Genomic DNA, 264,184 nt, shown 5'->3' with positions numbered 1-264,184 from the left:
TTCTTGTTATGTTGATTTAATAAAGTGTCAAAAGAGAAATTTACAAAATGTATAGGAACAGAATCTCTATGTGTGCCTAAGAAGAGCTCATGTTCAGTGGAGGGGAAAGAATTGATACAGGGAGCTAATAGTGGTTCCCTGGATCTTCATCTACCTGGCCTTGGCATATGTTAAAACTGCAGGGGGCCATTATAATTTATGCCACTGGAATAAGGTCCCTTAAAATATCTTACATTATTGGAAAATAGAGTGTGGCGGAGTGCAGGTCTGTCACAAGCATCCCTCCTTTGTAGGGGAGACTACAACAGGTCATACTGAAAGGTGAACTGTCAGTTCTGGAGGGAGGTTACCAGTGCAGTTCCTCAGGGATTGGTTTTGGGACCAATCTTATTTAATCTTTTTATTACTGACCTTGGCACAAAAAGCGGGAATGTGCTAATAAAGTTTGCGGATGACACAATGCTGGGAGGTATTGCCAATACAGAGAAGGACTGGGATATCATACTGGAAGATCTGGATGACCTTGTAACCTGGAGTAATAGTAATAGGATGAAATTTAATAGTAAAAAGTGCAAGGTCATGCATTCAGGGATTAATAATAAGAATTTCTGTTATAAACTGGGGATGCATTACTTGGAAATAACAGAGGAGGAAAAGGACCTCAGAGTATTGGTTGATCACAGGATAACTATGAGCCGCCAATGTGATACGGCCGTGAAAAAAGCTAATGTGGTCTTGGGATGCATCAAGTGAGGTATTTCCTGTAGAGATAAGGAGGTGTTAGTTCTGTTATACAAGGCACTGGTGAGACTTCACCTGGAATACTGTGTGCAGTTCTGGTCTCCCATGTTTAAGAAGGGTGAATTCAAACTGGAACAGGTACAGAGAAGGGCTATTAGGATGATCCAAGGAATGGAAAACCTGTCTTATGAAAGGAGACTCAAAGAATTTGTCTTGTGTAGCCTAACCAAGAGAAGGCTACTCTCTATAAATATATCAGAGGGATAAATACCAGGGAGGGAGAGGAATTATTTAAGCTTAGTACCAATGTGAACACAATAACTTTTTAGGTTAGATATGAACTTTTTAGGCCAGTGGGAGCTGCGATCGGCTGAACCTGCAGACGCGGCAGGTAAACAGACTGGTCCAGCGCGCCAGGGGCTTTCTCTGAACAAGCTGCAGACCGACTTTGAGAACCACTGGTCTAGGTATACTTAGTCCTGCCTCAACACGGGAGAATGGTCTGGATGGCCTCTCAGGGTCCCTTCTGTCCTATATTTGTACTATGATTCTCTGATTCTATGTACAATAAGTATATCACCTCCTTACTTGTACCCAATATTCCCCTGCTTATACATCCAAAGATAGCATTAGCGCTCTGTAAGCATGTGACTCACCAACTGGAATGTCCCCTGGTGGCTGGGCATGGCATAACAGGCTTTCCTCTAACATTTCCTGCTGACAGCCATTCTGGCACTGTGGTGATATGCTGCTTCTTGCAACATTGCCTGCCGACTGGGTCACAGAGTCCCAACAGATAGTTGGTCAGCTTCACATTGGACCTTGGTCTCAGTCTGGATTCATTAGTGCTTATCCTCTGGGGTTCAGTAGTCCTTACCCTTTGTCATGGGGGAGAGGGTTCCACTCCAATCAGCTGGGAGGGGAACCCAGGCCCTCCTTCTCCACTGGGTTCTGATCCAGGGACCCTTGAATAAGCAATCAAGGCCTGACTTCACAGGCCCTTGGCTGTGTCTCAGTTCCACTCCCTATCTCACCCTGTCTTGACCTGACTCACTTTGTGCTACTCCTTCCTGACTTCCCTGGGCTCCTCTTGTAGATATACCTTCCTTCAGGGAGGCTCTGTCTGCCAGCAGTCCCACTCAGCTCCCTAACTCCAGCCAGGCTTCTCTTGCTGAGTGAGAGCCAAAAAGAAGCTCTCCTTCTTGGTCAGGGCTTAACTGAGCTAGATTCACCCTTTTTAACTCCTCCCTCCAGGCTTGACACCTACTGTAGGTGTAGCAGGGTGAAGCTAATTGTGCCTAAATCATTTATCCTTTAGATCCAGTATGGGGATCACACTCCCTTAGCCACCACATCGCAAAAGGAGCTTATGTTCAGTTAATATCCACCAGGCCCCTAACTCTCTTTCTGAGTCACAGCTTTCCACTGTACAGTCTTCCATTCTGACCTACATTTTGTTGTTCAAATGATCCCAGATTACCAAGTAATCCAGATAGCTCTGACATGTACTTGTTATTTATCAGTCAACCAATTTTTGTGTCATCTGCAAACTTTATCAACAATGATTTTTGGCTGAGTGAAGCTAGGCCCTACAATCAAATTGACAACATTCTCTATTTGTATATAATATGATAATTTTGGAACATCGCATCTGATCAATTCCAAAATGTCAGGGGATGTTCAGGCATCAGTGGGCAGAACACAATAGATTTTGGGGAAAACTGGAAAAATCAGAAAGGGAGAATGGAGGACACACAGGGCCCCTCACATCTGCTCAGCACACCTATCCTCTTTATCCACTTTAAGAAAAGGAGTACTTGTTGCACCTTAGAGACTAACCAATTTCTTTGAGCATACGGTTTCGTGAGCTACAGCTCACTCCATCAGATGCATTTAGTGGAAAATACAGTGAGGAGATTTATATACACACAGAACATGAAAAAATGGGTGTTATCATACACACTGTAAGGAGAGTGATCACTTAAGATGAGCTATTACCAGCAGGAGAGCGGGGGGAGGGGGAACAAAACCCTTTTGTCGTGATAATCAAGGTGGGCCATTTCCAGCAATTAACAAGAATGTCTGAGGAACAGTGTGTGGGGGGGGATAAACATAGGGAAATAGTTTACTTTTAGTAATGACTCATCCACTCCCAGTCTCTATTCAAGCCTGAGTTAATTGTATCCAGTTTGCAAATTAATTCCAATTCAGCAGTCTCTCGTTGGAGTCTGTTTTTGAAGTCTTTTTCCCCTGGAATCCCGACCTGGGGTATTCTGTCTGCTACCCAAGATCCATAAACCTGGAAATCCTGGACTCCCCATCATCTCAGGCATTGGCACCCTGACAGTAGGATTGTCTGGCTATGTAGACTCCCTCCTCAGACCCTACGCTATCAGCACTCCCAGCTGTCTTCGAGACACCACTGACTTCCTGAGGAAACTACAATCCATCGGTGATCTTCCTGAAAACACCTTCCTGGCCCCTATGGATGTAGAAGCCCTCTACACCAACATGCCACACAAAGATGGACTACAAGCCGTCAGGAACAGTATCCCCGATAATGTCACGGCAAACCTGGTGGCTGAACTTTGTGACTTTGTCCTCACCCATAACTATTTCACATTTGGGGACAATGTATACCTTCAAATCAGCGGCACTACTATGGGTACCCACGTGGCCCACAGTATGCCAACATTTTTATGGCTGACTTAGAACAACGCTTCCTCAGCTCTCATCCACTAATGCCCCTACTCTACTTGCGCTATATTGATGACATCTTCATCATCTGGACTCATGGAAAAGAAGCACTTGAGGAATTCCACCATGATTTCAACAATTTCCATCCCACCATCAACCTCACCCTGGACCAGTCCACACAAGAGAGCCACTTCCTGGACATTACGGTGCTAATAAGTGATGGTCACATAAACACCACCCTATACCGGAAACCTACTGACCGCTATTCCTACCTATATGCCTCCAGCTTTCACCCAGACCACACCACATGATCCATTGTCTACAGCCAAGCTCTACAATACAACCGCATTTGCTCCAACCTCTGAGACAGAGACAAACACCTACAAGATCTCTGTCAAGCGTTCTTACAACTACAATACCCCCCTGCTGAAGTGAAGAAACAGATTGACAGAGCCAGAAGAGTACCCAGAAGTCACCTACTACAGGACAGGCCCAACAAAGAAAATAACAGAACGCCATTAGCCATCACCTTCAGCCCCCAACTAAAACCTCTCCAACGCATCATCAAGGATCTACAACCTATCCTGAAGGACGACCCATCACTCTCACAGATCTTGGGAGACAGGTCAGTCCTTGCCTACAGACAGCCCCCCAACCTGAAGCAAATACTCACCAGCAACCACACACCACACAACAGAACCACTAACCCAGGAACCGATCCTTGCAACAAAGCCCGTTGCCAACTGTGTCCATATATCTATTCAGGGGACACCATCATAGGGCCTAATCACATCAGCCACACTATCAGAGGCTCGTTCACCTGCACATCTACCAATGTGATATATGCCATCATGTGCCAGCAATGTCCCTCTGCCATGTACATTGGTCAAACTGGACAGTCTCTACGTAAAAGAATAAATGGACACAAATCAGACGTCAAGAATTATAACATTCATAAACCAGTCGGAGAACACTTCAATCTCCCTGGTCACTTGATCGCTGACCTAAAAGTCGCAATATTACAACAAAAAGTCTTCAAAAACAGACTTCAACGAGAGACTGCTGAATTGGAATTAATTTGCAAACTGGATACAATTAACTCAGGCTTGAATAGAGACTGGGAGTGGATGAGTCATTACACAAAGTAAAACTATTTCCCCATGTTTATTTCCCGCACCCCCCCCCCACCTTCCCTCCTCAGACGTTCTTGTTAGTTGCTGGAAATTGCCCACCTCGATTATCACTACAAAAAGTTTTCTTCCCCCCTCACCCCGCTCTCCTGCTGGTAATAGCTCATCTTAAGTGATCACTCTCCTTACAGTGTGTATGATAACACCCATTTTTTCATGTTCTGTGTGTATATAAATCTCCTCACTGTATTTTCCACTGAATGCATCTGATGAACTGAGCTGTAGCTCATGAAAGCTTATGCTCAAATAAATTGGTTAGTCTCTAAGGTGCCACAAGTACTCCTTTTCTTTTTGCGAATACAGACTAACACGGCTGCTACTCTGAAATTTATCCACTTTGTAATTTTCCATAGATCAAAGAACCAGTTGAGGGTAGCCATTAACACCTTCCAGCATACCACCCCCCATCTCAGCTCTATCCATGTCCCAATGGAGTTTAAAATGTGGACACCCTGAATGACTTATCTCCCAGGCAGAAAGAAACAGCAGGGGGAGCCAGAGACAAAGGAGAGTGAAGAAGGCTTCATTCCTTCCTCTCCTGTTGACTTCCCAAAACCTGCTTCATGGTTGGGGGGGGGAGGGGGAGAGAGAGAGAGGGCACCAACGATCTGCCCATCTTTTAGCAATCTAGGGGGAAGAAAGACAATTTTATTGGGGGGCGAGGGGGGAGTGGAAGAGGAACAAAATGAGAGATACAGAGCTCCTGGCGTGGGGGACTCTGGTATGGGGTTATTCAGTTCTCCTTCCTACGAGTGTCAGGTGAGTTTAAAGTAAGTGTCAGATGAGTTTAAAGTTTGTCATATAGGTGTACTAAGTTATGCTTTTCAATTTAACAGTTCATTACCTAGATCATGCAAAAAGAAACCCTCAAAACAATTGGCATTTACAAAGGCTAAGTGGTAATCCAAATGCCATCAACATAAACTCCTTCTGAGATCAAAAGCTGGCTATGAGTGAGCAAACAGAAGCTTGCGCTATGGAAACTATGCTACAAGATGAACAACACCTGCAAGATGGCCAACAGAATCATACAATCACTTGAGCAATAGAAACTATGCCCAAATTTGAAAGCAGGCCAACGTATACAAAATTTAAAAAACATGAAACTGATAAAAGAACAAAGAGAGGAGGAGTGGCTTAGACAACTTAACAATCAAATTTAGGTATAGTGGCAGTACCCTGTAAAATTGATAGAGGTTACAGTCTACCCATAGAATTCAGAGTCAGAATGTGTATTTTTTCTTTAAAACCCTGAAAAACTATTTGTACTTAAAAAGCTGTATAACATACAGAACTTTGCCGATATGAGCGATAAAGTAGGGATGGTGCATGGAGGAATGCAAGGAGCCATGTGTGTGCCATGAGCTCGGCCTACATGAGCAACGAAGCGTGCGATCCCCTCAGATAATTTTTTTATAGATCACTGATAAATAGCACTGGGCCAAGAACAGAACCCTGGACACCCAACTAGAAACACCTGTATCAGATAGTAATTTTAAATGGGGATTATCATCTATTTAATCCATTAAATTGCACTAAATTATTATTGTATGGTGCTAATTTTTAAATTAGAACATCATGCAACACTGTGTTAAATGCCTTGCAGAAATCTATTGTCAATAGTTGCCGTTATCAACCTAACTAATGTAATCAAAAATAATTTCAAGTTTGACAGGATATTTTCCATAAACCACCTTGACTGGCAATAATTATGGCTGGCAAAAATTTAATTCACTGCATCCTGTGTCAACTGTCATTGATACATTTAGCTTCCTTTATCAGTCATCTGTATTTCATAACTGCTGATATACAGTCACTGCTATCAACTCCTCCCATACATATTATTGCTGGTTTCTCTTCTTAATCAGAGCAATGTTCTTAACTGAAGAAAACCCTTCTTTTGAGGTTCTGGAATTATGGGTCTTGGGGCATCTAGTGAAGTTTTCTTGCTCAATTCCCAGATATCATTCACATTCCTTTGTCTCAAATTTTCTTCCTAATCAAATTGGCTCATAAGAGTTTTCAATTTTTTAGATTTTTAGAAATCTTTTTGGAAAGCTTAAAAGTGCAGGCAAAAAGCTTGTATTTCATGCTCTGTGTAAGAGCAGGGAACCAGTAGAGTAGAGGGATTCAAAGAAGAGGTTAGGACCAGTGTGACAGGCCTTGCTTATAGGTTTTTTCAGCATAATTTTTGATGGAACAGGGTGATCAAAAGTGGACGTAAAAAAGGCTAAAGAGGGGAAGGTTGTAGCTGTCATGATGGGTGATGATAAAGTCCTAGTCAAGAATTTTAGTGGTGCAGCAAGAGAGAGAAAATTGCATATTGAAAACATTGTAGAGGAAGAAGACGCAAGATTTAGAAATGTTCTGGATGTTTAGATCTAGAGAAAGGGAAGAGTTGACTGTGACACCCAAGTTATAGCCTGAATGACTGGGAGGGTGGTGCTGATGTCAATAATGAGAGAGATTCAGAGAGCGAGTAAGGCTTGGGAGACATAAGGAGAAACTTGATTCTGGTCATGTTAAGTTAAAGTTAATGACAGGGCATATATGAGATGTCATGTTTGTGAAATTTTGCATGCAGGTAAATCTTGGTATGAAATCTCAATGCATATCTGTCTTTATATCACCTGAATATTATTATCAGTGTAGTCTCTCAATAAGTTGTATTAAGAATCAAATCCTGAAGAGTTTAGTCTGGTAAAACTACCATTGAAATTTTGAAGTTGGAGGAGATTTTTTTTAAGTAAAGACATCAGGATTTTGCCCTGTTCTTTGAGCAACTGAAATCAGTGTCTTCCACAGGAGCAGTCTTATAACGAAGAAGTGCAATATGGGAGCCCCGCAGTGGGTAAAACGGAAGAAAAAAGCCCCTAAATTCACACTGCTATTAAATAAAAATTGTACAGCCGTGGGCATTAAGTCTGTAATTTACAACCCAAAGTTAGGGCATTCTGCTCCTGTTAATATATTCCCCTACACCATCCATTAAGCTAATTCCTGTCCTTCTTCCCTGCTGTTTCTGTAACCACTAACTATATCATATCTGAGAGCAGGCTGTAAGCTCTTCAGGGCAGGGAACAGGAATTCCTAGTATATTATTAGTTTTTATTTGTATTACTGTAGTGCCTATGAGCCCTAGTCATGGACCAGGACCTCCTATTAGTATTGTAAGGTGCTTAGCACTCCTTTGGGTACTGTAAAATATTAAATACATCAACAACAACATATACAGACTCTGGGATTTCTGCACACATGCACACATACACACTTGTGTGTATGTATGCAACTTCAATATAATTCATCCTTCAGAAAAACAGGAGGCAGTCTTACTGTACTTGGCAACCCCTACAAGGGCAATGTCACTGGACTCCATCTGTTTGATCTTTCTCTACCAAGGATAGAGTCTCTTATTTCCTAGGGCAGTCAGTCAGTGCACATTTCCATCAATCTTAAGTCACATCCAAATTATAGTTGTGGTTGAATGACATTTAGAGGAGAGAAATAGCTGAAAATAAAGGAAAATAATTTACTTTTTTGTGAAGTTGCAGCTATGGAAAGCTGCACAACTACGGGTCATTTAACCTAAATTATAAAGGTTAAAAGTTGGTAGCAGTAAACTCATGTCATTATTCCTCTCTGTGACTTTTCTTTGTTCTCTCTCTTCCTCCACCCCTCCAACCCCACTTCATACCAGGATTCCTGAGAAGAGCATCCTCCTTTGATCTCCCAAAAAGTTTATCTTCCATCTTGGTAGGACTACCCTGTGGGAGAAATTTACTGCATCCTACTGGAACCAATATATTCAGGCTCTCTGTCAATTAAATGTGAAGCAGCTGGGAAATGAAATCCATCACCCCCAAAACCGGGCCAAAGCGTGCAGCAACTCTGCAGCTCCCTTCGTGCCAGTTGCCAGCCTCATGCCAGCCACAGCTCCTTCATGCCAGTTGTGGGGGGGGGAGGGGAGAAAGGGGAGTTTCAAGGATCTGTGTAATCATGGATCTGCAGCTTTATGTAATCTAGAAGCTACTTTGTAATTATTTATCACAATACAGTTCCTTAATCACCCAGACTTTTTTACATTAAAGTGACTCTTTTTTTCCTTTTTAAAGTTTAAAAAAGTTTTAAGAAGGTTTTGTGCCACTGCTTTCCCCTGGCCTATACTAGCTTAGTGAAGCACCATTGGTAACTGGTGAAATTACAGCCCCCATGATTTCTGGTGTGTCTATGTCTTCATTTTTCTGCAATATTACTGCTGACACCATGATCCCGTTTAGCCCTTTGTAAGGACTAGGGTGAAATTGGATGAGAGAACATTCTCTTATTCATTCACACACATTTTATTCACTCGCAGAAATCCCCACATTTCAAAGTATTTGAAAAGTTTTAAAATCATATAAACTAAGGGCTGTAATGGGAACTTTTAAGAGCTTGAAAATGTTTGTTGACACAGGCAGCAAGTAGCTAGGGCTAGTGCAGGCTCACCCCCCAAAACTTCACAACTCCCCCACCCCAGCGCGCATGCACAGCTCAGCAGGTAACGCCCAGATGCCCACCACATGATGTCATTGTGGGCCCCTCAAGACTCCTCCTTGAGGTGAGTGCCAATGGGTCAGAGCGGAATGAGCCCAGGCTACCGTTGTGGGACAGCACGGAGCTGCTGCTGCCCGGGCTTGCTCTGCCACCCCCATGTCAAACCCCACAGGACAGGACAGAGTTGCCACTGGCCTGGGTGAATGCAGGGCTAGGCGGGTTTGCTCCGCTTCTTTTGCCAATGGTGAGTGGGCTTACTCTCCAACTCCTGCATCCTTGGAGCCAGGACAGAGCCAGGCCCAGCCCCCTGCCCAAAAAATATTTTCACCCTTTGCCTATGATTGTTGACCCTGCATGAACTTTATTGATTATTCTCTAGTCAGCTTAGTTTCTTAGGCCTTGCTCTGGCAAACATTTACATACATATTAACTTTACTTTGATTACAAGGTGACTACTCATGGTAATAAAATTAAGTATGTCAGGATTCCTAACCTTACTACACTATGGGTAAAATTCACCTCTGTGCAGGTCAGCACAAGGCCCATGCATCAGTACAACACTATTTGGAGGACTTAAGGGGTTCATAGGCCTTGTGCTGGACCTAGACATAGGTGTGAATTTCACTCTGAATGGAGATGAAAAAAATATTGTTAAATCCACTAACCATTAAAATAGACTTCTTGCAAAGAACACATGCAGTATCCCATCAGTTCAATAATCAAAAAGTACAGCTGATCTCTGAATTCTATCCATAGGGCAACTGATGGAGAGGGATTTGTTGATTTTACATTATCCTTGGAATAATGGACAAACTTTTTATGTATGTAAACTATGAACAACTGGAGGAAAAGCAATCAATATAGGGTAACAAAACTATTCTGACATTGCTTACAATTACTTCTAAGACAATTTCATGTTTCACATAGTCCTATCTAGGTAAACTAGATGGAAAATACCATCTGATCATGAACTTAAAATATGAGCTGCTCTTGGAAAGTCCGCTTGCAGCTGCATGCACTGTATATAAACACATGATGAACCATGTCAAAGAAATGTTTGTTCCCAACAAATGTAAATATTTTAATAGCAACCACTTGTAAACAGGGTAGATAAAAATCTATGGGGGGGTTGAAAAAAAAAAGGATGTTATTTGTTTAAGTTGGATTTTTTTTTAAATTCTAAGTGTTTCTTTTTAAAATAAACCTGTTTAAAATGAAATCTTGAATGTAATACAAAGTATTTTAAGGCCTAAACATATTACAATATCTCAGAACATTTAAATAAAAATTAATATGATAAGTCCATGGCCAAGCCTCTATCAAAAATGTTGAGTTAAAGACTGCTTTTCTATATAAAGAAAGAATCAGGGAGAAAAACATAACTTCTGAGGTCAAACTTTATAAATATGCACAGTATGCCATGTACTGTTTTAAGGGCTTGATCCTGTTGGGACCAAGGGACTGTGCTCCTGGGAGCAAGAGACTGGTAAAGTCATCACAAGCATTGGGATTAGCCTCTGACTCCAGAAGAAACCATCAGGATCATCCACTGAGCCCACCTGGATGGCTTCATACTCCTGTTTTACAGCTTCTCCCTACCTGGAGCTTTGATTGGCTCAGTTCTCAAATTATAAATATTTATGATACCAAACAGCATTTAAACTACTCTCCAGCTCATGAAAAACCACTGAACTGCCCAGTAATGACCAGCCCTTGCTTCTGGATGGTTCTGAGCACGTCAGATAAGTTGCCTTGCTCGGTCTCCTTGCATATGTACATAGAGATATAAAGAAAAATCCGTTAATTTCTCAACTACCTCTCTCTCTGTCTTTGCACAAAGAAAATACTGAGGCGTCCTTGTGGCACCTTAGAGACTAACAAATGTATTTGGGCATAAGCTTTCGTGTGATGCTTCATCAGATGCATTGAGTGGAAAATACAGTAGCAGGTATATTTATACATAGTACATGAAAAGATGGGAGTTGCCTTACCAGGTGGGGGGTCAGTCTAACAAGACAATTCAATTACCAAGGGAGGAAAAATCACTTTTGAAGTGGTAATGAGGGTGGCCCATTTCAAACAGTTGACAAGAAGGTGTGAGTAACAGTAGGGGGAAATTAGTATGGTAAAATTAGGTTTTGTAACCACTCGTCCACTCCCAGTCTTTATTCCCAGGCCTAATTTGATGGTGTCCAGTTTGCAAATTAATTCCAGTTCTGCAGTTTCATGTTGGAGTCTGTTTTTGAAGTTTTTCTGTTGAAGAATGGCCACTTTTAAGTCTGTTATTGAGTGACCAGGGAGGTTGAAGTGCTCTCCTACTGGTTTTTGAATGCTGTAATTCCTGATGTCAGATTTGTGTCCATTTATTCTTTTGCGTAGAGACTGTCTGGTTTGGCCAACGTACATGGCAGAGGGGCATTGCTGGCACATGATGGCAAATATCACATTGGTAGAAATAATGGCAGTGCAACAGGCATGTGGGCTATACAAGCAGAAGTCATTGATGGTTTTTAGTTCTTTTCTTTTCATGAGGGTAGGGCGGGGGAGTATGTAACAAGGAAGAAGGAGCAGAGTGCACAACTAGAAAAGAGCAACACTGGTGTCAAAGCAGGACACTATGGGAAGAAGGGACAACATTCTTCAAAGTGAAGCCTCTAGCGTTGATTTCAACACCTAGGAAGGGGAGGGTGGGAAACAGCCATAGCAGCAGGCTGTAAAAAAAGACCCTATTTGGGAATATTTTCAAGATATTTCAGTACATCTAGGTAAAAAAAGAACACATGCCAAATATAAACAGGGCAACAAAGCAATGCAAGGTCTGGTTCTCAGAATAAAACTTTATGAAAAATGCTGCTTAGAAGACAGTGACTTTGAAGATGATGATATGGACATGTTTGAACAATCTGGATCAACCAGTTAAATAGAAAACTCATTTTTGCACCATTCTTATGGAGTGCCTACCATGTTTTACTATTCCAGTAAGTGATTATTTAGATTGTCACAAATGTGTGTTTTGCGTGAACTACTTGCAAATTTAAAAATGTTTGTGTTCTAAATATAATTGGTACGTTAGTTTGTTGTGGGAGTATTTATCAATTACATTTTTACTGTAACTGCTGGCATTCTGAAGTGATTCTTTATTGCTCAGTATAATCAAACATACTAGGTGAAGATTTCCTGTTCAGAAGTAAAGTTTTTATTAGGCATTTATTAATTTTTAACATTTAAAAAAATGTTTTGTTTTGTCAAGCTGTTTAGTGTGTTGCTATAGATAAGGGTTTAAAAAGATTTAGATAATACTTATGATTTATTAATTATTTTCCCTGTAAAACTGGGTGTAGAATAAATTATAGCATTTAAACAGTGGTACAAAACTGCAGTAGGAGGAATCTTTCATTTTACAGTCTTTTTTTAAAAGCAGGGCACTGTTTAATACTCAGTGAGTAAGAATGACTTTTTTTTTTTAAACCATTTTGCTTCAGGTCCATCTTAGACATAAGGAGTTATGGAGTCATCTGCAATGTCTATAACTTCAGAATCATCAGCTGGTACCACCAACAGTGCTGTAACTACACATACATCAGATACTAAATTACTTGTATATGGGTATGGTGTAAATCAACATGTTTTAATGGTTAAAATCAATGAGAATGCACCTTTCTTTAAAAAATAACTGAAGTACAAGTGGAGAAGTTAATTAAAATTTATTATTTAAATCGAGGCTTTCCACTTGATGATTTAAATTGCTTTGATTTAAATCAATCCACTGTTTGTAAGAGAACTACTTTTTCTTTCAGTGAATTTTTTTTTAATTGTATGGAGTAGGAACAAATTTCCACTATTGCTTAATATATTTCATATTAAGCCTTCTCTATTTCCTTCAGTCAAATTAGGAGGGATTTAAAAAAATTTTTTTTTTTGCTGATGTGGAATTGGTCTCCTGGTTTATTTATTAAAGCCAACTAAATATTTAGATAACCATTGTAGTCAGAGTACAACAGATTTGTGGCTAGCATAGAGCTATAACATTTCTTTTATAATTTAATAATTCTTAGCTAGTTACAGGTTTCTGTTATTCATTTACTTTAATACTTTAGTGATAATGTATTCAATCCTATGGTATTCATAAAATGTTTATAAATTCAAAATGCAGATTGGTTTCTTTTCCATCTGGGAAAATTACACTGTTAGTATTGTTCATACAAGTTTTTAATTCTTCATGGCAAGTGTGGCAATTTTGGTTTCATGGTATGCATAATTAATGAATAGCAATGACTCGAGGGAAACATTTTCTGCTGGTGGAATTGAGATATTTATATATAAATTAATGATATACAGTACAAAGGTGGCAAAGAAGTTATGCTTGAAAATAATTGCTATTTTTATCCTAAATATATAGAAAAAACATATATTATTCAATATAGCATTTTGCTTTCTATCCATATGTGGCACTGTTCAAAGTAAACCAGAGTTAGACTTCTTGCCTGTTGTAGTCACTTTCAGTACTGCAAGAAATACTGAATTATTTGTTACTAATGGTATTTGTTGAAAGTTTAACACTTTTTCTGGTAATTAGCTATTCACAAACTGATCCTGATTTCTAAAAACATGTTTGTTATTCTGAATTATTTGCCAAATACTTTAGGCAAATAAATGCCAGCAATAGGCAGTTTGTGACCTGTACATTTCAACCAATTTCCTCTTTGTGGTGTCTGAGTGGGGTCACTCAATCACACAGGAGCGTTTCTGCTTCATCACGGGGATGAATTAAAGTTAATAAACAAAGGGAAATTATTATTTATTATTTGTATTATTGTATCACCTAGGAGGACCCTGTGTGCTAGGTGCTAAGTGTAATCAAAAACAAAAGACAGCCCTAGCTCTCAGTAAGCTTACAATCCAAATCTAAGGGTATGTCTACACTACGAAATTAGGTCGAATTTATAGAAGTCGGTTTTGTAGAAAGCGGTTTTATACAGTTGATTGTGTGTGTCCCCACACAAGTGCTCTAAGTGCAGGTAGTCGGCAGAGTGTGTCCACAGTACCGAGGCAACCGTCGACTTCCGGAGCGTTGCACTGTGGGTGGCTATCCCACAGTTCCCGCAGTCTCGTGGTTCATTTGAATTCTGGGTAGGAAATCCCAGTGCCTGATGGGGCCTAAAACATTGTCGCGGGTGGTTCTGGGTACATATCGTCAGGTCCCCGTTTCCCTCCCTCCCTCCGTGAAAGCAAGGGCAGACAATCGTTTTGCGCCTTTTTCTTTGAGTTACTGTGCAGACGCCATCCCACGGCAAGCATGGAGCCCGCCTCAGCTAACCGTCACAGTTATGTTCTCCTGGGTTGCTGGCAGACATGGTACTGCATTGCTACACAGCAGCAGTTAATTGCCTTTGGCAGCAGGACAGTGCAGTATGACTGGTAAGCCGTCATCGACGTAGTCCTGGGTGCTCTTTTAATAGGGTGCCTGGGCAAACATGGGAGTGACTCAGCCAGGTCATTTCCTTGTTTCGTCTCGTGGCGATTCAGTCCTACCGGCAGTGCGCTGTCTTTTAACCTCCAGCCAGCAGAAGATGATGGCTAGTCGTCATACTGCACCGTTTTCTGCCGAGCACCCAGGAGATGATGACGCCTAGCGGTCGTACTGCACAGTCTGCTGCCAGCAAGATGTATAAAGATAGATGAAGCGACTCAAAACAAGGAAATAGACCAGATTTGTTTTGTATTCATTTTCTCCTCCCTCCCTCCTTCCCTCTGTGAAATCAACGGCCTGCTAAACCAGTTTTGAGTTCTATCCTTGAGGTTTTGAGTTCTATCCTTGAGGGGGCCATTTCAGTTTCTCTCAAAGCCACCCCCTTTTGTTGATTTTAATTCCCTGTAAGCCAACCCCGTAAGCCATGTCGTCAGTCGCCCCTCCCTCCGTGAGGGCAACAGCAGACAATCGTTCCGTGCCTTTTTTCTGTGCAGACGCCATATCACGGCAAGCATGGAGCCTGCTCAGATCACTTTGGCAATTAGGAGCACATTAAACACTACACGCATTATCCAGCAGTATATGCAGCACCAGAACCTGGCAAAGCGAAACGGTGAGTAGGCGACGTCAGCGCGGTGATGAGAGTGATGAGGGCATGGACACAGACTTCTCTCAAAGCAGGGGCCCTGGCAATGTGGGCATCATGGTGCTAATGGGGCAGGTTCATGCGGTGGAACGCCGATTCTGGGCTCGGGAAACAAGCACAGACTGGTGGGACCGCATAGTGTTGCAGGTCTGGACGATTCCCAGTGGTTGCGAAACTTTCGCATGCGTAAGGGCACTTTCATGGAACTTTGCTGACTTGCTTTCCCCTGCCCTGAGGCGCAAGAATACCAAGATGAGAGCAGCCCTCAGAGTTGAGAAGCGAGTGGCAATAGCCCTTTGGAAGCTTGCAACGCCAGACAGCTACCGGTCAGTCGGGAATCAATTTGGAGTGGGCAAATCTACTGTGGGGGCTGCTGTGATGCAAGTAGCCAATGCAATCAAAGATCTGCTGATATCAAGGGTAGTGACCCTGGGAAATGTGCAGGTCATAGTGGATGGCTTTGCTGCAATGGGATTCCCTAACTGTGGTGGGGCCACAGATGGAACCCATATCCCTATCTTGGCACCGGAGCACCAAGCCGGTGAGTACATAAACCGCAAGGGGTACTTTTCAATAGTGCTGCAAGCACTGGTGGATCATAAGGGACGTTTCACCAACATCAACATGGGATGGCCGGGAAAGGTACATGATGCTCGCATCTTCAGAAACTCTGGTCTGTTTCAAAAGCTGCAAGAAGGGACTTTATTCCCAGACCAGAAATAACCTTTGGGCGACGTTGAAATACCTATATGTATCCTTGGGGACCCAGCCTACCCCTTAATGCCATGGCTCATGAAGCCATACACAGGCAGCCTGGACAGTAGTCAGGAGCTGTTCAACTAAGGCTGAGCAAGTGCAGAATGGTGGTAGAATGTGCATTTGGATGTTTAAAAGCGCGCTGGCGCAGTTTACTGACTCGGTTAGACCTCAGCGAAAGCAATATTCCCACTGTTATTACTGCTTGCTGTGCGCTCCACAATATCTGTGAGAGTCAGGGGGAGACGTTTATGGTGGGGTGGGAGGTTGAGGCAAATCACCTGGCTGCTGGTTTCGCACAGCCCGACACCAGGGCAGTTTAAAGAGCACAAGAGGATGCGGTGCGCATCAGAGAAGCTTTGAAAACCAGTTTCATGACTGGACAGGCTATGGTGTGAAAGTTCTGTTTGTTTCTCCACCGCCCCTTGGTTCACTCTACTTCCCTGTAAGGTAACCACCCTCCCCTCCTCCCTTCGATCACCGCTGGCAGAGGCAATAAAGTCATTGTTGCTTCACATTCATGCATTCTTTATTCATTCATCACACAAATAGGGGGATAACTACCAAGGTAGCCCAGGAGGGGTGGTGGAGGAGAGAAGCACCAGGAGGGGTGGTGGAGGAGGGAAGGACAAGGCCACACAGCACTTTAAAAGTTTAAACTTTAAAACTTATTGAATGCCAGCCTTTCTGTTGCTTGGGCAATCCTCTGGGGTAGAGTGGCCGGGTGGCTGGAGGCCCCCCCACCGCGTTCTTGGGCGTCTGGGTGAGGAGGCTATGGAACTTGGGGAGGAGGGTGGTTGGTTACACAGGGGCTGTAGCGGCGGTCTGTGCTCCTGCTGCCTTTCCTGCAGCTCAACCATATGCTGGAGCATATTGGTTTGATCCTCCAGCAGCCTCAGCATTGAATCCTGCCTCCTCTCATCATGCTGCCGCCACATTTGAGCTTCAGCCCTCTCTTCAGCCCGCCACTTACTCTCTTAAGCCCGCCACTTACTCTCTTCAGCCCACCACCTCTCCTCCCGGTCATATTGTGCTTTCCTGCACTCTGACATTGTCTGCCTCCATGCATTCGTCTGTGCTGTATCAGTGTGGGAGGACAGCATGAGCTCAGAGAACATTTCATCACGAGTGCAGTTTTTTTGCCTTCTAATCTTAACTAGCCTCTGGGAAGGAGAAGACCCTGTGATCATTGAAACACATGCAGCTGGTGGAGAAAAAAAAGAGGGCAGTGGTATTTAAAAAGACACATTTTCTAGAACAATGGCTACACTCTTTCACGGTAAACCTTGCTGTTAACATTACATACACAGCACATGTGCTTTCGTTCCAAGGTCGCATTTTGCCTCCCCGCACCACGTGGCTAGCCCCTCCCCCCTCCCCCCCATGGCTAACAGCGGGGAACATTTCTGTTCAGCCACAGGCAAACAGCCTAGCAGGAACGGGCACCTCTGAATGTCCCCTTAAGATAAGCACCCTATTTCAACCAGGTGACCATGAATGATATCACTCTCCTGAGGATAACACAGAGAGATAAAGAACGGATGTTGTTTGAACGCCAGCAAACATACACTGCAATGCTTTGTTCTACATTGATTCCCGAGTACGTGCTACTGGCCTGGTGTGGTAAAGTGTCCTACCATGGTGAGTGGAATAAGGCTGCCCTCCCCAGAAACCTTTTGCAAAGGCTTTGGGAGTACATCCAGGAGAGCCGCAAATGCCAGGGCAAATTAATCATTAAACATGCTTGCTTTTAAACCATGTATAGTATTTTAAAAGGTACACTCACCAGAGGTCCCTTCTCCACCTGGCGGGTCCGGGAGGCAGCCTTGGGTGGGTTTGGGGGAACTGCCTCCAGGTCCAGGGTGAGAAACAGTTCCTGGCTGTCGGGAAAACCGGTTTCTCCACTTACTTGCTGTGAGCTATCTACAACTTCATCATCATCATCTTCCTCGTCCCCAAAACCTGCTTCTGTGTTGCCTCCATCTCCATTGAAGGAGTCAAACAACACGGCTGGGGTATTGGTGGCTGAACCCCCTAAAATGGCATGCAGCTCATCATAGAAGCGGCATGTTTGGGGCTCTGACCTGGAGCAGCCATTTGCCTCTCTGGTGGGTAGGCTTGCCTCAGCTCCTTAAGTTTCACGCAGCATTGCTTCGGGTCCCTGTTATGGCCTCTGTCCTTCATGCCCTGGGAGGTTTTGACAGATGTTTTGGCATTTCGAAAACTGGAAGAGTTCTGATAGCATGGATTCCTCTCCCCATACAGCGATCAGATCCCGTACCTCCCATTCGGTCCATGCTGGAGCTCTTTTGTGATTCTGGGACTACATCATGGTCACCTCTGCTGATGAGCTCTGCATGGTCACCTCTGCCAATGAGCTCTGGCCAGCGTGGCAAGCTGCAGGTGACCATGCAAACAGGAAATTGAAATTCAAAAGTTTGCGGGCCTTTTCCTGTTTACCTGGCCAGTGCATCTGAGTTGAGAGTGCTGTCCAGAGCGGTCACAATAGAGCACTCTGGGATAGCTCCCGGAGGCCAATACCGTCTAATTGCGTCCACAGTACCCCAAATTCGACCCGGCAAGGCCGATTTAAGCACTAATCCACTTGTCAGAGGTGGATTAAGGAAATCGATTTTAAGAGCCCTTTAAGTAGAAAAAAAGGGCTTCATCGTGTGGACGGATGCAGGTTTACATCGATTTAACGCTGCTAACTTCGACCTAAACTCCTAGTGTAGACCAGGGCTAAGACAGGAGACAAGATAGATACAGACAGACTGATGAGGGAGTACAAGGAAACAATGAGACAGTATTGGTCAGCATGATCGGAAGTGTTCTCAACACACCAACAGCCTAACATTGTCAAGATTTCTCTAGGCCTCACAGAAAACAAATAGGGGTTGGTCTGAGACTGTGGAATAAACTCTCGCAGAAACTAATGACCATCACAAACCTCCCCACTTTCTGCTCCAAGTGCAAAGCACATTTCTGTGACCTTGCCTTATATAATGTAAATACAGAGCAACATGCACATAAATGCCCAAAACAACCTAAAAAACCAAAACACTCTGCTGCACATACAACTTTCCTTCTGGGGAGATGATGAAAGGAAAAAACAAACCATATTTGACAGCTATTAGTCATGTTACTTTAATGCACCACTAGAAAGTGTTCAGATACTGTAACTATGTTATTTGAACATGTACATACTAGTATACAAATAATGAATAACAAATAACGAAAAAACTCTGGATGAATAATTTGAAAGACAGATACATTCAATGTTTACTATATAGCTAAATCAGCTATACTTCCGTGCACAGCACAGCCAAATTCACTGTGAAAAGAAGTTGGTTAAAAAAACTTTTTTAAAAAATTGCAAATTAAATGTCAGAGTCAAGACTACAACCAGGTTTCTAAATTCATGACTAACACTTGGTCAGAAGGCTTCCCAGCCAAGCCAGTAAATATCTGTGTCTAGTTACCCCAAGTGAAAAAATGTCTGCTGACGACAAAGCTTTTCATTCATATAGTGCTTTTACTTCCATCAATCTCAAAGCACTTTATATAGATGGATGAGAGCATCTTTAGCCCAATTTCATACTTGGCCTAAGTACACATATTTAAAGCTCAGTAGGTGACAAGGTGGCCTAACGGATACAATGTGGTCTGTCACCTTGAAGATTCTGTTCTTGGCTCATGCACTAACTTCCTATGTCATCTTTTGGCCAGTCACTGAAAGCCTTTGTTCTTCGGCTATGCTATCTGGAAAATGGTCCTATGCACATTACATTCCCTTCAGGCCAATATGATGTTAAAAGTGAAGTCATTTTTACCAGATCCTAGCCTTTCATTTCACTTTTAAAAAGTGTCTCTGATTGGTTTGGAGGTCAATGATGAAAATATTCTCCATTATCAGGATTTCATTTGATCTGCCAGATTTATGACAGAAAGAATTGTGTCTAATTTGGAAATAATAGCAATTTTTAAAACAGTTCGCAATTAGTTTCCTTGAAAACTGCTTCTTGCATAAGTCAATGCCAAAATCTACCTGTATTTAAATGTTGCAATTAGGTAGATGGAGGTACACAAAGACACGTTATATGCTTTGCAAGCATTCAAAAAGGAAACATTTTATAATTGTTTAATCTCAATAAATCCATAAACAATTTAATCCAAATGCTCCAGATAACTACAGTGGAGCATTTAACTCTAAAGACTCGAAAGCTTGAGGATTTTTCTATTTATTTTCTCTTTTGGAATTACATGGAAGATCAAAGTCAACCTTCTAATGAAACTGTCATTGCAATCTTATCTACATTAAGTCACATAAACCGGCAGAGCTTGGGTAAGAACCTAGATCCCACCACTTGAGCTAACTGTGGTTCTGTTAGCTGTCAGCAAAACAAGGACTCTCATATTTTTTTCCAAACTGCAACCAACCAAAGAAGAGCAACATGTCACACACAGGTGTAATGCCTGTTCCTCCTCCACTACAGTCAATGTAAAAAAACATTGCTGAAAAAAAATTCCTTTGCTTTCAGAGTAAATCTGACAATTCTGAGGCCAAACCAATTATCCAAGCCAAAGATATCATGCAAAAATATTACTTAATTATAGGAGATAGTAGCTTCTCCATAAATTAAGGTTACAGCTGTCTCTCCATAGTAAATATGCCTACACTACTAAAACAGGCTGGAATTTGAAATTTCCAGTTCATGGGAAATTTTCAACGCTTCTTGAGCCGGATCTCAATCAGAACTGAGCCACAACCTCTCCCAACCAGACCCCAGCCTTCCAGAGCCAGACCCCAACCAGAGGGCCAGAGCTTCCCCGATCCAGACCCCACCCAAAACCACGCTACAGCCTTAGATGGACCACAACCAGAACTACGCCACAGCCTCCATGACTCAAAACTGAGCTACAGGCTCCTGGAACTGAGCCCCGAACCAATAAAGTTAGCCAGGCTCCCAACAGAACTAACCCAGAGCTTCCCTGAACCAGAACTGGGATGAGAGCCAACCCAGCACCAGGACCTGAACCTAGGCAGAACTTTCCCAACCAGAACCAAGCCCCAGCTGGAATGAGCTTAAGCCTCCTGGAACCAAACCCCAAGCCAGAACTAACCCCCAAACCCAACCGCACCCTCCCCAAATCAAAACTAGGCAACAACCCTTCCCAAACCAGAACTGGGTCATAACCTGAACTGAGGCCCAACCCAGCCCTCTCTACCCCTTACAATTAAACAAAAATCTGGGTTTAGCCCCAGCCTCCCCCAAACACAACTCAGGATAGGGGAATGTGGGAGGCAGGAGAGGCTGAAAGTTGCAGGGGAACGTGGAGAACTGAGGAAGGTTGAGGGGGCTTTCAGTGGAAATGGTAAGTATGAGGGTAAGAAAAACGAGGAGTACTTGTGGCACCTTAGAGACCAAATAAATTTGTTAGTCTCTAAGGTGCTACAAGTACTTCTTGGTTTTTTTGCTGATACAGACTAACACAGCTACCACTCTGAAACCTATGAGGGTAAGGATACTGTAACGGGAAAGGGAGAAAATGTCCAGGCAGGTGAATCGAGCGGGTAAGATAGGGACAGGTACCTGTGAGGGACCATGGAGGGAGAATGTGAGTGGGCGAGGAGACTGGATGGGGATGGGAGGGGAGACAAGATAGCCCTAGAAGAGCAGGTCCTGCATTCCAGGAGAGTAAGTTGAGCCCCTCTCTGAGCAGCCAGCAGGGTGGCTCATATTTTTGAATGTGCGTTGCAGATTAAATTTTGAACTTGAAATGATTACATGGACTTTGGGGTGGGGGTTGGCTTCCTCTCAAGACTGAAAAATAAAGCAAACAAAACTCAGCATTTATTATTTTGGAAAACTCATGATTTTTAGGCTGATCTCATCATTTTGATGACCTGACTCATGATTTTTGAATGCTTAGCGTTCGCAATACTGTGATTTATATTCTGAACTGTTGCAGTTTCACTGTCCTCCTGGGCCTAGCTCACACTTTCTGGCACAGCTCCCAGAAGAAAGGTTTCTGCTGAAGCTTTTGAAAAGCCATCAGGAGGCAGCTGCAATGAAGCAGTGCAAGTAGTGCAGAGATTGAGGCAAGCAGCCTGCAGAGCTCTCTCGGGAACAGGCAAGCACCCACCACCACTGTCACAGACTAAGGGGAATGAGTTGTTCGTGAGGCCTGGGAAAACCAGTTGTGGGTGCAGAACTACAGAATGAGGAAGGCACTCTGGAACACTGATCTGTGCTTGCCTTTATATTAGCACCATTAAAGGAGAGTGAGAACTTCCCCTTCACTGTGGAAATGAACTTGATCACTCTGTGGAAGGTAACAGCTGCCTGCCAGCAGGGAACTAGCTTGAGATCAGAAAATTCATTATGAGAGCTATTGTGGTGGGGGGGTTGACCAATAGAAACAAGAACTAATTCAGGGATGGTCTGTGCTATATAGGAGGTCAGACTAGATGATCACAATAGTCCCTCTGGTTTTATAATCTATGAAAGCATAATTTTAATCTTCTGAAAATTTACCCGAATAACCATACCTATTAATAGTTGTTCTCTTTGATTATGCAGACATTAATTCTATCCACTTACGTCCCTAATCACAAAATCCCTACACCACAGAAACTGTCAAAATGTGTCACTGAGTCACCCCTCTCAGTTTTTGTGCTAGGGAAGGAATGAGCATGTGCTAGCACTGGGAACTCCCCCTCTTTGGGAGGGGGAAGAAAGAATGTACAGGCTCCCAGACACTGGCAGTTTCAACCTACAAGGAAACACTATACCTGCATGCCCACCCACCCCCCTCCCTCCTCTGCATAGTCTCCATATGGACTGTGTTTCTGCTTTGCCTCCAACAAATCCAGAAACTAGTAGGCAAGGGCAGAGCAACAGCAGATTTGTAAGAATGGTGCTTCCTTGCTGGAGAAGTACAACAGGAACGGTATACAGGGATGAAATAAGCAACTGAGATAGAGAAGTGGGTGTGAGTGGCAACTTTGTAATGTATTTGTTGGTTTGTCTTCCAAAATGATGTACATACAGTTGCTTGCTGCAGAATCTGACTGTTTATCACAGAATTTTGATTTTCAGTTATAGGCCTTACTAATATTGACTATATTAATGTACTTTTAGCAGACATACAAAAACTTACAGCTGTATGGAGGTGAATGTTTTGGGGATGTTAAATCAACAATCTGCTTTTTATATATGTCTAAAGGAATCAGTTACTGGATATATTTTGCTATTGGGAATTGAACCCATGGTCTCCTCTTTCATTTCTTACTAGTTATTTTGTTCAGGCAAAGAATTTGAGTTATGGGAAGAAGATACTTACACACTGGCATCTTGTGACCAAAGATGACTCCTTATGGTTTAAGTCCAGGGCACTCTTCCCAGGACATTTTTTCTAAAGCAGAAACCAAAGTGTCATTACATTCTTCTTTCTCAGGTGCTTGAGCCTCTCTTATCCCACAAACCTCCTATACTTCGGAATGTATGAATTGGCTTAATTAATGCTTCTTATATTGTTTCTTTCATTTTGACTTTTTTCTTGTTTTTCTCTTCCACCTGTTTTCTGGGGGATATTTTCCTCCTAATTTTCTCTTCTTTTCCCTCCACCATCCTATTTCTTTTGTTCCTCTTATCTTGTCTATAAGTACTTCTTAACCCATGATTTCTCTTCTCCCTTTATTCTGTTATCTTTCAGTTTGTCTTCTTCATGTTGTTTAGCTCCTTTCTTTTCAACTACCCATTATTTCTCTATTTTCCTTTTCTTTTTCCCTATTTTATGTCTTTTCTTTTCTTTTCTCCTTTGCTCCATTTGCCCTCCCTGTGTCTAGATAAGGCAAGTGGAAATTGTTGTTAATATGCCCCTTCACAAGGAATCATCACCCCCCAGCTCTCTCCTTTTGTTGGGTCATGTCTTCATCCCTGTGCAATTCACTTGACTCTAAGCACTGGCAATAAAATGATGCAAACAGTGTGAACAAGTGCTGTGAAGGTGAGCACAGAGGAGTGTTCTAGTCACTAATGTTGGAGATAGCTTTGCAGAATTGATGGGTTTTCAGAAGTTTCTAAAATGAATGGTTTAATAGGATTAACTGACACACGAATATATCTTGCAGCTTCATGTACTAAATTCACCAACCCAAAGCTAGAGGGCTGCCAGATATGGAAATGATGTCTGTATACTCTGCTAGGACTGGAATCTGATGCTTGTATGTTTTAGTGGCAGTCCCACAAGGTTTTCTCAGACTACACTGTTAGGAAGGAATGGCATAGTTTAGTACTTCTTCGGATGGGCCAACTCTAATCCTGTTTGCTATTATTTACTTATTGGACAACAGTGTGCTCAGTGCTGTTTAGAAGAAGAAAGTCTCTGCTCTGAGGAATGTAGACTATAACACAATACAGTATAATACAGATGCATAAAAGCTTTAAGCTCCTGCTTAATAGTTGACAGTCATTGAAGAGTTGCATGAATATAAAAATGAAGAGAAGTTCAAAACTGCAACAATAGCCACCCCAACCCACTCCCATATGCCAAAACCTTTTTGAATCACCTCCTCTTTCTCCACTCCTAATCACACCCCCTCTCACTCTAGTAGCCCAACATCTGCTTTATATCTCCCCTTCCTATGTCCAAACCTCCCCATTTCACTTTTTCCCCGTCCAAAACACTTCAGGATCACATCCCTACCCACTCCCTAACCAACCCTCTGTTGCATCTTCTCCCCCTATCCGTTTGGTGCCTCCTTCATTTTGACCCAAACCTTCCTTCAGTACTTCCCCCTTTACTCCACTCTCCCAAGTAAAACCATCTTGTATCTGTGACACTTCCCTCAGGGAACCCAGAACTGTACGGCAACAGTGTTACCCCTGGGCCTCAGCTGCTGTTAATCTGTATGTCTGCACCATGCCACTCCAATTTGTCTGCCTTGCCAGCAAGCTCCTCGAGACTCTGCCAGTCAAAACCTTGCTTTGCAGGTAACAACCAGTGAACCCGAGTTCCGCAGAGACCTTTCCCTGCAGTGCCCAGTTCTTCAGCGAAATTATAAAATTTGCTGCCTACAAAGAGACAGAGGACACACCAAGCTGTTAATTTGGCAGAGGGCTCATACTTCAACATAATAGCACTGAGATGGTTTTGTAATAAAACAAGAATAGGTGTTTTAATAAAGAACACAGATTTAAGTGATACCAGGCAAGAGTAAAATTAAAAAGGCTGGACAAAGGCAGACAAAACAAAAATAATACACTGTGATGGAGTTTGTAGGTAAAGCCCTGCAAATCTGCAGATATCTGCTTTATATCCGCAGATATCTGCATCCGTGGATGCGATCGTATTGTTTACCATTCTTGTGGATTGGATGCAGATTCAAATTTTTGTATCCTTGCAGAGCTTTAGAGAACGGTTCTCAACTGGGGGTCCACGGACCCCTGGGTGGTGCCAGGGCTCCGAGCTTTAGCCCTGTGGGGGCACCAGGCTCAGGGCTCGAGGCTTCAGCCCTCTGGAGGGTGCTGGGGCTCAGAGCTTCAGCCACGCAGTGCCCTGCGGACCCCCTGAAACCGGGGAGGCTGCGGACTCCCACTTGAGAACTGCTGCTCTCGGATGCTGGTGTGGATATATATAAAGTTCTAGTGCTGAGAACTTAATCCTAGCAAGCTATTTGCCTAAAACAGTTTGTCACTTATGGGAAAGTATCAACAGCTCCTGCCCTTCAGGCTAAGAGGATCCACTGTTCCTAAACTCAGAAATTGCTGTTCCCTGTGTCCCCTAAATGATGGATAGGTAAGAGATCCTCTCCCTTTCTTTTATAATCCAGTGAACATTTGAAGTGTATTGCCAGATAAAGTTTTTCTCCCCTCCTGGTTGTACAGATGCTATGCTGTCTCCCTCCTACTCTGGTCAATTGGCTACTCCTGGTGGAATTCTATGCCCTGTGCATATGCAGAATTTATGACCCCAGCAGATTTCTTTGCTTCCCTGCAGAAAAATGACTTTCTGATGGGGACGCAAAGGAAAGCCACAAGAGCAGTCATGCGACCCTTCCCAGCAGTATGTTTCGGGTGCCCAGGGCAGCCAACAGAGAGGTAAATCACTGTGGGGCAGGAGGTGGTACTGGGGAAGACCTGACTGGTGGCTCCTATCCTGCACCAGGCTCAGATCCTAGTCCCGGCTGGGCTAGGGAGGACGGGACTTTCATTTCCGTTGCATGGGATCCGGGGCTGTATACTCCTAGATTTCTTCCCCAGCTGCAGGAAGCTCTGCAAACTCCCCACACCCACTTCCTGCACGCATCACTCAGCTGCAGGAGGAGGGATCCCTATATAGGGAGCTGCTCCCCGATCTGCCCAACCCCCATGCATCCAGACCCCCTCATATTCAGACCCTCCCACTGAACCTCACCCCCCTGCACTCAGAGCCCCCCCTCCCTGATGAGCCCCATTCCCCTATGCCTGGACCACCTCAACAAGCCACCTGCACCCAGATCCCCACCCCACCGAGCCCCAACCAGCTGCACCTGGATCCCCACCCCACTGAGCCCCACTTCCCCAGCATCTGGAGCCCCTGCTGAGCCTCCCCCCATCCAAACAACCCCTCCCCCCGCTGAGCCCCAACCACCTTCACCTGGACCCTCCTGCAGAGTCCCATTACAGTTGCACTCAGAACCCCCCAACAAAACCCTGTGCATCCAGACTCCCCCTGCACCTGGATCTTCCACTGAGCTGTCTGCACGCAGATTACCGCACATAGAACCCTCTCAACCCACACCTGGATCCCCTCACAATAAGCCCCTCCACACTTGGATCCTGCCTTGCTGAGCCTGCCTGCCCACACCTGGCACTGAGGGGCAGGACCCTGGGGTTTTTCTGGGGCAGGCCCAGACCCTGAGCTCTGTCAGGGTTGGGTGCAGCCTCACTGCTGAGTTCGTGTCCCGCGGGGGTAGCTGCACAGTGATCTCCCATCTCTGTGCAGCCAGTGGCCTGTGCTCCCCACTGCCATGCTGGGGCCCCCACATTTATCTGACAAATAAAATTTGCAGAATTTTAAAATATTGTTTGCAGAATTTTTATTTTTTGATGCAGAATACCTTCAGGAGAAATTTGCTTCTCTGGTTGGAAGATATAAATGAACTTCCATTGTCTCTGGGCTCACTTTGCTCAGTCTGCATGTGAGACACAGGTAAAAGAACATTCTTTTGTTGAGCGCATATTTGTGATTCCACTGCCTCCAAAACATATTTCTCGCACACATCCATAATTCTTCATACACAACCCCCACGTACCCTACCCAAGGATATTCATGACTAGTTTTCAATTTTTATGATATCTTATAAGACAGCGTTTGGCTAGGTATTCTGACAGCAGTGTATGTGCCCTTTGCTAGTTTGTCTAAAGGGGCTGTTAGGGTGACGGTGGCAACTCTCACCCCTACCTCGAAGTCGCCTCTTGAAATCTGTGTCCAAACCTTCCCATACAACAGCACAAAATCACGCCTACCTAGGCCGTGCATAAGTGAGCCCCAGCCCCAGGAGAAGGTAGCCCGAGGAGGGAGGTATATTGTGAGCAGACAGGCGTGGATTCTTTCGGGAGGGTCGCAGGCTTGGTGTGGTTTGGGTTTTGCCCCGCTGAAAGCCAGTTTCATTGGAAAACGCCCAGTTCATCCAGCCTGAAATTTCTCATGACATTCCGTCAGCGTTGACAAATGAAAAATTTCAGAAACAAGTGGCTTCAGTCTGAATTGAACCAAACCCGCTGACGGGGACGGGGGGTCGCTGGGCGGCGGGGATCAGCCAAAGACACGATACCTTCCACCTCCCCCAGCCGAAGAGCGCGCGGCCGGAGCGCCGCCCTCTCTCCATTGGCTGCTGGCTTAGCGACGAACAACTCCCACCGCTAGGAGCGCTACGTTTGTGCGCCGTGAGGTTGTTTAGCGGTTTCCATAGTAACCAAGCAGGCCCCGCCCCTTTAAATAGCTCCTCCCCGGGCAAGGGGGTGACGCTGCCGCTGATGCCGGAAGTGAAGATGGTGGCGGCCTCTTCGGAGCTGCTCATGGGCTGGTGCCTTTTCGGCCTCTCGCTGCTGGTAGGAGGGGGCGGCGCGGCTCCGCTGGAGCTTCTTCCCCTTTCCTGGACTGGCCGCCCTAGGCTCTGTGAGGCCGCAGGCTCTTGGCTCCACTATAGTCCTTGGGGGTAACGGGTTACCACACGGTGCCCCCTCCCCGGGTGCTTGGTGCCTGGGGTAACGAGCGCTCCCCACCCCATCCCCTCTTATGGACCCTGGCCGCACGTGCTTCTCAACCACGCCCCCTAGTGTCCGGGGTAACGGGCTCCCGTGGGCCTTTCCCTCCTTGCTCCCTCTGGGGTTAACTGACTGGCCCTCACGCTTCCTCCCCTGCTGGGGCGGGTTACAGAGCTCTCCGCCCATCGCCTTCTCCCTGGGGTCTGGAGCTACCGGCTATACTCCCGCACACCCGTCCATGGGGTGTCTGGCTCCTCTGGGGGTAGCTAGCAGAGACAGGCTGTGCAGGGGTCCTGTGGTAAAGCCGCATATAGTCACGTAATTGCAGACTGTACCCTAAAGCACTGAACTGAGGTTTCACAGCAGCCCTGATTCCCGCAAGTCCTAACTTCCAAATGCCTGACTTTGCAGTCTTATTGCTGGTCCTCCTGGATGTAATTTCATATCTTTAAAAAAGAAAAAGAGAGAGAGAAACTGGAGCCATAGTGGCCATCAGTTTGGGTCATCGGCAGGATTTGGGTTTTTAGATCCCCAGTACAGGCCTTTGCCACTTGAACTAATGCAGCAAATGGTAGCAGCTGTAGTGGGCTATCCTCTTTTGGCAGAGAGAGAACAAACTACCCATGGTGTGGGCTACCATATGGCTAGCATATGACTGGTCTGGCTGGTATTTTTATGGATTTGTCAGTTGCCAGAAAAATAATTTAATCTGCAAGGGTTTTTTTTTTGCGTGGGTCTAAAGATTAGCATTATTATCAAGGTACACTGGGATATCTAATGTTAAAAGTTTTTCTGTCCAGCTAAAGATGCTGCAGTGTTCCCACTTGTGCAGTTTAAGTCATAATAGATCAAAGCTATTGAAAATCCAGCAGCTGTTTGCCCACTGTGTGTGTGAGGGAGAGAGGCAGGGTTTGAGCCATGCAAGAGTGAGGCGTGTGATGTTATCAATCTTTCTTATGTGTTTTCTCTCTAAATGCTATAAGTGGCTGTTGAAGGGGGGCTGTTGAGTTGCTTTGTGCTTGGGGTTGCATCGGGCTTGTCTTGTGGGGTATGTGATGTATTTTTTGCATTTCAAAGGTGGTAATCTTACCCCTAGCAGATGTTAGTCATGTTTAGCGCACAGCCAGAAGATGCTCTGATATCATGGTGATGAGAGCAGTTTAAGTATCTGTATAGAATAGAAATACAGTTTAACTTGAGTGATATTTCTGATATTCTTGTGCTGTGTTATGGTATCTATCTTTTCTTTTTTATTTCAGGCTATTCTGGCTTTCTCCTGGGTTTATGTGCGCAAGTACCAGAGTCGACGAGAAAGTGAAGTAATTTCTACCATAACAGCTATTTTTGCACTGGCAATTGCACTTATCACATCAGCACTTCTGCCAGTGGACATTTTTCTGGTTTCATATATGAAAAATCAAAATGGCACATTTAAGGTATGAACTACTTAGATATTGGCATTCAGTAAAATATATGTTGCCAAAATTGCTTTACCATATGTCTTCCCTCTCCCTTTTTGTTATCTCTTCATTCTGAGTTATCAAACTAAATCATATTTTAGTGTCTTATTACATTGCTGGAATTTTTATCTTGGAAGAAGAACACTAGCATTGCAAACTAATGTCATTTACTTCTAAAATAGATTCCATCCTCATAACTTTGTAATGTAAACCTGCTATTCTCATTAAAATATTAATATTACCAACTTTTATAACATACACGAGAATAGTCTTGTTTAGGTGCTGGAGGGTTTATTCATTTAACACTGCAAAAATAGAAATGAGGAGAGACTCCTAAATATTTTCTGTAGTTCATACTATAAAATTTATATTTTTGTATAATATTATAAATATACCCAAAGAACAGAACAATATGTATATGTATGAATGAGCTCTCAGTCAAAGTCCTGCTCTACACTTAAAAATTAGATCGACTTTGTTACCTCTCTCAGGGCTGTGAAAAACTTTGCTCCGTGAGCATTGTCGTTAGTTTGAACTAACCCTTGGTATAAACGTGGTTAGGTTGATGGAAGAATTCTTCTGTTGACCTAGCTATGGCCTCTCTAAGAGATGAATTAACTACCTCAACAGAAACTCCTCTTGATGTAAGAAACGTCTTCCTTATGGCACTACAGCCTCACACATTTAGGAAATCAACATGTTTTAATGGTTATCAACCAGTTCTTAGGAAAATAACCAAATGATACGAATAAAAACATGGTTAAAATCAGTTATTTAAATCATGGTCTCCTGCTTGCTGATTTAGTGATTTAAAGTGCCAGTTTATATTATGACTTAAATAATTTCCCCCGGCTACAAAGTTTGCTTTTGTACACTGCTTGCCATATTTGTCTACCATTTATTTTTAATCTCAAAGAACACATGCTCTTGCATGCATTCATATGAGTGTTATGTTTAATCACTTCAAAGGTTAAGTCAGATGCTTTACACATTTACAGGGTGGACAACTTGCATCCATGCTACTGTTTCTTTAGTGAATCAGGTAACTTATCCGCACAAAGAATGTATACTGTTGAGAATTTAAAAGGACATGAAAATTTTCAGTTAAGGTTCTCCCAGTGTGAAAAATCTTCCACCTTTGTGCATATGGATTCTAATAAAGAATAGACAAAACAGTTTTCTTCTGCTTTGCTTCTTCCTTCAGACATGTTCTTGTAGCCCTTATCTTGAGAAGGGAAAATGCTTCCTTCGATTCTCCTTGCCTCGCTACCCATCATCCTATTTCTAACTAACTATTCATCTTCAAAAGTCTAGAACAAAACGTGTAAAAATGTGGCCTTAATACAGTTATAGCATCTGAAATTATGGTTTGATTATATGAAAATCTGATTTTCATATAATCAAAATGCAAGTAATTCTGGAATAAAACTTAAACCAGTTGAAGGTGTTTCTGACCCCAGTGTCGCTCTTTAAGATCATTTTATTGTAAAACAGGCTTTTTTCCCTGGAATTAGTAGCTCATAAGCTATCCCATGTCATGTCCTCAGTTTTCCATAATTTTTGGTTTAGAAAAACTAGTTGGTATTTTTCTATGTCCAACACCCTTGTCTTTATAATACTCCTTTGCAATTTTGGTAGTTTGAGGAAATAGGTATTGTGGATATGGATTTAGTTCAATATCCCTTGATCCCAAACCATCTGCATTCCAAAAATAAAAAGCTTTTTATGTTTATAAAAATACATTTAGTTTGATTGTCAGATATGCATTACCCCCACCCCAAACACGTTAACTATACCAAAACTAGATTTGCACCATCCTCTAAAAGAAAAGCCTTTATAGCCTCAACCTGCTTTGGTTTGAAGTTGCTGCCTGTTTTGCCATAGAAGCCAATGGGAGTGGAAATGGTTCTTTTCACTGTGTCTTGAAAGTTAAGAGATTCTGGCATTGATAGACAATGGGATAAGTAGCTGGGTGAAAGGAATGTTAAATGACTGACAATTTCTTAAAATCCAAATATAACTTTTAGCTGCTTTGTTTTTGTGAAGAAAAAGAATTCTTTGTAAACAGAAGAGGGACTGGTAAATTGTATTACTTTATCACAGGACAATGGGATTTTAAAGGAAATGGAAATACACAATTTTTAATTACTAATAACTTGCATTGTACTGTACATGTAATCTTCCCTATAGAATATACCTTTGTTCCTGTACGTAACTTGCATTTTAAAAACAATTAAAAATTGAGAAAGCAAACTTTTTATTGCCTCCTGCTGTTATTGGTACACCTCAAGTTGCTGCTATCCTCCCTGTTGCTCTCGTTTAGCAGAGAACTCAGCTATTACATATGGAGATTATCTGGTAGAACGTAGATGCCAAACTGGAATATCTTTCTAACAGTGTCATATTATTCTGTTGCTGGTCATCTTAATTCCTGGTTACCTCTCCTTCAGGATTTTTGAATACCGTTAACTGATGGCTAAAATTGCAGGCTGATCTGGTGCTGGCTATTGTGACCTTATTTCATATTTTCTTTTGACATATGTTTGCATTACTTTTGACAAGACCTTTTCATATCATCTTTTAAGACTTTCATGAGAGCAAAGAAGTGCTTCACTGTACCAAATGTTTAACTTAAACTCTTCATTTCCCATAAGAACACATAATTAATTAAAAGGAGTGCATTCATTTTTAATACTTGCTATTTAAAAAAAGCAAACTCTGCATGAGAACTTTTCTGTCAAAATTAAGTACTTTCTTATTCTCTTTATATAATCAGTCCCAAAAATCTTAGCTCTGCCATGATGCTTAGAAATTGCTACTCTAGCATTGGTTGGGCACGTTAGGATTTTTTCCACACTAAACTCCCCATTTTATTACCTCCATGAGAAGCACTTAACTCAGGAATGTGCTCTCCTTATTTGATCTGCCAGAAACCATATCTGTTAAGCTTTTTGGCATGTGTGAAAGGTTCTTATTCTCTGGCATCTGGGGAGGAGAATGGGTAAGAGTATAAAGGGTCATTGGCTGGCATGTGGTAATTGGATCCTTCCCCAAACTTGGTTATGACTGTGAGATAATGAACTTAATGTAAAGTTTGTTTTTACTTACTGTGAACCTTAAGATTTATAAGAGGTATGCAATGTGGGATAGACGCTTCTATTTGACAAATAGGTGTCGGGACTATCGTTGCTTAGTCTGTGTATTAGTCTCTCTATCTTAATGACTTTTTTTTTTTTATAAACACTAACCTATAACATGAGTAACGTCTCTGTAAATGATAAAACCTTACTGAGGAAAACTGAAATTTAATAAACAAGCCTAACTGAAACTCAAATTTTGGAACATTGATTGTTTTGTGCAGGGGTTGATGAACTTGATCTTTATTCCCAGATGTGTGGGTGACATCTTAGGTCTATCTTCTTAGGGCTTGCCTAAACACAAAAGGTGTACCACTTTGACTATACTAGTAGTAGTTAAAGCAGTATAATCCCTAGTGTGGATGTAGTTTTATGGGTATAAATGTGTTTATACCAGTACATATTATTCCTTATGGAAAGAGGAATAAAGCTGTTAATAAAAGGCATCATTATAGTCATAACTGGATCCACACTAGGTGTTCTGCCTGTATAACTATTGTGATGGAAAAAAATCACAACCCCTAACAAATATTTATACAGATATAAAACCTGTGTAGTCCAGGCCTTAGCCACTGGCATGGATCTCTAAATGTATCTTAGCCTTTCTTGAGTAGGAAATACTATCGGTAACATGCACAGTTAGGCGGTGGTCATATGCATATGTTTAGGAGTGAGGGAAGAGTCTAAGGGATGTCTACACTAAGCCCTAAGTCAACATAATGTTTGGTTAACTTATAGCCCCCACAGTAATTATTGTGGTGGCTGATGTCCGTACTATCTTCCTTCTGTCTGTGGTGCATGTCCTCGCCAGGAGTGCTTCCACTGACTGAAGAGGGGCAGTGTGGGGGCTCTCAGGTCCACACAGCTCCCTGTTGGGAGTCCAGCTGCTCCCCAGGCTTCTCACCTCCCTGCTCCTAGCTGGAGGTGCAGGGGTAGCTGCCACCCAGGTTTCTTGGCTCCCTGAGCAGGGAGTCTCCAGACAGCAGCCCAGCTAGGAGTGGGGAATCTGGAGCAACTGTGCTTTAGTTGCCTGGATTTCTTGTCAATTTCACGGCTCCAGCATGGAGCTGTGAAATTGACAAGATTGCCAACAGCCAGGGTAAGTAAGGCAGTGTCAATAGACACCTCCTCACCCTAACTACACTTCATGAGAGGCACTTATGTCGGTGTGGAAAGGCACTTACATCAGTGGGACAAGATTGTAATGTGTACACTGACATAACTAGGGCTATGTAAGCTGTGTAGGGTAGACCAAGCTGGAATGTGAGAAGTTAGCCTACCCCGCCTACATGGTCAACATACTGGGGCTTCTTAAGCAGGTTTTGAGTCAGTTCTGATACCTAGTTTCTACATTCAGCATCTTATTTTGAAAGTTTTTAAAATGTAGAGGACTTACCACATATTTGGACATATTTTTCTGAACATGCAACAAAAATAATAAACCCCACTCTCCCATTTGCCTTTTAAATTGGAGGTTAAGTAGCCAGTACAGTTGGTCAGTCTCTGTTTATATGTATTTCCTGCAAAATGACTCATTACCATATAAATATGACTATAAAAGTGTTCTATGGTACATACGTGACAGATATATAATGAAAATGCTTTTTGATATCAAGCTTTCAATCATTATCTTTTTATATTGATTTTGTTTAATTGAGTCGAGTTGTTCTGTGGTGTCTATTAGTTGTGGTATTTAGATGCAAGAATATTATGTAACTCAATGATCAAAGCAAATATTAATAACTAGGGGCCTGTATAAATGCCTCAGTAATGCAGAATGGTAACTGCACAGCCTTTTTACCATGCCCATGCTTTTTGTATTCAGAATTGTAAGTCTGAGTCTGTTCAAATTCTTCTTCCAGAGCTATAAGAATTCAACTGATTGAATTCCTGTAAGCCACCAAGAACAAAATCTCATGCTTCCCAGTTTATACAGTTGACAATAGCAAAATATTTAGGATTTCGAAAATGAGTTATATGGATTGAAAGTGTTGCTTTTGTGAAATAAGTGTTACATAATTTTCCCCCTTCATTCTTCCTAGGAGTGGGCTGATACTAATGTCACAAGACAAATTGAGGACACAGTACTATATGGATATTACAGTGAGTATTTTTAAAACAGCTTCTAAAAATAGGATTTTCTGCGGTGACTGGATCATGTGTTGATACCTTCTAATTAAAATCTTGTATTATAAGCTAATTTTCAGGGGGCTATAACTAAACTGAAAAATCATGCTGAGATGAACCTTAGTTCTGTCTACAGTCAAAGCTTTTGTAGGCTTTTTCCCTTTTTGTAAACTAAAATTTCAGTTTGCTTGTTAAAATGCAATCTTGGGGGCTTCTGCATATGGGCTTATCGTTCCCGTCACAGTCCCAATGACACAGTGCTTAAAACTTGACTAATGAGTTTTGGCGTATGGACCTATAATCCACAATGTGGACTATTGTTAATACACATTCATAGGTTAGACATTAATGAGTTCCTTAGAGATCTTTTTTTTTTTTTTTTGGCCCTACTCTTGTCACTTTTTTAGCATGGTATGTCAAGGTTTCTTACAATTAAGGTAATGTGACGTTTTCCTACTGTACATAACTCACTGCAGTTTTGTTTTTATATTGTAATACCTATGGTATGCAAGACCATTCACTGTTTAGACACTGCCTGAGGACTGTACCTACTTCACTAAATGAATATAATGGAGTACAAGGGTGATGAGCCTAAACAAAATGAAAGCAAGAAAACCATATTAGATCAACATCTAAACTTATTTTAAAATGTGGTTTCTGTTGCTTTTAAAATCTAATTTTTTATAGAAAGTGTTGGACCCATCTCTGCAATCTGTCCTTTATAAATTATTTATTTATTGCAATGGTGGATAATGTTATCTAGCACAAAGTTTTACTGAAAATAACTATCATAGCATTGTGTTGAACTCACTATTCAAAACCAAAGAAACAAACACCTGTCAGGGATAGTTTAGATAATACTTAGCCCCCCCGTGAGTGCAGGGGACTGAACTAGAAGGCCTCTCTAGGTCCCTTCCCGTCCTATGATTCTACGATATGACTCTATGAAATGATCATGTGTTGGGAGGAGAATATGTTCAGTAGTTTAATACATTTTAAGGATTAATACATATTAAAGACTAAACACATGAAAGAATAGTGAAACTCAGATTTGTTTTCTGTGGTCTGGGCAAAGTGTGTGTGGTCACTTTTAAAAAGACCAGTATTAAAAAATCTAATTTTAAGACTGAATTTCTTCTTTTGAGGGAGAGAATACTCTGGAAGATATGTTGCAATGAATTGTACTAAATTTTCATTGACTTGTAAGTCTTTCTCCTGGGCAATGACACTAGTACAAATATACCTGGTAAATGTATAATCGCACTTTGCATTAAAGTGGAACCTAATGACTCAAAGCAACAATATTTCAAAATGTGAAAGTCACTATCTACATACTAACGTACAAACATTCACTAATGTTTTGCAAGAAGAGGCCTGTTTTACAATGAAGATGCCAGAGAGAATCAAAATGCCACTTTTGGGTAATTTCAAGATGCAGTCATAGAATTAATCTGATTTATCAGAAAGCTATCTGTGTTGTGGCTTGTACTGATAGTACTGCTACAAAAGCGGCAATCAACGTTTAGTTAAAAAAAACTTCAGGTCCTCACCAAGAAAGGGAACTCCTTTCCTCTTGCCATAGTTTATAAACTTCTTGTTCCCCTCAAAACAATAATACTGCTTCTCTAAATGAGAAATATCGGATGGTTTAGCTTGAGAAATAAACTTGATGCAGAATACCACATAAGAACTTTAGTCTGGTAAAGTATTCAAATAGGTAGTCTGTGCTTTCTGGCTTTTCTGTATAAAAGATATATCTGACTCCTTAGGGCTTTCCTTATCAGTTCTATCCAGTGATACTTTGTTTTGATAAGCTATACAAATATGGCTACTTGTGTTTAATAAAATAAAAAAAAGACAGACTTCTTGGATACCTTTTGTGGGAGAAGGGTATGGCTCACCCAGGTCGGGTTACATACTTTGTGCGTTTTTGTCATTACTGTCTGTTCCTGGTCCAGTGTCAAGGTTGATCTGTAGTTTGCTTTCTTGGGTGTGTCTTTCTATCAGGGTCAGGAATTATATTTTCTCTAGAAAAACAGTGATAGGTTTTGATTCCTGAGGGAATAAAAAGGAATATGAGGAAATATCTTTACTGCATATCCTTGCATTTTGGCCTATTAATTCTCTGTAACAGGAGCTCGAGTCATTTAGTGTTTGGTTTTTTAATATAAAGTTCTTCAACTAACTGGAAACTATTCAGTGTCCTTTAGGGAAAAGCCCTCCAGGTGGATCTTTAATAAATACTCTGGGCTAACAGTTACCAAAACCCGTAGATGGAAAATAAAGTAGGGCTGCCAAGAGATTAAAAAAATTAATCATGATTAATTGCATGAATAAACAATAATACCACTTACTTTAAATATTTTTGGATGTTTTCTTCATTTTCAAATATTTCAATTAAAACACAGAATACAAAGTGTACAGTGCTCACTTTATATTTTTGTTTACAAGTATTTGCACTGTAAAAAAAAAAAAAAAAATAGTATCTTTCAATTCACCTAATACAAGTACTGTAGTGCAATCTCTATCATGAAAGTTGAACTTGTAAATCTAGATCGGCGTACCAAAAAATACTGCGTTCAAAAATAAAACAATGTAAAGTTTGAGTCTGCAAGTCCACGTAGTCCTATTTTTGTTCAGCCAATCGCTCAGACAAACCAGTTTGTTTACGTTTACAGGAGATAATGGTGCCCTCTTCTTGTTTACAGTGTCACTTGAAAGTGAGAACAGGCATTCACATGGCGCTGTTGTAGCTGGTGTCGCAAGATATTTACGTGCCAGATGCACTAAAGATTCATGTCCCTTCATGTTTCAACCACCATTCCAGGGGACATGCATCCATGCTGATGACTGGTTCTGCTTGATAACAATCCAAAGCAGTGCAGGTGGATGCATGTTCATTTTCATTACTTGAGTCAGATGCCACCAGCAGAAAGCTGATTTTTCTTTTTTGGTGGTTTGGGTTATGTAGTTTCCGCATCGGAGTGTTGGTTTTTTAAGACTTCTGAAAGCATGCTCCACACCTCTTCCCTCTCAGATTTTGGAAGGCACTTCAGATTCTTAAACTGTGGGTCGAGTGGTGTAGCTGTCTTTAGAAATCTTACGTTGGTACCTTCTTTGTGTTTTGTCAAATCTGCAGTGAAAGTCTTCTTAAAATGCGCATATGCTGGGTCATCATCTGAGACTGTTATAATATGAAATATATGGAAGAATGCAGGTAAAACAGAGCCGGGTTAATACAATTCTCCCTCAAGGAGTTCAATCACAAATTTAATTAACACATCAGCAAGGAAGCATGTCCTCTGGAATGGTGGCCAAAGCATGAAGGGGCATATGAATCTTTAGTACATCTTGCAAGTAAATACCTTTCTGGTGGCATTGTAAATAAGAAGGCAGCATTATCTCCTATAAATGTAGACGAACTTGTTTGTCTTAGCAATTAGCTGAACAAGAAGTAGGATTGAGTGGACTTGTAGGCTCTGAAGTTTTTACATGGTTTTGTTTGAGTACAGTTGTGTAAATTTGTTACATTTGTAAGTTGTACTTGTATGAGGTGAATTGAAAAATACTATTGTTTGCCATTTTTACAGTGCAAATATTTTTAATAAAAATATACTTTGATTTCAGTTACAACACAGAATACAATGTATATAAAAATGTAGAAAACTATCCAAAATATTTATATTTCAATTGGTATTCCATTGTTTAATAGTACGATTAACTCAAAAATTAATCGTGATTAATCATGTGAATTAACTGATTGACAGCCCTAATATAAAGACACAAACTTGGCTCCACTCAGATACAGACCTACCTGATATCAAATCTTCCTCCAGTTCTAGGTCTATCTTTGAGTGCCTGTTTGAAATTTCTAGTACTAAATTTTGGTGGTACTGCTGCTTAGGAGAACGATAGGTGCAGACTAATACTTCAAGGTCACTGATTGCATGCCTCTTCTTAGGCGAGTTATGTGGACTTCATCTCCAGTTTAAAACTAACAATCTTCTCTTTAGATCTGAATTTCTAGTAGACTAATTCCACAATACGTCTAAGGTGATCTGAAAAACTGAATCCAATATCTGAGGAATTCACCAGATAACCATGGTAATGGGCCACTTGAGAATGTAACTTAACTTTTTTTTACAAAACTTCAGGTTTTTTTGTTTTGTTTTAAAAGAAGGAACTTGACTTGTTCCTATGAACTATATATTTTGGAGTTGTATTATGAATTATTTTCAGTGATATAAATACGGGAAGTAGAAGGTCAGATCAATAGATGAGATTAACTTTTTTTTTTATTTTTAAACTGTAAGAAAACTGTGTGGCTTGGAAGAAAGTTGTCACTGCTTTTTTGATATTACCATTAGATTCTGGAAAACAAGAATTCTCTTCTGCACAAAATTTTAGCATTTTGGTTTTATTCCATGCAGGGATGAAACAGACCTTCTGAAACTTTTCACAAAAATTACGCACAGACTAGCCAATAGCCCAGTGCTCTATCTGATTCAAAGCAGGGACTTGAACGTGGGTCTCCCATATCCCAGATGAGTGCCCTAACCACTGGAATATTTGCTGTTTGCTTTTTGACTAGAAATTCCCTCCTGGACCTGAGAAATCTTCTCAAAGTTTTGGTTTTAACCAATTGGCATCTTCCAACAAAAAAAAAATGTAGTTGAAAATTTCCCAATGAGTTCTAAAACATGCACAGTTGAAATCAAAGGCACTAGGGCTCAGCAAAAGTTACCTTAAAAGTTCATTAGGATGGTAGCTTTGGCTATCCATTCAGGATGGATTGTCGAGAGCAGCAGTTCTCAAACTTTAGCAACCTGAGGACTCCCAATTTTGATTTAAGAATTTTTTCCCTGGGGGTGCTCAACCCCCACTTAGCACTCAGGCCCTGTCCTTTCTTTTCCCTGCCTCTTTCTGCCCCCTGTCCCCGCTCTTCCTCCCCTCCCCTCCCCTCCCAGCAGCTCCTGCATGTTGCCAAACAGCTATTATGCGGCATGAAGGAGGCACTGAGGGGGAGGAGTTGATCAAGGCTGGAGGCCCTGGACATGACCTGGTTAGATTAAAGTAGTATAATTTCAGGTACTGTAGCTGTGATCTTCATTGTTTTCCTTAAATTCTCTGCACAAATACATGTTGTGGCAAATTGCCAGCACTACTTTGATGGGTCTCGCGCTTTCTCTTCTTGGAGAGGGTTCAGGGCACAGTTTCTCACCCCTGAACTGGGGTATTAGCTGCCCCACTAGTGTCCTAGAGGAGGGCAGTGGAGAGGGAGGGACCCGGGCCCACCCTCTACTCCGGGTCCCAGCCCAGGAGCCCTAGGGATAATGGTAAACCGCTTGAACTAGCGGTTCCTTCTTCTGGGCTACTTCCCTCTCCTGCCCTTCAGCTTGTGGGGCTTCCTGCCCTCCCTCTGCACAAACCAGGTGTCCCTTTACCTAGGGTCTTGGTCTTCTTAGCCCACCACAGCACTTCTCCAAACTCTCCTCTGCTTCCCTCCAAACTGCTCTCTGCTCCAACACCAATCCACTCTGCTTCAACTCCTTCCCTTCTCTGATTGAAGCTGGGGGGTTTTATCAGGTGCTTTAATTAATCTCTGGCAAACTTTCTTCCCTCTACAGGGAATAAGGCTCCCTTCTAACACTCTCCTCTCTCCTGCTGCCCTCTGGCCATGCTGTATCACAATGTTGAGGAAGATATTAGTGATTTGCTAAACAGGAGAAATGATTTAATTGTATACAGCTGTTGGATGCTCTAAATCAGCGATTTTCAAACTTATTTAATTGCCCCCCCCCCCTTCCTGGAGTACCCCCCAGTACGTATACCACCACCCCGCTCTGAAGGTAGAGCAGAGAGCGGAAGTAGCTGCTGGCCAGGTACCCAGTTCTGAAGGCAGCACCAAGCTAGTAGCAACAAAGAAGTACATGTGGCAATGTGAAAAGTGATATTTGTTATCACTTAACAGCAGACTTGGTGTCCCATTGCCACCCTTACTTTTGCGCTGCTGCCACCCCGGGGCTCACAGCTGGAGCCCAGACTGCCTCTCGGTGGAGTTGGGGGAGAGGAAGGAGCGCTTGAGCCCAGATGGTGGGGCTCCAGCTGTCCTCTTTATCCCTGCCTCCTGGGTGTGCACGGCTCTTCTGCATGAGCCCCAGCTACCCAGGGCTGACCACCAGAGCTCCCAAAAAAAAAAGCGCACATTTGTGCTTCCATTAGGAGGCCCGCCCCATAGTTTGAGAAATGCTGTTCTAAATAAACTGTAAAAATAGTGTTTTCTCATCTGTCAGTTGTTATCTTACTGGGTAGTCTACATAGTAGACCTACAAATTTCAGTGATTAAATTGGGTGCACTTTAATTTCACAAGGAAACAATATTGTGTAGGATACTGTTTTTACTCTTGGTTTCATTGATCAATTTTTTCAGATTTAGCAAAGCAAAAATTCCTGTTGACCACACATGAATGCCAAAGCCTTCAGAGCTAGAGCTATTGAACTGCAATAATGGCATATAAAACCCTACTTTGTGAATTTAACAGAATACCTAGCACATAGGATTGTACAAATATTTAATTTTAAGTGTTGAGATTTCAAACTGCATAACACTTTCATTTATTAGTAGTTTTGAAGAACTAAGTCTTCTCAGCAAAGAATAAGTATAAGAAACAACATTAAGTGAAAAAAGGAGTACTTGTGGCACCTTAGACACTTAACAAATTTATTTGAGCATAAGCTTTCGTGAGCTACAGCTCACTTCATCGGATTAAGTGATAATTTCTGGGGAAAGTTCAGCACTACTGAAAATGGAGGCTTAGAGCTACCTTTTCAAACACTGCTACATGATGGCATTAGCCTATAGGTATCATCTGCTTTGAAGTGTAATAAAGTTGATACTACCTCAATTTAATGTACACATTTTTAATGCCATACCACAGTTTTTCCTCCAGATGGTGGTAGAGATTTACGTATTGAATTAGCAGTATTGTTTTTCTTTTGCTATTTTGTTGGATTGATAAGAAAATAATGCACATTTTGTAACTTTTGCCTATACTGAATTCAACAGTAATTTCTAGCAAAAATATATGCACGTAGTATAAAAACATAGATGGTCAAATCACATTTGCCCATTTTCATGATGTGCTCTGAATACAAGAAAATGTAATAGCCTTCATAAGACTCATAACATTCTTCAGCAAATTTCCATGAAATATGATTTAACAAATGAGTTTATGCATCTTGTAAAATAGCAGGTACTTAAGGTCTAGGCTCCAAAATGAAAAACCTGAAGTTTCTTCCAAATTAGAAAGTTTGTCATAACATGCAATGCGTGTAAAGTCTGCTAAACAGTGCAATGACAGCAAAGTTCTATGTTAATGCAACAGTCAAATGCTGCTGATGCATAGCCTCATCATTCTTGTTTATGACGAGTGATTCATGGTATGAAGGCCTGGTTGTGAGACTTTGCAAGAAATTGTGAGCAAAGACACGAGTGAAATTAATGAAATTCCTCACTTTTAATCTCATGTTTAACTTAATGTATTGATCTCCATGGACTCTTTATATCCTCTTGAGGAAGGAAAACCAAGCAATCCTTAAGGCTTCCAGTGCCTACTATAATACAAATTTAACGTGGATGAATAGTAATTGGGAAAAGCCTGCAAAGAGAATTTTAAAAATTCATGAGGGGAAAAGAATCACTTTCCTTGAATCATATACAACAGCACTCTCATCAAATAACCAAAATGGAAATATACCTTCAAGTTCTCCTGCCAGGATGTTATAGGCATACTACAATGTATATCCTGGGAAAGAGCATTTTATAGTTGCAAGGCTGTCTCCAAGAAGATCCTACTTTATTAGATCACTATATAATCTCAAGATTATATAAACACCTTTGCCCCCAAGTAGGGACAACAGGGAGTAACTCCATATTGGTCCAGTAGTTAAAGTATTAACAAAAATACGTGGTAACAAGCAGTGGAGTATGCTTCATGTGACTTAAGGCCCTTCAGTGACTCTGTTTTGCATTACCTCTAAATTACAAGAGGCCTTTCAAAGGAAGACCCCTGTGTGACCTACTGGGATACAAGTTAGGCTGAGTAGCTGTCACCCTGCCCTCTAACTTGGGGTGCCCTTTACAGTGCCTTGCTACTGTAGCCTCCAATCTGGAATGCTCATAAACAGCCTCCAGCTATGTCTGTGTGCTTCAGCCAGCCACACCTTGGCTCTTACTAGCCTTGGTTATGCTGCAGGGTGACCCCAGCACACCCCCAGTGCTGGATTTCCCCACCAGAAATGTATGTTGTGTACTACCCAGCCCTCTCCTGGACAGTGCAAATATATTAATTTTGTTATTCCTTTAATGGGATAATATGCCATCTTATTATTTTAAATAATTATTCATACACTTCAGTTTAAACACACTGGATTAGATTAAAAAAAACCCACCCAGGTTTATTATTAATTACAAAGATTTTTAAGTGAGTACAAGTAATGAGGTATAAAAGTCAGAAATGTTTTAGTGCTTAACTTAACAATCTATATCCGATTCAAATCAAAATTTTCTCACCACATGCTTTCAGCAGTCTTATTAACCAAAGTCTTTAGGTCAGGACCCCTCCCCCAGAATCAGACGGCTTCTTCCTTTGTTTCTTCAGGTGCAGCAAATGCAATGGCCGGGGTGTGTCTGTCTTGTGGTGTCTGCCCCCCTTTTTTTATAGCCCTGCCCCTCCTTGAGAAGCATTTCCAGCTGGGAGAAAGTGATAGGCAGTCTGTGTGGAAGAAGACTCCATGCTGTTTCTTTGCAAAGATGTAGATTTTTGCCCCTGCCCTGCCTTTCCTGCCAAAGAAAAGCCGCTTAGCTGGTAATGGTGCATCAGTCATGTTTACACCTAGCTGAGGTGTCAGCTTGCTTTTCGTCTCTGAGGAACTGAGGAATCTCAGTTTGTTTATAACTTCACATATAATGCTGCTATGTACATTTTGCCATGATAATAGTGATCAGCAAATTGAGTCTTTAAATCTCACATGGCATACTTTGTACAAACATTATTACAATAGCATGTAGGGTGTGAACACAGGGGTATATTCTATCATACCCTGCTAAAATGTATGCCAGTAACACAGTCTAGAGGTTACAAGAGCATAGATCTGTGCCAAAATTTATAACCTGAAGAGGTTGTAACCTTCAAATGCTCAGTAGATGAGAAACCACTTGACAGCTACTAAAAGTTGGGATATATTTAGCTCATGACCAAAACTTAGAGCTAGGCAGTGAGTCCTAGCTGACCCATTTGGGTCATACACCATCAATTGGTAAGGCTGCCACCAAGCAATTGAGAGCTAGCTCTTTTCTTATCACATAACCCTGCAAATCTTGGGCCCCATCAATACTTTCATCCTTCGCTGTTTAAAACTCAGATTTCTTGTACTTGCTTGGCTAGACTGGCCAGGCAGTGATGCTGAAATGGAGTTGCTGTGAACTGAAGGCACAATACAGATCTGAGGTAAAATTTTCAGAACTAACCACGTGTCTAGGTCCATCTTGAAAATAGAACTTAAGCATTCTCAAATGGTACCCCTGGGCGTTAGTGTGCTGATCATGCTAAAGGTCATGCTACCTTATCAAACCTCATAATGGCTTCTTTTACATATCCAAACGTATGATGAAACCAGTGCTGGGAGAATGCTTGGTTACCTGTATTCAAGTGTGATAGTTTTAAAATGTTCACTGGGCATCATTAAGTCAAGTTATTAATGTATGTTCTAAAATAGCTTGCTTGTTAATAATGTGTCACTTTGAGACTGGAAAGCAAACTGAGACTGCTTATCCTGTTTTGAAAATGTTATACCTTCATGGTTGCTCTAAGTCACTGAAGGTGGTGGAGAGGAAAAAGGTGAAATACCTATATAGTTCACGGGTGGTTTTTTTCTCATTCCTTATTTCTAGAAGAACAAATTGTAACTGAATCTCTTAAGACTGTTGCTAACTTTGAGGCAAATTTTTTATTAAAGCTACTTTTGTATTTCTGTCTTACTGGCTTACACAAATAGTAGAAGACTCTGATTCTCTTGTGCTATATCTAAATAGCCATAATATGTACACTTATGAATGAACTGTCACTTTTGTCTTTGACTTGTGTGACCTGGCTAGTCTAAACGAGTAAGTAGACAAGGAAAACATCTAGTATGATGTGACAATGTTGAGGCATCTGTCAGTACAATTTATGAATTCTGGTTATGAAACTACTGTATCATGGAAAGCCATTATGAAGTGTATACACAGTTGCTTGACAGGTCTTGCAACAAGTACATACCAGATAGAACAATCAGGAGTTTGTAACTTTAATAACTGTGCTTTGACATGACAAGAGATATCCTAAGAGGTTGTGTTTAAGTTGGGAGAAGATACTTCCTCATCTTGTTTGAACAGAGGTCGGGGGAAGTGAAGAGTGTAGAAATCCTCCTAGCAGGACAAAGACAAAGGTGATAGAGCAGGGGCAGTTTTAAAAAAAGACTCTTATGGGAGGACTGGGGAGGGAAATGGAAAGTTAAGTAGAAGAAGGGAAGAGAACAGACTGACCAAGGTCAAAGTAGGCAAACTGCAGGAGAAGACTCCTGTTTCAGAACCCAAGCTGTGCACTGAAACAGAAGGGTCCTGGATGATCCCGACTCTAGCCCAAAAGATGTTCTGGAGTGATGGGGAAACTGTCAGGGAAATGTGTGTAGTGTTGTGCTGTTAGAGAGCAATAATGTGTAAAAGTCCCCTGCAAAGACTGTATTGCATGTAGTAGTGTTCACGCCTACCATGTTTTCCCCCCTTGAAGAGGTAAACCCAGAAGGCTCTCACCTTTGGGTGGAGTTGTGAGAGAAGGTTTGTTAAAGCTGTTTGAGGGGTCAGCATTGGTTTCAATGAGAAGGTAGTGGGACAAATGACCACAGCTCTCCGGAGGGGTGCAGATCCTTTATCTAGCATCCCAAAGGGTGTACCTAGAGACTCAAGGCAGGGATGGTACCTGGTCTCTGTTTAGACTCCAGAGGCTTAAAACACATGGGATCCATCAACTGCATCCAAGTTGTCTGGTTTATGGTGGCCACCAGTTCTAGAACTAGTCTTCGGGGTGGGGAAAAAAGGAAACCAGTTTACCGCTAGTGTAATTTGATAGAATTCCATTTTAGTCAATCTGTTTATGCCAGTAGTGGGTGAATTTAATAGTAAAAAGTTCTAGATCTCTTTCCTGTTAGGAATTACTAGGCAGCAAAGGAGATGCACAGAGATCAGATTTTATGGTCTTTACAATGTCTTCCCATATGTAGTAGTTTAAAAAAAGAAAAAGTTGGAGGTAGGAGGTTTCAGAATCTAACAATTACGCTGCACAGATATTGCAGAAGTTTAATCAGTTATAGTTTCTTTTAAAAATCAGCTTGTGAATAGCAGTGTTTATGCAGCAGTCTTATAATTAACAGGAGTAATGAGCCAAAGTGACAGTAGAATAAGGCAGACTCCCCCATCCCCCTTCACATATGAAAATCAGCAGTTAGTGTTGTATCCTACATGAAGTCCATTTTAGTTCTTAAAATGCTTTCAAGTGGAGATCAGTAGGAGAATTCAGTTATAGTTTTCTTTGTAATTTTCAGTAGGAAAACCTAGTACACGTAAAGAGTGGAATATTTAATCCTAGCAGTGACTCTAATTTATAACTGTCTAGTGTTCCTACTGTAGGTATCTTTTTCTTATGTGGCATCTCCATTACTGGATGGTTGCAACCATAGTAGCCCATTGTATATAGTCCTGTACTAATCTCTTTGTGGATGAATAGTCCTTTTGATCCACCCAGGATATTGCATTGTCTATCCAAAATCTTCTTTTTCTGCCTCCTGTTCATCGGCCATCAACTTTTGCTTCCAGTGCCTGTAAAAATGCATTGCATGCTGAATCACTTAAAAATGTGCCCTGCAGATCAAATCTTTTCATAGGATCTTGTAATGTTTTCTGAGTTAAGTCCTCCCCAATACTCTTTAGTTGGTTAAGTGGTCTATCCATGATATTTTCAGAGTTCTTCTGAATACCATAATTCAAAGGATTGTTTCTTTATCGACTGTTTGAATGTCCATATTTCACAGCCATAATTTAACACAGACCAAATTTAAGTTTGAGTCAGAATTTTTAATGTTAATATTTATATCCCTTCTTATCCGATGTTTGTTCCTCCAGAACATCTTTTGCTGTTGCTTGCAGTGTCTGATCATCTCTAATGATTTCTAAGTAGCAGTAATTCTCATTTGCTGTATGGCTGTGTCATTCACTGGAATCTTGCATGTTTCCTCAGGATCCTTGTATACCATCAGTGGTTTTTGTCTTGTCCACATTCGACTGTAAACCGTATTCTTTAGCATGTTCATAATCTCCACTAATTTATCACATCTTCTAAATCAGCCAACAGCACTGTATCTACTGCGAAGTGAATGTTATTCCTAATACAAGGTGGTAATTGTAACATGCCTGTGGATTAATATATTTCTGATGCATTATTCTGGATTAAGGCATATATAATAGATAATAGGCAGAAAGGAAGAAGAAAGAAAGCTGGTTGGCACACATTGAATTCTATCAAAATCAACAAGGTAACATATGCCAACCTCTTCAACTCAATAGTACTGCTGGCAATGTTGTACAGCAGCAAAACCTGGGCACTGACAAAGACAGAAGAGCAACAACTGTCTGTCACAGAGAGAGGGATGGAAAGAAGAATTCTCAGGATTTCAATCTACCGAGTCCCCAGTGAAGTGAACAGACAGCAGAGTGAAGTGCAGGATGTCTTTGTTGAAAGCAGGTACAGTAAAATGTGATGTGATGGGCCAGGCGTGTGGCTAGGCTTACAGACAATTGATAGACTGTAGCTGTTGCCGAGTGGTACCCACAGGAACAGAAATGACCACTCTACCAACCTCCAAAGATAGAGGAAGATTTTTTTTTCATGAAATAGCATGGCCACACATGGAGAAGGAAGGCCAGGATAAGAGAAGACTGGAAGACTTGTTGTGATCAACACAATCTATATGAGGTCTGAAGGACCAATCAGTTAAGGTGATCAAAAAATAGGCATTTCTCTTACGTACATATCTACTTATATGGCCTCCACTGCTTGGTAATCCTGGCTGTCTGACTAAAGCGAGCTATGCTAACAACTCCTTGCTGCTATTGGATACCGTATTCCTGTGCAAGAAAGTTCTGCACTGCATCACAAAACCCAGTTCAGTGCCTCTGTCAAGGTTCCTTCCCCATTCTGAACTCTAGGGTACAGATGTGGGGACCTGCATGAAAACCTCCTAAGCGTACTTTTACCAGCTTAGGTTAAAACTTCCCCAAGGTACAAACTATTTTACCTTTTGCCCTTGGACTTTCGCTGCTACCACCAAATGTCTAACCTGGTTTATTATTGGGAAAGAGCCATTTGGAAATGTCTTTCCCCCCCAAAATCCTCACCAAAGCCTTGCACCCCACTTCCTGGGGAGGGCTTGACAAAAATCCTCACCAATTTGCATAGGTGACCACAGACCCAAACGCTTGGATCTTAAGAACAATGAAAAAGCAATCCGTTTCTTAAAACAAGAATTTTAATAGAAGAAAAAGTAAAAGAATCACCTCTGTAAAATCAGGATGGTAAATACCTTACAGGGTGATTAGATTCAAAACATAGAGAATCCCTCTAGGCAAAACCTTAAGTTACAAAAAGATACAAAGACAGGAATATCCATTCCTTTCAGCACAGGTTATTTCCTCAGCCATTTAAAGAAATCATAATCTAACGCATATCTAGCTAGATTACTTACTAAGTTCTAAGACTCCATTCCTGTTCTGTCCCCGGCAAAAGCATCACCCAGACAGGCAGACACCCTTTGTTCTCCCTCCTCCCACCTTCTGAAAGTACCTTGTCTCCTCATCATTGGTCATTGTGGTCAGGTGCCAGTGAGATTATCCTAGCTTCTTAACCCTTTACAGGTGAAAGGGTTTTTCTTCTGGCCAGGAGGGATTTTAAAGGTGTTTACCCTTCCCTTTATATTTGACAGCCTCCTTTGGGGAGTGCAGCAGCTTCTTGTTCACGCTTTTAGGGCTTTCATCTTCTTCCTTCACCATATGTGGGAAATTCCTACTCCCCTTCTCCCCCACCCCAAAAAATGCAAAGTAGGAATTTCTGAGCTTGGGCTGTACCTGAGAGAGGAGGAACTGCCTGTTAGGTGGTTCTGTTCCACTTTGTACTACTTTGCTGGCCTTTTCCCTTCTGCCCTATGCCATTTATTCCAGCATTTCAGAGGCTGCTTCCCCGCGCCGCCCCCCCCCCCCCCCGCCCCCGGCACGCAGCACCAGTCATGGCATTTCAGTGCTCTTGCCTATCTTTTTGCCCCCATTCCTGGCCATTGATGCCTGAGTTCAGATGCACCAAGAAGCTTGAGAAATGTTGAAGCAACAGTGTTCTTGATACTTGAAAATGTCATGGTATCTAGACGTATCGGGTCTGTACTGGGCCCAGTCCTATTCAACATATTCATAAATGATCTGGAAAAAGAGAAAGTGAGGTGGCAAAATTTACAGATGATACAAAACTATTCAAGATCGTTAAGTCCCAGGCAGACTGTGAAGAGCTACAAAAGGATTTCTCAAAACTGGGTGACTGGGCAACAGAATGGCAGATGAAATTCGATGTTGATAAATGCAAAGTAATGCACATTGGAAAACTATACATATAAAATGATGGGGTCTAAATTAGCTGTTATCGCTCAAGAAAGAGATCTTGGAGTCATTGTGGATAGTTGTCTGAAAACATTCACTCAGTGTGCAGTGGCAGTCAAAAAAGCGAGCAGAAAATTGGGAATCATTAAGAAAGGGATAGATAAGACCGAAAATACCGTGTTGCCTCTATATAAATCCATGGTATGTCCACATCTTGAATGCTGTGTGCAGATGTGGTCGCCCCATCTCAAAGATATATTGGAACTGGAAAAAGTTCAGAAAGGGGCAACAAAAATGATTAGGGGTATGGAATGGCTTCCAAGCTGTAAAGTCACAGTCTTCTTAATATCTCCTCATATGGAAAAGAGGTGACTGGCGGGGGTGCGGGGGGGGGATATGATTGAGGTCTATAAAATCATGAGTGTTCTGGAGACAGTAAATAAGGAAGTGTTATTTACTCCTTCTCATAACACAAGAACTAGGTCACCAAATGAAATTAATAGGTTGCAGATTTAAAACAATATTTTTTCACACAATGTACAGTCAACCTGTGGAACTCTTTGCCAGCGGATGTTGTGAAGGCCAAGATTATAATAGGGTTCAAAAAAACTAGATAAATTCATGGAGGATAGGTCCATCAATGGCTATTAACCAGGATGAGCAGGAATGGTATCCCTAGTTTGTTTACCAGAAGCTGGGAATGGGTGACAGGGGATGGATGGATCACTTGATGATTACCTGTTTTGTTCATTCCCTCTGGGGCATCTTGCATTGGCCACTGTCGGAAGACAGGATACTGGGCTAGATGGACCTTTGGTCTGACCCAGTATGCCCATTCTTATGATGTTGCTCAGGGACTCTTTCAGTGCTCTGCTACTTGATCTTTCAGGTAGATATGTATTTGAAGAAGGAAGGAAGGCTGCTCAGTGACACCCCGCCCCCACCATGGCAGTGGGACAGAAATACATTCAGGACAGATGACCATGTTGGTTGGTCTCTGAGTAGGCAAACTAGCCTGAAGATATTATGATCGGCACTGAAGAAACAGTGGTGGGCTTCCAAGCCTCCGTTGAAGAATGCGGGGGAGAACTATAAGACTAACTGTGGTGCTTTGAAGGATAAACCGTCAAAATTAAAATGTGTGAGCCAAGCATGCTGAGCACTAATACTGTGCTTACCCCTAGAGCAGATCCAAGTGTCCTCTAGTAAGGATTAGTGCCAATGCCATGAGAACTGAGAGATCCACCAATAACTACTTGATGCCATCAGGGCTTCGACACTTGAAACCAGTGTACCTTGACCTTTAGTTCCTTAGATTTGATGGAATCTCTGCAGAAAAAACCTAGGCAGGATGTACCAAGAAAGAGCTCCTTGATGTGGGCCCATGGAAGGCACCCCTAACCACAGCCATAAAAAAACACTCTGGGCAGATCCATATTGAAACCTGTCTGGATTTTGTCCTCTGCAATTATGTGCTTAAAGTGGAAAGTGTGACTCGTTCTAAGTTCCTTCACATGCTTGGTGGCTTGGTGCTCAAAGTCCTGGAGACAACAAAATATTGAATGATGGAAGTTTGAGGTCTACTTCAGAATAGAACTATACTTTACATATTAAGCATCTCTCTTATAAAAGTTTGTATGTTCAAAAACATTTTGTAGCTCCTTCAGTGGATTTAAATTTTTTGTAAAGTACTCTTGGATTTGTTTAGTCTTTCACATCTATTTTCTGTCTAATCTGCCTGTGTGTTTTTTTTTTTTTTTTTTTTTTACACTGTAGGTTGAATGAGGAAGAGAAGCTTTTTGCTTCTTATAGATCATCAATATTACCCCAGTCTTATGTGATGATTTTTATGAATGACATTTTTCTGTTGAGAATTCTGGACTCAGTCTTGATTGAGCTTGTAATAAACCTCAAGTTCATCCGCTTCTTTGACATAGATTAACTTTGAAATACCTTTCTAATTTGCATGGAGATGTTATGGAGTTATGTTTCAAATCGTTGTTGTTATCCTTCAAAACAGCAGTCACTGCATTCCTTCTTGAGAACAGGAATGCTAAGCACACCCAGAAAGTGATCTTCTGCAGCAACACTTGTGCAACCTGATCCCTCTCTGACCTATCTCAGAGTGAGGCTGGATTGCATGCTAATCCTCCCTTCCATGACCATTTGATTTAGTTAGGGATTGGTCCTGCTTTGAGCAGGGGGTTGGACTAGATGACCTACTGAGGTCCCTTCCAATCCTGATATTCTATGATCTGAAGAAGGTAGCTGCCAAGAGGAAGACAAGTGTCAACCTGGTCCAGAAACTGGCAAGAACATGTGAGGGAGCATCAGTGTTAGACATTAGTGATGGCCCATGTGTATTCTGTAGCAGAGCAGTGTGCACCAGTAGGGACCAGAAATAGTCATACTTGACTTGATATCCAACTAAATACTGCAATCTGGTGCATCACTGGAACCCTTAAGTCAACCCAAACACCTTGGCTGCCACTGCTGTTGCACATTGCTCCCTCATCCATTTGCCGCAATATCACAACTCTTCAGGAATTCCAAAGGATTGTGGGAAACTGTTTTCCCATCCACCAAGACCTTAACATCCCTCACCACTGCTTCAAGTCGGGTAAGCCCTTTTGGACCAATGCATTTAACCTTTAACAATGCCACTTCAACCTTGATGAAGCTTGGAAAGCTCACAAGAAGTCACACTGACCTTGCACAGGTCAGCTGCTTTCATGAACTTTTTAGGAGGCTGACGTGATCAGATCCTAACTTTAGTAATAGCCAACATAAAGGTCAGACTGCAAAGCAAGAAATAAGCAGCAAGTACTTTCACAGTCCATTAGAATTTTGACAAACTGAAGGTCCATAAAACAAATCCTTTATGGAAACTGCAGTAACTGATGGGGTTTCTAAAAATAGGGTTGTCTTGGTACACATGGGTTAAGCCCCATTGTGTTCTATACTAGTAAAAGTTTACTAATGCTCTGTGCTTGCTGGTCATCACTTCATTGCACTTATCTTGCTTAGTCCAGCAGTATGAAACTTCACAAAGTAGAAAGCAGTTTATTGATTATCTTAACTTTAATGTTTCCATAACTCTAATTGTATGTAACAATTTTGTGTATATATTTTAACCTAGTTACCTTACATATTTCAGTTGCGGAGTCAGGCAGTTGAAAGTTAGACTAATTAATATAATCAAACAGCATGTATTCAAAAGGGTAGAATTAAGATTGAAGAGGCAACCTAAACTCGCATTTCCTAATGTTTTAAGTGCTTAACTTGACTCTTAGGAATTAAGTAGATCGCTCCAATCTGATAGTCAGTGAGAAAATATGGATCTCCAGTACTACATTTTTCGTTTGCAGTCTCAAGCACTAAACTTAAATGCCTGTATGACTTTAATGTAAACCTCTTGTACATATTTGCTAATTACACTATCAGTGCATATCTTATTACTATGAATTCCTGCCATGCAAGTAGTCAGTTTTCCTATGGAATTGCCAAAAAATTTCTCCCAGAAGCAGGAGGTCACAAATGCCTTTGTGCATCTCCCGGATGCAAAGAAAAATAGAAAACACATTTTCCCCATTTTTTTCCAATCATTTTTTTTCTTTTCTCAATAGATTCAAAGATTCTAAGGCCAGAAGAGACCATTGTAATATTTAGTCTCATCTCCTGTATAACACAGGCAACAGAACATCCCCAAAATAATTCCTCAAGCATACGTTTTACAACTTTAAAAATGGCCAATGATGGAGAATCAACCACTGCCCTTGATAAATATGTTCCAGTAGTTAATTACCTCACTGTTTTTTTTAAAAGACCTTATTTCCAGTCTGAATTTATCAAGCTTCAACTTTCGGCCATTAGATCGTGTTATACCTTTCTTAGCTACATGAAAGAGCCCACTGTGATGGACTGGACCCCCTGGGATGTCACCTGGTGTGCTGGGATGCCACTGTAAGACTATTCTGCCAGCCTGGGCCTCCTTTTATCTGGTATTGCTGGGCTAGCTCCCCAGCCTTTTCCAGCCAAGCACACAGGCAGGGCCACACCCAGCTACACAGAGATCCACTCTGGGAAGGCTCAGCTTAATGGGCTTCCAGAGCACGCAGATGTCCACCCTCCCCTCCCCCCCTTGGAGTACAAAATTATATGAAATTTACCTATTCCCTCATTGTGGAGGGAGGGTATACACAACTTCTTGCCCCCTCAGTTAGAAATAACATAAACTGGGTTATATTATAAACCAGAAATTTATTAACAGGTGTATTTTAAATAGCTAAGGAGGTAGGAGACAGAACAAGACAGACTTCTAAAAATAGAGCACGCGAACTAAGCTTACTACACTAAAGAAACTGGTTACATGCAAATTCTTACCCTAAATATGGTTCTAATAATCTTCTTCACAGGCCAGACACCCTTCCAGCCTGTGTTCAGTTCTTTCCCCCAGTTCAGTCTTAGTAGTTTCCAGTAGTCATCTTTGGGTTGGGTAGCAGGGGAGAACTGAGGATCTTGGATTACCTCATTTCCCCACCCTTAAATAAGAATTGCATAAGGGCAGGAGTCCTTTGTTTGCCTAGTTTGACCCTTCTTCCCTTACAGTAGAAAGTTAGAAGCAGTCCCAGGTAATGTTTTAGTATCAGGTGCCAAGACCACCTGACTCTCTGTAGGATTACAGCATTCCTCAATCTAAGGCAGTATGGATTATCCACAGAAAGGCCAAGCTTTGGACAGTCCATTGTCCTTGCTGTTGGGCTATCCACCCTGTCTGGCTTTTCCATTGTTGTACCTGAAGTGTTAGCAATGGGCATCACCCAAAGTAGCATAGTTTAAATACAGATACATAATCTGTATCTGAAGTTAGGAATGATACAGGCATGCAAATTGGATAATCACATTCAGTAAATCATAACCTTTCCAATGATACCGCACGTGAGCCATCTGGCATAAAGGGTATCTGTTATGTCATATTCATTTAATAAAGAATATGGAATAACACATCACACCAATTATCAAATATTTGTTCCCCGTAAGTACATGCTTATAGACTACAATCAAGACTACATTTCTTAACCTTCTCTTCATTAAGCTAGGTGGGCTGAGCTCTTTGAGTCTGTTGCTAGAAATCAGTTTTTTCTAACCTTTTAATCATTCTTGTGCTCTTCTCTGAACCCTCTCCAACTTAACATCCTTCTTGAATTGTGGGCACCACAACTGGACATCCGATGAAGTGAGCTGTAGCTCACGAAAGCTTATGCTCAAATAAATTTGTTAGTCTCTAAGGTGCCACAAGTACTCCTTTTCTTTTTGTGAATAGACTAACACGGCTGCTACTCTGAAAACTGGACACAGTATTCAGCAGCAGTTGTACCAGTACCAAATACACAAGTCCCTGCTGCTACTCGAGGTTCCCCTGTTTATACATCTAAGGCAATGGTCCCCAAACTTTTCAGGCTCGTGCCCCCGCTTCCCTCCGAGCTGGGGCCAGGAGCAGGGCTGTGGCTCGGGGCGAGGGGAAGGACACAGACTGGAGTAATGGGGCCAAAGCTAGGGCTGGCAGCCAGGGCCCTGGGTGCTCCCTCCTAGTCCCCTGTGAGGGCTGGTCAAGGCCCCAGCTGCGCATTACTCTGTGCCACCTTAAGGGGTCGCCCGCAGTTTGGGGACCTCTGATCTAAGGATTGCATTAGCCCTTTTGGCCACAGAGTTGCGCTGGAAATGCATGTTCAGCTGATTGTCTGCCATGATCCCCCAAATCTTTTTTCAGAGTTCCTGCTTCCGTGAGTAGCCCCCGTCCTGTAAGCATGGCCTACATTGTTAGATTTATGGTTTGTCGTATTGAAACGTGTATAGTTTGCTTGCATGTAGCTTTTAGAGCAATCTGGATCGCTCTGTATCAGTGACCTGTCCTGTTTATTTCCCACTTCTCTTACAGACTTTCACTGATTTTCTTCCAGGTCACTGAAAAATGTTAAATTCTGCAGGGCCAAGATCTCACTAGAAACACACCCTTTTCTGACGGCAGTATGTGGTGGACCTGAAACTAGGCACAGGATGACTAAGCTTAAGGCAGCCATTTTGTGAGGCAGAGAGCAGCACAGCTGTTGGCTCAGTTGGCTGCTGGGTGAGGTGGCCGCAGAGGTAGTTTGGTGAGCTGGGTCTTCCCTCTGTCACCATAGTGAGTGGTCTGTACTCTCCCAACTCTTCCTGTGTTTTTATTTTTCCATGCAAAATGAAATATTTCTGGAAAGAAAAAAAGAATTTAAGTGATTGCGTGTTGAAGATTTCTTTAGGATACTAAAGAGCTGTACCAGTGGTATTGTAGTGATGGGAATTTTCCTGAGAACTTATGTAAAGAGTACTAGTCACAGATTGCTTTCTGAAATACCAAAGTGGCCAATGCACTAGTATTATGAACTACTACTTCTGCAGAAGGCCATGCTTCTTCCATAAATGTCAACAGTTTTTTTTAAAACCTTTTGATATATTCTTTTGGGGGCACAGCAGACTTGCTATTGTGATTTGCCAGTAGATCTGCTTAGCTGGTTTCTGCATGCAAGTTCCGGGTGTGATGTTCCCCTCTGGTGTTGTCTGGACCAGTGATTTGTTAGGCCACTCCAGTCCTGGACTCTAGGAGCTTGCCTTACCCTTCCTTACTCTGCTCTGCTGTGAGAACCTCCACTCCTGGGCTGTTCACACACAGCCTCTAGCATGTAAGCTGTTCCTAGCTACTTGCAAGCGACTGACACTAGCCAATATCTCCGGATCCCAGAAACAACCCTAGGAACCTCAGTCTTGCATTGTCCAGTTATGGCCGCTGGCTGCTGCAAGCTTATGTAAGTTCGTCAATTTAACTAAGAAATTTTATGTACCAGGCTTGTTATCCCAAGGGGAGCCTCTGACACGCTGCAAACCAAACGCACTGCTTCAGGTAGAATAAACAGATTTATTAACTATAAAGATAGATTTTAATTGATAAATCAAAACATAACAAGTCAGATTTGGTCAAATGAAATAAAAGCAAAACACGTTCTAAGCTGCTCTTAATATTTTCAGTGTCCTTACAAACTTGTAAGGACATCTGATGTATGCATCCGATGAAGTGAGCTGTAGCTCACGAAAGCTTATGCTCAAATAAATTGGTTAGTCTCTAAGGTGCCACAAGTACTCCTTTTCTTTTTGTGAATACAGACTAACACGGCTGTTACTCTGAAACCTTACAAACTTAGATGCTTCTCCCCACAGGCTGGCTCTTCAGCCAGGCTGTCCCCTTTGATCAGTGGTTCGGTTGTGTGGTGGTGGTGGTGGTGCTCTCTGTAGCTGTTGGTGGAAGAGAGAGAGCATAGCAAAATGTCTCCCTTTTATCATGTCCTTTCTTTCCTCCAGGCTTTGCCCCCTCCCCCCATCCCCTTCAGTGTCAGCTGAGCATTAACTCATTGTAATCCCAAACTGCCCAAATGAAGGGGGTGACTCCCTTGAGAGTCTAACAGATTCTTTTGTTGCTGCCTAAGCAAGTGTCCATTGTTCCTTTGAGGCTGAGGTGTGTTTGTCCCATCCATGCCCTCCTGAGGTGTGAACTGCCTCTGTTCTTGGAGAGTTTTTGCATGGGCTTGCTTTAAGCCATGAGGATACATTTTCAGCCTCATAACTAAGTACATGAAATTATAATCTTACTATAACATTACTGTAACAATTACTATAACATCACTATAACAGCCATGCTCAGTGCATTATGAGCCTTGCAAAGACACCCAACATGACACTTTGCATTGGATACCACACAATCATTTTATAAAGATGAACATGGGGGTACTGGGTGTTCCCCCAAGGTACAGAGCATCATACCTGGACACATCAATAACCACAAAATTGATACAATAGAGTGAATTTGGAAAATGGATGAAATGATTAAGACCAATGAGAAAAAAGTACAGTCTGAATAGCTATAGCTCAATAAAGCTTCTAAGGTGCGGCATAATTGCCTACAAATATCTGAAGGATGCAACTGACAAGGGAAGGAGAGTTAGTGTAGTACAAGATAATGTTTCAAGAGTAATTAGATGAAGTGAGCATAGGAGAAACTAAGTTTAGGTAGGTTTCAGAGTAACAGCCGTGTTAGTCTGTATTCGTAAAAAGAAAAGGAGTACTTGTGGCACCTTAGAGACTAACCAGTTTATTTGAGCATGAGCTTTCGTGAGCTACAGCTCACTTCATCGCATCCGATGAAGTGAGCTGTAGCTCACGAAAGCTCATGCTCAAATAAACTGGTTAGTCTCTAAGGTGCCACAAGTACTCCTTTTCTTTTTAAGTTTAGGTAGTATTTCTGATATTAATACTGTTACTTAAAGGCTCGGATTCAGGGTTAGGGACCTCACTGTGTCAAGTAATGTAGAAATAAAACTGTTCCTCCCTCTTCTTTGTAAACTCTTTGAGGCAGTGAAGGATTGAAACTTAACTTGTGCATGCGGGAATAGGACACTAATGAGAGAGAAGTGGGAACAACATTATTATTAGACTATGCAAATTAATTTTCTAATCTGTTATCAGCAAATCCCCATTTATTTTTTGTCTTGTACTCCCTTAGAAATTACAGTAACTCCTCTCTTAAGGTTGTAGTTATGTTCCTGAAAAAGCGACTTTAAGCAAAACGATGTTAAGCGAATCCAATTTCCCCATAAGAATTAATGTAAATGGGGGGGGGGGGGGTTAGGTTTCAGGGAAACTTTTTTTCACCAGAAAAAAGACAGACAGACAGACACACACACACACACACACACACACACACACGATGCCTTACTGCTAAATGATCTAGCAATTGGCTGAGCCCTCAAGGGTTAACTCGTTGTTAATGTAGCCTCAGACTCTACAACGCAGCACAAATGGAGGAAGGGGCGACAGCATGACAGACGGAGACAGAGACACACACCCTGTGTGTGAGAGAGAGAGAGATGCACATTGCTCCTTTGAATACGATGACCCCACTCTTAAGTATACTGCCTTTTTAAGTTAATCAGCAAGCTGAGATGGCAGCTGCTGCCAGGAAGCTCCCTCCGTCCTGAGCCCTATCGTGTGTCCCCCATGCTCTATGGAAGATGGGTTAAGTGGGGTGCAGGAGCAGGGGGGAGGGGGACACCCTGACATTAGCCTCCCTCTTCCCCCTGCACAGCAAGCAGGAGGCTCTGAGAGCAGCTCCAAGGCATAGAGGACAGGAGCAGCACATGGCAGTCGGGGGAGGGACAGCTGAACTGCTGGCAATTGATAGCCTGCTGGGCGGTGGCTGCACAGGGAATTTATGGGAATGGGGAGCTGATTTGTGGGGGATGGGGGGGCTGCTAGTCCACCCTGGTTCCAAGCCCCCACCAGCTAGCTGCAGCAGGCTGCTCTTCCTCCAAGCAGTGGACAAAGCAGGAAGCTGCCAAACGACTTATAAGGGAGCATTGCACAACTTTAAATGAGCATGTTCCCTAATTGATCAGCAATGTAACGACGTTAACCGGGGCGACTTTAAGTGAGGAGTTACTGTACAGCAAAAAATTAAGTCGTTGGTAATACATTCAACTTTAGTGTTCCAGTATGGGATCTTGAAATTGACCAAACACTGAATAAAAATGGCTTCTAAAAACCACTTAAATATTGCAGTGGAGTAAAGAGGAGTTTTATTACATACCTTGTGCATATGTACATCCAGAAAGACTACTGAATAATTCAGAGTTTAGCAGTGTGCAATAAAGGTATTTCATCTTTCTGGAACAGTCAGGTTAGACTACTGTAATACAGAGTTGCTTATTTAACATTATATTTTACTAGTGCGAAGTGTACATTGGCTTTCTTAAAAATAATTTAGTTGGCCTTGACTATTTCACTGTTAGAATCCTTCATATATGAATAAGAACCTGTTTGGAGGGAGTAAGGTAACCTGTGCAGTAAAGATGCTAGTCCAGTTGCTTAATGTGCTACTGGTGAATCCAGGTGATAGGCCTGGTTTAATAACCTCAATGGAAAAGACTAGAAGGACTTTGTTGTTCTTTAACTGTGCCTTGAGCCGTAGATTGCATTAGATTTTCAACTCCTGTCTGCTTGTATTTATATAGTGCGCAGTAGAATGGGTTCGCAGTCCTAAGGGGTGCCCCGTTAATACATCTGGATTATGATTTCTTTAATATAATAGTTGGTTTTATGGCATGGTGGCATTGGTTGTGGGTTTCCTGCCTAAATAAGGTTCAGAATTTAACTTTTTACAATTCTAAAATGAAAGAGTATGGCTTAGACTTTTTTGGCTGAGAGGTACTGTTGCTGTTTCAGATGGTGTTTGTACTTTACAAACTGTCTTATTAAAAGGAGAGTTTGAATTTTGCTGTTTGGGTGGGGCGGGGGGGGATCTATATCTGTGAAACTTAAGTTTGTGAACAAAGAGTACCCACCAATTAACTAGTAACTGATGTATGGGGGAAAAAATTAGAACTCTCTTCTCCCTGGGTTCTACTACATTTTTAACTAAGAACTCATGCCCCTACCACTTAGAACTGTTTGTTTTTCTCCTGGGGAAAAAAAAAATCTGCATCAATTGTCATGTGGGATAGCCCTTAGCATTCTTGTCCATGTTTAGCTTCTACTTCTGTTGAGGAAGAAATTGGTATGAACTTCCATTTGCATTTTTACAGACAGTATTTTGCAGATGGGATGAGCTACTTTTTCAGAGCTCAGAGTAGCAGCCATGTTAGTCTGTATCCGCAAAAAGAAAAGGAGTACTTGTGCCACCTTAGAGACTAACCAATTTATTTGAGCATAAGCTTTTGTGAGCTAGTTCACGAAAGCTTATGCTCAAATAAATGTTAGTCTCTAAGGTGCCACAAGTACTCCTTTTCTTTTTTCAGAGCTCTTATCCTGAAAGAAAACTGTTACTCCTCTTTAACTGTGCTTTCTGTGTAAACTTCAGAAGACCATAACTGTCTAAGTACCATCTTTGCTTCAGACTACATTGTTTGGAATGCCACTGAGTTGACTTAGGAAGGACATAGATCAATATGTAGACTATTATGTTAAAGAAAAATCGGTGTTTAAGTGATGTAAACAAAATGGATTAGAATATCTAATCTTCTCCTATGAAGATAAATAGTATGCATTAAAAACTCACATCTTTCAAAGGTAACGGCCTTGCCTTTTCTAATTTCTTCACACGCTCAAGAGCTTTCTTCCTACTGGGCAGAGCAAGATATTGTCAGTTTGTGATATTCAGACTGCTTTCTGGACCTACAGATTATTATAAATCATCACTGAGATATTTGAAAAATGAGGTTTGTAAAATCTTTTTTCACAATCTCTGGAAAGCTAATGTTCGTAATCTCCAGAATCTTGCTTGGTATAATAACCTTCTGAAAAACATAACCTGTTTTTGCGAGTTTAGCTTTCATAGAGCAGCACAGGGGAGCAATATGATATTTAATTCATATGTAAATACAATGTTTTGTTTACTCTGTCTTCAGTATCTTTTCTCCCTGCTTTCTCTTCCTGAACAGAATTACAGGTACTTTGTTACTAATAATCCTAATGCAGTGTTATTAGGAAGAGAACTTTCCTTATAAATGACCCTTTTCAAGGTTCAGTTGGACTACACGCTTTCAAATGTATCCTTTTATGTTTCCTAGTAGGCCTCTGTTGTACTTTACTGAATTTTTGTAATTAATTTGTACACTTGAGTTTTCAACAATTATAATATTTTCCCACAAACTGTCCTACTTCAGCAGAGGTAATCAAAATCTTTAGTATATGGTTATCTTTTTATAGCCATGTAATGCATCTGATTCTGAATGGTCCACTGATTGAAATATGCCTCAAAAATGGTCATATTGCATATTGTAGGCAAACTGATTGTATAAAAACATTTCCTTCAGTGTAGAATCTCTGTCCTCCAGGCTATTGCTCTCAAAAGCCAAATGAAAGAGCATCAACAATTTCTGAAACCTTAGTTGTTCGTGAAAGATTAAATAAAGTTTTCAGCAACTGAATTCTCTACAGTTTGGCCAGTATTGAGGCCGGAAAGAAAAATGGCCTTCAGGCATCAGGAGGAGGAAAAGGACAATCCAGTTAACCACTCAAGAAATCAGTAGTCCCTGTTAAACCAGATTGTTGGCTGCTAAGTTGTTGCTTTAAAATCCTAACCTCCTATTCACTACCGTGTTAAACAGAAATGTTTGAGGACCCTTTCTTACCTTTAAAGAAACAGGAGGGCACTCTTGTCTCCAGGTTAAAAACTTATGTCATAGCTTTTAAAAGTTCCTTTTCAAGTGCGTTCTTAATTCAAGAAAAATGTTTTCTGAATGTCATTTTGTTGTAACATTTCACTTTCAATCTTACCAAGTGAAGTCAAGGATTCTTTGTTCAGCCAGTGTTGATGTATTCCATTACTTTGGTGTTAGCATAAATTTAATGAGAGGAAAAAATGTTCATGGTCAACATGGCAAATTAATAGCATTTACAAAGGAGGCTATTGAACAACATGTTACGCTGATTGGGTGCCATTTATGTGTTTGATGGATAAGTGGTGGTGTAAAAATCATTGTTGTCCTGTCTTACATTACAAAACAAATAAACCTCCTAAATTTAAAAAATATAGAGGACCAAAAAAATGCTACTGTGGCTAAACAATAAAGTAAAAAGCAGTGTGAGGCAAAAAATCATCCTTTAAACAGTGGAAGTTAAATCCTATTGAGGAAAATACAAAGAAGCCTAAACTCTAGTAAATAAGTATAAAAATATAATTAGGAAGGCAAAAAAGAATTTGAAGAACAGCTAGTCAAAGTAAGAGCAAAATTTTTTAAACACATCAGAAGTAAGAAGCCTGCTAAACAACCAGTGGGGCCACTCGGTGATTGAGATGCTAAAAGAGCACTCAAGGAAGATAAGGCCGTTGCAGAGAAATTAAAAACTCTTTGCATCATTCCTCACAGCAGAGCATATGAGGGAGATTCCCAAACTTGAGCCATTCTTTTTAGGTGACACAGCTGAAGAACTGTCCTAGATTGAGGTGTCAGAGGAGACTTTGGAACAAATTGATAAATTAAGCAGTAATATGTCACCAGGATTTCATCCAAGAGTTCAGAAGGAACTCAGCTATGAAATTGCATAGCTACTAACTGCGGTACGTCACCTATCGCTTAAATCCGCTTCTGTACCAGATAACTAAAGAATAGCTAATGTGACGTCAATATTTTTTTAAAAGGCTCCAGAGGCAATCCTGGCAATTACAGACCAGTTAGCCTAACTTCAGTACTGGGCAAATTGGTTGAAACTATAGTAAAGACCAGTATTATCAGACACATAAAGGAACAATGTGTTGCGGAAAAATCAACATGCTTTTTTGTAAAGGGAAATCATGCCTCACCAATCTACTAGAATTCTTTGAGGGGGTCAACAAGCATGTGGACGAGGGGGTTCCCGTGGATATAATTTTTTAGATTTTCAGAAAACGTTTGACAAAATCCTTCACCAAAGGCTCTTAAGCGAAGTAAGATGTCATGGGATAAGAGGGAAAGTCCTCTCCTGGATTAGGAGCTGGTTAAATGATAGGACACAAAGGGTAGGAATAAATGGTCAGTTTTCAGAATGGAGAGAGGTAAATAGTGGTGTCCCCCAGGGGTCTGTGCTAGGATCAGTACTGTTAAACATATTCATAAATGTAGAGAAAGGGGTAAGCAGTGAGGTGGCACAGTTTGCAGATGATAGAAAAGTACTCAAGTTGGTTAAATCCAAAGCACTGTGAAGAATTACAAAGGAAAATCACAAAACTGGGTGACTTTGTAACAAAATGGCAGATGAAATTCAGTGTTGATAAATGCAAAGTAATGCACATTAGAAAACATAATCTCAACTATACATATAAAATGATGGGGTCTAAATGAACTGTTACCACTCAAGAAAGAGATCTTGAAGTCGTTGTGGATAGTTCTCAAACATCCACTCAGTGTGCAGCAGCAGTCAAAAAAGCTAACAATGTTGGGAATTGTTAAGAAAGGGATAAGAAGACAGAAAATATCATTGCCTCTCTATAAATCCATTGGACACCTCCATCTTGACTATTGCATGTAGATCTGGTTGCCCCATTTCAAAAAAGATATATTGAAAAAGGTACAAAAAGGGGGCAATCAAAATGATTAGGGGTTTGGGAGAGTTATCCTATGAAGAGAAATTAATAAGATTGGGACTCTTCATCTTGGAAAAGAGATGACGGGGAAGAAAAAAGGGGGAATATGATTGAGGTCTATAAAATAATAACTGGTGTGGAGAAAGTAAATAGTTATTTATCCCTTCTCATAACACAAGAACTAGGGGTCACCAAATGAAATTAATAGGCAGCAGGTTTAAAACAAACAAAGAAGTATTTCTTCATACAATGCACAGTCAACCTGTGGAACTCGTCTTGGTAGAGGATGTTGTGAAGGCCAGGACTATAACAGGGTTCCAAAAAGAAGTTCATGGAGAATAGGTCCATCAATGGCTATTAGCCAGGATGGGCAGGGATGCAACACCTTACTCTGAGTATCCCTAGCCTCTGTTTGCCAGAAGCTGGGAATGGGCAACAGGGGATGGGATCACTTGATAATGACCTGTTCTGCTCATTTCCTCTGAAGCGGCTGAAATTGGTCACGATCGGAAGACAAGATACTGGGCCGGATGGTCCATCGCTTTGAGCTAGCATGGCCATTCTTAAATTGAGTCAATGTAGAGAAGTGGGAATTTCAGACTTGGTGCTTCCTATTAAGAAACAGTTTTCTCTAGTACCTAGCTGGAGGTAATCTAGGTTTAGTATTAAGCTAACTTCTTTTGCCTAGCTTGATATCAAAGCTTGTTAACTCAATCACCACACTTTTACTTATTCAACTAACGAAGTAGGATTATTGTGATTAAATTGTTGATTATTGAAATAGTATGTATGATATGTATTGTTTTCTCATTAAATGTAGGCAGTAGCAGGAGATTCACATGGCTATGGTGTAGCTGTTTAAGCGCATAGAATGGACATCCATCTTGAATGGTCCCTTGCAAGTCATCTTGCTTCTGCAAGACTTAATATGGGAGTGTTTAGGCTCTTAAATCCCTCAATTGAATCTTCCAACCTCCTTCATGTTTAGTTTTGACCTCAGCTCTGTAAACCTATAAAAGTGTACAATCTTTGTGCGTTGGACATAACCCCTCCATTGCACTCTCCTTTTTCTCTGCTGGTGCAATACTGCAGCTTGCCAGGATGGTCTAAGTATTTCCTCGTTTGTGACAAAATCAAACCAACAGATGTTAAGAATGTGCCATAATTTTGACACTGAAAAGTTTAGTTGTGCAAGGGCCACATTTCTGAACCATCTAACAATCATGATTACCGCACTGATCACATTTATTTCAGTTGTCATAAAGATATCCTGACCCCGCCCAGTAGAGGCCTTTGAAGATGCTGAATTGTCACTGATGTAAGTCTGATCCAATGTGTGATTTCTTCAGATAGAGAACCTCCTGTTCTCTGACTACCCAGATAGGCAGGTTTTGTTTCCATTATATAAGAGGTGCACATGCTTTGGTTTTAACACCCTTGATCTTGAATCTCATAGATTCTGCAGCTTTTTGCAGCTCTTGCAACATTTTTTTAATAAGTGTTGCTTAAGGTAGCTATGTTCAGCCTTCTACACTTTGCACTAAATTTAAGCATACCTTTGTTAAGTGGCATGCAACTTTTTTTCTGCTGAATGGTGCTTTGAGTCTCCTCAGTCCCAGCTCATTTTTAGTGAAGTAAAAGATCTAGTATCACAATAGTATGTGTCAAGAGAGATTCAGTATACAGCAGTAATCGGTATTTTAAAATATTGAATACACCACCGGAATGAATTACGTTGTATCATCCATTATTCTAAAAATACAATAAAAGCACAGCGGAAATTCTTTGACCTCACAGATTTATTTAAATCCCTTGGTCAAAGATGTAAAATTAAAAATGGTGATGATTGATTTTTACTTAGTGCAAAGGACTTGTTAGTGAACTAAGTCTTTTGCAGATGTTTATATTACAACCAATAAGATGTAAGTAGTTTCACAGAATGTAAGCTCTAAGGACCACATTCTGCCTTCACTAGAGTAGATATGAGACAAGTGATCAATAATATTATTGCCTTTCATATCGTAATGTCAAACCTAGGCCCTGACCTTGAATGTCTTGTTAAAATCTGGCTTGACAGCATAGGACCCATGCTGGCTCACCTCAGCTTTCCTCTTTTTAGGTTACTGTATGTCCCAGAGTGGGGCAAAATGAGGGACTGAATAACCTTATTTCTTATCTAGCCTCAAGTGCAAGAAGGGTTTTCTCACGCTAAATCCAGCCATCCTCTTAGTCTGTGGAATTCAAGATCAAGGCCCTTTTGAACATTTTACTAATCTCTAGACCTCCAACCTAGCTTTCTGGCAATAGTAGCAGAGATACATAAGTAGAATCCAAGACTTAGTTGCTTAAATTTGGAAACGACTAGTAATTTTGGGTGACTGAATTGATACACCTTTAAAGGAACTTGTTATATCAGAAGTGCTTAATGCCCAGCACTTATCTGGATAATTTATGTAGAAGAAGAATTGCCTATTGCTTTCTGAGGAGTACGCATACAAAGGGGCTTACTTCAGCATGTCTGGAGAAAAGCCTACCTCTCTGATACAAGGACTGGCAAAATGCAAGATCTGTTGTTGACCATCCTTAAGGGGAACGTGTCAACTTGTTGTTGCTCAAGAGTCACTGATGGCCTGTCTGGAAATTAGTCCTTAGGCTTGCTTTTACATGTGGCCGTCCAGTACTACCAAAACCACCAGACCCCACGGTTTTAGGACTATTCAAATTTAATTTGTTTTCCTCCAGATTTTGAAGAAGGAAATGGTCTAGTGATTGTGAGCTGTACCTAGTTACCTAATAAGTGTTTTTATGAATTTAGAAAACATTCTATAAATAAACTGCAAGTTAATTTATATTAAGTGGTGTTTTTAAGATGAACAGCCAAAACATTCTTCAGTAACCAAACAGCCTATTTCTGTTGTCGCAGACAAAGCATTTTCTTGAGATGAGACTAATTTCTGTTTTTTCACGTTAATTGGATTTAAATTTCTTAGAATGTATAGGAATAATATGAGTGATTTAGCCTAAATGACCTATCGTTAATTTTTTATGTCATTTTATATTCAGATGTGCTAATATGCTAAGATTTACTCTAATCAAGGTGCTGGTCATTACTTCATTAAGATAACATTGAGGATTTTGTGCATACAGGATTTGCGTGTTGAATTCTTAAGTTATTTTTCATTTTCTTTTAATAAGAACAAGCATCCTCCCCTAAGTTTATAGCATGTAATCTGAGGAAAGACAACTTTCTGAAAACTTTTTTAAGTAAATATGTTAATTAGTTCATGAACTTAATATTGTTTCCTGTCACTTTGTAAAAGAACTGTCTAATCTGTTCCCCCTCTCCTCATCTTACGCATATTGTGCTCTTCTTCCTTCACATGTCTGTTCATTCTTGCTGTCACTATGGCTACTGGAAGTATGTGGGTGTCAGCTGTTCAGAACTGTGAAGTATGAGGCAGAATGGAGAGGAGAGGGTGTCATTTGATTCTTTCCCATCAATGAGAGGAGGGCCACGCTCACACTTGTCTCCAAGTGTCAAAGGAGCGATCCAGAAACTAATTTCAGTTTTTTGGCTATTGGTGGCTTTTTTTTTCTTCCTCTTCTCATCCCTCTGTGATGGAAGGGCTCAGTCTCAGTTGCAGAATTATATTTTTGTGGTTTGAAGTTTTGAGGAAGGAAAGGGTCCTGGCTATTGACATTTTCTGTCCTATATCCCCTCCCTCCCTAATAACTCCTGAGAGCATATTGGCAATAGGATACTAGTTTTCAAAAGCACTGATGGTTGGAGTCTGATTTATTTGTACGTGAAACATATATTCAGTAACTGATGTTTTGGGTTTTTTTGTAGAAAAACCCGTCTTGGGATGTAATAGCTCTAAAGATCACATGACTGACAACATATGTAGGAATAATTGCAGATATTTTGATCATATAATTGCATGCCATTTGAAAACCTGCATTACCAGTTATTATGACTTATTGTTGAGACCTGACAGGTTCATCTTAATGGTTGATGTGTAATAAATGTGTTATGTGGCTAGCAAATGACTAGACTCACTACAATTTCAACCCACTTGTTCTAGAGGTAAATTATCAGAATGACCTTTTTTTTTAGTTGGGATGAGAGGAAATGGTGACATTCTAAGACATTTTGATTACTTTACCAGTTAATTTTTAGCTGTTGTGGTGTAACAATGTAAGCCAACACAACTTGGATTTAATTTTTTTCTCTGCTTTTTTTTTTCCTCTCCTCAGCTTTGTATTCCATCATATTGTTCTCTGTGTTTCTGTGGATCCCTTTTGTCTATTTCTATTATGAGGAGAAGGATGAAGATGATACCAGCACATGCTCAGTAAGTTGATTTATGCCACACCTAGCGCGGACTTGTTTCTTAAGGTCTGAATACAGTAGTCAAATAATGAAGTCTAACAGCTGTTCTGCTTCAACTGTTCAGAGTAGCCTTTTGTTGAACCGTTATCTCTGATCTTAATTTTAAACAAAATAAATAGGGCTGTCAAGCGATTAAAAAACGTAATTGCAATTAATCGCGCCATTAAAGAACAGAATATCATTTATTTAAAAATTTGTTTTCTACATTTTCAAATATATTGATTTCAATTAAAACACGGAATACAGTGTACAGTGCTCACTTTCTATTTATTTTTATTACAATATTAGCACTGTAAAAAGAGTATTTTTCAATTCCCCCATTATAAATAGTGCAATCTCTTTTTATCATGACAGTTGAATTTACAAATGTAGAATTGTGTACAAAAAATTACTTCATTTAAAAACAAAACAGTGTAAAACTTTAGCACCTACAAGTCCACTCAGTCCTACTTCAGCCAGTTGCTCAGACAAACAAGTTTGGTTATAATTGGCAGGAGATAATGCTGCCCGCTTTTTGTTTACAACATCACCTGAAAGCGAGAACAGGCATTCAGATGGCACTGTCATAGCCGGCATCACAAGATATTTACATGCCAGATGTGCGAAAGATTGGTATGTCCCTTCATTCTTCAACACCGTTCCAGAGGACATAAGTCCATGGTGGTGATGGGTTCTGCTCGATTATGATCCAAAGCAGAGTGGACTGACGTGTGTTCATTTTCATCAACTGAGTCAGATGACACCAGTAGAAGGTTGATTTTCTTTTTTGGTGATTCGGGTTCTGTAGTTTCCGCATCAGAGTGTTGCTCTTTTTTAAGACTTCTGAAAGCATGCTATATGCCTCGTCCCGCTCAAATTTTGGACGGCACTTCAGATTCTTAAACCTTGGGTTGAGTGCAGTAGCTATTTTTAGAAATCTCACATGGTACCTTCTTTCAATTTTGTCAAATCTGCTGTGAAAGTGTTCTTAAAACAAACAAGTGCTAGATCATCATCCAAGACTGTTGTAACATGAAACATATGGCAGAATGCAGGTAAAACAGAGCAGGAGACATACTGAACTCCTTGGAGGAGAACTGTCACAAATTTATTAATGCATTTTTTTTTTAACGAGCATCATCAGCATGGAAGCATGTCCTCTGGAATGGTGGCTGAAGCCTGAAGGGGCATACGAATGTTTAGCATATCTGGCATGTAAATATCTTACAGTGCTGGCTACAAAAGTGCCATGCGAATGCCTGTTCTGACTTTCAGGTAACATTGTAAATAAGAAGCAGGCAGCAGTATCTCCCATAAGTGTAAACAAACTTGCTTGTCTTAGCGATTGGCTGAACAAGAAGTAGGACTGAGTGGACTTGTAGGCTCTAAAGTTTTACACTGTTTTGGTTTTGAGTGCAGTTATGTACCAACAAAAATCTACGTTTATAAGTTACTTCGACGATAATGCAATCTCCTTATCGTACTTGCATGAGGTGAGTTGAAAAATACTATTATCATTTTTACAGGGCACATTTGTCATAACAAATAATATAAAATGAGCACTGTACACTGTATCCTGTGTTATAATAGAAATCAATATATTTGAAAATGTGGGAAAACATCCAAAAATATTTAATAAATTTCAATTGATATTGTGGTGTTTAACAGTGCAATTAATCTCCATTAATTTTTTGAGTTAATCGCGTGAGTTAATTGCTATTAATCGACAGCCCTAAAAATAAAACTTACACTGACATTGTTCTAAACTTTCAAGTCTTTAATTTGAAGAAGTTGATGGTTACTTCTGTTTTAAGACACATAGTAGACTTCTTTAAAAATATGCTAAATTAAGGAGTCCATTTGAGTTGCAATATTAAACATAGAATATCAGGGTTGGAAGGGACCTCAGGAGGTCCTCTAGTCCAACTCTTTGCTCAAAGCAGGACCAATCCCCCACTAAAGCATCCCAGCCAGGGCTTTGTCAAGCCTGACCTTAAAAACGTCTAAGGAAGGAGATTCCACCACCTTCCTAGGTAACCCATTCCAGTGCTTCACCACCCTCCTACTGAAAAAGTTTTTCCTAATATCCAACCTAAATCTTCCCGACTGAAACTTGAGACCATTACTCCTTGTTCTGTCATCCGGTACCATTGAGAACAGTCTAGATCCATCCTCTTTGGAACCCCCTTTCAGGTAGTTGAAAGCAGCTGTCAAATCCCCTCTCATTCTTCTATTCTGCAGACTAAACAATCCCAGTTCCCTCAGCCTCTCCTCATAAATCATGTGTTCCAGCCCCCTAATGCCCTCCACTGGACACTTTCCAATTTTTCCACATCCTTCTTGTAGCGTGGGGCCCAAAACTGTACACAGTACAGTAAGGCCTCTATTTGGCATTGGTGAGGGGAATGATCACATCCCTCGATCTGCTGGCAATGCTCCTACTTATACAGCCCAAACTGCCATTGGCCTTCATGGCAACAAGGGCACTCACATCCAGCTTCTCGTCCACTGTAACCCTTAGGTCCTTTTCTGCAGAACTGCTGCCTAGCCACTCGGTCCCTAGTCTGTAGCAGTGCATGAGGTTCTTCCATCCTAAATGCAGGACTCTGCACTTGTCCTTGATGAACGTCACCAGATTTCTTTTGGCCTAATCCTCTAATTTGTCTAGGTCCCTTTGTATCTTATCCCTACCCTCCAGCGTATCTACCACTTCTCCCAGTTTAGTGTCCTCTGCTAACTTGCTGAGGGTGCAATCCATGCCATCCTTCAGATCATTAATGAAGATATTGAACAAAACTGGCCCCAGGACCAACCCTTTGGGCACTCCGCTTGATACCAGCTGCCAACTAGACATGGAGCCCTTGATCACTAATACTTAGCTTAATGTTAATTATCCATGATATGCTCAATTGTAGGAGTCACATTTTAGCAGAATGTGAGGCAGAAGGAACAATTCTCTTGATCCCAACCTTCCTTACACCCAGGGTATAAATACTGCACCCTATAACAGTCTCTCAGGTATTCTTTCCTGAGGCGCTGATCGTAACTGGGCTCTGAAGTAAAAGAAGAATGACCTCAAAGCCATTTTTGCCATATAGTCAGAAAACCTGCTCCTCCTTAGGAGGAGTAACTAGTCTCTGTGGTGGCCATGTTACAAAAGAGTGCCATTAAATGAAAATAGGCAGCAGTGCTCTCCTGAAACTAGAATTTATTCCAAATGCCACATTAAGAGAATAGTTAATTTTAAGAAAATGTCACTCAAACTCACCATAGCAGTACTACAGAGTTCAGATTAGGGCATGTTGCAGATACAAGCTTGTATTTGTCACTCTACCTCATAGTACCAGCAGCATGGTTCTTATTAGTCTATTAGTATAGTGCCTTTTTCTCTATTGAATAGCACACCCAAGACAGATGTTCAAGAGGATTTAAAGGAGTGACATCTGGCCAGAGCAGGTTGCCGAAGCTTATACTGTGTAATAGATCTTAATTTCATATGATTATTACCTCTTAACATCAAACTATACAATTTGTTAGATCTAAGGCAGAAATTTGCATTCTTGAAACAAAATCCGTTTTAGTTACAGTAATATTTTTATAGACCGCATGTCCCACTAAATATTCTATCCTGTGATTTATTGATTAAAATATGCAGATGTTCTAAAAAAATCAAATATTAAATATATTACAACTTTGTTTAATTTAAAATACAGCATGTTCAAACTGCACTCAAGTATACTCTGGGATTCCTCATGGTTTGCGCAGTTCTTCTTCTAATTGGGTAAGTATATACATGCATATGTATTGAAGTGAAGGTAAAGGAAAAATTAGATTAATAAATAACTGAAAAGGTAAAGTGAAAAATAGCATCATGGAAAAAAAAATCCCTATAAAGATTCTAATATCCTGAATCACCAGAGCAAAGCTAGGGTAGGTTATGGTAACATCAGACCCACAATGGATCTTTTATTTTATTTTTTTCTGTTCATTTTTTTTAAAATTCTTCATAATATACAGATCTAAGTGGGGGAGAGACTCTCATACTCAAGATTTTCAGGGATGTATCTTAAATATTTGAATCCATTTTTATAGTTGAGGAAAACTATCCAGCTCTTTCATGTTGCCTACTGTATTTTGTTGCATACACGTAGGAGGCAGAATTGAAGTTATGCATGCAGCTTTAACTTTGGATTTTTCTGATTTTGTGCAATCTTGAATCTTAATACAGTTGTCTGAAATATGCTTATAATTAGTCATAAGTTTACATCATAATATACACCACAGGCCATATAATGAGAATAGCTAAACTTTTATTTCCTTTTTTAAACCTGTGAAATTAATTTGTACATTAAGACCCTAATTCAGGAAGTCATGTGCATGGTGGGCTAAGAGTTATACCTGTACATAAATGCTTTCTGAATTGGGATCTAATAGTTCAGTGTGGGCTCATGTTTATGTACATATATACTTGTCTTTGGTGTAAAGGCTTTATTGGCTTTAGTTTGAGAGCTATATAATACAATACTCAAGTAAGGGAATAAGAAATTCTTTTCTTTCCCATAAATAATAGTGTTCTGCAGAAGTTTAAACATTATTCCATGTCCTGTTTTTCATCTTTAATAATTAGTTGTCATAAATATAAAGGGAAGGGTAAACACCTTTAAAATCCCTCCTGGCCAGAGGAAAAACCCTTTCACCTTTAAAGGGTTAAGAAGCTAGGATAACCTCGCTGGCACCTGACCAAAATGACCAATGAGGAGAGAAGATACTTTCAAAGCTGGGGGTGGGGGGGAACAAAGGGTCTGTCTGTCTGGGTGATGCTTTTGCGGGGACAGAACAGGAATGGAGTCTTAGAACTTAGTAAGTAATCTAGCGAGATATGCGTTAGATTATGATTTCTTTAAATGGCTGAGGAAATAAGTTGTGCTGAAAGGAATGGATATTCCTGTCTGTGTCTTTTTGTAACTTAAGGTTTTGCCTAGAGGGATTCTCTGTTTTGAATCTAATTACCCTGTAAGATATTTATCATCCTGATTTTACAGAGATGATTCTTTTTTACTTTTTACTTCTATTAAAATCCTTCTTTTCAGAAACGGATTGCTTTTTCATTGTTCTTAAGATCCAAGGGTTTGGATCTGTGGTCACCTATGCAAATTGGTGAGGATTTTTACCAAACCTTCCCCAGGAAGTGGGGTGCAAGGGTTGGGAGGATTTGGGGGGGAAAGATGTTTCCAAACAACACTTCCCTAATAAATAAACACAGATAAACGTTTGGTGGTGGCAGTGGAAGTCCAAGGGCAAAGGGTAAAATAGTTTGTACCTTGGGGAAGTTTTAACCTAAGCTGGAAAAGTAAGCTTAGGAGGTTTTCTTGCAGGTCCCCACATCTGTACCCTAGAGTTCAGAGTATGGAAGGAACCTTGACAGGAGTATATACAGTACTTAGTTCATGTGCCATGGCAGGTTCTTTCACTAAGTAGTATTTAAATGTTTCTAAAGTATGATGGAGCATTCAGTTTCTTTAACTCTGTGTATGGTATCTTCACAGGATGAACCCTAAAAAGTGATCCTTGGATGGATAGACAGAATATCAAGTAGATGTAGACATTACCACTATATACAGACCTAGTGAGAAATATCACTGCAGTACTGAGTCCAGTTCTGATGTGTGTACCCCAAAAACGATAGTGACCAATTGGAACAAATGCAGAAAAGAGCTACAATCATAATTTGGAGTTTGGAAAACCTGCTTGAGCTTAATTAGTTTCACTGTAAATCTATTTAGCTGATTTAAGAGACTGCAAAGAGGTGACAAATTCAGGCTAGAAATAAGATGGAAAATGTTTGTGTGGGTAACTAGCCATTGAAATAACTAACTTAGCTCTCAGTCTCTTGAAGTCTGCAAGTCAAGAGTGAATCATAGAATCATAGAATATCAGAGTTGGAAGGGACCTCAGGAGGTCATCTAGTCCAACCCCCTGCTCAAAGCCGGACCGATCCCCAACTAAAGCATCCCAGCCAGGGCTTTGTCAAGCCTGACCTTAAAAACTTCTAAGGAAGGAGATTCCACCACCTCCCTAGGTAACGCATTCCAGTGTTTCACCATCCTCCTAGTGAAAAAGTTGTTCCTAATATCCAACCTAAACCTCCCCCACTGCAACTTGAGACCATTACTCCTTGTTCTGTCATCTGGTACCACTGAGAACAGTCTAGATCCACCCTCTTTGGAATCCCCTTTCAGGTAGTTGAAAGCAGCTATCAAATCCCCCCTCGTTCTTCTCTTCCGCAGACTAAACAATCCCAGTTCCCTCAGCCTCTCCTCATAAGTCATGTGTTCCAGTCCCCTAATCATTTTTGTTGCCCTCCGCTGGCCTCTTTCCAATTTTTCCACATCCTTCTTGTAGTGTGGGGCCCAAAACTGGACACAGTACTCCAGATAAGGCCTCACCAATGTCGAATAGAGGGGAACGATCACGTCCCTCGATCTGCTGGCAATGCCCCTACTTATACATCCCAAAATGCCATTGGCCTTCTTTGCAACAAGGGCACACTGTTGACTCATATCCAGCTTCTCGTCCACTGTAACCCCTAGGTCCTTTTCTGCAGAACTGCTGTCTAGCCATTCGGTCCCTAGTCTGTAGCGGTGCATGGGATTCCTCCGTCCCAAGTGCAGGACTCTGCGCTTGTCCTTGTTGAACCTCATCAGATTTCTTTTGGCCCAATCCACTAATTTATCTAGGTCCCTCTGTATCCTATTCCTACCCTCCAGTGTATCTACCTCTCCTCCCAGTTTAGTGTCATCTGCAAACTTGCTGAGGGTGCAATCCACATCATCCTCCAGATCATTGATGAAGATATTGAACAAAACTGGCCCGAGGACCGACCCTTGGGGCACTCCACTTGATACCGGCTGCCAACTAGACATGGAGCCATTGATCACTACCCGTTGAGCCCGACAATCTAGCCAACTTTCTATCCACCTTATAGTCCATTCATCCAGTCCATACTTCTTTAACTTGCTGGCAAGAATACTGTGGGAGACCGTATCAAAAGCTTTGCTAAGGTCAAGAAACAACACATCCATTGCTTTCCCCTTATCCACAGAGCCAGTTATCTCATCACAGAAGGCAATTAGATTAGTCAGGCATGACTTGCCCTTGGTGAATCCATGCGGACCGTTCCTGATCACTTTCCTCTCCTCTAAGTGCTTCAGAATTCCTTGAGGACCTGCTCCATGATTTTTCCAGGGACTGAGGTGAGGCTGACTGGCCTGTAGTTCCCAGGATCCTCCTCCTTCCCTTTTTTAAAGATGGGCACTACATTAGCCTTTTTCCAGTCTTCCGGGACTTCCCCCGATCGCCATGAGTTTTCAAAGATAATGGCCAATGGCTCTGCAATCACATCCGCCAACTCCTTTAGCGCTCTCAGATGCAGCGCATCCGGCCCCATGGAGTTGTGCTCGTCCAGCTTTTCTAAATAGTCCTGAGCCACTTCTTTCTCCACAGAGGGCTGGTCACCTCCTCCCCTTGCTGTGCTGCCCAGTGCAGTAGCTGGGGAGCTGACCTTGTTCTTGAAGACAGAGGCAAACAAAAGCATTGAGTACATTAGCTTTTTCCACATCCTCTGTCACTAGGTTGCCTCCCTCATTCAGCAAGGGGCCCACACTTTCCTTGACTTTCTTCTTGTTGCTAACATACCTGAAGAAACCCTTCTTGTTACTCTTAACATCTCTTGCTAGCTGCAACTCCAGGTGTGATTTGGCCTTCCTGATTTCACTCCTGCATGCCCGAGTAATATTTTTATACTCTTCCCTGGTCATTTGTCCAATCTTCCACTTCTTGTAAGCTTCTTTTTTGTGCTTAAGATCAGCAAGGATTTCACTGTTAAGCCAAGCTGGTCGCCTGCCATATTTACTATTCTTTCTATACATTGGGATGGTTTGTCCCTGTAACCTCCATAAGGATTCTTTAAAATACAGCCAGCTCTCCTGGACTCCTGTCCCCCGCATGTTATTCTCCCAAGGGATCCTGCCCATCAGTTCCCTGAGGGAGTCAAAGTCTGCTTTTCTGAAGTCCAGGGTCTGTGAAGCTTGAACTCCTCTAGAATTTATGGGTTTGATGCAGGAAGTATTGGATTAAATTCTATGGCCTTTTAGTAGGGGTGACAGAAAGGAGAGGTTATAACTACTGTAGGTACAGTGTAGCTTACAGTGGCCAGAGCTTAGTTCTGTTATGTCCAGTTAAGTTTGCTCTTCTGCTGTGTGGTCTTCCTTGTGCAACCGGCTTTCAAGATGCTCCCACAGTCTGTTGTATATGCTCCTATGTAATCTTCTGGATATCTGTCTGATCCCCTGTACCCTTTTGCGGGGGAAAGAAGTGTCTTCCAGGTTTACTAAATATCTGTTGGCTAGATTCTGAACTAGATGTTTACCTTTCTAAAATGACCTGTGGCTCAATCTTTTCCCTCCAGTTAAATATGGGGGTTATGCAGTAATGAGCCAGCAGGTTCACTGTAGTGTTGGTAAAAGAAAACTGTTCCCAGTGAGCTATGGCCATAATCCTTTTTTTTTAAAATTGTGGCTAATAACCAAATATTTTAAGAAAATGATTTTTAATTTAAAAGTCAGTATTTACTCAGTTATTGATTAGTATCTGATGCAATCAGTGATTAAAGTTGCTTGAAACATTGGCTGGGGCAATGAGAGTTTCCTCCCAGGAGGAGCTGAAGCTGGTGAGGATGGCTACTTACCTAAGACAGAGAGGAGCAAGTCTGGCATTTCTCCCTTATGCCCCCTAACCTTTTAACCTCTGCAGAGAATGAGGGTAGTAGGTATACAATTCCTTATTCCTGGAAAAAGAAGTAGAAAGATCTCCTACACCACAGCTGTGTGTGTAAATATGGATAAATGTTGCTTTTTAATGGCAACATAAAAATGAAATGTTGATAATCTTAGCTCATAACTACTTTTCCTTTCTAAACACCTTCTGTCACCAGAAGACAACATTTTTAAGGAGTGTTGAATTTTTCTAGATACTATGGAAATATCACCGTTAAACTGTTCATGTGTACCTTATTTATATGGATAGGTATATGTTGATTTGATTTTTTTTTAAACTGCTTGTTTACCTGTTTGGCCTTGTCATGTTTTCTTGTGCATATGGTTTGCTTATGACTACTGCATGAGTCACTTTAGCTGCGTGCCTAAAACTTAAAGCATATTCCTAGATGACTCTTAATATGATTAGTTGAGGCATCTCTACACAAGGATATCTCAGCAGTCCATAGTGTAAAAAATAATTCAAGGCTGTAACGTAATGCCTGTAACTAAAAATAATCGTTTGAGTACCACATGTAAAGTGTTTGAATTACACAAATTGTACTCTGAGTGTCCTAAATTTCCTTGTTGCAGTATAATTTTTAAAAATCCTATGAACGTAGTTGTACCACAATTAGTCTATAAATAAAGATAACTGAGTTGAATTTCAATAGCGTCTAGAATTAAGTCACCAAAGACTACAATTAAATCCCTCATGTTTGAGGATCAAAATTTAAAATACCTCTTTATATAAACTTGGAGTTAAAACTGGTTACAGGAACTTGCAACATATGCTTCAATTCTCTTCTACCCTCTCTCTACTTCCCGTGTGCATTTATACTTTCCCTTGTTCTGGGTAGACCAATTGTTATGAGTGACTAATAGATTTCCAGAGAAGGAATATAACTCAACAGCCAAAAACAGGTGAGAAGACATTGAGAGAGTCTACTCTGAAAAGCGACTGTGGAGTTTGGCATTGTCGGGTTTCTTGGTCGTGGCAACGATTTCAGATAAAATGAGCAGCCCAATTCTGATGTGCAATTCAAATAGAATTAAAACAAAAAGTTAGTTTTAACTGCAGTCCATAAATGTCAATCTTGTTTGTGTCAAGTTGGGTTCTTTCCTTATCTCATGTCACTTGTATGAAAATTATACCCCCAGTTGTAAACCTGTACAACCTTAATGTCTGCCACTTATCTCCTCGCTGCTGACAGTCCTGCTGCCTTCAGTGGATTTGTGCACTTCTGTATGATTAGAATTTAGTAAAGAAGTTTGTAGATCCACATGGAGATATAGAATACATTTGCTTTGCTGTAGCTGTGTTGGTTCTGGTTTTGCATTATCTGAGTTATCCTCAGAATTATCCTCAGAAAGGAATTGGTGCCCCACATTCTGGAAGGCACAGTGACAGACTTCCTATTGTTTTATGCATAGAAGTGTCTCCCCAGAAGTTGCTGACCCTCTGAGAACTAAGGAAGTTCCTCTCTCTTTTGCATTACAAATAAAACATAATATTGTAATAATAATATGGCTAATATACAGTATCTTGAGAACAACTTCCCATGACTTTGTTTTTATAGCTTTGCTAATTTGTTGGGGATGTTGCAGCAGTTCAGTAGTTCAAACCAGGTCTAAATGCCTTACGCACATTCTGTGTGATCTTTGGTTGGCTTGATCTTCAGTTGGCTGTACAGTTACTACTCTGTTCCATTGCACACCCCTGTGGAGCAGACTGATGGGGGCTTGTGAGGATTTTTCCCCGGCTTCTCCTGCCTGATGACATTAGTGAGAATTGGAGGGTAGTGAGAGATTATGGCAAAGGATGTCTGCTTATAGGCTCTTAACCAGAAGAGGGTTGAATTATGTTGCAATGCTAGGGTCTTGGTAGTACAGTGGAGACCCATTTTTTAAATCTCCGTATAACAAATTGCAGTTTTTCTAATAGAAAAAAGCATGGGTGGGGACAGCCAAGACAGAGGTAATTGAGAATCTTAGTGACTTAATTGGGCCCAGTCCTCTTTCCTCCTCCCCGTCAATGATGCTGTATCTTCTTGCCTACTTTCCTTGTTTAACCCATTTTTGTGCCCCAATGACCACATTACATCCGTCATCTTTTTTTTCCTTGGTCTCTTGTTACATTAGTTGCTTCCTTTGAGAAAAGCCATGTTTTACTATAATCCTAAAAAAGTTCATTCACCTCACATCTCTCTCCACTACTGATTATCCCTTTTTTCGACTTCACTTCTCTTAACTAACTTTGTACCACTTATAACTTAGCCATCAGTTCCTTTTGTCAGTCTGTCCTGGCTTTTGCCTTATGCATTTCACTGAGTAAACCGCTTTCCCTGAGGTCTTGAATGACATCGTCTTGGCCAAATCTCATGGCTTCTGCTTTATCCTTCCCTGACATGTAGGCTGCTTTTGACACTGCTGATAATGCTGTGATCATTGAAATATTGTCCTCCACTTAGCTCTTGCAACTACATCCTCCTCTGGTGGCTCTCCTCTTACTTTGATATCTTCTGTGCCTTCTCTTTCCAAGAGAGTCTTAAAGTCCTTTGTCATTGACCCATTCTTCTTTTCCTTTTACTATTTCATTCAGTAACATTCAGCTTCTCCAGCCAACATAGCTCCTGTCTCTTGTGGAGGTGGAATTATTAAGCACCCGTTAGCTTAGAGCATCTTCACCAGATGTGCTACAGCGGCGCAACTGCATTGGTGCAAATTTTTTAGAGTAGACCTGCCTTTACCATTGTACTCATTCAAGTAGGTGTCAAACACCTTTCCTGGGTAACACAGCTGACTGGAATACATGATAATATACTTATTTTGGGTAGGGTTAGGCATGTGCTCAACACACTATACAAAATGAAGGTTACAATAAAAAATGAAGATTGCAATACAAACTGACATTCAGATTTTGACCCTGCTGTAGCCCACTTTGTCACAATCATCTGGCTATTTTTTGCCTCCCCTAATCTCAGCAAAATTGAACTCTTAGTCTTCCTCCCTAGTTTTCTTACCCTCCACTCCCTCATTCACTATGGACAAGAACATTAATCTTTCCTGTTGCTTAGATACGTAGCATGGGTGTCCTCTTTGGCTCTAGCTAGCCTTACATATCTGCACCACTTCAACATCATTCTGCTGCTGCTTCCTCTGCAGCATCTGAAATTCAGTTTCTCTCTTAGCGCAGAGTCCTAAAACTCTCATTAAGGCCTGTATAGTTTTCTGTCTACTACTGCAACCTCCTTCTGTTTGGCTTTAACTAGCACCCACATTACAGCTCCAGGGGCACATTCAAAATACTGCTTTTAAGATATTTTCATCTATTCTGATCATGTTACCACTTTGTCTTTCCACTGGCTTTTCCTTTATACACCACAACAAATACAAGTTTCATTTTTAAGGACCTTCAGACACTAACCCTCTGTACGTGTGTGCTCTTGTACTTTACCATGAAATACCTCCTTACCTCTGCCACAGTCCCAATGCACCAGCTATTTCAGCTTTGATCACCTATTAGTCCATGTGTCCCACCAGCACTTTCAAACCATCTTCCATGCTGCCGGTAGCCTTTGATTAATTTGGGGGGCATTAATCTGACTAATTCAGATTCTTTACTCAGGCGGTTAGGTAGAACTTACAAGATTTGAGACTGGTGAGTCACACACAGACATGAAGACTTTTTATTCAATTCTTAAATACAGACCAGTAGAATTGCAATTGTAGAAGAGCAATTGTAGAAGAGTAAGGTAGGTATAGCCAAATGACTTCCTGTATTGTGCATACTTCATCTTATGGAGTTCATCAGAAGTGAAGAAGGAAAACCCAGTGAGTGAAGAATCATCGTAAGTGGGAATGATGTTGCACGTTTCTATCATCTTGTCATTCTGGTATCCCAACTGAGCATTGGCCATGCACCTTTTTTTTTTTTATACAGTTTCCGTACATCTCACGTCTGGGACCATGTTTAATTTAGTCTCAGCCCTCTACACATGTTTGGCATTCCAGGGGACCATAATTAGAGTTCTGACTGCTGTCATAAGCTGTTCACATCAATACATTTCCCAGTGGATTTGATACATAAATGTGGGTTTGCTTTATGGTTACAAGTACCCAAAAGTTCCTAAAAGTATGCTAAATCAGGCTCATTTTGTGAATTGTCTAGCTTAGTCCTGTGTTTCAGGCCATCTACCAAACGGGGAATTGAATACTGAAGACATTTTCCAGTGTAACTGGAATTATAGAATAAAAGTTAAGGTTCAGAAGGCTACTGTGGATAAGTGTTCTCCCAGAAATGTTTGACAGCAGCAGTTGAGGGATAGTTAGTTTTTTTGTCAGATGAAGTTTTCTACATTGTTGCTTTGATGTTGAATATGCCAAACAACTCTGCTTAACAGCTGAACAATTGATTAAATTAGTATGATAGATTAGAATAATAAATTAGTTTTTTCTCAGATTTATTGTTGGCCAGATGTCTGGCCGAACCATGAAAATTCTAGAATTGATAGTTCTGGTTGCTCTTTTGGATGTACGTGCTTCTCTTTGGATTGAGTAGTTCATCTAAGTAGAATGACTTCAGTGAAATCTGAAAAACTGGAAAAATTTGTAATGTTAGCTCACACTTTTAGCTGCTTTTGCCACCAAAATACAGATGAATTTTACAGGTAGACTGCAAAAATGTTAAACTTCAGTTTGCTGCTATAATGAAAAATTATCTAATATTTGAAATGTATTGCAGTTCTGTTAGAAGAATTCAAGTTCAATATGTGGTTGAAGATAGGGCTTCACCAGTGATGCATGGTCGTGCTATTATTCAGACACACACTAATGGACTAGGCTTTATTTCCTGCTCCCAGTCACATGATCGGGGGTGCATGGACTGACAGATAAATGTATAATAGGCTTTAGTAGCCATGGACTCAAGTGGCTACTTCTATCTTTTCTTTCTTTTGAAAATGAAATATACCTAAATATTAGGTCAGAATAACCACAAACAAATATAAACAGTCTGTTTTCTGATCATATAACCTCAGTCCTTTATATAGTGTCTTGTTCAGCTGCTGAGGTAGATCACCAACTCGAGTCTGCATTTTCTGCTCCTGATACTTTTGCTTGTCAGTTACTAGGTGTGCATGTTACTTATGTCAACACATGGCCGCTATCAGTAGCACTCTTGATGTTTTCAAAAAGCACAGTACCAGCATCTTCCTTCATTCTCAGGTTGCCAGCTACCTTGTTTTGGAATCTAACAATATTATTGTGGTAGTGGTGACTGTGGTGGTCAGCACTCCATAGGATGTAGGAGCCCCAGTCATATACCAGGACACCGTTGCAGTAGGTGCTGTACAAGAAGAGAACAGATTGTTTCTGCCCCAGAGACATAAGAACATAAGAATGGCAGTACCGGGTCAGACCAAAGGTCCATCCAGCCCAGTATCCTGTCTACCGACAGTGGCCAATGCCAGGTGCCCCAGAGGGAGTGAACCCAACAGGTAATGATCAAGTGATCTCTCTCCGCCATCCATCTCCACCCTCTGACAGAGGCTAGGGACACCATTCCTTACCCATCCTGGCTAATAGCCATTAATGGACTTAACCTATCCATGAATTTATCTAGTTCTCTTTTAAACCTTGTTATAGTCATAGCCTTCACAACCTCCTCAGGCAAGGAGTTCCACAGGTTGACTGTGGGCTGAGTGAAGAACTTCCTTTTATTTATTTTAAACCTGCTGCCCATTAATTTCATTTGGTGGCCCCTAGTTCTTATATTATGGGAACAAGTAAATAACTTTTCCTTATTCATTTTCTCCACACCACTCATGATTTTCATAGAATATCAGGGTTGGAAGGGACCTCAGGAGAGGCCTCACCAATGTCGAATAGAGGGGAATGATCATGTCCCTCAATCTGCTGGCAAAGTCCTAGCCTCTTTAATCTCTCCTCATATGGGACCCATTCCAAACCCTTAATCATTTTAGTAGCCCTTTTCTGAACCCTTTCTAATGCCAGCATATCTTTTTCTGAGATGAGGGGACCACATCTGTACGCAGTATTCAAGATGTGGGCATACCATGGATTTATATAAGGGCAATAAGATATTCTCAGTCTTATTCTCTATCCCTTTCTTAATGATTCCTAACATCCCGTTTGGTTTTTTTGACTGCTGCTGCACACTCTGTGGACGTCTTCAAAGAACTATCCACAATGACTCCAAGATCTTTCTCTTCATTAGTTGTAGCTAAATTAGCCCCCATCATATTGTATGTATAGTTGGGGTTATTTTTTCCAATGTGCATTACTTTACATTTATCCACATTAAATTTCATTTGCCGTTTTGTTGCCCAATCACTTAATTTTGTGAGATCTTTTTGAAGTTCTTCACAGTCTGCTTTGGTCTTAACTATCTTGAGCAGTTTAGTATCATCTGCAAACTTTGCCACCTCGCTGTTTACCCTTTTTCCCCAGATCATTTTATGAATAAGTTGAATAGGATTGGTCCTAGGACTGACCCTTGGGGAATACCACTAGTTACCCCTCTCCATTCTGAAAATTTACCATTTATTCCTACCCTTCGTTCCCTGTCTTTTATCCAGTTCTCAATCCATGAAAGGATCTTCCCTCTTATCCCATGACCACTTAATTTACTTAAGAGCCTTTGGTGAGGCACCTTGTCTGGAAATCCAAGTACACTATGTCCACTGGATCCCCCTTGTCCACGTGTTTGTTGACCCCCCTCAAAGAACTCTAATAGATTAGTAAGACATGATTTCCCTTTACAGAAACCATGCTGACTTTTGCACAACAACTTATGTTCTATGTGTCTGACAACTTTTATTCTTTACTATTGTTTCAACTAATTTTCCCAGTACTGATATCAGACTTACCCGTCTGTAATTGCCAGGATCAGATCTAGAGCCCTTCTTAAATATTGGCATTACATTAGCTATCTTCCAGTCGTTGGGTACAGAAGCTGGTTTAAAGGACAGGTTACAAACCGTAGTTAATAGTTCCGCAATTTCACATTTGAGTTCTTTCAGAACTCTTGGGTGAATGCCATCTGATCCCGGTGACTTGTTAATGTTAAGTTTTTCTCAATTAATTCCAAAACCTCCTTTAGTGATACTTTAATCTGTGACAATTCCTCAGATTTGTCACCTACAAAAGACTGCTCAGGTTTGGGAATCTCCCTAACATCCTCAGCCGTGAAGTCTGAAGCAAAGAATTCATTTAGTTTCTCCGCGATGACTTTATCGTCTTTAAGTGTTCCTTTTGTATCTTGATCATCCAGGGGGCCCCCACTGGTTGTTTAGCAGGCTTCCTGCTTCTGATGTACTTTAACATTTTGTTACCTTTTGAGTTATTGGCTAGCTGTTCTTCAAACTCCTTTTTGGCTTTTCTTATTACATTTTTACATTTAATTTGGCAATGTTTACGCGCCTTTCTATTTACCTCAGTAGGATTTGACTTCCACTTTTTAAAAGATGCCTTTTTATCTCTCTCTGCTTCTTTTCTCTTGTTGTTAAGCCATGGTGGCTCTGACTGTGTTTTTTAAATTTGGGGGTATAGATTTAAGTTGAGCCTCTATTATGGTGTCTTTGAAAAGTGTCCATGCAGCTTGCAGGGATTTCACTCTAGTCACTGTACCTTTTTAATTTCTGTTTAACTAACCTCATTTTTACATAGTTCCCCATTCTGAAATTTTAATGCCCCAGTATTGGACTGTTGAGGCGTTCTTTCCACCACAAGAATGTTAAATATTCTATTATGGTCACTATTTCCAAGCAGTCCTGTTATAGTTACCTCTTGGACCAGAACCTGCGCTCCACTCAGGACTAAATTGAGAGTTGCCTCTCCCCTTGTGGGTTCCTGTACCAGCTGCTCCAAGAAGCAGTCATTTAAAGTATCGAGAAATTTTGTCTCTGCATTTCATCCTGAGGTGACATCTACCCAGTCAATATGGGGATAATTGAAATCCCGCACTGTTATTGAGTTCTTTATTTTCTACATTTTCTTTCACATATAGTGCCACTTCCCCCCCGCCCCAAACGAGACCTTTTCTTTCCTTTGGATATATTTTGTACCCCAGAATGATTGTGTCCCATTGATTGTCCTCACTCCACCAGGTTTCTGCTATTCCTATTATATCAATATTCTCCTTTAACACGAGTCACTCTAGTTCACCCATCTTATTTAGTCTTCTAGCATTTGTGTACAAGTACTTTAAAAACTTGTCACTGTTTGTCTGCCCTTTTCTGATGTGTCAGGTTCTTTATGTGAATGTTTCTCATCTGATCTGGCCCATACTTTATCCTCTTCCATCCTCTCCTCCTGACTAAAACCTAAAGAATCTCTATCAATACACTCTCCTCTAAGAGAAGTGTCTCTCCGATCCATGTGCTCCTCTGCAGCAATCGGCTTTCCCCCAGCTCTTAGTTTAAAAACTGCTCTGCAATCTTTTTAATGTTAAGTGCCAGCAGTCTGGATTCACTTTGGTTTAGGTGGAGCCCATCCTTCCTGTATAAGCTCCCCCTATGCCAAAAGTTTCCCCAGTTCCTAATAAATCTAAACCCCTCCTCTCTACACCATCGTCTCATCCACGCATTGAGACTCTGAACCTCTGCCTGACTATCTGGCCATGCATGTGAAACTGGAAGCATTTCTGAGAATGCCACCATAGAGCTCCTGGATTTGTGTCTTTCCTAGCAGCTTAAATTTGGCCTCCAGGATGTCTATTCTACCCTTCCCTATTTCATTGGTACCTACATGTACCACGACCACTGGCTCCTCCCCAGCACTATGCATAAGTCTATCTAGATGCCTAGTGAGATCTGCAACCTTCGCACCAGGCAGGCAAGTCACCATACAGTTCTCCAGGTCATCACAAACCCAGCTGTCTATGTTTCTAATAATGGAATCTCCCATTACTAACACCTGCCTTTTCCTGGAGAGGTAACCTCAGTGCAAGAGGATACCACAATATCTGAAAGGAGGGTCCCAACTATAGGAAGGTTTCCCTCTGCTCTCGTTGACTGCTCTCCTTCTCAGGGCCTTTAATCCTCAACAGCGCAGGGGTTGTCTGACTGGAGGTGGGACATATCTACAGTGTCCCGGAAAGCCTCATCAACATACCTCTCTGCCTCCCTTAGCTCCTCCAGTTCTGCCACCCTGGCCTCCAGGGCCCGTATATGGTCTCTGAGGGCCAGGAGCTCCTTGCACTGAGTGCACACATACACCAACCGCCCTCAGGGCAGGTAATCATACATGCTACGCTGATAGCAATAAATACAATAGCCCCCACTCTGCTGCTGGGCTTCTGCCTGCATTCTCTCCTTCAGCTACCTAGGTTAATGATAGAGTTTTTGTTTAAATCAAGAAGTTTTGATAGTTTAGTTTAAAGGTTTTAAAGAATGGCAAGTGTACCTCGCCCCCTTTCCACTCCCCTTCCAAACTCCCTCTTGAAACTCCCTGTTAGCGGTCCCTGTTTGCAGAGCTCCCTGGTCGCTTGCTCACTGCTTTATAAAGCCCTGGTCTTCTTGATAGCCCTGCCCCTTGACTAAGGCTCAGCCAATGAACAGAGGCTTCTGGATTTCAAACCTTGTTTAGAAGCTCACAGTTTCCAACTGCTGGCCACAGCACACAGTCCTTCAAACAGACAAACACACACAAGCTCTGCATACAGCAAGTAACCCCCAAACACACTACAGACAACCACTTACCCCAAGGGTCTCATATTTGCTTCTCCTTCACCTGGAGAGCTCCCTCGCAAAACTCCCTGATAGCGGTCCCTGTTTGCCAGACAATAGAGGGATACAGACAGATGTGACGATGAGAAAACAATGTGACTACTATGTTAGTCAAGATGATAGTGATATCAGTGTACCAGTAACCTAACTATTACTTTTTTGTAGGCATCACAGCAAAGGAGAGTTTTAAGGAGAGATTTGGAGGATAATGTTCGTATGAATATTTAACAAGTAGGTGATGGAGGCCAGTGTCATTATCCAATCATAGTTGACACTGGCGTCCATGACCCACTTTTTAAATCTTCATACAAACACCTTCTCCAGTGCTTTCTCCCATATTGCCCTTTATGCTCAGGAAGAGCTCCTTATGAACATCCACAAAGTCTGGACAGAAGGAGACAGTTCTGGAGCAGAGTGGTAGATCTGTGAGTAGTCAACATATAGATAGTTTTGTTTGCAGGTGAATTACCCAGACATAAGATGTAAAGGCAAAACAGAAGGGTATGAAGGACAGAGCCTTTTGGTACCATCAAAGTCTGAGAGGGAAAGAGGAGAAATTGTCTGACTTCTCATGTTTAAAATTCTTTAAACAAAATCCAAGAATTTCAAGTAATTTTAACTAAAAAAAAGTTTTGTTTCACAATCTTGAAACATTAAATTTTTCAGACATTTGGAACCAAAACAATTCAATGAAATAAACATGAATTTACAAAATGCATTAGTGTTGCAGAACTTGCATTTTCTAGAATTGGTTAAATTTCCCTGAGATCTTAGAGATAAAAGGGTGTTCAGCTGTGGGATGTTAGCTTGAGGCAAATAGAGCAAAGGGTGGATATTTTTAAGATGCAAAACTAAAGCATGTTTATGTTGTGAAGGAAGCCAGGGGAGATTGACGTTAAGGAAAAGAGTAAAAGAGGGGATGAGACTTGCTGCAAGGGACATTAGGGGATGGGATATAATCTCTGGGGCAAGTGAAAGGGCTAGAGAGCAGCCAAGAAACTTCTGAGTCTGACAGGAGAGAAAGACGAGACAATTGCAGAAGTGGAAGGGAAAGCAAGGAGATGGGGACAGTCAGGTCATTTTTTTTTTTTTTTTAATTTTGTTTCGAAAGAAATTGAGTTTTATGCAGAAAGAAGTAGAGCCAGGAGGAACGTTTGAGGAATGAATCAAAGGCGGCAAAAAGTGGCTGGGATTGTGGGCATAGGATTCAATTAAGTTAAAATAGTAAAGTTTAGTAAGAGAGATGGCAGAACCATAGGAGAAGAGAATGAACTTGTAGTGGAGAATTCAGTCTGGGTGTTAGGTCAGGTTTCAGAGTAGCAGCCATGTTAGTCTGTATCCGCAAAAAGAAAAGGAGTACTTGTGGCACCTTAGCGTCTAACAAATTTATTTGAGCATAAGCTTTCTTGAGCTACAGCTCACTTCATCCGATGAGCTGTAGCTCACGAAAGCTTATGCTCAAATAAATTTGTTAGACTCTAAGGTGCCACAAGTACTTCTTTCCTTGTAGAGTTAGGTCAGGGATGCAATGCAAAAGGAGAGGAGAAAGCAGATGCTGAAGTTGAACCAGAGCTGGGGATTCGCAGGGTAGATTCTGCGATGGGAGAGTGCAAAAGAGTTAAGAATGCAGGAGAGTGAAGCATAGAGAGAATAAACAATATGAATGGAAGAGGAGAAGGCTGAGAATAGACACAATGTCAGTAATGGTGATGGACTGCAAGTCATGGAAGGAACAAGTTAGAGGGTATGTGGGGTAGTAATAGGTGGGTAGGGCTGAATGAGATCAGGTAATGGTCAGATGAGGCTTGGTCACTGAGGGATTAGAGAGAGCAGTACTTGAAGACCAAATCAAGGCTTTTGGTGGGTGGGAGAACTGCACCAGGGCTGCAAGTCAAATGAAGAGATGGGAGCAATAAAATGTGCAGCTAGTGGGTTGGATAGTTATGGGCATGGAGTTGAACTCACTAAGGAGGTTGGGCAGTAAGAGGGAGAGAGAGTCAGAAGTCTAAATTGGTGGAAGGCTGATAGGAAGGAGTTGGATGGTATAAGACAGCAACATGGAGGGGGAGAGGAGAGAGGAATTGGATGCAGTGCTGCTCAGCAGGCAGAGTGAAAAGTGGGAGGCAGGTGCAATTACGAGTATCAGGAACTGGAGAGAAGCCTAACATGTCCACTACAGTCTGATCAAGAAAAGAGTCAGGGGTGAAAGTAACTTAAAGGATTTACCGGTATGCCGCTGGAGTCCTGAGTGGGGGCACGGCCTCAACCGGAAGAGGCGATTTAAAGGCCCCGGGGCTCTGGCTGGGAGCCCTGGGGCCTTTAAATCATCCCGCTGCAGAGGCGGCTGGGAGCTCCAGGGCTCAGGGTTCAATTAAAGGGCCCGGGGCTCTGGCTGCCGCAGAACTCCGGGCATTTTAAATCCCTGCTGGAGCCCGGCTGCCAGAGCTCCGGGGCTCTGGCAGCCGGGCTCAGGCAGGGATTTAAAGGAGCCCGTGGGGAGCCCCCGCCTGAGCCCCGCTGCTGGAGCTCTGGTGGTGCTTTAAAGGTTTCGGGGCTCCCCACTGTGGCAGGAGCACTGGGCCCTTTAAATCACTGCCGGGGAAGCCGGTCCGGTCCAGCATGGCACGGCATACTGGCTCTTGCCAGTACGCCGGACCAGACTGTCTTACTTTCACCTCTGAAAAGAGGAAAGGCTTTCCTAAGAGAGGGCGGCTGCAGAGGCAGTCAGGTGAATGCTCTGATACTTCCGAGTTTGGTTAATTGTTTTGGGCAACAAAAAAAATATACAAACGTGACCCAAAATTGTCAACCATTTTGGTGCCTCTCCCATGCATTTTTCTGTTGAATTGACTATTTGAAAAAAATTTTCACTCACTTTTACTTCTGACCTTATGCTGTATGGTGTTAAGACACTGTCCTTTTGTGCAGAATCTCAACAGTCCACTATGTTGGATGGTCAATAGAAAAAGCATGGGTACATCTACTGAATTATACTCAAGCTACTAACTGTTATGTCACTGTTTCTCATTTGCGTTTCAGATTTTGTTTTGCAAATGTAATACTGGGCCTTCTACCTCAAATTACCATTCTGCAGCCCCTTGCTTTTGTTCATAGGTGCTCCTTGAAAACTTAACTGCTTTAAGAAGCTTCTTACCTTGTCTTTTTTCAGATTAAAGGAGTACTTCTGCAACTTTTTTTCTGAAGTAAATAGTAGTTTACTTTGTTCCATGTCTTCTGTAATATGCCTTTCAATTGCTTAGTCTTTCAGCTCTGATGAATTTTATACGTAAAGTGCTTGCAACCAAAACCAATTTCCAGCATTTCTGTTCAGTCTTAACATAATTCTTTTGAGTTTCAGTCAGTGCTCTGGAGGCATATGTCACTGGCCAATTACCTTGCAGAAGGGGAGCCCACAACGAACGTGAGCTTGTATCGGCTGGGATCATAGGCTCTTTGTGTATCTCAAACTTTCAGTACATGTGCTTGTGTGACAACTTTAATTTCCTTTGCCAAAAGGTCTTTCTCTTGCAAGAATCATCCAGTGCTTTTTTTGTGTTGTCCTCATTCAAAATACTGCTTAGATCTTGTTTTAGTAATTCAAGGAGAATTTGCCCATAATAACATACCTATGAATCTTGGTAAGGAGTTTTCACTTGTAGTACTACACCTTCATTTTTCTTGGATCTAGTCAGACTTTTGTCACTAATTACGTGTATTACATAACTAATCTTATTTGGCCTGATCTTTCATTTTGGTGTTCAAAATAAAGTTTTCTTCCTTGGCATGCAGACCATTATTCAGAACTCACTGTGGTTCTTACAACAGTAGACAATTACTTTTACCTCATAGATTCTTAGTGACCATTTTTTGTTTGGCCAGGCTTCTTGATATTCCTGAATAACTTTGTTTACCTGTTTGCACTTCCTTTCCTGTTCCCATTGGAATATATTATAGGTCTCCTAATGTCTCAAGGCTCACTTCATAAAACAAGGTGGAGGATTTCACCTTCTCTGGGTTTCCTGAAATGGCACTTACTTCCATTGTTGCTGGAAGCATTGTAACCTTCTGTCCTGTACTTAGGCTTCTTTTCAGACTGAGGGATTCAGGGTCCATTTCCATTCATTTGGTCCATTTCCTCAGTTAAATGAGGTACAATAGATAGTTGACCCTACCTTTTTCACCAGTTGGATCAAAAAGTTAAAACCCTGCTTAGATCACAGATGAAAAGAACTTTTCTCATTGCTAGGTTTGTGATATGAACTACATAGTTGACCTCGGCAGTAGGTGCCCAGGACTGAAACTTTTTTGGCTGAAGGTCAGGAATTGCTATAGATAAATAGGCAGATGTTTGTCCTCAACTAGCTATGTTTAATGCAGTTTAACCATGGCCCTTTCTGCCCCATGGCTTATACTAGTTCCATGCCACTGGTTTAGATTCAGCGTTGAAAAACCCAGAGCAGCAGAGTTGCAGTCTCTGCGGTAATTAATACTGTGCCACTAATTCTGCTCAGAGGAAGCCCAATCAACCCAAAAGTAGACTGGAAATGTAGAGACTAATTTCTTAAGCATGAGACCATGATGGCAGCTGCAATTTCTGTGGCTGCTTTTGATACTGAGATTTTTTTTAAGGCCTCTCTAAATACAGATAATGTTTACGTTGTTTCCCAATTAAAAGCACAGAAGTGACTCAATTTGCAGTTTTCAGAATAACAGCCTTGTTAGTCTGTATCCGCAAAAAGAAAAGGAGTACTTGTGGCACCTTAGAGACTAACAAATTATTTGAGCATAAGCTTTCGTGAGCTACAGCTCACTTCATCGGATGCATCCAATGAAGTGAGCTGTAGCTATTTGTTAGTCTCTAAGGTGCCACAAGTACTCCTTTTCAAATTGCAGTGACATTGTGCTTGTGAACACTGGTTCCTATAGAAGCTGGCGTATGTAAAACGTTTCAGTATTTAGCTTAAGAATGTAAAATAGTAAACTGTTAACTGGTAAGCATTAGTCTTAATGGTTAGGCTGGATTAACCAGTAACTCCCAGCCTTTGGCGGGGCAGAGCAGCCGCACTGGCCCGCTGACCCAAGTCCACCAGAGAAGCCCCAGTCCCGTGGGCTGTGGCAGCCGTCCAGAGCAGCATCCCTGGGCTCCACCGGCCGGAGGAGTCCCAGCCCCTCTGTTTAATCGGTGAACTTTTAAATATTTACATCCCTAATTTAGCTAACGTTTTTCAACTTTTATTAGTATTTACATGACTGTCCAGGAGCCGTAATGGGGCCAGGACCCTATTTTCTTTTGGGGGTAAGTGCTCAGATAACATGCTAATATGTAACCTTCTAAAAACCAATACAGAGTTATACTCTGATGCATAAATACATAGTAAAAAAATGGTCCCTGCTCTGGATAGCTGACAGTTAATGTGCAGGTTTCATAAGTTATGGATATGTGCAATTTAAGGACATTTAAATAAATAAGCATTAAATCTCCTACCAATTTAGGTGAAATGTTTTTAGGACAAAGTAGTTGGCAGCGTTTCTTTAAGCCTTAAAGGTAAACTTCAAAGCAAAAAGGCTTCCCATTACTGTGTCTTTGTAGAATGATAACTGAAAAAAGGCTTCAAGATTTTCTTGATTTTTTTTTTTCTTTACACCTCAAATAACCTTATTTAGGTTATTGAAGTGTCACAGCATGCTGGGTGCTTTCCAAATGCAGATAACAGTTCTGAAGATCTTATTACCTACTTCAGAGACCAGTGAACAGAGGATTGTGAGGACTTAATATTCTTTATTTCAAATGCAAACACCTAGACATTCACGTTTAATGCAATCTCTTATGTTGTAGAGAGGAGTAAAGAAACACAAACTTTTTTCTTCACAGTGCATCTTTAAAACAGTGGCCTTTTTCATACTGTTAGCTAAGCATGTAGGTGTAGTAAAGGAGGATGTAGATGCATGCAGTCTACAGTAAGTTAAAGCTTGGATGATACTGACTAGGCGTGAGAGTTAAGTATTCCTGGACCATGGATTGACTTTTTTTTAATCATTTTTCTAAAACTAGTGGTAAGAAACACATATTGGTCCTGAAAGTATTATACTATGCCATTAAAGCGTGATAAGGTTGGTAGCTCTAACCTTAAAATTCTTTATTGCCCTTCACATTTTTATTCAGACTTGACTTTAGCAGATGAGTCTCAAATTGTTAGTCAATCTTGCTAACGCTGAGCTTCCTACTCGCTATCGGATGGTTTAAAGCGGGGTTCAAAATTTACCAGACAAATAGTGATTCAAAGTAGCTATAAAAGATATGGATGGTTGGAGCTCCAACAGCCAATACCAGGGCACTGCTCTAGAGAGGAGAAGTTGTGCATCTCTGCAGTCAGTTACTGGAAGGGGGACAGTGCTGAGATTTCTACCAGGATGCATACCTGCTAAAGTGGAACGTCTGAAAATGTGAAGAATGTATGAAAATAATGCCATGCCTTAATTGATCTAATTCAATATGCTTCATTTTGTTTGTGTATCTTTTAAGAACGTTTTTCCACTGCTAGTGCTAGCTCTTACTACATGATACAAGTATCTACTCTGTTCAATAAACTAGATTTTTGGTCCCGCTGAGCAGAACTTCTGATCTACAGAAGGCTATCAATTTTGGAAGAGAACCTCTGAATACTTGGTGTACAGTACCTCTGGCATCGAGCTATGGAACTGCCTTCAAAAGCCATGTTTGGGAGGTGCATGAGCACTCCCTCAGCGGTGATGTTCTATATTAGTGCACCTATCAGTTACTGTTCAGCCATTGCAGAGTGATTTGTTCCTAGAGATTTGTTCCTGTGTTCCTAGAGTCTTTTCTAGCTTTGTGGATGGAAAGAATATTAAGGGTTTGCACTTAACTATCCTACAGCAACTCCATGTCTCGATCTGGATGCATTAGCAGTAAATGCAGTCTCTAACCCCAAAACCTATGTACATGTACCTGCCTTGGAAGAGGTTTGTTCTGCCATTTAAAAAAAACAAAGTGCAAAGCAGGTGTCCTGCCCATAACTGTAGCATGTTAACTGTTAGGGCATGGACTACTGGGAAGATAACTGAGTGTAAGGCAGGGATTATTATCCCGTTGTATAGGGGGAAAGGCCCACACACAGGGGGTTGTGTGTATATATAGGCCAATAACTCTGCTCCCTGTTCCAGAAAAGTCACCACACATGTGCTATTCACCATGTTCCAGCCTCTCCTTGTGAAACATTGTCACCAGAACAATTGGGATTTGTTACTAGGTTTATCTGAGATCCATTGTGAATTCAACTAACCTTTGACAGCAGCATACATAGACATAAAGACAGCCTTTGATTATGTCAATAGAGCTGCCTTGTGGAAGACCCTACAAGTCATTGGTGTTTCCAACATTCTCCAGAGAACTTGATTCAAGTTCTACTTAATGATTCTGGCACGGGTGTGTCGTGGGACCCATAGTTCTGACTGGTTTTACACTAGATCCAGGGTGAAGCAGGGATGTGTCCTGGGCCCAGCCCTATGCTGTTGGAAAATGAATTGTGTCCTTGAGCATGATCTGCAAATATTGATATAACTGTCAAGTCAACTTCTTTTAGTGACCAGGACTATGCAGATGATGATTTGTATCTGGACCAAAGAGGACTATTTCAAAGATGCGGTAGAGAGCTTCCAGCTTGAGGCGGATGTTCTTGGGCAAAATCAAAAATCCATGGTGTTGGCACAAAAGTTGTGATACGAGATATCTGTGCTTCTGGACAAATTGTGGAAGTAATGGGTGACTTTATCTAGGCAGTAAACTGTCATCATCAAATGTGTTCAGCCGGCCAGATATCCAAAGTAGAATTGGTTTAGTAGCCTCATCCATGAAGGACCTGCATGAAGTCTTTTCATAAATATAAAGGGAAGGGTAACAACTTTCCTGTATACAGTACTATAAAATCCCTCCTGGCCAGAGAGACAAAATCCTTTTACCTGTAAATGGTTAAGAAGCTCATGTAACCTGGCTGGCACCTGACCAAAAGGACCAATAAGGGGACAAGATACTTTCAAATGGGGGGGTGGAGAGAAGGTTTTGGTCTGTTTGTTGTGTGTGCTTGCCCGACACAGATCAAGGAAGCCAGCAATCCAACTCCATTAGAATTAGTAAGTGCTAGTAAGGGAATGCGTTAGCTTATTTTTGTTTTGGTTTGTGATTTTTCTCTGTGCAGAGAGGAAGGTGTATTCCTGGTTTTCTTTTTGTAACTTTAAAGTTTGGCCCAGAGGAAAATCTTCTGTTTTTGAATCTGATTGCCCTGTAAGATTATCTTCTATTCTAATTTTAGAGGTGCTTCTTTTACCTTTTTTCTTTATAATAAAGTTCTGTTTCTTTTAGAATCTGATTTTTTTTTTGTGTCCTAAAAAAACCCAAAGGTTGGTCTGTGCTCATCTTGTTTATTTTCAAGTCTCCCCAGGAAAGGGGGTGTGGGGGCTTGGGGGGATATTAGGGGGGAGTAGGAACCTAAGCTGGTAGAAATAAGCTTAGGGGGGTCTTTCATGCAGGTCCCCACATCTGTACCCTAGAGTTCAGAGTGGGGAGGGAACCCTGACAAGTCTAGAACCAAAAGAAGATGAAAATTATATTCAAAAGTACATATTTATCAAACCTGAATACTTCGGTTCCTTTCCATTTAGAAGTAGAGGTGAGGGCCCCAGAGACAAGACTCATGCCTTGTGCCAAAGCCATATAAGGGGGTGGAACAGAACAAAGGGGGTAATTTACTTTGTTCTGTCTGTTAGTACTTGGAACCATTTAAATCCTACTTTTTGTATTTAATAAAATCACTTTTACTTATTAATAAACCCAGAGTAAGTGATTAATACCTGGGGGAGGAAACAGCTGTGTGTCTCTCTATCAGTGTTATAAAGGACAGACAGTTTACAAATTTACCCTGTATAAGGGCTTTATACAGAATAAAATGGATTTATTTGGGGTTTGGATCCCATTGGGAGCTGGGTTTCTGGGTGCAGGAGACAGGAACACTTCTTAAGTTGTTTTCAGTTAAGCCTGCAGCTTTTAGGGGATGTTGTTCAGACCTGGGTCTGTTTGCAGTGGGCAAGCATGTCTGGCTCAAACCAGAAAAGTCACTGAATTCTCAAGCTGCTCGGGAAAACGGGCTTAGAGGTAGTCGGAGCATAACAAGTGGCATTTCCCAAGGGGATTTCTGTGATCCAACCCATCACACTCCTAACTCCAGATATAGAAATAATACATGCAAACAAGTAGGATGAACACACTTAGTGGATTACAAAATTTCTAATGACACCATACAAGGGGTATTTAGCATAAAGCATATTCCAGCTATGTCATATTCATAAGCATATTTCCATAAAGCATATAGAGTGCAACATCAAACTATGAACCACCGCAGTTTAAGCATATTGTTGATCTTATTAGCCTTTTGGCCACAGTGTCTCATTAGAAGCTGGTGTTCAACCAGTTATTCTCCATGACCCCCAAATGTCAGTCACTGCTTTCCAGGATAGTCCCCCATCTAGTAAGTGTGGCCTACGTTCTTAGTACTTGGGTATATATGTTTACATTTAGCTGAATTAAAATGCATATTGTTTGTGCCCAGTATATGAGGCAATTCAGATTGCTTTGACAGTGATCTGTTCTCTTTATTATTTACTACTCCCCCAATTTTTGTGCTCTTCAAACTTTCAGTGATTTTTGTTTTCTTCTAGGTCATTTATAAAAATGTTCAATAGCATAGGACCCAGAACCAATCCCTTATGGGACTTGTTTAGAAATATATCCGTTTTATAGTTACATTCTGAGACCTATCCATTAGCCAATTTTAATTGCTATGTGCTATGTTAACTTTAGGTAATTCTAGTCTTTAATCAAAATGTTGTATGGTACCAAGTCAGACATCTGAAAGATGAATTTAGGACTGTCATCTAGTCCGCCTTTCATTCCAGGAGCAACACAGAGCACCTCCAGTGCCATAAGGGATGAAGTCTCTCATGCAGACCAGTGAACTCAGATCTTTCTCCTTTGCCTGAACCACCAGCTTCTTGGCAAGATCTCATGCAAGAAACTCTCCAGTTATTGATGTGACATTATTACAAGCTTTTAAAGGACCTCTTAGAAGCTTATGTCTACACTGACTTAATCTACAGACTCATAAGGCATACCTTCAGCACTGGCACCATGCCAGCATTGGCATCCTCAACCAGCCCATATCTCAACCTATGCTACCAGGGACACTGGTTCTCCTGTCACCTCTTCCTAACCATCATACAGAGCAGCCTGACAAGGATGACTGGAAAGAGAAACACCCTGGAAGACTCAAGTCTCCCTGGAGAACATCGTCTGTCTCACCAGAGGACCAGATTGGGTCGTCTGATGAGTACACCATTTGAAGAGCTCCTAGAGAGGATAACAGACCCTAGCTGTTGATAGGGTTGGAAGATCCCAAGGCAGGGACCACTGTTTTCATATCCTGTAGTCCCATCCAAAGTAGGAGCTAGCTCTCCCTCTTTGGTTCTGTTTTCTTCAACCTGCTAGGGACAGGCTGTCCCTAAATGTACAGACAGGATGAACCCACTAGCAGCTAAGGGCCTCTAGTTTTTAACACAGCATCCTGTAGCCAACATTTTAGGTGTCTCTCACAAGAGAGTGAGAGGGATTAGTCACCATATGCTGCCCCTCCCCCTCCTTGAACAGGGAGAAATGGAAGTTGGACATAATTGGAAGAAGAGCATATTCATTTGACTTTCTTGACATCAGGATATCCAATTACATGAGTCTAATATCCTACTGCAGTCATGCCTTTTGGGATGCCATGGATTCCCTTCCAGAGAAGTAAAAGGAAGCAGCAAAGACCCTAGTGATGAGGGTCATATCCAGGCCAAGCATTTGCTAAGAGCTGCCTGTGATTCTTCTGACTCAATTACCTAAATTATGGCCATGGAGGATGAGGGCTTACCAAGATATTTCTAGTTAGGCTTTTCTGGCTTTACATCAGAACCACAGGGCAAGATTGAAGATCTTCCCTTTGAGAGCATTAGCCTCTTCAGTGAGAGAGCACTAAAGGCATCAAGGCCTGGATCTTTGGATCTGATACAGATCACATCCACATATCCCTCTGCTTCTGACATCCGAGGCAAACGTCCTTGATACCAGGAGTTCCAGCCTCAGAAGTGATAGCAGCCTCTTAAGTCTGCTGCTGGAAAAAGACCCCAATAACATAGGGGCAAGATTCCTTGATGCTGCACATCAGTCCTCTACATCTGCCTTTTATCAGGGTCTTTTTGGGTGTCATGCCCTGTAAAGGTTCCTTCCCCACTCTGAACTCTAGGGTACAGATATGGGGACCTGCATGAAAGACCCCCTAAGCTTATTCTTATCAGCTTAGGTTAAAAACTTCCCCAGGGTACAAACTTTGCCTTGTCCTTGAACCCTCTGCTGCCGCCACCACCAAGCGTGTTAAAGAACAGAGAAAGAGCCCACTTGGAGACGTCTTCCCTCAACATATCCCCCCAAGCCCTACACCCCCTTTCTTGGGGAAGGCTTGATAAAAATCCTCACCAATTTGTACTGGTGAACACGGACCCAAACCCTTGTATCTTAAGAACAATGAAAAAGCAATCAGGTTCTTAAAAGAAGGATTTTAATTTAAGAAAGTAAAAGAATCACCTCTGTAAAATCAGGATGGTAAATACCTTACAGGGTAATGAGATTCAAAACCTAGAGAATCCCTCTAGGCAAAACCTTAAGTTACAAAAAGACACAAAAACAGAAATATACATTCCATTCAGCACAGCTTATTTTACTAGCCATTTAACAAAAGGAAATCTAAGGCATTTCTAGCTAGATTACTTACTAACTTACCAGAGTTTCTGAGACGGCATTCCTGATCTGTTCCCAGCAAAAGCATCTCACAGACAGACAGACAGACCCTTTGTTTCCCCCTCTCCAGCTTTGAAAGTATCTTGTCTCCTCATTGGTCATTTTGGTCAGGTGACAGCGAGGTTATCTTAGCTTCTTAACCCTTTACAGGTGAAAGGGTTTTGCATCTGGTCAGGAGGGATTTTATAGCACTGTATACAGAAAGGTGGTTACCCTTCCCTTTATGACATGCCCTTATTTGTCCTGGGGTGGAATTGCACAATTCTTCCACTATTAGACTGGGATCTGATTACAATGCTCTGTCTATTGCTTATCACTGTGCGGATCTGACAGGAACCTGTGTCCAGTGATCTACAGTGACAAACAACCTTTTTGCAACAAGTATGTCTACTAGCAAATGGTACAAAGCGTCAAAGAAAATAGTGTGCATATTTAGACTCATTTAATCTTACACTTCAAGCTAATATAGATGGGCTTCCCTCATGAGCTACTGGAATAGAACATGCACAACTTAGTTTCTTTTGGTAAGCCCAGGAGCTCTGAGGACCCAGCCTGGTCTCCATTTTACTTCCAGAATGCACCTCCCAGTCAGTTTTTCCCTCTCTCAAGGACTCACTCTTTTCAAAGCCCCTCCCTTCTGGTGTGCCTGATCCCAACTACCACTTTCCTTTATTACAAAGCCTAACTGTGAAGTCTTTCCTTTGCCTCCCCCCACCCACCTACTTGACTAACCAGGCCATCTGAGAGCAACCCTGTGGAGGTTGCTCTGTGACTTTGTCACAAGTTTTATGCCTGGGGGAATGTGATGAAACTTTCTGCTTCCTCTGACATTGTTTATATCATCTCAGAAATCTGTACATAAAACAAATCTTGGAGTACAGATCTATAATCACGACTGAGCATCCCCCAGAATTGCCACAATGGCTTTTAGAACTTTTTGGTCAGCTCCCAAAATCACACTTCATGGTTTGTGTCCCAAAAATATCTGGGCTTATTCCGGTTATGAACAAATTCCTTCTGGTTTAACCATATTGTGTAAAACCGAAATAATTAACTACAAGTAGTCTCAGGTTGTATTTTCCTTGACCCCTACAAAATAATACAGTTTATTAAAGATTAACTTGCGAAAGGGTACCTTTTATTTGCTTTTCTCAGAATTATCTTCCTTTTTTGTGCCCATTTTTGCAGTAAACCTATTCCAAGTTGCACAGTAAACAGTTGCACTCTAGCACAATCAGTGTAATATTAGTGTCTAGATGGTTGATGGTTGGGGTGGAGAATTATTTGCTGCATTTTTTTGTTTAAAAAAAGTCATCGATAGCTCAAAACTTTCCACACTCTTTTGTCAGGTTTATTTTTTTTAGGTGAGGAGGTGGTCTCTGTTCAGCATTGCTGCCAATGCACAGCATGTGTTGGTCATAATAATGGAGGCTGGAATCACACTATACTTGAATTTCTTATCAGTCCTCATGGTGTCAGAAAACCGATGTTCTCGGACCATGGGATCAGCATAAATGATATAGCATGAGACTTTTTAACTGCAAGAATAAAGTGGAAACAGATGGTCTTTTTAGAAAAACTAGTTTATTTCAAACATGTTGAGTGACTATATTTGTGAAAATTAGTGAATTGGATATTCAAATTGGACCAAAATGTATTATGAAGATAAGTATTTTAGCTTAACAAGCACTTTCTACAGCAGTATAAAAAAGTGGAAATTAATGCCATCCAACACTGAATGGATAACTGAAATGCTTATATCCCACTCTCAACTGTGCACTTGGCGGCGGCTGCTGCTGCTGCATCTGATAACATGCTCTCCACTATTTTCTATGTATGAAGAACACAGAGGTGTACACTAGATAAACTACCTGTTTAAAATAGCTATCTTAACTGAAGAGAGCACTCTTATACTATGCATAACTTGCAGGAAGAATATTAGCAACATTGGAAACTGATTTATACAAAAGCATAGCTAGTATGAAGGGATATAAACTAAAATGAAAAATTGCTCTGGAAGAAAATCATTCTGTGTGTGTGTGTGTGTATATATATATATTCAGCTTGATGTAGGAGATTTTTTCTTCAGGAGTAGATTGATTTCCCCTTAAAATATTTTAATTTGTAATAATTATTAAAAATTTTAAAAAGTGTTAAATTTTTTTCTCGTTATAGTGCCTTCATTCCGTTGGATGTTCCCCAGAAGAGAAATTCCACTGAGTGGGAGAAAGTGAAATTCCTGTTTGAGGAACTTGGAAGTAGTCGTAAGTTCTTTCAGGAATTTTGTGTTTTAACTTGGCGTTAAACAGTTAATTATATTTTATGCCTTAATAGTGCGAAGTGGCATCTGAATAAGAAAAATAGCATGTGCTTCCTCATAAGGAATAGAATTTGTTTGAATTCAGTTATTAATTGACAGGTAAAATGTTTTTAACATAGGAATTGCCATACTGGATCAGACCTGTGGTCCAGGTAGTCCAGTATTGTCTCCATCAGTAACCAGCACCAGAGGCCTGAGAGGAAGCTGCAAAAAACTGCTCCCATACTGGTGTTATCCTAATCCTTAATAGTTAGAGACTAGCTTAAACCCTGACTCAAGAAACTTTTTACCCTTTCCAAAAACTTTTTGTCATTAACGGTTATATCTCTAGACATCCTTGTTATCCATGTAAAGGTCCAATCTTTTCTTTGGATCTTACTAAGACAAAACTATAAGTGTTTAAGATCTTAAGTCATACCGCAAATGTATATAGTCTTAACATCACACAGAATTATAACCAAATAGTTGAAAAACCTTGCTCTATTGGGGTATGAGATTGGAGTTCTTTGTGTCTTTTGCACTAGACATCACACGTTTTGCAAAATAGGGAGGTGATATTCCTTTCAGTGCTCTAGATATGTGATGTCAGCTTTGCACATCAAATTTGCTGGATGGGAACCAGTTCTATTAGCTTAGCTTAGCTTACCTCAAACTTGAGTGTAGAAGGCTCCACTGAAGAAGAGTCAAGGGATGTTGAGGAGGAGGAACAGGGGTTTGTACAAGGAGTGGGAGAGACTGTTGACTTTGGACAGTCTTCCCTTACGTTTTTAGGAGTTTAGTAATTGTGGTGGATGCGCTAAGACCAGTGAAGTTCAGTACAACTAGTAATGACTTGGATGCCAAAGATGAATGGTTAATAAAAATGACAGGATTACAGTTTGTATCTTTTAATACTATGGTAATGGGTGGTATAGGAAAAACTTAAAATTGAATCGGGTTGAAGGTCTCTAAAAGCTGTATTTAACACAGGTAATAAGTCAGCATAGTTGTGGTGCTTACTGGAGGGGAAAAAATTAAACTACTCATGAAATTCTGAATTGTTAACTTAAGAAAAAGTTTGGTGTATTTATTTATTTGGAGGAGACAATGAAGACTTCTGGCCAACACTAAGCTGTAGTCAAAGGATTCTGGGATCTAGTCAAAACAGAATAATTCTGAGAAAAATACATGAACCGAGGCACTAAATGTCTTTTTGATAGTGTGGATTTGCAAGTTTTCACCACCACAAAATGTGTATCAAGACTAAGAGTTCCTGGATGCCGTTCCTTTGTCTGAATTTCTTAGATGAATTCCTGGCCCCATTGAAGTTAATGGCAAAATTCCTATTGTTACTTCAGTGGGGCCAGGATTTCATTCATTAAGTCTATGGGCAAATTGAATTAGGCTATTACGTCCTTTTATATGCTCCTCTCCATTTTAAACTTCTCCATACGAAGGTATAAAAAAATGGATCTGGGAAGATGTTGGGCATGCTTTGTAACTTCTAGAATATTAAGACTACAGTAACAAGCTTTACATCTACAATAGAATATTGCTTTTGACTTGAGCAGGATATAGTGAAGGTATACAAGAAGAGGGGGACAAAGGCTAGTTTGGGGATTTATTTAGCTTGTAAAGAAGAGGAAATGGATATCTGAAACTACACAAATATATTAAAGCCCAGTCACGCACTTCTAGTCATCCTGCTCTCCCATAATACAAAAGCAATGGGACATGTGCTGTCATTGAGACATGAAATGATGGAAATCAATTAATGTTTAATTTGCATATATGTTTCACTGCCAAAATCAATCAGGAGTTGGAGGATTAGATTTCTGAAAAAATACTTCTAATGTAAGAAGTTACACTTTGTAATTTATCTTGCTTTTAGTATATAAACAAAGCCAGTTGGCAGTAGCATATAGTTCTTTATTACACAATTGACTACAGACATTATATGGAGACAGATTACTAATTCAGATGGATAAGTGGCCTCTTGTAGTGTGACTTTGTGTCTAATTTTTTCTACAACAGATGATTGTGTTTTGAATCCTGCATATAACTTGGTCCAATGTACACTGCAGATGTGAGTCTCTCGTTTACTTACCTGGTGGTTTGAATACTTTGGGTCATATAATACGATAGGGTCTTTGATGATAACTGAACTAGTAGCAGACTGGACTCGTCTGTCAAGCATAAAAATAGTAAATAAAGGGGCTTGTTTTGTTTTTTGTTTGTAACTGTTTGAGTAACTAAATACTTCAGTCTTAAGCTTTCTGAGAATTCTGTAAGATGGTGAAAAAATTCAGTATTCGGAACAAGGTCAAACTACTTATTACTAACAGTCTTATCTGTTTACTATCCTAACTGTTGGAACACTTTGGAGGTAAAAAAGAAACATGTCCAGGATTTCTATGTAATCATAGGAAACTAAACAGAAGACTTAACATCTTATATTTTAGTGCTTCCTCCCCAGCCAGTACTGAATTTCAGTCCCTTTGCTCAATACTTTTCTTGTTTTGGTAAAACATTTTGTTTTTATCATATCTTCATCCTTATTGGGTTTTTGTTCATCACATACAGGCTTCTTCTCACCACATTACCATCCCTTGACTCACTGAACTGACCCTGCCTTTTCCACCACATCAAGTTCGTCTTTTGCTTTGCTTTTAAAAGTCCATCACAATTTTTCCCCACCCAGATTATCTTTTTTGTTGTTGATACATAGGGCCCTTTGTTTTCGGTTTTCATTTTATTTAGTTTTTCCTGGGAACTTGAGTGTTTATTACCACGATAACAAAAAGAGGCAAAAATCAGGGCAAAAAACTATATTAATTTTTCTGGGTGACTATCTGGGTTTTGTTTGGTGGATGGAAAGATGGCGAGAAAAGTGTTTAGTAGATTAATGCTTTGAATTCTGTTCATCAATGTGGTTTGCTGCAGAACTAAAACAGAACTCAAAACATAATGCCACCTCTGAGTTTAAGTATAAGAAAACTATATCTCTAATCCCCAAATAAAACTTGTAATTTGAATAATCAGTTGACTGTTGTAACCCTTGAACTATTAGCCTATAAATATTTACCTTTAAGAATTGGGCCACACCATTTGCAGCGCATACACTCAACTTCATCCTTTTCTCCTGTTTTTTTTTTAATTTCTAATACTTCCCTGTGTTCTGAAATGTATTCGATACAGATTTTCATTTTCTTCCTATTTTAGTGTGTCAGATCTTTCATCGATTATCTGCAGATGCACATGCACTTCAGAGCTTGTGTTGTGTGCATCTTCTAGACTAATACAAAGCCTTACTTCAATAGGCAGCTTTGCATATACACACACACAAACTAATGTATGGCATGAGATATATGTATTAAAATAATACATTGTTTTATTAGGAAAATACAATACACGTTTTTTAATGATTTGAATGATACAAAAGCAGGGTGAAAATCGGACAAAACTGAATAATTTTTGTAAACCCCAGGAATTTTTTGGTAAAAATTAGTTTTCAGTTTAAACCAAGGGGCTTATTGATACACCACTTCTGCTGTGCAAGTGATAACTGAAACATCAATTTCTTCCTTGTCTGCTTCTCCAGTAAGCATCTTTAAACTTTCGTCTGTTGCTCCTTGTACGTGAACTTTCTGAGCTAGACCATGAATTACCAAGAGAAAGTTCTTTCAAATCCCCCCTCCTCAAGATCCACTTCTTGATCCCTAGAAGACATTGCTAACTAGGACTACTTGTTATGTTGAAACATGCTTGTTTCACATTTACCTTATCTGTCTCCCCTTCCCGCACTTTTGCTTTTTTTTATAAAGCAAAAGTGTGCTGTGCCTACCATGATAGGGTTCCCATATCTTAACTAGGGCCTCTAGCTACTTCCATAATAAGTGAAATTATTTAGGCCGAAGATCTTTGGGAATTGACTTGGAACTATCAGCTTATGCTCTTAGCCTATGTAAGCACACTCCTATTACTGGTTTCAGAGTAGCAGCCGTGTTAGTCTGTATCCGCAAAAGAAAAGGAGTACTTGTGGCACCTTAGAGACTAACAGATTTATTAGAGCATAAGCTTTCATGAGCTACAGCTCACTTCATTATTACTGTTTCCTTAAATATTGTTTTAGGCTCATTTACTTACTTATTGTCTCATTTGTATTGTAACCTCTTGAGGACAGAAGAGTGCTTAATCTTCCACATTCCAAGCTCTTTTTCAGTCGTTGTGGATAACATACATATCCTCTGTCATTCAGGCTTGTAACTTCAGTATCATCTTAGACTCCGCATTCTCTAGATCCTCACATCCAGGTCATGTCTAAATCTTACCAATTCTTCTAGCATAACATCGCTAAGATGTGCCTCTTCTCTGAATCTATGCAACTAAAACCTGTCGTCTTTTCTTGACAACGTACTCACTGGCCTTGATAAATGCAGTCTTGCTTTCTTATATCTAATCAAAACACTGCTGTAAAGATAATTTTCCTAGCTTGTTGCTTCAACCATGTTAATCTCTCTTTCTGTCCTCCCCCCCCTCACCCTCCCCCCGGAACTTTCATAGTATGTCTCCATGATACTTCTCAACTCTTAAATGCTGTGGTTATGACAACTCCTGTATCTGCTGTGCCACAGATGCCAGCATTCATCACCCATTTGTTATACTTTGAAACAGCACCTTGATGCTTGTGCTCTTGCTACCTCTCACACGTGGGTAGATTCCCCATAAACATCCACAAAACTAGCTCACTGTCATAATTCATATCCCTCCTTAAATCGCTGCTTCATTACGCTTTTGAAACACTTAGACAGCTGGTGTGCTGACAATTGCCTATCATGCTGACAATATATTGTCTCATTGTTTTCCTGTACTCCCTTGTCTCTGTAACCCCCTAATGTCCTGTCTTACACTTTAGATAAGACCTTTGTAGCAGGGACTGTCTCCATGTATTTGAACAGTGCCAAGCATAATGGGTTCTTGGTCTATGATTGGGGCTAGTAAGGGCTAGCACTATACAAATAATGTTTTATACTAATAAATCAAGGAGAAACTGAACAGCCATACCTGCAACCCATATGGTCATATAGTTGGCAGAATTTGACTGAGGTTATAAAACGTTTCAGAGCCTGCATGGTGGCTTGAAATGAAGGATGTAGTTTCAGATGGATAGCTAACTAGAAAAAACAGTTTCAGGTTACACACTGATTCAATAGATAAGTGTCGTCATGGGTTTGAAGATATTTGTCGTAACTCAAAGCATCTATACTCTGACTACAGGGCTAGTTTAGCTCAATATAAACTTTTGGAGAAAGAGAATGTTTGGGGGAAAAAAATCTCCTGGAGTTTTAGTTAAGTAAATGAGTACCATGAAAGGGACGTTCTCAGCTTAAAAAATACTGCTTTCTGAAAATGTTGTGCCTACTATTGCTCCAAGTAATGTCTGACATTAAGCTGAAATTAGTGAAAATCTTTCCAGTTTACTTTTTCTGCTGTATAATCCAGTTCTTCTTACAGTGCTTTCTCATGTCCATTCAACTTAGGTGTGTGCTCACCACATGCACTGGTGCCAGAAGTGTTTTCCCTCAGCAATATCCATCGGGGACTGGGCTCCGGTGCCCCCCTGGAGTGGCAGGCCTATGCCACGGTATATAAGGCGCTGCCGGCTTCCCCCCACCCTCAGTTCCTTCTTGCCACCAGTGACCATGCTGGAACTGTAGCTGCTTTAGCTGGCTCTGTTGTTTATACGAACTCGTTAATTCTTGTATGATAGTGTATATAGTTTTCTGTTAGTGTTAGTAAATCCCTTAGCTATAGTTAGAGACTTCATAGGTCCCAAACGGGACTTTTCCTTGGGATGGGGCATGCCCTGGTCCCCAGGCTTTAAGCCCTGTGATTGCTGCAAGAGGTCCATGACCATTAGTGATCCACACAGCAGCTGTCTGTGTTGCTTGGGTGAAGGGCACATTAGTGAAAAGTGCAAAATTTGCAAGTCCTTCAAGTGAAAGACTAAGAAGGAGTGCGGTATTCGAGTGATAGAGTGATCCTTATGGAATTGGCCCTTACCCCGGGCACCAGAGCAACGCTCCGACTCAGCACCGAGCCTTGTGCCCTCAGTACGCAGTGTCCCACTAGGACCGTTCACTGGCCGGTTCCAGTCCACATCCGGGGCTCCGACCAAGAAGACTGCATGGGCTCCGTCTCCAAGTTCCCGCAAGGGAAAAGATAAGTCTGTGTGCGAACCAGGTCCCGGGCCGGGCAAGTCTTTACCCCCTGTAGGAATCTCAGGCCAAAGCTTTGGTTGAGCGGGGTAGCCTGCCCGCAAGCCACCCCGCATAGTGGCAGAGGCCTACACCAGTTCCAGGTACTGTCCATGTCGGAGGCCCTGCAGGCAGCACATGAGATCATGTCCCTCCTGGTGCTGCCCACACTGGCTCCTGCAATTCCCCGGTGACAGGGTAAACCCACATTTGGACTGCCCCAGTCCCCACCTCAGTGGTACCGTTCCCTGTCACGGGGCACGTCGCACCAGCGCTCGCCCTCCCATAGCCGCCATGTCTCTGACTGTGAAAGGCAGACGCAACACAGCCTCATTCGGTTCCCAGACTTTGGGCGCTGGCGGAGAGGCTTGAGGTGCAGCTCGCCAACGACCAGGCGCAGACCTCTGGTAGCACATGCCCTCCAGCAGGAGTACTGTTCCCAGCACCCGGTATCTCCGAGACCACAGTACCGCTCCAGGGACCCATCAAGTGATCAACGCTACCATTCCTCTGACAGTCACCGATCCCCTAGGAGGGCATCACCGCGTGCGGGCCAATTCTGACTCCTGGTCCTGCGCCTCATCCTGGTACCATTTGTCAAGTGCGAGACGTAGGTTGCCGGCCTCAGACAGTCACAGATCCGTCAAGCGCCACCGGTCCCCAGGACCCCATTTCAGATCAAACTCCAGGCAGAGTGACCGGCATCGGTTGGGGCAGAGCCACTATTCTGCTCTGTCCTGGTCGCCTGGGAGCGACTGCTCAGGATCCAGCCCTGGTTCAGAGCGAGGTTCCCTGACAGTGGGACACTGGCACCGAAACCAGCCCCGTGGCCTTAGGTACAGTGGCTGGCACCATGGTACCCATGGAACCTGTGGGGGTTCACCCAGGCCTCCCCGCTCTGTGTTCGGAGCCTCCGAGACCAGCTGCCTCTCTCTCTCCTGACCTCCTCCAGTGCACAAAGCCTTGGCACAAGGACCCCGCAAGTCCAAGAGGGAGTAGGGGAGCAAGCCACTGGGCCACCAATGGTTGTGGAGGACCCTACGACACCAGCATCCTCCTCCTTATCACCAGACGAGGCTATAACAGGGCCCCTGGTTCCTCTGGATGATGCTAAAGTGCAGCAGAAGCTACTGAAGAGGGTCGCTACCAACCCGGGTCTTCAGGCGGAGGAGTTAGACGAGTCCTCGGACTCTCCTTCGATTCCCCTGCTCCATAGCACCGGCCAGGGTGGCTTTGCCCCTTCATGAAGGGGTCTCAAAGATCATTAATATCCTGTGGCAAAGTCCTTCCTCCGTTCCCGGCTATATCCAAGGGAGCTAAGCACAAGGCCTTTGTACCATCCAAAGGCCACAAGTACCTGTGCACCCACCCTGCTCCCAACTCCCTAGTGGTAGAGGCAGTTAACCACAGGGAGTGACAGAGTCAGCCTGGGGTACCCCTAAGAATAAAGGACTCCAAGAGACTAGACTTGTTTGGGCGTAAGGTTTATTCATCCTCTAGTCAAGGGTGGCCAACGATCAGGCCCTCCTGGGACGCTATGACTTTAAGGAGGAGTTCCAGGCAATCATGGAGGAGGGCATGACTGTGGCCAGGGCGATGCTCCAGGCCACGTTGGATGCAGCAGATATCACCGCCCGAACCCTGGCCTTAGCCATCACTGAGCGCAGGGCATCCTGGCTGCTCCTCTCTGGCTTGTCTGTGGAGGCTCAGCAGTCAGTGCAATCACACCTGAAAAATCAGGATGGAAGATAACTTTACAGGATCAGGTTTCAGAGTAACAGCCATATTAGTCTGTATTCGCAAAAAGAAAAGGAGTACTTGTGGCACCTTAGAGACTAACCAATTTATTTGAGCATAAGCTTTCGTGAGCTACAGCTTTTCTTTTTACAGGGTCAATACAGAGATTTAAAACAGAGGATTCCCCTCTGGCTCAGCTTCACAGTTACAAAAACAGGAATAAAACTACCTTTGTAGCATAGGAAAATTCACAAGCCAAAACAAAAGATAACCTAATGCATATTTCCTTGCCCTACTTACAATTTCTGTAATTTTAGATGATTTATTCCAGGTATATTTTCAGGAGATGTTGTACCTGGTCTCTCCCTCCATCCAGACAGGGAACAAAGAGAGCCACAAACAAATCCTCCCCCCGCTCCACAGTTTGAAAGTATCTTCTTTCCTCTTTTTGGTCAGGTGCCAACTAGGTTATTTGAGCTTAACCCCTTACAGCTAAAGTAATTTACTACAGCTGCCAAAGACGGATTTTATGCTACCCTTCTCTCTATATTTGACAACCATTGACTCCAGGTAAATTTAGGCAATATATTGTACAAGTAGAAATTTTCCATGGTAGATGGGCCTGCAGACAAACAACCAGCCATATTACTAGCATTATCATAAAATTGTCCACGGCAGTTAGATGTATCCAAACCTAGGTTATTTATCGTAGCCACCACAGCCTTGCCCAGTTTTGCACCTGTGGTTCTTAAAAGGTTGAAACAATCACTCAATTATTTGTCCCTCTGAATTGAAGAATCAGAATATGAGTGTGAGTTGGTCTATATGCACTCCATGAGGTACTGAATCAACAATTACAGGAATTGTTGGCTTGCTGTAATTCTCCTGCTATGATATTTTTAATTTTCTTTCTTACCAAGTCAATTAATTTGTTATACATATTTGAGGAAAGATCAGAGGGTTTATTTCTTTCCAAATTTAGCCAGGTAGTCAGCCAGAGATAGATGAAACTTTGACGTTAGCTCTAGAATCCCTAGTGACTGAATCATTCTTCTGAAAGAGCATTTAATCTACTGAAAAAAAAAGCAAATAAGCTAAGCACTAAATATTTCTTGGAGAGCAAATAAGCCAATATTACTCAACTTCATCGAAGACCGAAAGTTGTTGAACAAACTTTTTTCTCGTCCCTGCAATTGCCCAAAAGTCAGGAAGTTTTCTACATCTGTATTTCTACACACAGCCTGTCAAGGTTCCTTCCCCACTCTGAACTCTAGGGTACAGATGTGGGAACCTGCATGAAAACCTCCTAAGCTTACTTTTACCAGCTTAGGTTAAAACTTCCCCAAGGTACAAACTATTTTACCTTTTGCCCTTGGACTTTCGCTGCCACCACCAAACGTCTAACAGGGATATAATTGGGAAAGAGCCCGTTTGGAAACATCTTTCCCCCCCAAAATCCTCCCAAATCTTACACCCCCTTTCCTGGGGAAGGTTTGATTAAAAATCCTCACCAGTTTGCATAGGTGAACACAGACCCAAACCCTTGGATCTTAAGAAGAATGAAAAAAAGCATTCAGATTCTTAAAAAGAATTTTAATAGAAGACAAAGTAAAAAGAATCACCTCTGTAAAATCAGGATGGTAAATACCTTACAGGGTAATCAGATTCAAAACATAGAGAATCCCTCTAGGCAAAACCTTAAGTTACAAAAAGATACAAAAACAAGAATCTACATTCCATTTAGCACAGCTTCTTTTCTCAGCCATTTAAAGGAATCAGAACCGAACGCATATCTAGCTAGATTACATACTAAGTTCTAAGACTCCATTCCTGTTCTGTCCCCAGCAAAAGCATCACACAAACAGAGAGAGAGACTTTGTTTCTCCCTGCCCCCAGCTTTTGAAAGTATCTTGTCTCCTCATTGATCGTTTTGGTCAGGTGCCAGCGAGGATATCCTAGCTTCTTAACCCTTTACAGGTGAAAGGGTTTTTCCTCTGGCCAGGAGGCATTTTAAAGGTGTTTACCCTTCACTTTATATTTATGACACAGCCAAACCTTTAGGAACCCAATTCTGCCTGTTGTTTTCATCTAGCTTTCGCCACAGTGCAAGATCTGTAGAAACTTGGTCAGTGGTAAATATCTCTTTTTGCATAGCTTTGAAAGCAGCAACACACTGCTGTATCTCTATGGCCTTTCCTCCTGCTTTCAAATTTTCAACATCGCCAGGTCCAGTCAGGCTGCATTGTTCCTGGTCCTCCTCCTCTTCCTCTTCACACCCCCCCACCCCCTCAGCAGAGCCATTTCACAACTCTTTTTTTTAGGGGCTTTTCTGGATTTAAAACAGACTGATTAAACTTCAGATTTTTTTCTAATAAAGCTGCTTCTTTTAAACAATGGTTGGTGTATGAAATCATGATTTGTAAATTAGCATATCAGAAGTATAGGTTAGTATAGTTAGAATACATTTTTCAATGCAAGCAAGTATGTGATGGTATGGATGTTAATTTAAATATTCATGTTGCAGTTCAAGTGCATTCTTGTATGTCTAAAATAGATGTGTCAAGAACACTCAAACCATTTTTAGTGAGTTAGCGGTGGTCCCTGCTCTTTTGGGTCAGTGGGAGGCCACTCCACCTCACTACATCACTATGCGTTGCCCACAGTTAAGGAATTAGCAGGGGAATACACAGCCTGTGGCTCTGGCCTGGCAGAGCAACAGTCAGTTAAGGTCTCTAGCCTGCAGTCAGGGCAGAGTAGCAAACATTTATGGGCCTGGGCCCTCAGTCCGGGCGGGACAGTAAGGAGTCTGTGGCTTGGGCCTTTACTCAGGGCTGAGCCCCCGCCCCCCCCCCCCCCCCCAAAAAAAAAAAAAAAAAAAAAGGGTTGGGCATCCTAGCTCTGGACGGTTGGCAAATACAGGCTTATTGGCCTAGAGTGGGGGACTGCCACCCCAGGGGTGGGGTGGCAGGGGATAGGGGGTCATGGGCCTCCCGATTCCATTGCGTCCCAGCCCAGGGCCCTAACAGTGGCGGACTATTCCGCCACTGGGTCAGCAGAGAATCCAGCTACAACATGCTGACTCTGTCTCTGGCAGAAACGCAGCCAGACTCGGGTTGGCTGCCACTGGACCACTTCCTGGCCTCCCCTCGTGGTGTACTTGCATCTCTGGGGTGTCTTCCGACTCCTTAAGCTAGGTAGCTGGTGGCAGTCCCAGCGACACCTCAGTGCCTTGGTCAGCAGGCAGCTCTAGCCAGTCCTCAGCTCAGTGAGGGTCCGCTGCAGTCTCCCAACTCAGGAGCGGGCAGGAGGCGTCTGTCTTCTTTGGCGGCTGCAGCCCAACTGATTTCCTTGATCCATCTTTTATACTTCCTGTTCCTCCCCCTGATTTCTGGTGGAGGGGTGAACGTGGCCTGGTTCTATCCTCCAGGGTTCAGAGCGCGGTTCCTTCCCCTCTGGCTCAGTGGGAGGCCACTCCCACCTCATCACACCATCTTATAAGGAGGGTGTGGTATCAAATGTTAGTAAATAAAAATGTAAAATTGTGAACTGTATTTCTTGCTCTTGCAGAAATGTATACAGAATACATATTTGTTTTGAGCCTTTAAATAAAAAAAGGAAGAAATATCTGCAGTCATAATTATGGAGCCCTTAGTTTTCTGGGGGACCTGGGTTCCATAGGCCCATCTTTTAATAGGGCCCTGCTTGCTGGCTGGGAAGGAAGAGATTTCATTTTTGTAGTTTGTCTTGGGTGGGTGGTTTTCAGACACATGACTCCTTGAGCATCAGAATGAGTACCATGATTGATAGATAAAGTTCAGCTCCAAGCTCATCTGCGCCCATGGCAACATTCAACTTGAGGTGGACAGCTGCAGAGAACATATCTAACTGGATAGGTTTGTTTAATGTTTTTTTGGCTCCTGATCCAAGACCAGAAGGGAGATATGGTTATTAAATTCATTTATTGGGGTAGAGTTGTATCTGAGTGAAATAGCTTTATTTAAAATAAATTCCAATTAATGTTAATTTAAATAAAATAAAATAGTTTCATGTTTAAATGTAGATGGTTCATGGCCCTTAGACAGTCTTTAACTTTATGATCTTGAGGAAAAAATCTTTGGGTGAAATTTAAATGTTGAATCTTCTCAGTATTAAATGTTAGCCTGGCAGTATCCAAGGTTATGTGAATATTTCCATTGGTGTAACTATACCAGGAGGTTGCACCAATGTAACTAGACTGATTTTATTCATTTATTTATTTATTTAAGTTGCCCCTGTGCAGGTTGTCTAGATAAGCCTTCGTCAGATTAATCTTGCATGAGGATTTCTTAAAACCATTAAAAACTGTAGCACAACTTTTATTTAAAACTTCAAGAAGAAGAGCCCTTGCAAGATTCATGTGAGCAGTAAAGTATGTCTTTGCATATGCAAGCATGAAATAACAGAAGTCACTGAAAGTCAAAAATATGAACCCTCTATCTGAAAGGCAAAGCCACCCAAAAAAATTCGATTTCCCTGTGCTGTAGGACAATTGACATCTTTCAAAAGACATCTTCCATTGACTGTCAGGAAATGCCAATAAGAAAACATAGCAAATGGATCAAAGCAGATTACCTAGCAAATAAAACAAACATGCAATCTAAGCTTAATATACTAAAGAAATTGGTTATAAGTAGCAAACTCTCACCCTAAACCTTGTTTTAAGCAGATTGCAGCTTGCCTTCAAGAATCTCTGCTCTTGTTTGCAGCTTAACTTCAGATATTCCTTTCACCGGCCAAGCAACCCTCTAGCCTGGGGTCAACCCTTCTCCCCTAGTCCAGTCTTTGTTTTCATGTGTTTCCAGCAGTCGTCCTTCTTGGACAGGGAGTCAAAGAAGAATGAATCACGATGTCACTCCCCTGCCTTCAATAGTTTTTGCATATGGCGGGAATCTTTTGTCTCCCAGTTTGATTCCTACCTTCGGTCAACGGAAAAACGCTAGTATCATGAAGTCCAGTACCAGGTAACTTGGTCATATGTCCCTGCAGCTCTAACTCAGAGGCTGTTTGCAGCATCCCCAGGAATGCTTTCTGGTAGGAGATTAGCATCTTCTAAGACCTATTGTTCTCCCTAATGGCCCTTCCCAGCAAGCCATCTAAACTGATTGCATTCTGTCTAGTGGGTGTTCCCCAGGTGTAAACACATTTTTAATAGATGCATAAACCATATTCTTAACTTCAGATACAAAAATGACAGATGTTTACAAATAGGATTATCATTTAGTAAATCATAACCTTTACAGTATCTCACATGCCTTATCTTGCATAAAATACATCATAGTTATGCCATAATTATAACAGTATCTCTGTGAAGAATGTGGGGTGGGGGTGGTAGTATCACAATCTGAAAAGCAAATTTTCACTTGTTAAAATATTAATATTACTAAAGAAACAATTTTCATCTGTCTGCAAGTTAGATAACTTATTTTTGCTTTAACAGATAATTAGAGTTAGAATTGTTTAATTGCTAAATTATTGATCTCGTATATTGTAATGGTGAAGGGGTTATGCTTTTACTATAGGATGACCAGATTTTGAATGTGGACTGGTCAGGACATCTTGCTTCACTTTTAAGTGCTCTTATATTCTGAAAAGTGACTATAAAATTGGCATCGAAGTTCTATATTTTACTCTGATTTTCAGATTGTGGGTAAAACTTTCAAAAGTGAGTTTGTTCCCTGTTTTCAAAAAGCACTTGGGGTCAATATGATCTGGGGCTCATAGTGGACTACAAGCTAAATATGAGTCAACAGTGTAACACTGTTGCAAAAAAAGCAAACATCATTCTCAGATGTATTAGCAGGAGTGTTGCAAGCAAGACATGAGAAGTAATTCTTCTGCTCTACTCCACACTGATTAGGCGTCAACTGGAGTATTGTCCAGTTCTGGGCGCCACATTTCAGGAAAGATGTGAGCAAATTGGAGAAAGTCCAGAGAAGAGCAGCAAAAGTGATTAAAGGTCTAGAAAACATGACCTATGAGGGAACATTGGAAAACATTGGGTTTGTTTAGTCTGAAAAAGAGAAGTGTGAGAGGGGACATAACAGTTTACAAGTACATAAAAGGTTGTTACAAGGAGGAGGGAAAAAAATTGTTCTTAACCTCTGAGGATAGGACAAGAAGCAATGGGCTTAAATTGCAGTGAAGGAGATTTAGGTTGGACATTAGGAAAAACTTCCTAACTGTCAGGGTGGTTAAGAACTGGAATAAATTGCCTAGGGAGGTTGTGGAATCTCCATCATTGGAGATTTTTAAGAGCAGGTTAGACAAACACCTGTCAGGAATGGTTTAGATCAGAGTTTCTCAAACTGGGGTCTGTGAGGGAACTCCAGGGTGTCAGCAGGCCCTGCTGATCAACTCCTTCTCCTCCCTTCCAGCGCCTCCTGCACGCTGGGGAGCAGCTATTCCCCGGTATGCAGGAGGCGCTGGGGCGGGGCGTGGGGGGGAGGGAAGCGCGCGGGGGCGAGAAAAAGGAGGGGTGGGAAGAGGTGGGGTGGACCTTTGGGAAAGGGGTGGGGTGTGGCAGGCCTGGGGATAAGCTGGGGGTTTGGGGCTCTGTGGCAAAATTTTAAATCAAAATGAGCATCCTTGGGTTGCTAAAGTTGGAGAGCCACTGGTCTAGATAATACTTAGTCCTGCCTTGAGTGCAGGGGACTGGACTAGATGACCTCTCGAGGTCCCTTCCAGTCCCATGATTCTGTGATGTATGCAGTTATACCCCATGTGATGGGTTCAGTCATAGAGACCCGCTTGGGACTGTCACCTGATGTGCTGAAATTACCTCTGAGCCTGTTTTCCCTGCCAGCTTGGGACTTCCAGAACCCTGTCTCGTTGAGCCAGACCTGCTAGCCTGCTGCAACGCAGACCCAGAGTCTGGTGCATGCCCCCAAAGCTGCAGACTTATCTGAAAACAGCTCAGCAGGTTACCTGTCTCCAGACACTCAGTTCCCAAGGGGATCCAAACCCCAAATAAATTTGTTGTACTCTGTATAAAGCTTATACAGGGTAAAGTCATAAATTGTCCGCCCTCTAAAACGCGCACACACACACACAGATGCACAGCTGTTTGCTCCCCCAGGTATTAATCACTTACTCTGGGTTTATTAATAAACAAAAGTGATTTTATTAAATACAAAAGTAGGATTTAAGTAGTTTCAAGTAATAACAGACAGAACAAAGTCAGTCACAAAGCAAAAACATGCCGGTCTAAGCCTAATACATTAAGAAACTGATGACAGGTAATATCTCACCCTCAGATGTTCCAGTAAGCTTCTTTCACAGACTAGACCCCTTCCTACTCTGGGCCCAATCCTTTCCTCTGGTACAGTCCTTGTTAGTTCCTGCAGACATCTCAGATGGTAAGCAGGGGTTTTCTCATGACTGGCAGCCCCTTTGTCCTGCTCCACCCCCTTTTTATAGCTTTGGCACAAGGCGGGAATCTTTTCTCTGGTTCCCCACCCCTACTTCTAACTGGAAAAGTACCAGATTTAGGATGGATTTCGTTATCGGGTGACATGGTCACATGTTACTGTAAGACCCCTAGTTTCCGGAAGGCTTTCAAGTAACTATGGCCATTTACAACTGATTGTTTCTGGAGCACCCTTAATGTCCTCCATTTAATATGTTTATATCAGTGATACAAGTTTATATCTTATTCTCCTAACTCCAGCTATAGAAATAATACATGCAAACAAATAGGATGAACACAACTTAATAGATTACAAGCTTTCTAATGCCACCATACAAGGAGTATTTAGCTTAAAGCTTATTCTAGTTATGTCATATTCATAAGCATATTTCCATAAAACATATGGAGTGCTACGTCACACCCCATATCTGATATGTTTACAAGTAGTAAGGTTTTTTTAACTGCTAGGCCTGCAAATTCGGTGTATAACCTGGAAGTCCAACTTTTTTCATGGCTTATGCATCCTCATCAGTAAAGATTCTGCTTGTAATCATTGTGTTGACTAAAAGCCAGGCCAGAATAGAATCCAGATCATTCTCCTACAGCTATATTTGCTTTGTAGTGCTAATAAGAGTAAAAACTTCTTTATTCAAAGGGTTTCTGTATGACCTAAGTCAAGGCAAAATTTGGTCCTTGGTCAATAAAGAAAGGAGGGTTGGTTCTATGTACAGCATGGATGAAGGTGAGTATGTATGTTCAGTAAGAAGCGTGTCATTTTTACGGTCTCTTCAGAGTAGAACTGTTTTTAAACTGTCAGTATTGCATCAAAGAAATCTCCAAACGTTCAAGGGAATTTCAACTCTTTTAATGGAATTTTTCTGTTAAGTTACAGATGATTGCTTTCTGTCAAAACACAAGTGTTAAAATGATAGCTTGCAAACCAAGGAACATGGAGTTCTAAAAGTGCTACTAGCAGTTCTGAAGTGTAACTTATTTTAGGATTTATATTATACTGAAATGAAATGCGTCAATCATCATTCTAATATGCTGGGTGTTAGGGAATTACAAACAGACAATGTGTTTTTGTTGAAGGGGATCCATAAGAATGGCTTGAAGATTTTGGGTATGTACAATTTTATACTTAGTTTGTTTTACACTACGAAAATTTCCTGTTGCTGACAATAGATGCAGCTGAACTAGTACTGAGTGTTTAATTGTGTAATTGTTACTAGTATCATTTAACTAAAAAAACCCCAGCAACTATCCTTGTTTAACTAAAATGGAACACTTCAAATTTCATGTAACTCTGACATACCATATAAATAAGAATGAGAAGCTGGAAGGAGGTTTTGATAGTAGTTGTAGTATTGCTGGTTGACTTGACACTGAATGATCCTACACTCGGAAAAATAACATCCATATAAAGTGCACTATTTGTTTAGAAAAATGCAGCATATTTCTCTTCTATACAAGGTCCTGTTCAATCAGTTTTAAAAATGCCTATTTTCTTTAGTGGGATTTTACCATAAACGTACATCCTGTTTTAAATCTCCCCTACCCAGAATATTTCTTTTGTTATCAACTTTAAATATCTTGCTTGCTCAGTCTACCTTGAAAGGTTTAATTAATGTAAATAACTGAGTTGAAAGCAGTCGTCATAACATTGTAAGAGCAGAGACATCCAAAATTCTTACAATACACATTGACCACACTTACAAAAACTAAAAATACACATTACAAATCAACAAAATCTATGTAATATTTGCCCACAAAATAACCCAGCTTTTTGCCACTGTACTAGTTAGTGCATCCCCTCTCCAAATATCTGAAAGAAAGATGTGCTTTTCAACATGCCTAGAAAATGCTTTTAGGCTTCAAAGGACCTAGAAGGGAAGAAGAAATCCAAAGCTCAGGAACCTTCCTGAAGAACAGTCTGTCACAGAAACCGCTCTTCCTTTTAAAATATAGGGCTGCCATCTTTGAGAAAGTATGTCATCTGATAGTAACTGAGGTGGGCATGGTGAAAGAGGCAATTTTGTCAGAAAACCAGGTTCTTAAAACACCTTAAGTCTCTCTAGTTTAAAACCAATACTTTCAACTCCATCTAGAGCAGGGGTGGGCAAACTGCCGTTTTAAGCTGTCCCTTGAGCTCCTCTGGGGCTTGCCCCGCTCCGGCACTCCAGCTGGGTCACCAGGTAGGGGGGGCCGCTCCACGCAGTTCCCAGAAGCAGCTGCATGGCTCTGCTCCGGCTCCTACAGCCCACCTCCAATGACCCCCTCCAGCCCTCCACCTGGGGCTGCAGGAGCGGTGCTTGAGGACAGGGCAGATGCAGAGCTGCCTGGCCGCGCCTCCATGTAGAAGCCAGAGAAGGGACATGCCGCTCCTTCCGGGAGCCACTTGAGGTAAACACTACTTGGAGCCTGCACCCCTGAGCCTCTCCCCGTGTCCCAGCCCTGATCCCCTTCCTGGTCTCTGTAGCCTCAACCCCAGCCCTTATCCTCCTCCTGCACCCTGAACCCTGCATACCCAGCCCCACCCCAGAGCCCGCACCCCCAGACTGGAGCCCCCTCCCTCACCCCACTCCCCTGCTCCAGCCCAAAGCCCCCTCCTGCACCCTGAACTCCTCCTTTCTGGCCCCACCCCGGAGCCCTCACCCCCACCCACATCCCAACACCAATTTTGTGAGCATTCATGGCGCGCCATACAGTTTGTTCCCAGATGTGGCCCTCAGGCCAAAACTTTTGCCCACCCCTAATTCTAGAGGCTGATAATCCACCATTCCTTATTGTGGAGTAACAGTAACATGCCATCTATATGACTTGCAATTTAGTGCAGACTGTGGCTGCTGCTTTATTAAAACTTTAGCTTCTGGGTGCTCTCAAGGTATAGCCCCACCTACTTCCATACACTAGTCTCATTTTGAGCTGGAAGATGTGGATAACTGTAGTCAAATCTACATCAGGAAGGTCACACTCCTTCCCAGGTACAAATGGAAAGAATTTCAGTCACAGCTGCTACATGGGCATCACAAGATAAAGGGTGGGAGTGAAGAGATTTAACCTATAAGGAACTGAACAATATGAACACACAAACTACGAGGAGTTCGGTGGCACTTTAAAGACTAACATAATTATCTGGGCATAAGCTTTCGTGGGTAAAAAACCCATTTCTTCTTTTTACCCAAAAGCTTATGCCCAAATAAATCTTAGTCTTTAAAGTGCCACCGCACTCCTCGTTTTTGTGGATACAGACTAACACGGCTACCCCTCTGATACTTGAGAATATGGTGGCTTGCAAACACTGTTAGTTATGTAACTTTTTTGTTGGCTTTTCTTTGGAGTTTTGTTGGTAGGGGATTAGTTCAAAAGAGAAAAGAAAGGTAGGGGGACATTAAAGGAGAGTAAGGGAGGGAAAGGTGAATGTAAAGAGAGGAGCACAGAGGTGAGGTGGAGTCAGGTTGAAGTAAAGAGACTGAAGGAGCAAATAAGCAATCATCAGAGGGGAAGATGCCCAGAATAGAAGCTTTCAAAAACTAGTTGGATCATCATCTGAGTCTGCAGGCTCCTGCTTTAAGCTATTTTTGTGTGCTCCAGCTGGCTCAGTTTCTGTCTGGCTTCTCCAATAACTTCTTTGGTCCCTCAGCTCAGATGGCTCAGGAGCAGGTGGAGCCACATGGTGCCCCCAGAATAGGAGAATCCCCTGCATAATTCTAGGTCAAGAGGGCATTGGCTTTGATTAGGTCTCAGCTCCCCCTTCCACCCAGTGTTACAGATGTACTTCAGCAGTTTTTGTTTGCTTTTGCCATATGTGTTTCTGGTCAGCTATCCGCTTTTTGGGCATTCATTAATATTTTTACTAATGTTCTATCGCTCAGGATTGGAAGACCATTAAACTGTACCTGATCTTGATGGATATTAAGATAGGATACCTGTACCTATATTTTGTTTCAGCAAGTACTTTGTGGGTATGTTATGTTCTCTTTAGAACCTTATAGTTTAGCACATCTAGACCAATGTGTTCTTTTGTGGAATTAATGTAGTGGGTTTATGTATAAACAATAAATCCAAAAAGAAAAATAATCACGAGACTGCTATGCAAGAGAAGGTAACTACAATACTTATGAAATGGAAATCCTGTTTTTCATAGGAAGGAATACAGAATTGCAGGGTTTTTTCCCCTCAAGCCTACATGTAGAATGAGAATATCTAAGCATAGATGATGATGGCCATCTGAGCTCATCTACATAGTGCTGGTAATAAAGCGAAAATAATGTTGTTACTGAGTATACCGTTCAGAAGTGTGTATGAAGGTAACTGATAAACTAACTACTTCTGGATACTGTGGCATCAGACACACTTTTCTCACTGGCGCATTTTTTTTACCTTTTACTGGAAAAATATGGTTTTTATATGGTAGATGAAATGTTGGGTCTCAAATATGTTGATTGCTTAAAGTTTTTGAAGGGACATGTTCAAGTAAAATGACTGCTGCTTGTCACTGAAGAAAAAGTGAGAATTCTGTTTGTTCTGGGTCCTGTTCAAAATTGTGGTAGGAATTGAAAATAAGAATGTAATGGTTAGGACTATTGGCATGGGTTTATTGAATAGCTCTTATCTGATGTACATGGTTCCTAGAGTCCCAATTGGTATGTATTTTAAAAGAAAATGACACATTAGTCTTTCCCATAAGAATATACATTTCTTAATCAAAAATATCAAGATGTTTTCTAACACACTATCTCAAATTAACTCAAATTTATAGTTTTCTCCAGCCTAGATAAATGCAGTCTTGTCTTATCCACTAAAAAATCATGCTATATAGATCATTTTGACCACATCACCCCTCTTTGTATCCCTCCACTGGCTCCCCCGTCTAGGGTATCAAGCACAACTTGTTAATCTTTAAAGGACATCACGGTTTAATCTCCCGGCTATATTAAACTTTTTATCGTCTATTTACATGTCAACCCCCATTTCCCCTCTGCCAATAATGCCAGACTTCATCACTCATTTGTTAAATTTTCAAATTGTTTTGTTTTATCCCAGTCTTATGATTATTATGACTTTTTTCATATGCTTTACTTGGATTGGAATGTAATTAAAAAACTAACATCATAATTCTGTTTTAACTAATTGTTGTGGTTGATTTAAAATGTTAGCCAATCTAATTTAACTAAGGGTGAATATTTTTTTTTAACTTCAGGAAAACAATCCACTCTCCATTCTGGGGCATGTCTTGTATTTATATATAAATTTTTCATCAGGCTTTTCTCTACTTTTATATTACAGATGGTTTGGCTGCCCTATCATTTTCCATTAGCTCCTTGACCTTGATTGGAATGTTGGCAGCTGTCACGTACACAGTAAGTCTCTATCCCCCTACACACACCTTTAATTCTGCCTTGTATTGCTATTTTGTTGATATTGACTTGCAATTCTCATCAAAAATTAGTCTTAGGTGGAAATACTTTCATATTAAAGGCAAAGCTGGAAGACACTAAGGCATAATAAAAGGTTCTGCTTGTTGTCAAGTTCCTCTATCCTGTAGCTGTGACATTCTATACCTTGGGGGAGGACCCTGTAATCCCCATTATTCCTTACTTATATAAAATTGAGATATTGCATATAAAGGAGAAAGGTTATGATCTGCTGAAAGTCATTGTTTTATCTAAATATGTATATCATTAATGCATATGAAGTTATGAGATTGTGTTGTATGATTGTCACTAAAACATGCTGTAAGTTGGGGAATCAGCCAAATATTAGCTCCCCAGAGAGAACAGCAAGGAAAGTAACAAACACCCGGATGGGTGTCGAATAGCCATTGTCCAGCAAGGAAGCTACAATGCAATGACTAACTTGCGCAAGGCCACATCAGGGGAATTGCTCAGTATTGCCTGGGGACTCGGTAATGCCCACCAGACATGCCTGGACTTGTGTCCTCTAAGCACATGGGACTAAGGGTATAAAACAGAACACAGCGGCCCCATGCTTTGCCTTTTCCAAGCAATTCATCTGATCGGGGACTGGATTTCTGGGCTGCAGCTCCCTGGTAACTAGCTGTATTAACATAACTGGCTCAACTGGGTTTGCTCCCATGATTCTTTTCACTTTGGAACCCTGTGAGCTAGCTTAGCTCCTGAAGTTTTTTTTCCCATCCACACTGAGGCTATGTCTACAGGAGAAATGCTGCAGCTGCACTTCTGTAGCACTTCAGTGAAGACACTCATTACAGGGAGGGTTCTCCTGTTGCTGTAGTTAATCCACCTCCCTGAGAGACAGTAGCTAGGTTGATGGAAGAGTTTTCTTAGATTGATCTAGCACTGTCTATACTACAGGGAGGAGCAGGTTGCCTTAACTACGTTGCTCAGTGGTATGGATTTTTCACATCCCTGAGAGGTTGACCCAGCTACGTCAAACTTTTTAGTGTAGACCTGGCCTGTTTGTTTACCAGCAGCATCATGGAAATCTACAACAGAAACTGATGAGATGAACTCCTTCTTCCAAAGTAAATGTCTGCAGAAGATCTTCAGAGTTCATTGGAAATAATTGCTTGCAACATCAGAAATTCTAGGTAGAACAAGCCAATCTAAAACATCAAACATAATAAGAGGACAACAATGGATATATTTAGGACACACTTGTGTTGGTGGCATCTTCCAACTTCAATGGCAAGTTATAATATGTGAAGGAAAAAAAGCGAGTGGTCTAGAGCAGTGGCTCTCAACCTTTCTAGACTACTGTACACCTTTCAGGAATCTGATTTGTCTTGTGAACCCCGAAGTTTAATCTCACGTAAAAACTACTTTTTTACAAAATCAGACATAAAAATACAAAAATGTTGCAGCACACTATTACTGAAAAATTGCTTACTTTTGCAGGAATATAAACGTTGTACTTACATTTCAGTGGATAGTATATAGAGCAGTATAAACAAGCCATTGTCTGTATGAAATTGTAGTTTTTACTGACTTTGCTAATGCTTTTTCCGTAGCCTGTTATAAAACTAGGGAAATATCTAGATGAGTTGATGTACCTCCTGGAAGACCTCTGCATACTCCCGGGGTAGATGGACCCCTGGTTGAGAACCACTATCTTTAAAGAAACACTACACAAACAATTTGAGGAAGAAATCCGATATATCAGCATGACACTCAGAAGGCTGAACAGACCATTATAAGACTTAAATAAATGGCAGAAAGTGGTGGATACCCTATACACCTCAGGATGCCGGCAGAAAAAGGAAAGAAGGCTGCTTCCACAAAGCAAAGTACATTTATTTAAGGACAAAAGCCTTAGAGAAAATATATTAATAAAAGGTCTAAACACATACTTAAGCTTACCAGAGGTCCCTCATCTTTCCTATAGAGACCCCGGCAAGTTCCAGTCCTTCAAACCCTCAGTGTGGGATTTTTGTCCCCTGGGTTAAAGGCTCATGTCACTTTGTTAAATCAGAACGAGGCTCTTGGTCCCCCATCAGTTCAAGGTGGCGTTTTATACCCCAAGCTCTTCCTTTGTCTCCTGGGTCCCTTGCACCTAGTCTGAATCAACATATGCAATTCACCCAAGGGGTGGTAGTTTATCAGTCTGCAGGGTCCCACTGATTTTAGTTTCTAGACAGAGCTCAGTAACACTCCCCAACAAACCAACATACAATCCCTGTCACAGAGATAGAAAACATTTATAAAGTGGATAGAGATCTTAATATATGCCTGGGTTCATAATATCTGTCGCAAGTGCTAGTTAGCACAAAGTAAAGAAGTTACTAACCAAGGAATATTGATCCTTTTTGTCAGTATTTGCCCACTAAAAATATCCTGGCTTTTCTTAATTTTTGTGTGTGGATTTCTATCCTGCAGCTTGACTGACCACCTGAATCAGTACATTTTTTTTTTTTCCCCCCTGTGGTAGATTTTGAAAGTTCATTTGTATGTAATGTCTACGTTTTAGCCAGCAGTTAGTTAACACTGTCTTTACAAAGTATCCTTCTAATACTTTGATTACCAGCAGAAAATTACGTAACTTTTCATGATTTAATTTATGCTCATTTGGAAATAATTGACAATGAACTAAAAGCAGAAGAGAAATGTGGGTGTTTTTACTTCAGTTTGTGTTTTATTACTGGGGTTGGCCTTTGAGAACTTTGTTTGGCACTATTCTATTTTTGTGAACATAATATTCTCCCTCAGTTGAGGAGAGCAATAACAGAGGCATTCCTTGAATTTTTCATCATTTTAAGAACATGACAATTGTGTTGGGTCAGATCAGTGGGCCATCTTTTTTTTTTTTTTTTTTTTTTTTTTACTAACTGATACTGGCAGTTACTATGTTTTTAGAGATTCAAGAAACCCTAATGTGGATAATTATGGATTAACCTGCCCATAGGGAAAGAGTCTTCCTAACCTCCATCAAGTGTTGGCCTATATTCTAAAGTACTTCATTCCTTTATTTTACATATTTTATCTTATAATGTAACTGTGGAAGTAAATACTTACAAAATTACACTTTAATACAACAGTTACAGCATTGTACAACCTGAGAACAGTATTCAAGAAAATATAAATATTTTTACATGGTGCATACACCGATACAGAAAAAAGGGTAGAGGGTTTCTGTTTCTGCTTCTACCATTTTATGTGCTTTAAACTTGACTCTTATAAGTGCCCTAAAATCCAAAGAGTTACTTGTACTGCTTTTAAATTCGATGTGCATAGTGCTGGGCTGCATTAGTGATCAAAATTTAGTCCAAGAGATTCCCAAGTCACAGCCTCTTCCCATCCCAAATGATTTCTTTCTGCTCTCTGCTGCCTTGTAAGGTTAAACTAAGAGGTGATAATGACTGGATGAATGAGTGCTCCTGATGGCTGTGAATCCACTCTTGAATTAACATAGGTAGTGGCTTGTGATTAACTTCTCCTTAAGACAAAAAGATTTTAAGGGGAAAGTTAATTATTTGGGGAAAAATTAGAAATAGGAACCCTTCCCACTCTCACCCCCCCCCCCAAAAAAAAATATTAGGGAACAGAGCAGTAGGGGAATAGGGGCAAAGCAGTTTGGGGTGAAATGAGGAGTGGGGGCTTATGGAAAGGGTAATAAAGAGGTTGAATGGTAGGTGAGGTTCACAGCATGGGGACTCAAGTTAGGGGGCATGGCAACCCAACCTCCTGCACCCACCTAAGTAATGGGGTTGGGTGTGTGTGTTGGGGGGAAATACACAGGTGACTGCTTCCTGGGAGGGGAGAGTATTAGTGGTAGGAGAAGTGAGGGATTAGGGGAGAAAGATTTGTCACTGCGGCAAGAGATGGGGGATTGTGAGGTGGATACATAGTGATGGTTGGGAGGGGAGAGAGATTGGGGGTATAGAGTGGTAGAACAGTGGAAAGAGGGATGTGGGGATGAGTTGCCAGGGGACTGAGAGAGAATAGGGGCCGGGGCCCCTGTTAACCCCACGTTCTCCCTTCCTTTTGTGTGTGCTCAGATCTGGGGGCATCTTGCCCCTCTAGGGGTCTGAGCCCATTACATTGCCCCTTGTGTGTGTGCACTAGGGTCATCCCCCAGCTCATGCCCATGTACAGAGATTGGAGCCCCTCCCTACTTGCCTCATGTGAGCTGGGTTCTGGGAGGAGCTTGCCTTTTTCTGAGTATCTGAGGTTCCCTCCCTGCCCTCCAGGTGAGCCAGGATCTGGGGAAATCCTGCCCCTTTTGTGTAGGGCATATCACATTCTGTAAAGCACTCAGAAGGGGGATGGAAACCCACTGAGATGAATGGAGCAGTTAACACATCTCAGAGCTTTTGTTTCAGGTCTCCATGGGGTATTCTCGTTCAGCTAGGAACATCAACAGACTCTTAGGAAAAGAATAAGACAATTATATTATTATGCTATATAAATCCATGGTATGCCCACACCTTGAATACTAAGTGCAGTTCTGGTCACCCCAATCTTAAAAAAAAGATGTATTAGAATTTGAAAGGGGACAGAGAAGGCCAAAAAAAGGTAGTAGAGGTCTGGAACAACTTCCATATGAGGAGAGACTAAAAAGACTTGGGACTGCTCAGCTTGGAAAAGAGATGAATGAGGAGAGGATATGTTAGAGGTCTATAAAATAATGGTGTGGAGAGAGTAAATAAGGAAGTGTTTTACTCCTTGACATAACACAAGAACCAGGGTTCACTCAATGAAATTAATAGGCAATAAAGCAAAAAAAAAAAAAAAAAAAGAAATAATTCTTCATACAACTCAGTCAACCTATGTAGTTCATTGCTGGGATGTTGTGAAGGCTAAAAGTATAATTGGATTCAAAAAAGAAATAAGTCCATGGAGGGATAGGTCTTTCAGTGACTGAGCCAAGATGGTCTGGGATGCAACCCCATGATCTAGGTGTCTCAACCTCTCTGGCTGCTAGAAGCTAGGACTGGATGACAGTGATAGGTCACTCGATGAATTGCCCTGTTCTGTTCTTTTCCTCTGAAGCATCTGGCACTGGCCACTATTGGGAGATAAGATACTGGGCTAAATGGACCATTGATCTGACCCAGTGTGACCATTCTTATGGTTTTTGTCACATTGATATGAATAGGCCACTTCACTCCTTTCGTGGCCTCCTATGCTACAGATAAATATGTAGAGGAGCCTTTTTCATCTGTTGTCCCTCTATCCTTCCTCTTTAAAAGACAACATAGACTCATAGTTTTTAGGGTCAGAATTGACCATCATGCTCATCTAGTTTATCCTTCTGCACATTGCAGGCCACAGAACGTCACCCATCCATTACTGTAATAAACCCCTAACCCCTGGCTGAATAACTGAAGTCCTCAAATCATGATTTAAAGACTTCAAGTTACAGAGAATCCCCCATTTATACTAGTTTAAACCTGCAAGTGACCCATGCTGCAGAGGAAGGCAAAAAACCGACAGGGTCTCTACCACTCTGACCCAGGGGAAAATTCCTTCCCAGTCCCAAATATGGCAAGACCCTCCAACCAGATGTCTGGGAAAGAATTTTCTATTGTAACTCAGAGCCCTACCCAACCTAGTGTCTCATCACCAGCCATTGGAGATGTTTGCTGCTAGTAGTTGCAGGCCTTTCTAAATGCTCTATGCAAGAATGCAGATTTTAGATTTTCTTGAAATTTGGTATGCCTTGTTGGGAGTGCAAAGTAGAGTTAGTGACCCACATTTGGGATCATTTGTGCCAGGGATTCCAGAGATAAGAGCCCTGCAAAAAATCTGTTTCTCAAAAAGTTTCTAGGTGACTTTTTTCTTTCTACACAGAGCTAGTGCTCCAGCTATTGCTGTGATGCAGGCCAAAATGGTCTCAATCTCAGTTTTTACCCAAGGTAGTACATGGCACTCAGTAGCTCTTTGGGGGATTTAAACTGTGAATGGTATCGAAGAATGTGTTCACTTCTTTGCCTCTGTAGATGTGCACTCTGGGAGTGCTATGCACCAATAAAGAAAACCATGAGAAGGTTTCTGTGCAGCCACTTTATGGTTGGGTTGGTAGTTTGAGGGAATGTCATGCCATTACCCCGGTGAACATTCCGCCGCTGAGGTTTCTAGTCTAAAGCTTTGTACATGCATGTATGTGTAAGTAACTTAAGTTGCTTGCTACAAATTCTGTTAAATATAAGGTGTGTTTATTTTATGAGGGAGGGGGACTTACATAGCAGAATAGTCAATTAGTCAATAATCAATAGCCAGTCTCACCACAATTTTTGTTGTATCAAGTAGGAAGAAACCAGAGTTGGGCAGGGGGGTGCATGTGGTTTGGACAGGGAGAATGGTGGGTCAGTGAGGACAGTAGGTAGTAGGTAAGCCTGGGACTGGTTGAGAATCTGTATTTTACCCGGCCTTGGGAGGGTCAAGTGGCTACTTCCTGATCTTAGGGCAGATTATTGTGCTGTTTCTAAAGGCATGCTGTTGGGAGGCTTGGAACTGATATCCCAGAAACCTTAACTGCTGGGGGGGAAAATGTATATGACCAGGGTGCTACAGGTGTGGATTCTAAGTTGTTCTTGGCTCACTAGGATGTAAAAGTGTGTCACAGAGCTGTGAGTAGGATACAAGATCTGTGTTTTGCATCCTCTTGTGTGAGCAAGGGGAAGCGCTGTATGTCTACCTTTTTTTTAGTGTAGAGATGTGTAGGTTATGTCCGTATCAGGGCAAAAGGCTTTTGTTACAAAGGATGTTGTCAGCACTGAAGTGTAAGATGAGTGGATTCTAATGCTTTAATGATAGTTAAGTGAAAGTGTAGATTGAGATAGTATCTTGTCAGTATAACGGAGTTATACAAGGCTGTGAGGTAGTTTTTTGATTGTTCATGTGTGGTATTTTTTCTGGGGAATTGGCTAATTGTGTGACTATACACCAGGATCTGGAGCCTCCTGAATCTTATTGGCAAGGACCAGTGTGAGTGTGTGCATGTTAAGGCATTGCTTGAAGAGAGTAGAGGGAGAATGACATGGACGAATCTCCCCCCCCGCCCAGGCTCCCATTTTGTCCTTTAATAGTAATAGATAGAAGTCTGTAGGTGAGACCATAGGCTCTGATTCTGTGGGTGCTCTAGGGCTGGCAGCCCTGCAGATGAGCGCTGCACCCTCCCCCCAGCACCTCCCAGCCGCTGCTGGCCCCACTGATCAACTCCTCCCCTCCCACTTCAGCGCCTCCTGCTCACCGCAGATCATCTGTTTAGCAGTGTGCAAGAGGCACTGAGGGGGAGGAGTACGGGCGAGGCACGCTTGGCAACGGGGTGGAAAGGGGCAGGAAGAGGCGGAGTGGGGGTCAAGGATCCCCTGGCACATTACGAAGTCAGCACCTCTGCATGAGACTGAATGGATTGTAAAAGGGAGTGAAGAGCTTGTACATTTCAGCAACTGTGGGATTGGCAGAATAAAGGTATGCGTGTTAATGAGGCATATTGCACTATTGTTAAAGGAAGGGAGAGTTAAGGTTGCATGGGCAACCTTAAGTTTGCATTTCTTAGTTTTCAGAAATTTGACTTTTGCTCAACTCAGTGTTCTGCAAGGGGACGACCTACCACCAAGCAACCCGAACTCTGCAATATAGCTTTTTTGCCAATGAATATAAAGGAGTCACTCCCTCTTCCCTCAGTTTTTTTCACTGCTGCCACAGAAAGTAAAATGAACTCACCTTCATGTCCTCAAGCTGGCTTTCCCTTCATCTAGCTTAATCTTTCCTTTTTAAGTAGTTAGCTTTCAGTATACTGTAGGTTAGGTTAGTGTCCTGAGGCGGCAGCACAAGAACAAAAGCAACAGGAGAGTCTTTTAGGAGGTACTATAGGCTGAGATCATGTGATCACACAGTGAAAAATAGAAAAGCATCTCTGAGGATCTGAGCCATTACCTTCTCCCTAGTGTTATCAGTCCTCATCTTTATCAACACAAAGGTGGTTCTGCTACATTTCTTTCCACTTCCAAAGAGAGCCTCCCTTGCCTGACTAAGGGATGCAGTGCAGAGGCGATATGAGTCACCTCCTAAACTTTCTACTGGCAAATGATGTCCGCAGTACAGGAGCAGGATTCTTCTCCACTCGTCCACACAGACGTCAGCATTTGCTTCCAAATAGCAGTTTTTTGACACTGCTGTCCAGATATGTGCCATAATTCCAGTTCTTCATCCCTTTTGAAATTTAGAAGAAGGAATAAACTTCTGAACTAGCCTCCCAATAGCAGTAGTGAGGGCAAATAACCTAACTATTTAAAGATGCAGCTTGATAAATTTAAGTGGGGTTGTATGGTGGGGTTGCCTGTGGTGACTGGACTTGGAAGCCAAGGGTGTCCCTTCTGGTCCTCTGTCTCTCTTTTTAAATCTCAGGCTTCGGGGCTTCAGCCTATAAGGGCCAGGAAGAAATTTTCCCCCCTCTTGCCCCAGTGAATGCTGTGTTTTCTGCTTCGTCTGAAGCATCCAAGATGGTCATGCCTGGAGATGGACACCAGATTTGGTAAGCTGGAACTCTGAGGCAGTAAGGAGAATTTTTCTCAATGCTTGGCTGTTTTGTCTTGATCACATGCTCAGGATCAAACTGATTTCCCGACCCTGAATATGGCAGGAATTTTCCCCAGGTTAGATTGGCTGGGACTTTGAGGTTTTTTAGCCTTCCTTTGCCATTTGGAATACAGACTGCTTGCTAGGATTATCTGGGTATATCTCACTAAATCAATTCCCTGCAACTACAGGGTCCTCAGGCATTGGTGCATGTTGGCCCATCCTGTTCTTTATCGTTGGCACACAATAGTTTAGACCCCCCTGAGTGCTATATTACTTCACTCTAATCTAGAATGGACTGAATATGGCAGTAACTGAGTGCAATTTAATGGCCTATAATGTTCAGGAGGTCAGAATAGATCTAGTCGTTTCTTCTAGCGTTCAACTCTGACTGTGAGACTTCATCTCTTTCTTCTGTAGTGCTTGGTGGATGGTTACTTTCATTGGCTAGGTACTGGATGCCATCTGCGATGGATAGTCTATCCATTTCTGCACTAGGCCACCTCACCATCCTCCTCCTCCTCCTCCTCCTAGGATCTATCTCTCAAAAATACTATTAGAAGTGGATTCCTTTCTCAAGAAAGTAATCATAAAGGATGCTCCAAGGCAGCACTAAGGGCTAGGCTTTCATTTCCTGATGCCTAAGAAGAGCAACAGTCTCAGACCCCTCCTGGAATTCAAAACCTCAGTAGGTACATAAGAAGTCAAATTCATGATGCTTACTCTAGGAGACTGTCCCTTCCTTCCATGGCATCTGTTATACAAGTGGTCAGATTAGATAATCAGTGGTCCCTTCTGGCCTTGTAAACTAATATGTTATCCCAGGGAGATCAGTATGCAGTTTAAAGGATGCTTACTTTTATGTGGCATCAAAGTACTTTACGTTCTTTGTGGGCAAAAGACCCAGTCAAAGTCTGCTTCCTTTTGGCTAGTCAATAGGCTCCCTGAATCTTCACCAAGTGCCTCACTCTGGTTGCCGCACACTTCAGATGTCTACACATACCTGGATGACCAGCTTCTATGAAGGAACTCTCAAAAGGACCGCTGCAGTGATCTGTTGCTTGTGCAGCCTCTCCAGATTTTGGACTGTTAATCAGCTGGCAGAAATCCACTCTTCAACTGTCTTAAAGGTTCATCTTCATCGGAGTGGTTCTGGATTGCATTCAGGTCAGAGCCTTTCTTCCAGAATAGAGGTTTGAAAATTTGGGGCTCCCTGATTACTCTCTGGAAAAAATCTGTACAGACCATGCATTTTTTTCTATGGCAGTTAGGCCTAATGGCCTCTGACCTATATCACAGTCTCTTTCAGCACAGTGACAGATGACTACACACAGAACATTCACTATCAACCAAGACTGACCATCCCTCTTCAAGTGCTCCAACTGCTTTGCTGATGGGAAAACTGGGACATTCTCATCCAGAGGGATATCCCCTTTTACTCTCCCTCCATTACCATCACAATCAACACCGATGCCTCCAATCTGGGTTGGTGTGCATTTTCTAGGCCACCAAGTACATTGCCTCTGGAACTCCTAGTAGTCTAGATTTCTTATCAACGTACTGCATCCTACGGCAGGACCGTGGGTCCTCAATGTCTTTTTGCTTGGTCCTGCAGCATCATGTAGTACGGGTGTTCACAGACAACGTCATGGCCATGTACTAGGTGGCCAGCTGAGAGAGCTTGGAACACATGCTCCTATCTGTGAAAGTGAAGAAACTATGGATGTGCATCCCAAATTAAATCCATGTAGTAGCTCTTCACCTTGCTGAGGAGAAAAACATGGAGGCAGACCTGCTTGTGAAGTTGGTCTCAGGATCAACATGAGGGTCTTTGAAAGCCAGCTGTGACCAGAGAACCATTTTCCTGATGAGGCCATCCAGTAACAGACTTTTTTGTGTCTCTGATCAAAACACTAAATATCCAGTTTTGCAGCATGTCTGGACAAAGATTTGTTCTCAGATGTTTTTGAGGGACTGGAGCCAACATCTTGTTTGTGCCCTTTGTCTCATTCCAATGATACCTAGTCATAATGAAGTTCAGTTGAACAGAGCCAACATTGTACTATAGTCCCAGTGTGGCCGTGTCAGTACTGGTATCCAGAGCTCTTGCAGCTGCACTGTATCTGCTACATTTATCTCCAGATCTAATGCCTCAAGAGCAAGGGAGGATTCTATGTCCCAAACCAGAGATGCTCCACTTTGCATCATGGAGGATAACCTTGCTGGGGTTCCCTCTAAGACCTTTTCCAATCTGCTGATTCAGAACACTTCCTAAAACTAGACAAGAACACTTCATCCTCCAGTTCTCAGGGATCCAAACAACTGAGTTCAGTTCCAGATTTTGTCACTTGGATGTCTTTAATTGGCATACAGTAAAGCTACACTGAGTTGATCTGATTCAATGATAGGGAGTGGATATTGAAGACAGGGGGAGGCCGTGCCTCCCCAAACAGCCTTCCGTGGCCCCACCCATGCTCTGCCCCCAGGTCCCTTCCTGCTTCCCAGGTTGTGGTGTGGGGGGGAGGGGCTCTTACACCCCTCCGCACCCTGTTGCCAGGATCCAGGCTGGCGCTGGGGGGCTAATGGGGACAAGCCTGCACTCTAGGGCTGGGGGGAGGGAGGCCACACAGCTCACCTGGTGCGGTTGGGGGGCTGGTCACTCTCCTGGGGCTGGGGGTGGGGTGGCACCCTCTGCTCACTTGCCTGGTGTTCCAGGGCTGGGGGCGCTCGGGTGGCCTGAGGTGGGGGGGAGGGCGGAAGGGGGCTGGCAGCCGGGAGGGGTTGGGACTCTGGGCTCCAGCAGGAGGTGCAGGGCTTCGGGCAGAAGGGGTGGTCAGGGCTGGGGGCTAGCCTCCCCGAGCCTGGGGTTCACCTGCTGCCCATGGTGGGTAGGTATATGGTGTACCACACACCCAAAGTTACAGAGCAAACCTCTTCGTTTGTACAAATTTACAAATTACATGGCATCACACTTTTTGGGATTGGCTTGGTTACTTTGTAGAAAACCGTCCCTGTACAGCATCCTGTGTCTGTGTATTGTCCAAGCTGGACCTACTCTTTATCTCATCTCTACATTCCTAATTTATCTTGTCCATTGTTATCTTGTTTGTAGTAAATGGTTCCCTGGGTGTTCTCCCTCTTATCTGGCTCAGACATTGTCTTTTTAGCCTACTGACCTATTTACTTATCTTATTTAGCAGGAATGTTCTGTTTTCAGCCTAATGATCTGTTTTCCTCCCTAATTCTATACTACAAGAAATGAGGCCTCCCTCTATGTGTTAATTACTTGTGCCAGGCCAGGTCTGAGCTACAAAACAGTTGACTAATGTGGAATTTTTTTTCTGCTTTCTGAAAGTTAGTGCAATCAAGGAAAGGCTCCACCCTGAAATGCTATAAACAAATCTTTTTATTATGTGGGCCTCTAGTAAGACTCCTTCCACCCTGAACTGTGGTACCTGCAGTGGTAAAATATATTTTACACCTAAGTCTCAGAGCTTAGGTATTGCCTTCTTAAAGGTCCATATGGCAGTAATATCTGCTCATGACAAAACCATCTTCTCTGTTCCTGCAGTCTCCAATTTCCTTATGAGTATGGTAAATTCAGGTGCCCCGTTAGGGAGCCCATATCTTTATGAGCTCTAAATCTTTTCCTAATGGATCCAGTGAACTCTTCTTATGATTTTCTTGTTCATCCTCTCTCGAGTATCTATCAATCAAAATGGCTTTACTGACAGCAGTGATGTATTCTAGGAGGGTGAGTTTAGTTTTCTGATGACCACCGCACCTTATGCTGTTGTCCACTTGGACAAAATCACTATTAGGCCCAATCCCACCTTCTTGCCAAAGGTGATGTCAGATTTCTAACTGTCTCAGTGTCTGTCTTTCCCCAAAATCCCATTCCCACAGGTAAAACTTGTTTCTGTACCCCAGAAAAAAGAGGGCTCTCTGTTTTTACTTGGAAAGCACCAAGCCATTCAGAAAATCCAGTCACGTGTTTGTAGCATATTGGAGGAAATGCCAGGGAAAATTCATTACCAAGCAATCTTTCACATTGGATTATGAGATGTATGCAACGTTGCTGCTACTAGGAAATAAACGTCTCCTGTTTTAAAGGCTCACTCAACAAGAGCTGTGGCAAGCATTGTGGTATGTCTAGGCATACTCCCCTGATGGGGATTTGCAGACCATCCTCTTGGACTTCAGTGCACACAGTCACCAAGCACTGCTCTTTGGACTTGACTTTATGCGCTGACAGAGTGCAGGAGACTGGCGCTATAGTTCATATTTAGGTAAGGACACTTCGCCCCCTGTCAACTTGATGGGGCATGCTTCCTAATCTCCCACAAATTGGAAATATGCAGAGGAACTCCAAGATTGTGTACATGTAACTATACTGTGAGAGTTCTGTGTATTCATCCTACCTGCCTACCTTCCCCACTTCTTTGGAGTCCTGTAGAATATCGGGACTCTGTGAGTTTGTGTGTATGTGTATGCACTCCCTTACATAGAATAAAGCAATGATGTTACCCTTACATGAAACTTCTCATGCGGTACCCCCCGGCCCCAACAGACATGATGCCAGGGAAGCCATATCTCACAAGTGGAAATAAAATGGTGACTTTCAAAAAACGAATGTTTCTGGTAAGTAACATTTGTGTTGTAAATGTAACAGAGAGGTTAAGGCACAAAATGAGTTACACCTAGCAAGTGGCATGAAAGGTAATGAGCTTCTTTAAATACATTATTAGTAAGAGAAAGATGAAAAGTGTACTTATCAGGAAAGGAGAGCTAATTGATATCAAGGAGGATGAAGTGCTTAAAAGGTATTTTGCTTCAGTCTTCTTAGTCTTCACTAAAAAGGTTAATGATGAATATTAACAAGAGGAAAGAAGCATAAGCCAAAATAGTGGAAGAGCAGGTTAAAGAAAATTGAGACTTCCATGAATTCAAGTTGGCAGGGTCTGATAAAATTCATATGAAGCTGAAGCAAGCTGGGAACTGTTAATTATCTGTCAGAACTCACAGAGATTGGGTGAGGCCCCAGAGGATTGAAGGACAAATATAGTACTTATCTTTAAAAAGAGAATAAAGACGACGTGGGGAATTAGACCAGTTAGCCTAGGTTCAATACCTGGAAAGATACTGGAAAAATTATGAAGGAATCAATTTTGTAAGCACCTGGAAGATAATAGGGTGATAAGTAATTAATAGTCAACATGGATTTGTCAAGAGCAAATAATGCCAAACCAACTTAATTTCCTTCTTTGACAGAGTTACTGGTCTAGTGGATGGGGTGGGGGAAGCAATAGACATGACTTACCTTGATTTTAGTTAGACTTTCGTCCGAGTTCCACAGGACAGTCTCCTAAGCAAACTAGGGAAATGGGGTCTAGATGATATTACTGTAAGGTGGGCACATGGCAAATTGAAAGACTCTAATCAAAAAGTAGTTTGCAATGGCTTATTGTCAAACTGAGAGGCAGTGTCTAGTGGGGTCCCACAGAGATTAGTCCTGGCTGTGGTACTGTTCAGTATTTGTATTGTTGATTTGGATAATGGAGTGAAGAGTGTGCTTATAAAATTGTGGGTGACACTAAGTTGGAGAAGATTCAGCCATTTTGGAGGACAGGATTAGAATTCAAAGTGATCTTGATGTACTGAAGAATTGGTCTGAAATCAGCCAGATAAAATTCAGTTAAGGCAAATACTACATTTAGGAAGGGGAAAAAAAGAGACAAATATAAAATGGGAAATAACTGGCTATGCAGTAGTACTGCTGAAAAGGATCTGAGTGGATCACAAACTGAATATGCTGCCTCCTACATCCTCAGGCCTGTCCAGGGAACCTGACTGGAAGCCAGAGTCCCAATCCATTTTCCTTCTCTATGCAGGAGATGGGAGAGATGAGCCATGTGGTATGTGAAATATAGAGATGTACCACTGCTCTGTTAATGTTGTGCTCCGGACCCGTGTTCAAACAGCCCATTGCCTTTCACAAACCTCACATCAGACCCTTTGTCAACAGACCAGCTCCACTAAATCTCCCACAGGGGACAACAGTAATTAGCTTAAACATCTACCCCCACCATATTGGGCAGCTATAATGAAATTCACCATCACATTGAGATACTCCAAGACCATATCTTAGCCTGTGTTGGATAGATGTTGTCATAAAAATAAAGGGAAGGGTAACCACCTTTCTGTATACAGTGCTATAAAATCCTAAAATTAAAATCCTATAAAATCAGAGGCAAAACCCTTTCACCTGTAAAGGGTTAAGAAGCTAAGGTAACCTTATTGGCACCTGACCCAAAATGACCAATGAGGGGACAAGATACTTTCAAATCTGGAGGGGCGGGGAAAGGCTTTTGTCTGTCTGTGTGATATCTTTGCCGGGAACAGATCAAGGATGCAAGCCCTCAACTCCTGTAAAGTTAGTAAGTAATCTAGCTAGAAAATGCGTTAGGTTTTCTTTGTTTTGGCTTGTAAATTCGCTGTGCTTGATGAAATGTGTATTCCTGTTTCTGTGTCTTTTTGTAATTTAAGGTTTTGCTTAGGGGGACTCTCTGTTTTGAATCTGACTGTCTGTAAGATTATCTTCCATTCTGATCTTACAGAGTTGTTCTCTTATGTTTTTTTTTTTTTTTTTTGTTCTAATAAAGTTCTGATTTTTAAGAATCTGATTGGGTTTTTTGGGTCTTAAAAATCCAAGGCTGGTTTGTGCTCATCTTATTTATTCTCAAGCCTCCCCAGGAAAAGGGGTGAAAGGGCTTGGGGGGATATTTTGGGGAAATAGGAACTCCAAGTGGTCCTTTCCTTGATTGATTGTTAAATCGCTTGGTGGTGGCAGCGTTTTACCTAATCCAACGGCAAAGACTTTGTGCCTTGGGGAAGTTTTAACCTAAGCTTGTAGAAATAAGCTTAGGGGGTCTTTCATGCAGGTCCCCACATCTGTACCCTAGAGTTCAGAGTGGGGAAGGAACCTTGACAGATGTACTCTACCTCCCCAGAGCAAGAAATGCTATCATCTATATAACAGGCTCAACACCGAAGCTCCAGCCTATAGTGGTGGACATTGCTCGGGAGTCACCTACAGTGCAGCACCCATTGGAACACTACTTGACGTTATTAACCTTGTGCAGTAATGATGGTTCTTTGAGATGTGTCCCCCATGGGTGCTCCACAACCCACCTTCCTCCCCTCTACTTTGGAGTTCTAAAAGTGACTGTGCAGTAGAGAAGGAATTGAGGAGGGATTGCATGCGCATGTTGCCTAGCCTCATGGCAGGCGGGGAGCAGCGTCTGCATGGGCAGGATGGACTGCTACCAAAGTTCTTCGATCAGCAGCGCAGGAAGCAGACACACCTACAGTGGAGCACCCACAGGGGGACACATCTCGAAGAACCATCCTTACTGCACAAAGTGAGTAACTTATGTGCTTCCAACAAAAAAAAATCTGTGACTTGCCAGCTGCTGCTTTCTGGACAAACTTCACATTTTGAATGATTGTAAAGTGTACCTCAGGTCAAGTATTTGATAGTAGGAATGTAGTAAGCCTCTGAAACAATTGGTCATGCTAGCCTTTTTAGGTTCTGGTAGAGAAATGAACTCTTGGCTCTGGCTGCCACCTTATTGTTCAACAGCAGTCCACTGTCAAGCAAGATCCCTGAATCATCAACCAGATTTACAAAATAATTAGGTAGGCTGATAGCTTTCTGCATCAATGCCATATGAACCAAAACACTGAGGGAGTGACAGTATGGCGATTTGGGGCTACTGGAAGTAGTGCAAATATGTGAGACACTGTAAGAGGAAGCTTTTCATTTTATGGGACGACAGGGCCTCCTGAAAATGATTGTGTTATTGTTAGTATTATACACTGCCTAGCATATGTTCTCAAAATTACTTCCCTGGTGTCTGTATTCTTCTTGGTCAGACATGAAAACTGTTGTCTGCACTGTGATTCAGGTATAGGTGATGGTTTCAGTTTGCTGTGAAATTCTATTTCCAGAAAGAAAAGGAGTACTTGTGGCACCTTAGAGACTAACCAATTTATTTGAGCATAAGCTTTCGTGAGCTACAGCTATACTCAAATAAATTGGTTAGCCTCTAAGGTGCCACAAGTACTCCTTTTCTTTTTGTGAATACAGACTAACACGGCTGTTACTCTGAAACCTGTCTATTTCCAGAATGATTTTACAGTTGATATTTGAAGACTAGTTGAGCAAATTAAGTTTAGACATTTCCTTAATCAGCACTCAGTATCTCAAGTGGTGTGATAAATGGTGAGATGTAGGGAAATTAGTTAGCATTAAGAAAAGGAACATCTAAAATGACTGGATTTTAAAATGCTGAACTGAGTGGGAGTTGGATTAGCACATTCTGTTTAACTCTTTCAGTGCAATGTTGATAAACCTTCAATATTTGATCTTATGGTTACTGGGAACATAACCTTTATGAAGCTAGATGAGAATCTTCAGTTGAAGGGGAAAAAAATTATGGCTGATCCTGTGAAGTGCTGAGTGCTTCCAGCATGATGCTGAGCACTTTAAATTCCTGTTGACAGCACAGGGTTATGAGGATACGCAGCATCCTGCAGTACTGGACTTAAAACCCTTTACTATGCTGTGTTTATAGTTTTGGCTGAAGCAGTTGACAGATGTATTCTACAAGGACAGTTGTAGCATAAATATTTTATTGGCAGCTCACCAGTCTGTCCTGTTACATAGAGTCCACTAGGGTGGTAAGTAGGTGCCAGTTGAGGGAATTTGCACCTTAGGCTGGTTACAGGCAAAATTTGTTCTGCCTATATTATATCTACTAAACAGCTTTGTTTGCCGTTCCTGAAGTCCAATAACAGCTGCTTACTATAAAATTAAACATTTTCCCCCCCTCTCCTAAAGTGCTTGGCTGCAGCCGTGATTAGGAAAACTATACATAAGTGTACATTGGGTATTGTTTGAAATACCTAACAAATGCATGCAAGTATACATTACTACTTTATAAGTGTCATAATTAACTATCAGAGCGGTAGCTGTGTTAGTCTGTATCCACAAAAACAACTAGGAGTCCGGTGGCACCCTAAAGGCTAACAGATTTATTTGGGCATAAGCTTTTGTGGGTAAAACCCCCCACTTCAGATCTGAAGAAGTGGGTTTTTTAACCCACGAAAGCTTATGTACCTACCTACAGAAGCTTAGTTAGTCTTTAAGCTGTTAGTCTTTAAAGTGCCACCAAACTCCTCATTGTTATAGGTAAGTAGTAACCTCGAAACAATAGTTTCTTTTTTAAAAGATACAGAATAGTTGTAAATATTGTATACATTATTATGCAGATATTGCAACAGGTTTGATTAGATGTATGGCACCATTATATTGTCCTTTTTGTCATTTGTATAATGCCTAGATCCCTACCAAATTCACAGTCCATTTTGGTCCATTTAATGGACATAGTATTTTAAAAATCGTAAATTTCATCATTTCAGATATTTAAATCTGAAATTTCATTGTGTTGTAACTGTAGGGGTCCCGATCAAAAGAGGGTTGTGGGGAGGGGTCACCAGGTTATTGGAGGGAGGTCGTGATATTGCCACCCTTACTTATCCACTGCTGCTGGCAGTAGCACGGCCTTCAGAGCTGATTGGCCAGAGAGCGGCAGTGGCTGGCTGGGAGCCCAGCTCTGATGAAGGCAGCACCTCCACCAGCAGCGGCACGGAAGTAAGGATGGCAGTACTGCAACCCCCCTACAGTACTCTTGTGACATCCCCCATTTCTTTTGGGTCAGGACCCCCAATTTGAGAAACACTAGTCTCCCCCATATAATCTGTATAGTATACGGTAAAAACACAGAAGACCAGATTTCATGGTCTGTGACACATTTTTTACAGTTATGAATTTGGTAGGGCCTTAATGCCTCTTGATTTACTGGGTTTTGTTTCTAAAATATGTTTAAAATTGAAGGGAAAAGTTTATAATCTATGAACAGGTAAGTAAAAAGTAGCAGGTAGAAATGTATTCATTATGAAGCTTAGCAGAAAGTGTGATTCCATAAATATTTATTCTGAAAAGTATTATATTATTTGTATTGCCCTATATTTGTTTTTAAAAAATCATGTCCGGTTATGATTAGTCTTTTTGGATGGGTATTTACCATTTTAGTTTGATATACCAAATGCAACATCTCTTACAATGCGATGACAAGGTAGAAAGGCACTTCACAAGCATCAGTACATGAGGGGTTAACTCACATCCTTGTCTCTCAGGATTGGAGCATAAAGGTAGAACGCACCTGGCAGTTACTACCTAGGGGCAAGGATGTGTCCTTTCCCTTTCCAGAGAGTAAAGGCCGAGTCTACGCTGAATTTTTGCCAGTAATACCAGTACAACGCTCAGAGTGTAGATGCAGTTCATATTGGCAAAGAAGTGCTTTTGCCAGCATAGTTTATTTCATTTGCCAAATTGGTGTAAACAATATTGGCAAAATGTTAACTGGATTAAGTTCATCACTTATTTTTCATTGCTTATATTTTAGCTATTTTAGAATGTTTTCCATGCACAAGTGTAATGTATTGATGATATATAGTTATTCTGCTGTTGTCATAACCACACACAAATCCTAATACTAAAACTAAATTTACTTTTGTTTAGGGGACAAAGTCAGTCTGCACTATAGCAGTTCCTTCCTGTTCAAATGTGTTCTTGTCTATAAGAAACCAAGACAGCTTTAGTGAATGACTGTGAATAACATGATCCAGTGCTCAAATAAGAGTTGTATATGCATGTAGTTCAAAAGGAGAATCTGATAACTGTAGCTTGGTCTCTGACATTTTTCTCCAGATACTTTAGTAAATACTTGGAGTATAAGTTTTCTATGCCTGAATTAGAGAAATGACTGCAGAAAATAAAGTAGGTAGTCTTTGTAATGCACGAGAGAACATGTAACTTCCTCTAGAATCCTTGATAAATTCAGACTGGCAAAATTTAAATAAAAAGGGTCAGGGACTTTGTGGAACAGTAAATCAGTACAGCTGTCCTTTTACATCAAGGTCAGGCAGCATCAGAAGGAAAATGGTTCGTCTTAACTCTGTTCCTAGTAGACATCTCCATGCTAAAGCATTTTATTTTACTTTTGTCTTTCCTCTCTCCCTCCCCAAGCCCACAACAACTCTTACACAATAGAATGTGTTTTCTCTTCAGTTACAGTTACTAAAAATAATGTTAGTATGTAGCTGTGCACTGAGAAAGGGGAGGGGCTTATTTGAAAACCGATTTGATAACTGAATAAATGGGATATTCCATTTAACATTTTCTCTTTATTAGCTAATTAATAAACAGAATTAGATATATAATGAGTGTTTTAAATGGTAAAAACTAATTTAGATGTAAAGCACAAATTGATGCAAATATGACCCACTGAAATTACTTTAAAATCTCGTATCTCAAACTGTTCCCAGAATAGATGTGTGTAATCTTTAAAATTGCAAGTGCTTTATAAAAATTATACAAAGGCCTTCTAACTGCTAAAATTGGAGGTTAGGGCTCCATGTTTCTCCTGCCAACGTTGAATTTGACATACAGATATTTAATGCCTCAAATTATGGTGATAAGACTCTTGGTTTAATGAAGATACCCTCTAACCCTATGGTTTTTCTAGGCTTTCTCAATTCTATCATCTGTTAGCAGATAACTGGTGCTAAATCTCATGCTTTGGATTGCATTGCACTTACCCCCTTAATAGCGTGTTTAAATATGTTTTATTTCTCCATTGCATTTCAAAAGCTCAGAATTCTGTTTTTATCACAAGTATAAAACATAAGCTATCCAGGTTGTCTTTTGACCTTTAATATGTTTGAGGAATAACTTTGTAATTAATACATACCTAACGTTTTACAGATTTATTGGTATTGTATCTTTTTAAAAAAAGATACATACAGTGAAAATGTATAACAATTCAAATGTTATTGCTTTGTACATTTCATTTTACTAATTGTTAGAAAGTAATCTTCAGTGGGGGTGGCTCCGGTATGTGTCCTTGGAGAGTTTTTTAGAGTTCCAGATTACAAAGACAACTTTCCTCTTACGTTGTGAATGAATACTGTAGCACATTACGATTTTACTTCAAAATTTTTTGTAATACATTTGAACAAATGATCCTCGTGCGGCTTTAGAATTCTGTGACCTGGATGATTTATGCTGACAACTTTAACTGTAAACATGGAGACTAATAGTAAAATGATGAATTATGACTGGCGTGCTTTGTTTGAAGCAGTTTCACAGATGATGTAGTTTGCATCTATACTTTCATTAATGTGCTTTGCATTGAAATGATTTTATATAGCCTCAGGTATTAATACAATAGTTGTCATCAGCTCTAAATTGCTGTTTGAATTCAAGGCAAATATATTACTCACACTATGATAGGCAGATTAATTTCTGAGTGATTTTTTTTTTTTTGTGCATCTCATTTAGCGTGTCCTTGAAGGATGAATATAATTGGTTTTGTAATTTTTCCAAAACATTTACTAAGAATTATTTGATGTTCCTTGCATTTTTTTTTGTATGTAATTTACAAAATGATTGTATCTCTCTTGGTCTGAAAGAGAAAAAGCATTACAAAGCCTGAAATATATAAATATATATTTTTGTTTTTTGGGGTTTGTTGATTTATTGAAACTTTCTAATGATTCTTTCACACATCACATCTTTTTGTCCCGAGTATGACTTACTTATTTTCAAATGCTAGGAATTGTATTAAACTTTCACCCACTAAGATAAAGCCTTTCATATTTTTTCTGACTTTTTTGAGAGCACTCACTGGTTAACTTCCAGATGTTTCTCTGTATTTCACTTTGTGCAGTTATTCAGAAATTACCAAAAACATTAACATTAAAGATAATCAAGTGGTTATGAAATACCTTAAAATAAGAGAAAATAATTTTAAAATAACTTTGTAGGTTTTTTTGTAAACTAAAAATTGTAAAATAACTTTTAATTTTGGTAAATTTTCATTAATTTGATTCTTATGTTAGCAAAACATGGTACTTGAGTTAATGGTAGCTTTAGAACAGTTTAGAGATGAGTCTTTTGGATAAATGATAACTTGGCAAAAAGGTTTTTTTTTCTCTTTTGACACCCCTAGTGACTGAATTTGCAGCTTTGAATGTACTGCTACTTTGTTGTAATCTTATCCTCACATGCTGTTCAATGCTCCCTAAGTGTGAAGGGGAGCTGAAATCATATAAAAACCTGAGGTAAGGCAGTAACATATGTTCAATATGGTCCGCTAATAAAATCTAACTTTGCTGCCAAGTGGATGAATAGTGTGCTGCCAATATGCCTTTTTATTTTTAACCATACGCGCTTGTGTAGCGTTTTTTCTGAGACACATTATAGAGGTTAGCATTCCCTTTGGCCTCTTAAGTAAACGTTTTTAACTTTCATGTTTTTACTTTCATACCCTTCTGCAGTTAAACATTGGTAGGGTTTCCTCATTTATTTCCTCTGGTGCTTCATACTACTTCAGTGCTGTCTATCACGATTGCTCTCTCTCAGCACTTGAGGAACAGTGAGAACACACTTGGAAGCTGTGACTATTAGGCCCTCATTCATGGAAGATCTACTGTTCCACCCGCTGGAGGATTCTGGTGTCCCTCTTTGTCTGACTATGCTTCAGCCTTGGTCCCTGTAAAAAGGAAGGCTTGAGGCACTGCACTGCCCCTTTTCAAGCCCTGTATTCCCAAAGGATTAGTGAGCTACCTTGCTGCCCCTTTTGCAGCAGTTTTCATCTCCCTCCAACCCCCCAAAGCACTGTTCTCTTCACTCGACCAGACCAGCCAAACACTCCCTTGCTTAAAGGTGCTGGACAGTCATTCTTCCTTTTCCCTCTCTACAGCTTCCATCATAGTTGAGAAATTGTAGCAGATTGGCAGATGTAATCCAGTGCCCAGGGTGGAATTATTTAAATCAAGGTTTAACTCACCAAGTGGGAAGTCTAGATTTAAATAATTTTAATCAACTTTTCAGTTTGTACTTCAGTTATATTCTGAAGAAAGATGCATTCTCATTGGTACAACCATTAAAACATGTTGATTTACAACTATGTAGCGACTTGGCACTAGATTTGCCACATTTTTGTAACCTAGAAGGGAACACTAGAACCATATACATTTATTTAAGCAATTATATGTAAATTAATATTTTCAGATTCTTAATTGTATATTTTAGTATGTTAGAAAATGACAGATATATTGGTTATGTGCTAAATAACTTTTTGCTAATTTGTGTCAAGCTGTATTAAGATGGAACTAGAATTTAATTAAACACAACAGCACATAAAATTATTTTTAGAGCTGTCGATTAATTGCTGTTAACTCTAATCCTGATTAATCGCAGTTTTAATCACACTGTTAAAACAATAATAGAATACCAATTGAAATTTATTATAAATATTTTCGGATTTTTTCTACATTTTCAAATATATTTATTTCAATTACAACATAAAATATAAAGTGCACAAGGTTCAATTTATATTTTTTTTACAAATATTTGCACTGAAAAAATGATATAGTATTTTTCAGTTCACTTTATACAAGTTACTGTAGTGCAATCTCTTTATCCTGAAAGTGCAATTTACTAATGTAGATTTTTTTTTTGTTACATAACTGCACTCAAAAACAAAACAATGTAAACTTTAGAACTTACAAGTCCACTCAGTCCTACTTCTTCTTCAGCCAACTGCCAAGACAAACCAGTTTGTTTACCTATATGGGAGATAATGCTGCCTGCTTCTTATTTACAATGTCACCAGAAATTGAGAACAGGCATTCACATGGCACTTTTGTAGCTGGCGTTGCAAGGTATTTACATGCCAGATATGATAAACATTCATATGCCCTTTCATGTTTCAGCCACCATTCCAGAGGTCATGCTTCCATGCTGATGATGCTCATTTAAAAAAAAAATTAAATTTGTGACTCAACTCCTTGGGAGAGAACTGTACGTCTTCTGCTCTGTTTTTTACACACACTCTGCCATATATTTAATGTTATAGCAGTCTCGGATGATGACCAAGCACACATTGTTCATCTTAAAAGCACTTTCCCTGCAGATTTGACAACGCAAAGAGTGTACCAATGTGAGATTTCTAAAGATAGCTACGGAACTGGACCCAAGGTTTAAGAATCTGAAGTGCCTTCCAAAATCTGAGGGGGCTGAGGTGTGGGGCATGCTTTCAGAGCAATACAAGCAGTGTGGAAACTACAGAATCCGAACCACCAAAAAAGAAATTCAACCTTCTGATGGCAGCATCTGACTCAGATGATGAAAATAAACATGCATTGGTCCTCACTGCTTTGGATCATTATTGAACAGAACCCGTCATCAGCATGGACGAATGTAGACAAGCTTGTTTGTCTGAGCGATTGGCTGAACAAGAAGTAGGACTGAGTAGACTTGTAGGCTCTAAAGTTTTACATTGTTTTATTTTTGAATGCAGGTTTTTTTGTACATATTCTATATTTATAAATTCAACTTTCATGACAAAGATTGTACTACTTGTATTTCTTTTGCTTTTTTACAGTTCAAATATTTGTAATAAAAATAAAGTGAGCACTGTATACTTCATATTCTGTGTGGTAATTGAAATCAGTATATTGGAAAATGTAGAAAATATCCAAAAATATTTAAATGGCATTCTATTGTTTAACAGCGTGATTAATCATGGTTGATTTTTTTTAATCGCATGTTTAATCTTGATTAAATTTTTTAATCGCTCGCCAGCCCTAATTATTTTTATTTAATGAAACCACCATAAATGTTTTGGATACATACACTTCTGTTATCAAAAGATGTTTCACATTTAGAGCTAAATGATTTAGTAATGGAACAGAGGGATTAACTGTAGTCAGTATATTTAATATTAAATTAGGTCATCCTGGGAAAGTTTTCAAATATGCCTAAGTGAAAGTGACTGGAGCTAAGTTCCTACTCACCTGAGTCTCTTGAAAATAAGACAAGTCTCCCAAGTTACTTTGGCTTTCCTTTGGATTTTTAAAACTAGTAGTTTTGCTATTTCAGGAACATTTTCCTTTATTCCTGGAGTTGTACTTATGCCTTTTGCTAACAGATGCATAAAATGAGCACTGCACCCACATGTTAGAAGTTTCAGATTCCCTTCATTATTTCTTCTATATTTCTTCTCATGTTTGCTACATTTGTAGCATTTTCTGTGACAAAGCTACACACTCAACACTTGAATTTTTGTTCAGGTTTTTACTGCCTTTGTTGCATCTACTTTTAAATATTCTGCTGTATTGGCATTTCCTGATGTATCAAGCACATATTACTGGATCATTGTGTATGTTGTTCCACCCATGAAGACACAGGAAATTAGTTAACCTGACAATGCTTTTTGCACAGTTGTTAATTTCTTTGAATCCAGCAGTGTGTGCTCTGCCAAATATAGTAGAGCCTGGTTGTAACGATAGAACCATGTCATTGAAATATTTCGTCTGAACAAAATGAAAGGAAGAATTTGTTGTATAAATGAACTGTGTGGTCTCTTTATCCATGGAGTCTTGCTGAAATTTGCTGGTCCTGATTGCTTTTACTGGATGATAAGTCATATATAATAAAATATAGACCCACACAGAGGTAATTTACTGTCAGATGCATGTTTAGTTGCAGGACTGCTAGTGGTACCAGCAGATGACTCTGAAGTTGTAGACATTGCAGATGGTGGACATTCATAACCCCTTCTGTCTAACCTGGGCCCTGAAACAAAATGTTTTTGTTCTTGTTTTTTAAAAAGTCACTCACACTTTGAGTATTATTCAGTGCCCTGCTATTTTTTAAGAGATTGTAAATGAAATATTCCTCCTCCTGCAGCTGTTTGTACCACTGTTTAAATGAGAACAGAGTATTCGGAGTCAGGTAGAGAGAAGCTATAAAATAAGAGTTTGAGACCACCCAGGTAGGCTCAGTGGATGATCCTGATGAGGTACATGGTGTCTCTTGGACTCTGAGGCCCAGTCCCAAAATCTGATTACTGTCAGGTTTTTTTTTTTTTTTTTTGGAATCCAGTAGCACAGCCCCTGTTGCATGCAAATTAGATTGGTGGAATGAGACTGTCTATTAAATGAGTTTGTCTGTATGGCTCTTGACTCATTCCCTGCAGAAGTAAAACGTGTAGTGAATTAGGCAGGGAGTCTCAAGAAAGAGAAGGTTTTAGAGTTAAGGCATGGGTTTGGGACCTAGGAGGACTGGATTCTGTGCATGGCTCTGCCATATAATTCTTATTTGATTTTGACTAAGGGGTGTGTGTGTGTGTGTGTGTGTGCTCCTCATTTTCTGGGTGCTCACCTTGAAACCTAAGACCTTACTGGGAAAGTGCTGAGCTTTCATAATAGGAGCTCATCATTCTAGGGGCTAAATAAATATTTCGAAGTAATGAGATGACAAGAGTTTTCCAACTACTGAATAGAAGTATGAAGTAGAGGGGAGAGGACTTACAAGCTTCCTTTAGTGTTAAAAGTATTTCTGCTTAAATATTTTCTTCCTTTTAATATTTATAAAGTTGATTTACTTAATACACACTTATGCTAGAAACTGTACTAAATTTAAAGGAATTATTGATTTTTAAAATGTATGTCTGCTTCAGAAGAATTTTTTTTATAAGTGTATAAACTTTAATTGTAGAATTCTACATGTTTTACATGTGGGCTGCATACTGGCCCTCCCTGTTTTAGATCAAAAGTGTTGATGCCTGTGACAAGAAAAACAGTCAAACTTGTTAACAGATGTAATGCTATTTTCATATGTTTTAAAACATATTTTTAATTTTCTCAAAGGCACTTATTAGTCTCGTTTCTTGAAAATGTTTTGTGTATCAAACTTTGTTCTCTGTATATATTTAAGATTAGTTCCGATGACTATTCCCTACTGCACTTCTCCATTTCCAATTTCCATTTGTGCTTGGCCGTCTTGTGTGCAATTTCACTAGAGGGCAGTGCTATGCAAGAAGTGCAGTGCTAAGTGCTATATCTTGCCAACAAATATTTTGCACAAGAATAAATATATATTGCATTTTTAAAAACCTAAAAGTTAGGGAAAACTTGTATTTAAAAGCTGCATCCAATTTGATCTATGGAACCTGAACATTCACACAGACTTTATTCCCATATAGAAATTGCATTTGAAATTAAAGCTTTTGATTAAAAATTGGCATTTTAAACTGCCTTATAACAACAATACAGTTGAAGGGCAGTGGGGGAAACTTCAGTTGTCATCAGATTGAGATAATCCGAGATAACTATAAATTCTATCCTACTGTACTTTAATACCGGAAATGGAGCCAGAAGAAAAATTTTACTGTTTAAATATAGCACTTTAACTGATAAAACATTGTCAAATGGTAGCTGCCAGCAAGAAGCTTAGAAATGCCAAATTTAATTAATTTTAAATGCATTTAACTATAAACGGTTAGTGTTTCTGATAAAATACATAGCAGGCTTGCTGCAATAGTTGTTAAATTACTTTTAATCCATTTAACTACAGACATTTGTTCTCCAAAGACACTTGTGCTATAATTGATTCACACTCCTTTTTGTCTATGCTCCCTCCATTTCCTAGCATTGCAAGCTCTGAGTTCTAAGATGTTATACTGCCTCACCAGTGGTTGATGTGCACACTGGCATTTGGAGTCCAAAACTGCAACTTATACCAAATATAATTTTTCACTGTTTATCTTGTCCTCCTTTCTACCCCCTTCATTTGTTTTTCTCAATCTGTCATTCCTCGCATATCTTAATAACTGCCCTTAAGAGCTTACAGTCTTATCTTATTGTACATGTGTGTATGACTCTGTGTGCGAGACGCTTAGCATGATGGCATTGTGACCCAAACCTATTAAGTTTCCAGCTTTCTCCAGGCTTGGAGGTTTGCAGACTTACCTGTGATGTAATCCCCTCTGGCTGCCTTATTATCAAACCTCTTGGGGAAGGTAGTCAAACACATGCTGCATGTGGTAAGGGACATCCTGGTTCTTCAACAGGTGCACACAGCCACTGCTCCCTCTCCCTCCTCTCTGCTGAAGTTCCCTAGGCCAGTGTTTCTCAAATACCGGCACCGGGGCTTTTCTTGTGGCTACAGCGTCCTTGGTGGAGGTGAGGTCAAGGGCCTCCCTCTGGAGACACAAATGCTGGAGGAGCAGGCAACCAGTGAGTTCCCTGTTTTCCTGGGGGTGGTGGGGTCAGGCTTCAGCCCTGGGGAGACTGGCAGTCTCCAACTGTGGGGCTTCGGGCTGCAGCGGCAGGCTCCGGGGTCCAGACCCAGGCTCTGGCCGTGGGCCCCAGGCTCCAATCATGGGCCTTCAGGCTCTGTCCCTGAGGCACTGGCCGCACAGCACCAGGTTCCAGCCCTGGTCTCACCCCACACCTGCCCGGATACTGCTGCCTCCCCCAATGCTCAGTCTATTCCCCCCACCATCACCCTTGGCCCACACTGCCTCCTTACCCATCTCCCCTTCCAGGGTTTAATTTGTCCTCTGGCCTTGCCAGGGCTGAGTAAGCCTGTTGTGAAAAGTGATATGTGTGTGTTTATTAATACCCCTTTTCACAGCAGACTTAGTAGCTAGCTGGGAGGCTGTGAAAATTGATATTAACATACAAGTATCACTTCTCACAGCAGCAGACTCTACCAGCTAGCAAGTCTTAACTAAAAAAAAAAAAGCAACCAAAAAAGCTAAAGAAACAACCATAAAAAAGACAAAGTATAAAGCATCTTATTAGTGTTTCTATTCTGTTTAAGTCCAGTAAAGAATAGAGACAACTGTACATTATTTTTATTGGGTCTGCACAAAAAAAACCCCTACATAAATGATTTGGACATGTATCTGTGCATATTTATTTGTATTTCCTAAAGTTAATTAAGTATTTTAGGAAAAATTGTCAGAGCAGCCACAAGCAGGTGTTGGTGGCTGCACTCTGAAGCCATCAAAAAATTTGTTGTGAGAACCCCTGCCCTAGGCCTTAGGCAGATGTCGGAGAACATCTGGATCTGTTGATTGTTTTGCATCATAGAGTGGGGAGTAAGGAGCAGGGTAATTTGGCATAGCTGAGAGCCAGGGGGCCAGGTTGGGAGTAGGACCAGCACATACCATGCACATAGGTATTGGGGGGATGGGGCAAGATTAATGTTGGGCTTAAATAGCAGAGAGAATAAATGTGGGAAGAGATCGGGAGGGGGGAGTCTCTAGAGGGTAGAGAATTTATGGGGTGTGGTGTTAGCTGGAGCAGAATTATATGGGAAAACTGAGCATGTACAATTGTGAAGGAGTAGAATTAACTGTGCGGTGGAGGGAATATAAAATTACAGGTTTGGTTACATAATTAGTGGTTTGTGTTGGGAATTGACTGGGGGGGGGGGGTTGAAGGAAGAATGAAATAGTAGTGGAAGTAAAGAAATCACTATCTAAAATTCATTCTCTTCTTCCTGGGATGTTTTTTCTTCAGAACAATTGAAAACAGATAAAGGGGTACAGAAGAGACATCCCACAGCGTCACCCAAGGGGAGAGAAGTCAGCAACAATTATTCCATTAACACAAATCAGAGTTCTAGTACTTGGTGATGGTACACAGTCTTCCGGCTGCTCTCCCCTAGTGTGGTAAAAGGAATCCCAGTCATATCTAGAGTAGTAGGAGTGGGGCTGGTATGTACTCCCCAAAACACAGGGCCATCAGATGAGCTGGAAAGCTCATAGTCACCAATAACTCTACTTCATCCATTATTGTTCTATGTAAATTTGAATCTGTTGGGTTTGGGTTAGCTGATGTTGGCTATTTTTGCTGATCTGAGGCCTCTAGACATCATTGCTATAAAATGTGAGAAGCATTCAGAAATTTTATGCTTTGCTTGGCTTTTTGGCAGATACTCACTTTTCAGCTCCATGTTTCTTATGTGCCTTTATCTGGTCCTCTCTCTCTTTTTCTGTGTCTAAGGACCAGCCTTCTGGTTTTAAGAAGTGCATTGAGTGTGAATACAAAATTTCCCTGCTGGATGGTCACAATTACTATCTGTTTTGCCTCTGGGCAGACTATGGAACATCTGAGTGCGACATCTGTTGTAGGATGACACCTTTAATTTGCAATTACTGGATGAGCTCTTTGGACTTTATTTCAGCATATACTGAGATGTCAGATTCAGATTTCACAATCTGTTTCAGGGTTGAGTACCCAAACTTTCCTAATTCTAACTTTATACATAGCTGTAGTGCAGTCCTCTATGCTAGTGTATATGATGCTGAGTGATATTTAATTTCTTGATTACACATGACTCCTATCCTCTTATGCTCCAATTCGTGGTTTCAGGGGATGAAATGCATTTCTCTCCTTCACAAAGCCAGATTACTTGAGCTTTCTGTGGGGTGGTTAGTTGGAATTTTGGTTGAGGGGGTGGAATTCACTCACCAGCCTGCAGGGAGTCCACATGCTGGAGTGCAGCCCTTCTGCATTTGCTCTGCAGCCCTTAAATTGGACTAATGGTGGCGGCTACTCCACTCTCTTTGCACAGACCATTGGGGATACTGTAATCCCAGATATCATGTCCCTTCCCTAACTTCCCCACTATGCATCAATCTGTTCAGGGACCTGTATGGCACATCCTTCCAAACCATATAGATGTGCGGGGGGGGGGAGGGGGGGGAAGCAAGGAAGTAGTAGATTTTAGGAGAAAAATAAAATGTTGACTTGAAATTCTCTTCAGGAGGTTATAATTGATAGCTCTTCTTAGAGTGCTTGCTCATGTCCATTCACGTTAAGGGTGTGTGTGCTTGCCACATGAACCGATGCCAGAAGTTTTTCCTTCAGCGGTATCCATAGGGGGACCGGCTCTGGCGCCTTCTGGAGTGGTGCGCATATGCCGCAGTATAAGCAGAGCCGCTGGCTTCCCCCACTCTCAGTTCCATCTTTCTTCTAAGGACAGTGCTGGAACATTCCTTGCTTCAGCAAACCTCCTTGTCCAGAACTGTTCGTTGTGAACTTTTCTCCTGTAAATAGTTATTAAAGTTGTTAGAGAGCTAGTTGTTAGTCCCAGTCAGGACTTAGCCTAGGGATGGGGTGTGCCCAGGTCCCCAGGCTTCAAACCCAATGCTGGTGAGCAAGCCTCACAGTAGATGTTTGGGCGGAAGCCCACATCAGTAACAAGTGCCAAATCTGTAAAAGTTTCAAGCCTCAGATGAAAAAAGAACGGGACATTAGTCTCCGAGCACTACTTATCAAGTCTGCACTGACACCGGAACTGCCCAAGTCGGAATCCGCTCCTAGCACTGTGGCCTCGGTGTGGAAGGCGGTAGTCCTGGAGCCCCGTACCAATAATCAGAGTGCTGGTTCAGATCGCCACGGCAGCAACGATGCTCCCTTGCTTGGCGATGTTCTCGCTCCTGCTCCCATTTGTGTGAACCGATGCTGGTCAGAGACCGTTAGGCGTCAATCACTGTATCACCATCACCGAACGCTGAAACTGGTCATTGGGATCTCGACACGGAGGGTTGGTGCCCTAGTGCAGGTCCCAGTCGGAGCTCTGGAGCAAGCACCGAAGGGACCGAGGTTATTCATCGGACTTGGCACAGTCTTCATCTCCCGTACGCAGCCCTTCCGCATCGTGCTCAGACGCAGACCAGGAGTCCCTACCAGTGGGACAGGATCGGAAGTACCAGCGCCCTCCATGGCACCGCCACTGGTACCATGGCCCTAGGGCCAGTAGCCCAACTCCAGCATCCCTGGAATACCTGGGGGTTTCCCCAGCCGTCACAGGGACATGGGTCAGCCCAGGGGACCTCGAGCAAGTGGTCTGCATGGCATCCCGCCCACATTTGGACACAGATGCAACCATGCAAAAGACCCCCTCTGGTCAGCCCGACCTTAACAGAGGGTCCTGTGGAAAAGGTCTTGGGTGACAGAACTGCATCTGCTTCCTCCTTCTCATCACTAGATGAGGCCATTACTGGGGCCCCACCCGTGGTCCCATAAGACGACACTAAGGCCCACCAGGAACTTTTAAAGAGGGTTGCCGCAAACTTGGGGCTGGAAGCCGAGGGGCTGGAGGAGCCCTTGGACTCCCTTTTTGATGTACTCGTCTCAGTGACCCCAGCTAGGGTAGCATTGCTGGTGCATGAAGGGGTAGCCAAAATCACTGTGACAAGCCCCTTCCTCCCTACCCCCCCACTTCTAAGCAGGCAGAGCACAAATATTATTTTGCCTGTGAAAGGGTGTGAATACTTATATGCATATCCTGCCCAAGCTCTTTGATGGTGTCAGCCATCAGTGAGTGGGAAAGACTGGAGCAACTCCCAAAAATAAAGACTCAAAGAGGCTCAGTTTATTTGGGAGGAAAATTTATTCATCTTTGAGCTACAGCTGCGAGTGGCCAATCTTCAGGCCCTGCTTGGCCAATATGATTTCAACATCTGGCAGTCTCTGGCTAAGTTTTCAGACTCGTTGCCTGAGGATTCCCAAGAGAGAATTCCAGGCGATCCTTGACAACGGCAAAGCAGTAGCTAGAGTGGCCCTCCAGGCAGCCTCAGATGCTGCGGATTCCATGGCTTGGACCGTGGCCTCGGCCATTTCCGTGCAGAGAGTGGGCTGGTTGCAGCACTCTGGTCTCTCCATGGAGGTCCAGCAGTCCAGCCAGGACCTCACATTCAACGGACAAGCCCTGCTCACGGAGCAAACAGATACCAAACTGCATAGTTTGAGGGACTCCTGGATTACCTTGCAGATTCTCGGCCACTATACCTTGGGCCAATCTAGGAAGCACTTTAAGCCACAGCAGCCACAGAGGTTTGGCAGTCAGCCCAGGTCAGAGCCCTTCTATGAAAATGTCAAGGGCTACAAGTGCCATCAGAGCCAGCAGCCCTTGACCTCAGCACAGTCCAGTTCTACCCGCACCCAGCAGGGTTCAAAGTGGGCGTTTTGAGGGTGCACCAGAGGGCCACCTTCCAGCCTGTGTCCTGGGTCATGCTTCCCACCGTTTCTCCAACCACCTGTCACCTTTCCTCCCTGCCTGGGCCTCTAACTACAGACCCATGGGTCCTCAGTACTGTGGCTCAGGGTTATGTCCTCCAGTTTACTTCTATCCCTCCCTCCCTGTCCCTCTTCAGGGACCCTTCTCATGAAAACCTGCTTCGGCAGGAGGTGCAGGGCCTTCTGCAGGTGGGAGCTGTGGAGGAAGTCCCTCTACACCATAGGGCAAAGGGTTTTTCTCCTGTTACTTTCTGATCCCAAAGGGGGGCTAAGACCAATCCTGGACCGGCAAGACCTCAACAGATATCTCAAGAAGTTGAAGTTCCGCATAGGCTCCCTGGCCTCCATCATCCCTCTCCCTGGATCCAGGAGACGGTTATGCTGCCATCAATTTGAAGGACGCATATTTCCACATAGTGATATTACGCAGACGTTTTCTCCATTTCACAATGGGCTCCGCTCACTACCAGTATGTGGTGCTCCTGTTTGGGCTGGCAGCTGCACCGAGGGTGTTTACCAAGTGCATGTCGGTGGTGGCGGCTTACCTGAGACGTCAAGGTATTCAGATTTATCTGTATCTCAACGACAGGCTGGTCAAGGGCCAAGATCCAGTCCGATGTCACAGTACTGCAAGCCCCGTGTCACGCCCTGGGCCCGTTGATAAGCGAGAAAAAAATCAACATTAGTTCTGGTGCAGAGGATAGAATTAATCGGAGCCGTACTTGACTCCACCTGTACCAGAGCTTTGCTGCCACAGGACAGGTTCCGGAAGATGGTGGATTTTATCACCGGACTCTCCGCATTCCCTCTCACCATGGCCCAGGTCTGCCTTCGGCTACTCGGCCACATGACAGCATGCACTTAAGTCGTTTGCCACGCAAGGCTCAGGCTGTGGCCCCTCCAGCAGTGGCTAACGACAGTCTATTCCCCGTCCAGAGATCACCTGAACAAGGTCATCATGATTCCACCAAGGGTACTTACCTCTCTGCGATGGTGGACCGACCCAAGCACAGTCTTAGAGTACTGTTTGACAATCCACACGCTCGGTCTCCCTGATTTCAGATGCCTATGACCTTGCCTGGGGGGCACACCTAAGCAAGATGCAGACTTGGTCTCTAGAGGAGCCGGCGTTGTACATAAACGTGTATACTTGTTCACTTCTGAAACTTACGTCTTTGGCTCTACTGTGTATCTCAGTGGTTCACCGAGGAACACTTATTCATACAATCTACAGGAGACCCTCTACGTATGAGTTGTGGGAATTCAGGTGAAACAAAATGTTATCTCAAAATGTGAGCTTCGAAGTAAGAGGGAGGGATTTATTTATGGTATCCGTGTGGGTTGGGGGAAGGAAGCTGGTATGGGACAATGCAATACAGAAATGTTGAGTTGAAAACCAGCCTAGAAAAGACAGTTGTGGTTTACAGAGGGCAGAGTATTTTTCTGTCCCTTGGATCTGGCACACTGAATTAGCACCTCAATGGCAAAGAAAAGGACAATATTGGCAAAAGGGACAAAACCTAGATGTGATCGCTGCTTTGGAGTGAGGAGCCATGTGATGTGGCACTCTATATGATTTTATAAAAATATACTAATGAGTGTGAATATAATGTAACTGGAATATGCTTCATGCAGAAGGTCTCTTGTAAGGTATCATTACAAAGCTTATAATCTATTGAGTGTGGTCACCCTATTTGTATACATGTATCCCTCTTGTATCTGAAACTAGAAATATGAAGTATAATTCTGAAGTCCTATTGTAGTTATGCAAAGTGTGAGCCATTAATGGTGGTTTGGAATCTTAATGGCTCCCATTAACCAGGACAATTAGTCTCTAAGGTGCCACAAGTACTCCTTTTCTGTTTTACTTGTAAGTCTTCCTGTATACCTGTGTGCTGGCAAGTGGGTAATGAAGTCTTACAGTGACATGTGATCATGTCACCTGAACTGAACATGTTTAACCTGGTGCTTTTCCATTGAGAAGGAGGAGTGGGAACCCAGAGGGACAAAGGATTCGTGCCTTATGCAAAAGATATATAAGTGGGTGGAACAGCACAAAGGGAGGCAGTCATCATGAGAAATCCCCTAGCTACCACCTGAGCTGGAACAAGGGCTGTACCAGTGGAAAGGATTGTGCCCAGACTAGGAAGGCATCCAGTCTGTGAAAGAAACTTATTGAAACATCTCTGAGGGTGAGGTTTTACCTGTATTCATTTTTATTACTGTACTAGACTTAGACTTGAGTTTTTTATTTTATTTTGCTTGGTAATTCACTTTCTTCTGTCTGTCACTACTTGGAACCACTTAAATCCTACTTTCTGTATTTAATAAAATCACTTTTTACTTATTAATTGACCCAGAGTATGTATTAATACGTGGAGGGTGGGGGCAAACAGCTGTGTATACCTCTATTAGTGTTAGAGGGCGAACAATTTATGAGTTTACCCTGTGTAAAACGGATTTACTTGGGGTTAGGGGAGGTGGTTCAGACCTGGGTCTGGGTTTGCAGCAGGCTAGCGGGTCTGGCTCAAACCAGGCAGGGCACTGAAGTCGTAAGCTGCCAGGCCAGGAAAGCAGGAGCAGAAGTAGTCTTGGCACATCAGGTGGCAGCCCCCAAGGGGGTTTCTGTGATCCAACCCGTCACAAGCCAGACAATTATACAATTTGTTCTGCTTAACAATATTTTTAGCAATATTGTCCAGAAGCATGTCTGTTTGGTTTTTTGTACTGTATTGTATGTGATGCTTTATAGGTTTTTAATGAGTTGTCATTAAAAGTAAATTTTTATTGTCACCTGTCACACATTGATATGAGACCTCCGTTATTTCCTGTTTTCTCTGAGGGCATTGTCTGGTTGTAGATAAACGTTTTGTTCTCAGTGGTAGCCGCTAAAAAGAAACCTCCTTACCCTGGAAAGCTTATGAGCTAAGTCAGGACAAGAAAAAGAAAGGAACAAAAGGATTTATGGGTAAGGGAGGTCATGTGTTACGGTAAGGTATATGGCTGATGAAGTTAGTGATGCATGTATATTGAGTGTTTTACAGATCTTTGGGGAGAGAGACATTCTTAGTTGGGGGAACACTAACATTTATATTTTTTATTGTATTATCTCAATTTTATCTAATATACCTTATATTTTAATTGACACTGAATTTGATTATGGCAAGAGTTTATATTGGGGGGAAATCAATGGTCGTTAATAAAGAACCCTGAACTGTGACATTATAGTTGGAAATAGAGGTAACAAAATGAACTTTCGGACAAGGTATGTGAACTGCAGGGCCTGTCACCCACTAGGGACTGCAGAGATTCTCAGAGCCTAAAGACCTTTAGGGTGTTAAGCATTGTTACAGCATGCTCACCATAGAGGTTATTGAGGCAGATGTATATTGGAATCATTCACCTATTATTGAAGATTACTATAAGTATCTTGTATAATTTAGTTGTCATTCAGAGGCATGAGAATTCAGTAATAGTCTGTGTATACCATATGATGCAGAATAACATTTATGATGATTTTAATAACTTCATTTGTGGTGTCTGTCCAGTGGACCTACAAACTTATTGCAGGTCACTAAAGACGGGGAGTGGCATTGGCGTAGGGAAAAATGACATTTATGGCTGGTTTAGGTGTATTTCTTCACACTTGGTGGTGATAATAGTAGTTGCAATATACCCATCATTTACCATTGGTTACCATACAGTGGTGTACAAGATACATTTATTTCCTTTTCCACAATAGAGGGATACCGCAGTATCTGAGATGCCATTATGTCTTACCTATTGCTAAATGTTGGCCGTTTCACCAATGTACATCACACTTTTGGAACAATTGTAGGGAATTTCTAAAGATTCTTATTCCTTATTAAATGTCCTTTTACTTTATAGCAAGCTTACTTTCCTTTTAAATACTACCAGGGTATATTTCTGCTTTCAGACTCTTTTATTCACCATTTGCTTGAGGCATTTTGCAAAGCACTCCCATGTTCTAAACTTTATAGCAGTGTCAGAAATGTTCAAGAGTGAGAATTAAACTGGAAAAATGTTTAGCAAAATAAAACTCACTCCTCACTGATGGTAAGCTGTTACAAAGTATCTGAATATTTTTTAATATCTATAAATCTAAAGTAAAGTTTAGTCTTGTCCAAAAACATTAGACTCCGATCTATAAAAAAGAACGTATAGGTTTAACATCTGGATGATTCGGGATGTTCTATTTATTTGCAGAAATATAGCATGAATACTAACTCATTCTCATATACTGCAGGATTTTTTGCACTGTTCTGAAATTGTAGACATGTGTTGCAGTGCTCCTTTAATAGGTATGGTTAAAGTATTCACAGAATTAGAAGAGGGCTGTGGTTACTAGGATAAATGTAAATGTCTCCGTTGGCTTATATGCAGCCATTGACCATTCTGATTTTTTCCCTTTTCGTAACTTTCAGGTAAAGATGGAATATTCTTGTTTCTCTCTAGTTTCCTAAAGAGTTCCTTAGCATCGTAAAATAGCTTTTAATATTCTAGACCCAATAAAGCAAGTATGGGGTGAATGCATATAGATAGTATGTGGAGAAACTAAAAAAAAATAATATTTGATTTGCATTCTCTATCATTCTTATATTGCTTCAAGAAAAACATTAGAAGTGACTCATGATTTTCAGCTCCAGGAGAAAGAAGGCATTCATCTTCCTTTCTTCTGTCCCAGTAAAAAAAAACCTTTCTTAGATACTATTTTCTAGTTCTAATGGTATCTCCATAGATCTTAGGAGTTAGGGTCTTCAGGTTGTTTATTTTCATTGAAGGAACCAGAAGGTTTAAACTTTATATTCCACAACCCCTTAACAAAATGGATCAGAACTAGTATTAGAGTCATAAAAGGGGTCCCTTGTCCCTTACGAATAACTAGCCAATTTGAATATGCTTACTGTCTTCTGTGCAGAAAGGAAATTATCCTTAGATCTGCAGGGCAGTCCCTTGGTCATGCCCTTACAGGGTTTTCCATACATTAGTAAGTAGACATGAGCAACTCAGAAATTGCTTTTGGATGTCTATTTCTTAATTCAGTGATTTGAGGAGAGACTGTTTACTACTCCATGGTTTTTAAATGCCGGTCCTGGGCAAAACTGTTTCTCTACAGAGCCTGTTAATCTCAGATTGTAGTGGGAGGAAAATAATTATTCTGTTACTTGTAAATTGCTTTTCTGTGAGTCTCTCTTGATCTGAAATGCCATACCCAGCTTCCAGTGATGAATGCGTCTTCTGTCGTGTACGTAGTAGAGAGAGTTCTATAGTTTAATTGCAGTTGTAGATTTAGTTACCCCTAGGAGGGGACACCAAATTCCATGTAATGGAAGGATCTAGCTACATATTGGGGTGGGTGGGGGACCTCTCAAAAATGCATCTTACAAGTAAGATGAAAGCTTTTTTGAGTACAGTGCTAAATTTTGTAGCAGACAGAATTTCATGTGATTGAGAGGCCTGTGGAAATGCAGTATTCGTATTGCCTGGGTTTCAGCTAATAAAATTTCCTAGGATGATTGGAGAGCACGAAATTCTTCCTTTGTCTATTTTTTTGGTGTCAGAGACTTCTGTCCCTAAAGAATAGCTTCTGTAGTATAAAATTTGAATGTAAAGACTGAAATTGCATATTATATTTTTTCCTTTAGAGGTAAAGAAAGTGGTATGGGTGTGCCTCTGCAGTCAGAATGCAGTGGTAATGATTTGTTGGCATTTGTAGCAGTATTGGAAATAGTCAAAAGGTGCTACTGCAGATGGTTTTGCTTAATAGAATTTATAAGTCCTCCTTGTGGGGGAGGGAGGTGGAGATGTTTATCAGCTGTGATGTAATTCTTTTTAGATTCTGAGCTCATAAAGCCTGCTCTAGTCTCTAGGAATCACTTTTTGTTAGGTGCCGCTGCCTACAGGTTCTATGAATGCAAGCAAACAAAACATTGTGATGCTAGAATTGTCAAATAGATTAGGCTGATTAACATTATTCTAGTAAAGACTTAGTGAAATAGATTTGCTATGCTTAAGGACATTACTGGATTTACTCACTTTGCCTTTAAACAAATCATTTTATTTAGAATTTTGTCGCAACGTGTCACTCAGTACAGAAGTCATTGTCTGGCTTCCTGGGGCCTATGTGGCATATTAATTCTCAAGGAAATTTAGCCTTAACACTGTCTAAGTGTGCAGTGCTAATAAGTTGCTCTGAGAAGAAATTGTTCTAAGTCTTGTTCACCTTTTCATGGAATTAGGTTCCTTTTGTTCAGATTTTTTGAAGTTAGTGTTGCATCCTCTGCATCCTCTAAATTTGTCTATTTTCCCAGCCTACTCAGTGAAAGCTGAGAAGTTTTAAGTTTTGCAGTTCTTACCAAAATCAAACAAACAGTGTTGCATCCCTGCAAGCACAAGAACTGGAAATATTGCTAACCTTCTGGCTCTCTGAGAAGAAGATACAATGTACATAATACAGGCTAACCACATAAAGAATAGGTTTTAAAATTGGCTTGCTTGAAAGCCTGCAGGGATCTCTCCTGATTTGCCTGTCTCAGCAATCTTGTCTTCCTGCATCTACTTATGCCAACCTGTGTACGTTTGTATGTTCAAATCTTGCCTCCTAGGTACATCTACACTTACAGCAGTGTGCAGAGTAGAGACACTGCATACCTGCCTAGAACTGCTATAAATAGTGTAGACGGTGATGCATGGCTTAGGTGAGTAGTATTATCTGAAGCCCCACATTTATAGGGTTGCCAGGTTATGGTTTTTGACCGGACTGCCCAGTGAAAAGGGCCCTTGGTGGTGCCGACTTAGCTGTTAAAAGTCCGATCAGTGGCACAGTGGGGCCCAGAGCTAAGGCAGGCTCCTTGCCTGCCTTAGCTCCGTGCAGCTCCCAGAAGTGGCTGCCAGGTTCTTGCGGCCCTTAAGTGCATGCGCAGCCAGGGAGGCTCCACACACTCCCCACTCCTGAGTGCTGGCTCCACAGCTCCCATTGGCCAGGAACCGTGGCCAATGGGAGCCAAAGGGGTGGTGCCTGCGGGTGGGCATGCTGCATGTGGAGACTCCCTGGCCACCCATGCACCTAGGGACCTCAGGAACCTGGCAGCCACTTCCTGGCAGCCACAGTAAGCACTGCTGGGACCCCACACCTGCTCCTACACCCCAACCCCCCAACCTCTCATTTCTGACCCCACCCGGAGCCCGCACCCCACCCCAGAGCCCATATCCCCCTGCACTCCTTCCCTCTGCCCCAGCCCAGAGGGAAGGGGGGATGGAGCGAGTGGGGGCAGGGCCTCGGAGAAGGGGTGGGGCCTCTGGGAAAGCGCGGGGCAGGGGTGTTCAGTTTTGTGCCATTAGAAAGTTGGCAACTCTACACATTTATACCCTACACAACTCTCTGCCCAAGCAGTGCTTCCCGCATCTACGCTGCTGTTTTTTAGCAGTATAGTGTCCCACTGCTGGAGACTTTTACTACATGTAGCTACACACCTTAGTGAGAAGTGTGGACGCAGCCTGCCTTTCACGATCATATGTAGCTACACATGTAGTGCCCGTACTCTACATACAGCTGTATGTGTAGACATAGCCCTAATGTGCAAAATGTTCCCTCCTACCGCACTTCATTGTAGTATGTTCCAAAGAACTCTAGAAAACTAGCCACCTTAAGACTAGCTAGTGCACAGGTTCTGAGCCTTGGTTAAAATTCTGCCCCAGGAGATTCAGCCGCATAGCTTCCCTCAAAAATAAGATAGTAGCTAAATCATCTGGATTGCATTGAAAATCTCCACTGAGTATCTCTAAAAATTAGTAAACTTGGCTTTGATAATTTGATGTAGCTTTCATATGTACAAATGACAGCTATTCTGTCATTCCTTATTGGCTCTTTTAGCCTCAACTACATACTGGTCAATTATCGGATGGAAAGAAAATATGCATAAAAATACAACCTTCCCATATGTTAAATGGGAAAATGACATGTCTGCCACTTCTGTTCTCTGGAAATTAGAAGGCAGTCTGAAATACATTGGGTTTATCTAGTCATAATAAGACTTAAATGTAAAATCGGATACCATTTATTTTTCAGTCTTTTGAAATAAGCAGCTAACGTCTGCACACTTAGCAGATGGCATTTATATTAATTATTTCTTTAAATACTGATTTGATTTTTCGCTCCAAGACATGAGTACCAGTACATCAGATTTCTGGATTCTCTGCCTTTAGTTCAGGTTTTCACTTTTACAAGTAACAAAAATGGGCAACCACCAACAAGACTATCATTCAGCACTGGTCTAAATGAGTAGCATAATTGTACAGTAGTTCTGAAGCTTTCCCTGAATAGTAGGAGTCCAGAGCCCCCTAGATTGGCATCTACATTCTGTTGTTTATATAATACGTAACTTACTGAATTCCGCTGGAAACAATAAATGAGCAGTGAGGAATAGGAGGACATGGAGACTCCTTATGGATGTGACATATAGAACGGCTGTGAGATAAAATCTATATACGTTTCTATAGCAAAGATTTTTAATGTATTTTTGTTTTGTTTTTTGTTTTAGGCTTATGGTATGTCTGCTTTGCCTCTAAACTTGATAAAAGGAACTAGAAGTCCTACTTATGAACGTTTAGAGAACACTGAAGATATTGAAGACGTAGAACAACATATACTAAGGATTAAATCAAAGGTTTGGTGTTGACCTACATTTCAAACTTTTCCATTTATAGTGTTCCTGTTGCTCAGCACTTCATTATGGTATAATGTTTGGGTCATTGCTCATTTTCACAATGTCAGATGGACAGAAGTTAATATTCTCCATTCTTCCAAAGTTAGGTTCTCTCAATTTCCAGTTTCTCTTCCAGATGATGGATTCCTTACATGTGTTGGGACTTGGGTCAAAAGTACTCAGTACGATAGCAGAAAATGCACTATTAACTTGTGCACTAGTGAATGCCTGTTTTTGTTCACAGGGGGTACCTAACAAAAATGACTTGACAGTGTTCATTGTAGGTGCTAAAAAAATAAATCTGTTGATCTCAGAACTAAATAAATATTATAGAACAATGAAAAGTATAAACTAAATAAATACTTATTGCAAAGGACTCTATTTAGATTGAGAGCTGTCACTTAATTTATAGATTATAGTTTTGTGGTTGCACTCATTAGTCACATTCATCTAATCATGTATCCTGGATGTGGCGATGTAAAACTTTTTTTTTTGTAGGAAAACAGAACTCTCTAATCCTCTCTTCACCACTCTGTCTCTAAAAGAGGCTATATTTGTAAAGTGGCATTTCCTGTGAACCCATATTCCTTGGCATTTAATGATTGTGGCCAGGATTTTGCCTCCAGTTTTTCTTAATTGCAAGTTTTAGTTACTCCCTGTTACATTTTACATGAAAGTGTTAAATAAAAAGTGATTTCAGCAATGAGAATACTTCAAACTGAAAATTTGTAGCAGCAGACAGGTATGAGACACTTGGTCTTGTGGCAGATTTGATTTTTATTTTTTTGTAAGGCCAGATTCTTGTGGAGTAGAGTTCACATCTCAGTTGACACTATTGTTGGCAATCTCATAAGAAAGACATAAGATTCAATGGGCCTGGAAGTTGAACCACCTTTCTCCCCTATAGGTGGTCCGTCCAGGTCAAAATTGAGGCATGTTGGTGGAACATTTTGGGGTAGCATCTCTTGTATATAAAAGGAGATCTCAATCCTTTAGCTATTAAGAGCACTAAATTTACTGAATCCTTCTAAAGAGACTTCCAGTTTAAACTTCTTAGCAGAAAATTGTAATTAAAATGGTGTAAAAATTATTAGAGATGCAGCAAAACTGAGATATCGTAATGTTTAAGGACTCCTTTATTTAAAAAAAAAATCTCTGAATGGGAAATGCACGTTTAATGGTTTTTGTATCAAAAATAGGTTTATAGTGACACATTCAATCCTTAAGAATGTTTGCCTTAAGTAACCTATAATTGTAAGACACAGGTTATCTGATGTTAAAATCAGCTTGCTGATTGGTTCATATGTTACCTAATACTTTTTTGTGATTGATTGCTTATAGTATTCATACAACTCATTACTGCACATATGCAACTAAAAAGATTGTATATTTAGCTTGCTTAGCTCCTACACTGTATTAAGAACACTCAGATTTCTTAAAATACTCATGCCCAGCATTTTGAAGGTCAAAGGAGTTAAATGTTCTTGAGAATTTGTCAGATATAGAAATCTCCAAATATGGATTTGACTGTTAGAGGTTGATGAACTCAACTGGTTTATGGAACAATTCTGATCTTTGTGTTTTGGAAATTTTTATGCTGACTGTGTCCTTTAAAGGGTACTGCTCCTGAATGTACTTGAAAAGATGTGAAATATAGCTGACTTTGTATTGACTAGAAGAAAAAATGGAGAGCTGGAAAGAAAGTATTAAAAATAGAAATGGGCTAAAATGAAATTAGTCTCTTACAAACCGGATTTACAGTATTGTATGCAATTCTGACTTCAGAGAGCTGCCAGAGCATGTTATACAGATGTTAAATTTTATTCTTCTTTCATACATTTTTCACAGACTGTTCCATTATTTTCACACCTCCATTTTGATTAACAGTGCAAAGATGGTCGGCCTTTACCAACAAGGGACAGACGGAACCTACAGCAACTTGAAGAGAGGCTAAGGACACTTCGAAGGAGAGAGAGACATCTGGAATTTATTGAGAAAAGCTGCTGGACAAAGTTCTGCGGAGCCATGCGACCTCTAAAAGTAAAAAAGCAAAACAGGGTCTTTCATTTTATGCCTGCTTCACTGTAGAATAACTATTTCTGACTTTTTTTGTTCTTTTCCATTTAGCACGTTGGCATAAAACTATTCGATGAAATAGCCTGGTGTCATAAATATAAAGGGAAGGGTAACCACCTTTCTGTATACAGTGCTATAAAATCCCTCCTGACCAGAGGCAACATCCTGTTACCTGTAAAGGGTTAAGAAACTCAGCTAACCTGGCTGGCACCTGACCCAAAGGACCAATAGGGGAACAATTTACTTTCAGATCTTGCTGGGGGGAAAGGCTTTTGTTTGTGCTCTTTGTTTACGTGTTTGTTCTCTCTTGGGACTGAGAGACGCCAGACAGAAATCCATCTTCTCCCACCCATCCTAATCCAAGTCTCCAATATTGCAACCAGTCAGTATAGGTAAGCGAGGCAAGGCAGATTAGTTTATCTTTTGTTTTATGTGAATTTTCCCTGTGTTAAGAGGGAGGTTTATTCCTGTTTTCTGTAACTTTAAGGTTTTGCCCAGAGGGTGATCCTCTGTGTTTGGAATCTGAATACCCTGCAAAGTATTTTTCATCCTGATCTTACAGAGGTGATTCTTTTACCTTTTCTTTAATTAAAATTCTTCTTTTAAGAACCTGATTGCTCTTTCATTGTTCTTAAGATCCAAGGGTTTGGGTCTGTGTTCACCTGTACAAATTGGTGAGGATTATTATCAAGCCTTCTCCAGGAAAGGGGGTGTAGTGCTTGGGGGGGATATTTTGGGGAAAGACGTCTCCAAGTGGTCTCTTTCCCTGTTCTTTGTTTAACACGCCTGGTGGTGGCAGTATACTGTTCAAGGACAAGGCAAAGTTTGTACCTTGGGGAAGCTTTTAACCTAGTCTGGTAAAAATGAGCTTGGGGGTCTTTCATGCGGGTCCCCACATCTGTACCCTAGAGTTCAGAGTGAGGAAGGAACCTTGACACCTGGTAATATTAGATTTGCTTTGTTTTGTTTTCCCCAAATCTGGCATCTTAAAACACAATAAAATGACTTGAAGCCTCTTGTGTGGCAGTTACTGCATCTGAAGTTGTATGAAGTGGTAGCCTGTTACTTTTAATCTGTAGATTGCTTCCTTGAAAGATGCATAGGATGTTGCATATATATCTAACAAAAATATAGCTTTTGTCATTTTTTATTGAATAAATGTGCCTTCATTATCTCTTTGAGGTCATCCCGATATAGAAGCTAGTAGCTGCTGTACTTAGTTTTGTGTAACCACAAATATTTTCTTGTGCACTATAAGAACACTCTCTTATAAGTAGCTGCTATGTTGGTCAGTGCGAAATCAAGAAACTGTTAACACTTAGCACAGATTACAAAGTCAGTACTAGATTATTTAAGTAGTAATATGAACTAGTTGTGGGCAGAAGGTCTGATTTGTATGTATGCAGTGGTGAGCTGGAGCCGGTTGTTAAATTAGGAAGCCCCTTTAGCCCTTGTGGGACAACTGGTTCTAAAAGGGCTTCTAAATTTAACAACCGGCCAAAAGTGGTGCCTTATGTGCCGACTCCGTGGGTGCTCTGGGGCTGGAGCACCCACGGGGAAAATTTGGTGGGTGCAGAGCACCCACTGACAGCTCCCCACGCAGCCCCAGCTCTTCTCCTCCTCCTCCTCCCCTGAACGCGCCGCCCCACTTCTCTATGCCCGCAGCTTCCCGCGAATCAGCTGTTCGCGCGGGAAGCCTGGGAGGGTTGAGAAGCAAGCGGCAGCTTCGCGCTCAGGCCTAGGGAGGCGGAGGCGGAGCGGAGGTGAGCTGGGGCAGGGGGGCACAAGGAGGACCGCCTGTGCCGCAGCAGGTAACTCGGGGGGGCGCACAGGGAAACCGCTCGCCGCCGCAGCTCACCTCCGCCTCCCTGGGCCTGAGCACGACACTTGCTTCTCAGCCCTCCCCAGCTTCACGCGTGAATAGCTGATTCGTGGGAAGCCGGGGAGGGGGGGGGCGGTGCGGCGGAGAAGCCGAGCGGGGCGGTGCATTCAGGGGAGGAGGTGGAAGTGAGCTGGGGCCGGGCGCGGGGCGGGGAGCTGCTGGTGGGGTCTCTGCTCCTACCAAATTTTCGCCGTGGGTGCTCCAGCCCCGGAGCACCCACAGAGTCGGTGCCTAAGGTGCCACTTTTGAAGTCATCAGTGAGGGGAGCAGCCACTCCCACTGTTCCCCCCCTAGCTACGCTACCCTGCCCTGCCCCTAGGAGCCAGAGGGACGTGCCGGATGCTTCCTGGGAGCTGCCCAAGGTAAGCACTGCTAGGACTCCCCACCTCACCCCCGGCAGGTCCCTCTGGCTCTTAGGGGCAGTGTGGGCACCCACTACGGTGGCCCATGAGACCCTCCTGCCCGGTTCTGGGGGCAGTCAGGGGACGGGGGTAGATGGGGCAGGGGGTCCCAGGGTGCAGGGGGAGCATCAAGGAACACAGGGCGTTGGATGGGGCAGGAGTCCCGGGGGGCGGGGGCTGGCTATGACCCCCTCGTGGAGTGAGGAGGGAACTGGTTGTTAAGATTTTTGCAGCTCATCACTACATGTATGTGTATAAGCAGCTTCATGGTCAACTCATTCAGCTTCTACTATTGTATGTTTAGTATGTGTTTCTCTCTATGGTAAGTGTTCTAATTACGTAAGTATGTGCACTATACCACCTAACTAATGTGTGTTTCAAAAAACTATTGAAATTAATCTTTTGACTCTTATGTTGATTAATATGAAGAAAGCATTGTTAATGTTTTTGTTCAAGCATAAAGACCTGATAAATATGAATTCTATAGCATATTAGATACCTCCCAAATTAAGTGTTTCAGACATCACTGTCCTGCAAAGAGAAAATGGTTCTTACAACAAGATGTTTCTTGGCATCATAAGCCATAGTAAGGAAGAAAAGAACTGAGTCACTGTCTCCATGTTCCAATTTGCTATACCTTTTCTTGTTGGATACATGTCTCATCTTTCCAGCTTCTAATTCTCTCTCTTCCCCTAGGCCTGAAGACAGGAAAAAAAAAGCAGAGGTTGGGACGAAGGGGCTCACTAGCCCTATTATGTGCACTACCTATGTGAATCTTCTGGGGTGAGATCTGCAGGGAGTATGCCCTGTAGTCTGCCTGCTTGATCGTAGAAACTGACTGTATTTCCATGTTGGTCCTCCTTTGAGGAAACGGGGTGCAGCTTTGTCTCTCTTGGCTTCGGCTGCCAGCTTTAGCTCTGAGGGACTTGTGATTTCTTGTTGGCAGCTGCTACTCCATCTAATTCTCCTTTCCCAGATCTTAGTGTTCTGTCTTCTCTTCGTTCCTGGTCTGATTCAGTGGATCTGTCTGCCTGGTTGTGGAGAGTGGGATCCCCAAATTGCTAGCTATGGTCTTTCCCAATGGCATAAATACAGTAGCTTTGCTTCCATGTGTGCAGGTTTATGGAGAGTGAGGAAAGAATTTCTGTTGGAGCATTCAGTGGGCTGGGTGGGCAGCCTTTCCCTGTTTGGGTATTTGAGCTAGTCCTCGCTAGAGCTCTCCCCCCACAAGCACTCTGGTTGTGTAGCAGTGTTCATAGCAGCTTTTGGAGCAGACCATTTTATTCTGTTCTACACAGCCTTCTTTCTTAGCTCTCTGGAGCTGCTTCTCCTCTTCTGTCTGCTGCCATCTCTCCAGAGCCTTCCGTTTAGCACCTAAACATTCTCTGTGGTCTCATGCTGCCTTCTCAAACTTTGGATATCAAGACTGCTGCCTGTCCTTGAGTTTAGGATGATCCTGATGATTTAGCCACAACTGGAAACCTCAGGATTGAGAGACCTAGACCTTGCTCTGTCATCAGGTTCTAGAGTCTTGTGGGGGCTCGAAAGTCTTATCATTCTTATAAGATACAGATTCTCACTTATGAGTCTCTGCTTTATATCGTGAAATGGGAAGTGCTCTCCTAGCTCTTAAATTTTTTGATCCATAAGGTAGCAGTGATAGCAAGCAGATCAAGAAATATATGCTGTTTGTTGTGCAATTCGTGGTGTCCCTAACCACTAGCCTTGGAAGCTTCCAGTCACTTCCTCCTTGATCATTATAAGCAAAGGAATTCTTGTCAAGTGCATTGCATCTTCAGCCACAGTTCAGGCTCCTTGACCTTACAGGCTTTTATTTTGTGGTGGGAGGGAGGCAGGTTTCCGTTCAGGGTTTCATCACCTTAAACTTTTATTTAATTTGATTCATTTGTTCTGTTCCAACATTGCCTTTGGCTTCTGAACATCAACCAATTCACAGCTCCAGACTTTATTGGCTCTCAGAACTCTTCCAGAACATTTTTCTAGGTTTTTAAGGCTTATTGTGGCCCCTTTGTGTGTTACTTGAGTGGATTAGTCCCTAGTTTTTGTTTTGTTTTTTGTTTTTTGTTCCATAGAGAGGGATCATCCCTTTCTTCAATCTCTACAGAGAAAGTAAGACCAGCTTATAAAATATAGGGGTCTCATCAAAACTGAATCAATGAAGCTCAGGGTAGATGACTGTTTATGGTAGGAGCTTTTTCTCTTTTCCTGTAAATGCTTAATCATTTGCTCCTGGAGGAAATTGTGTGCCACTGCCCAATGCAGAATTTGCACAGAATTAACTTTCTGTGCAGACTTCCTTTTTTTCTCCACAGAATTGGCACTGCAGAGATCCTGGCCGTCACTAGGGGCCGCTGGATGCTGGGGACCCAGCTACCCAGTTTGCAATGTGTCAGCATGGGTTGGCTGCAGTTCCCAGCATGCACTGAATGAGGGAGGCGGCCTGTGGGCCACAGACCCATAGTGAGCGGAGTGCCCTGCCTGGTGGGGCTGGAGGCCCTGCGGCTCTTCACACTTTGGCTGACGGGCCTGATCCTTATCTGCCCGAGGGCAGGAGCAGGCCCGGGAGACCGGCTGCGTTGGCTCTCACAAAGAGTGAGGAAAGGCAGGGCCACAGTGCCTCCCCCGGTGGGACAGTAACAAAGCTGAGTGGAGCCTGTGGCTGGGAGGAGTGGGTGTGGGTGTCTGGGTTGGGTGGACCCATGCAGCCCCCTTCAGAAGCCCCAAAATAACCCCTCCAGTACCCCCAAAATGCCCCCTGAGCTCCCCCACTCTCCCCTTGGCAGTGTCCTCTACTTGGGAGCTTGAAATATGGTAACCTGATGGGAACAAGGTGAAAAATCTAGACTAGACTAAAAGACCGGAAGGGCAGAGTTTTCCCCCAAGGTGTGCCAGCTGACATGTGTGACACGTGCAGACTCAGGCATCCAACAAAAGGATAACAGAGAAACAGGAACTGGGTTGTCACAGGGGTTTCTTTAATCTCGACTTCAGGGGGAAATTTTTTTTTATGTCAGACATACTCACTGACAAGTATTTTGAAATAAAATATGAAAATAATTGGAACTGGTATGATTATATTGTTTTGACAAATAAAATTTGCAGAATTTTAAAATATTTTATGCAGAATTCCCCCAGGAGTAATCATTATGAGCATACCCACTTGCCTTCTCCAATATAAAATGCTCCCTCACCCTTAAGCTTGTATCAGACTGGAGACATTAAGAGTCATAGAAAACAAAGAGGGGTTATGGTCACAAGGTCAAAAATAAGAGTGAACTTAGCTAGTGTCATTTGTTAGAACTCTCAACAAACTGAAGAAACATACCTGTTTTATTGTCAGAGCCTTTTTGATATTGGGGATGGGGGGAAGGCTCTGACCCTGGTAAGTAACCATTCTATTTTGCTTTTTCTTCTAAGATGTGTCTCTAAAGATTAAGCATAATTTTAATATTGTAAAGGTGTCCTACCAGGGAAAATAATTTAAAGCATGAGTGGGTTCCTTTTTGTTTGGATTATCTGAGAAAGCTAGAGGCTCTAGAATAACATTTGTTTTCATTCACAATGCAAAATAAGATGTTAGTTTCACAGTAGTTATTTTCACTGAATAACATTTATTCTATATTAAGTACTTGATTTGTATTTACAGTATACAATATACATATAATCTTAAGCATTTGTCAGGGGTTTTATAAAATAAAATTTCAATCATTTCACTGGAGATAGTGTGATATGATTAATTTCTGTAGTGTCCAATGAATACAGTTCAGAAATTCATCTTAAATTGCTCTAATATATATTTTTCCTCAGTATAAAATACTAAATGTGTATTGTTAATGGATTTTCAGGCTCAGTTTTCCCCCAAAATAAGAGCACAGCCAGTCTAGGATGTTATCTAACATTCTGGGGTCTCTTGAGAGAGGTTTAGCAAATAGACAGTCATTTCCTCCCAAAGGTCTCAGGAGCAAAAACAAAGTAAATAGTCCCTTTAATTCAGGATGAGAACACAACAGTTCTGTTTTCAGAGTGGAGGAAGATAGTCATTTACCACAAGAAAAAGGCAAATTATCCCCATTCCTCAGGACAGGATAAATGTTTCCCAGAAGAACTCTAGTATCTTGTTTTGTGCCTGTATGTACCCCTTGGTTACTTCCATTTATTTCCTGCTCAGGTAGGAGACCACAGTTGACTTCAAATGGCAGCCCATGCTTTCATATCATACCATACAACACACACTCTACATAGGTTGGGGATAATGTCTTTCCCTCATTCCATGAATGAATGACAGAGAGATTCTATAGATGGTGCACAGACTTTGTCTGCTGTGTTGTAAACCTTCAGTTATATGTTTGTTTAGTAGAGGAAACTCAAAAGACATTTGCAATCTAGTTTATATTTACTTTATTCTATTTACCATAGTACCTGTAGATTTAGCAATTAGGGATGCTGTTTTACAAAAGTTTATCCAGTCAGTGGTGGTGATCACTCAGTCGAGGATGATCTCTTTCACAGGTTTTATTTTTTATGGGTCCTTTGGTGACTGAGGAGTCTGATTCTGGAGCCACAGGCTCATTGGCAAGGTGTTGCAGGTGGTGTTGGAAGTCATAGTTGGACTGCGATTGCTGCATGACAGTTCTGTCCTTTTCTGGTGTTTTTCTGTGACCAGGGCAAGGCGATTTTCCTCAAAAGTGGGCATTTACTCTCTGACAGGTCTTAGCTAGTTATCCCTATCTTGGGCTGATTGTTTTCCAGTGAGTGGTGTTGATGCCACATATATCTTGGTGTTTATCTTAAGAGTGTCTTTAAAGTAATGAGGAGTCTGATGGCTTAAAGACTAAAGATTAACAGATTTATTTGGGCATAAACTTTCGTGGGTAAAAAGCCCCACTTCTTCTTTAAGGTGTCACCGGACTCCTTGTTGTTTTTGTGGAATACAGACTAACACAGCTACCTGTCTGATACTTATCTTTATAGTGTTTCTTTTGGCCTCCCTGTTCCTTTTCTCCTTTGGTGAGTTGGGCATAAAACAGTTGTTTTGGTAAGCATTCATCAGGCATGCGCACACAGTGCCTGCTCCACCTTAGCTGATGCTAGATAATCAGGGCCTCAACACTGAAGATGTTGGCCTCTGTGAGGACACTGACATTAGTGTGGCAATCCTCCCACTGTATGTTGAGGATCTTCCGAAGAAAGAGCTGGTGCTGGCGTTCCAGGTTTTTCAGATGTTTTTTTATCAGTCACCCAAGTCTCACAGCTGTAGAAAAGAGTTGGAATTACCACTGCTTTATAAACAACGTCTGTTGTGTTTTCTGATGTCTTGATTGTTGAACACTTGGCAAAACAATCTGCCAAAGGCAAAGCTGGTACAGCGGATTCTGTGCTGAATCTTGACATCTATGTCTGCCCTCTGTGAGAGATGGCTGGCAAGATAGGCAAAGTATTCTACATTTTTCATTTCTTCTCTGTCAGTGTAAATCTTCCTTGCTGGGTCTGATGATTGACCGGGAGCTGGCTGGTGAAGAACTTCTGCTTTACCAATGTTCAGGTTGAAGGTTGCTGTCCATCCTGTATTGGATGTGGTAGACAGTCTTGGGTTAATGTTTTCATAGCTCCTGAGAAAAGGGTGGGTGCCAGTACATAAACCTTGTTTCACACTAGTTTGGATGACTGCACAGGGAGGAGGCAGTCACCTGATCATGGAGGAGTCTTATGATGGTGATAAATTTGCTTCGCCAACCAAACTTTAACATGATTTTCCACAGAGCTTCACGGTTGATAGTCAGATTTTGGTCAGATCAATAAAGGCCATATATAGCACCTGGTGGTGCTCTTGACACCTGGTGGTCGTGGTAACATTTTTCCTGGATCTCCCTAACTGTGAAAAACATGTCACTGGTGCCACGTGATGTTCTGAAGCCACTCTGGGAATATTTCCTCCGCAAGAGATATTGAAGATACTGAGGATTGAAGTCTTTGGATATGGTATTGCTGTCTGTGTGATTTGGATTGCTTTCTATGTTTTGGTGCAATCCTGATGAATATGACTGAGGGCAGGAGCAGGACCGGGAGACCGGGATGAATATGACTGACCTCACCACGCGGTGGTTAGTCCAGCAATCATTGGCTTCTTTCATGACATGGGTGATTTGGACATTTCTTAGATCCCGTGTTCCTACAATGACATAGTCTTAGGAGGTGCCATTGTTTTGAATGGGGGTGTTGCCAAGTTGTTTTGTACTTATTGCTTTGTCTGAAGATTGTGTTTGTGATTGCATGGTCGTGTTTGTGCATTTGCCAAGTGAAAGGGTGCCACTGGAATTGGTCTTGCCTACTCCTTCCCTCCCAATGATGCTAGTCCATACGTTAGAATCTTGGCCAACTTTTGCGTTGAAGTCCCCTGAGAGGATTATTTTATTTGCTTTTTTGAATAGATGCCAGAATTTTTATTAAGGTGTAGAAGGATTCTTTCTGCTCTTCTTCAGCATCAAGTGTTGGTGCATGTGTAATGAGGATGTTGGCAAATGACTTATTGACCAACTGGATGTAGAGGGTTATAAGGTGCTCATTGATGCAGATGGGGAGCTCAGTTGGGTGGTTGACTAGAAGACTTGATTGCAAAGCCAACACCGTGTATCTGCCTGTCACTTGCTGGTTTTTCTTTCCAGAAGAAAGTGTAAACACCGCCCTCTTCCCTAAAGTGGCCTTCATCTGCACTTCTTGTCTTGCTGAGAGCAGCAATGTCAGTGTTGTACTTAAGAGTTCTCAGGCGACAATTGCCGTTCTGCGTTTGGATCTTTCACTTTTTTGAGTTGTCTAGGAGGGTACGGACATTCGAAGTTGCAAGAAACATTTTTGTTTTTCAACCTCATTGGGAGCGATCCCTCTGGACATGGTTATCCAGTCAGGTATGATGAGAGAGCCTATGTTTGGGGCACCTTTTCTAGCCCCTTCCGTATATGAGGTGAGCAGAGGGGTTCCTAAAAAGGCTTGCTCAGTCATGACTGCTGCTGCCAAAAATGCACCCCATCTCAATCCAGGGGCACATGACAACCATCTTGCGGTCACCACCAGCAAGTGGGTCTGTGAGCAGGGACTTGTGATCACTTCACCTGTCCCATCGCCACTCGTCTATCACCAGAGGACTTTTATGGATGGAGGAGGGGATAAAGTTCTTCCTGTGAAAGAAGCCTGTGTGTGAGTAGTTTAATGTGGGGAAGCCATTGCACACGAACAGCCACACAAATCTTGGCAGAAGAGGCACTTGTGTCTTGCGGCAAGGAGGTCCGAGATGACCGGCGGTTTCTTCTTCATTGCAGCCTTCATCCACCTTTGCAGCCATTGAGAGGTGATCCCGCTTTATCCTCCTGCTCTGCTGTTCAGGTCTTATACTGGGTTGTGTTGTGTTGGGCTGCACTTTGGTACCTCGCCTTCAACCTTACTGCCGTGGGTGACCCTACTAGGAGCACAGGACTCCCGATGGCATCATTCTTAGGATCTTAAGTATACGCAAGCTTCTCCACCACATCAGGGTGGCAGCCAAAGGACAGTCCATATGGCTTGCATAAAATGAGCAATGTTACCTCCAAGAATACGTTAAAAGCTAAGTTATAGGAACCAAGCATACCAAACAAAATCAAAATGTAAAAAAACCCAAAAGCTGAATCCAAACAATATACCTTTCATCTTGCCTTAGCCTTTTGCAAAACTTGAGCTCCAGGATATAATCCAGGAGGGGTAGGAGGGAGGGATCTGAAAGCTTCTGTACTGACAGGTTTCAGAGTAACAGCCGTGTTAGTCTGTATTCGCAAAAAGAAAAGGAGTACTTGTGGCACCTTAGAGACTAACCAATTTATTTGAGCATAAGCTTTCGTGAGCTACAGCTCACTGCATCCGATGAAGTGAGCTGTAGCTCATGAAAGCTTATGCTCAAATAAATTGCTTAGTCTCTAAGGTGCCACAAGTACTCCTCTTCTGTACTGAGGAAACCCTGCTGCTGGTCTTAAACAGACCCACACATATATCAAAAGCAACCCAGCTGACCTTTAGTATTGCAGTGGAGTATAGGGTAGGGTAAGGGACAGTTTCTCAGATAACCAGATTCTAACCTATTCCGAGCTTTTAAAAATCACAAAATGCAGCAGACTTTATACTTTTAGTTTTGTTATATATTTCTTCTCTCTTTTAATCCACATTAAACTATATTATTATCATGCTGTGGCTTTTAAATACTTCTGTACAAATTTTTACACTTCGTAGTATTGCATACTCAAGTTGCTGATGGATTTTGCATCTTCCTTGGTCAGACATTTTTTTTTTTGTAGCATTGTTGGCAAATTATAGCATAAGAGAACCCTTTACAACTGTTGCTTTCTTGGTACGTGTGACATGATATGTAAATCCTGAGAATGCGTCCACAGCAGGCCTGTCAGCTCCACCCTGTTACATCTGCAGTAGGCACCAGACTTGGAGTAGGTGGGTTAAGTGGAGAGCCCAGCTCAGTGAGGGGCTGACTGGCGGGAGAGGAGAAGTCCAGCTGTCACTCTACAAGCAGCCTGGCTGGAGCAGGGAACTGCTTGAGAGACTTCTGCTTGCCAGAGACTCCCTGTGGGAAGGTAGGCTTGGTGTGGGACTGATTGGCTTGTCACTAATGATATATCTGATTGGAGCTGAGTAAGTTTGCTGCAGATGGTGCTGTGCCTGAAGGGGATGACAACTTAAGATCTTTTGTTTCCTTATGCAGAAGTGGGGACCTAGTGCTGGTTTTCGCAAGTCCATAAGTGACCAGGTCATATCTCACCAGTGTAATGTTGAGATACTTTGTATGTAGTTGAACAAAGTGACTAGGATTTGTATGACTCCGTTGCAGTAAGTAATGTGATGAACAAGTTGTTAGAGAAAAGGGCAAGATGCAATTAACTAGGAAAGAGATGGAAATAGTGACGCATGAATACAATAGCTAAAGTTAGACTATTTGATGATAAAAAGTAATTTCAATAGTTGAATTTTTCTGTGATTAAAGACCTGTTACGGGATCATAAACTTTATGCTTAAATTCCGTATTTTAAAATGGAATTTTGTTTTATGGATGTCATAGTCTCCTGGGAACCTGGGAGTGAAAGTCTGCTTATTTTTTAAATAAACAAATAGTTCATGGATTAAGATTCACTAGCTTTATTTTTAACTTGTGTGAAGGGATACCGGTTTTTGTTCTTGTTATTTTCCTAAAAATGTGTGCTGCTTGAAGGAGTGTTCCATGTGCTTGTTCCATTTTCTTTAATGGGGCAGAGGTTGCAAAAAGTCCTGATTTCCTCTGCAGGCCCAAGGATGCTCCATTTTTCTATTCATTTTTCCCATCCTCAAGATCATTGAATTGTGGGATGGTGGTGGTTCTAGAACAGAGGTGGGCAAACTACAGCCCGCGGGCCACATCCGGCTCGCAGGACCGTCCTGCCCAGCCCCGGAGCTCCTGGCCCGGGAGGCTGTCTCCCCTCCCCCACAGCCACGCCGCCACGCGGTGCAATGCTCTGGGTGGCGGGGCTGCAGAGCCTGGCCTGACCTGGTGCTCTGCACTGCGTGGCTGCTTCTCCTGGTGCAGCCGCGTTGCCAGCCACCGGTGCTCCAGGCAGCGTGGTAAGGGGGCAGGGAGTGGGGGGTGGGGCAGTTGGATAGAGGACAGAGGAGTTCGGGTGGTGGATAGGGGTTGGGACAGTCAGAGGGCGGGAAATGGGGGTTGAATGGGGGCAGGGGTCCTGGGGGGGGCAGTCAGGAAGGAGAGGAGGGGTTGGATGGGGCAGTTAGGGGCACGGGGTCTGGGGGTGGGCAGGGGACCGATAGCGGGGGGGGGTGGATGGGGCAGGAGTCCCGGGAGGGCCAGCAGGGGGCGAGAAGCAGGGGGGTCGGATAGGTGGGTGCCGGGCCATGCCTGGCTGTTTGGGGAGGCACAGCCTACCCTAACCGGCCCTCTATACAATTTCAGAAACCTGATGCGGCCCTCAGGCCAAAAAGTTTGCCCACCCCTGTTCTAGAATGTTCTTCTTTTCCAGAGGCAAACACCATGCCCAAGACTGCTAGAGGATTGGAACAGTCTTATGCAAGATGATCCCTAGCATTTGAATTTGTTGCCTGCATGACACTTCTACTGTAGCTGTTCTTTACTATAGAAGACCCCAAATAGGAACTGAACTCTACCTTCTGTAAAAAAGCCCTGCACATCATTAGATTATCAAGGTAGTCTGATTTAGTTCCTGCAAGTTGGTCAGGAAAAAAAGGGGGGGAGCCTATAAGTAACTTAGGTTTTACATTAAAATCACTTAAAGAAAATTCAATCTAAAAATAGTTTAATCTTCATGTGGGTTTGTTACTTTCAGATAAAATGGGCAAAAATGTTCTTTCTATGGAACATACGTATACTTTAGTTTTCACAAGTGTGTGGTTTTGACTGTCTTACTGTGAAAGTTCTTTATTTTCAACTTAGTACAACTTTCCTCTTCTTGGAAGAGTGTTTACTACTAGGATTCAGTTGTGGGTGAGACTGAATGTGGTAAACATTGTTGGTACAAAACCCCAAATCTTTAGAATATAATGTTTCAGTAACTTCCCTAGAAAATCTTGGATTCGATAATTTCTACTAAACGTTGCTACAATGGTAATTTATTTTTACTTTGAAAAGTTAAGTACAGGTCAGGATGAGGCATACAAAACAATGAAATACAAGAAATCACTTGGAAACATTACTTCTGTAACAAAGAAGTGATAGGATCAAACTCTCACAAAGGGGAGACGTTACCCTGTTAATAGTCATTTAACTTGTAATTTAACATTGCATTAATATAGGTAAAGACTGCATGAGACATATGCTTTCAGATAGTGATCCATGTTGTAAAAAACCATTGGCTGAAACTCAACTTAATCAGCACTTGGAAGTACAGATGTGATTTGCCACCTTGAGATTAATCCAACTCATTTTCTGTTTTTTAAGAGTATCTTGGGGAAAACAATGATGTGGATTGAATGGAAGGATCCTTGCCAGAGATTCAGTTACCTAGTCAACAGGTCTGTCTTAGAGGAGACCCTAAACTAGCTAGCTAGAGCCTTTATCCGAGAAATAGACTAGTATAATGGAAAATGCACAATGCAGAGCAAAGTTTTGGTTGTTTTTTCATTCCTAATAGCATATTTCTCTTTATACCCAATTTCATTCTTATGCTAGGCTCTATTGATGGTAATTACATCTTTTTGTCACTATATATCCTCAGCTTTTTAGATATGTAACAATGACGCATACTACAGTATACCCATGATTTAAGTTTGTCTTTAGGACTTTGAGGAGTCAGCTTTCAGTTGAACTACAAAATTCTGAAACTGTTGAAAAAACATTCCCACTGAAAAAAAATTAAACCAGTTTCCATACCAGTGGTGTTAACACCATAAATTATTAAAAGCCAAAAGAATCTTAATCAATTTATTCACTTTTTTCACTTCTCTGAGCTTGCACAAATGAAAAGCAAGGAAGCTTTATTTCAAGTTCTCAAGAGTTTGGGTTGCAGACATTGCAGGGGAATGTTTGTTTTTGATTTAAAAAAAAACTTTGTATTTTTTTTTCAAATAATTCAGGAAAGCTTTATTGATCTAAGGTTTTGTAAAAGCTTGTCTTTACCAAATTTAAATTTTGGGAAGAATTTTGGGACAGTTTCCTTCTAAACTGCAGCTCAAATTTAATGCTGCTTATATCTTTTTCTGTTGTGAAGTGTTCTGGGACTCTGTATGACTAGTTACTTTTTTTTTTTTTTTGCTACTATAATTTTTTGCCATTTCATGACTGAGATTAGACTTTTGCATTGTCTCTCTCTACTCAGGACTACCCCTAAAGATAATTCAGAGACATAGGCAGTCACACTGTGTAAAACCCTATTTGTGGAGTAGTGCTTCACACAGAAAACATGTTGTCCCAGTGTCCTTGGAACCTGAAAATTACTACTTCCATGCTGTAAAAGACCATGACAATTGCAGTCATTGGAGCTGCTTGAGCTAACAGTCCCTATGTTAAAAAGTGGACCTGCTGGCAGGTCATTCTCCATGAAGTGTTTTCTACTAGGGAATATTCTTTGTTCATTGGTGGTATAGAGCATGAATTTAATCTTCAAGGCATGCCGCAAGGCTTGTGTTTACATGGGATTTTCTCAGAGAAGAGTTGAAGAAGTTGGGTAGAATTGAGAACCATTAGTTTCAATATTTGAAAAAAGAAAAGGAGTACTTTGAAAGGTTCTCAATTATAGGGCTGTTGGTGTTACTAATACATTGTGACAGGACTCTAGATAGTAAAGTGGATTTGTATAAAGAATTTTTTAAAAATATTTTTGTAAGTGCCAGTGATTCATATAGTAGTAGCTTTTATAGTCCGAAATAAATGCAGTTTATAGCTTTGAGGTAATGTTTATCTGATTAGTATAACTGTGCATGAAAATTCTTGAAAGTTAAATCTTTCTGTAATTGCTTTTATAGCAGTCATAACTCTAAAGTCTTCTGAGTATTTGTATACTATTTTTAATATCTGTAATCAAAATATTTTACATAAGGGTTCCTCAATATAGAATGTAGCCATTTCAGAGGTTTTTTGAGCACAATTATTCACAGGCAGTTACAAGATGTAGAAAACTAGTTCTGCTGTCACTAAGTGCAGGGGGCGGGGGAGTGGGGAAAGAAATATCAGGGCAGATTTATAATTCTTAATAGTAGTACAGCAGAGGCACAGTGACCAACGTGTTGAGGAACAAGTTTTCATTAATTAGTATTATCTAATGGTGAAATCTACTAAAATTTCTGGTAGAGAAATATACCTGATTCAAAGAAAAATATTGTCTTTTTCTATGGAAATCTTCTCTTTATATTTCAGTGACTAGAATCTTTTTCTCAGGTACAAAATACATTAAATCAAGTTTGTTAGGTACCCGTTAGCACAAATATTCAGTTGTATCCACTAAATAAGGTCCAGCTTCGTATCTGTATTAAACTGCTCTGAGAAGTTGTTTCACAAGAATTTGAATTAAATAATTCAATTATGCAAAAATTTGCTGTGTTTCTACTATTTGTAGTTATGTCAACCATGCAGCCATAGTGGAAACTTTCCAGTGTAGTTGGTCAAAGTTACTCAATTTTTTTAAAAAGTACAACAACAAAAAAACTTGCTCTTCTAAAACTCTGAGCAAAGTGGTAATTGCAAGGAGCCTTTGTAAATATGAATGAATAAGGAAACTGAGAACAAATGCATTTTACTTGTGCATTGACTTAGGATTTTGAAGGGTGATATTATATTAGAAATCCATCTTTCCTAAGTTCTGGGCTCAAAATTATGAAAACATAGATATCTACAGTCTGAAGATATGTCGGTTTATGCCAGTTGAGAATCTGGCCACTTGCCTTCAAAGCCCTGTATAATTAGGCTCCTCTCTCCCCCTGATATCCACCCTGTCTTCTTTCTGTGTCACTTCTGTTACCTTCTGTGGCGGTCCCCCGTGCGTGGACTCATCATCTTGAGCTGGTCCACGAGGACCCCAGCCCTGCATTCACATAAGGGCCCACTTTTCTTTATGCCTACAAGAAACTGACTCAAAATGACAATGTAAGTGGGGGATATAACTTCAAAAAAAAAAAAAAAAAAAGTTGTTACTAACGTATTGTTAAGATATGGACAGTCACCACAATTACTTTTATATTATACACTGTTGCTTGGTTCTAGTCTATCTTGTCTTTTTTAGCTTGAGGTCTTCGGGGAAGTGGCTATGCTTTTTTGATCCTTTCGACACGATGCTTTTACTGGGTTATACAAAGTTGCTCAGTTTGTCATCTTGATTAGGTTCTGAATTTAGGGAAAACTTTGACTTTGCTTTTTGTTTTACTTTTGTTTAGAATTATGGAAACCTTGGATGGTTAATTCAGATATTAGACATATCTGTCACTAGTTACTGTATAAATGGGATTATTCCTGCATATGAAAAACATCCTGATATTTTCCTCTGTGTTAATAAGTGTGAAGGTCTAATGGTAGCTTCCAAATTTGGACCTTGTTCAGCTTCAGAAGCTCTGGAGAACAGTTGCACAGTTAACAGTGAAGCAATATCTCCATAGCACTGATCAAATGATAAGTGCCTGTACTGGTTAAAGATTTAAAGATTTTACTGGTGAACAGTAGTGAGAACCATTTTAAGTTTTTTATACTCACAGACCCCATTTGGGGGCGGGGTGGCAGGAAAATAACTGTACCACCCAGATGCCCCAACCTGGATGAAGGTCTCATTGTGCAGGGTGCTGCACAAACATATATTAAAATACGCCTGATTCTATGACACAGCTGCTTACAGTTGCCTAAGCCTGTAATGTGCTAACCAGAAAGCCTGAATCCATTGAGTTTTACTAGGCCCCCAGGCAGTTCTCTCCTTACTATCACAAGTGCAGTCTGAAAACCTCTGTTTGATCTCCCTTCATCCCCATCTCTTTAATTTTCTGCCTTTTTAAATCAAGTGACCTGAACACTGCATGCATGTAATTTAGAAATAGATGAACTCTCACTAGAATGGAGGTAAGAAAAAACTTTCTGCAATTATACCCACAAACCAGTTTTCCTTTATTTTCTTTTTTGTTTTGTTCGCTTTGTGTTCCTTTACAAAAAAAAAAAAAAAAGGTGGCTGTGTAGTACAGGTCACAGTTGAGATGGTGGAAAACTCACATTGTGCTTGCGTACAGTGTATGCTGGGCTGGATCAATACTACTGATCCCTCATGTTTATAAGAACTAAATTCAGCCACAGTTTTACAATAAAACTAAAACTTGTCCAGTATCTGCATCTTAAGGAAAAAATTGAGCATACGTTTAAATCACTGCTGCAGTCACACTGTTGGAAAGCTTAACTTCAGATCTGTCCTCAGACTCCAGAATCTGCAGACTGTTTGAAAGAAAATTTCATTTGCTGGCAACATTGCTTGGTTGACATCACAAGGGCAGAATTAACATCCTACTTTCACTTCGTGAGTGCAGAAATTGATGAAAAAAGAATCTTTCTAGAAAGAGCTGGAGGAATAAACAATATTTCATAAATATAAAGGGAAGGGTAACCATCTTTCTGTATACAGTGCTATAAAATCCCTCCTGGCCAGAGGCAAAATACTTTTACCTGTAAAGAGATAAGAAGCTAAGGTAACCGCGCTGGCACCTGACCCAAAATGACCAATGAGGGTACAAGATACTTTCAAATCTGGGGGGGGGCGGGGTATCTGTCTGTGTGATACCTTTGACGGGAACAGATCAAGGATGCAAGCCTTTCAACTTCTGTAAAGTTAGTAAGTAATCTAGCTAGAAAATGCTTTAGGTTTTTCTTTGTTTTGGCTTGTAAATTCGCTGTGCTTGAGGGAATGTGTATTCCTGTTTTTGTGTCTTTTTGTAACTTAAGGTTTTCCCTAGAGGGATTCTCTATGTTTTGAATCTGATTACCCTTTAAAGTATTTACCATCCTGATTTTACGGAGGTGATTCTTTTACCTTTTCTTTAAATAAAATTCTTCTTTTAAGAACCTGATTGATTTTTCATTGTTCTTAAGATCCAAGGGTTTGGGTCTGTGTTCACCTGTACCAATTGGTGAGGATAGTATTATCAAGCCTTTCCCAGGAAAGGAGGTGTAGGGCTTGCAGTCCTATTCCCCCAAAATATTTCCCCAAGTGCTCCTTTCCAAGTTCTTTGTCTAAAACACTTTGTGGTGACAGCGTTTTACCTAATCCAAGGGCAAAGATTTTGTGCCTTGTGGAAGTTTTAACCTAAGCTGGTAGAAATAAGCTTAGGGGGTCTTTCATGTGGGTCCCCACATCTGTACCCTAGAGTTCAAAGTGGGGAAGGAACCCTGACATGCTCTGTTAGTTTTTCTTGGGAAACACATTTTTTTTCCCTTAAAGATACATATCTGGCACTATATAAGACAACTGGAACTGTAGTCGCCATGTTGTATCTGCATTGGAATGCAGAATAACATAAAGTACATGCTAAGCTATCTTTCTTTCATCCTTTATTTAAAAAAAAAAAGTTGGGAATGCTTTCATATACCTCATTTGTTTTAAATACAAGATGGCTGATTGAAATGGTCAAGCAACAGTAAACCTGCACTGAAAGTGTATTGTGGGTGGATGTGCTCCAGAATAGAGCAAATAGTGAAAAATAGAGAGGACAAAGATACACTTGGAAGGACTATCTCTGAGAGCGAAGTAAGATATCTCATACACATTAATTTCTTCTCTCTGTGGAGACTGATTACGAACTGTGATGTGACCAGATGTCAGTCAGAAATTAGACTGACACACTTAGTTTAACAAAACAGCTGTCATCTTTCAATCACTAACTAAATGGGCCAAATCCTTAAGAACCATTGGCATTCCTTATGATAGCACCTTATCTTTGCTATTTCATTTCCTGTTGGTTTCTCTTATGACCTTCTTTGATTTAACTGTATCTTCAGGCAAGATAATATCATAGAGATAAACTGAGGTGGATACAATATTTATAAAAACACACAACTCCCTCACTCTCTGCAGTAGGGTTTTGTGAAAACTCATGTTTGTGGAGTGTTTTTTCAACATAGTAGGTTCAGCTCCTTCTATAAACCAATGAATGCTTTTGTACTTTAAATGTTGGGAAGAGAGTAACTGGCAGTGTGTACTCAATGAGCTGTTTAGCAAGTCTGCAGCAAACTTGGGTTCTTTACGTATATCCGAAAGTTGCTTATTACTACTAATATATGCGGTTCTTAACTTAAATCTAATGCTGACTTTTTTTGGTCCCGGCAGTGATAATCTTTTGTTCAGACTACTCTAATCCCTTCTGGCTAGTCTTCCTGTTTTCTCGGGTTCTGTAGTCTGTGATTTAGCAGATATCTTTATTTATTTATCATAACCTCATTTTGGTCACACTAGCTCCTATTTGAGTATGTGTCTGTGGATTTCACTGTATGCACTTGGGGCCAGATGTTTTTGAATAGCAGTGTCTGTAGGGGCTTCGAATGCACCCAGTTCTGTCTCAGGTTCTCATATGAAGACATAAAGGGCAAGGTGACTGTGACCTCCAGTTCCCTTTTAGTGCTCCTGACAGAGTGTTTGCACCATTAATTCTTAACTCAGGCTAAACTTCTTCAAAACCTTCCAAAGTCTTCAGAATCTTTTCTGATCTACTATATTTGACGACCATGAACTGATCCAACTCATCTGGACTGCACTCTACTAGCTAGACCTCCCTGAAGAGGATTCCTTAACATGATGAACTCAAAACCTACAGGTTTCAGAGTAGCAGCTGTGTTAGTCTGTATTCGCAAAGTGAATGAAGTGAGCTGTAGGTCACAAAAGCTTATGCTCAAATAAATTGGTTAGTCTCTAAGGTGCCACAAGTACTCCTTTTCTTTTTGTCAAAACCTACAGACTTCAAGTCCTGTCCATCCTGCAGTGTACTGAATCTCACTGAAAAGTGGGCACAGTAGATTTTTATTGCCTGACAGAATTGCAAATGCTCGGTATGCTTGTCCTTCTCCGCTAGAAAGCTGCAGCAATGGACTATGTACAACAGCAAGTACAAATGACAAGCAGCAGCTGTTGAGAGAGATGGTAATCCAACAAAAAGAGTTACAAAAGGACCTGATTCAACAATTAATGCCAGCCTTACTTCCACTGCGGGGTCTCATTGAGGCCCAGCTCCCCAGGAGTAACTCACCCAAAGGTCTCAGAAGTTAAACAAGATGGGACCCAATGACTGTGTCATTTTTTACCACCTTTGAGAGGGCAGTGCTATCCTCTCAATAGCCTGCTGAACATTGGACTCTAATATTGGCATCATATTTGATGCGGCAGGCGCAGTCAGCCTATCACTGTACCAAGAACAGAACAAGGACTACAAGCAAGTGAGAGCCTCAATTCTAGACTATTTTTAAATCACAGATGTTCCCTAAGGGCATCAGACCTTGATCAAAGCGAGAAGGAACATTGCTGGCAGTTGCTCCACCCAGAGAAACAGTCCAGGGCGTGGGTTGCCAAGTTAAATTTTAACTGAACAATTTGTACGGATTCTATCCGGGAGAGGTCAAAAGTGGGTGTCATGACACTGCCCTCGGTCTTTGTTAGACACTGAACGACTGGAAAATTTCATATTGAAGGATCCTTAGATGCAGAATTTCCTGGGTCCTCAACACCCTGCAGGACCAGGCCAAGGGAGGCATGAAGCATTAACCCTAAGCCCCTGACTCATGCTACATTTAGAACCCCAATCCAGGAGAGCTAAGCAGCCCACTTGATCATGGGGAGGCCCTGGCAAATAATGGGATAAGGCTGATAGGATGAGGCCCTGCCCAAAAGCCCATCCCATGTCTTGGTTGGCTGCAACAGGTTTTTAGATGTATTCTAGTGCTATCCTGTGACTAAATTTGCCTCTGACTAAGAATGATGGCTCCAAGGCAAGCCCTGCTAATAGCTCCTTTCGCTGCAAGACCCAAAATGTAGAATCATAGGTTTAGAAAGGAGCGCAAAGGTCATTCAGTCTAACCCCCTGCCAAAATGCAGGATTTGTTGTCTCCAGGTATTTGCAAATTGAATGTTTTATACATTGCTCTAATAGCTTCCCAGGTATCTAAGTCAGATTGGTCTTTAGTTCACCAACTGCTCCTTTTCCAAAGATGGGTACTATGTGAGCCCTTCTCCTGTCTTCCAGGACTCTCCTGTCATTCATGAGTTTGTAAATATTGTTGCCAGTGGCTCCAAGATTTATTCAGCTAATTGCTTCAGTACCTTCGGGTGAATAGCATACAGCCCCGTTGATTTGAATTCATTCAAATTGGTCAGAAGATCTTTGACATATTCTTTACTTACCCGATCTGCATCCCTTCCCCTTTATTTTCTATGGTAACTTCGCTATTGCCTGGTGACATGTTGTTGTTTTTTGTGAGAAGATGAAACAAAGTAGGCATTGAACAGCTCTGCCTTCCTGTCATCTTCCATTACCAGCTCACCTTCTCCATTGAGCAGTGGATCCACACCATCCTTGATCTTTCTTTTTTGTCTGACATATTTGAAGAACCCATTCCTCTTATCATTTCTTGCCAGCAGTAAATCATTCTTTGCCTTTGCTTTCCTGATTTCGTCCCTACACATTTGTGCTATTCTCATGTATGCTTCCTTGGTGACATGCCCCTCCTTCCATTTTCTCTAGGTATCCCTTTTGGTTTAAAAGCTTCTTGTTCAGCCACACTGGCCTCCTGTGGCTCTTCTTATCTTTCCTCTGTGTTGGAATAGCTTGATGTTGAGTCTCCAGTATTACATCTTTTAAGAACTGCCACCCCCTTTGACTCCTCTTCTTCCTAATTGGTCTTGTTTCCATAGGACCTTGCCCCTCACCCCCCGAGTAAGTTGAAATCCACCTTTCTGAAGTCCAGTGTCCTTGTTTTCCTGTTCTAATGTTCTCCTTTTCAGAGGATCTTGAGTTGATCACTTCCTCCCAAGTTCTCGACTACCTTGTGTTTGCAACTAATTCATCCTTGTTGGTTAAAACTAGATGTAAAATGGAGAACCCCCTAGTTGTTTCCTCAACTTTCTGAATCAGAAGGCTGTGCCCTACACTTGCTAAGAATTTGCAGGATGTATTATGTTTTGCTCCAATAGTCTTTCAACAGATGCAAAGAATTTAAAATCCCGCATTAATACTAGCTCCTGTGTGCTTGCTAATATTGTTACCTGCTTGTAGAATGACTCATCTACTTCCTCTTCCTCATTTGGTTCCCTAAATTAGGGCCTCAAGTTCAAATATGTGAGGGGCCAATACATGTGGTGAACAGGGACAAAGTACGATTCTCCCAAGTGATCGAGAACTTTGCTTATATGCTCTGCTCCATACTTGGAAAAACCCACCTAGTGTAACATTGCCTGTGCAACAAACTAAGGAGAAACTTCAGCCTGTACCATGGAAAATGTGGGCCATAGTCTGGGAAGGGGTATAGGCAACGTTAAAAATTGGTGTGATTAAAGAATCTAAAGGTGAGTGGAGAAGCCCCAGAGTTCTCCACTCACCTTTAGATTCTTTAATCACACCAATTAAATGGGGGAGGGATAGCTCAGTGGTTTGAGCATTGGCCTGCTAAACCCAGGGTTGTGAGTTCAATCCTTGAGGGGGCCATTTTGGGATCGGGGCCAAAATTGGGGATTGGTCCTGCTTTGAGCAGGGGGTTGGACTAGATGACCTCCTGAGGTCCCTTCCAACCCTGATATTCTATGATTCTATGAGTTCTGGTCCCCAACAGTTTGGTTCATTTTTGCAACAATTTCTGTACAGTCAACTTCATTTTGAAATTCAGCACTTATCTAGTGCCCGTGGGTAGATGAACTGCTGGAGCAGTTGGAACCTGCAAGATTCCTTAGTACCATAATCTCATAAAGGTATATTGGCAAATTCCCTTATCACCCCTCCTCACGAGAAAAGACCAGCTTTTCCAACCTTCTAGGGATGTTTTCATTTCCAGACCATGCCATTCAGACCGCTGCAGGCCAATGAGAGCTGCAGGAAGCGGTGGCCAGCACATTCCTCGGCCCGCAGCGCTTCCCGCAGCCCCCATTGGCCTGGAGTGGCGAAGCGGGGCCAGTGGGAGCTGCGATTGGCCGAACCTGCGGATGCAGCAGGTAAACAAACCGGCTCGGCCAGCCAGGGGCCTTACCCTGGCAGGCCGCATGCCAAAGGTTGCCGATCCCTGGCCTAGATGACCTCCTGAGGTCTCTTCCAACCCTAATAGTCTATGATTCTAAGAATGAGTACCAGTGTCACCTTAAGTGAAAGAGGAAGGTAAAAAAAGATGTCCAAAGCAACAACTTTAAAAAAAGCATTTGGGCTGCAAAAAATGCTAAAGTCTTAGATCTATGAAAACTCTAAAAGGGAGGCTCCCATGCCCCCAAGCAAATGAGGTTAATATATACTTCAAATCAAGAGAGGGACTCTGTTCACTACTGTTGTATACAACCATTTAGTATGAAAAGTAAAAATACAAGCATCTTAAAAGACCCATTTTTTGTAATAACATTATTCAAGCAGAAAACCAAAGTATAAGCATATGAACTATAAACAGGAAAAAGAGATGTCTCAGTGCTTAGTCTTATCCCACATCCATAATGATTACTGTTGGACCTGTGACATCAAGCCAGATGACTGGTAGGTCAATGGTGTAGTCAATTTTACTTTTTAAAACAAAATAATTGAAAAGCAGTCACTCCTCCGCCTATTTGTTTAAACGAGAGTTTTTTGTTTGGCCTGAAGCATTCAACAATGTTGTAACTGAAAATTCAGGAAATGCTAATCTAGGTGATTGTAGTGTTGCCATCTATGACACGACAAACATGGCATCCTAAATTTGTGTCTTGTCAGGAGCGCATAAGGGAGGAAATGAATTTCACCCAACCTAAGTCTGCAAATATATTATTTTACTGATTTGGTATCTTGTACAGACTACATATTTAAAACGTTATAGTTTACTTTTAAAATGAGTAACACATATTATAAATAGTTTTCCAAAAATAGTCCTACGTGAACCTTACACAGCCAAACATTATTTCATGCTTTTATAGCTAATTTCTCTATCGTTTTAGCCCTCTTTCCCCTTCTGCCTGATGAACCCTGAGCCTCCTCTTTAATATTATTCCATACTACTTCCAGGTTTGTTGCTTGATATTTTCTGTAAGTTCTGTTTCATTACATGTTTACTACCACGTCTTATTTGATCTCTCCCAGTGCATGCCCTTTCACCTCTCAATGTTCAACTTAATTTGCCACTCACTTGTCCATCTTGCAAGTCTCATATTCTCCTTCAGGTCTGGGATTGCCTTGATTCTATTTACTATTTCTCCAATATTGTTAGTAAATTTAGAATTCAGGTCTCTTGCTCTATTTCAAGTTATTTTATCTAGATCCTAAACTGGGTTTGCCCCAGTGCCAAATCTTAAGGGACTTTGCTTGTTGTTTTCCAAAATGACCTACTAGTATTTACTAGATAACTTTTGTACCATGATCTCTCATCAGCTTTTATTCAGTTGGTTATCTTAATATTCATTCACAAATCACTGATTTTAAGTTTCTATATCCATTATCAAATTAATTGCTTTATAGCAAAGTGTCTTATACAGAGAATCTGCCTTTCTTGCTCTTTTTTACCAACCCCCATCAAAGGGCTCCTCATGTTTGATATTAAATTTTTTCTGAATATTCACACTAATAACTATTTCTTAGCAATCTTTTATGAATCCCTGAAAAAACGTTTCCTGGAACCATGGTCAGACTCAGTAGTCTTTTTCTCTGTTACATATTTAAAAACTCCATATTAACATCATATATCAGCCTTCCTCCATTTGTTTAGTACTCTCCTAGTGCTGAGTGAAATTTCAAAGAAATCTGTCAAAGGTCACATTGGTTCCTTATTTTAGGCTACATCCACACTACAAGTTGTATAGGGAGTTGTAGAATCTCCATCATTAGGGGGTTTTAAGAACAAGTTAGACAAATGCCTGTAGGAATGATCTAGTTATTGCTTAGCCTTGCATTGAGTGCAGGGGACTGAACTAGATGACTTATTGAGGTCCCTACCAGTCCTACACTGCTGTGATTGTACAAACTGGGGGTGTGATTTCCCTGCTCATGTACAAATACTCATACTAGCTCTCTAACTGATTTCAGGTGGGTTTGCGTTCGGCACAGCTCAGCCGTGCATCCACTGTCACTAGCAACACTACTGTAGTGACACTGCTATTAAAATTCACTCTACCTTGAGAATATGTACATAAGCCGGGGAGTCAAACACCTAACTTGTAATATAGACATAGTCTAACTTACGTAGTGCCTTACAATGACTTCTAGCTGTTTCTGGTGACTCATTCATGTTTTGTTTTTATTTTCAGTGTTCATGTATCACTTTCTCTGAGATGTGGAATTGATATACTATACCCTTAATAGCACTTTTAGTTTCATTGCTTAGTCCAGTGCCCCAGAGCATAAGAGCGTATATTTCTTCTAAAAATAATTGTCTACTGTAACTGGCTACCCTAACTATATTTTCAGTATGCATATAAATATTTAATGCTTTTATTAATCCTACTAAAATGTTGGCTTCAGTTGCATCGTATGGCTAGGAGTTCCACATGTTAATATAAAACGTAATTTTCAGCTTTTATATCACTTGTTTTTTAATTTCGTTGGTTTGTATCTTTGTATTGAGAGGGCCAATAGAAACACCCAGTTTACACTTTCTCTGCATCATTCCTTAATATTTTAAATAAACCTTTTGCCATGTTGTTTATCACCATTCTACTGCATAGGAGCCGTTGTCATGGACCAGGACCCCATTGTGCTAGATACCGTACAAACATAGAACAAAGACCATCCCTGCCTCAAAGAGGTTGGATTTGAGTATAAAACCAAGAGACAACTTAACTAAACAGTCTCTCTTTTCATGTTCTCTTCATGTGGTAGTCTCTCTCCAGGTGCCTAATATATTTGTCACCAATCTCTAGATACCTTCTCGGTCTGCTGTTTTCAAATAAAAAGAAAAGGAGTACTTGTGGCACCTTAGAGACTAACCAGTTTATTTGAGCATGAGCTTTCGTGAGCTACAGCTCACTTCATCGGATGCATAGCATATCGTGGAAACTGCAGAAGACATTATATACACACAGAGACCATGAAACAAAACTTCCTCCCACCTCACTCCCCCGCTGGCAACAGCTTATCTAAAGTGATCCTCAAGTAGAGCCATTTCCAGCACAAATCCAGGTTTTCTCACCCTTTCCCCCCCCCCCCCCCCCACACACATACAAATTCACTCTCCTGCTGGCAACAGCCCATCCCCCTTTGAAACCCCTCTTTATAATGCGCATGATAATCAAGGTGGGTCACCTCCAGCACTAATCCAGGTTTTCTCACCCCCCCCCCCCCCCACCTGAAGCGAATACTCACCAACAACCACATACCACACAACAGAACCACTAGCCCAGGAACCTATCCTTGCAACAAAGCCCGTTGCCAACTGTGCCCACATATCTATTCAGGGGACACCATCACAGGGCCTAACAACATCAGCCACACTATCAGAGGCTCGTTCACCTGCACATCCACCAATGTGATATATGCCATCATGTGCCAGCAATGCCCCTCTACCATGTACATTGGTCAAACTGGACAGTCTCTACGTAAAAGAATAAATGGACACAAATCAGATGTCAAGAATTATAACATTCATAAACCAGTTGGAGAACACTTCAATCTCTCTGGTCACGCAATCACAGACATGAGGGTCGCTATCTTAAAGCAAAAAAACTTCAAATCCAGACTCCAGCGAGAAACTGCTGAATTGGAATTCATTTGCAAATTGGATACTATTAATTTGGGCTTGAATAGAGACTGGGAGTGGCTAAGTCATTATGCAAGGTAGCCTGTCTCCCCTTGTTTGTTTTTTTTCCTGCAAACCCCCCCCCAAGACGCTCTGGTTAAACTTGGATTATTGCTGTGCACATTGTAAGATGAGCTGTTGCCAGCAGGAGAATGAGTTTGTGTGTGTGGTTTTTGGAAAAGGGGGGGGGTGTGGGGGGGGGGGGTGAGAAAACCTGGATTAGTGCTGGAGGTGACCCACCTTGATTATCATGCGCATTATAAAGAGGGGTTTCAAAGGGGGATGGGCTGTTGCCAGCAGGAGAGTGAATTTGTGTGTGTGTGTGTGGGGGCGGGGAAAGGGTGAGAAAACCTGGATTTGTGCTGGAAATGGCTCTACTTGAGGATCACTTTAGATAAGCTGTTGCCAGCGGGGGAGTGAGGTGGGAGGAAGTTTTGTTTCATGGTCTCTGTGTGTATATAATGTCTTCTGCAGTTTCCACGATATGCTATGCATCCGATGAAGTGAGCTGTAGCTCACGAAAGCTCATGCTCAAATAAACTGGTTAGTCTCTAAGGTGCCACAAGTACTCCTTTTCTTTTTACGAATACAGACTAACACGGCTGTTACTCTGAAACCTGTTTTCAAATAGGGTGACCAGAACCAAATACATTATTCCAAGTGATGACATACCATTGATACTTACATAATGGCATAATATTTTCTGTATTTTCTTTCTCATTCTCTTTACTAGTGCTTTGGCTTTTGATTTTTTCACTAATGTGATAAGTAAACATGTATTTCCTTTTTTAAAAATTGATAATTTAAGTGAGGTGCAGACACAGGTCAGTGAGTTTCCCAGTTCACAAGTGGGTCATGTCAATCAGGATTAGAACTCAAGTCTCCTGACTCTTTCAGTCCTGGACTCTGAAGGACTACAGTAGCCCCCTTTTCCTTCATAATACAACTGTAGAGGGATGAGATATCTTACTACTTATATTTCCTCACTGGGCCAGAGCCAAAGATTATTGAACTCAATATAAAATCCGTTCATAGATCAATTTCATAGATCAAGGTACCCTACAACTGTTTCTGAACACCTTGCAATTTTTTAGTGTATTTATCCTCGCAATACTCCTTTGAGGTAGGAAGATATTATCCCTATTTTACAGATTAGAACTGATGCACAAAGTGAGTGAGTTGCCCAAAATCACAAGAGAGTCTGTAGCAGAGGGGAGAACTGAACCAGTCTTGCAGGTCCCAAGCACTGAATCTTCCTTTCTCCCTGAATCAGGCCCTCATATTGTTTTCTTGTAAATACTACTTAGAAAATGTTTAAGATAAAAAAATCAAGAATTCCTAGTGAATTGTTTTCATTAATTTTATTTCATTCAAATCTTCGGCTGCCATCTCAGACTGTAGTTGTCTTAAACGTGAAAACATGATCCATAACAAGTAAAAACCTTAACACTTATATATATATAATTGTATTTTAAATATATAACTTTGTGTAAAAATGAGCACCAGAAAACTTTTAAAGAAAGTAAAGTAATACTATTTATTCCTGTGAACTGAGAAGAGGAAAATACAAGTGCTAATATGGAAATTGTATTCTGGCAAACTGTTCTAGGGGTGAATTTTTCTAATATTACTGACATGTTTAAATTCACACACAAAAAATACAATATTTTAAATCCATAAGTTAGCCAAATATTGTATGGCTATCTTAAGTATTTGAGTAATTTTGGTGTGAAAATTTTAAAAATACATTTTCCTGTTAAGTGAGTCTTCAAACAACAGTTTACTAAAGCTCAAGCAAAGAAGCTGGTACAGTTTGTTTTTAGTTTTAAAATATTGCAACAGTGTTGGAAGAAAGATCTTAGGTATTATAATGGATATTCTTATTAAAATGACAGTTAATGTGTATAGTGCTTATTAAACTAGGAGGAATATTTTGAGTTAAGTTCTTTAGTTTGGATATAAAAAATAGTGTAGTAACTGAATGAGAACTTAATCACTTTAGGAGAGTTCTATCAAAGGATCTGATCATGCCAGTGGCTATGGGCTGGTCTTTGCTACAGGGGGATCTACACTGCTGCAATCAATTCAGCAGGGTTATAATTTAGCGGGTTTAGTCAAGACCCTCCAATTTGACTTCACAGTGCTTTCGGGTCAACCCCGGTACTACAGCTCCCTGAGAAGATTAAGGTAAGCGAACGGGAGAATGTTTCCCATCAATGCAGGACAGTGAAGAAACCGGGGTAAGTCGACCTAAGCTACGTCCACTCCATCTACGTTATTCACATAGCTGGAGTAGCGTAATTTAGGTCGATTTATCCTGGTAGTGAAGACAAGCCCTGAGACAGATTAACTAGTAGTTGCGGATTACAGCATAAACACAAATTGTGCACTGCAGAATACAGAGATCTGCTCCTAAAGGTGAAACACTTGTGATTTTCTTTTTTTGTATAGTCTTAAAGAGGAGTAACTGTCTGTCTGAATCAGAATCTTCTTTTCATGGACAGCTGTTGTAAATAAAATGTGGTAACATCATCAAAAGTAACTGTGCAGAATGGTTCTGGATAAAGAAAGCATAAGTGTCAAATGAATCAAAATGAAAAATACTGGAAAACTTTAACAATACTGTAGTTACCAAAATTTCTGAATTATTATACATTTCTGAATTATATTATTATATAATTTCTGAATTGCATATAAACATCAACAGGAGTAGACCACCATGGTATATGTATATAAAAGGCTGGTTACAGTCGGAACTCCTGGTACAGGAGTGATTCAATTAAAGTCAAGATATACTAGAAGATAGGAGTTTACTTTTGACTATATCAAATGTGAGACAGTTCTGGTTCTTTCAGAACATATGTTAGGAACCAGGTAATAGAGAAGAGAGACACGCAACTGGGATTAATTCGATAGTCATATCCGTGAGTACCAATTATCTCACCGGGGGGGGGGGGAAGAGATGAGGAAAATTAATTGCCATAGGACAAAAAGCTGGGGCACACCTATATACTTTTCATTTCTATGACTAAGTAAGTCTTTCTCAACAGTAATGCTCCATAAGAATACTTAAAATGTTTGATATCATAATTGATGGTGTTGGTGGCTGCATATGAATGCAATAAGGAGGATTAATAAAAATTAAAGCAAACTGGTACTCAGTGACAGTCAAGTTATCAAAAATTTGCATTATTTTTTTTCTGTGGAGTCTCTGACCCAGATCAGTGCTGGAATCAAGGAGCTGATCCTGCAGGAAGACAAGAATTTGGCTTAGGGCAGTGCATTGGCACAATTTGGATTGAAATGGAATAAGTGAAATTGGCTAAAAACTGCTTAAAATAAGACAATCCAAGGATTTTGAAAGACGGACCTCATAAAAGAGAAGAATTAAAGGCAGAGTATTTTTAATGGCCTATTCCCAGATATCATCCAGTACATTTTTTCCTGTTGGGCAATGTCTGTGGTTCAGAAATGTATCACGCAGTAGTTCAGGTTAATGTTCATCTTCATGGCTCAAACTGCTTTGTCCAGGCATTCACTTAGCCCTGGTCTACACTGGGGCGGGGATCCATCTAAGTTACGCAACTTCAGCTACATGAATGAGATTTTAGAAAAAATGGTGTCTTCACCGCCATGAGTCGACTGTTGCCACTCCCCCTGCGCCTCTCATGGTGGTGTAGTACAGGAGTTGACGGGAGAGCGCTCAGGAGTCAATTTATCAAGTCTAGACTAGACACGATAAATCGATGCTGGCTGGATCGATTGCTGCCCGCCAATCCGGCGGGTAGTGTAGACATACTCTTAGAGCTCAGTCCATGGAAATGAAGTTTTCAGTGGTTCCGGCTCCCTACATTCATGGTCTCTACCACTCTTTCTACAGAATGCAGGGAATAGATACTTCAGCAACACTTTTTTGCACAAGGAAGAGACATCAGTTTGTAAAAGCTAGTTATTTATTATACATAACATTATAAATTATCCACTTTTTCTAAAATCTCAAAACCCAAACATAACATGAAATTACTCAGTTAAGTTTTTTAGCCATTCTGCTAGCCTAAAATCCTAAGTGGCTCTTCTCTAAGCTTTTCCTGAAACTGATATTTCCTTTTTTCCTTTTGATAGGCTGTTCTGATTTTTATTATGCACTTTGTTTAGCTGGTGGTTTTCTTTTTCCTAGTCTGTCTTCAAAAGTCTTTGAATCATTTCAAATACAATTTTCCTTTCTTAGGTGGCTTAAGTCTCTCTTAGCTGCACAATATCGTTTTGAAAAATGAAATCCTATGTGGCTTTGAAACGCTAAACATAGCTTTTGAAATTCTAAATCCTGCTTGGCTGAGCGGGGAACTGGAAGTGTATTCATGTTGCCAGAAGCCTCTTTATTGAAGGCATGCAGAATGAATATTTGGGCCACATTACATTATTTCGCTTCTTATTAGACTTATCTCCTGCAAATGAGGTTTTCAACAAGCGTGTCCTTTTGGCAGTTGTGTGTTTTAAAAAAAAAAAAAGGGGGGGGGGGTCTCAGTTTCTCTTCTAGTACTATTTCCTCCCAAGATATGGCTTGCCTGGTTTGATTCTTTTCCAGTGGAGAGGAGGACATGCAAAAGACCAATCACTAGTGATGGCATTTTTCGTAGACCTCTTCTATCTGGACCCAGCATAGCAAGGGAGGAAATTAAGTCTCTGCTTTGTTTTCTCTGTAGGTACAGTCAAATCTCTATTTGGCACATAGTTAAACTTTTCTATGCTTTTTACTATAGCAAGTATAAGGAAACACATTTTTCATAGTAAATGTTACATTTGTTCAGTATAACCTTTCACATGCACTCATCTTTCTCTTTTATGTTTCCATGACTAAGGGATGGGAGAGCACTGTATCAGCTTACAGCACACTACCGAAATTTAAAACATTTCACATTCAGTTCTATGAATAAGGTTTAAGTCATCCCAGGGCAAAAGCAATGAATTCCTTTTTGCCTTAGTTAACTGTGGGGTGGGAGGGAGATACTATTTTAAGTGGTTAAATGAATAGCCTTTACCTTTTGGAGCATTTCCTATCAAACTCTTCCCTCATTCAGAAGTCATTTAAAACATGTATGTGGAAAAAGTGGATGGAAATACTCACTAAATAAAACAATCATCCTAGCTCAATTTGGTTAAAAGATTATAGCACATAGCCTTTGATCAATAAAATTGAGCATAATGTTTTTGTGCTTTTTAATATCAACTTCAAAGAGCATTTCAGCTACATTATAATAATATATCTTTGTTTTAGATCATATGGGGAGTATTTTTCATCCTTGTGGCGCTGTTGTTCACCATTTCTCTCTTCCTGTCAAAGTAAGTATATTGCAGTGTCCATTTTGTAAATCAGTTACACAGATCATGTGCTGTATACCTTTTATCTAAGCTAAAATCCATTCATATGATCTATTAATCTTAAGAGTTGTCTGCTTTACTTTAGAAGTGTTCTGCAGTGGTGTACTTTTGTCTTGCCACATTCCTGTAACTGACTGTACTGCCATATTTAACATTATACACCTAAACTAAATTTTGATAAAGCTGAAACAGGTAAGTCAATAAAACATTGATTAAATAAAGATTGATCAGTTTGTTTTTCTTAACTATCCACTATAAAAAAGCGAGCACTCTACCACTGATACACCAAATATATTAATCATATGTGTAGACAAATGCAAATAAAGGAACTACTTATGTGCTACAAAATAAGCATGGGCTTATGTGCCTTCTGGGTTAGGGAAACAGTGCTCCACACCTTGTGGGTACTGAGTTCTCAATCTCCTTTCTGCATATTCTTTAGGTCCTGGTCATGTCCATGTTTCGTGAAGCTTAAAGTAGTATAGTCAACTGGAAATATAAGTAGTTTGTTTTTTAAAAGTTGTCTGTTACGTCATCTGTCCCTGAGTCCAGTCCCCCTATTGTGTTTTGGGGGTTTTCAGGTTTAAGCATCACTTTCCCTATTTTAAAAATATTTCCCTCTTCCCTGTTACGTGAAATACCCATACAAACAAAAAGGAGAAACTGAGTAAGGGATTGATTGTGCAAAGATACATGTGCATAGTCTCATTGACTTCAGGTGAATAACTTGACTTGCATGTTTGCAGGACCAGACCATAGCTGACAATACAGGGGGAGCTATAGCATTCACAAAGTAAAGAAACTAAAAAAATTTTCTTTCAATTATAACTTTTTTGGTGTTTATAACGGTTTCTAAAAAAATCTTAAACACAAGAGTGATTTTTTAATCTGGCATCCCTTTAAGTGAAACATGAATAAAAATGCTCTATGGAGAGGGGAAAAAAGCCATCATAATTAACCAGTTTTCCCTATTTACTGCAGCTTGGACAAAGCTCTCCATTCAGCTGGCATCAATTCTGGATTTATAATTTTAGGAACTAATCTGACCAATCCATTGAATATGCTTTTACCTGTTCTACAAACTGTAAGTAAAACAATAATTGGCAAATATATATAGGTAATAAACTTGCTAATATATGCTAGGATTTAGGAGACCATTGCAGATTAAAAAAATCTTGAGTCTGCAAATTAGCATTTTTGATTTATCTATTAGTTAAACAAACTTCATTTTTGACATGCTTTGTTTTAATTTTAATATTGGTAATATACTGGTAAATCTGTGTCAATGAATATTATAATAGTCTAAATAAAATACTTCACTACAGCAATCTCTTAAATATTTGCTGAGAAGTAAAACTTAAACTTTTTGTGAACTGTCAGTTTTGCAGATTAGCACATTGAAACACCAAGGCCCTCTTGCACTGTATATGTTGAAACATGGAATTACTCCTCAAATGATTATCCAGACAAATTCCACTCTTTGGGTTTATGCCCCCTGCACATGTGATCAGATTCTTTTGAAATGGCAGTGTCCGTTGGGGCTGTGCCTGCACCCTGTGAGCACTCGTGACCATTCAAGGTGCCTTTTGTGCCCCTTGCCTAAGCATGTGTCAGAGCGCTGCATGGTGCACAAGCTGGTTTTGAGCAACGACTTGAAAGCTAAAGAGGGAAGACTGAAGCTACATCATGAGACCTCAGTGCAAGTGTTGTCAGATCTGGGTAAACAAATGAGGACATCTCCTTTCATTCAGTCTCACTCCTCTAGTGCCCCACTGAGCCACAATGACACCCCAAACTCAAGAACTTCCACTTTTCCCAGCAATGGGGTTGCAAGGAGCATGGCTCCAAGAACCAGGGAAGGCACAGCTATCCTTCCCTAGCAGCAGTACCAGATGATCCTGTACCAACTACACTAGCACCCGGGGAAACAGACTCTAAGCTTATTGGTGGCAGAGGGTTCATCAGCTCAGAGTGCCATATTGGTGCTGTGAAGGTCTTATCAGCACCAAAACAATTCTCAGAATTGACAGTCTTCGCTGTGACTGCTAGCAGAGTCCCTGATTCTGGACAGACTGAGGGTGACAATGAGCCAGGTTCATTCTGCAACCCAGCAGTACTGGCGACCCCTGAGGGAATTCTGTGCCAAAAAATAAAAAATTCTGGCAATTTTTCTTGTCAATAAATAAATGTGGAGGCTTCAGCATGGCAGTGGGACGCACACACCATTGACTGCATGGAAGTGGGAGATCACCCTATGGCCCCTCCTGGGACATGGACATGGCGGTGAGGCTGCACCCGGCCCGCCCTAGAAACACCCCTGAGCCCTTCCCTTCTGTGCCACATGCACCAGATGAGGGAAGACAGGCTAAGCCCAGCAGTGTCCAAGTGTGGAGGGGATCCAGGTGTAGGGTGAGAGAGTTGTTTGTGGGGCAGTTTCAGTGAGGGTAACTCAGTCGGGAGTCTGGGGCAATGGGACACTATGTTGGGGTGTTCCAGATGCACGGGGTGGAGCTCATCGGGGTGGGGGTTTGAGTGCAGGGGACTCAGTGGGGGATGGTCTGGGTGCAAGATTGGGGGTCCGAAGTCAGGGGGTGGGGCTCAGCGGGAGGGTCTGCGTGCAGGTGGGCTCTGGATGCAGGGGGTGGGGTTCTGGGTGTGTGTTGGGGGGACTCAGGAGGGTGTCTTGGTATGGGGGCAGGTCCCGATGCACAGTGGTTGGGCAGACGGGAGTAGCTTCCCGTACGGGTGACCTCTCCCTCCACAGCTGAGGAGCGATGTGGGTGGGAGAGTGAAGCCTCCTGCAGCCCGGGGAAGTTCTTCTTTGAGTGCTTGCTCATGTCAATTCTATTCTAGGTGTGTGCATGCCCATGTGCGTGGTCGCTGGAGATTTTTGCCCTAGTGGTATCCATAGGGCCAGCAATGGCGTCCCCTTGAGTGCTCCGCTCGTGCATCGGTATATCGGGTGCCACCAGCCCTACGCCCTCTCAGTTCCTTCTTACTGCCTGTGGTGGTTAGTTGGAGTGCCTTTCCTTGCATAGCAAGGGCTAGTGGTTTCATCTCTTCTGACTTCAAGCCTTAGGGCCTTGTAAATAGTTTATAGTAGTTAGTGTTAAGTAATTGTGAAATGTAGTTAGAAGTTAGAGTCCCAGCAAGGGCATGTCCTGGTCTCGGGGGTTTAAGCCCTGGGTGGACTGCAACAGGCCTATACCTGTAAGTGACCTCCCACAGCAGCTGCCTGAAGTGCTTGGGGGAATCACATGTGAAGGACAAATGTCGTATTTGTAAAAAAATGTTGACCCAGGACTCAGTGGGATATTGGTTTGCGGGCTTGCCTCATGGAGGCTGCCCTTCGTCCGGCTTCCGAGCCATCCTGCCAAGTTTCATCTAATACATCTGCGTTGGCGCGATCCCTGTCCAGCACCACTCCCCATCACCGGTGCCTGAAATGAAATCAAAGAAGCACCGCTCCCCAGCATGAGGCAAGAAGGGCCATGGGACACTGGGCAAAGGACCTGCTGCTTCTTGACCTGCTGCTCACAAACCGGGAAGAATTAGTAGGGGAAGCAAAAGTGGATGGGAACCTGGGAGGCAGTGACCATGAGATGGTCGAGTTCAGGATCCTGACACAAGGAAGAAACGAAAGCAGCAGAATACGGACCCTGGACTTCAGAAAAGCAGACTTTAACTCCCTCAGGGAACTGATGGGCAAGATCCCCTGGGAGAATGACATGAGGGGGAAAGGAGTCCAGGAGAGCTGGCTGTATTTTAAAGAATCCTTACTGAGGTTACAGGGACAAACCATGCTGATGTGTAGAAAGAATAGTAAATGTGGCAGGTGACCAGCTTGGCTTAACAGTGAAATTCTTGCTGATCTTAAACACTAAAAAGAGGCTTACAAGAAGTGGAAGATTGGACAAATGACCAGGGATGAGTATATAAATATTGCTCAGGCATGTAGGAATGGAATCAGGAAGGCTAAATTACACCTGGAGTTGCAGCTAGCGAGGGATGTTAAGAGTAACTAGAAGGGTTTCTTCAGGTATGTTGGCAATAAGAAGGAAGCCAAGGAAAGTGTGGGCCCCTTACTAAATGAGGGAGGCAACCTAGTGACAGAGGATGTGGAAAAAGCTAATGTACTCAATGCTTTTTTTGCCTCTGTCTTCACGAACAAGGTCAGTTCCCAGACTACTGCACTGGGCAGCACAGCATGGGGAGGAGGTGGCCAGCCCTCTGTGAAGGAAGAAGTGGTTCGGGACTATTTAGAAAAACTGGACGCGCACAAGTCAATGGGGCCGGATGCGTTGCATCCGAGAGTGCTAAAGGAATTGGCGGATGTGATTGCAGAGCCATTGGCCATTATCTTTGAAAACTCATGGCGATCGGGGGAAGTCCCGGAAGACTGGAAAAAGGCTAATGTAGTGCCCATCTTTAAAAAAGGGAAGAAGGATGATCCTGGGAACTACAGGCCGGTCAGCCTCACCTCAGTCCCCGGAAAAATCATGGAGCATGTCCTCAAGGAATCAATTCTGAAGCACTTAGATGAGAGAAAAGTGATCAGGAACAGTCAGCATGGATTCACCAAGGGAAAGTCATGCCTGACTAATCTAATTGCCTTCTATGATGAGATAACTGGTTCTGTGGATGAAGGGAAAGCAGTGGACGTGTTATTCCTCGACTTTAGCAAAGCTTTTGACACGGTCTCCCACAGTATTCTTGTCAGCAAGTTAAAGAAGTATGGGCTGGATGGATGCACTACAAGGTGGGTAGAAAGCTGGCTAGATTGTCGGGCTCAACGGGTAGTGATCAATGGCTCCATGTCTAGTTGGCAGCCGGTATCTAGCGGAGTGCCCCAAGGGTCGGTCCTGGGGCCGGTTTTGTTCAATATCTTCATTAATGATCTGGAGGATGGTGTGGATTGCACCCTCAGCAAGTTTGCGGATGACACTAAACTGGGAGGAGTGGTACATATGCTGGAGGGTAGGAATAGGATACAGAGGGACCTAGACAAATTGGAGGATTGGGCCAAAAGAAATCTGATGAGGTTCAACAAGGACAAGTGCAGAGTCCTGCACTTAGGACTGAAGAATCCCATGCACCGCTACAGACTAGGGACCGAATGGCTAGGCAGCAGTTCTGCAGAGAAGGACCTAGGGGTGACAGTGGACCAGAAGCTGGATATGAGTCAACAGTGTGCCCTTGTTGCCAAGAAGGCCAATGGCATTTTGGTGTGTATAAGTAGGGGCATTGCCAGCAGATCGAGGGACGTGATCGTTCCCCTCTATTCGACATTGGTGAGGCCTCATCTGGAGTACTGTGTCCAGTTTTGAGCCCCACACTACAAGAAGGATGTGGAGAAATTGGAGAGAGTCCAGCGAAGGGCAACAAAAATGATTAGGGGTCTGGAACACATGAGTTATGAGGAGAGGCTGAGGGAACTGGGATTGTTTAATCTACGGAAGAGAAGAATGAGGGGGGATTTGATAGCTGCTTTTAACTACCTGAAAGGTGGATCCAAAGAGGATGGATCTAGACTATTCTCAGCGATAGCAGATGACAGGACAAGGAGTAATGGTCTCAAGTTGCAGTGGGGGAGGTTTAGGTTGGATATTAGGAAAAACTTTTTCACTAGGAGGGTGGTGAAACACTGGAATGCGTTACCTAGGGAGGTGGTGGAATCTCCTTCCTTAGAAGTTTTTAAGGTCAGGCTTGACAAAGCCCTGGCTGGGATGATTTAGTTGGGGATTGGTCCTGCTTTGAGCAGGGGGTTGGACTAGATGGCCTCCAGAGGTCCCTTCCAACTCTGTTATTTTATGATTCTATGGCCCAGTTTGGGCCACCCAGCCACTCTGGAGCCACATGTATGTGCCTCCCCAGTCGGGGCCCTTAGTCCCTTAAAGGATCTGCCACCGACTCCCAGGAGCAGTAGGTGATCCAAATTCTTGATGACATCGACACTTTCCAAAGCTCCCCTGATGCTGAGAGAGTAGAGGTCTCTGCCTGCGCCACTAGCACTGCGGGTGCCACAGGAAACGGTAAAGGCTCCCTACCAGAGTGGGCCACCCACTAACACCTTTCAGGGGGCAGTGGAGCGCCACTTATCCCCCAAGACAAGGCAGTGCTCTCCTCCTCCATGCCACAGAACTCTGGAGTAGCAGACCAGATCCTCTGGGTCTCCTGCTCGGTCACTGGCACCGCAGTCGCGGTTCTTGCTGTCTCAATATGCATTGCCTAAGGTGAGGCACCGGTCTCTGTACTACCGGCACCATTCGCGCCCTGCCAGTCATCCTCTAGGCACAGATCTTGGTTGCTTGCCTCATGGGAGCATTTTCCGTCACGACTCCGGTCCCCTCAATACCGGCACCGGTCCTCTCACTCCGGGCACCAGTGTCGACAGTCCCACGGTGGTCACCGGAAGTGGATTCCTCTAGCACAGAAGTGTAGTTCTGACTCCCAGACTCCACCAACTCAGTTGGGCTCCCGAGACCACGTTGACATCGACGGCATCATCTTGGCAGCATGGCAAGTGGCCAGCACAGTTGCCTTATTGGAGCCCAGGGGGCAATGCCGGTCATGACACTGCCCCCTTCGCACCGCTCATCTGCTGCTGCCTCGGAGCAACAGTTGGTGACACCGACGGCACCAGACTTGGTACATGAGTTGCACTTGGAGGTCGGGAGGAGAGGAGACTGCGCCCACCCCTAAACCTCTTTCCACCTTGGGGAACAGTTGCTTCTCCGAACAAACGGATGCGAGGCTCAATGGGTTGAAGGACACTTGGGCCTCCGTTTGCTTGTTGAGCATGCATACGCCGCAGTCTTCACGGAAGCAGTTCTGGCTGCCCCCACCACCAAGGCCTTGGCAGCCTTGTTAGGGGTTTGCAAGGAGAAGGGAGAAAGACATGAGTTTTATTTGTCACTGCCCTTCCTTCGCCCGCTTGCCGCACAGCGAGGCATCCCGGGGGCCAGAAGCACTCATTTTGAAGGCGCTCTCAAGAGCGACGCCCCAGTCAGTTTCTTGGAACCACCTTGTTCTTTCCTTGACCGTCTTGGTCCCTACCGTTTGGCCTGGTTGCAGGTCACCTCGGACCGCTGGATGCTAGACGTAGTATTTCGGGGCTATACCCTGCAATTTTTGGCCACTTCCCCTCTTCCCCATCCATCTTCAGGGATCCTTCTCATGTCAACTCCTCATTCAAGACATTGAGAACCTCCTGTGCCTGGAAGCAGTGGAGGAGGTCCCTCGGGACGTGAAAGGCAAGGGTTTCTATTCCTGCTACTTTCTAATCCTGAGAGCAAAAGGGGGTCTCAGATGCGGAGTGCAGGCTACGCACCCTGGATGTCAGGAGGGCGCTGGTCTTCTACGTAGACAGAACAAAGCCGTTCAGTAAGTCAACACAGTTGTTCATTGCGGTGGCAGATAGAATGAAAGGTCGCGCAGTGTTTGCTCTGAGGATTTCATCCTGGATCACGGCCTGCATCCGCTACTGCTATGAGCTGGCGAAAGTGCCTCCGCCAGCGATCGTGACTGCACGCTCGACTAGGGCACAAGCATCGTCAGTTGCCTTCCTGGCACAGGTACCAATCCAAGAGATCAGTAGGGCTGCTACCTGGCCGTCTGTCCACACGTTCACATCTCATTATGTGCTTACCCAGCAGAGAGACGATGCTTACTTTGGCAGAGCAGTGCTGCAAGACCTGAACTCTGAGCCCGCCTCCATTGATACTGCTTGTGAGCCACCTAGAATGGAATTGACATGAGCAAGCACTTGAAGAACAAAAAATGCTTAGCCACCATTTTCATAACTGTTCTTCAGGATGTGTTGCTCATGTCCATTCCATTACCCACCTTCCTGTCCTCCTGTTGAAGTTGTTGGCAAGAAGGAACTGAGAGGGCATAGGGCTGGCAGCACCTGATATACGGACATATGAGCATGGCACTCAAGGGGGCACCACAGCTGGATATGGATACCGCTAAGGCAAAAATCTCCGACGACCACGCACTTGGGCGCGCACGCACCTAGAATGAAGTGGACATGAGAAACACATCTCTAAGAACAACAGTTATGAAAAAGGTGGGTAACCATTTTTTTCCTGGGGATGGGTCAGCCCTGGCCCTTCCTTTCAGGGGAAGAGCAAGTCCCATCCTTCCCAGCTGGGACTAGCTGAGCTCAGTGCAGGGTAGTAGCCACCTGCCGGGGAGTCCTCAGCCCCACCCTCCTGCTCCTGCCCTGCAGTGATTTACCTCTCCGCTGGCTGCTCTAGGGTCCTGAAATGACACACGGGGAGGGGCGCATGACTGCCCTTGCAGTTTCCCTTTGCTTCCCCATCAGAAAGTCATTTTTGTGTGGGGGGAGGGAAGAAATCTGCAGGGGACATGAATTTGGTGCATGCGCAGTGGTGCAGAATTTTCCCAGGAGTAACTGGCCATAAATCTAAACAGACAGGACTTATCAGAGCGCTTTGTGCCCTGCCTATGGAGGGAGACTTCACTTATTCAGCCTCCTCAGGTGATCGCGTCAGATCATCTTCACCAGAATCTGAACTGTCCCTTCCATGGACAGACAGTCCAGGGAGAAATCCCTTAGGTGTGCTCATAAGTCAGTGGGGTCAGTAAGAGATCTGCAGAGCTGGAATCCCCATATGTCCTCTTTCCCCAGGTCCTATTTGGGCCCCAGGGTTTGGCGGTGGGGACAATTCATATGTTAGGAAACCAGCTGACTAGATCTCCAAGTCAAGGTCTTCCTTACCAAAGCATTTGCTGCAGCCAGCTTCATCACCAGTTTCAACTCTCTCTCTATCAATGAATGAAAATATATATATATATATATATATATTAGTAGAGGAGGGACAAGGGACAAGGAGTCAGTGGAGATGATCTTTCCCAAACACCAACAACCAGTGGCCATCTCCCTGGACAGAGCAACCAATCCTAGATCTACAGCCTCTTCAGACAAAGTGTTTTTTGGGACATAATGAAATTAGCGAATACTCTGGACGCTCCTCTGGAGATATTCCAAATAAAGCTGCATAAACTACTGGACACTTGCAACCCTCTCTGTCAGGTAGAACGGCCCTACCAAAGGCCATGTAAGTTACATAGGTACACCTCTACCCCGATATAATGTGACCCGATATAACACAAATTCAGATATAACGTGGTAAAGCAGCACTCTGGGGGGCGGGGCTGTGTGCTCCAGCGGATTAGCGTGTCTGGCTCTGACACATTGCTCTGAGCAGCGTGTTAAGGGTGCCGGGCTGGGGCTGAGGGGTTGCATAAGGGGCAGAAGGTCTCGGGGGGGCAGTCGGGACACGGAGCAGAGGGGGTTGGATGGTCTCTGGAGGCGAGGAATGGGGGCATTGGATAGGGCGTGGGAGTCTGGGGGGGGCCTGTCAGGGGACAGGGGTGTGGATAGGGGTTGGGGCAGTCAGGGGACAAGGAGCAGGGGGGTTGGGTAGGGGGTGGGGTTTTGGGAGGGGTGGTTAGGGTGGGAAGTCTCTGGAGGGGGCAGTCAGGGGACAAGGAGCAGGGGAGGTTGGATGGGTCAGGGGTTCTGAGGGGTTAGTCAGGGGGCGGGAAGAGACTATTAATAACGGAAATGCTCGAGGCCAAAGCAAGTTTGATATAACATGGTTTCACCTTGTCAAAGTTTGACTCAGACTCACAATTTATCAGACCACTCTGTTTTATTAGCAAAGCTGCTCTGCTAATACATTTAGAAGTGAGCCCCCCGAGTGGGGCTTGTGTCTTTTAATTTATACAGTTTTTTGGAGAACAAGTTACAGAGAAGTTACAGACAAAAGAAGAAAAAGATTTTAGTCACCACCCTTCGAGATCCCTGAGACCAGTCACGTATCTTCAATTACATGCCACCCTTAACAATCTCCTTTAACAGCTTCCAGTTAACTTAACTAATTGCCCTTCATACCTTCCATTCTGATGCCTGCTTCTTAGACGTGTTGGCTCTATCTTAATTGCTTCTCCATTCAAAAGCTAACTGTCCCTACGTGTGCTCCCTCAGATACTTTGTAACATGTTTTGGCATGCCCTCTCATATACAATGTATCCAGCATGTCCCCTTATACAACGTTATACTTATACAATGTTATACTTCCACAATCCCCACTTTTGGTCAAGGCTACGCCCATGACCAATGACTTACTGGATTCCATACATCAATCGTTCTTTTTCATTACTTTCACTGGTGACATTTAACAACATTAGATTAGCACTCTGGTTAGGGGTAACCTGATGGATGGTGTGTCTTGTGCAGTTTTGGATACAACAAGTAATCAATTGAAAACACACAAAGATTATTAGAATTCCAAATAGGATAGTCAGGATTCCTTGAAACAACCAGTTTCCCAGACTAGAGAAATTGAATATTGATTCAATTTCTCTAGTCTGGGAAACTGGTTGTTTCAAGGAATCCTGACTATCCTATTTGGAATTCTAATAATCTTTGTGTGTTTTCAATTGATTTCTTGTTGTATCCAAAACTGCACAAGACACACCATCCATCAGGTTACCCCTAACCAGAGTGCTAATCTAATGTTGTTAAATGTCACCAGTGAAAGTAATGAAAAAGAACGATTGATGTATGGAATCCAGTAAGTCATTGGTCATGGGCGTAGCCTTGACCAAAAGGGGGGATTGTGGAAGTATAACATTATATAAGTATAACGTTGTATAAGGGGACATGCTGGATACTTTGTAACATGTTTTGGCATGCCAAAACATGTTAAAGTATCCAGCATGTCCCCTTATACAACGTTATACTTATACAATGTTATACTTCCACAACCTATAACGTGGTAAGATTTTTTTTGGCTCCCGAGGACTGTGTTATATCGGGGTAGAGGTGTAATTGTGTAGGTTTTTTTAATAAAGGTTTATATTAACTTTGACTTTACTCTAGAAATGATATATGAATGTTATATCTCTTATGTTAACTCATTTGAAAGAGACCTCTTGCGCTATTCTAACTCTGGACTTTACTGTAAGTAGAACTAAATAGTCTAGCCCAACATTCGAAGTTTGAATGAAGCAATATCTAATTCAAATCAAGGTGAAGCTTGGAAAAAATTCACAAAGCTATTCAATCTCTTTTCTAAATTGGACTATTAATTGTAATTAATTGTCTTATGTTTTAAATCAGGCAATTTTCCTTCCCTTACCACCTCAAACACTATCAAAATGAAAAGTTCTGATATATATAGCATAAGAAACCTGTTTTTAAAATTAGATGATCAGCCACTCTTGTAACTTGATTGGTGTTGAGTATTTGTAATGTTAGTGTTTTCATTTCTTTTTTCAGCTTATATATTAATATCCTTCTCTTTTAGGTTTTTCCACTTGATTATATCCTCATTACAACAATTATTATGTATTTTATCTTCACTTCAATGGCAGGGATTCGAAACATGGGTATATGGTTCTTTTGGATAAGGGTAAATATTACTTATTTACTAAAATTTAACATTTATAAATTACTATATTTAAAAAGATATTTAAAATGTATAACAGATACAAAAGGACCTTGCAGAATTTTCTCTATCATATTCTAAAAGCTAAAATGGTGTGAAGCAATTATTCTTTTTAAACAATATTACAATAAATTGTTTTAGCAAGAGTCTTAAGAGTTTCTTCCATGTTTTGAAAAGCTAGATTGTATTTTGGCTTGATGGCCTAGTTTAAAGGAGGGCAAGCAGTTTCAATTCGAGACAAAATTTCAACTATCAAGCCAGCAGAGTCTGGGAGCTTTGTGGAAGCAGCACATTCAATGTATTGCCAACCCTAAGTATTCAAATATCATGACTTATGTGTGGAGGCAGAGTGTAGGGGTGTGGAAGACTCTGTGTGTGGGGGGCGGGGGGTTGGCTTCTGGTTTTTTAGGCTTGAGGGTGGAAGTCACCTGCCCCGAAAGTGTGAGCGCATTTTAGGGTCAAAATTCGACCTTCAAATGTTCCTGCAACAATGTAGACTCCTGATTGTTTGTTTGTTTGTTTGTTTGCTCAGAAGAAGACTCCCCTTACCCTTTCCTAATCTCGAGAGTGGAGGAACTACCAGTCTATCCTCCTCCGTTACGATTATCCTATCTGTTTTCCCTCCCCGCATTTTCACTTTTCCACTCGGTTTTCTCCCCCATGGTCTCTTGTCTCCAGTCCCAGATCTTCTCCTGAACTCCACATTCCCCTCTCTCCTCGGTTTCCTGTCCAAGTCACTAACCTTAAAGTCCAGAGAGTGGCCATCTTTACTAAGGATAAAGATGTGGCCCATTGCCGCATGCAAAGCCTGTAGGCAGCCATCTTGAATGAGGATAGTTTGGCATCAGCCCCACTGAAAATAAAATGAGGTGGTGACAGTCATTTGGAATAAGGAAAACTGCAAATTTTGAAGGTAGGGAGCTTAGATCTTAGGATATTTTGTAAAATATTGTTGATAGGGTTTGATCATTTGTTGTCAGCGATCTCTAGAGGTCGAGGATGATCTTTCACAGCTTTTATTTTTCATGGGTCCTTTGGTAAATGAAGAGTCCCATCCTTGAGCCACAGGCTTGTTGGAAGACATTGCAGGTGGTGGAAGACAGAGCTGGCCCATGATTGCTGCATGACAGTTGTCTTTCTTTTCTGGTGTTTTTCTGCGACCAGGTCAAGGCAATTTTCCTCAAAAGTGGACGTTTCCTCTCTGACAAGTCTTTGCCAGTTACCCCTATCATGGGCTGCTGTCTCCCAGTGTGTGGTGTTGATGCCACATCTCTTGATGTTTACCCTGAGGATGTCTTTAAAGTGTTTCTTTTGGCCTCCCCATTTCCTTTCTCCTTTGGTGAGAGTTCATCAGGCATGCACACACAGTGCCCGCTCCACCTCAGCTGATGCTGGGTAATCAGGGCCTCAACAATGAAGATGTTGGCCTCTGTGAGGACACTGACATTGGTTCAATGATCCTCCCACTGTATGTTGAGGATCTTCAGAAGAAAGTGCTTGTGTTGGCATTCCAGGTTTCTCAGGTGTTTTCAGTAGGTCACCCAAGTTTCACAGCCATAGAGGAGAGTTTATAAACCACGACTTTATAAACTAAGAGTCTAATATGTGTTCTGATGTTGTGATTGTTGAACACCCAGCAAGACAGTCTGCCAAAGGTAAGGCTGGCAATTTGAATTCTGTGATGAATCTTGATGTCTGTCTGTCCTCTGCAAGAGATGGCTGCCAAGATAGGCAAAGTATTCTACATTTTCCAGTTCTTCTTTGTCGATGTAGATCTTCCTTGCTGGGTCTGATTGACCGGGAACTGGCTGGTGGAGAACTTTTTGTTTTGCCAATGTTCAGAATAGCCCTAGGCTTTTGTAAGCTATTTGCTGCCATCAGGACTGATTTGACAACAGCAACACTGAGATTACAAACAAATGGTGGGAGGACAAAGCAAAAGAAATCCAAACATTCGATGACTCACAGACATGATATGTGGCGCTTTTTTTGAGAGACCTAGACCCTGTATGTACCAAGCACATGTGGCCTCACACCTCTGAAATCTGAAGATGGTAGTACCCTTCTTAAAGATAACTAATCTATCAAAGAGTACTGGAAGGAACACTACCTAAAGCTTCTAAATCGAGAATCGACCGTGACTGACGACACCATCAACTCCATCCCTCAGCACCCAATCAGGGAATCTCTTGCCAACCCACTAACACGCAAGGAGGTCCTCAAAGCAATTAAACAAACGAAGAACAATAAAGCACCGGGTCCTGATGGCATACCAGCTGAAGTACTGAAAGTGGGGGAGAAACATTGGCTAACAGGCTTCACTTGCTGCTCCTCAAAATCTGGCGCACTGAAGAAATCCCTGCTGGCTTATGTAATGCTAACGTTGTCACCATTTTCAAAAAGGAAGACAAGGCCAACTATGGCAACTATCGAGGCATTGTCCTTCTCTCCATCATTGGGGAAATTCTTGCTAGAATCTGACTGAATTGTTTGCTCCCTCTTGTAGAGGAAGTACTTCCAGAGCCCCAGTGTGGCTTCAGACCATTACGAGGCACAACCAACATGATTTTTGCAGCCTGGCAGATCCAGGAAAAGTGTCAAAAACAACACCAGGAGCTGTATATGGCCTTTATCAATCTGATCAAAGCCTTTGACTCTTTCCAGAGTCTCATGGTTGACAATCATGTCAAAGTTGGCTGCCCACAAAAATTTAGTACCATTGTAAGACTCCTCCATGACTGCCTTCATCTTGTGCAGTGGCTCTACCTCTGAGCCCTTTGTCATCCGAACTGGAGTAAAACAATATCGCATTGACGGCAGCCTCTTCAACCTTTCCCGTCTCTGTGCCAGAACTAAAGTAATATCTTCAACAATAACTGATCTCCAGTATGCAGATGATTGTGCTGTAGTTGCACACTCAAAGGAGAAAGTGCAAACAGCCCTTACTTGCTTCTCTGAAGCTTGATCATTTGTATGGTATATGTAGAGGCTTTTACATTTACAGCTATGCCTTTGGGAGAGAGGTGTTTTGAATATATTTTGAATATATTTTGAATATATTTCTACTGTCTCAACAGTAGAGTTTCAGGATGTAATTGGGGAAATAACGAATATAAATATCTAGTATAAAAGCCATATCCTTTAAAGATATCAAGTTTGATAACCTAGAGAAACAATTATGATCTAATATTTGTACATATCTTCTGTTTTTTTTTTTAGTTGTATAAAATTAGAAGAGGTAAAACTCGGCCCCAAGCACTCTTATTTCTCTGTATGATACTTCTGTTGATTGTTCTTCACACAAGTTATATGATCTACAGTCTTGCACCTCAGTATGTCATGTATGGAAGCCAAAAATACCTGGTACAGGTGAGACTTTCCATTTCATAAGGATATATATAACTTACCTTGTTTTTAAAAAATGTGTTAAAATTGCATATACGGGGTGAAGCAAAGCACAGCCCTGCTGTATACCTATTTTTGAAGGGATACAACCATAAGAATCTCCTAGAGTTATTGTGCCTCTAGATATTTTGGAGGAGTACACCCTGGAGAAACTCTGTGTTGCACCCTTTTACGCAATGCAGCGTGTAGTTTCTGTCTGCTCTCCTGGTCTGTGTAGAGCTGTAGAGGGACCTGGTTCTGCCCCCGTCTAGAAGGAAATTACATTTGTTGCTATTAGCTTCCAGTAAGCCTTATGCTCCCTCAACACAGGAACTGCTTTTTATTTTCATTATATTCTGATAATGGCCAAGCTCCCCAATCAGGAATAGGGTCCCATTGTGGAATTCTCTGTATAAATTCATAGTAGCTGCCCCAGACTGCTTGCTAATCTAAAAACAAAAAAGTGGAAAGCATAATAGGATACAAGGTCATCAGAGTAATGGAGTGCATATGTCAGGGTTCCTTACCCACTCTGAACTCTAGAGTACAGATGTGGGGACCCGCATGAAAGACCCCCTAAGCTTATTCTTACCAGCTTAGGTTAAAAACTTCCCCAAGGTACAAACTTTGCCTTGTCCTTGAACAGTATACTGCCACCAACAAGCGCTTTAAACAAAGAACAGGGAAAGAGACCACTTGGAGATGTCTTCCCCCAAAATATCCCCCCAAGTCCTACACACTTCCTTTCCTGGGGAGCCTTGAGAATATTATCCTAACCAATTTGTTACAAAATCATCAAAGACCCAAACCCCTGGATTTTGGAACAATGGAAAAATCAGTCAGGTTCTTAAAAGAAGGATTTTATTAAAAAAAAAAAAAAGAGGTCAAAATCATCTCTGTAAAATCAGGATGGAAAATACAGGGTATTCAGATTCAAAACACAGAGGATCCCCCTCTGGGCAAACCTTAAAGTTACAGAAAACAGGACTAAACCTCCCTCTTAACACAGGGAAAATGCACATAAAAGAAAAGATAAGCTAATCCACCTTGCCTGGCCTACGTATACTGATTGCAATATTGGAGACTTGGATTAGGATGGGTTGGAGAAGAGGATTTCTGTCTGGCCTCTCTCAGTCCCAAGAGAGAACAACCACGTAAACAAAGAGCACAAACAAAAGCCTCCTCCCCCGCCCCAAGATTTGAAAGTATCTTGTTCCCTTACTGGTTCTTTAGGTCAGGTGCCAGCCAGGTTAGCTGAGCTTCTTAACCCTTTACAGGTAACAGGATGTTATCTCTGGCCAGGAGGGATTTTATAGCACTGTATACAGAAAGGTGGTTAACCGTTCCCTTTATTTTTATGACAGCATATGTCTTGATAGTTCTGTTTTGAAACAAATTTTTAAACCTTTGTCTAATTTTTTTAAAATTATCCCAAAAATTACTTTTATCCTGTAAATGTCCTACTTAATCTTAGCCTTTTTCTACAGTATAAATTTATAATTAACACTAAACTTTTCCGTTATTCATTTTAACTACTGCTTCTTTTAACTCTTGCATCCCTGTATTTTATTATTTTTAAGCTTTGCCATTTCTATTCCATTCCGTACTTTTTTCTGTTTTAAATTAGTTTTGATTCTTGCACTTCGTGTTTATTGTATCTCTTTCTGTTTTTAAGAAAAAAGGTACCTAATGATTGGGAACTTCAATCTGAGTGGCATATGCTGAAGGTCTCATTCTACCAGTACTAATATGTTCTTGGAGTTTCCAAAACTTAGATCACAATTTCCTAATTCAAAACTCTTTCCTCTAACATGCATTAGATGTGATATTGACAGTTATAGAGAAATTGATCTCTGAATTAAAAATCAGTAGTTGCTTAGGTGCATGTGATCGTGACTCAGTTGCTCTTTTTACATATAACAGATGTAAAGTCCAAACTAGTAATATGTACTTTGTGAAATTGGCCCTTTTAAATCACCAAGTTGAAAACAATTCTGAGCCAAAGGAGCTGGGGGAAAGAATTTTTAAACACAAAAATGTGAACAGTTGGGACCCGTTAAAAAAACATTTTGACTAGATGCCCAAGTCGTCTCAGTTCCAAAATTGAGAGAAAACATTACACTGGTTAAGACAGCCTGGTTTAGGTGAAAGCAGCCATTAAACACACAATGTATAACATGGGGAAATGGGGGAGGAGAGAGAAATAACTGTAAATTAGAAGTTGGGAATTGTCCAAAATCAATAAGGGAAGCAAATGGACACTTTGAGAAATCTATGGCCTGCAAAGTTAAAGATGGTAAGGAATTTAAGTATATTAGGAACAGACAGAAACATAATACTAGATGGAAATTTTAGAATTGTCAATGCAAAAAAGCAGAAGTGTGCAGCAATCTCTTTAAAGTGTTTGGAAAAGACCCAAGTCATTACTCATTATCATGTGACATGAATATAATACTTTTCATTCTAACCCAAGAGGATGCTCAACAGCAGCTACTAAACCTAGACATTTTAAAATCAGCAAGTCCAGATAACTTGCATCCGTGTCAGAGAGCTTTAAAAGAGCTGGCTGGGGAGCTCTCTGACCCATAAATGTTTATTTTCAATAAGTCTTGGAAACCTGGAAATTTCAGAGGAATGGAAGAATGCTACTGTTGTGCCAATATTTAAAAGTGTAAATGAGGTGAGCTGGGTAATTACAAGCCTGCTAGCCTGATACTGAAACTCAACAAAGTATTAGAATGGCTGATATGGGCCTCAGTTTAATGAAGAATTGAAGGTAATATAATTGTCAATCAGCATGGGTTTATGGGAAATAGAACCTGTTAAAGTAACTTGATATCTTTTTTTTTTCCATGAGATTACAAGTCTGGTTGATAAAAGTCGTAGTGCTGATGTAATATATTTAGACTTCTGAAATGCATTTGACTTAGTACTGCACAACATTTTGATTAAGAAACAAGAATGATACAAATCAACAAGGCACACATTAAATATATTGAAAACTGATAAGTCTCTATGTAATTGTAAGGAGGGAATCAATGAGTGCTTTTAGTGGGGTCCCACAGGGATTGGTTCTTGGTCCTATGCCATTTAACATTTTATCAATGACATGGAAGAAAAATAAAATCCCTTAGAGTAGGGGGTGGGCAAACTACGGCCCGCAGGCCTTTTTTATCGAGCCCGCGAGCTTCGGCCGGGGGAGCAAGGCCGGGGGCTTGCCGCACTCCACCCGGCGCTGCTGGACCAGCAGATTTGTCGCGCTCTGGCAGGGAGAGCGGGGCCAGAGGCTTGCCGCGCTCCACCTGGTGCTCCTGCCTGGGGAGTGGGACCAGGGGGCTTGCTGGGTGGAGCGGGACCAGGGGCTTGCCTGCCCAGTGCTCCTCAGTGATGAGCAGTTCATTTTGAGCACCATCTTCGAGGAAGATTCTGCACGCAAAACGCCGCATTCTGCAGGCATGACCTCACCACCCCTATGCAGCAGTGTGCCAAATCCCCTCCCGGTTTCCTATGGCCCCACCCTCAAGTGGAGGGAAACCGCCCAGGGCCGCAGCTGCTCCCCTTTGGGTTCTTCCGCAAGTGGCACAGCTGCCTTGGTGTCACATTGCCAGCAGGGCCCATAGGAGGCCATGGTACCATCCCATGAAGCCCCCCGTGCACCATGTCTCATGAGTCCTCTTGCCACACCGCGGTAACATCCCTTATTATATACAAACTTTTAACGAACACAACTGTGCAAACAATTCAAAGTACAACAGTAAGAACATTTTTGGGGGGAGGCTGGAGCATAAAGTTACAGGTGAGTTTACACCTGCCTCTTCTTGTCCACGTGGATTCTGGGATAGAGTGCCATGGCTCAAAATTGTCAGGGGCACTGACTCCTGACAAATCCAGGCTAGAGAGAGGGCCCAGTTTTTTCACAGTGCATGCCATCTTGTAAAACAGCAGTTTGAAATAAGGGTAGCAGTTAAGATTTTCTTTTCCCTTTCAAAAATGAGTGCTGCAAAAAAAAAGAAAAGTGGACAATGAGTGTCGGGTTTTCAACAAAGAACGGAATACAAAATACTTTTTCACAAACGTGAACTCGAAGGCTGTATGCCTGATTTGTTAGGAGAGCATCACGGTGTTCAAGGAGTACAACTTGAATCGCTATTTTTCAACAAAGCATCCTAATTATGGCAGCAATTTAACAACTGAGGGAAGGGCAAGAAAAGCTGAGCAACTTGCCACAAACTTAAAAACTCAGCAAAATATTTATGTGCTACAATCTGCAATTCAGGAAGCCACTACAAAGGCAAGTTACGTTCTGACATTTAAAATCGCTAAACAAAATAAGCCTTTTGCTGAAGGGGAGTTTTTTGAAAGAATGCATGGTTGATGTTTCTAGCATGCTGTGCCCGGAATACCAAAACAAATTTGAGAAGATTCGTTTGTCATGAAGAACAGTTACTTTCCGTGTAGAAGTGATTGATGAACGTTTGGCTTCTGAGTTGAACAAGAAAGCACAGGGATCATTGTTACATTGTTTTCATTAGCTCTCGATGACAGCACTGACATTAAGGACACAACACAGTTACTGATTTTTGTCAGAGGAATTGATGACAAATTTGAAATCACAGAGGAATTTTTATCAATGGAATCAATGAAAGGCACAACTCAGGGATCGGGTGCAACTAAGGGATTGGGTGTATGGGTGCCTTGAACATCTGAAGCTCCCCTGGAGTGAACTGGCAAACATAACCACAGATGGATCACCAAATTTAAAAGGGAAAAATGTAGGACTTTTAAAAAGAATTCAGGACAAAGTAAAAGAAGACGACCCTAATAAAGGTGATTTTTCTGCATTGTATTATACATCAGGAGGCCCTCTGCAAAAATGTCCAGGACATTGATCATGTTGTTCTCACAGTTGTGAAAATAGTGAACTACATAAGAGCGAGGGGACTTAATCATCAGCAATTCATTTCCCTTCTTGAAGACACTGATGCGGAACACCAGGACTGACTTTATCATACAAATGTCCGGTGGCTTAGCCTAGGAAAGGTATTGCAGTGAGTGTAGGAGCTCAGAGATGAAATTCGCACTTCTCTGGTGATGCAGGGGAAAGAAAATGATTTCCCTGAATTAAAGAATTCAAACTCGGTGTGCGACCTCGCTTTTCATGTGGATATCTTGGCACATTTAAATGAACTTACTGTAAACCTACAAGGAAAAAATGTTTGTACACAAATTGTATTCTAGTGTGACAGCTTTCAAAGCCAAGTTAGTCTTGTTTTCAAAACAAATTAAGGACAAAGTGTTCGCTCACTTTCCAACACTGAAATACTTGGAAGTGTCACCAGAGCAGAGAGAGAACTACAGCAAAATTTTGAGTGACTTGCACGGAGAATTTTCTCATAGATTTTCTGACTTTGAGAAGATAGAGAAGACACTGGAGCTGGTGTCATGCCCACTGTCATTTGACTACAAGAAAGTCCCACAAGAATTACAACTGGAGCTCATTGATCTCCAGTGCAATTCTACCTTGATGGAAAAGTACAATTCAGAAAAACTGGATGAGTTTTATGCCTCCTTGAGTGAAACAAAGTTCCCAAGTATCCACAAGGTGGCACAGAAAATCCTTGTTTTGTTTGGCTCCACCTATGTGTGCGAACAAACATTTTCCCTGCTGAATTACAAAAAGTCTCGCTACAGATCCCAGTTAACTGATCAGCATCTCAGCTCGGTACTGCGGATTTCCACAACAAGAATGACACCGGACTTTGATGCCATTGTAAAAATGGGTGACCAGCTGTATTGTTCACATTAATCAAAGAAGGCATGGAAAGGGGTTTAGTTTGGTTTAATTATTGTAATACATTGTTATGGTATATTTATAATAATAAGGTTTTATGTTTATTTCCAATGAAATGTATCTGTATTAAATAGAGTTTATTTGAATATCTCTGAATTGTTAATTTTGTGAGCGTTCGTGGCCCGCCATAAGGTAGTCAGGGGGTGGGGAGGGGGAGGGGCCAGGCTGTTTGGGGAGGCATAGCCTTCCCTACCCGGCCCTCCATACAGTTTCGCAATGCCGATGCGGCCCTCGGGCCGAAAAGTTTGCCCACCCCTGCCTTAGAGTTTTCAGATGACACAAAAATTAGAGGAGTGGTTAATAATGAAAAGGGCAGTTCACTGATACGGAATAATCTAGAGTGTTTGGTAAAATGGGTTCAAGCAAACACTATGTGTTTTTAATACAACCAAGTTTAAGTCATACATCTAGAGGGGAAAAAAATGTAGGCCTTGCGTATAGGATTTTGATGTCTGTCCTGGGAAGCAGTGGCTCTGGAGATGATTCTGAGGTCATGGAGAATAATCAGCTGAACATGAGCTCCTAGACCAACACTATGGCGAGAAGCATTGCATTGGCCTTGGATATATAATCAGGAGAATTTCATGTAGGAGTAGAGGCTGTTTCCTTTGTATTAGACACTATTGTAACAGCTGCTGGAATTCTGTGTCCACCCAAACAAGCTTAACTCCTCTGTAGTATCATGCAACAACCATACATTTGTGTTTAATACTTTTTATTACTTCTAATTACACACTTGATTAAACTAATTTTAAACACTAATTTTTTTCCTGATTTTCACACACACACACACACACACACACACACACAGTATTAGCATGGGAAAGGGATAGACATTTGGGTGTCATAACGGAGTACTTTTGTATACCGTAACATGTACCCCTGCATGTACAATAAGATTTAGACTTACTGCTTTTTCTAGTAGTTGGGCCATGGAGGATAAAAGGAATTGCTGCCTTTCAGAGGCTTAACCACCTAGCTTAGTTACTGCATCTCACTGACCAGTCTGTCTCTGCCCCACCCCGGCAGACCCTCTGACAGATATGCCCTCTGAATTCCCAAGTGTTTATCGTTGATCGTTGCTTTCAGAGTACACCTGTACTCCTGCCTCACTCCCAGGACAGTACTCTCTGGGTGCACAGTGGAGTCAATGCAGCAGTACCTTAGGCTATGTCTACACTTACCGGGGATCAATGCTGCTGCAATCGATGCAGCAGGGGTCGATTTAGCGGGTCTAGTGAAGACTGCAGAGCACTCTCTGGTCAACTCCGGTAGTCCACCAGAGTGAGAGGAGTAAGGTAAGTTGACGGGAGAGCATCTCCTGTCAACGCAGCATGGTGTAGACACCGCAGTAAGTCAACCTAAGCTACATGACTCTAGCTACGTTATTCACAAGGCCTTAGTGTCACATGGTAAATCTTCTCTAGTAATGGAGAAGAATAGATCATATTTTTCCTATTGTCTTTCATCTAGCAGGGAGCCAGTACATTTGCAAATGACCTGAGCTGCAATCAGTAGGGTCCACTCACTGGTCACTGTGAAAGACATCTGATTTTTTTGTTCAGCAAATGCAGCTGTCTTATAAATTTGTTTGGTAGCAAAGAGCAACTACCTAGAAGACCTTAGTTCCTTGTTAGATGCCTTAGTCTAACCCAAGTAATACTTTATTGAGACAATTCTGGATTCTTAAAAAGGATGTACTTTTTCTTCCAGAACAAAGAAATTTAAAAATCCTTTCAGCAATAAAATTACTACAAGAGAATTCATTTAAAGATGTTCTTTCTCAAGCTGATGAGCCTTATGGCTTTGACAGCATATGTACTTTAGTATGTCATGTCATGCTAGCCAAATACAGACAGCAATATTTTGAAACTGTACAGCCAGGGATGTATTCCTATCCCTTACATGGTAGACTCAGCATCTCTCTGCCCTGGCAAGAGTTGCTTTCAACTTTCCAGCTCTCAGTCCCAGTCACCTTTGACACTTCCATTCTAGGCTGGGGTAGCTATTCTAAGGATTTGTAAACTCAGTCACTTGAATTTCTGGGAGGAAAAATCTTCATGTCAACATCTAGAATTAAGGCCATTATATTGGGCTCTCAAGTCCTTTTTCCATCTTCTATGTGGCAGAGTGAACCAAGTACTTCCTGACAACATTGCAGATGTCTTATGTGAACTCTTAGGGGGAACACCTTCCAGCTAGCTGTGCAGAGAGGCCATAGCTCTGTGGGATGGTCCATAGTACACAGTACACTAAATTTATCCATTTGGTAGCCACCTTGCAGGGAAGGACAATATTACTGGTGGATCAGCTGAGCAGTGACTTACACGATCAATATTGTTGTCACTCAAGAACTCAGTAGCAAACATCTCCCTATGAGTATATGGGGAGACAGACGTACATGCAGCAAGACGCAACACCAAAGTTTAGAGGTTTTGCTTCAGAATAGGAGCAGCTAATCAGTCCATAATAGGTGGGTTTCTTCTAGACTAAACAGGGACTCTTTCTAAGTCAGGAGAACCAAACAAGAGGAAAGCCAAGGTTATTGGGATTCCAAGGCATGGATAAGATGTCCTGGAAGAGTTGCAAGGAGTTTCTCTCTCCTCTCCTGCGCCCCTGAACACATAATTTCAGACCTGTTGTCCCCAGTAGAGAGGTCAGAATTCCCATATGGACACAGACTCTCTCCACTGGACAGCATGGGCCATAGAATTTTGACAGATCTAGAACTGTCCTGTTTGGAAAAGCTCCAGGAGATTCTGTTAAAGCAGTCAACTTGCCTGTTATGATTGTAAGTGGAAAAGATTCTCCTTGTGGGCAACCAGCAATAACATAAACCCAGCTTCAGTTCCCATTTAATCTATACTTGTGTACTTATTTCATGTGACATGCTTGGGACTTTCAGTACTATCAGTAAAAGTACATCTCCAGTTGATCAAAATAATGTATCCAGCTATAATTTAGTTGAAAGGTTATTGAGCAGATCTGTCTTTTGGTTAGAGAATCCGTGCCTACATGGGACCTAAATCTCCTATGTAATTAGCTTGTGAGACTTCCTTTGAACCAATTGGAGACTGTTTCCTATTTCATCTCTCAATTAAGTCAGCCTTTGAAAAGATATATGTAGGAAACTGTTCTGTACTGGCAATGGCATGAGCTAGGGGTTTTCTCATCTGAAGTTTGATTGTATGGATACACTGACATGCAAATGGTTGCCAATTTTCAGCAGTTCTTAACATGTTTTCAAGAAGCTTTCAGGTACATACGCGAGGGGAAGAACCACCACTTATTTAAATCAATGAAAACTAAATTTGTTACTACGTGAGCCTTGAATATAAAAGTCAAAACTGAGAATTCTATTTCCTGCTTTTTCTTAGCTCTGGTTGAACATATTTTTTAAAATTCTGCTAGTGTTTATTGCATATTTTAAAAGTTAGTTTGTTCTGCGAGTGTTTAATCTGTTCTTAGAACCCTGCTTATGTAGAAATCAGAATTTAGTTTTTAGTATGTTTTCATCTGTATAGTGGAGTTAATTTGCTGTTCCCATTTCTCCATTGTAATCTTTCTTCCTATGCTTGCAAATTCCAATTAGTCTGTAAATATCCCTATTGGGAAACAATATTTGCGAAGACATATTCAGCAATTCTGTAACTTTTGATTCTTCAACTTCCCATCCTTTTTAGTGTTCAAAACCTTAAAAGAGAAAAAAGCATCTTGTAGTGGAGGCATTGGCTTGTGCAATTTTCTCTACACTAAAAAGGAAGAGGGTTGATTTAGTAAGGAAAGATGGCCTTGTGGTTAAAGCATTGGACCAGGACTAATCTAAAATATATGACAGGTTGAGGAATTGAATCCATATCTCCTGACTATATCACTGACTAATGTTACTTTTGAAAACTCAGGGAAGTTGAAAAGTCCCAGAATACTGGAGAAAACCAAATGTAGCACTGATCTTCAAAAAAGAAGTGTAATTCTAGCAATTGCCATTTAATCTATTTTCAATATCTGGGGGAGCTAAACTTTTAAAATGAACAAAATCTTATGAAGTCTTCTGTTTGGGCTCCTTCTCTCATACCTACATTACCTTGGGGGAAGAGAACATATTCTGAGCTGAGTAAGCCATGTAAGCCCCTGGTGAAGGCACACATACTCCAGTATGCTTGCAAAGCCCTTAGACTGGGGCAGGCAAACTTTTTGGCCTGAGGGCTACATTGGGTTTCCAAAATTGTAGCCCGGTTTGGGGAGGCTGTGTCTTCCCAAACAGCCAGGCGTAGCCCGGCCCCCACCTCCTATCTGACCCCCTGCTTCTCCCCCTGTGATGGCCCCATCCGGGACTCCTACCCCGTCCACTGGCCCCTGCCGCCCCATCCAACCCCCCCCTCATTCCTGACTTGCCCCCCGGGATCCCTGCCCCATCCAACCACCCTTTCTCCTTGTCCCCTGACTGCCTCCCCTTGCCACTCCATCCAGCCACCCCCCTCCTTCCTGTCTGCCCCTCCCTGGGACCCTTGCCCCAGCCAACCACCCTGTTCCCTGCCCTCTGACCCCCGCGACCCCTATCCACACCCCCATGCCCTGACCACCACCCTGAACTCCCCTGCCCTCTATCCAGCCCTCCCTGCCCCCTTACTGTGCTGCCTGGAGCACAGGTGGCTGGTGGTGCTACAACCGTGCTGCCCAGAGCACCAGTCAGACCGCGGCTCTGCAACTGCGCTGCCCAGCCCCCCAGAATGTTGCGCCGGTGGTGTGGTGCACTGGGGCTGCAGGGGAGGGGCCGGGGGCAAGCCTCCTGGGCCAGGAGCTCAGGGCCCTGGCAGGAGGGTCCTGTGGGCCATAGTTTCCCCATCTCTGCCCTAGACCCTTGTGATGTCAGTACAATACAGTCCATTACTCTAAGGTGATATTGCTTTCCACTTCTTAGTTTTCTTCTCTGCCCTCATTTCATCCTTTTCCACCTGCACATTACTCTGCTACCTGCTTCTTTATCTCTGATTTACCATGCTCTTCCACCTACCTTCTGCCTTTAGAAATATGCTCATTAGCCTATCCCTTTCCAATAAAGGAAACCACTTTTAAGCTTTCAGTTAATGTTTTTTTAAAAAAATCAACCAAGTTACATGCAGTTTAAGTAAATTCATCACCTTTCACCCCTGCATTCTCGTCTCTTAACCCACTCCCTTTCATATTTCTCTTTGCTTGTCCCGTTTTCGTTTAGTTTGTAAGCTTTTCAGAGCAAGGACCACATCTGTTCTATGAAGTGTCCAGTAGAATTCTGAGTACTCAATAAATAATGAAGAATAAAATTTGCCAGACAAACTGGATTCTTTTTGATAGAAATGCAAAATTAATTGCTGAAGAAAAGTAGCATCTTTAATATACTTACATTTGACTATTGAATAGAATTTGAACGCTGTTCTATAGAACTAAGATTTAATTCATATTGGCTTGAATGTCTGAATATCCTTGAAGAGCTTGACGATTGACTAAAGGGATAGTAAGCAAAACCTAATAAAAATGGCAGGATAAATGGGGATATTTTCTAGCAAGGGTATTGCTTGGTTTATTATTAGACTTGGTCTTACATAATGAAATAAAATTGAGACCCTAAATTAGGAGGAGTTTGGAAGAAATAATAAAAATACAATATACAAAAGCAAGCTAGAAGCTTCCCATCACAGATAAAAAGATATGATCCATTCTCCAAGGAGCCTAATGAGGCAATAATGGTTTTAGGGTGTTGAAAGACTCGAATAACATCAGTATGCTCAATCAGAGAATGAGTTTCTCAATAAAGACTGGTGCGCAACATGGTGTAATAAAAGTAGAATAATCTGGAATAAAATCAACACTGCTTAATTAGCTCATATCTTGTAGGTGTTATGTGGACTATTCGGAAATAACAAAATCAGAAAGAGTATTGTCCTTGTGGATTAGGTTAGGAAGGGTGTTCAATGTGTAGGAATAAGCAGGGAAGAAAGTGCAAACACCGAAATAAGTTGTGGAAGAAGTGAATGAATAGAATATTGAGGCTGGCATCATTTATGAAGCAGACATAGTGGGTGGGAATAATGTGACTGGGCTGTTGTGTTTCCTTGAATAGTGAGGAAGAAATGGACACCTGTCATCTGAGTGGAGGGTGGGATGCTTGTGGTGGGTACTAGGGAGAAATGTAATGGTGGGCTTTTGGAACCAGAGAAGGAGGGCACTCTTCTTCTGCCCATTGCCCCACCTTTCTCCTCTTTCTCCTTGTAACTTCCTTACATCTTGCAGTCTGAGGAAATGCCTGTCTCTACTTTTACAGGAGACCTTATTTGAGGCCTGGTGTCTTGCAGGGGCAAAGGTAACTTGAGAAGCCTGATCTAGAGGTGATGTGTGTGTACATTCAGTTAGGCAGCTGTCATTTTCACTGGATCAGCTGGCTGATGATTCCTTCAGGAGGTCAATCTACAAAGGTTTATTTAAAAAAAAAAAAAAAAAGCCTCTTTTGTGAAAGTGATCATGACTCTCCCAGTTGACAGGCACATGTTCATTTTAGTTGCAAACAACCATCAAGACAGGCAAGAACGATCAAGGGAACTGGGGAAATCAGATGTCTGGGCATGAAATAAGCAAATAAAGTTCAGCTTCAAAAAATGTCAGATAAGTAATCTGGGGGAAACTAATTTGAAATATAGATACTGAGTGGGAGGGAGATATCTGGGAAGCATAGGAGCAGTAGTGGGCAGCTAATTAGACCCACATTTGAGATGCAGTATGGCACTGAAAAGAGCTAATGCAATTTTATGATGCTTACATAGCGGCATCATAGAGCTATACTGCTCTGGTGTACCCATGGTTAGAATCAAGTCAGTAACACTTCCACAGTGCCTAGCTGGATCTTTCAATCCATCAAGTGATCCAACAGCTTTAGCTCATACAACTATGTTTATCGGGTCCCTGTATGTACAGTCAAACTGGTTTATCATTTTAAAATGTTTATCATTTGTTAAAATGTCATCAACTAAAGCTTAATTATGAAAAAGAGAATCCTTTGGAGCAATTTTATACTACAAAATTATTCTGTAATACTTCAGAACCTGTAAAGCATTGAAAATAAACAATGGCACGCAAAGATTAAAGACGTACTGTAAGAATTTTTTAAATCTTTTTTTCCTGCAAGCAAAATTTAAAACATCTATAAAATATAGCTGTGTCAAAATGATTTCTTGCAAGATTTATATGCTTCAGAAAACACCACATTGCATAATGTATTCACTTTTTATAAAATGTTCTTTTCTGATATTACATATTCTTCACACAGCATAATATGACACTTGTTGATGGCCAGCCAGGGAATGTTACAACATATGTGCCTAAAGTCTGTGATGCAGATGCCCCAGAAGGTAAGACAAATGAAACTTTTGTTCAGTGCACACTTCCTCTGTTGCATCATTGTAAAAGATTGGTTATTTCGTTATATTTGTGTGCACTAGTAAGAGAAACCACTGAAATTTTATTTTCTTAAAAGATAATTGAGCATTTGCTCCAGCTTCTTTAGGGTTTATTCCTCTGTGTTAAGGTTTACTTACAGAAGGTAGAAATGTAGCCTAGTTAACAGCCTAGTAAATTCCCATTTGTGGAAAGAAGTCTACTCTGTAGAATATAAATCCTAATGCAATGCATTTTACTTATACAGACATAAAGATCTAACTTAACAGATCTCCCACTCGCTTAAATAATATACATGTGTTAACAATACCCTTCACAAAATTTGTTTTTTCAAGGTTTAGATCAGTTTCTGAAAGGGGAAGTGTAAGTGATTTTTTTGGTGGGGGGATTAGTGAAGCATCCAAAAAACTGTTATGCTAGCAAATAATTCTGAAATGCATCCTTTTTACAGTGAAAATTCAAGAATCATATAATTACATAGGCTTGTAATCATAAATGTTTTCAAATTTAGTAAAGGTGTATATATAAACATCTAAGAAATGTTATTGAGCCAGAAAAATGTAGTGAGAAGTCTGCCTAATAGAAAATTCATGCCCACCAAGCAACTTACCAACGATCCTGGTGGATTATACGTCACTGACCATTTATAATCAAGATTGCATGTTTTTGAGGCCACAATCTTTGCATTTTAAAAAAGTATTGACTTCTTCAAAATCAGCAAAAATAGATTTACAGCCATCTAAAATAATCCATGAATTTTCAGGATGAAGCAGTGGAGTTTGTGCTCCAATCTTGGCATATTTTTTCTGTGATGTAAAAGCTTGCACAGGCTGTGGAAGGGAAGGTTGAAAAAAGGGGGAAAATGTGTATGTATACATGGATATGTATCCAGAAAGCCTGGGGGTGGGCAGAAGGAAGGTTTTCTTAAAAATATTACTAAGCACAAAGCATGCTTATCAATAATTGGTAGAAAAGACATGAGTTTTGTAATAGCTTTTCATATAATTCCAAATCAGCTATCGTCTCTTTCTCCACAAGCACTTACACAGACGCTGGGATCTAAAACACTTTTTTTTTTCTTCCCATCACAGGGTAATGATTGAAAAAAATCACATTTAATTTTAAGAGCACTTTCATTAAGGGATTTGAATATTGGTGATCGTATCTGAACCTGTTCCCAGTACAGAACACGTAGATGTTATTATGGCTGTGGTGTTGTATTTAGGAATTTTGTTGCCTCTGTAGAGTTGTATTTTTCCATACAAAAGTTAGCGTTTAAATTTACTATCTCAGGCATCAGTGTCTCATTGTCTTTGGACATCAGTCAACAAGTCTCTGAAAGAGTTTCTGCCTGTGCTTCTCGCTTAAATGGAGCATCCTTGACTTGTCTTCTACCTTTGTGAATGCTGCACTGTCATTAAGAGTTCCTAATGTGGGAACTATGTTGTGGTCTTTCCCCTTTTTTCTCCCTTCCACTTCAGATGGTAATACTTACCTTCAATTTACCAGTGCTGACACAAGAAGATGGATAGGGGAAGCATTCCTTGTAAACAGCATTATTTTGTGACCTGGGTCAAATTAGGTAAAAGTGTCTGTCCCCCAGAATAAGTTCCACCTTCTTAGGATGCCAGAATGGGAAACCATTTCAGTAGATCAAACAAATGCTCAAATATTTTGTAAATATAAGATTTTCTGGGCATGACTCATTGACCTGAATTTGAATATACCCATGGGCTCTGCTGGACTCTTCATTCTTGGATTCTCTGTGGTGGGGCTCAGATATCCTGCCGATTGCTTTGGGTTTTTCTTCTCCTTGATGAGGGTAAAAATAAATGCTGGTATTCTCCCAAACCCACCACACTTGGCTCTTAAATAAACTATCACTCAGAATACATAGATCTTCACAATATACTTCGCTATATACTTTGACCAAAGTACAACCTAACGCTGGCATTTAAAATATCCTCATTGGCATCTGAGTTAGCACCCATTTAGGAAAAATGGGTAGTTCATACTTCTTGAAGCTATTTTTTCAGCCTCTCTGCAAACTCTACTACACATCATTGCACGGGGTACTTTTGGTTTGCATTGTCAAGCTTTTCTTTGCAACTATAGCGCCCAGAGTCTTCAGCTTTTAAAAGATGAAAGCAGAGATTCTGGAAAACAAGAAGTGATTTTGGAGAGGTGCTGATGTGCAGTACTGCTGCATACTAGCCCAGTTCAAGGCCTGTGTAACTATTAATGTTGAAGGGTTAGGATCACTTAATAGAATGCCTTGATGTAAGCATTTAATATAGGTATAGCCAACACATAATACAATAAATTGTATTTTGCTTCCAACGGTTCTATATTAGAATTCTTTGAGAATGTTTGGAAGGAAGTGTTTCTTTTGTTATTGATAGAACTTCTTTTGTTTTTCTCTTGTTTTCTGTACATGGCTTTTGAGAGTCTCATTGAATTCATAATAATTATGATCCGTCCATGCACTGGGAAAAGAATCTAGGGAAATGCGAGAAAGCCAAACTTGGTGCTTGTCTGCTTTCACTGCATTGTGATGACCCACAAAATTGTGACAGTTCAGAGTTTAAGTGGATTTTCTTTTCCCCCAGTCTCTCATACTTACAGTACAAAACAGAATTTAAAGCAAATATTGTGGATTTATCTGATAAGAATATTTTTGAAACCTTAAAATATAGTCTGAACAGGTGAACACGGAAGTTCCACATACCGTCAAGAGTTACAAATGTTTGCTCAACTGATTGCTTTCTTTCTCTAATAGATATTCCAACTTACTGATGGAAAAATTTTTGTTTTTAAATGTTATTGATCTAAAAATTCAGAGCATTGACTACAGCTTGCAAGTGTGTGGCAGGTTTGGTAGTTTTAGTTTCTGTAAACAGCTGATTTAGAATATCTGAGGACTACTAAAAAAAATTTTCTGCAGAAATTTTTCCAGTCAATGGTTTATTTACATAAGAACATAAGAACGGTCATACTGGGGCAAACCAAAGGTCCATCTAGCCCAGTATCCTGTTTTCCGACAGTGGCCAATGCCAGGTAGCAAAGAGGGAATGAATGGAACAGATAATCATCAAGTGATCCATTCCCTGTCGCCCATTCCCAGCTGCTGGCAAACAGCAACTAGAGACACCATATCCTCCATGAATTTATCTAGTTCTTTTTTGAACCCTGTTGTAGTCTTGGCCTTCACAACATCCTCTGGCAAAGAGTTCCACAGGTTGACATTTAAACTGTATTAATTTGGACCACTAACACTTTTCTCCTAAGCATTTATCTTGTATTTTGACATTGTCTTTTTTAGATGCAAGTATATTTTCTCCATATACTAATTTTACATCCTTAGCATTTAAAGTATTTTATTTTTTACTGGCTTTGTGGATATACCTAAGTGTATAGTGACCTACTGTATTATAACCACTATTCAGATGTACTGGGGACGAGAGCCCTGCTGATTTTATTGCACTTGAATTGTATTTTTCTTCTCAGCAGAGTGAGCAAAGAACAACCTGACAGAGATCATGTTGTTATGGCAACTAATTTTCTAAAAATAATTTCTATATTGTTAGAACTTTAGTTGCCTTTAATATGAAATTCGTTTTACATAGATTTGTTTCTAACCAGAATTTTGCTTGCTGAAGAGGACAGGTTGTTTATATTTCTTCAAAATAAAGATGGGGTAAATAGTAACACAATCTGAGTGTAAAACTATCAAATCTTTGATGTTATTTAGGTTCAGAACTGTAATGCTTAGGCAATTTTAGCTTGTATTTGAAAGTGTTAATATTGTCAAGAAACATTTTTTCTCATATGTTGTCTGTGTTTTTACTTCTAATATATTAATTAACATAGTTTGAATATCCTACACTGACTGACCTGAAAAAGGGAAAGCAGAAGACAAGAGGAAATGGAGTAGATAAAATTTTGCATTTTACTGGTTGAGAATCTTAGTCTGCATAAAAATTCGTTAGCACAAATATATACAGTGCATGAATCGTCCATTTACTTGTTCAGTCTAAGTACATACAGTTTATTAAAATAATTGTCTGTAAAACAGCCAAGGATTTTGTACATGGCAGTACCTTAGTGTGTTATAAAAGGAAACATTTATTTATAATAAGCTTCAGTGGAGTTAGGAGATATTTGAAGCAGCTGTACGATAGAGGAGCTTTATGACAGAATATGTACTTGCATTTTTTTAAATACAGTGGTAAATTGGAGTATTGTTTCTCAGTCCACTTGTACTTTCTCAGATAACTTCTTGCTGCTGCATACTAGGGTGCAGAATGCTCTTAATCCACTTTTACCACTGAGTAACCTTCCAATTCTCCTTTCCCGGTTTTAATGTATTAACCAAGATGTATTTTTCATTCTCCTTTTTGTTTGGAAATCTGGCCACTTAACATACATTTTTTTTATTTTGTTTTTGTTATCTGTGCAGCATTTATATTATTCCCAGGGGAATTCTGCTCCAAAAAATAATTATATGCACAATATTTTAAAATTCTGCAAAATTTTATTTATCAAAATAACACTACATAATCACGTCAGTTTCAATTATTTTGGTAATTTTATTTCAAAATACCTGTCAGCATGTATGTCTGTATAGACACACACACAAATTCCCCCAGGAGTAGAGTTGAAGAAACTCCTATGACAACCCAGTTCCTGTTTCTCTGCCCCCTCTTCCCCCAGAGCCCAGCCAGGTGACTAGACACCCATAATCCATCCCCCACAGAGCCCAGCCGCGAGGCCCCCCTTGCCCAGATACCCACACCCCATCCCCCAAGTGCCCAGTTGCAGGGCCTCCCCTAGCCCAGACACCTGCCCCTCCAATAATATTTCATTGAATAGATACATTAATGTCACGTCTGGAAATTAAATTTTAGGCAATTTGAAGTGCTTTTTCACTGCTTCTACTCTATTATGGCCTGATCCAAAGCCCACTGAATTCAGAGTAGTTTTGGTTGTCTTCAATAGCCTTTGCATTCAACCCTTTAGGGGTCTTATCCTCCTGCTTTCAAACCAGTGAGCAGAGTGACACTATCATCATCTTACCTTAACCTCCTGTGTTTTCTTTAACTTACAACTGAATTTCTCTACAGTATATTTGGGGATACTCTATAGGTAAGACTACGTTTTAGTCATGCGTGTTTTTAGTCAGTCATGGACAGGTCATGGGCCATAAACAAAAATTCACGGCCTGTGACCTGTCCATGACTTTGACTAAAAATACCGACCGTGACTAAAACTTGTGGGAGGTGTCCGGGCACTGGGGGAGGTGACCCTGGGCCCCCCCTGGTACTGGGGAATGGGGCAGGGCCATGGCGCGGCGCGTGGCCTGGGATCCCCGCTGGTGCTTGGGGTGGGGAGCCTGGGATCCCCGCTGGTGCTGGGGAAGAATTATGAATTCTTCAAGCAAAAGCTTCTGCATTCACCAAATCACTTTTTTGTTAATGTCAATTCTGTCAATGTAAAAGCCCTCTGAGTATCACACTGAGTCTCACTACAAATAGTGAAAGCCACCAAGCCTCATTATAACGGAGAAAACATTAACTGAACCTTGTGTCTCAAATGTTGTCAGTGTGATGTTGGGATCTCCTTCTGCTAGGAAATTGCTTTAACTTGACCTCTCCTGTGACAGTCTACTCATTATATAGTTGTTGATCTTCAAGAAGAGCTCAGTAGACACTGTACTTTTCAATATAACTGGATGAAAGTATAGGCATGTGTTCTCTCCCCAACTTTTAACACTTGCTCAGTATGAGTGGGATGGATACATGAGGACTGCCTGTTTCACTGTCCACTGACAGGGCCTGTGACAGGGTGAAAAAATTCTGTGAAGCTTAGCAGCAAGAGATGGTTGTTGAAAAGTTGGACTGGAATCATTGTATTGGTATTTGCATTGATTGTGCCTACAACTTGACAGGAAAACACCTTGGCCTTGTGACTAGAATCCACTTTGGTGAATCCTGGAAGCCATGTGGACACATCGAATTCAGTAGGATGCTTTGAGGGCAATGACGCACACACTGAAAGTAACTTAATGATGCTATGAAAATTGTGAACCCTAATAAAAGCAAAGTCACCAGTGCAGGCCTCTACCACTTTATGTGAAGAAATGAGCATTCAGTATCACCAGATCCTTTTCTATATTGATGTTCGTTTCCCTAGATTCATAGGTTCCATGGCCAGATAGGACCATTTTGACCCTCGAGTCTGACCTCCTGTATAACACAGCCCACAGAACTTGACCAAAATAATTCCTAGAGTGTATCTTTAAGAAAAAACATCCAATCTTGATTTTAAAATTATCAATGATGGAGAATCCACCATGGCCCAGTGGTTAAGTACTTTCACCATACTTGCAGTCTGAATTTGTCTATCTTCAGCTTCCAGCCACTGGATAATATTATAGCTTCTTCTGCTAGAATGAAGAGCCTATTAAGTATTTGTTCCCTATGTAGGCACTTATAAACTTTGTCACGTGAAGCACCTATAATTGGGTGTTTAAATACAGAGAAGAAGCAAAGATTTTCACTGCTGAATGTGTATCTGTCCTTGCTGAATATTTCATTGATCCACATTAGCTTTTCAATATGCTTCTCTTCAGGGACAGACTATAACATGGGTTCTCAGTGTAGGTGTTGCAAACAAGTGTCAGGGTGTTGAGACCATCCTGCCATATTACTGTATAGAAGGGGATCTTGGGGGAGAGGAAGTAATCCCAGTATGGAAAAAATTGAGCCAGTTCAGTACACAAACCCATAAAACAAGATTTCTCTTCTCCCATCCACCCACCTACACCAAAGATTTTATAAGCCAACAGATATAACACAGTTGAAAAGATGGGGTGTGAGAGCAGGTGGAAACGATACCAGAAAGGAGATTAACATGGGAAGGCTAAGGAGGAATTTGAATAGAATAAGAACAGGAAGAAAGGGCTGTTTCAAGCATAGCAGGCTGTGTAGGGGGAAGCAAAGGGAGTATACAGTGTTGCTTCTGTTAAGGTAAAGGTTTTGACTTGAGGAAAATGAGGAAGGTTAACAATTCTCTTGCAACTTATTCCAGTTATTTATTTGCCACTGAATACCTTCCTTATCCTTAAGATCTGGTACCCAAGTCCATCTTTAGTACCATTATTTTCAAGGTTAAGAGGTGACTTGATCAGAGTCTGTCAGTACCTTCATGGTGAACCAATTTTACTAATAGACTCTTTAGTCTAGCTGAGAAAGGTATAACAAGATTCACTGGCTGGAGGCAGAAGCTAAACAAATAAAGACTGAACATAAGGTACAGTTTTTAACAGGCAGGCTAATTAACCATTGGAATAATGGTTGTGGTGGATTCTGAATCACTGGCAATTTTTAAATCAGGATTAGAAAAACATCCAAAGGATGTTCTAGTTTAAACAGGAATGAATTCAGGAAAGTCCTATTACCTTTGTTAACCAGGAGTCAGACTAGATGATCATAGTGGTCTCTTCTGGCCTTAAAATCTATGAATCAGAGTTGTCATTTAACCAATATTGAGCTCTTTAAAAAGAGAAAATGCGTAGAGTTCATTGTGCTGGATCTAACTAGGCCATCTCTTGGGAGAGAATGGAGGACTTCTCCTGTTGTTTTTGGATTCCTTTCAATTGAAACTTTTATTTTTAAGGCCAGAAAGGCCCAGTTGATCACCTAGTCTGACCTCATGTATGTCATAGGCCACTGAATATCACCCACTTATCCTTTATTATACCCAATCATTTGTGTTTGAGTAAACAATATCTTCCAGAAATGCATCCAGGCTTGATGCCAAGACATCAGAGATGAAGAATCCACCACTTCCCTTGATGTTTTGTTTGCATGGTTAATTTCCCTCACGGTAAAAGATATGTGCTTATCTTCTAATTTGAATTTGTCTGGCTTCAGTTTCCAGTCATCTTCTCTTTTTATGCCTTTTCCCACTAGGTTAAAGAGCTCTTTAGTGCCCTGTACATTCTACCCATGAAGGTACATATGCACTGTAATCAGATCATCTTGGTCTTCTTTTTGATAAACTATACAGATTGAGCTTTTTAAGTCTCACTATAAGGCACTTTTTTCAGCCTTTGAATCATTTGTGTAGTGCTCTTCTGCACTCTCTCTAATTTTCAACATCATTTTTAAAATGTGGATACACAAACTGCATGCAGTATTCCAGTATCAGTCTCATCAATGCCATACGCAGATGTAAAATCATTTTCCTGCTCTCTGCTTCCCATTATGAGATCTAAGGATCTCATTCGCCCTTTTTGGCACAGCATCGCATTGGGACCTCATTTTAAGCTGCCGGTCCACTATGACCCCCAGATCCTTTTCAGTCACTGCTCTCCAATTTGCATTCCCCTATTCTGTAGATATGGACTGCATTCTTTGTTCCTAGATGTATGATTTTGCATTTAGCTTTATTAAAATGCATTTTGCTTGTGGATCCAGCTTACTAACCAATCCAGATCACTCTGTATGACTGCCCTTTTCTCCTCATTTGCCATTCCGCCAATTTTGTGCTATCCACAAATTTTATCAACAGTGATTTTACATTGACTTTTAGATCCCTGATGAATGTTGAATAGCGTCAGGCTGAGTACAAAATCGTGTGGAAGCCTGCTAGAAACATCCCCATTCAATGATGATGATTCTTCATTGACAACTACTTTTTGAGATCTGCTAGTTAGCTAGTTCTTAATCCATTTAACATATTGTATTGTGCTAACCTTTTAATCAGAGTGTTTGGTACTAAATCAGGTGCCTTACAAAAGGCTAAATACATTACATCTACAAGTTTGGCTGATAAAAGTAACTTCATGATCTCAACAGAGTGAAATCATGTTTGACAAGACTTATTTTCCATAAAACCATGTTGCCTGACACTAATTATGTTCCCATTCTTCATCAGTTGAATCCGTTATTAGGCTTTCTATTATTTTGACTGGGATTGATGTCAGTTTAACTGTCTTATAGTTACTCAGATTACCTCGCTTCCCCTTTTTTGAATATTGGCACAATATTTCAACTCTTTCAGTCTTCTGGGATTTCCATGATAGTCCAAGCTCTATTAAAAATTAACACCAGTGGAACAGACATCTCCCCAGCCAACTCTGTTAGAATTCTTGAATGCAGATTATCTGGGCCTGCTGACTTTTTAAAATGTTTATCCTTACTAGATTCTGTTTAACAAACTCCCTCTGAAGCACCTGGCATCGGTCCTTATCAGAAGACAGGCTACTGGGCTAAATGCTAAGTTCCCTCTATTATGCATGGCCACACAGCTGCCTATTAAGACCCACGCAGGGGCTCAGGATTGCGGCGGGGAGAGATGTCTCTTCCCCCAGCGCGGACCTGCTGTGGCAGGGAGAGGTGCCCCTCCCTCGGCCTGACACAAGCATGAACCTGCTGCGTCAGGGAGAAGAGCCCCTCCCTCAGCCTGGCTCAGCCCCACCGGAGTTGCTGCCAGGGAGAGGCTCCTCTTCCCTGGCCCCAAGTTGCTGTGGTGAGAGAGGGCGGGGGGGGAGCCCTGGGGAGCCTGCACCCCCAAACCTCTCATCCCTGGTCCCACCCTGCACCCCAACCCTCTGCCCAGTCCTGAGCCCCCTCCCGAACCCCTCATTGTCAGCCCCACTCCAGAGCCTTCAACTCTAGCCAGAGCCCTCACCCCTTGCACCCAATCTCTGCCACAGCCCTGAGCCCCTTCCCACATCCCAAACCCCTCATTCCTGGCCCCACCGCAGAGCTTTCACCCCTAGCCAGAGCCCTCATCCCTCTACACCCCAACCCTCTGCCCCACCCTGAGCCCCCTCCCACACTCCGAACTCCTTGGCACCATCCCCACCACATAAGTTTTGTTATGTGCACCGATATGAAGGTGATGTGTCACACATTACCTCCATGTTGGTGCACATGACAAAATTCATTCCACACATGGACATAAAAAATTAGAGGGAACACTGGCTAGATGGACCATTGATCTGACCCAGTACGGTCATTCTTATATTCTAGTTACTAATCGACTGGAAAGTATTTCCCCCTCCCCCTCCCACTCCTCTTGTGATAAAAGTACATAATCCTGTTTTAAAATATAGAACAGAAATATTTATTGAACAGTTCTGCCTTTTCTGTATTAACAGTTTTACTATGTCAGTCTAGCAGTGAGCCTATGCCATTGTTAAGATTTTATTTGTAATTTTCTTCAACTTTGGGAAATTAGCCACTTTGAAGTTGTGTGTGTATATATATACACATATATATTATAATCAATATATTATAATATGTCTATATAATGGAATTATAGTACTGGTTAGGATTGTCCTCTGCCGATATTTAATGTGAGCAGGTCATGATCACTGATCCCTAGGCAACCGTCAAATTCCAATCCAGTGATTGATCTTTCTGAGTCATAATGAAATCCCAAATAGTTACCTCATGTTGGGTGCAATATCTTGTTTAAAAGTTATAGAGGATGACATTTTAATGATGTTTTACTATTGACTGCATGAGACCTCCCACATATAATAGACCCTCCTGGTATAACTAACTCCTGGCTATACTGAACAAATGGCTTGGATCCTCAGGAGGTCGTCATTACAAAGGTGTACTGTTTGTTTCTCAAAATCAAGTTCCCCATAACACCACAGTTTTTCTTTCTGCATTACAAATATGTGCTTAAGGAGTAACTCCTCTTGTTCTGTTTGATTCAGTGATCTGCAACAGATGCCAACCAGTATCCCCTCCTTGGCTTCATTAGTTAGCACATTAATTCACGTGCATTCAAAATTTCTAGTTCTGCGTTATCAGTAACTAAAATAGGTAATGCCACTTATGTAAATCATGTGGGAGTGAAGGATCTGGGAGTTGTGGTGGATCACAACCTCAACATGAGTCAGCGTTTCGATGCGGTTGCAAAAAAAACACATGCCATTTTAGGTTGCATTAACGAGGCACAGCATGCAAATCATGGGAGGTGATAGTACCACTCTGTTTGGTGCGGGTTAGGCCTCAGCTGGAGTACTGTGTCCAATTTTGGTCACCAATGTATAGAAAGAATGTAGAGAAACTGGAAAGAATCCAGAGGCAAGTGACAAAGATGATCAAAGAGATGGGATGCAAACCATATGAGCAAAAGCTAAAGGAAATGGGTATGTTTAGTTTGAAAAAGAAGAGATGATAGTCGTCTTCAAATACTTGAAAGGCTGCCATAAATACAATTGAGAAAAGTGGTTCTCTCTTGCCACAGAGGGCAGGATAAGATGCATTGGGTTCTAACTATAGCATAACATATTTAGATTAAATCTCAGGAAAAACTTCCTAACTGCAAGAACAGTAGGACAGTGGAACAGACTGCCTCAGGAGGTAGTGGAAGCTTGTTCACTGGAGGTTTTCAAAAGGAGGCTGGATAGCTATCTGTCTTGGATGGTTTAGACACAACAAATCCTGCGTCTTGGCAAGGGGTTAGACTAGACGACCTTTGCGGTCCCTTCTAACACTATATGGTTCAATAATTCCATGATCCTACCAGGTTTCAGTAATGCCGGTTTATTAATTTCTTATAAACGAGAATTTCCAGTTATGCTGGTTACCCAGATTTCTAGTGTCCTATATATAGGCAATGGCAACATTTATTTTCACATTCTTTGTCACGTCAGTAGAACTTGTTAATCATGTGCTGAGTATGAGTTTACTGCATTTTCCTCCTTCACACACACTTCCATTTTTAGTTTAATGCTATCCTCGTTGCTCCAGTTAATATAGATCTGAGAAGAGCTTTCTTTTCCTAAGCCATTTCTAAAGTTGGTTTCTAAACTTTTGTAGATAGTTTGTCCTGATTAGTGTATTTGAGGGACATGTAGTTCTTGTGTATATACATTTGAAGTGTCACAGGTCATACATCTTAATATGGAGCTGGTCAGAAATTTTCCTTTTTGCTATGGAAAAATGCTGATTCATTAAAATGGAAACATTACATAGAAATATTACTTTTGCTGGGAACCAAGCAAGTTTCTAGCAGAAACCTGCCATGTTTCCTACAAGCGTCCCTCTTCCTTGACTTCTTCGCAGTCTAGTCTGACAGGTGGCCAGGGCACCTGGGCTCTCCTGCTCCCTGGCAGTCCACCAGGCTCCTGAGACTCACCAGTTCTTCAGCAGCTACTCTGGTGGGCTGTCAAAGCTAGGACTCCGTGGGCTTCCCAGGATCCTGGCAGCCCTGGACTTTCCAGGTATCTAGCTTTTCAGCAGCCCACCAGGCACTTTCCTCTGTTTGAGCCTCATTTGAAAACCCACTGACATCAATGGGTAGACTCCTGTTGACTTTGTGGCCAGGCCTTGTTCAGTCGCCTACACTTTATTCTGTTGATGTCTCTGCCTTAGAGTGTCAGGTCGCAAACATTTTAGGCTATATCAAAAAGATTGAAATTAAACAAAAGCCTTTGTCTCGCTTTGTCAGTTTTAAATATAAAACAAATAAATAATATCCAGTACTGTCACTGTAGTACAACATAGAATACTATAACCTGAGTTAGGCTGGTGGCAGGTAGGGAAGAAGGGGTAAATGGAAACATTAAATTATTGCTTCTGCCATGTGCTACACACTCAAAGTTTTTTACCAATTTAAAAGTTTCTGTTGGTTCCAGAGCTAGTCCCTGCCTTCAAACTTAGCAATTCATTTTGAATTGTAAAAATCTTTAAAACGGCTATAACATCTTAAAGTCTACACCGCTGGTATGAGGTACCTATAATGTGCTGTGCAACTTTCTGCAAAGTCTTCCAACATCTTTTCATTGAGCTGATATAGAATAGGTGAAGTGAAAGTTACCTTCAAGTTCTAAAATAGTACATCATCACTAAGGGTATGTCTTCACTTCCCACCAGATCGGCGGGTAGTGATCGAGCTATCGGATCGATTTATCCTGTCTCGTCTAGACACGATAAATCGATCCCTGAATCAATGCCTGTACTCAACCTCGGCAGGAGGAATAAGCGGAGTTGACAGGGGAGCCGCGGCGGTCGACTCACTGCCGTGAGGATGGCTAGGTAAGTCGAACTAAGATACTTTGACTTCAGCTACACAAATAACGTAGCTGAAGTTGCGTATCTTGGTTCGAAACCCCTCTCCCCTCCCCCTTCCACTGTAGCCCAGGCCCAAGAAACCAAAGGAGCAACGGTTTGCATGTCCGCGTAACTGTTGGAATTAGTTAGCAGCTGGTGGGAAAGGCAACTGGTATTTGAAATGGTGGAAACTATATGAACTGTAAAAACTTTGAATAGCAGATGAATTTGGCTGGTGTAACTGGAGAAGCAGCAGCAGAGTTTGCCTTATAAACTGCAAGAACAGCCTTAACAGCTGATTTAGTCTGGCACATGAAATTGTTTGTGTGTGTGTGTGTGTGTGTGTGTATATACATCAACAAAAAAGAAGACTGCAAAGCTATTTTGGGGAAGTTTGCAAGAACCCAGCTTTGGGTCAGAAACTGCAGAGTAACAGACAGCTAGAAACATAAACTGGAGAAAGTGGTCTGATTATAAACGCTCAAACTACTCGGCTTGTATGCTGCATATTTTGTGCAGCAAGGAGGCAGCTGTCAGTGCCACTCTGTGAATCACATTCCAGAGAATGTTGTAAAACTGATATATGAGGCATCATCCTAAATATCAATTCCTTTTTATTTCTGTGGAAGCATGAGTTCTAAGGTTATTCCAGGACTTTTCCCAGTAGGCAACATAGGTAACACCAGGGCAGCTTAACACTTTTATGTTGGGAAAATGTATGTAGAGAGAGAATATTTGATACTTCTCTTACTAATATGTTTCATGGTATCTGAAGACATTTTATTTCCTTTCAGTTATTTCTGTACCACCAGTAGGGAATGGTACAACTAACTTTCAGTTTGTGGTTTTTTTTAAAAAAAAAAAAAGATTGAAGGAAATGTAGTTACATTCAGTTTGATGTTAGTTTTGCTGCTTTGAACTCATAAGCAGTGGAAATTCCTGATTAATTTTTGCCATCTGCTGAAGATTCTCACTGAGCTGTCTGATTTAAAGATTCTCTCTGACTGAGGGGGAGCAGCTACTTTCTCTTTCCTCCTGGTTTTATATCTCTGCCTCCCTCTGGTGGTGGTACAAAGGAATTTCATTGACTTGTTATGGGAGATGGAAGTGCCACTCTTCTGTGTCCAGGAAAAAGCACACAAATGATTTGACATCCTGCACTAAAGTATACATAGAATGTATCCTTATTTATAGGGTGGGAGTCTCACTAAATATTTTTTTATCTGCCAGCTTCTTTCCCAGACATAGTTAGAAAGCTCAATATTGTATTGTTCCTATTAGTTGTTTTCCCATACAACCGTAGATTGTTGGCAGCTAACTACACCATTAGCAGTTTCTGGGAATTTAGACCACTGAGAAAAGAGAGCTTAGTCCTCAGCCACTGTCACTAGAGACGAATGTCACACTGTATCATAAATCACATGACAAGGAACTTCCATAGTTACTTATTTTACAGTCCTGTGCATGGTACTTTAAGATCCAGGAACACTCCCTCATTGCAACCTTTCAGACTTATTGAGTTACATCACTGTATTTTGCTCTGAGATGACACTACCTGGCTACCAAATTTTTCTCACTCTGGAAATCCTAGAATAGTATTGGACATGCCTATCATGGTATTTGTGTGCTCACTAGAAAGATGTTTTGGCTAACATGAAAGAGCTGTGGTGCCAATATTTCCATTTTTGGTTCCATCAAAGCTCTCTACAAAGATCTGATAAAGAATAGACGGCCAGTTACTATTACTTTGAGTGCTTGCTTATATCCATTCCACATGAGGGGTGCATGAGCCGCATACACACTTGCCGGAAAATTTTCCCTCAGTGGCATCTGTTGGGCCAGCTCTAGTGCCCTCTAGTGCCGCACACTTATTTGCTGGTATAAGGGGCACTGCCAGCCCAAAACTCTTAGTTCCTTCTTACTGCCCATGATGGTTGTTGGAACAATGCCTCATGCTTCGGCAAGGCATTATTCAGTGATTTTTTTTTTCTCTTCGGCTTAGTTACCAGTCTTAGTTTAGCAGTAGTCTAAATAGTATTAGTGTAGATAGTTAGTCCCTCTCACTTAGTATAGAGGGGCTCCCTTTGCCCTGGAGCCGGGCATGCCCCAGTTCCCAGGCTTCAAACTTTGTGCCTCCTGTGGCAAGCCTAAGCCAGTGGGAGACCCACAGTCCAAAGTGTTTGATAGAGGCTCACATACGAGAGCGCTGTCAAATCTGTCGGGACTTCAAGCCTTGTACAAAGAAAGACGGGGAGGCGAGACAGAGGGGTATCCTAATGGAAGTCGCACTTAGGCTGGCATCAGAGCCAAGTCAATCGGATCAGGCACCGAGCACCTTGGCTTCAGTGTGATGCACCCATCTGGCACTGCACATTTCTCGACACCATTCTCCATCTCCAGTGCCAAGGGAAGAAGCATAAGAAACAGCGATCCGAGAGAGAATGCTCCCCAGTGCCGAGAAAGGACAACAGGTGGAGGGCAGCAGAGCCACTGCATTGGGCCACTCCTCCACCCCTGATCCTGTGGCAGCACCATTGGCTCCACCCTGTGGGTTGTTGAGTCCGGGGTGGGGTCCCCCCCCCCACCGCTGAGGCCAGGAAGTCATTACGGCACCAGCAGGATCACAGTGTCGTCCACCCTGCAGTGGCCAGTGACTTACTATCACTCCTGGTACTGCTGACCCCGATGGGACAACCACCAGCTACGATGAGCACAACAAGCAGAAGGGAGCATGGGGTTCCGAGCTTTTACCTGGCACCAGGGCCCTTGGTACCAGTCAGAGGCAAACCAGCCCTTCTGTCATCTATGAGGTTGTTCCCCATCTGGCATGGGCCCTTGACACTGACTGGCTGAAGTGAGCAGTAGTGCTCCCCTGTGGTCACCTCAGGAGGACTCTTCTTTGGAGCTGGAGGTCAAATCCTATGCCCATCCTAAGAGCTGCCGCCGTTACCCAGCCTACATCCTGCCAGGATCTGCTGTCGGTCCCCCCGCTAGCCCCTGGCTGGAAGGACAATGGCCAATGCAAGTCCAGTGACCGTTCTGGAATCCTTGGGGATTTCCCCCAGTACTGGGACTGCCATCCCACTGATCCTACTTGGGTGTGTCCGAGAGGCAGGCTCCTGCATTGCTCTATTCAGCACCTGACCATGACTCCAGTACAGAACCTGGTACCAACATGCAAGATGTGGGCCCCAGGGGGCATAATAGGGGCAGAAGAAGAGGAAGGCCTAGGCCTAAGCCAGCTTAGGCCTCTTCCTCCTCTGCCACAGATGAAGCCATCTTGGGGCCAAACAGCTTGCTGCCACAAGATGACATTAGAGTCAATCAAGAGCTTCTAAATAGGGCAGATGTTAACCTAGGGCTAAAGAATGAGGTACTCAGAGCCTTTGCATAGCCTCATTGACATTTTGGCCCCAGCAGCCCCATCTAAAGTGGCCCTACCCATCAACGAGGCTGTTTATGGGTCTGGTCAGAGCCCTGTGGCAGACCCCACCTTCTCTACCTCCCACTGTGAAGAGGACAGAGAAGAAATACTACATGCCAGCCAAGAGGTATGAATTTTTACATTCTTACTCTCCAGTGAGAGGGACAGACCAGGCCAGTCAAGTGCTACCTCTAAACAGAAAGACTCAAAGAAGATGGATTTGTTCGATAGAAAAAAAATTATTCAGCAGGCGGATTACAGCTCCATATTGCTAACCAACAAGCTCTGCTTGGGAGGTATAACTACACTATGTGAGACTCTGTGGCAAAATTTAAAGATTCACTGCCTCAGCACTCCAGGCAAGAGTTTTCTTCTCTTTTTTAGAGGAAGGAAAGAACATAGCCAGAGCCTCACTCCAGGCAACCAGAATTATGGCTTCTGCTGTGGTCATGAGGCGATGCTCCTGGCTTCAATCCTTAGGGCTCTCACAGGAGGTTCAACAGCTGGTCTTTTTCATCAGCAGAACTTCGTCCAATAAAAAATTGGACCAACATTTTCTTATATCGTGGGGCCAAGATGCTTACAACTTTTACTAGACAGTCCTTATAATTATGCAGGTGTTGCTGATTCCCTCATCATAGCTCTATTTCTACTTATCAAGGCATTGTTTCTGGAATAGCTCAGGTGCTTGTTCTACTTAACCAGTACAAATGGAGAGGGAGGGGGAAATGGGTTAGTTGGAAAAATTCTTAATTTCAACAATGAACTTGAAAATCTAGGGAAGTAAGCTGTTGGAATATGCTTACTTGATTCTGGCAAGTCAGTTTTGGGGTTTTTACTGAAACAATTATAAAGTAGAAGTAATTCTCTGTAAATTCTCTGGTAGCAATGCAGACAGGTTTTTAAACACTGGCAGGAGCCAGTCTTTCTTGAAATAGAATTTTTGGACTCTTCCTTTACTGTAAGACTTCTGTGGATTTCTTCCTACCTCCATGGTTCCTGGCTGCTTTGTCATTTTCCATATTACAGTCTGGAATGCAATTCTGAAAACAAACAAACAAATCATAGTTTCTGGGACATCCATTTCAGTTTGGCTGATACAGAAATTAAGGACACTTCTTAGATGGAGCCCAGTCATTCTGATAACTCACGCATCCTCGTCTTCTGCCATCCCACTGGAGTCAGCCTGTACTCCTGTAGGATAGTGTCATCTAGCGTAAAGCAAGGAGATAAAGAATAATGAAAGCCTGGAGATTCGTATAACCAGATCTCATCTGCTACTTACCCACCCCCAGTGTTCTCTGCTGCTTACCCTGGAAGAATACATCCTTGCTCTTGCTTTCTGAATGTAGTTTCTTCTTTCCATCTAGTATCGTGTCGATGGGATTAAAATAGGATGAGCAAGGAGCACTACAAGGAGTAGGGAAGAAGAAAAGAGAGTTAAGAAATTGGAAAGACCCAGCTAAAAAAAGGTTGACTGATCTGCTGACCCTACAATGATTTTGTAGATTTCTAGTTCCAAAAAGGATTTTGTCACTTGCTAGGGCTTCATATTCTGACTTTAACTTGCTCTCAAAATATCCTAGAGCAGTCCAACAAAGGCACTGGTTTTCTCAGGCCATTTAGATTTTTTTCTTTGGAAGCTAATAGACTGACAGTATCCAGTATCAATAAAGTTCTGACCTCCGCTTCCTCTTTTCTTTCAGCCAAAACCACCTCTGTTGTACAGACTTGTCTACATTAAACTTTTTTGCTTAAAAATTTCCACTGTGGCAGCAACATTGCTAACACTGGTGTAAGCTATAGTGTAGACAAGAAATTGGTTGACATAGTTATTTTAAACATTGTCATCTAGAATCCATTTCATAAGCTTCCCCACTTGCATTTTGAGTCTACTGAATCAAAGGAATTTAGAGGATAATCCTTAGCTTTGCATAATCTTTAATTAAAACAAATCATATTTTATAAGTAAACTATATTTATTAAGGCACAACTATAAAACTTGAGCCCATCAAGATTGTCACTTTCTTTTCCAGATGTAGCTCCACAGAAGCTTTGATAAAATGAACTTGGGATTCCACTTTCTAGACTCTTTTCTTATTTCCCTATCAGCTGTGGCAGCAGTGGAAATCCTGGTAAATCCAGAATGCCAGGAAATATTGCATGTTTTAACCACTGTTAGATGTTTGACTGCATGTGTTCCCTCTTTATGCCGTCCCAGCTCTGTGAAGATAGCTGGCACAGCAGACCTCGAGCGAACCACCCAATGACCACAAGATCCATTAAGGTACGAAGGTGCCCAGCCGGGTTTATTCTCAACGAAGCACAGTAATAGCACCTGGCAGACTCTATGATGCTAAGACATGTATGCCCGTGACAATGGATGCAGCTCAATGAATGGTGGGACTTTCCCTTCCCCCCTCAGTTGGCCAAAGACACTTCAAGTTACAAGTTACGTATTTCCCCATGACATAGTTAGTTACGTCCCCCGGATGTGGGTTCTTGGCACTCATTATCTTGTACATGTTGGTTAGATCAAAACGTCTCTATCCATCACACTGTCATCCTGACGTCGTCTTTAAGGGGGGTCAATGTGTTCTCGTTACCTTTGGGGAATGTGCTGGTATTGAGGCGTTCTAGTAACACCCTTCTGGCATGTGTTTGCGTGAGTGCTCTGTACCTAGCACCTCTTAGGAATATGTGTTTTTGCAATATCAGCCCAGTTCTTGCTAGATTCTGTGAGCAGGGTCTGCCTCTTGCTCACAACCTGACTTTGCTTTAGATCAGCAAAGCTTTGGCCACTACTTTAGCCCAGGCTTCAGGCCTCATACTAGGCCTCTGATACAAAGGCTTATGTTTCAGGTCCTCCTCCTAGTGCAACCACCATTCCCTCTAGTTAAGGTCTGAGCAAAGTAAAACAACATAATTAAAATACCAGTGGATAGTGTCTATTAGTAGTGGACCTGCATCAGAGGTAGCAATAGTTGGAACCAGGATTCAATGGCTTCCTTGGTAGAGAATAAAGGCAACTTGGAAGGTATAATCCTACCAGTTAGAGTTCACTTACTTTTAACCAATAGTGTTTGTAAAAGTTAACATTAATAAACATAGCATTTGGTCCTATTTAGGACAACTTGTTCAGTAAAGTTAGGTCGGAGCAGGTTTAAAACTCCTTGCGCAGTCTTCACTATTTTTCTTTGCTCTCTTTTTGCACCATGAGTTTATCTATTTTTATATGTCCGTGAGTTCTGAGTATGCTCAGCTGCTAGCATTGTATCAAGGAAAAAGTTCTATGCCCCCTTTTTTACCCATGGCTCAGTGTAGGCATTAATTCCACGTACTATCTTTTTTACTGTTGTAAAAGTGGGTGAGTACTGTCACACACATCTAAATAAATACAAAAAAATCCTGGGTCTGGTTTCTAAAAGTCTTGAAGTATAAAAGTTAGCACTTTGTCTACCATCTCTTGACTCCCTAGATAACATGGGAAAATATACTGAGGTTCTAAAGGTCAGAAAATGCAGGAGTGTGCATATGTGAAATTCCTGTTATGTGAGTAACTGCCACTTGTCTGGTGTCGCACTAAGATAGAATTAACCTTTAGCACATGTTGTAGCATGGAGGGAAAGAAAATCAGCACACAGCATTTTTCTTTTTTTTACGAATATATATCTATCATCTTTAGAGTGGAGATGTGTAGAGATTGCAAAATTAATATTCTTGTTGGTTTCCTTGCTTCCCATTTTCTACCTTTTTGATGTCCTCTAAGAAAGCATACCCTTGCTTCTCTTTGTTACTAGTAGTGAACTTTTATAACATTTCAGCCTGATAAAATTGTTCCTTTAAGATTTTGTTCGCTTCTGCTAAATAAGGTGGAAGGTGGGATGAGTGATAGGCTTGTAACTTGGAACATTCCAAGGATAGTAATGTGTTGGCAAGCAGATGCTTACAGATCTGTAATAAAGCCTCATTATGCTAGTGCATCAGGGACTCATTATTCATCCTGGACTGCATTGGGAGGCATTGAATTTTGTTGGAATATTTCCCTTTATACTTTAAAAAAAGGGTGAAGGAACTTAATAAAGATAATTTTAAAAACAGGCATGTTTGACTTTAGAAAACATAATGTTTCCAGGGTAGGCAGACATTCATCATTATCTCTGATGACAGAAGAAAAGTTAAGTCATTTAGAGATTTTAAGAATTAAGATTTAAGTACTGCAAACTACTTTAAACAGTACAGCATTGCATTCTCAAAACCCATTTTCTGTTTCCAAATTTAAATATTTATAGTGATCAAGATATATTTGTTTCAAAATAAATTTCAGTGTAATGTAACACATTTCATCATTGTTTATAGATCAAAAAAGAACAAAAATCTTGGTTTTAGAACCAGCTTCCAGGTTTGTAATTAGACATTCTGGATAATAGGCAATGAAGACTGTGGGCCTTTGGTACAAGATTATCAGATATATAGCTGTTAATCAAGGTTTTTATGAATATTGTGACACTATGTGCTGTTGGCTTCCATTACTGTATATATTTGTGGATGTTTAGCTGTACTGCAGTATATAAAAGATCAACTAAGCTGCCAATTTTAAAGATCACCTGAAATAAAGAAAGGTGTAGTTGGGGGACTGGATGGCTCAGGAGGTTGATCATGACAAAAGTAAAAGATGATACTCATCAGTTTAAATCCTTCCTACCTTGGAAGTAATCAAGAGCTCTTGTAATCAAACTGTATGGTGTGTACCTTGTTGATCACTTAGTTATTCTCCTTGCCATTATGTCAGAATACGGATGCAATCTAAAACTTGGGCTTTATCACCATTCTGACTCAGTGATTCCCTCTTGTCTTTGTCTGCAAAGGAACAGTGTCTGCTGTTTGGTGCTTTCATATTGTATGTGTTGCATAGCCTTCTTTGCCCAGCCACCACCATCAGCCAGGGTGTTTGTGGTTTTCCATTTCCCCTTCAGTGGAGTCTGTCTCGATAATGACAGGTGCCTGTTTGATAACCATCCTTTACTCTGTTTTTTTTCTTGGACACCATTTGCTCTGAGCTCAGTAGTTCTTGGCAGTTGTTCGGCAGCACAATGCTGGAGAAAGATGGAAGCCTTCTTTCTGCCCTTTCCCTTTTACACTCGCAATTATCTTCTCTTTTCTGACTCGTTAAAAGGCCATTGTGGCATAACTGGCCCTTCCAAGTGTGTCAGCCAGCAACTTCCTCAATAAGTCATATGTACAGCTCTTTTAAGCTTACATGTCAGCATTACTAGCAGTTTTACAAAAGGAAAATCATAAGATGAAGTGCAAAACTCAGCTAGGCCTTAACTGTGTGGAGCAGTGATAAGCACTTCCGTAAGAAAACAAACATCTGCCTAAATGCGTAGAGAAGAATGCATCAGTCAACTGGCACTATAATTAGTTACCAAATATTATAAGATTATCTTGTCTGCATCATTATGGAGAAGTTTTTAGAAAATACAGCACCACAGAGAAGAATCCTTCGAAAGTGTCCTGAGGCCCCTGCTTTTCAATCATAGGCCTCTCCTATTCCATATTGGGGGTGTTTTCCTTTGCTCTAGATTGTTTCCTTGTTATTTCCTCTTAACAATAAAAAACCCAGTCTCAAAAGATTCTGAATGTATTTCTTTTAAACAGTTTCATGGTTTTGCCAAAATACATGCACAGTGATTGTGTTATAAGCCTCCATTTCCTTCCTCAACAACTCCTCTCTGGTATTTTGAATATATTGGCACATTCTCCATTTCCAGTTGTCCCCTTTAGATAGATATTTTTCTCCAAAAGTTTTTCTCCTCTACCCTTTCGCATTTCTTATGTATAGTTGTGTCCATTAGCTGCTCTTTTTTCTAGGGCTGTTTACCTTAAACAACATTTTAGTTGTACATTTTTACCATGCAGATGTAATTAGGGTGTATAGCTCAAAATGAATATATTTTTAAGAATCATAAATACAGGTATCAATATTTATGCAACAGGTAAAAGTTGTATTGGATAAGCTACAGGCATCTAAATGTCTCTTGTAAGATTTGTTCCAGTTGTGAAAATCTGCCTTTAAACAAAAAAGCTTTAAACCTTAAGCCTAATTACTGCCTTTAGTTGTGATTGTGCAACTCCATGATTTCAGTGCAATTGCATTTATTTGAGGGTAGACTTGGGTCCCTTTCATCTAAAACTTCAATATAGTAATCCTCCTTTAAGCACAGTGAAAATTTAGATCCTTATCTATACGAAACACTTTTTTTCTTACTGAAGCAAGGTTGACCAGACTGTGTTTGATCAGCAGTTGTCTAGTAGTAACAATCAAATAGCATATACGGATGAATGCCAACAAATATGAAACAAATATTTCATCCTACTCTTATACTTTATATTATAGACTAACAAATTTATTTGGGCATCAGCTTTTGTGGGCTAAAACCCACTTCATCAGATGCATGGAGTGGAACATACAGTAGGGAGGTATAAATACACAGCGTATGAAAAGATGGGAGTTGCCGTACCATGCTGTGTATTTATACCTCCCTACTGTATGTTCCACTCCATGCATCTGATGAAGTGGGTTTTAGCCCACAAAAGCTTATGCCCAAATAAATTTGTTAGTCTCTAAAGTGCCAAAGGACTCCTCGTTGTTTTTGCTGATACAGACTAACATGGCTACCACTCTGAAACTTCATATTATATTAGTTACTATTAACTATACTTATAACTTTCATAGACTCAGTGCAATACACAGTACTGCATCCTGATACGTGTGTAAGGTTGATGAGAAAATTGTACGTTGTATTTGAGTAATAGAATGTAATCAAACTGTACTGTAGTGAGGGCACACAAAAAGCAAAGGTAAGTTGGTTTGTGTAAACTTAATTTTGTCTTTTCTGACTTGACTGTTCAACCAGGCAGTTTTTTTGTAATATACTTTTTAAAATGGAATTGTTTGTTTTTTCCACAGAAAAATTTCATACCATCCCCCATTTCAGGCACACAATCTGGATTTATTTGGCTAGAAACCACCAGAACACCCAGTCCCATTCACATTAGGATGGTAGGATATTCTCTCTTATATTAAGAGCTGCCGAGAGTCTGCCTTCCAGGCCTTTTAAACCTGCCAAATCAAAGATCTTACTTCACCAGAGCTTCGCATGATAGGCACCTATTTCACTGACTGTGCATCTGCAACTATGGAGACTTGTGATTGACAGGTGGTTTGGGAAAAATTAGAATTTAGGGGAACTTTTGAGGCTTATGAGCCAGAAATCAAAAACCACTCCATTGTCTTCCTTAGCTGCCCACTTCAGCGTAGCATGAAAACTGTAATCAAAATCTATTAAGGGTCATACATTGGTGAGCTCACAACAGATTTTCTCCGGAACGCTTAAAAGTACGTAACTTCAGTACATACTATTTTTATATTGACCTTCAACTTTCTACTCCCAGAAGTTTTGGCTTTAGATCTGATTTTTTTTTAAATAATTTTTTGTAATGAGGTAAATGTATTTGTTCATTCTATTCCTGCCCACATATTGGACCATTTTTCTTTAAACTTAAAAATGGAGGGGAGAGAACCCGACAAATCAAGAATGGAAAATTTCAGACAGGTGAAAGTTTAGAAAGCTGCGTGACTAAAAGTAGCACTGTGAAAGCTGGTACAACCAGAACTATAATGGTTGCTTCGGCCATCGTTCTGATACTTTACCCGTTGTAAAAACAACCACCATACTTCCCTAAGCATACTACTTTGGTGCAAGGATTCAGCAAAAACCGTTACTATTTAAACTTAAAAACTATGGACATAGACTTCAGTAGTGGCTAGTAAGGATACGAGTTTAACGTTATCAAGGACTAGTGCTTTTACTTGATTTGGGGAAAAATAGGTATGAGTTCTTGAGTCACTTCTTTGTGTGCATAATAAGCATCTGCTGAGATTTTAGCAGAGCCAGATCTTTCCCTTTGCTCCTGCCCTTTCCTGAAATGACTCCGCATTCTTCCTACTTGACCTTATGCTGGCGCTGCGTAAGGACAGGGTTATTTGTCTTAGGAACAAATCCAAGTCCCACTGAAGTCAGTGGCAAAACTCCCACTGATTTCAGTGTAAGTAGAATTTGCCCCATAGGTTGGGTCTGGGACAAATTGCAAGAAGATTGCAAGTGTTTTATCAAAATAGAAACCTCCATTTAAAATAAACAAATCCCACGATTGTTGCTTTGGGTACCATTCCACTGTTACAGCTGCTATGTCATATCAAACTGCATTCCATCATGTTTCATGTAACGGTGCCTGCAAATTCTCTTCACCCCCCAGCCCAAGGAAACGATCTAATTTCTAGACTAGGCTGAAGCCCAAAGCTGACCACAAATCAGAATCTTATTCTTGTCACTGGTAACAAACAATGTTTTCTTCAGGGCTTGGTGGCTTGTTAATGTGGTTGCTGTGCTTGTAAAGCCCTTCTGAATGTTGAAGAGATTTCTACACTTTGGCAATGTAGTTCAAAAACCTTAGTAGACAGGTCACTGCTGGAGAGAATGGTGCTATGTAGGACTGCAGTGACATTAATACTTGTGTATCAATAAACCTACATCACTGCTAGTCTGATATTGCTGCTGGATCAGTTTTACTCCATTGGTGGGGATTTGTGCCACCTTGCAAAGAGAAATAACTATACCAAATTAATTTGGGGATATTTCAGTGGGAGACACATGTATGGATTTGCACATGATTTCACTGGAAAATAGATGAATTCTGTCAGTACAACTCTTTTATGTGTTGACCAGTCCTCAGAGTTCCAGATATCAACAAATGTGTGTCTGCCTTTTGAGCTCACTGACACAGCTTGGAGCATTTTCTTACTTTAAGGCCCTGACAGTGTAAGTGGGCTTTAAAATAGGTATAAATAACATTTAATTTTCACATAGGCTTATCTACACTTACAGCACTTAGTGAAGACACTACTTATTTCAACAGGAGAGCTTCTCCTGTTGGAGTAGGTTCTCCACCTCCCAGTAGCCATGTCAACAATAGAAACCCTCTTGTTGGCATAGCTCCTCCTCCTGAGTGCACATAGTTGCACTAACATAAGTTTGTAGTGTAGAACAGGGCTTAGTGTAAATGAGAATAAGGTTACTATTTCATTATCTAAGGACTTGTCTACATTTAAAATGCTGCATCACTTCAGTGAAGACATTATGGGGTTTTCCAGTCAGCGTAAGTAGTCCACCTCCTCTAGAATTGTTTACCTTTTTGTTTTCCTCCCTCTGGAGCATACTGTTCTCTTTAATGACCAGGGTCACTTTAAATCAGTCTTCTTTGAGTTCAATTTCCTGATCATTAACAAGCTTGTACATTTTTCTGGAAGAAAAAATCCTCCTTTTTTTGGCATAATAGTATATATTCACTACAGTGCATATTTTCTCTGAGAAAGTAGTACAGGTTTGAACCTCTACAGTTTGTGTTCAACTCATACTTCCTTTTCACTCATCTTCTAGAGACACAAACAACTTTCCTTTCTTCTTTTATGCTTTGGAAGATGATTTGTGCATTTTAAAAGATACATAAATGGAGGTGGAATATAATTTGTAATAAGCTGATGTTTATCTTTCTTGAGTAAACTAAATCTTAACAATGCATGATGAAACATATGTTTTTTTTTAAAAGACTTTGTTTTTGCAAAACCGTAACATGGTGCTTCTGAGTAGTTTTCCAATTATTTTTTAAGAAGTCCTGTTTTGACATCATTATGGTTAAATTAGTCTGACACTTTGGTTAATTACGCTAGTAAATGTGATGTGCTATGTGGGGATGAAATTTATCTGGCAATATTCATGCATCTTAAATCACAGACATGACATTAGGTGCCCTTTGAAAATTAAGAACTAGTCAATTGTTTGGCAAATTCATCATTAGTTGCTAGGCAACTTCAGGTTTGATGTTTGATAATTAAAAACAGCAAAGCATGAGTCAGGACTCTATTTATTTCACTAATGATTAAAATACAATACTTTATATGTTTAACAGTTTATGTAAAAGGTAATATTGATCCATTTTATCTGTAAATAACTATTTTTATTATGCGTAATTAGCATTTTAGAGTGGCCTAAGTATGCTGGAGGTGGCATTCATATACTGGCTAACCATGCAAACAAAACATCTTTCAACAGTAATAGTTTTAGATCTGTCTAAAGACCTAACAACAATGCTGCTTGCTGTGATGTTGGAGGCCCAATTTCTCTATAGTTGTAGACTTCCAGCATGTTATGAAAATAGATTTGTGGGAATTGCCGTTTTCATAAACATTTTCAGGTAGCTGATTCAATGACATCAAAAATAATAAACGTAGTGAGCACTTACGTGGTGTTTTACCTTTTTCAAAGAGCTGTTGTAAAATTAATGGCCAAGGGGAGCAATTGTCTAGATGACGAGCACTTCAGCTGCTACTGTCAGAGAAAAGAAAAGGTAAAAAAAAATTTTAAATACAATGTCTGGCTGGCTAACTTCTCTCCTTCTTCCCGTCTCATCCACCCCAACAGAGGAAACTTTGTCATGTGAAAAAGACACAAGAACCTGGTATTTCTGGAAAAGCTATAATTACTGCTAACTGTGGAAAATTTCCCTCCTTTTCAACCTAGAGTCCTTATTTGATTAGTTTCCTTTGAACGTGAAATAGTTTGTGCATTTTAGTAATTTATCTTCCTTAAGTAACAGGCTAATTCACTTCTGTGAAGAAGACCTTGGTTAAGAACATTGGTAAATTGAACCTGAAGACTGCTGCTGTGCCAGAATGAAAAATTTCCATCAGTAGACTGGGAATAAAATACACTTGGCTTTTCTGGTAATTGTTGCTATTAGAAACTGTAGCTATCTTTTTCTAAAGCCTCAATCATCCTTTTTCTGTAGAGCATCTGTCTCATCTTGTATCCCTGAACCTTCATTGGTTTAACTAGATAATGCTGATAAAGGAGTATACTCCTCTTTCCTTTAAGAGGTAGTATTTCCTTTTACTATCTCAGCATGGGTTCCTTTCCATGTCTGCATCTACTCCAGAGAGTCCAAATGTTGTGAATAATACTCATGACAGTTTCCATTCTGGGTAACAAGTGGTTATTTTAATTCAGATTAATGCAGTAATTATTCTCCCTCGCTTCAAACTAATTTAGATAGACTACTTGTATAGTCTTTCTCTCACAGCATTGAGGCAGTATCTGCAGCCTTGTTATATACATGAATAAAATCTGCAAATTTGAGTTTAAAAAAAAACAAAACACCTCAACTACACTTCTTAACATTTGGAATTTTCATGTCTTAATATATTTATCCAAAAATTAGTAATATAGTGGAATAGTCGGAGTATAAATATCCTGTAGTATTCTCACCAAATCCATAAATTTATACTGTTATCTTATTGAGTTTGACATGTACAAAAATAGCCATAATTTGAATAGTTGAACGTCTGTCCTATTTCATTAAAATATCTTTTGAAGGTCAAACAGGTCCAAAATACATAGTGTAATTTGTTTAGCAAGATTACCGTAGAGAGCCATCTGTAGGTCTCTTAGCCTTTCTGTAATTCAGGTGAACAGCTGGAGGGCTGCAGATGGTGGGGAGACTGTGCTATCCCCATTCATTAGGTATTGTTTTTCCACTTTTCAAATGCAAAGCAGCGGAGGAGGAGAGAGAGCACTATTGGGTAAATCTTACTCCATTTCTTTTTTCTTATTGAATAGGATTTGATAAACAATGGAGGGGTTTTCAAATATAGTGCCACTTCTCGTTTTCTCTTTAATCTGCTGTCAAGCTGTCCTACAGTGGCTTTAGAGTGCGAGTATCAACTTCAGGGCACACGGTTAAGAAGCAGGGCAGAGACCCTGCTTAATTGTTTGTGAGTTCTATAGTTAAATTTCACCAACCAATTATCAAGTGTAAACTCCTCAGACACTATCACAGCCTTAACATGGAGCCACAGACAGTTCGCTTGGGTACTCCAATCTATCTTGCCACCCAGGTATGCTTACCTTTGTGATAGGTGGTCCCTTACACCAAAAATCACAGCAATATTCAGGTTACTCCCATTCCCAAAGGTCAGTAGTACCTTAGATTTCACACCAAAAACAATACTTGTATCCAATCCTATAATAAACTAAAGATTTATTAACTAGGAAAAGGAGTTAATTGTTTATAAGGTTAAAACAGGTTTAACATATCTACACACAAATGAGTTCCAATCTTAATTTTCAAAAAGTAATAGTAGCTTCTATAATAAGCAAGCTCTATAAGTCCTTTAGGGCTAACCCAAGCCAAGCACTGGGGATCTTTTGCTTATCTTCAGTAATCCTTGCCCCTCAGAGTCCAAGCAGCATAAAAGACACAGTTCTTCTTTGTTAGGGCTTTTCATTCCTTCCCCCCTTCTGCTTCAGGTTGCAAATTCAGCTGTTGAGAGGAATTCACTTGCACGTTCCCTCTTAACAGAGGTGGGGAGCAATGTCTTTTGCCCTTTGATGTTCCATAATAGTTTGTCTGGTGTTGATGGGTCTTCTTTTGTTGGGTGGGAGATAGCACCTGTTGGAAACTAGTATTTCTTACTCTCTTAATGCTTCTCTCCTGACAGGTGATTTACAGTGATTTACAGTTACAGAGCAAACACTTAAGTATTACATCATGATATGGTATACAGATATTGTAAGTGAGATTAATACATGCAACAACTTACAAGCATTTCATAAAGTCTAAGCGCATTCTTATAATGCTAATACCTATTTTAACAGTACCAACACACAGATGAGCCAATCTGGTTCCGGCTATGTATTCATAAGAGTTTAACTGAGATCTAGGGCCCTTGGCAGGAGCTGGCACCTGGTCTGTAAGCATCATAACTTCACATTTTTATTAGGAATGGATGAGCAAGTTCAGTTAAAATAAGAACTCAAGAAGTCTTGTTTTTCTTAGTCAAACCAAATCTCAAACCTTTTCTGTCTTTCGGAATTGCTTCCATTAAATTCTCATCTCTCCTTTACCATCTTCATTTGATTGTGAGGCTTGTCTGTGTTTCAGCTTGGGCTTGCTGCTGGGCCCTTTAATTTTCTGCAGGATTTACCTGTTTGTCATACCCCACAGTGTAGCTCAGACACTCCAAAGCCAGATATAGTGAGCATTGCAGTTTCTAGTGTGTTTTTAGCAATAAAGAGAAAATATATTAAAGGAAGCTTGGCAAAGTGGCTAGACTCACCCACTGGGCCCCACTTCTGTTATCACCATCTATTACTAGGGAGCAGGGCTGCAGGGCCTCTTGTTCAAGAATCTGCCATGCAGAGAGGGCCCTAGAGTCCTTTGCAAAAATGAGAGGAATGAGAGGCTCCAGTGTACTCTCTCCATAGAATCCTGTGTCAGTGGGGGTGGAAGAGAGCTAGAGAAGATTCCTCCAAAGAGCCCTGCCAGTGTCACAGAGAAATAGTAGCACTTCACAGACTTTAGTGTGCTTATTTTCTGCTTTGAATTAGATACGGTCATTTTAGCTACTAACTTTTTACTAAATATAACAGAATTGTGACAGAAAGTTATTTTCTTACATAAGTATTTAGAGAGGATGTCCAATATACCAGAAAAGAGAAGAAGGGAGTCCATACAGGCTAGTACATTTTAGTAATGTTTTAAAATGAGTTCATAGAGATAAGTCATGTCTTTTCTACAATCCTGCAATATTTGTCAGTGGGGATTAATATGAGAGTCTTTTGCCTTTTTGTGCATTGCAGATCCTTCTTTGGTTTTTTGTTTTTGTTTTTTTCTTTGTGGCTGTTTAAAGCTGCTGCTCTAAAGACCTGTGCTTTTCTCTAATACATTAAGTTTGGTCACAACGCCTCTTCATCTGCACCAGTTTTATTCTCTTTTCCTAGCTTATTGCTTCAGTGATTAGATTTAGAATTTACTGTAAATCTTTGTGTGAAGATAATTGCTGCTGTTTTAAGCATCCTTTCCATATGAAGAAGGCATGGGAGTGCTATTTGTAAGCTTTCATCAACAAATCTTTTGACTTTCCTATAAGGTAAATATACCTCTAAAATAATTCTGTTCCTTTTAAAGCAGACTGACGAGACAACATGGCTTTGTAAATACTGCTCCAGCATGCTGTAAATGTTTGCCTTCATCAAAGAATGTTCCTGTTTTTCCCCTCTAATTCTTTATACTTCATCCATAGGCAAACCCATGGGTGCAGTAAATGTATAGACTCCGCTATTCCTCAAAACAGATAACTACTGACCTGTCAGTACAGTAGACTGCTGACTCTGATTTTATCTAGTCCATAGCTTTGCTTCATAGTGCTTGTGTATTGTCTGGATTATGATGCCAGTAAACCTAACCATTGCATTTGATTAGTTGTCCCTTGAATAGCCTCTACAAATTCCTACTCTTGGTTGAGTTCACCCTCTGAAATGAAGCTGGAACTATTTGGAAAGCAATAATTGCTATAGCCATGTATTTTCCAGAAAGGACAATGTTCTGGCAGGCAGTGTAAGCAGAAATTAACTTCCAACAGGGATGATTTTAAAGGGCTTGGTACTTCTGACTCTTTCATATATTATTTCAGCATACATAAAAACTTATATCGAGGTATCTCTTCGCAACAAATGAAAATGACATGTTAAAATTGTGCTCTGGGGAGGAAGTGGCTTTGGTTCCCTGACCAATGCAACTTCCCTAGACTATAACCTGGGTATTCTCTCCAATAGCCCCAATTTCAAAAGTCATCAGGAATAGAAAATAGGACCAAACTTGGGCACTATTAATAGTTTCAAACTGATCTCTTCAATTATGGCATTTAGATCTCCTAGGTTTGGCAGCAGGGTTCCCTTTTCAGCATCCAAACAAATTTATCTAGCGGAAATGGAGAGATTACCTTTCTAGACAATACAGAGACGAGTTACTTCAGTATTCATATGTTATCCTGACCTATTCGGGAAAAAAAAATTGTACTGAGCACAGACAAAGATGCAATCATGTATGCCACATTCCTATTCAATAATCTTTTGTACTTGGTCATCCAAAGAGTCCTGAAATGCTTACTTCACTATTTCCCACCTTCAATGCCGTCTTGTGGTTTAAATCTAGTTCTTGCCAAATTTATTAAACTTCTGTTTGAAACTCTGGGAAAATGTTCACGGTGTAATTTTTTTCTGAAGATTGCATTTCTCACAGCAATAACATTGGCCTAGAAAATCAGTGACTTGCAGCCCATAAGGCCAATATTCCTTACACAATGTTCCACAAGAGCAAGTTAGCTTTACTCCCACATTCTATTACCAAATTCTAAGTACTGTGATCTCTGAATTCTGTATAATCCCAGTCCATTGGTTTACATGTATGTTACTTTAAGCAAGAGTTGTTGCCTGGGAGCACCAGGTACTTCAAGCAAGATGTTAAAAGAGCTTTGAGTTATTATTTAGGTAAGACTACAACTTCTTTAAATCTGAGATTTGTTGTATATGGACAAACATTCAGGAGGGAAACAGTAAACTTTGTTTACAAATTTGTCATGACAGCATTGGTTTCTCAGCCCTTGAAAATCTTAGGATGTATTGTATCAACTGGGTCCAAAGCTGCTTCAGGATATGTCAGGATCCTATCTGCTGAGATATGCAAGTCTGCTCCCTGGAATTGGGTTCATACATTTCCACAATATTAGTTTCTTGACTTGACTTCTAGATCAAATGCCCAATTCAGGGGAGCAGTCCTACAATCTTTTTGGTTTAGTTGATTCTCCTCACACTACTGAGAGTTAATCTCCAGGGAGGTTATATTTGTCCTTACTCAGTGGGTATAACACTCCATGAGAAATGTTACAAGATCTTTTACATCCACAAGTGGCCAGGATTTCTGTTATGAATCTTGTGAAAGACAACCACTTCAACAGCCTTTCTTAACTCCTAGGTTCACTATCAGAAGGAAGAGCGCCACCTACTGAATCGCAGTTTATTCATTTGTTTCATTTTTGCCCTTTTTGTCTTCCTTCTGTTCATTCCAATCTCCTTTTACCTTAAAATAGTCATTCCCTTTCATTTATCAGTTAATGAGCTAACATGCCACTCTGAGAACATACCACTCTGGTGGTAGACTAAATGTTGATCACTCTTACCCAATTTTGCACAAAAATTCTCTTGAATAATATGTGCATATATGATATCTTTCAGCATGTTGCTTTATAACTAACGTGTGTGTGTGTGTATTGATCATTTTGTTCTCACTTACATGGTGACTCTCTTTAATATGCTGCTTTTACATGTGATTTCACATTACTTCAGTTTTCAGAATAAAATGCACAAAATCAATCTGAATTTATTCTTTCGTATAATTTATGGGGAAGAAGGGTGGACTACATTATATGGGTTCTAAACTGCTGTTAACTGCTCATCCCACTGGCCAGGGTGCAGTCTTGATGGGATCTGGAACTGTGGAGAGGCATTTTCTGGGGTTAGGGGAGAGAGAGATCTCCACTGGGAGTAGCTGAAGCAGTATTCTGTATGCCCCCTCTTCTTTCCTCTCTCTCCCTTTCCTTTAGTGTGTGGGGCAGCTGCATCTCTTCTCTCTTCCTCACCCCCTGCCTTCTTCATGTTGCAGGTTGCTGGGGATCAGGCCTGGGCCTCCAGGGCATTTTCTGATGCCATTGGACAATGGAGGTGGTGCTAGGGCTGGGTGACTGGTTCTCATTTGGTGGAGGACAAGGGAGGGTAACCATGGTGAGTTCCCTGTTGCAGCCTCACCCTTCTCACCTTTAATCTAGCGGCTGAATTCTGGTGGTGCTAAGAGCTCGGTTGATTGCTAGTTTTGGGGCCTGGACGGTATTTTTCCCATACAACAAACTACTGTATGGGTTTTCATTTTCCACTTGGCACCCAGAAGGGGTTTAAATTACAATTTTGCAGATTCCAGTGCAGTTGGTGGGTTAGCAGGGGTCCTGTTGAGGTTCCTGTAATCCAGTGGCCTGCCTGAGCATTAGTCCTGAGCACTGCACTGCATGTTGAGGGGGTTTGCCAGAAACTGGGAATGAGCGAGAGGGAATGGGTCACTTGATGATTATCTGTTCTGTTCATTCCCTCTGGGGCACCTGGCATTAGCCACTGTCAGAAGACAGGATACTGGGCTATATGGACCTTTGATCTGGCCTAGTATAGCCACTCTTTTATGTTCTTATGTCTCGTGTAGCCTATGGCTCCCTTCAACTTAGCTTTGCTACCTCTGAAATGAAGTTGGAAAGCAGGTTGGGACTCTGCTCTAAATCAAGGTCCCTCGGCAGGCCCAAAGTTGTAGAGGGAGCATGGCCTTCACACTTGCCTCAGGTTTATAGTATACTGGGGGCATTAGTGACCATTGAGCACCACAGTGGAATAAGCCTGGTGAGTGTTCTGGAATGATTATCCCAGTTAAGTAAAAGTTTTTTAAAAAGTTGTGGCCTTTGCATTTAACTATGCTAAGGTGTCTGTGTCTCATGGTTTCGGGGTCTGTGTTTCATTTCCATCAAAATGTTGAAACGAAACACTTTGACATTTCTGAATTGAAAAGTTTGGAATTACTGTGATGTGGAAAACTTTCTGTTCCCAGGGAATGGACATGCTGAATTTCCTCATCTCTAGGAAATATGGTCACCTTTAAAAATTGTATCAAAAATGGCATTACCCTTTGAACAAATGTGTTCAGACAACCACTACATCCAATTCTGTCAATTGCTGAAAATTTGGGAATTCCAATTCACTTGGGTTTGGTAATTAAAAACAAAAAAATTGATATGCAAGAACACAAGTGCTTATATATGAAAAGTGAATATTTTGGTGACTTAACGGAAATAAATAGCATTTGAATAAACCTTCTGCAGCATTTTGGGACCAGTAGAAGATAGCGGATCTATTATGCAGTCCCTTGTGGGCAATCCTATTAAGAATTTAACACATTATAAAATCAGAAAAATGGGGTAATGTCTATTACTTTTATGACTCATCGCTAGTACTGCATCTGCTGTACACAGCTTAAATAAACACTAGAGGTAGTCACATTTTCACATCCATATAAATAAACGGATACAATTCCAACTTTTTTGTTTTTCAGGAATGGCAAATCTTGTATCTTGTAAGAATGAACAGCTTTCTTTACGGAAGAACCTGTTTTACACTGGTTAATAGTTCTGCTATTTTGATGTGCAGTGCATCCCTGATGTGCTAAGATTTCAGAATAATGTGCACATCTTAGTCACAGAAGTTTTTTTTCTGTTTCAGAATGTATGGGAATTTGTGAGCAAATATACAGAGAATGTCATTACATCTTCCCTACGCAACAGCTAGGTAGCAAGAGAATCGTGTTTGTTTTTCAGCCAGACCTTAGAAGCCAATGCTTTAATACCTGACTCTCTTTCCAGTGTTCTGTTCTTGGCTCTCTAATTTAGAGACATAAGTTCATGACACAACTTGTAGGGAAAATTCATAATTTTATTAAATGATACCTTCACTTAAAGCCAAAAATCTTTTGTTTTCCTCAAAAAAAATATTTGTAATAGAGAGAATCTTTTTCCATATGAAAATTGCTTTTTTTCGTTACTGTTTATTAGTAATAGTACAATATCACCGTGAAGAGCTATCAGTCCAAGGCCCCAATCCTACAGACACATATGTTATCTTTATGCATGTGAGTAGTCCTGTTGGCTTCAGTGGGCTTATTAGCATGAGTAAAGCTAAGCATATGCTTAACTTAAGCCCCACTCCTGCAAACCTTTAAGACAGGATGCAAGAAGTTCATGCAACACGCATGAGAAGAGAGTGCCTCAGTATTGCCTACAGTTTTATGCGTGGAAGTAACTTGTTCAGTAACCGGACGTATGTCTTTCTGTGTTTCTTTTAGAATGTAGTGTGTTGCGGATTTAGGATTTCCCACACAGGCCTACTTGCTCGCCACCTAGGGTCTGCACAGGCTGTAAAGGGCTAATTCTATATCAAGACACACTTGATACACTGTTAAATCATGTAAAAAATCCATGACTTTCACCTTTTGTTTCTTCCTCCAGATCTGCTTCCTGAGCATTCTTAAAACCTACCATGTTGTTTGGAGGGATGGTGGGAATTTAATCAATCCTGGTGGCAGATTTCTAGTCCCAATGATCCCTCTGCTTTCTTGGATCATATAACCTCTCATATATGTCTTTGCTATAGCAGAACTCAAATAGATAACTGGAATTTTTAAAATCAACTTTGGGTTGAGCCTGCAAACATGTATGGTTTCAACCAATGTGTTTTGGGGGTTTTTTTTCAGACAGTCTATGTGATTCTCTGCGTAACTGCCATTATTTTCTTTCTAATTAGTTTCCTCAGAACAAATTATTCCACAACTATAATTAGCTTGTATATCATTGTATCTTTAAGAGAAGACGGTCTATTTTGAGTGAAGTAGTAGATTTTTGCAATATTTTTAATAATCAGTTTACTGTTAGTAAAATCTTCTTTAATTACAGCTATACCATGAAATACACACATTTTGTCTGCTTTATTTTAGATCAGTGCACTGTTACTCGGACATACCTTTTCCTTCATAAGTTTTGGTTCTTCAGTGCTGCCTATTACTTTGGGAACTGGGCATTCATTGCAGTAAGTAATCTGATTTAGAGATCATAACAAATCAAGCTGAATGCTTTAACATAAATTGTAACTCAGATATTTGCATCACGACTGTGACATTTAACTTTAAATGCATCGTTTTCATATTCTTAAGTGAGATACAGTAATACATATTAGACTGATTTAAATTCACAGGTCTTTTTAATCGGATTAATTGTGTCATGTTGCAAAGGGAAGAAATCAGTCATTGAAGGAGAAGTGGATGAAGATGATTCAGACATAAGTGATGATGAACCATGTGTCTATTATGGTTGACAGCCTTTTGTCCTGAAGGTTTAAAAAAAATGTAATTTAAAATTGTTTGAAAGTCGTGTTTATGAGGAATTTTAATCCAAATGTTAAGCAAATTTTCTCACTTGCAGTAAAAATAAATTGAGAGAGAAAGTGGGAATATTAATTTAAAAGGGGTGGAAAACTGAATTTTTTTTGTTTCCTGAAGAATACATCACTGTATTGTAGCAGAGCTATTATTGAAATTGGGTTGGAATAATATATATAAAATGTACTGTTTTTATGATGGAATGCTTATGTGCAATGTTTTCTAATGTACAATTTGATATTGTGATTGCAGTTGATGATATTTCAGAGTTAATGTTGCCTTTCTGCTACTAGTTTTTGGTTTCTTAAATTTCTTTCATGTCTGACTTGTATGACTTTTTTTATAGCAAGATTGAATTTATAGGGAATTGTATTTAAAAATCATACTGAAACAGCTGGTAAACAAACATTGCTTGAAAGACTCAGCCAAAGTTCCTTCACTTTCCAGAAGTGTGGCAATTTATGAAAATTAATTTTTGCAATAATTTCACTGCCATTACTATGATATGCATATAAAGTTATAGTCCATGAGACAGCGTTTAGATTTACAAGAATATCTTTAAATGTACTGAAAATACATACAGTGAGCTCCAGAGTTCATTCTCAATATGCTAGAAATAAACAAGTTGTGTAAACTTCCACTGTTTCTGAAGTTTAGCCATGACCATATTTCCATTTACTAGATCACTGAATTTTGTGGCAACCAGTATATAGCCTTTGCTCTGTTATTCTTTACTCTGATATGTGAGAAGTTAAAAATATTACTCCATATTAACTATACTATACAACATCTTGGCAGTGTTTCTTCAAAATGTTATAAGATCTAAAACTATGTGATTAAACTCTTTACTGAGTGGTATTAACCACCTGGGTTAATTAAAACATGAGGTTAATTATGGTATTTTTATTTTCTCCGAATATATTAATACAAATTCTCTGGAATAAGGCTTTTTTCCCTATTTGAAATATAGTCAGTATAATCACTGTCATTTTAAACAAGTCATTAAAAATGAAATACAAACATCATTGTAACAGTGTAAACATTAAAAAGTGTAATTCTACAAAATTAGATGTTTTCTTTATATACTTTTTTGTAAAATAAACTTACAATATCTTAACTATACCTTCTTGTTGAGTTCTTCGTAAACCAAAATGCATTTGTGCTATCAAGTATCCTTTAAATATTGACTTTCCATGGGTTATTACCATTATTTCTTTAAAAGTGCAGATTTGCTAATTCCTAAAAATATTGCAAGAGAGAAACTGCATGAACTGTAACAATACAGTAAAAGCTGTGTTATCCAGCACTTTACCAATTGGAAAGCTCTATAAACCAGCATTTTCGATCTTCATAGAAAGTCGGTTTTATAGCCCGGTTGGTGCGGGCCCGGTAGGCTCCCTCCCTGATGCTGCGTGGCTCCCTGGAAGCGGCGACATGTCTCTGCTGCTCCTAGGTGGAGGAACAGCCCATGAGGGGTTCAGAGTGCAGGAGGGCGTGCAGGGCACAGGCTCTGGAAGGGAGTTTGGGTGTGGGAGGGGCTCAGGGTAGGTGGTTGGGGTTTGGGAGGGGGCGTGGGATAGCGGATCCGGGCAGCTCCCTGCAAGTGGCGACATGCCCCTGCTGCTCCTAGGCAGAGACATGGCTAGGCGGTTCTGCGTGGTGCTCCGTGGCTCTGCAGCTCCCATTGGCTGCGGTTCCCGAGCCCCCTCCCACACCCAAACTCCTTCCCAGAGCCCACACCCCCTCCCGGGGCCCAACCCTGATCCCCCTCCCACACCCAAACTCCCTCCTCTTAGTTAACCAGAATTTTTTACTTACCAGTACTCCTCAGTCCCCCAAAATGCCAGATAACAAACAGTGCCTATAAATACAGTTCAGGTAATCTTTGTAAGATTAGTAATTGTTACCTAATTACCTTGAAATTTACAAAAGTAATTTATTAACTTGCCCTCTCTAGAAGTTCTCACAGTATATTAGAAGCAGACAGTTTCCTCTATTATTACTCCAGAAATAGGCTGCATATTTGTTACTGCAGTACTTCATCATACTAGGCCTTTATAAGAACTTTTGAATTTTAGTCTGTCAGCTGTGCCATTTCCAAACAAAAATCTTAGCTGAGGGACTGTTTAGATGGAGACTTATTAACCTTTAAAACAGCTTTAGT

General features: G+C 41.3%; 1 protein-coding gene across 6 annotated transcripts; it reads left to right on the top strand.

Annotated features, from left to right (window-relative positions):
- The first annotated feature begins 28,029 nt into the window (after nt 1-28,029).
- On the top strand, nt 28,030-263,142 carry LMBRD1 (LMBR1 domain containing 1). Of its 6 annotated transcripts, XM_037894277.1 has the most exons (17): nt 28,030-28,134; nt 29,550-29,726; nt 34,930-34,990; nt 68,149-68,246; nt 71,977-72,044; nt 100,900-100,988; nt 121,751-121,824; nt 163,041-163,166; nt 165,093-165,245; nt 197,288-197,352; nt 198,373-198,475; nt 208,734-208,838; nt 212,094-212,243; nt 224,411-224,449; nt 225,410-225,491; nt 261,580-261,671; nt 261,837-263,142. In XM_037894277.1, exons 1-17 carry the CDS (start codon nt 28,060-28,062, stop codon nt 261,954-261,956), a joined length of 1,677 nt encoding a protein of 558 aa, XP_037750205.1. In that variant the 5' UTR covers nt 28,030-28,059; the 3' UTR covers nt 261,957-263,142. The 6 variants fall into 6 exon arrangements, with proteins under 6 accessions (XP_037750205.1, XP_037750207.1, XP_037750206.1 ...); XM_037894279.1 differs by lacking the exon at nt 208,734-208,838; XM_037894278.1 differs by lacking the exon at nt 224,411-224,449.
- The last annotated feature ends 1,042 nt before the right edge of the window (nt 263,143-264,184 follow it).

This window comes from Chelonia mydas, chromosome 3, assembly GCF_015237465.2.
Source record: "Chelonia mydas isolate rCheMyd1 chromosome 3, rCheMyd1.pri.v2, whole genome shotgun sequence".
In the NCBI taxonomy this organism is placed as follows: domain Eukaryota; kingdom Metazoa; phylum Chordata; order Testudines; family Cheloniidae; genus Chelonia; species Chelonia mydas.
This window is presented reverse-complemented; position numbering and strand designations above follow the sequence as displayed.

What these genes read in the sequence shown, in the direction of transcription:
- LMBRD1 (XM_037894277.1), top strand. Translation starts at nt 28,060, where the DNA reads ATGCCGGAAGTGAAGATGGTGGCGGCCTCTTCGGAGCTGCTCATGGGC. An exon ending in ATCAAAATGGCACATTTAAG is followed by an intron (nt 29,727 to 34,929) that starts GTATGAACTACT and finishes CATTCTTCCTAG; the next exon opens with GAGTGGGCTGATACTAATGT. An exon ending in TGAGGAACTTGGAAGTAGTC is followed by an intron (nt 100,989 to 121,750) that starts GTAAGTTCTTTC and finishes TTTATATTACAG; the next exon opens with ATGGTTTGGCTGCCCTATCA.